General features: G+C 38.5%; 2 protein-coding genes across 2 annotated transcripts; one reads left to right on the top strand and one right to left on the bottom strand.

The window, feature by feature from the left end:
• Positions 1-10,311: 10,311 nt before the first annotated feature.
• On the top strand, positions 10,312-134,780 carry LOC140234970 (alpha-1,3-mannosyl-glycoprotein 4-beta-N-acetylglucosaminyltransferase B-like). The gene is made up of 14 exons (XM_072315008.1): positions 10,312-10,539; positions 13,570-13,737; positions 42,453-42,611; positions 66,977-67,110; positions 76,915-76,961; positions 86,333-86,446; positions 86,856-86,931; positions 101,925-102,039; positions 115,085-115,215; positions 125,846-125,953; positions 131,135-131,328; positions 131,953-132,122; positions 133,029-133,141; positions 134,613-134,780. The coding sequence occupies exons 1-14, from the start codon at positions 10,455-10,457 to the stop codon at positions 134,640-134,642; spliced, it is 1,644 nt and encodes a 547-aa protein (XP_072171109.1). The 5' UTR covers positions 10,312-10,454; the 3' UTR covers positions 134,643-134,780.
• Positions 134,781-145,439: 10,659 nt separating this feature from the next.
• On the bottom strand, positions 145,440-168,206 carry LOC140234642 (lysosomal Pro-X carboxypeptidase-like). The gene is made up of 9 exons (XM_072314675.1): positions 167,825-168,206; positions 161,504-161,644; positions 160,754-160,855; positions 160,080-160,261; positions 156,820-156,977; positions 155,095-155,267; positions 153,735-153,899; positions 150,579-150,766; positions 145,440-147,747 (listed from the first exon to the last, which is right to left on the bottom strand). The coding sequence occupies exons 1-9, from the start codon at positions 167,996-167,998 to the stop codon at positions 147,543-147,545; spliced, it is 1,488 nt and encodes a 495-aa protein (XP_072170776.1). The 5' UTR covers positions 167,999-168,206; the 3' UTR covers positions 145,440-147,542.
• Positions 168,207-204,547: the final 36,341 nt, after the last annotated feature.

The following is a 204,547-nucleotide window of genomic DNA, read 5'->3' as shown; positions in this document are numbered from 1 at the left end:
TTCTGCATCGATTGTCCGATTTTCTTCAAACGTTCAGTAATGCGTTCTACTAATATTGCTGCTTTCACTCAATCCACATTGCTCTTAGGGTTTATCTTCCCTTTAAGCAATGGAATGAAATAACCTCTATTTTAGAGATAGTCTGAAGTTCTGTCAATGCCCACCCTTCAAAAAAGCTTTATTTGCTCAACATACTATGTGCATCTCTTTGCAGTATGCAATGCAAATTCTGTTTTCCCTCTTTCTCTACTCTTTGCGCTACGTTGTATGTGGATCAGGAAACTGCAAAAGACTGTAATTTCACTAAATCCAAAACTTGATGAAAACTAATATAGATAAGGCTTGAATTATGTATGACAGAAGGAAACTTGTCACAAGTTTGATTAGATATTACCTTCCAATAAGTCTGACAAAGTTTGTTTTAAGAGTGATTTGCTGAACAACATGGAGAGATGAATAATAATTTGTATTACATTTACCGCATGTCTTTACTTTGTAGCAAGAGCCCAACTGACTTGTGAAATTTATAAGTGAAAGTGTTCATCTCCTTCAATACATGTTTGATTATTTGCTGATGTGTAGTAAACTGTGCAAATGTTAGTCCAGAGGGGGTTAAGGTAAATCCTCAAAACACAGCCCCCTCCCTGCACTGTAATTTTTGTTCACTTATTTATTCTCTTATAGCAGTTACTATATGCGGATACAAGCACATTGTTGGCCTGTATGTCTGTGGACAAGAGAGGGCGGTGTTCTCACCAAATACTGGTGTATATTAATTGCCTCAGTGCATTTGTGGTACAACATATTACTTTGGTGCTGTCACTTATTTTGTAGCAATTAAGTTGCCCTTTTTGTTGTTGTTGTTGTTCAGAGAGGCTTTAGTTTCCTTATATATACCTTGGTTATGCTAGAACATTCCATTTGACAATTAATTTGCTCACAATTTGAGTCAAGAGTTGTTGCGGGGCAGCCAGCTCCGTGTATCCAGAGAACCCCAATATGATAATGCTTATTGATTTCATTCATTTAAGGCTCTGTGCTACTTTAGCGCAACCCCTCATTACCTTTTCACTTTTAAATCCAATCTGTCTATGCATTCCGAGGCAACAGTCAACATGTGTATAGAAACACACACACTCAACCACACAGGCGAGCTGCAGACACGTTCATTTTTTTTTTTCTTCTTCTTCTTCCTTTTTGTAAGATTAATTTGCAGGTACAGATGTACTTAAATGCGTAAAATAAAGTCTTTAATAAATTAAAAGAATGAAAATAAAATGAAACAAAGTGAAAGTAGGTTAAAAAAAAAAAATTTGTGGACTCTGATTAGACAAGGGGGAGGGGGGTGTCTTCTGTTCTTGTTTTCAGGAAAAATTCAGAGTTTGTCCAAACTTACAGCGATCTTAATCCGTAACATATGGGAATCGTCAGTGTAATATAATATATGTATCGCTATCAAGACTTGTCAACTCTGGGACAAAGCAAAGTTAAGCACATTATGAACACACCTCAAGAGAACATCATACGTATCTCTCCATTAATTTATATGACACTAATAAATTGTAATGTTCGCCTGTCTCGAAAAGATGCTCCCCAATCCTAGTCGGGGAAAGATCACCTCTCACGGATGGCAAAGTTTGCCTCGGCAAGATTTCTGTGAGCATTCTTCCTCCGCATATGTAGTCCTGATAAGTTTGGTGCAATGCGTAAGGAATGGTCAGCGTAGGACCTTTAATATATATATGTGTGTGTATATATCTATGTATAGCTAAAATATACATCTGAATTATGATCAAGAGGCAATGTAGATGAATGACCAATAAAAAAAAAAAGCATGTCCACTGGATCTGTAATAGTAAAGGCCCCCCGACACTCTTCTGCCCAATCTGCAAGAAATTTCTGGTTTTGACGTGGATTTGTAGTCGTTTTTATATTTGTGTTTGAAAATTTAGGTTGATGTGGCTTCCAAAGTGCTTAAAATTAGTTGTGTTCCTCTTTTTTTTTTCAATAACTTATTTTAGGGCTACGAGAGTTTTGTATATTTAAAATTCCATCTGAAGAAATTTGTTGACCTCTGATTCTGTCACCTATTAGTCAAAGCATCTTGACAGAAGCATCATTAAGCACTTGACAGACAGGTGTGATGGTGAATGCAGTTTGATACCATGATTTTTTTTTTTTTTTTTTTTTTGCTTTTGCTTTTGCTTTTTAGTTTTTATCGACTGGATCGTTGATGAGACCACAAATGTTAATGGGGCCAAAGGAAGAGATGTCAGAACCAGCGGATAGGAGGAGAATACCATGAAGGGAGCATCAGCTCTTGTTCGGTAGATCTAACAGGGTTTTAACTGAAATGTACCCCTCTTTGTAAATTGTCTGAACTACGTTTGCATCCTTGTCATAGTTTTACTTATGTCATTTTTTTTTTTTTTTTTTGTATTTATGTACAAATGATTTACATTTACCTTCTGGTATATTTCCAGACATGTGTACATTATGTTTATCTTTTGCAAAATGACGATACATAGATTATAATATAAGATGGTGTATTTTCAGATGACATTTTCCTAGATACCGAGCCACATGTAATATAAGGAAGGTAATAGTGGATACCTCCTAGTATTTATGAATATGTACAATAAACTTGAAATAACTTTGTATAGACTTAAAAGCGTTAAAGAAAGTAGTCACACCGATGCCCGACTTGTCCCTTCAGTCTTTGCTCTGCTCTATGTCCTGTCCCCACTCTGTACTTCTGCATTCTTTACAGTGTGCTTTTATTTTCATTGGGTGCTTTTGTTGTAATCTTGTTGATTAGCCCGACATGCACCCTTTTCACTTTCGCTTGAATTAAATGTAGACTTTCATCGATCGAGGGAGGTAATGTTTAGTGTTGATATCAAAATTTGTTGGATGTATTGTTCTGACTGTACATACATGTACCTTTAAAAAGAATGTCTCCCACTTGTCTTGATCACTGGGTAAATTCTCTTCTGTTTTCATTTAAAGAGTGAAATTTGTTGCATCACTGCAGCTTCCGTCATTCATTGATTGTGACCGAGTCATATGATTAGGACTTTGATCAGTGTGTGATAGGTAGATTCGTCAGAATCAAGACTCGGTTGTCCAATTTTTTGTCTTTTTTATTTTAAAACAAGATTATTAGTCAAATTTGTAATGTTCTTAAATAATATTTCAAGCCTTTATTTTTAGGCACCATATTGACATTTTTTGACCAGTAGTTTTCGCAGAGAGTTACATCATCTAGTATAGCTTTCCTTGATGTGATTCAACACCTCGTTTGGCCTCCAAAGTCCATAGGACTGATGTAGTAATTATTTTGATGTCTTCATCATTAACTAGTTAGCAATTCTAGATTTATTCATTTTTTTTCCCTCCGACATGAAGTCTTTCATTCCCTTCTCCTGCGGAATATCTGCAAATTGTTACGTCAGTATTAACAGTTTGCACAAATAGTGTGACCCGTGACCGATGTTACCGTGACGATGCTGTTGTAGTCGGCACCTGGAGAATGGTGTAGAGAATTACTGCAGGACTCATTGTCTTGTAGTCCAGTCGTAGGAGAGGTAGGAGTTCCCCCTTGTTGAGGCAGTTGCTGCAGGCTGTACTGGTACTGCTCATTGTGACCACTCGTTGTGTGGAAACAACTCAACTTTCTCCTTACCCCCAGGGGGTAATGTTTACACCAAAAGAATATATTCTGAGAGCCAAGATGACTAGAAGTTGTGATAATGGGTTCAAGGAATATCACAGATACTTTGAGGATTACTTTTTTTTTTTTTTTTTTTTTCTTGCTGAAACTAGAGTTCGATTGAGGTTTGTTCTGTTCTGTTTTGGTTTTGGTTGTTTGATGGAGAAAAACAATATTAAAGCTTGCAATCTGCTGCAGAGCGTCATCTCCTGGTAAACTTTTGATGCAAATGGAGAAGATATTTATATTAAATTCTCGTAATGTGAGTCAGAATTTGTTCTGTCCATCAGCGAGGATCAAATCTCAGTCTCGCTTCTTCCTCCAGCAGAGTGGATCATTTGATGTTGCAGGTAGTTGGGGAACGCTTATGCAGTGTGTGTACATGGTATGCAGAGAAAAATTACAGTGTGTGTAGCTTGGCCATCAAGAGCCAAGCTTTCTAGGAAATCAGTGTCAAGTTTATCGGTATCCGATACAGGACTATAGCGAGCATTATTAGGGAAGGTGTGAAATATGTAAACAAGACAACAGAAAAGAAAAAAAAATCCACAAAAAAGAATGGATAGTAGTTTTGCCCTGAATATATGCCTATGTAAATAGAGATGTAATTAAAGTGTAGAGGTAGTTCATGCGTGTAGGAGATGATTCACCATCCGTTCAACTCTTTTATTTTGTAGGTAAGTAGCAATGTCACTATGTGATTGTGTAGAATCTTTTGATATGTTTATGTGATGATATAGTTCTCAATATATCTCAATGAATGCAAGAGGAATAGAGCAATCCAGATAATTTACCATCCCTAAAATGGGATATATCCAGTGCCAGGGTATGTGTTGATTCTTTGCAGGCTTTTGGAATGCTGGTTATCAGACAGGGAGGTGTACTAATCATACGAAACTAATGGGATACTTGTGTCATCTTTTGTCGTTGGTTTTGTTACGAAATTGGATCTGTTTCAGTATTTCTCATTTGTGCTCACTATTATTAAAAACAAAAGTGGCTTACAACCGAAATGTCCCCGAGTGCGTCCTGTGTTCTCTGTAGTGTCGACTACTAAGGTGTGCGTGTCCACAGTGCAACTGTTATTACATTTTATGAACTCTTCCAAGTCCCAACTGGCACTGTTCTGCAATTTGGAGCCAATATATTTTTGTTACATTGTTTTAAAGTTCATGTCCACTTTTCAACCCTGAAAATTAGATTCCTTTCATAAGCTGCTACACTGTAGAGGTAGGTACAAATGTAACATTCTGACCTTACCTCAAGAGTTAGAAAACTGGAAACTTCTCTTTGATGGAGGAAACAATACTACATTACATTGAACTATATATGAAGAGTTTGTTTGCAAAAGCCGATAAGTCCATATCTGCCTAATTGAGATATTTGCCATTAAAGGTCAAGAAAAATAAAGAGAATAATAAGAAAATTTTTGCTTCTTTTGACCATAACTTCAAAAATGTACCTTTATATGTGGTGACCAATATATCATTTTAAAGGTATGATTTTGTACTTTATGACAGACCGTACTTTAAAATCTTGAAAAATGGACTTATCGGTTTTTGCAAACAAACTCTTCATATATATATATATGTGTGTGTGTGTGTATAAAATGTATAAATCTGAAACTCAATGTACAATGTTTATGGGAATACATACATCCTTTCTATAATCCACATACTTCTATTTATGGATGTTTCCTTTCCAATTGCCTAGTAACAACGCATTTTATTCACCTGCTCCCTTCCAATTAGTTCCATAGGCAGGAATTCACTTAGTTGTTGCTAGGTAGGGCAAGCCTCTGGCAAGCTTTGTGGTTGTTGTCAGGGGCAGCTTTTGTGATCAAAACACGTATGAAATCCGAGTGCATTACGGAACCCGGTCTATTGAGGGAATGCAGCAATAATTGAAGAGCTTATTTGCAAAAGGGGCTAGATCCATTTTTGATTAAAATTGAGTTATTAGCATCACTGCACAGAATTCCATTTGAGTTAGTTACAGTTAAACTTTCAACTCCAGACAACCGTTTGAATAGAAATAATCGCAAAATTAGATTTAGATTTTGCGTACACTTGTGCACAAATTCTCACAAACAAACCAATTATTCTCCAAAGTACTAAACGTGGATCTAGCCCCTTTTGCGAATAAACTCTTCAATTTTTGAAGAACACATCTGTGAAACCTGAAGAAAATCTGACAAACCATCGCTGAATGAGAAGACTCAAACCATCACTGAATGAGATGACTACAACATTTTGTGACGTCATGTATGGACAAGGACAAAAGGAGAATAATAATGAAGAAAATTTAGCATATTTTCACATTTCTAGCATAGTTAAAGAGCTCTTTACTTACTTACTTCAGAAATCAGAGGAATAATATTACCCTGCATCTGTACTTGTATTATGTAAGTACATGTACATGTAGAATGCAGCAAGTTGAGGGAATGCATACTTTCCATACAAAATCAAATTTTGTGGAATTTTCATATCTGTCTATCGATGTACTAAAGTGATGTCACGAGTTGTGTAAGTCGATTCATCCAGCGATGACTGCTCCAAATTTAAAAAGGGAAAAAATATAACTTTTCAACGGATTTTCCTCCAACTTCGGTAGTGTGTTCCACTAATGTAATAGTACTGCTGCATTCATCCATATGTATGCTTGTATGATTATTGAGGGTGCTTTCCCCTTTGAGTGCAAGGAATATAGGTGGAGATTTAGAGCTTTTTGACCCAAAGTGATCCAGAGGATCTCCATATGTAGGGATGTAAGTCGGTTGTGTGTGTTGGAAGGAGATGAAGAGAGCGAAGTGAGCGTATTGAGTGTGTTCAGTTTACAGTGTAGTGGATTATATTTGAGTTGGTGTGTTAGCTTAGGTGTATGTGTTAAAGGGGAATGAAACCCAAAAACATGTATACGTGAATGCAGCAATATAGGTTTAGAACAATCGGACGATCTGTAAAGCTTGTAATTCAACGAAAGGTGAAATGCGTTCTTCGTCTCCGAACTTCGTCTTGCAACTAGAGCGGTGCCGAGCATGACTTCAAAGCGTAATGGAATGCTAGACATCCCATTGTAACGCCTTGAACCCAAACATGTGTTTGCATGAATTACGAAGAGTTGCCACTCCATCTCTGTAACACCTCCCTGAATAATGTATTCACACGTCTTCGGCCTTTCACTATCAGAATGATTATACATTGTACATGTATGACAGATGTCCATGTATAATAGACTCGTATTATATTATTTAAAAAACAAACAAACAAACAAACTTAAACGAATTCATCCAATTCACTCAAAATTTGATTAACGTCTGAAATAAAAGCAAAAACTTCACAGAAAGACAGGAGGGTAGAGAAAGAGAAAATGAGGTGAGAGAGAAAGAGATTAATTAACATGAGCGGACATAATTGTTTGCTATAACAAAATAGATAGTAATAGTAAGGTCATAGCACGTAATGCCAGTTGTGGAATGAAAGACGTCCAACCTCAACGAACTTGACGATCAGGATGCTAGAATTATGAACAGCGCCACCATTTGCTTTCTCTCCACAGTACTGTCCCCTGCATGTGATTTTTTACAAAGATTACCTCAAGAAAGAGATCGGAGTGTGTTGGATCTGGCACGGTGACTTCGTGTTAACCAGTACTGGTGTTAACCCACTAAGATCAAGAAGCAATTCTTCCCCCGTCTTTTAGAAGGAAGGGAGGGGTTGATTTAGGATATTATCATGTACTTATATTTACTGTCTGTGCACTGTTCATATTTAGGAAGATGAAGTGAAATAAGTTCATACTACAATTTTATTGTTAAGAATCAGGTACACAATTTCCAAAGCCTTCCTCATCGCTATGGTTGTAACGGATGATTCGTAGACTGGTTCGACTTTTGAGAAGATTTGATTCCCCCCCCCCCCTCTCTTTAACCAGCATTTTAGATTTATTCCTGATATTGAGCAGATAAAGCAATCTAACAAGTTTTCTGAAATATTTTTAAAAAGGTAAAATAATACTATAATGACAGTATAAAGTGCCAATGATGATTCCTGCAAAACAATTTCCAGAACTTGACGGGCGAAGTCAATAATATCGGTCCGTTGTGACTCACTCCCCCCTCCATGAGATATATCAGATATAACCACAATCCCCATGGGGCGAGTGACAAAAAATAGCGCCTACATTAAATACTGTGAGTTATGTTTACCTTTGTTATCACTCTCGTTTCTTTAGAAATTACATCAGTTTGAGTTCTATATTCGGTCCACAGCCTAGCAATGAATCACACTTATTGGAAAACATTTATTGCTTGTATTCTCAGAATATAGAGCCATTTCCCATTTCCTACTGCTGCAACCTGATCGCACATCTTCTGTTACTGCACTCCTAAACAAATTTCCATAATCGAATTGATGTTTGGAAATTCAATTTTCGCTGAGATTAAACTAAGCTAGAACAAATACGATCAATTTTTGATATCCCATTATAAAAAAAAAAATGAAATGGAGCTCGGACGGAGAGAGAGGGAGAGAGAATTACTACTATTACAAAATTAATAACAATAGTAACTGTATAATGATTGCAGCAATGAATAATTTATCACCGGTGATTTTTGTTTAATCATAACATTTAAAACCATTTAGCTGTAATTATTTGCATTACATCGTCGCAATCGCACTTATTTAACGTTCATATCCCATTTAAAAATTGGTTTCTATAGATAAGGAAGATCCAGAAGAAAAACAAACCGGTAATGTCTCATTGAATTCGACCAAAATTGCACATTATGATCATTCTTTTTCTCTTTTTTTTTCCTTTTTGGAAAAGTATACACATTCACTCGACTTCTCATAATCGACATAATAAGGTTGGTATGATTAACCCAGCATGCCTGCTAAAGGATTTATAGATAGACTATGATCAATGAGTGTGGAATTCCCTATAATCTATTAACATTGTTCCGTGATTATACTCTTACATGAAGACTTGATAAAGCCTCCATTTCACTGACCATCGGAGCCGCTCATCTGATCCTCAAAATGCGAGGAAAAATCGGCGTTTGGATGAGTTTCGATGAAATCTGATCTAACATGCTCCAGAGACTATAGCACTAATTACACACAATGAGGGTGATACCAATGCCAAAAGAGCCCCAGAACCAAGGTTCAAGGCCGCAACCTCTCCAATGACTGATTAATATCGTCGGAAACTTAACAGACTGTCACAGACAGGACGCATGCTGAACTAATCCCGATTACAGCACGAAATGAAACTGACGCACATCGGATAACGGGATTACCGACACTTTTCTGACAGACATGACACTTTCTCAACTTTGTTTGACGCGACTTGTGACTGGAAACGGCGTCCGATGGCGAAGAATACTCGAGTCAGCTCTGAGCGTATAATAGTTCCCTTATCGGACGATCTTGCCTCATCGGATCATGCCTGACATGCCTGACACTGATCATGACCTGATAGTCGGCCAACACAGGTCGTATTCATCAGACTGTGATCCGATACACTTCGGTGGGTGGCCGGAAGCAACAAACCTAAGCTTGCTTTCCACGAGTGATCGATGAGAAAAAAATCTGTGTGGAATGGGAGTACAATGTATTAGAGATAGTATTATGGAAAGTGATGCTCTCCCTTTTTTCCTAGGCATCGAAAGAACTCGATGTTTACAAAAAAAAAAAAAAATGTTTTGATCGATCATGTCCGGTGCATATCACATGTGTGGCAAAATATATAAAAGATGTAATTCCCTCTTTCATGCACTTCGCCCTCTTTACCAAGTTGTATAAATGGAAACCTGATAGGGCGACAGGGTTCTTTGCAGACATTAGGGCCTACTCTCTGGAAAGTTATGCCTCTTCCGCGAAGCGTCGCCGGAAGCATTAGCTTTCGGATTGTCGGTCCGTCTGTCCGTTATCGATTTGCGGACGGGGTAACTTTACAACCATTTGAGGTATCCAAATGAAACTTGGAGTATTAATTATATATATGAAGGGATGAAGCTGTGCCCGTATCAACTTTTGGATAAACATCACGCTCAAAGGTCAACAGAAGGGGATTCAGGACGGTCCCCGGTTCGGGACATACAGCATTTCATTTCAATTAGAATTTAACTCTTATTGAAAAAACAAACAAACAAAAACAACACTGCAGATCTCTAAGAAGAAAGAGCTTCACAATTTCTCCCGGTAAATTTTTCATCATAACCATGAATCGAGTTGATTAATATCATTTTTAGATAAGCCACAGCGAACTTTCTATCGACCTGAGCGCCTGCACTATTTTGTTATGACTGTTACGCCCGCATCCTCACATGTGCGTGTCATTTGATACCCGGACAGCAGTAAAGCATTAGTTGTGTTGTCTCTTCCGCTGCCTGCCCGTTCGTCGTACTCACTGAAGTAGCGTGTGTGCAATCCAACCTGTGAAAACGACGCTAACGTGTAGAATTTCCGTAGACACGAACACGTCTACGAGAATTACAGCTAGGAGGCTACGATCGCCCGCATACGCCGCAATATACAATGTACTTTGGTTAGTGGGCATAAGGATGTACTGCATGTTGCACCTATACGGCCACGGTACGATTCCACTGGTACATTGTCAAAATAAAACTGGACATTTACTGGATGCTCATCGCCTGTGTCGAGTGATGTCGTCAACGGAACTCGAGTAATCGCCAACAGGAGAATTATGCGACGCAGAAGTCCTATACGTCTGATATAAAATGGGCCTACGATCGAGGGGAAAATATTTGATACTGATAACTATTTTTGGTTCGTTTTCCTTGTTGGTGCTGCAGTCGAGAACGGGTGAGTGAGACCGGTACACCGGTGACGAGACTAAGTGTGGGCATGGTGGGGAGGTACGGAGGATGGTGGGTTCACATTGCAAGGATAGCCAATACAAATTGTAACGTTAGATAGGCACAGGCCACAGCGGCTGGTGCAAGCGTGTATAGTGGTGCATGGCAACAACACAGAGCAGAGCAGTGACTCATAAACGTCAGTGATAATACTGATGTAAATTCACCCTACAATGTAAATCTGACGATGTGTTGGTTGATGTCGTCACTTTTTCATGTCACACATTGATGTGATAGAGTTTCCATTGATTCATAATAAATTTTAATTAAACTTAGTAAATTACCTACCATATTACCATAGCACCCTAACGTTAGCATGTTAACTAAATTATTAATTTAAATTTATGTTAATGATGTGATATGTTTACGTTAGATCAAAAGTCACAAGTGACCTCTGTAACCAGTCAAAATCCTACTTGTTTGAGGCATACATTGTCACTGTGGAAACATTCAGCAACTTATATTGTTCAAGCCTAACGTTAGATATTCTAATGGCATTTAGTAATGCTATATTTGGTCTATTAACGATAGTTCTAACGTTAATATGAAAACTATACACAGCCCTGTCACTGGGGTTCTTCGCACTGTGTCTGGTCTGGCTAACGAATGGATGTTACTATTCAAATTTATGCTTCTTCGTCTGGTACAACATACATTATACAAGTGTCACTTTACACTTTGCACTTTACCATCCCAGGATAGTTCCAAGGAGCTGCTGAAAGGGATTACTACTGTAAAAGTGGATATTCTTGTGCGATTTATTTTCGCGCTTGGCCGGATGAGAAGAGTTTCGCATGTTTTTAATTCCGCGGAATCAAGACACCAAGTACAGGAACATACGGCAGCAAAAGTATTCGCATGCTTTTATCTTCGCGCTAGTTTCTGGTCGCGCTAAATGCGCAAAAATTTCAACACTGCGAAAATTTCAACTTTTACAGTACTTCAAGGTTCAAGTGTCGGAAAATCTTGATTGCTTGAAATACTGCTCTGTGCATAAACGATCACAGTACAGATACATTCCGCGCATGCAGTTAAGGTCGATCATTCGATCTGAATGTAGCGATCACAGCGGCTTTTTCTATGGTAGTATGGTATCTTTGAAAAAGTAAAATTTGTTTTTCCCTTTTCCTCAGCTAATTCTTGCGGTAACGGTTGTAGTTCTGAGAGAACTAAATTTTACACATTTCTAGTGTGATCGACATATTTCGACAAGTCAAGTGTTAACAGTGTTAAAAAAAAAAAAATCCATTTTCTTGTGGACTTAGGTCTCACTCAGATGCAAATATTCCTGGCTGTTGAATATTAGAGTGAGTTCTCATGCATGTTTGGAGATCAGTTGATGAGGAGGTGCGAAAGTGCACTAGTGCCTACAGTATACGCTTGTACACTGTATTTGGTTACATGCAGTGTTGCGTGTAATCATGTAGAGCAGAGATCTAGTAAAACGGTAACATGTCTATCCGATGATTTACATTGGTTTGAAATACAGTAGGCTTGACAAGGGCCAAGGGAAGCATTATCATAACATCAGATATGGGACATTTGCCATTAAATAAGTACTGTTGTACGGCATCCACACCATGGTTCAACCTGTGCCAAGGGTCGACTGTATGCAGAAGCATACATTGTTAATAGATTTCTACATAGTCTATAGCAGCCAGTCAAATTTTAGATGGCGTTGATGCCGTTGACTTATGGACCGCTTGTGTTACCCCAGGCCTAGCACTTGGTGCATAATATGACCACATTGGTCTTTGCATGAAATGTTGTTTAGGTTTTGCACAGTATGTGTAGTGTGGTTTATACAATGTATGCCAACAATTGCCAACTGCACTCTGCCATTTCCTCCATCAGATGTTACGGGATTTTCAGACATTTGAGATTGTTTACCAGTATGTACAGCCTGTGCATACAATTGTACAATGTATGTATTGTAGTACTTTAAGGGTAAACTTTCGGACAACATACATGTACAATTTAACAAAATTGTAGACCATCCGGGCTTTTAGATTGCACTTTATCATTCATTGTGATGAAGATTTCATAAATTTTCAAGTAAGAACTTTTTTGGGGGAAAGACTTCTTATGCCCTCCCACTAATTTTGCCATACCACTCTACAGTTTGTACATCACTCTTATTTAATAGCTTATGCATGGATGCAGTCACACACATTTGGCAAGTGATGGGGTACACATGTACAGTGTACTGTATGAGGGGGGGGGGAGGGGGAACATACAATTGTACATGTATTAGGAAGTTTTGCTGTCTTTTTTGTAGGAAATAGCTGAACATTTTTCTTTGATGCTGTACTCTCTAGGATTATATGAATTCAGCATGAGCCTGAAGTTGCAAAAAATATAATATATGAGGAGAGGAATGGGACAAAAATAAGAAGAAATTGCAAGAGATGGATCATGGATACAAAACAAACAGCAAACCAACATCATGTAATCCTGTGCGTTTATGGGATGTTTAGAAACCCAAGTGGCTACTGCTAGAAGAGTACATTGTACCATTGTGTCGTGAATGAAGTAATTACTGTAGCATGGAATACATGTATTTTTTCTTTTAGTGTGGGAATTTTTTATGTATTTCATGCTCTATAAGACTATTACCCATAAAAGGAAATGCAAACATGCAATTGGTATTGGTAATCTGTCACACACTGAAGAAAATATAAAGTCACGTGTTGTTATTCTTGAACTTACAATCGTATGACAATGTTTGAGCTTTTCAATGAGAGAAGAAAAGGGTCTTAGGATGTTGTTACACAATTGTAAGAAAGGGGGTGGGAATGGAAAGGAATTCAATTTGTATGATTGAAGTAGAAAGCAGAAGAAAGATTGCCTAACTGTTTTCCCTTCTCAAGTTTTCATCATTACATTTGGCTCATGTCTGCATCAAATGTTGCAGAAATTATCGTTTTGATGACGTATTTAAATCCTCTTTTTGATTTTTCTCTTGCCGATGCATCAGGGGAGATTGACGGCAACTTCCAGACGTACGAGAGCCGCCTGGAGGAGCTGCGTAATCGCCTTCAGAGCACCGAGCGCCAGAACCAGGCCCGGGCCGTGGAACTCCATCATCTCCAGCAGCAGCTGAAACGGGTGGCAGAGGCTGCTGCCAACAGCTCGGCTACTCGAGGTAAAGACACAATGTAACTCTAGAGGAGTTTAGAGTCAGTCCTATTCTTTTTTTTTTGGGGGGGGGGGGGGTTGGTGGATGGGGGTGGGGGGTGGGCATCGATACCCCTGGCTAAGTGCTAGAGCACAAAAGTCAAAGTACAGTGCAGTTTGAAAGATATCATCAAAATGGGGCTCCAAGCGTGCATTGATTTTGCATAGCGGATATAGGTTAACTGACTATCTGGACATCGATTGCCCCCAACAACAGCAACAACAAAATTATGGTATAGTTTCAAAGCGTGTGTTCTTTTTTCAAATGTTCAATGAGTGATAACTTTCCAGTTACCAAGTTTTAACAAGAATTTGCTGAAGTCATGTACTGGAATGTTGCTGACATTATTTGCAGGTGCAGTGATGTGGGCTGACTTTCTTTGGAGTTTTGCTTCGTTTTGTTGATGGTATGTGGTGTAATCCACTCGCTTGATTACCACATGAACAGATTCATCCAGATTGTTTCCTGAAAATTGCGCTCAGGCATCATCCAATCATGCGTACAACTGTAAGGTTTTTTATATAACCTACTCTGCCTCAGTGATTTAACCCTCTGTAGAGAGACACCCTGTTCACAAAGGCCACCATTCCATCTCACTTTTAACAGTCTTCACAGACAAACAGGACTCTGCAGCATCTCGCGTGCTGTGTGTCGGTACATCAAATCATAAAGTTTTCCATGCATTTATGAACTTCATGAGGTACAAATCGGTATGTGAATAACATTTAAACTTTAATGCAGAACTGATCATTGAGTTCACTGAAAACAGAGTACATGGCTGAACCACAATTTATCAACAGTGTACATGGCTGAACCATGGCTTGTCACCAGACCCATGTTAGTTTAATTTAATTTGTTAGACTGTTGATAATTTGTATTCAATCGTATTTGTGAGGTACAAGTGTAGGTATCACCTCGCGACCAATTGACAGTTTTGATACTTTAATTTATATCTAAAGCCTTTTATACCTAAATTGACTTTACAAAAGCCATTACAAAATATTCTAAGACTGAGGAATATTTTTTTTTTTTCATTTCACTTAAAAATCATTAAGATCATCATGTAAAACCCCTATGGAAAAAAAAAAATTATGTTTGTTTGGTGGGGTTTTTTTTCCAAAGAATTCCAAAGCTCTTCCGGTCTATGAAAGAAGAAAAGAATTACAGTTTCAACAGCAAGTCAAGAGAATCTGCAAAGACAGTACACACTTGATAAAGTGTGTCTCTGTACAATGTATGTGATGTATGGAATGGGATAGGAGATGGAGAGGGAGAAGAGATTAATTTGTAAAAGGATTAGTTTCGTCATGAATAATTCATTGATCCTGTTGTAATTAGGGTTGTCAGTAGTCATTACTTTACATGGTTGTATCACAAGTGGCCTGTCTAAATTAGCCAGCAGGCTCACAGTAAGTAGAAAGACAGTACCTGCTGGGGTTAGAGCATGGAACTTGTACTACAACACAATGTAGCTCCATGGTTAGAATCATCATGGAAAACTTTGCAGTGTGGCTGTCTTAAATTTTCACAAGGCCGTTAATCAGAGTGATTCCACTGCAATCATCAAAGCCTTCCATAGAATGAGAAATGAGTTTGCACTTTAAGAGCATTAGGAGAAAAAAAAGAGACAAAATGGAGGGAAAAAAAGGAGAAAAGAATGGGGATTATCTGTTAATTATTGTGCATGGTAGAGCGGCGTTATGAAAGATAGAATGCTGCGATGTTCCAATTTGATTTTAACTCCGCTATAATATCAGTCGTGTCGCATTAACCTTGGGAATGGCGATGCTGCGCATCATCAGCCTCACATAATTGAAGAAGATAAAAGAATGTCTTCATAACGACCAATTAATGTCTCATCAACTCGTCATGTTTTGACAAGACCCCGCGAGAGATCCTGAAACTTGCGTTGAGTCTCCCGGCGGTACGGTCCAGATGAGGCGTCAGACAACAATGTTTATAGAATTGAAGAAGCCTTTCCACTGTACTCTTTTCACACCAGACACCGGGGTAGGGATTGAAATGGTCCAATAAGAAACTTGATACAGCCTCTATACGGGTGCTGCCAGGCACTTTATTGGTGTTTAATTGCAAAGAAACAAAGAAAAGAAGATAGAGTTCTACTGCATCTTGTGACTGAGAAGTGTGTAAGGTGAGAGTGCTTGAGAAGTAAATTTCAGACACGATGAACCAAGTATTGTAAGACTTGAATACATGTACAGGGTAAATTTGTCTACGTACAATGTTCCGTGCATGCAGTTCTTTACCATGCCTGTGCCTGTTGATTGTGAATAATATTAAATACCATGCATACTCTTACCGTATGTACCATTTAGCGAGTCTATTTTTTTTTCGCGAATTCAGGCTTCCTGACAATTTTGTGAGTGGTTTAAGTAAATTTGTGATCATGCAGTACAGTAATCTATGGAGAAATGTAAAACACGTACCGGTATGTGTACACATGGCATTCATAATTTATACCATGTGACTCCCAAAATTTGTGAATACCAACTGACTTGCAAAATTCATGAAAATAAAAAACCTCGCAAAATACATACTGTGGCATACTGTATATCAGAGCTGTGAAGTCTTCCTGATTGTGCATACTTGCCCACTCTACCGCATTTGGCGGTAGACTACCACTTTTGAAAGATTTTATTAGCATTCAAGCTAGTGCTGCTCGCATAGGCATCCTGGATTCTACCGCTTTCTCAAATGAAAATGTTGGCAAGTACATGTTGTGTAGTGGGTCTCTCTGAAAAAATAAAGAAAAGAAAATGTATCTCTTCATTATAGTATCTGGAAAAGTACAATTCAAAGGTCTCATTGATTTGGATATTGTTTCTGCCATTGAAGTTCATGTTAACAAGGACATTACCTCCCCGATTGCTCTATTGAACCTCCCCGCTATAACCCAGTTCACATTAACAATGGTGAGCGATGACCTTGAAATACACTCTCCAAAGAATGGATTGAAGATCAGTTGAAAACAGCCAAGCAGAAAGCATGAAGAGCAGTTGAAAACAACCTGCAATGTAGAAGAAAGTGAAAAATTGTGTACGTACAAAGTGTAAATGCTGCAAAAATGGCTTTTGTTACCGTTAAGCAAGATATTGTATTTTCATGGCATGAAATAGAGTGGATGTGAACTACATGTACAATGTATATCCTGTTTAGAATTGCTCGCAGTTCTGTGGTTCGACACTGACATTCCAATGTTCCATTATTGTGTGAGCCATTACTCTAATTAGCACACTAGCAGTCATGCCTCACTGTAAGGCAGGGCTCAGGACTATTCTCTGGAACACTGAAGTATTCTATTTTCCGTAACAGTTACAAACTGTACAAAGTAACGACTCGAGTTGTGAAGTGGAAGTATTGTTGACATACACCCTAGGCCCCTGTTACACGTGAAAGCCAGCCTGAGGCTGGTTGGTGAACCATTTACACTTGAACTTCGGGCCAGCACAAGCAGAAGTGCTCTTCATACATGTAGACCCTTTTTACACCTGGGCCAGCCTTGCAATGCACTGCCTTTCCTTGCCTTGCTGTAAGAGCAACATTTGGATAAAACAAACAGAATATTAAATTGTGCGATATCTGGTTTCGATGCTCGTACCCTCCCTTTCCGATCCACACTGTTGCGCATTTGCACGCACTTGTATTTTGGCCATCATTACTATAGGTAATCTGCTATTTGTTCACTTATTTTCTCATCTGTTTATTAGTTTGTCAAACAGCTGCAAGTATGGGACTGAAAGAAGAAAGTACATTGTACATTACAGTAGCAGAAATACAACAGATCAGCACTTGTCTGCGATTTCATTTTGTGCTCGTCTATATCCTGAAGAGAAGTACACTATAAAGCAAGATATATGAAAATGAGCCGATAAAATGGACATAGAATGTTCAATCTCTGTAGTGTTGAACAAATGATGATATTTGTAAAAGAACAAATTCCTTGATTTGACCACTGAATAATGCCAGGTAAATGATATGAATCTTCGTAATGAATTGTGTACGTACAGCTTTACATCACAGAATCTCTGTGTACGTTCACACACAGCTGAAGAGTCTCAACTAGAGTTGACCGTTTCCGATGAGGGTATGCTTCGATGTACATATTCGCTGACGGGCGTTATTTGTGTTTTTGTTCTGTGTTTTTTGAATGTACAACGTACCCCAGTGGCAAGCGAGTGAAGATCAATTCTGTTGGACCACCCGTGCTTCCCCATCCTACTGGATCTTGAAACTTACTTGATTGCAAACTTCCTGCTTCAGTGTCTGTGGGGTTATGACAGAATGACTGTTCACAGAAGTGTCAATCACTTCATCCTTTCCTATTGTAGATGCTATCATTTTTTCCCCTTTCTCTATTGTCAAATTGCATCATGATCTACAATATCTACAGCTGTACATTTATGTTCATGGGCTAGATGCACACATCATCATGCATCAGTGGGACTGTAATTACTCTATGGCATATTGCTAACTTGCACCTCGTTCTTTCATCTTGCAGAGGCGACTTGATAGTACAAGATATGTTTGGACAGCTGAATAAACTTTTTGAAAGTTGCATGCAGGCAGAATGCTGAAAATATGGCGGGGAGAGCGAGACCGTCCCTAGGACACGAACTAATGTTGATGCATCCAGGAAGTCGCAGGGTCGCAAAGGAAGTGGCACATTTGTGTTGAGGTCCGAGTACTGAATCCACAGTGTGCATTGCAAAGCGGCTCCATACATGTAATATTGTCTGTGGACATCGATTGTTTTCTTTATATTTATACTCGGCAAGCCACAGAAATCACATTTCTGTAGTTTGATGCTCTATCTTTATTATCTAATAATTTCATAGGAAGTACATTGTATTTCAAAAGGAAACACAAAAACTTATCTTTCATATTTCACGTCTGTGTACATTAGGTGCTATTTTGGTCAATATACGCTACCATTGCTTTATGATATTTCAGGTGCAGAGTTACAATGTAATTGCCTCTAAAATCGCTAAATTCTGTGTTCCTTAAACTTGATACACATTTTGGATTATTGAAGTTATTCTCTCTGTCTCAGATTGGGTAACTTAGAAAAAAAAAAAATTGTGCGGATTATCATCTAATCTATCTATCTATCTCCATAGATGTCATGTATTTGCAGGGTTTTATTTTCATGAATTTTTCAAGTCTGTGCTATTTGGGAATTTTAAAACACAAAATATTAATTCTGATCCTGACATGAATGATATGTGCGTATATACAGTGTACAGGACAATTGTAAGTTTGTAAGCCACAAAATAAGGTATAAATACATAATTGAATAGTGTAAATTGTTTGGATCCATTAAACCAGAAACAAGAAAATGAAGTTATTCATTTATTATTATGCAAAGACCTTTATTTGAATAGAGACAGATGATTTAGTCCATCTCTGTAATATGTTGACACATCATACGAAGTACAATTTCTACTAGATTTCTGTGGCATGTACGAAAGATGTATTGTTCTCAATATTAAAGGACAAGTTCACCTTCATAAATATAAGGATTGAGACAATGCAGCAATATTAGTAGAATACATCAGTGAAAGTTTGAGGAAAATTAGACAATCAATGCAAAAGTTATCAATTTGTAAAATTTTTGTGTTGGAACTGCTGGATGAGGAGACTACTACAGCTTGTGATGTCATACTGTATGCGTACAACAGTGTAAAGAAAATGTAAAGAAAATTCAACATATTTTCACTTTTTTCGCATAATAAAAGAGCACTTGACTTGCCTCTTTCTAAAGGCAGGGGGAATAATATTACCCATATCATATGTCAGTAACGAGTCAAGGGAATGTCTACTTTTTTCAAAAGATGAAATTTTGTGAAATTCTCTTTATAAATATTTTCCATATATTGTTGTACTGATGTGACATCATACGCTGCAGTAGTCTTCTCATCCAGCGGTGACTGCACAAAAACTTCAAAAATTAATAATTTTTGAACAGATTGTTTGATTTTCCTCAAACTTTCAATGATGTGTTCTACTAATATTGCTACATTCTCTCAATCCTTATGTTTATGAAGGTGAACTTGTCCTTTAAAGGCATCATACATGTACACTGAAGATGGGAAAATTCACGGTATTTTCTTTTCAACAGAAGAGAAATGACTATTCACCAACGTGATGGCCAATGCAGAATAACACTGCCACTTTTATAGCGTACATCACATCTGTAAAGTCGCTTGATTTGCGAAGCAAAGCGTGCTTGATAGGTACCCATGCATCTTTGATGTAGCAATTCCCCCAAGATGGTCAAACTTCTTTTGACACATCGTTTTTATTTCTCTTCACTTCATATCACCCCATTGCGTATATCACTTCAGAGCAAACCATCACTTTGCATTCTTGTTATTTGCTCAAGATGAGCCTGGCAAATTGCATCTAAATATTTTAGATATTTATATATTTCAGTGAGTAACAGTGATGATGGCAACTTTATATTGATACTGTAGCTGAAGATGGGGTGAAAACACTCTCAGCTAAACTTGTGCATGTACACTGTACACTCTTGGATATCCATAGGGCATTACGAAGTGAAACATTGCGTGTTAACAGCAAAAGTACATTATGTACATTTACTTGCTGAAGCATGGCTGTCCTATAGTAATGTCATGAAACATCTGTCATGAAGGTACATAATATGAGACGGCTCCTACAATATACATGTACAAGTATCAAAGTCCTTTTATCCTAGTCTATAATGGCAATGTACGAGAGGTTAATTAAAGGCCAGCCTTGCTGTCGCAGCTAATTTTGGTTCACAGCGACCTGATGGATAGGGTAATTGATTCTTCACCATGTGTTGGCCCCCAGTTAACCTTCTTTTACAGAAGAAACAGAAAGATACTTAGATTTGTGTGTATGTGCTTTAATTTGCACTTGCCAAGATTATTTTGCACTGTCAGCAAAAATTCCATTTCTGTTTAGCTTTTATGTACTGTAGAGTATGCTCCATGTGAAGATAGATGAAAGATCATACAAAGTATGGTGATGTCCAACTGTTTCTTCTTGTAAGGAGCATTCATATCTTCTTTTTTTTTATTTAGAAACAAACCTCTTTTTTTTTCTACCATGTTTTCTTATTTCTGAACATCTACTAATGGCAAAGTTTTGGAGATATTTTTGATATCTTACTAATGTTCATTTGGCTTCAGGGTTGGCAGTTTGTATGATGCTGAACAGTATTTTCTTTATATACTCAAACTTTCACTTATAACCCTGATACAATGACCACATGTGGGGTATCATTTCTTCCTTTACATGTATATCTATTTATTTATCCTTTATTTATTTATCTGGCATTCTACCATGTCCAGTCTGGATATCAGTATGACAGGGAAAGAGATAGAAAGATAGAGAAAAGAAGAAGTACAATATGTTGTAAAGGAAGAAAGTGAAAGGGAGAAAGACAGACAGACAGACTGACTGACAGGCAGAGAAGGAGCTGAGAAGCAGACTTGCATAGGGTGCAATTATTTGAAAATCTTTGGAGGCATGATCACGATCTCATACGCGTTTGAGGCATTTTCGGGCGATAGGTGATAAAGCTCTGTAAACGCAAACAGTTCTGTGTTTTCAATTGCGTTTAGAAATGCCAATTTGAAACACCCCCCCCCCAAAAAAAAAAAAGGCAATTACAATGTAGAAGCGCATTTGAGACCGTGATCACCTTTTTGTGAGTAGATAAATGCAATGCCATTTTTAAACGTGTTTATATCTCCTGTACTGCCTAGGTCAACTTCCAGCTTGTTCCTGTTTCGGAGAAAAGCATGCACCATTTGATCTTTACTTCTCATGTGAAATGCCACAAAGCAGCTGTGCAGTAACAACTCTCAAATTGCGATTATGTTATGGTTAGGTAAATGCGGCACCCTGAGAATTACGTTTCAAACCACGTTCATATATAGACGCCATTCGAAACACCTTTCTAAACATGATTTTGTCTCTCGAGTTTTATACAGATGTAGATAAACGCAGCCTAAAATGATGAGCTCATAAAGTCATAGAAGTGTACCATTAGCAAAGAAGAGAAAGAAGGGTGCATAAACAGACAGTGAGGTAGTCTGGGCTCCGTCCCCTTTTCCTTGGTGCGACCAAGAGAGGGCGCAAATTTTCTGATTGCGATAATCGAGAGACTGCGCGCCCAACGAAAAAGGGTCCGGGAAGAAAGTTTCAGTTCCGATCGGATTTTGACCGAACGCGATAAATCATTCGCTCTGACAGGTCCCGCCCACCGAGTATGGTAGTAGTCTGTTCAGCCAGTCTCAGTAAATGGAAATCGCATCTATCTGATTTCGTATGTGATCTATATTAATGACATGTAGATCCATATAGGTCACAAATTGGTTTCAGAGTATTCAATTTTTCTGAAGAAAAGATACAATACCTTTTTCTTCATAGTAGGCCTAATACGAACACATAATGCTGAATTTACTGCTGAAATTGGATTAGACTAGTCATCGACTGTTCTCAGTTCAGTACCTTTCTCCCAACACCCTGCAGATCTGTCCTTGGTCTCACCATGGGCGGATGGAGTACTGCATGCATGCATTGCATAATTATGTACCTTACCCAGTATAAGTGTTTAGTTTGGCCATGGAGCTAAAAACGAATGGCGATCTACTATCGTTTATCTCTAGTGATTTCTCTCTAATGTTTTTTTTTCAACTTTGTACAAAAAATAGGGCCCAACAGTAGCCATTTCTGCTCGTATCATAATTAGAAATGTTCTTGATTTTGCGATCTTGTTTGTGCAACAGGATTTTGTAAGAGAGAGGTATTTCAGTCGGCTGCACTGTGCCCGAGTGAATCCATAAACACTTTGAAAATCGAGGCACTGATTCTAAATATCAAATTGATATTATATGCTAATTGACTGGGTATACTACGACTGCAGTCGACTGTATGTTGTACTTGAGGGCCAATCCTATAAGATGAAGCCTTGAACTTCTGGAATCCCTTTTTTTTTATAAATGTAAAGTAGGTTTACAATTGGATTTCTATATTATGTCTGGAGAACAATAATTCACAACACAACCACAATACTTTCAGCATAGCGCCTAAATACCACGCAATTTCAAATAAAAACATCCACAAATCTTTCTGAGTGTGGCTCTGACGATGAAGTGATTTCATCGATGAATAGCCATCAAAGCTTTATGTGTTATGAAATATAACAGGTTAGAATACAAAAACACGCTTTGATTACGCGAGCATACAAAGGTTTACCGCGTTGAGCTTCACAAGGAATAGTGTTTTATCAGTTTTGATTTAAAAAAAAAAATAAGCTGGTATTTTCTTCAGACCTAATTTACCAAAGGAAGATAAAGATATCACATGTTTGATGGAGAATTTACGTGGCAAACCTTATACACGCTATGTATCCAAAAATTGAATAGGCATAGTTTTCCCGAATGTTCGTTGATCTGAAAATAAGAGAAACTTTATTATTTTGAAGGTTTGATAGCTCCCCCCCCCCCCAAAAAAAAAAACAAAAAACAAAAAACAAACATCAAACAAACAAACAAACAAATGAAACAAGGTTCGTAAATCCACAAATGGAAAAATTGCATATTTTTAAACTAACATTCGGAATTACTAACCAATATCGTTTTAAATTAACGAACCTTCGGTATTGCAAACTTTTTTTTTCTTTATTCTTCTTTTAGGGGCTATACAAACGAACATTCGGAAGACCAATCCTTTAGTATTTTAAACGAACCTTATTTCGTTTTGGATCACCGAACCATCGTAATAATAAACCCTGAAAATGAACCTTCAGAAAAACAAACTGTAACCAGAAATAAGAAATTTCTGACTCCAGAATTATTCAGCATTTACCAATCCCAGAGGGCAGCGGATATCATACAATTCTGATATTCACCTTGCATTATAATGATGATGCCATGTAACAATCAGGAGGTAAACTATAATCATCGAGAAGGCGAGAGAGCCTCCTTGATATAACAGGCAAACTCCACAACACCATGCTGAAGGGCATATAAATCAGACACTTGCTTATGAATAATATCGTAGTGCAAAATAAATTCATTAATTATTCATTTAAACTTTATGATACCACAGTCTCCGGGGTTCACTCCTCAGAACAATACATATTACATGATAACAACATGGTATGGACTCCTATAAAGTTTATCTAAATGCATGCCCTAGATTTTTAATCCTTCATTGTTGGACGATAATTAAAGATGTTCATTAACAGCATGATTAAAGGAGAAATATCTGGTATTTCCAATGAAACATAATAGTACGTTACCGTTAAGACAAATTGCAATATGTCATGCCCCACACTGCGCATCGTCAATTTTTATACAGATGTTCAATGCATATAAATGCAATTTTACTAATAGCTGGGTTCGAAAGTTATATCATCTGTGATGTGTAAATATTTGCTAAACTATTTACTTCCGGGTATTGCTTTTCAATAGGTGATCTTTAACCATACAGACAAGAGAAAGTCCACTCCCATTAAAAAGAGAAGTAAAATGCATGTCTTTTCAACAGTATGGTTTTGCGGGAGGTAATTTGCTAGTCGTATCTTATTCAATTTTGACCCCTCCTTTTTTTGTGTGTGTATCAATTAGAATGACCTGTATTCCGTCCTGCATTCACATTGGTGAGCACCCATTAGAAAGAAGTGTTCATTTTCAAAGTCATAAGACAATTTGAGTCACTGTGTACCTGCGTCTGTGAAGCATTCTCCTACTCATCATTACAATGTCATGTTGTATTATCATCCTTCGATCAACACGGCTTAATGTATACCATTACAAGTTTGTTTCCTTTTGCTTTGTTTTGCTTTACTGCTATAGGTTAGCACTAACACCTTTTCAGGGAAAATAGATGTGTGTTATAACCCTCCTGTTACTTCAAAATCCATTCAGTTAATAAAATTAAAAGAATTGACATATTGTTATCGCCACGTATCAGCACATGCCGTGTGAACATAACAGCGGGTATTGTTGTGATGGTTAAGTGTGCTATTTACAAGTACATAACTACAAACCCTTCTTTTAAGTTTCGGCTAATGAACATTATTTCATTATCAGAAAAAAAATCGTGAGCAATAGTTTATTTTCGAATAAACGAGCCTTCGGAATAACAGACATAGCTTTTAACCAGCACCATATTCCTCACGAACATAGCACTATCAGCATAATCTGTTTTAAAGGCAAGCCACAAGTGTTTTGGTAAAAGGACGCAAGGAATAATGTTGCTTTTACGTTTAGATTGAAGTAGTTTGACTATGAAAGTTGTTACTATGAATAAATTCCCTCAGAGCGTTTGTATATGTTTATAATTGGATGAATCCTGCGAGTTATGTTGGCCAGGGAGTGAGTTTTCGTAACGTATACGTTTCCCACCTGCGCTTTTCCGTGGAAATGAGATAATAAAGTTACTTTAATGTGTTCTATAGTGAGATATGGGAGTAGTTCCTTGCAGGTGAGCTATATAAGGCTGTCATAATCCTTGAGGAGAAATCTCATAGCAGGGTATCACGTATGTTTCGTTGAATCTTAAAATACCTTATGGAATTCGTCAGTGAAATCCGTCTGTATTTGACTCGATCTATATAAAAAAAAAAATAACAAAAACACGAACCTCTTCGTTATCCTACCCGCAGGCGCAATCCAATGACTTTCACTTGCCTTTGTTGACCATGACAATTTTTTTTATTCCTATCTACAATCAGGCTTTCAAAGACAGAAATCTATTTTGGCACGATCGACTACTTGAATCTGGTTCCTACATTCGATATTTTGTAATGATAATAATAGTATTTTTTTTTTTTTTGGGGGGGGGGTCTGGTCTTTAATATCTTTGCTAGAGTTGCTTTACCAAAATATGACTTTTGTGACACGGGATCCCTTAAATCTATTGGAATATTGATCAAAAGTCATGTATATGAAGATCACATATTTTAGCGGGTATAGTGGGATTGACCCTTTTACGGATGTCATTCTGTTATGCTGGGAGGAATCAATCTAAAATAAAGTCTGTAATCTACAATAAGCCTATAATGTCCAATGAAACATTTTTTCATCGTACTATAAAATCGTGGTATCTCCCCTATTTGGATGGAGGCTACGTTTCATGAAAAGACTTCTCTCTCATAAGACACACAGACTTTACTTCTCTTGTATACATAATATAGCTACATAATTATGAGAATCTTTGGAATTTCCTTGATTTTATGTAAAGACTTTTATATGATGACTTCATGAAATCATGGACCCTAGTGGTAGGGTCCATGATGAAATCATGGAATGGGCAGCTTGTCTCTCATCATGCATATGACAAGAAAGCACGTAGGCCTACATTAATGCAGTTTTGTATGATGAGCTGGCGGTCGAAGTACAAGTTTAGTCTAGCAGCCAGAAAGGGTCCCCGTGCACCCCCCTAAAACAAAATTCTACGATATGTACGAAGATCGTCAGAACCTGTATTTTCCGAATCCAGTTGTCGCCAGCGGAAAAAAAGGTTGCGCGCGCGTCTTATTTGCATATTTCTAAGATGGCCGCCGCCCGTTGCTAGGAGACGGATTATTTTTGAATAACTTTAGTTAGGAATAACAAATTACCATAAAAATGGTATCATTTTGAAGAGAATTAAATTTCCTACAAGCTGATACCCCATTTGATGGGATAAATAGTTGTTGTCATGGAATATTAAGGAAGGAATTATGTTTTTTAGCATTTTTCTAAAAAGATACGGAATTTGGTTATAATGTTCTTTTCCATACATCTAATATGCATTTACAAATAACATTTGAAATTTCCTAAAATTATCCCCCAAACATAGCTATTATCATGTGAAAACGGCTTTCCAATACACCAATTCCTTTAGAAGTTACACGACATTAAAGGGGATAAGGTTCAATAGGTTTTACAGCAATATTTAAGGGTTATAATGTCTCCGCGCGCAATTGCGTAGGTTCTGTATGTGGGGTTTGTTGTAGATCACTATCTATTGATCAAATCTCATCGAAATCGGCGAAGAAAGAAAGAAAAATTACACTTTCTATTCCTTATGTGAAATAAAAATGTTTTTTTTTTTTTCTATTCTGTGTTACCAAACTCAATCCATTCAGCTTCCCATATGAACAGTTTGTTGTCTTTTTGGATTCCCTCCAAAATCACAACTTATCTGATATTAAAAAGTTAAAGAAAAAAATTTGACGTGACAGTTTCCTCTTATTGGAAGATTAAAGTGAAAAAAAGAAGAATCTTATGCTAAAAGCCCTAAGAAATAAAGAACTTGTTAAATGGCCTTTCAGAGTTTAAAATGAAACATGGCTATCTTATTTTTTCATAACAAAATGAAGGGAAGTATCTGTGTAGTTCATGTCGGCCCATATTGGGTTACTATTCTTCAGAAATGGTCCCCGTGCACCCCCCCCCCCCAAAAAAAAAAATCTACGATGTGTTCGAAGATCGTCAGAACCTGTATTTTGCGAATCTGCTTGTCGCCAGCGGAAAAAAGGGTTGCGCGTGCGTCTAATTTGCATACTTCTAAGATGGCCGCCGCCCGTTGCTAGGATACGGATTATTTTTGAATAACTTTAGTTAAGAATATCAAATTACCATAAAAATGGTATCATATTAAAGAGAATTAGATTTCCTACAAGTTAAAACCATGTTTTATGTAATAAATAGTTGTTGTTATGAAATACTAAGGAAGGAAGGATTATTTTTTTTTTACATTTTTCCCAAGAAATACAGATTTCAGTAATGTTTTTTCCATACATTTAATTTCTGTTTACAAATAACATCGGAATTTTCCTTAAGTTAAACCCCATAAATAAGTATTATTCTATGAAAGCGGCTATTCAATACACCAATTTCTTTAAAAGTTACACGACATTAAAGGGAAAAGGTTCAATACGGTTATACAGAAATTTAAGGGTAATGTCGACGGCCGCACTTGCGTAACGCGTGTAATACTATAATAATCATTGCAAGTATGAGATCCTATCACTTCTTACATCCAAATTATTGATTAAATATCATTAAATCTTGTGGAATATGAAAACAAATTAAATTTTTTTATTCGCTGTCACCTTTGATCTACTCAGCTTCACTTTTAGTTTACGTCTTTTTTCATCAAATAGAATGAAGGCCTTACGAGAGGTGTAATTTCATGACGGCCGAAACGGGCTTACCTGGATAGGGGTTTCCAACATATCGATATTAATCAAACTTCTCTTCATCAACTCTTATTCTTCTGATCATCTTCACACACATACCTCCAGTATCGCACACAGGCATTCATGCAGGGGAAATGAGCTCAGTCATGAATTTCGTGAATTTATTCAATACGCCATTAATGCATTCATGGAACATCAAACTCGAATGCTTTATTTAGATGTCGAAATAAGAGTTACATGTATACCGCACAAACGAAATAGTTCTCACCATGCTCTAGCATGAAATCAATTTATTTTTTTAAGATAAGATCGCACATACGTGTTCTCATTCTTTGGTGGTTCGCCTGATGGTTTTTAAACATATTGCTCATACGTTTATTATTGCCAAGAAACTAATAGATAGATTACAAATACCAAGGAATGGCATTGATAAAAACGAATAGTTGCAAGTCAAATCCAGTCGCTTTCAAATTCTGTGGGTTTTTTTTTCTTTATAGAAAATGATTTCATGCACTTAACTTTATTACATGGGTTGATTTAAATGCAATACAACGTAAACTTGGTTGTTAAATCCGTTAGGAGTGATTAATAATCAATATTATACAAAAGAGAGAGAGAGAGAGAAAAAAAATGTTATGGTTAAGTAGACCTTAATGCATGGATCTATAAAACATGAGGGAAATGTCTGAGGGAACATTAACTATGCATGCGTGTATGTATGTATGTGTGCATGTATATACTATAACTATGTATATATAATATATCTATATATAAATATATACATATATATATATATATATATATATATCACGTTTATATTTATGCAGGTTTGTATACTTTTGTGCTGTGTGTGTTTGTGTTCAAGGATGTATGTGTATGACTAATGTGTTAAACATTAGACATATTCAGAGTGTAAATGTTTAACCACAACGAATACAATATTTTCATGTTTTCCACAGAAATTAGTTGCTATTACTGATAAAATGATTTGAAGTGTACCTGCTATAGGCGCATCTGACGTGCAATCCACTTTTAGAGCGCATGTAAGTTCCGCTGGAATAACATTTTAACTCATGCATGAATTAAATACACCATCCAATGTTTTCAGATATCCATGCCCTACTCGTCCGCCGGTCCTTTTTAGATAGAGTAACTATAAATGTGCATTATCGATACCCAAAAGATTATTGACATTGCACGTTAAACACTTTCACTAGGTTGCCATTGTCGCGAGTCTCGACATGCTAATACATGTATACATACTATCTATATCACAAATCGATTCTTAGTCTACGAGTGACCGTGGTGATCTTATCGTGGCTTATCACATCTTGAGGTCTATGGTGGTAATCGTGTTGATCGTAGAAGAATTATTGGACTGTTCGAAAAATTACTACGATCAACACAATGTCTTTGACTGACATCAAGATTTGATCATCTGATGATCAGCACGATTAGTCCCCGAGTAAGACCACGATTTCGGGCGAATCGAGAAAGTGGACCCAGCTTAGTGAATTCCACGAGAGTGGTAACGTACCATAAGGATAATCAACACGACAGTTTCAATACCGTACATATCAATATTTACATATCTTCAAAGATTACTTCACCTATGTAATCTAGATTCTTTTGTATGCCTCCGCCAAGAAGTGGTGCCGGAGGCATTATGTTTTCGGGTTGTCCGTCCTTCCGTCCGTCCTTCTCTCCGTCCGTAATGAATTTTGCGGACAGCGTAACAAAAAAAAAAAAAAAAAAACAAAAACAAAAACAAAAAACCTGAAATTTGGCATGTATAGGGCTTTTTACACTTGTGTTTCTTAACCCCGGACTTTCTCTGACCCAGGATTATCGTTAGTCCCGTACCAATTTTTTCAGCTTTTTACACTCGCCAATTAATCCCGTACTATCTCTTGTCCGGGGCTAAGGAGAAAACTGACCTTTTTACACTCGTATTTCTTAGCCCCGGACTTTCCAAACCACATGAATATTCATAATTACGCTGTGTACTGTACACGTACACGCACGCACCGGCAGCACTTGATTACCTCGTTTCTGATTGGTCAGTGAGGGTCGGACTTCGTCTCTGTGGCTTAGCCCAGGATTATTTTTTCGTTCTGTTTACACTCACTTGCTTGGCACCGCAATTGCGGTGCTAGCACCACAATTGCGGTGCTAACCCCTGCTATTTTGCAGGGCCAGATAGTACCGTACTATCGGTGGGGCTAGCCCACTTTGGCAAAAACGAGTGTAAACAGAAAGTGGGCTAAGGATAGTCCCGTACCAACGGTGGGGCTAAGGCCCCCCCCCCTTAAGGGCTTTTTACACTTGTAAATTTTTGCTTAGCCCCGGACCAACGGTGGGGCTAAGGGGGGGGGGGGGGCCTTAGCCCCACCGTTGGTACGGGACTATCCTTAGCCCACTTTCTGTTTACACTCGTTTTTGCCAAAGTGGGCTAGCCCCACCGATAGTACGGTACTATCTGGCCCTGCAAAATAGCAGGGGTTAGCACCGCAATTGCGGTGCCAAGCAAGTGAGTGTAAACAGAACGAAAAAATAATCCTGGGCTAAGTGACGGAGACGAAGTCCGACCCTCACTGACCAATCAGAAACGAGGTAATCAAGTGCTGCCGGTGCGTGCGTGTACGTGTACTGTACACAGCGTAATTATGAATATTCATGTGGTTTGGAAAGTCCGGGGCTAAGAAATACGAGTGTAAAAAGGTCAGTTTTCTCCTTAGCCCCGGACAAGAGATAGTACGGGACTAATTGGCGAGTGTAAAAAGCTGAAAAAAAAATTGGTACGGGACTAACGATAGTCCTGGGTCAGAGAAAGTCCGGGGTTAAGAAACACAAGTGTAAACAGCCCTTTAGCCCCACCGTTGGTCCGGGGCTAAAAGCAAAAATTTACAAGTGTAAAAAGCCCTTATGTGTATTGGGGGTGAAATTCTGCCTATCAACTTTTGGGTGCACATGCTCAGGGTCAAAAGTCAAAAGGTCGAGGTCAAATGCTTAGAATGTCACTATTTCCCTCATATCTCTGCAATGCCTAAAGATGTTTTCTTGAAACTTAGTGTATACAGGTATTACCCAGTTAAAATTCACTGGTAAAAGTTTGGGGTGATAAGGTTAAAGGGAAGATAAACCCCAAGAGCAATGTGGATTGAGTGAAAGCAGCAACATTAGTAGAACACATCAGTGAAAGTTTGAAGAAAATCGGACAATTGATGCAAAAGTTATGAATTCTTAAAGTTTTGGTGTTGGAACCGCTGGATGAGGAGACTACTAGAGGTTATGACGTATGAGTGGACAACAATACCAAGAAAATATAAAGAAAATTCTACAAAAATCCATTTTTCATGAAAATTACAAATTCCATCAACTTGATATTGACATATGTTAAGGGTAGCAATTATTCCCCCTGCTTTCTGAAAGAGGTTGGTCCATTGCTCTTTCATGATTCTAGAAAAGTGAATTTTTGTTGAATTTCCTTTATATTTTCTTTGTATTGTTGTCCACTCATACGTCATATCCTCTAGTAGTCTCCTCATCCAGCGGTTCCAACACCAAAATTTTAAAAATTCATAACTTTTGCATCGATTGTCCGATTTTCCTCAAACTTTCACTGATGTGTTCTACTAATGTTGCTACTTTCACTCAATCCACATTGCTCTTGGGGTTTATCTTCCCTTTAAGGTCAAATGTGAAAAGGTCAAGTGAAAATGTTAAAATTTTACTTTTTTTCTCTGTATCTTGGATATTGTTCAAGGTATCTTCATGGAACATAGTATATATTATGCATGTACTGACTGGAAGTGATTATCTAGGGAATTTGGGGTTCATGGGGTCAAAGGTCAAGAGCAACACTTCAAAATTTTACTATTTCCCTCATATTTATGTAATGCCAGCAGGACTTTTTTTAAAACTTGGTGTATGCATGTATAACCCAAAATAGAGATTCTCTGGCAATTTCTTTTTTTTTTTTGCCAAAAAGGTCAAAGATCAAAGATCGAGAGAAAGTGCTGAACTTGCTTCTTCCTCCATGTCTCGGAAGTGGCTCATGGCATCTTGAAACTTAGTACATAGGCCCTATTTATGCATGTTCTGCCTGACAGTGATTCTCTTATGAATTTCAGGGTCAAAGGCCAGATGAAAATGGTAACAATTTATTACTCAATACAAAAATTGCACTTTTTCTCCATACCTTGAAAATTACTTAATGCATAAACTTATGAAAGGGCCAAAGTCAAGTTAAAGTCCTAAAATCCCCAAATACATGCTATCCTATTCATCCAATTAGACCTAGGTCAAGGAAGGTGACCATTTTGAATTTTGAATGGAAACAATGTCATTATCGTTTTCAAATTCCCAGTAACAGGGCATTTAATCTTGTTGCTTTCGCGTGGCCTTTCTTTCTATAATAAACAAGAAGTAAATTTGTTATTGCTTTCAGCTATAACAAATTTGGGCCCGTTTATCTATATCATGACGAACATCCGGAATAACGAACCTTTGGGGAAAAAAATGAACCTTCGGAATAATACACTGTGACCAATATTGTTATATTGTACAAGCTTTAACGCCGACATCTATTAAACTACTATATTACTACTTTCACTCTTTGAAAGGAAACAACCAACGACACAACAGGAATGGAAACAATGTCATTATCGTTTTCAAATTCCCAGTAACAGGACATTTAATCTTGTTACTTTCGCGTGGCCTTTCTTTCTATAAGACCAAGTAAAAAAAGAAAGTAGTTTCTCGTCCGGGTTTTTTGAGCAAGGCGATGAGGGAGGTCCTTACTATTTGATATCTTACTATTTTTTCAAGGATCGTCAAAATGAAAGTAATATGTTTCTCGTCCGGTAATTCTGAGAAAGGTAACGAGAGAGGGCTTTACAATTTTCTATATTCAATTTATGAAATGAAATATCACTCTGGTAGCTGTGTTACGAGACCAGGTCCCAAGTGTACGTCTTGCCTGCACTCTGTGCATTTTCAAACAAATAGATATATGTGCCATACTTGAAATGAAACTTCAGCATGCAGAAATACATTTGCTTTTTCTTTCCACTATAGTCAAGGGAAAATGACCATCTTAATACTGGTATTTAATGGCTGTTCTGGTACCAGTGTACTTGCAATTCTGATGTATTGTGCTATTAATTGAAACAGGTATAAAACATGTCTTTCAACACTGAAATGTACGACTGAAATAAATTCCATGATATTCAAAACACTGCTTTATTTATTGGTGTTTGTGACTTTTTGTGTCCACACAGCTGGTATGTATATCTGCAGTTCTTCACAGTACAATTGTAGCACATTCAACTGGAAACTGGCTTGTACAATAACAGATGGATGTCAAAATGATACTGATTTGGCATTCTATCATTAAACGTTTAAAGATGTTTCTTCATGTTCTAAAAAGACATTTGATAATCACTCATTATTTGGATGATGAATGGTTGTATAACAGTACACACTACAGATGATACCACTCACGGCTGTGTCCATGAATTTACATCGTGAAGAAAAGTAACCCGCAGAAATACGAGACAAACCAGAATCCGTGGAAAAGTTATTTATTTTATAGATACACCCATTTAATAATTCTACATTTGCTGGAAAAGCGCATTCATTTTCTCTGCAAAATAGAATGTATCGCCGCGACAGACCAGGGGATGGGGACCCTGGGCCCCGTCTTATAAAGCCTTCAAATCAATCACAAGTCCCCAAATCAATCGCAACTTGCATTGCAGGTCACAAGAAACTTGTGATTGATTTCTATCACAAGTCTTTATAAGACAGGCCCCTGGACAGCTACAAAACACGCACACTTTGCCGATATACGGTGCGGCACGGCCACTGCACTGGCACCAGGGAGGTGTGGACCTCCCTGCTGGCACCGTACCTTCCGACACTGCACACACATGCACATAGTCACAATGACATGAAAATGTATACAAACTCGATACCGTACAATCCTCACAAGCATTTGTACAGTACAATTCTTCCGCTTAAAATTTCAGAAACGGGGAAAAATACGAACAACGCGCGAAATATGCGTGGAATATCAGCGATTGTTCGCAGAAATGTTGCCGCTATCGCGTTCACGACGTACGCGCTGTACATCACAGTCCAGTAGGCCGGCCCGCCGCGCCGCCCATCCAACTACAGTGCAGTTCGACTGCTTTGTGGGTCATTCCTTCTTGCCGATCGGCCGAGCTCGCAGTGTGAAATGCATGCGATATTACATACGCACTACACACAGAAGCTACAGCTGTACTCCAGTCTACAGCTAAGTAGAGGACGCAAGGCGTAAAAATTAGAAATGAGACGTCACGATTGGTAGGTGAATTGTCGATCTTTTTTTTTTCGGCGGCCGAAAAAATAGTAAATATCAAAAAAGTCGATGCGGCAACTGAAAATCGACGCGGGCGGGGAGCGGGCTGGGACGAGAATTATAAATTTCTTGGTATTTTCAGCGCCATTTTGAAAATAGTAAATAGTAAAAAAATCGATGCGGCGGCCAAAATCGATGCGCGCGAGGACGAGAAACTGGTTTCTTTTTTTACTTGGCCTAATATACAAGAAGTAAATTTGTTATTGCTTTCAGCAATAACTAATTTGGGCCCGTTTATCTATATCATGACGAACCTCCGGAATAACGAACCTTTGGGGAAAAAAAATGATCTTCGGAATAATAAACTGTGACCAATACTGTTACATTGTACAAGCTTTAACGCCGACATCTATTAACCTACTACTACTTTCACTCTTTGAAAGGAAACACGCCAACAACAAACGACACAACAGGAATGGAAACAATGTCATTATTGTTTTCAAATTCCCAGTAACAGAGCATTAATCTTGTTACTTTCGCGTGGCCATTCTTTCTATAATATACAAGAAGTAAATTTGTTATTGCTTTCAGCCGGCAGCATAGCTTTCGATGGTTTGTGATATCATTAGAATTAAAACATTGAGCTCTCCATAGCTGACAATTGTAAAGTAGTAGCCCGCCAAAGTTGGATTACCTTTTTTTTTGATACGCACTGTATAACCTGAAAAAAAAAAAAACACACAGATTTATTGGGTTTTTATCAATTGTACATTGTAGCCACTCATATAATGATGTATTGTTTGAGTTAGTCTTCGTACACCACTTAATTACCAACTGCTAATAATAGTCGTAATCTTCGTTGTAATATTAAACTAGAAATGTCGCTATGACGACTGGTATGCCTCCGCCATAATGCATGATTCTCCTAATAGGTCTATAGTACATGTGGACAATGTGTGATTACATTTTCACAAAATTGGCAAAATATTATAATGGCATGTTTGTCACAAATGTGTTGAATGGTCACCGTCCTTGACCTAGGTTTAATTGGATGAATAGGAGAGCATGTATTTCACTTGATCTTTGACCTTTGACCTATCGTATTTTTTTTTTGGAGGGGGGGGGGGGGGTGCACAGGGACCATTTCTGAAGAATTTATGATGTAACCCAGTATGGGCCGACATAAACTACACAGATAATTCCCTTCATTTTGTTATGAAAAAATAAGATAGCCATGTTTCATTTTAAACTCTGAAAGGCCATTTAACAAGTTCTTTATTTCTTAGCGCTTTTAGCATAAGATTCTTTTTTTTTCACTTTAATCTTCCAATAAGAGGAAACTGTCACGTAAATGTTTTTTTCTTTAACTTTTTAATATCAGATAAGTTGTGATTAATTTCACGTTCTTGGAGGGAATCCAAAAAGACAAGAAACTGTTCATATGGGAAGCTGAATGGATTGAGTTTGGTAACACAGAATAGAAAAAAAAAACATTTTTATTACATATAAGGAATAGAAAGTGTAATTTTTTCTTACTTTCTTCGCCGATTTCGATGAGATTTGATCAATAGATAGCAGTGATCTACAACAAACCCCACATACAGAACCTACGCAATTGCGCGCGGAGACATTATAACCCTTAGATATTGCTGTAAAACCTATTGAACCATATCCCCTTTAATGTCGTGTAACTTTTAAAGGAATTGATGTACATGTATTGGAAAGCCGTTTTCACATGATAATAGCTATGTTTGGGGGATAATTACAGGAAAATTCAAATGTTATTTGTAAATGCATATTAAATGTATGGAAAAGAACATTATAACCAAATTCCGGATCTTTTTAGAAAAATCCTAAAAAACATAATTCCTTCCTTAATATTTCATGACAACATCTATTTATCCCATCAAATGGGGTATCAGCTTGTAGGAAATTTAATTCTCTTCAAAATGATACCATTTTTATGGTAATTTGTTATTCCTAACTAAAGTTATTCAAAAATAATCCGTCTCCTAGCAACGGGCGGCGCCCATCTTAGAAATATGCAAAATAGACGCGCGCGCAACCTTTTTTCCACTGGCGACAACCGGATTCGGAACATACAGGTTCTGACGATCTTCGAACATATCGTAGAATTTTGTTTTAGGGGGGTGCACGGGGACCCTTTCTGGCTGCTAGACTAGTTAGTGGGCTCAACTTCAGAACAAAACCCCTATTTTGGTGGACAATGCTGTAGTGTAGTGGAAGTGGGCAGCACTACCACACACTACCAGCGGGAGTGCGATCAGCTGGTATTCGCATTAACTAGTAAAACTGTCTGATTGACTGCGAGTCATGAATATTCATGACCACTCAAGCGTGAACTCTTGACCCTGCTCGATCCGGCGAAAGTATTTTACTGGACTCTTTTTTCTCGGGTATCGCAGTTCTCCGCGTATCGCAATCCTCGGGTGTCACGCCCTCATACGGCTTGTCGCGTACACTGAATCACCCCTACGAGTAAAAAGAGTCCAGAAGCTAGACTAACAGTGAGGGAGAAGAGAGACCAACTAAGGCCAAAAAAAAAAAATTGTTGCATTGGCGTAACCCGCCCGACCCTAAAAATTCCGCCGACCCCATGTTTTTTTATTATTTTTTTTGCTATTGATATCAAATATCTTGTTGATTGCGATCGCGATCGCACAAACCCGGAAGTGGAAACGGCTCTGGGGATATCGGATGTACGAGGGAGAGATCTAGCGCCTCGCATAAGCCTTCCTTGATCAGTACGTCATCTGTTTCCAACACGGACACGTACTCTAACAAGATTTATTCAGTGTATACGTAGCATTCAGACTGCGATGTATTGTGCACAGTTTTGCCATAGGTTTCTTGTGTGGAGAACTTACACGAATCTGTATATGTGGGACTGTAATAGAGATCGCTGTGTGCGATGAAAAGATCATACATATGGGTCAATTTGCATCTATCTTATCTAAGTCAAAATAGTAAAATATGAAGTGAAAACATTCATGATAGGGATTTCAACATCTTTAAATTCTGTGAAGGGGTATAATTCCAGTAATATCCGCCTCATAAATGATTTGTAGAATAGATGAACACAGCACATTCGGTGCAGCAGTTGTAACTGTTTACTGAGCTGAGCACGAGTTTTACACGTAAAATGCAGGTAGCAAAAAAAAAAAAAAAAAATCCGCCCGACCGACCCTATTTGAAAATCTCATGTTACGCCAATGCAACAATTTTTTTTTTTTGGCCTAAGGTGATGGATGCAGTAACTGTCAAGTCATAAATGAGAAAGAGACACAGTCAGATGCACAGACACACAAACACACAGACAGACACACGGACACACAGACGGAGAGACGAGACCAAAGATTGACTATTAGAGGTGATGGGTGCACTTATTGTCACACCATTGAGGAGAAAGAGACAGAGACAGAGACAGACAGACAGACAGACAGACAGACAGGGAGATGCAGAGACAGCTTGACTGAGTGATGGATGTACACTTACTGTCACATCATTGACGAGAAAGACACCAGAGAAACAGATAGAAAAAGAGAAAGACGGACAGACGGACAGACAGACAGGGACAAAAGAAACAGATTGACCAAAGTGATGGATGATTTGTATTATCACATCACGAAAATATGAGAAAGAAAGAGAGAGAGAGACAGACAGACAGACAGAAAGACTGCCATAGCTGTTTGCTGTGCCAGCTGTCACCTTATATCATAGGTGAGCTTCAGAATGCTCACTGAGTTCAAGGATAATGTATGTCTAGCCCCCTATTCCCTCTGATGAGCTTCTCATTTCTGCGATTCCTCTCACTTTACTTTCTGATGCGCGTTTTGGTCTCCCTAACCCACGTTGCAAATCTGAGGCAAGCTATTATCGGATTATCAGAGGTAACTATTGGGGAGAAAGTGCACTATCAGTACTCTCTCTAAAAAAATCAAGTGAAAATATTTACTGTTAAAGGAGTGAATACAAAAAAGAGTGAATTTAGAGTGAAAATGTTCATTTTCATTCATTTTGGAGTGACCTTAGGGATCACTTGAAGATTTAAGAGTGATCCCTGAGGTCACTCTAAAGCGAGTGAAAATGAACATTTTCACTCAATATTCACTCCAATTTCACTCTAAATTCATTCTTTTTTGTATTCACTCCTTTAAGAGTGAGTATTTTCACTAGATTTTTTTTAGAGAGTATGTTACACATTTCATGAGCACATTTCACAAATCGGGACTCAAAAGACAGTTCTGCAAATGGTTGAATTCCCAATAAAGGACCTGAGCAAAGAATTGATCAATAAATTTTATCTCTTTTCAAGTGAAAAGGATTGTCCAAATTGGAAATGTTTGATATCTTATTTCCGTCTCTGGGAGTGATATTTGCACAAGCTGTTGATTTGTCAATATCGATAAACATGCAAAATTAATGAAAATACACAATGCACTGCAGAAATATGTATGCTATATATATAGAACTTATATCTGAGATTTATCTCATAAATGAAACTTGGCTTGTTTACCATAATGCATGTAGGTTATGCAAACATTGTATGATTGATGTTGGAATATAGTCAGAAATATCTCAACTTCAGGATGATGGACATATCACGTCGAGGGTTAGAAGTAATTTCTTTTCTTCCTCCCTTTGTGAAGGAGAATTGTCCTGTGACGTACGTGTGTACCACAAGGCAAGGAGTGAGGATATAATCATAGATTGTGTAGATGTGGTTTGGTAGAGAAGCAGCTGGACTTGGGGGAGATTGTTGGTTCAAATCAAAGCTAGTGGGTATTGTCGATGTGATCATAGTTTAATACAATTAATTGTACCCACGATGCTCAGGATAGTGAGGCTTCTTAAGTGGCTAATTCATTAATGCTTCTTTAATTTGGCCCCACAATTAGCAGGTAAAACTTCCTGTTTATTTCATCTTGGCACATTTTTGCCTTTTTTGATTTAATGTCCTATATTCAACCATTTCCTACAATCTTTCTGTGATATAGTATGTAGATATGCAGTGGAAGTCAGTGTTGCCAATTTAATGATGCCAGGGTGATCATTTCTGCAGCAGAATTCCTCCAGAACTTAATGGATGAAGATAACATTAAAAAAAAAAAAAACCGAAACAAAGATCTAGACTAGAAGCTATGACAATTTGCATGGGGAATCACACAAACGAGCAAAAAAAAAAAAAAAAAAAAAAAAAAAAAAAATTAGATTTCACATGGACATGTACTGCAGAGACTTTGAATAGAATGTGGCAAACGCTAGCATGTGGGATCCACCTTTCCTGATTGATATTATTCCCATACTGTCATGTGTTGCAAGACTGATCATCAAACCTATCCACACTGCATCACGCTGGCATTTTTTGTCTGCTGTTGTTGCTTCCTCGTGGAAGCAGGTGCTGACCTTTGACCTGCGGTCAGAGACTGGTTGGATAACAATCCACCTTTCCCTATTGATATTATTCCCATACCATCATGTGTTGCAAGACAGGTCTTCAAACATATCCACACTGCATCATGCTGGCATTTTGTGTTTGGCATAGTCATTACTTTGTCATGGAAGCAGGTGCTGACCTTTGACCTGCGGTCAGAGACTGGCTGGATAATCGTAGAAATTTCCGCTTTGAACCCCACTTCTTTTTTCCCCCCACTTATAATATATTGAGTTAATTCATATATTGTGTTATTACTTTACCAGCAAAAATTTTCATCTGGTACATTATTTTATAATTTTCCCACAAATAATCAAATTTTAAGAAAATATTTGCTTTACCTCAAACACTGCTGTTGGTCAGATTAGCCTACTGCCTAATGTGCAAACTATTCTATTATCAAAGATATCTTTCTTCAAGTCTATCTTGGTGGCAATTAAAACAAAGGAAAAGATGGCAAGTTCTGGCTAATATGCACCTATAGTGAAGGGACAGCATGTTACTGTGAATCTCTGAGAGTTATGAGTCATATGCAGTAATAAGCTATGCACCTTCACACACATGTACAGAGGACTGAGATTACCAGTACTACATGCTGAAAGAACATGGGTAACATGGAGTAGATGTAAATCCGCTTGTGGAGGCAAGATCGGTGTGGATGGATGAACACTTCCTGCTTTTTAGCAGGAAACGTCAACTTGTGCTACATGTATATATTCTGTCTGGAGAAAACAGAATTAAGAAATGAAGGCCGACCCTGAAATGTGAACCATTTGATGTCATTCTGCACACGAGTATGCCAAGAGAAGTTCAAGTTTCAGGCTGAACTTCAATAATCTTGGCAAATTATCATATTGAATATTCATTTTGAAATTAATATACATTTTGTAAATGATGGGGGGGGGGAGGGGGAGGGGACACAGTAAACAGGGTATAGGTCCTATGTCTCAGGGAAAATCCCGCACCATGGGACTATCCCCTCAAGAAACTGTGATTAACTCAAGGGGACTTCCCGGTTTTTCCCTCGAATCTTGTCGGGTTTGAGGACAGAAATTTGGAAGTGATAGTGACCTTGGGCTCTCAATGGTAATTAAAAGTTCCCTTCTGTATTCTTTATGTGCACATGCGCAAACTCTGATGTCAAATGGCAGGGCGCGCCTCTTCGGCACCATACACAGTCCAAAATGGAGTTGTCCCCACATCTCAGGGACACTCGATGATGTCATGGGCGGTTGGTAGTAAAAAAGATGAGATCTCCTCCCCCCCAGCCCCCCCCCCCCCCCCAACTGTCCTAAGACATGGGATCCAGTCTGAACACAGAAATTCCACCCTTTTCTTTGGAGCTGCGCCCCTCAGAAAATGGTGCTCTTCTTGCCACTTCAGAATCCATTTTAACTGCAGTGTTTTGGTGCATGGTATAATTGTTCTTAAACCCATTGTTAACCTCCCTTGATCTAGTTGGGTCTGTCTGAAGTCCATTAAGGTTTCAGTCACAGTTTATTGCTCTGTGAAATGGAGATGGCCTTTGTGACTACTGATCTCTGTAAAGTGGAGAATCCCAAAGTGAGCAGAGGAGGGGCTGCAGAAGTCCGTTTTAGTGGCTTCCATTGTTAAGTTTGTTTTCTTAGATTATACAATGAGCAAGCAAGTGTGAGCCAAACTTTGACCAGAGCTGCATATCTTTCTGTGAAGGGATGAGGGGTACACCTCAAAGGAAAGGGAAAAGCAAAGTTGAATATCTGTGTACTGCTGTTTGCAGACTTCATTGGAGAAGTGTGTGGCTGGAAGCAAATAACCTGATATTCCTGAGGGTTAATGGTTAGGTCAGTGTCATTATGTGTGTGTGTGTGTGTGTGTGTGTGTTGTGTGTGAGTGGAGGATGTTTTTCATGATGTGTATGTTTGTGTGTGTTTTGTGAGTATAGTGTATTTGTCATTTGTCATTCAGTCCCATGTATAGGAAATGACTGCTGTGAGGCAAGACAGATATTTTGCAAACTTCCAAGATGATTGGGTGCGTGGGTGTTGACATCTCACGTGATGAATATAATATCACCTGCACACCACCAACCCCCTCACTCGCCATGAACTAGAACCCTACCCAGAGCATCAGATAAATTTTCAAGTCAATCACACGCTGTGGTACAAAGTTGAGTGCTGTAATTACAGGTTAGCTTGCATTTATATCGGGGACTTGTTTGGTGTTCCCATGCAAACAGTGACTTGTAGAAAGTGGTAGTGGACATGGAATTGCAAAAGATTTCTGTCCCACTTGATCAGATAGGCTTCATTATACTATCCCAGTTTGCCTAATCACCAGCAAGTACTGTTGTATGACCTGATATGGAAATGAAATGAAATGAAATGAAATGAAACGGAATGAAATGAAATGAAATGAAATGAAATGAAATTAAATTAAATGAAATGAAACGGAATGAAATGAAATGAAATGAAATGAAATGAAACGGAATGAAATGAAATGAAATGAAATGAAATGAAACGGAATGAAACGGAATGAAATGAAATGAAATGAAATGAAATGAAATGAAATGAAATGAAACGGAATGAAATGGAATGAAATGAAATGAAATGAAATGAAATGAAATGAAATGAAATGATTGCTGACTGTTATTCATTAATCCTGTCGCCACTTTTGTCTACTCCTGGCCACAGATGCGTCGGTCGATCCCATCATATCTCAGCTGAATGCAGCGGGCACCAATACCACCAACTTTCTCCATCTTCCGTCCGTCCTGCACTACATGCCTCACCTCCAAAAGAAACCCCACGGGCTCCGCCCCGCCCTCCAGCTCTCGCAGGGCAACACAGGAGGTAAGATGCCACCACAGGCTCTACCCAAGTAGAACTTTTGGAGAGCACTAAATACAATTTTAAAGGCACATGGTGTTTTAGTCAAATGCGTACGCGGGCGCACGGGACAAGTTTCCTATAGAGACCTACGCTATCGACTCCTCTTAAGCACTTATGCTGTGACCCACTTCCCCAAGTCCGAAGAAGTCCGATCCATTGTAGTCAGTGGTCCGATCACATTTCGGCTCATGATTCGGCTAAGGGGGATGACAGCTTTTGCAAACTTCTTTTGTGATGTCATAATAAGAAGCACATGCACGCACCCTGGCATTACTACAGACTGCGCGATGCGCAGAGAAGACAACGAAGGCAACGTTACTTAGCAACACCTACGTACTTTACTCTTGATGACAGCTCATCTTCGGTAATCTTCGTATCAATGCTAACGGTGATCGGCAGTATCATCAACAGAGCCCTCTACACTACCGGGACTTTGCGCCTTTAAAGAATAGAACCTTCACTTCTGAAATTGCTTGAACACTTGTAGGGAAAAAGTAAAACAGAACAGCAGTATCATGTAGAGGAACTGACAAATAAGTCACATAATCTCCCAGACCAGGGTTTCATGGTCAAGTTACCAACCCAGTTATGCTATTGCAGTGAGAAAAAAAAAAAAAAACAACGTACTAGTTATATCACAATCAATGAAATTACCTTTACTTGATAAGACTTTCGCCTGCTGGCTCTGCAGGCTTCTTCAGATCGAGCGTTGTGAGAAGGACTTCCCACGAGCCGACGTAGCTGGCGCACGCCGATCTCGTGCACGTCGGTGCACGTCGGTGCACGTCGGTGCACGTCGGCTCGTGGGAAGTCCTTCTCACAACGCTCGATCTGAAGAAGCCTGCAGAGCCAGCAGGCGAAAGTCTTATCAAGTAAAGGTAATTTCATTGATTGTGATAAAACGAACGCTCATCCAGTTGAATTTCCAATCAGATGAACCTTTTCAGCGAACGTACTAGTTAATCGAAACTTAATGTTTTGTTCCAGAGTTGGAACTGAAGCTTTGTTTACTGCAAAACATGACTACAATGTATCTGCCCAGAGTGATCTATATTATTGGCTGTTAACATTTAAGAAAGGGTGTTAAAACTCCAGTCACATTGTCTGGCTGAGTCAGGTAGATGCTAGCGGTGTCAAGTGATATCACAGATTGGAATATACCATCCCGTACCCTGCTTCAGGGTCCAGAGATTATATGAAGACCATACACTATCATTTAATCTTGGGAAATTTTGATTTCTCTTATCTCATTTGTCAATAAATCATATTTGTAGTGATCAGATCTAACATGTTAATTAATGTTGTAAGGCTTCTCATTTGAATTTTAGAGAATTTTAGTTTTAGTTTTTGTTGTACCGTACAAGAAGTTTTCCTTTCGGGTCTTGCAGCATTGCCTCAGTAAATGTGCATGATGTCACTGCTTGATTCTTTGATTTGATTTGATACACTATTAAAAACAAGCATCAAATGGACCTCACAGCCATTCTGAATTTGAAGCAATTATTTCTAATTTTAGCCCATATCAGTCCATGAACACATTATAAAAGCCAGATTCCCCATTACATTTTTATATATTTATAAAGGAAAATGCAATGTACATCAATGCACAGCATGAAATTTTTGTGAATTTTTCCATAAAATGTCTATCAGAAGATTGGATGCTGTCATACAGGGCACAGATTACCAGTAGCCTAGAGATACACATGATCCTGTGTTGAAGGCATGATGTGTAGCCAGCACATTCACAAAGCTGTATGAAATACAGTGTACAGAAACAGACTGTCCATGACCCGTCTTTATGGCATGATGGCCAGCAGAGTCCTTTCTTATCTCATTAATAGTCCCCCTGTTCAGACGCAAGCCAGTTTATACCAAAACTTGATATTTAGAAATGATACCAACAGGTATTAAGAATCGTTGTATAGCAGACAGACCGTTCAGACGCTAATCTAGACCATTCTGGAAAATGTCATATAGCTGTGCAGTTTCCCACTGCACGTGCTGTTATGGTCCTGAATGACACCTATGGGGTCACCTTTCACACGTACTCCCGCCCAGTTATACCGTTCTATGGTCGTCATACATTCAGACGCATAATGGACATGATGGAATGCTGATTTGTTATTGAGTTCTAGTTCGAAATGATGCTCTGACCATCGTTTCGCTATACGTCATTTCATTATATGTTGTTTCGTTAGTCATCATTCAGACGTATAAATTCATCGTATAGTATAAATTTATTGTATACTGTAAAACACGATATATTCGCAGCATGAATTTTTCGCGAATTGGAGCCGACGGCCTTTTTTGCGGCATGAAATTTTCGCGAACTGCCACTGGCACTCAATGCATATAGTGTAGAAAGGAACTTTCGCGTGCATGTTCATTTCGCGAATCTCCGCGCTCGCGAAATTCGCGAAATTAAAATGCACGCAAACATTCCTCGTTTTACAGTAGTCTATACTGTTTTGGTATTGCTATACTGTTCTAGTATAAATTTCTTGCGTCTGAACACCCTGATAGAACGAATCTTTCTTTCCTTCTTTCAAGCACTGCCCAACAAAGGTCACAAGCCATCAGACAGAAGATACTGGTCACTTCTGACAGTGTAATTGAGATTACAGGAAGAGCTTGTCTTCCAAAGTATCCACCTGATATGAAAGTCACGAAATAAATGACATCAGCGCTGGCCTTCACCTTTGTGTCGTAGTCCATGGGATGGTTTATGCTGTAGGCATCATTCTGTATTTGAAGAAAGACCGCTTTATGTTAAAGCTGACTTCCATTGAAAAGACGAAAGTCAAGCGAAGGGAATAATGGAATTTTGTTCTCAAAATGAGACGAGAACTAGGAGAAGTTAAGCAAGCTTTATGTTTGCATACATGTATCTTTGTGGCTGTTATTTCTATCTCTTGAAAACATGAAATTCCCCTAGAGCCAGAATTCACAGTATTTATGTAGTTTCAATAAAATCTGTGGTTTCAATTTTGCACATGGAGTGAAACAAGCATAAAAAAGCGAGCATCACACATTCATGCATTCATTTACATTGTACATGTAATTAGATTTCTCTTAGCATTTAATAGTGTCATGTCACATGTGCATGAATTTACGAGAGTGAAATTCGAGTAATCCATGGACTTGCTTCAAAGTACCTTTCATGTTTGTCAAGGATGAAGGATTTTATGTGAAGAAGCAAACAAAGAAATTATTTCAAGAAAGAAGACAAAACTAGACAAGACAAAATTAGTCTGTGACGTGACCCCATTTTAATAGGAGACATTACACTTTGGAGACATCTCCGAAACCAACTGGAGACTGGAAAGAGTCTCAAAATAAATCAAACGTGTTCAATTTCTTGCAACTCTGCAGAGACCAAGCTAGTCTCAGAGACGTTGCAAAGATGCCGCGGCAATGTCACAAAGACATCGCGAAGATGTCTCTGCAACTGGTGAGACTTTAGCCGCCACCGTATTGTCACCTTGTCTCCAAGCCAATGAGATTCCCACTTAAGCACCATTTCTCTAATACCTGCATATTGTTATCGCTACTGCAGTTTCATACCAGGATCTTGTGGAGTGCTCGGGGTAGGGTTACCGAAACAGAGGAAATTTGTCCACGTTCGGCACTGTGCAATTTAATCACTGAATCATATTGGAACAAAATATGAGTGTCCTTTATACATCAAGGGCATATTGCTTTTACTGTTTGTAATGAACACAAATCATGAAGCAAGATATTAGACTACTTCAACTAGTAAAGTGGTTTGCAGCTGCCTACAAGTATTCAATAACCTTGCCCATTGCACACTGCCTTCAAACCACCAGCTCATGGTCTTCTGGTTTCTCAGTAGAATAGCTGGCTGAAACTCCCTTCATAACGCTGTACAACTGCGTGTGGGAAGAGATATCCCTTTTATACCGAGTCCATGAGATTGACATGTACTGATTCAACTGCCATTGAACTAGTGGAAGGAAATTTTCTGTTCATCATCAGCAATTACCACTAATAAATTTCCTCGCTTGCAATTAAAGACTGAATGACATGAAACTAATGAAATCTCAAAAAGAGAAAGTCATTTTCGGGAGGCTACCCCAGACTTACCCCAGACTCATCTTGGAAGGTCTATAAATAACGTTTTGTCAAACTTTGCTTTAAGTTGCATTTGAGACTGCTCAGGATATATTTCATACATCATTCATCTTGACGAACGGAAAAGTAGAAAAGAATGTTCTAGCCATGTACAAGTACGGAAGCTACCTTCTGATTGAAGGCCTACTGCTAAGATCTTTGAATAAACAACGACAAACAAACAAACGAAAAATGAAACACAAGAAACAAGGAGTATTCAATAGATACAAAACTACAATGTAAAATACAATTTATGTTACAGGGTTTGCACTCAAATATCTTCTTTTTTTTTTTTTTTGGTAATCTCATTTGGTATCATCAATAATGATGTATAGCAGCCCAAATCAGTTTTCCTGAGAACTTAATGTCACTGTGACAAGATTAATTTCATGTGATCAGTCAGCAGGATAAAGAAGAGAACAGCTGTACTGCTGAAGTTTCATGAGCTTTTATGATGATGTATCATAGATAAATTGTATGGTGCATTGTAATTATGTCAGACAAGGTACAGGGTAATTTAAAGATAATATAAAGTTTTGGTATTACCTCAAAAGTTTCCCTGAATTTCCTTGTCTTAGTTTGTGTTTCAGGTTAAAGTACCTTTCATATAACTAACACTGTGAGACTTACTCGCCCCAAAGTGCCTCATGTCTTAGTAATCATGCAATAATGGTTTCGTATCAGAGCCGCCGTACGGCGGCGAGGTAGTACACGTATTGTACGAAACCATTATTGCATGATAACTGCGACCAGCAGCGTGTGGCCCCATATGCATACTAAGTAGCTAACTGCGACCAGCAGCCCCATACGCATAGCTAAATGGGGCTTCGCATTGTAGCTTACAGGATCATGACAGATTTAGTATCGCGGGTAAATATCAACTTAAAATCCAAAAAATTCTTCAATTTGAAGACTTACCAGTTAAGTTGAAGTATTGAAAACAGGCTTCGGGCAACGTTTGGTTTTGCCAATAGTCCCTTTCTGTTCGAATTGATGACTGAATGTGACTCGGTCGAGAGGACCTTGGGAGAGCTACACTGAATTGACGGCCAGCGCATGCGCACACAAACATCTTATCCGTTCATGGATTTGAAATTTGTTCGCACGTGATGTGTGCGTATTCGCTGGCCGTAGTAATCAGTGTATGTAGCTCTCCCAAGGTCCTCTCGACAGAGTCACATTCAGTCATCAATTCGAACAGAAAGGGACTATTGGCAGAACCAAACATTGCCCGAAGCCTGTTTTCAAGACTTCAACTTAATTGGTAAGTCTTCAAATTGAAGAATTTTTTAGATTTTAAGTTGATATTTACCCGCGATACTAAATCTGTCATGATCCTGAATGCTACAATGCGAAGCCCTATTACGCTATGCGTATGGGGCTGCTGGTCGCAGTTAATTGCATGATTACTAAGAAATGAGAGCACTTTGGAGCGAGTAAGTCTCACAGTGTTGGTTATATGAAAGGTACTTTAACCTGAAACACGGAAATTCAGGGAAACTTTTGAGGTACCAAAACTTTTTATTATCTTTAATGTTGCAGTCACATTTGGAAATTTCAGCTTGTTTGATGATTTGTTGAGTCCGTCGATTACACGTACAGACAAGTAGACAGATACCCTCACGCTCCAAGGTGCAGTGACACGCACTCACATGCTGCTTTTGCAATGCAGTTAAACAGTCCCACATGTTCAGCCTTATGTTGGATCTTTTAAGAATGTGGAGAACTGCCGGGTTCCTGCAATTTGAGGCTTCCTCTGTTTCACCAGTGATAAACTTGACCCCGCAGAGCAGAGCAGAGCTTCCTTTGTGTGGCGTTGACCTCAGGTCATTGTGAGCAAAGTCTAAAAGAGACTGGCATGCAGCGCCTGTTCCTCCCAGTGCTTAAACCTGTCAGAATAATGTAGTAATGTAATCATCCCTTACGTGGGCTGAATTTTACAGTTGGTGTTGCTCATATGTCTTCTATCATTTGCAACAAGGATCCTTCCTGTTGCAGCGCAGCTGATATTGACTAGCTATGTAACGTCCGGTACTGTAGCGAAATGGGACTCTCCTTGCAGTGAATATGGAAATAAGAACTTACATTGATTGCTTTGGTGTGACATTTGTTCATGTATACTGAATTGATTGTACAGTACATGTAACAGTTTGAGTTTTATCGATTGTATCGTGTGAATGTGACATGTGTATGATTTGCTGTTTCTACTGCCAATGATATATTACCTATTTGATTGGATTTTGGTAACTTTTTTTAATAATGAGAATGTACAAGGCTCCCCTCCCCCCCCCAAAAAAAAAACAACAACAACAACAAGAACAACACACACACACACACCACCAAAAAACAAAAACAAAACAAAACAAAACAAAAACAAAAACATCTGCTGGCTTTTACAATGTAAATGACCATGGAAGATGGAAGAAGAAAACTGTCTGTTTTGGCTCTCTTCCTTGTGAAAAAAAAAAGATGGAAGATTGAGTTGTTGTTTTTTCCTGACAAATGTGCAAGTAAGGACATTCCTTCATCTGATTCTCAAGTGTAAATGTGCTTGGCGTGCTCTAATGTCATTGAGTGAGCTGTAATGCTGTTAGTGCTGCAGCAAATCTGAGTCATATGCAAATTTATTCCATCCGTTCCTGGTACGCCCTGAAGTGCCAGCAGCAATGTTTTCATCCGGCCTGAGTGAATATGTGCATATTAATGAGCTTCCTTTCATGTAGTGTGGTCATTCCTGTTGTAACGACTCTGGCACCACTTGTGTGTGGATCAGTTCCGTCTTCATCCGTGTAGTCATTAATAGCGGAGGAAGAATTGATGAATTCACGCGGTAGAAGCGAGGAGATGTATGGTAACGAAACATGCAGAGGCTACAATTGTAGGCAATGTGAATCTGGACTGCTCATTGTTTTTAATAGCATGCGTCTCATCTACAACACAATTCACCATTGAAAGATAGCCCATTGTAATACTATGCAGTAATGTGATTGTAGAATTTGAAGTCTTGAATAAGTAGTTTAACTATTGTATGCACATTGTATTGATTGAGTTAAAATTCAGATATCATTCCTGCAAATCGAATAAACCCTCTCTTCTTATTTTTGGGTTTGGTTTTTTTTTTTTTTGTAGTTTATAATAAATGACATACAGTGTATTTAACCAGGGTTCAAAATTGGCGATGGTCCGCTGGCCATTGGCCACCCAAAATCACGTCGGACTAGCTAAAAATCATAAAATTCTGTAGTAACTAGTCCGTTTGGCTAGCCAAAATATTGCTTCAGTGTCAAAATTGATTCTAAGTAGTCCGCCTGGCTAGTTAAAAAAAAAGTTAAGTGCGACCCCTGTAACCCTTTTTAGTTAGCACAGTTTGGGCCATAACTCTAACCCAGTTATCTTTAATATAATGTGTGTTTATATGGCTCACAGAGGGTTTATGTTAATCATAAATCTATCATTTGAACTGACAAAACCATTGTCAATGTCATGTACAGTAGCCTATTCAAAGTTTTGCGCGTAAATGCAAAATTTGGACATGGAATTTTAGTGGACGCAAAAACCTTCTACTGATATGTTCAAAGAGCTGGTCTTGTATCGTCTTCGTTTGTTGAGAATGTTACTTGAAGACTGTTTGATTGATGATAATCTTGTGTGAATTATCCTTCCCATACACTGATAGTTCCTTCCTGGAAGTTTTTGCTGATGGTAATGACATAAAAATCCATGTCATCTAATTTCCTCACTCTATTTCACAGACAGTGAATCTATTGGAAAATGATTGCAAAGCCAGAAAGTGTGTCAAAACCTGATTCTGAATGTATGTATATCACAGTACATGCATTGATGAAAAATGCAAGGGGCTACATTTGTGTATGTGTGTGTGTGTGTGTATGTGCATGTGTGTGTGTTGGGGGGGGGGTTCAATTCAGCTGTATTAACCTCATTAGTCTTTTGAGTATGTTTTCAGGAAGAGTGATGTTGGTGAGCGGGCCTATTGTGTATGATCTGGAATGATTGATTTGTCAGATGTTGCGTCGTCAGTGTACTGACTTGCTACAGCTGTAGGACGCTTTACAAATGTATGTGACTCACTTGTCCAATTTGTACATTGAAAGATATAGGCAACACTTGATTGTCTTGTGTTTGTCCCTACAGGCTGAGAAAAATGTGAATTAATAAAAAAGGCCTATTTGATATCATTGTAGAACCATCTAAATTTCACAACTTGCATCTTGTTGGCCAACACAGGGTTATAACTTGAGTGCTGCTTTGATATTTAAGAAAAATGTAAATGCTCAAAATTTTGTAAAAAGCATGCACAGATTGATGCTTTAATATACAACATGTACGATGGAGGTACAAACATCACAACACACACAGGAAGAATTTGTATGAAACTTGTGTATAACCCAGCTGAATTTGTACCCACAAATCTCTTTGGGGATTGCCACTGGCTGTGACTATAAAAGTGATGATGTCACAGTCTTGTGTTGTAGCTTTTAGCTTGGATTGAAACCAGGTGCAAACATTGTACAATGTAGTTAGCGACATGCAAGGTGAGGTTGTTCAGAACCAGTTCCCATGGCGATGATTGGCTGTGACATCACACTTTGGTGCTCTATAATGATTTAGTTAAGACAGCATCATCTGACTCTCAATCTCTGCGCTTAGGATATGCCCTTCTCAAACAAAAAAGTAAGGAACTTTATGAATGGTCCTATTGTGAAAGTCCTATTGTGTGGTCCTATTGGACCAGGAATTATAATCAATAAGTAAATAGATTTCGTTTGGAAAAACAAAGGAAAACATGTTAACTGAAAGTATTGATATTGTTGTTTTTGTTTGTTTGTTTGTTTGTTGTTGTTGTTTTTTTTTTTTTTGGGGGGGGGGGTTATGCACAGCTAGCAGTGCCAGCAAATATGTGGAATTTGATGTCACAGTGTACAGTAGAAGAAATATTAAAACATCAATTTGACCTTCAGAGCATGAGATGATTATAAACAGGGATTTCTCAATTGCTCTCATACAATTAATGTTTTCCTCCCAAACTATACTGCTCAATTGAGAAGGGCCCTGCTCCCCCCCCCCCCACCCCTATTCCTTTGTTGGCAGGTCAAATAGAAAATGAAAAAAAAACAAACACACACACACTTACAAGAAACAAAATAAATCGCAAACCCATTATTCTCCAAGGGTGACGTCCTTAGATTATTCCCATGAAAAAAAAAGGGGGGGGGGGGTAACGTCCCATGAAAAAAAAGGGGGGTAACGTACCAGTGACCCTAACCCCCTCCCCCCCCCCCTGAAAAAGTGTGTGTGTGGGGGGGGGGGCTCTTGAGTACCATCTTTCATCTTTGATGTTTGTGGTGAAGTTTGCCCAGTCATTGTACATTGTTATACAGAGAGAAACCATAAGAAGCAAGGTCTGTTATGAAAGGGATGTGTGTGTTTTTCTTTATTGAGTCAAAAGACAATGTACAACTCTGGTGCACATCATTGGGGACATGTCCAGTACACAAGAGGGAATATCATTAGAAACTCTGCATTGTAAATGATCTACAAAAGACTTTGCCATCAAGCCTTGAGAATTTAACTGAACTATTGTTACTCAGATCTTTCAAGCACACTCCGTAACTCCTGCGATGGATGCGTGACTACTATCAATTCTATCCTACATTAAATGAAGATATCAGCTAGGAGAGTGGATGCATACATGTAGTTTGCATGTGCACCACCATAGTAGAATATGCTGTAACTTCCTTACCCAAATTAGCACCAACTTCACAAGACACCCGTCAAATCAAATTGAAAGGGTGCAGGTCTTCTTAATCAGACATTGACATTTTCCAGTTAACTTCCGCCCTCAGATTTAATTTGATTGTAATACACTGAGGAGAGGGCATGTGCCCGTGAATCTTCAAGGAAGATGAGGTGAAAGGGGCGAGGTAGTCCATCATGCGTTTGTTAATACTGGAAGATGTTGACGCGAATCGCTGTTACAACATCACCAGGGCTGTTCACACTGGCAGGTGGTAGAGCACAACAATAGAAAAATCATGACATTTTGAATGAAAGTTGCCAGGCAACTGTACCTAACACTCCCAGAAACACCACCACCACCACAATTTTAATATATAAAAAGAAAAAAAAATAATGAAAAAGATAAATAGATATGCAGATGGGAGTGCTTTTTCTCTGGATTCACATAAACTATATTTTGCTGTGACACTTTGCAATAACATTTAGAATGCCAACTGCAGAAAAATTTTGGATGTTTGTTGCATGATGTCAGTCAATAGGCCTACAGTCAAACTCGGATACCTCGAATTCGTCGGGACTGAAGAAAATGGTTTGACGTACGCGAATTTCGAGGTACGCGTACGTCGAATTTTCTTCGACTTATCCGATGTTTATCGATGTTCAACGTTTATCGATGTTCAACATGGTGTCTGTTATATTGCCTATTGATTGTTTGCATGCTTGTCAATTTGAATTGAATCAACTTTCATATGAATGAATGGAGTGAAAATCGGAAATGAAATAAAAATTTCAGAAATAAAGATTTTGGTGGCCCGATCGCGCCACCAAAAAAAAAAAAAGTCGGATGTTTGCCTTTACTTTTCAAAATGAACAGCGGTAAAAATCGGCTACGTAAGATGCTAAAATAAATGTCAGAGTTTTGCGTTTAATTGTGGAAATGAATGACGGTAATATTCGACTCGGTATGATACTAAAATAAATGTCGGATGTTTGCTCATACTTTTGGAAATGAATAGCGATAAGACTCAGCTCCGTATGGTGCTAAAACTAATGTTAGATATTTGATTTTGCGTTCGGAAATGAATAAGGATAACATTCGGCTCCGGAAGACGCTGAAATAAATGTCGAATTTTTGCTATGATGTTCGGAAATGAAAAACAATAACATTCAACTCCGTACGATGGTTAAATAAATGTCGGATGTTTCCTTATACTTTTGAAAGTAAATAGCAATAGCATTCGGCTCCGGAAGATGCTAAAATAAATGTCAGATGATCGTTTTTATGTTCGGAAGAAAATAGCAGTAATATTCTGCTCCATCATGTCCATATGATGCTAAAATAACTGTCTGATGTTTGCTTTTAAATTTCAAAATGAATAACAGTAACATTCAGCTGCGTTTAATGGTAAAATCAATGTTTGATGTTTGCTTTGACGTTCGGAAAAGAGTAACAATAATATTCAACTCCTGACAATGATGAAATAAATGCTGGATGTTTGCTTTTTATGTTCGAAAGTAAATTGCAATAACATTTAGCTCCGGAAGATGCTAAAATAAATGTTGAATGTTTGCTTTGATGTTCTGAAGTGAATAACAATAATATTCAACTCCGTACGCTGATGAAATAAATGCCGGATGTGTGCTTTTACGTTCGAAAGTAAATGTCAATAGCATTCAGCTCCAGAAGATGCTAAAATACATGTCGAATGATTGCTTTTACGTTTGGCATGTTTGGAAGTGAACAGCAGTAACGTTCTGCCCCATATGATGATAAAAAAAAATATTGGATATTTGCTACGGTACATTTCAAAATAAATATCAGTAACATTCAGCTATATGTTTCATAGTCCAAAATGTCTGATATCTGCCTTGACGTTCAAAAATGAAAAACTGTAACATTCGGCTCCGTGCGATGATAAAATAATTGTCAGATGAGTCATTTCACTTTCGGAAGTGGACAGCAGTAACATTCGGCTCCGTTCGATAATGAAATAAATGTCGGATGTTTGAAATGAATAACGGTAATATTCTGCTCCGTACGATGCAAAAATAAATAACAGATTGTTGCTTTAACATTTGGAAATGATTAATGATTAATGGTATTAATCCGCTCAGTTAGATGCTAAAACAAATAGCGGATGTTTGCTTTCACGTTTGGAAATGGATTAGGATAGTATTCAGCTCCGTAAGATTCTAAAATGAATGTCGGTTGTTTGCTTTTACATTTAAAAATGAATAACGGTATCTTTCGGCTTTTTACAATGCTAAAACAAATGTCGGATGCTAACAAATGTCAGCAAATGCTCCCATTTTCTCATTTCAAACATAAGTTTTGACCTCAATATATGGGCATCAACTTTTATAATAATATCTACGCCTATTTGTCAAATCTTTAAACACAGAGTAAGATGATTGAATTTTCTATTCATTTGTTTTAGACATGGACATCTGTATCACTTCAATAATGCTTAATATTAATTTGTCTATGTTTAGTAGGACCGATTTAGTTTTTCTAATGTTTTTCCTGATTTTTTTTTTTGTCACCAGATTTTACTTTCGACCACCAGAAAATAAAAATCAATGATATTGGTGGCCCGATAAAACTTAGTGTGGAGCCCTGTGTATTCTATTCTTCATTGTGATCGGCCTATACGTCCAGATTTTCATGATCGCATTGCTGGGAAAAAAAAAAAGTTTCAGTGCTTGCGTTCTCGGGGAAGTAACTTCGTGACAGGCAAAAAAAAAATAGTTTAAAAAAGGCACTACGCGGTAGATTGATGTTTTGACAGTGGAGCGTGATTAATGGCAAAGATATAACTGTCAACGTAAGCAGGTGCGCCCCGACGGTTGAGAAATCTACGCGCACGGTATGACCATGGAGCTACGATAGCTCCATGGTATGACTGTCTCGATCAAAAATCAAAACACAGTGGTTAAAGAAAAGCAAATGATGGGGCAGCGCGTAGCGCTATCGTAAAGCACTCCATTGGCACGGGTGCTATGTGCATACCATGTACGTGTGTTGGTAGGTGTTTGTGATTTTCCTTGTCAGCTGTGTATCGGGTATTTCTTCTTGGGCACGCGATTGTTCTGGTCTCGAAATATTTACAATCGAGTGTGAAAACATGTGACATGTCTTCGCTGTCCACGCGCGCTTAATCGGAGATGCTGAGTGATGTTTACAATTTCGATTCGAGCAACATGCTGGGAAAAACAATAAGTTGATTAAGATCGGGACATTAAATTTCCCTTCGAGGTAACCGAACTTCGAGTTATCTTTTTCAAGCTACGCGAATTTTAATACACGGAAACTCCATAGGAACAATCGGGACTTTCATTTTGCCCCCGAGGTAAGTGATATTCGGCTTATCCGACGTCGAGGTATCCGAGTTTGACTGTATTTGGATTCCTCCTTTCAGCCATATGCAAGATGTGCTGCAATCTGCTCAGGCTTTTATTACTATGTCATATCTGTTGCATTCAGTAGACTCCTGTGCAATGTGCACACGCTCATTTTACAGTGCCACATACACTTCAATTTTCTGCATTATTATTAATTATCATTTGTTGGAGTATGACTGAATGGTAAGCTCAAGCTATGGGAGGCAGCAGTATTCAGTGTCTGTGCAATGACCCTGCAAGAATCACATGCCAGGACAGGAAATAGAAATTTGAACGCTGTAAAAGGGCACTTCAGGAGACTTTCACTTTCTCATAGTCCGGGAAAGGGAGCAAAAAGAATTCAACGCCCAAGAAAAATATTTGATCCCTGCTCTTGAGAACCCTTTGTATTATCCTAAAGGTATCATCAGTGCGAAAATATGCGACAATGAAACTTGTCTCATATAATACACGTCACACTTTTCTGTCACATGTGAGTCATGCACACACACTGTCGGGTGCACCAGAGAAGCTCGTTCAAAGTCGCTTCAAATCTAGAACTTGGCATTCATGGGACCTCATCATTCCTAATCCTCTGACTTCCTGACCTAATGCTGCCTGGCTGGTATTTCTATTGAGCCTCTGGTATGCAGGGCTGGTTGCATGTGAAACAAAAAGGAAACTGTTGGTTGCTACATAACTTTTTCTTTTTACTGCTTGCCCCGGTCGGGCAAGCAGATTTTCAAATCGTTGCAGGGACAGTTGCCCAAAAAGAAAGTCAAAAAAATAAGAAGATGATTAAAAAAGTCACTTCTAGTCAAGGGCTTAATGAGACACAATCATTTGAATTAACAGCACACATTGATTCACGCGCTTCGTGAGTGTCATGATGTCATGGCGATAATGAACTATTTAGTATGTGTGTGTGTCCACACAGTGTCTACACGCATGAATTATCAGTTGTGATATCGCATTGCAAAAATGGATTTCCGAGTGTGTGTGAGTGCAGCTACTGTGACTGCAGAGCCAGAAGGAAAACCTTTGTTTTTGTTTTTGTTTTTGTTTTTTTTAAAGCCTTACTGTTGAAGTAAAGACAATAGGATGCTGTACCATAAAACACCTGGTGCTCTCCTTCTAGGGGAATACTGTGTTGTCATGACAAATGATCTCAACAGCATGCACGTAGAATATGCATAGATACGTTTGTACAAGTGTACATGCATGTGTTTGTGCAGGGAAGGCTGTATGTGTGCGAGGGATGAAATTCCAATAAAGAATATGAAAACCAAAATACATAGATGTGTGGTTGTATGTTTGCGTGTGTCTTGATATTAAACTTCAGTGTCTTGAAATGCATCTTTATTCACATGCGTGCATGCATTTGCAGTAAATATTCGTTCTCAAGTAAATATGTGCATAGTGTAATAGAGAGATAGAGCAGAGATGAAAATGTACTATTCATGATATATTATCATTTTCTTTTTACAAGTAGTAGCTCTGCGATTCATGAGTATCGTGATAAATTCAGAAATACAGGTGTATACATTATTGTTGTTTTGACAACTAAGCCATCAATCTCTGCACAATTTGTCATCATACTGTATACGCTGAATATTTCGCAAGGTTTTTATTTTTGTGAATTTTCGTGAATGCAGCCATGACGTCGAAATTAAAGACACGCGAAAATATTAACTCTGATCCCGATGTGGATGTGACGTACGCGTGTACATTTCTCCATTCAGTACAGGACTCCACAATCGGGAATTTAAGCACTCGCGAAATCGTTGGGAATTCCTGATCCGTGAAAATTTAGACTTGCGAAATATATGGCGTATATGAAAATGAAAGTGCCGTCTTTTGAAATAACTTCGGAATGCCTTGTGTATGCATCAGTTGTTGCTATGTTAGGTAAATTAGGCCTATGTCAACATTATCATGGATAACCTGTTGTGGAAATGCGCATTAGAATAAAGTGCGTAATGAATTGGGGGGGGGGGATACCACAGTGACAGCTCTGATCGCCAGAGGAGTTTGCTCTCCCATAGGGACTTTTCGATTTCATGTCCTGGACATGGAAGGCGAGGTCATGACATCGTTTTGAGGAACTGCGCATGCTCCAGATTCTCCAGCATGTCGAGAACCTGTCTTCTAAGGATTTCACGTCCTCCTAGATTCAGAATGGAAATGACGTCACCGCCGTACGCACCAATTGCCGGCCCGCAGGAGGGAATGCAGCCATGACGTCGTAACAGTACGTTGTGAATGACGAGCACTGAAAATCAAAATGGATGATAACACCGCGGACGTAACGAGTAGACTACAGCAATTTGGAACTGCTCTAGTATGAGGACGACATCCTCATCCACACAATCGAAAAGTCCCTAATGTGAGAAAAATGCACGCTTGTAAATATTACACGGAGGGGCACAGGTTAGGGTGACTAAGGAGAAGGCATCCGTAATCACCTGATCACCTCTGCAATGGATCTAGGGCTGCCTGTGTTTCTATCACTATAATGACCATCGGTATTAAGGATTGACCCCCCAGCCCCTCGTCTGTTGAACAGAGATGATTTCGTGACTCACTGCAATAATCCACCCCCTCTCTTCACCGGCTTAAAGTTCATACGGATATTGAGAGGATATTGCCTGATGTAATGCGGGCTGGCCAAGTTTTAGCAGCGAGCCATACTTACCCAGCTCATCAAGGGGAAGTCGTGAGGGAAAGAGAATTGAATTCCCCAGGTTTTAATCTGAGTTTTACCTCCTTGAGAACTACCCAGTTGATTGCTTGTGTGAGTTCGGGGGCCGGGAAGGGGGGGGGGGGGAGTAATATCTAGTTGCATTGAAAATAAAAACCTTTTAATTGGCCCAGTCACACCGGAAATAAACACTTTTTGAAAATCTCCATTTGGAATGCAATGCGAAAACTTCTTTGATATTCTTGTCTGTAGACGCACACAGGAACAATGGTTAACTCATGATGCACATCGCAATGCGAAAATCAGTCCTGTTTGATTCTTTTTTTTTTTTTTTACAAACAGTTCCATACACCTGTTTTTATGAAGTACATTTTAATTACTTTAAATACTGAGTATCCACATTACAGGGATTAATTGTTGCTGTGTTAGCAAGCCTTAGGAATGCTTCGTGGTGGTTAACAAGTGCACATATGGTGAAGGATGATTAAATTATCTTTTATTTGCATCAACACGTCCTTTCCTCGTATGAAAAGGCTTGTTACTTGTAGACTAGAATGTCAGATTGGTATCATATGCCAGTAAATGATCAATAAATTTGAAGTTAGATTTCAGTCTTATCTTCAGATCTGTACCCTTCTATGCCTTTCAGCTGGGGACTCACTGTATGTTCAAAATACAGAACCTTTTTATAATTTATCATATCTCTTATATTCAGACTGGCCTGTGAGAATTTATTTCTACAGTTCCTTTACTTTCAAATTCTCTTTGGTTTGATATTTGCAAGCAGACTGGTGACGAGTCCAACCCAGTAGATGCAAGAATAGATAAATTGTGGAAGACTGTGGTACTGATTCTTCTGGACTATATTCAAGTATTTGGCAGTGTTTTACAGGCGTGAACTGAACATTCATTGTTTCGAACATTACATGCTGAACATCTGGATATGAGACTATTTTCATGGGGTGGCTCCAAACAATCTAGAAAATGTAGTGCAGCCAGATGTTAGCAGAAGAACCGAACAATTGAAAGTCGGCTGAAAAATCAATACAAGCATGCCGTGACCTCATTCACATAAAGCTATATTCACACGGGTTGCCCTGTCATTGATCATAGCTATCATCAGTGATAGGCCAATTAACATGTACATCCATGTAACTACGAGTAATATATTCATAGTCAATTAGTGCTTGAATTACCAATGAAAGCACTCATACAGTTGTAGTTTAAAAGCAACAGTAACAATGAGCTTGTACACTTGGTGCTTAAAGGCAATGAGCTTGTACACTTGGTGCTTAAAGGCATTGTTTACCATTTGCAGATGAAACAAAAACCCAGTTCTAGTGCTTCAAAATAGTTCCAAAATGTGAGTTAGGGATAGAAACAATCAGTATAAAATCATTTTTAATCATCAATGATAAGTATTGTTATGTAAATGCAAAATGTTAACAATAGTTATAATAAAATTGTTTCTAGACTAAACCGTCCATAGTTATGATTTGGTTAGAAAAACAGTGATGTCTCCTTATATATTAGGCTTTATTGCAAAATTTTTATATGGTAGGATGCTTTGTGATACAACTGACCTACACATATGCATCAAATGTGATAACTTCGACATTTTTTGAATCACTGCTCCCAATAGCGAACAATACCTGTAAATCTACAGGTGCCATGCACTGCATGCAGTTACCCTCGTTTTCATGCATACCAAGTCTTTCACGCTAAACATTTCTTGTCCTCTCGTGCGAACAAGTGGAGATGGTCACATTTACTGGAAGAACTTTAGCGTTAGTAGGGTTCAAGCCTGACCATGATCTCATTGATGATCACATGGGCTCGCTAACGGTAATACTCCGCTGATGTTATCATGAAGCTATGCATTTATATGCACAACCTGATCACAGAATTTCTTGTGGTTGGGATTGCTAATGAGTGTTCACACATTCCTTTATGTAGAATTTCTGTAGGAACCTTTAGAAGGCTTCACTCTCATTGAAGTCAGTGAACTTCAAGTTCAGGCAGTCCTGTGTGAACCTTGGTACTGTTTTGTGTACTGGAATTTTTGTTATTAAAGTTGAGGCTGTGCAGTTAGACTTTGACCCCATTCATGCAGCTGAAATGGGGATATTTAAAGTGGGTCATAAATGGTTGTATTTGGATAATTTAATTCCAAATTGCAATGTACATGTATGAATACTTTAAGCGGTGTGTGGAGAACAAAATAATGCCTAAAAGTAGATTTGTTCTCGATCCCGTTCCCGATCCCGGTCAATACGTAGTACACATCTTCAAGATGATCGATGTGTCCTTGTATTGAGCACTGATGAACATTGTGAAAATGGATGTGCATATCAATTAAAACTGATGCTTGATTTAGACTACATGTATGATAACCTTTGTAAGAGTGTTCCTGACTCATGGCTAATCATACTAGACGTGAGTTTAGCTTTACTCTCCTTAAAGGATCACTGTAGAAATGCAAATTTTGTGGCTTTCATTTTGTATTATGGGATGGCGTATTCCAATATGGTCTAGCGTATTCCTGTAAGGGGTAGCATATTCCCATATTGGATAGGGCCCCCCAAAAAAAATTGTTGCATTGGCGTAACATGAGATTTTCAAATAGGGTCGGTCGGGCGGATTTTTTTTTTTTTTTTTTTTGTTGCTACCTGCATTTTACGTGTAAAACTCGTGCTCAGCTCAGTAAACAGTTACAACTGCTGCACCGAATGTGCTGTGTTCATCTATTCTACAAATCATTTATGAGGCCGATATTACTGGAATTATAGCCCTTCACAGAATTTAAAGATGTTGAAATCCCTATCCTGAATGTTTTCACTTCATATTTTACTATTTTGACTTAGATAAGATAGATGCAAATTGATCCATATGTACGATCTTTTCATCGCACACGGCGATCTCTATTACAGTCCCACATATACAGATTCGTGTAAGTTCTCCACACAAGAAACCTATGGCAAAACTGTGCACAATACATCGCAGTCTGAATGCTACGTGATTATACACTGAATAAATCTTGTTAGAGTACGTGTCCGTGTTGGAAACAGATGACGTACTGATCAAGGAAGGCTTATGCGAGGCGCTAGATCTCTCCCTCGTACATCCGATATCCCCAGAGCCGTTTCCACTTCCGGGTTTGTGCGATCGCGATCGCAATCAACAAGATATTTGATATCGATAGCAAAAAAAAATAAAAAATAAAAAAACATGGGGTCGGCGGAATTTTTAGGGTCGGGCGGGTTACGCCAATGCAACAATTTTTTTTTTTGGCCTTGCGTATTCCCATATTGGATATATAGCATTCCCTTGTTGGATATGCTGTTGCATATTCTCATATGGGATAGCAAATTCCTGTATGGGATAATATGTTTACCGATACGCACAATCTAATTTTTCAATTTGTAGTGCAGGTGTGGTAAATACACGAAGGTATGACTGACCTGTGCTGCAACTAATATTATGCATATTTGATGAGCAACATCAAAACAAAAAAGTGATGCTGAATGTATGTCTTTATAGCACAGTGATTTGAATGATCTGTACTCTCTTAGTAACCCTAGCATTGCCAAGATTACACCTCATTCTAATGCCGCTGGGGTTATTTGTCTCCTTGCTCATGAATGATTTAGCAGTTCAAGGTTACTTGCAGGGTCAACCACTACTCACTTGAAGAAAGTGGTAAAATCAAGTCTATCCAGGGAGGCGGTCACCTCCCTGGTCTATCATTTAAGAGTATGGTTTACAAGTGGATGACAGGAGACAAAGGAGAACACATTTTAGGCCCGTTCACACTCAACGAAAATCGAAATTAATCGCGATCCAAATTTCGATTTTTTTTTTTTTCGACCGTTCATACACAGGGAAAAATCGCACTTCGCAGTAAGGAAAGAACGATCAGTGGCCAAATTGCGCATGCGAGAAACTTGCATGACCGAAGACTGACCCCGCGGTCCCAATAGAGTTTCGCACGCGCTACGAACGACGGGATTAAAAATACCGATTTCCGAATCTCGATCGAGCTCACACACACGACGCTTGGCAAAATAATCGCGATTTTTCTGGAAAATCACACTAATAGTGCGAGTTGGATTGCGATTAGGATCGCGAAAATTAGTGAGATTTTTCTGTCAACACAGGAAAAAATTTCGAAATTTTGATTGCGATAAGAAAATCGATTTTTAAATCTCACTTTTTCCCTTGTGTGTGAACGGGCCTATTTTCACCCTCCCACATACACCACACTTTGCAGAAAACTTGGACAGTTCAGTGATTCTAGTATATGATTCTAGTATAAAGGAATGGTACAGTTTTGGTTTAGATGGGGTTGCAGGTTTCCAACTTTGTGTGTGTGTGTGTGTGTGTGTGTATGTGTGTGTTTGTGAGATAATGAGATACTGCTTATAAAATATGGAAGAATAATGATAATAATAATTGCATTTATATGGCGCTTCATACTGGCGTTTCTAAGCGCACTGGTGCTATTCATACAAAAAGACTAGAAAACACAATAACATTAAAAAAACCAGCATATTAACAGAACATGAACAAGAACATGAAATTTGTAGAGGAATTCACAGTTTATTTGATAAAACTTGGTCTTGAAATGGCGGAGCTATCAAAAAAAAAAAATGATCCTAATAAAGGTAAGATCCACTTTTTATTAGGATCTATTTGTTTTACATTGTTTTTTGATATCCCAGTCATTTCAAAACCCATTTTCACCAAATAAACTTTCAGTTCCTCTTAGCATTGTTTGTTCTTTAATATTTTGTAGAGCGGTTTGCAAAAATTACTTGCAAAATGTTAAAAGCTGAATTCCCACTTCAACCAATACTCCCTCCAAGCACAATTTCAAACTCTAGGTTACGTGGTGCAGACATACCCACAGAAAGAAAAACTTGTAGAAGTAACATTCATAACATAGCTACGTTCAGCTGCAGAGTCAGAAGGATTTGCTGGCCACAACACATGATGCAGCTTGATCCACAAATATTTTGGGACACCACAGTGATTTGCTCAGGCTTTACTCTGAAATACAAATGTACCGGTATGTATGTGTACATTTGCAGAAAGTTTTGAATTTCATGACTGTTGGAAAGGTACCCCACCAATTTTATTGATACATCTCCAAGAAAAGAAAAGCATTAGGACTAAAAGCAAGGTAAATAAATTGATTTTGGCTTCCTGTAAGTTCATGTAATATTCATTATATTTTTTAGTTCCACTCATAGGCACCAAGAAAAGGAAATATATGCAATATGTAATAGGTCCTATATGATTCATGTAGATTTTCTCAGAAGAAAATAGTGGTTAAAAATGACTGAGGTTTTTGTGGTTTTGAGGCTGAACGCCTTTTTGATATTGAACATCTCACTGACACTATGACATTCCCAAACACCTGTCGCTGAACTTTGCAAATATGATTCACTCCATAAACACAAAAGGACAAAAAATATAAATAAATAAATAAATCACAGAGATACTGTACCACGGCGATTCATTCAATGTCAGATCATCCGTAGTTTGCCATGAAAAATAAACGTTCTCTCAGTTTATGCAGCAATACAGTTTAAAATGTCAGTTGTTAAAGGACAAGTTTACCTCCATAGACATGTGGAGTAAGTGAATGCAGCAATACAGTTTAAAATGTCAGTTGTTAAAGGACAAGTTTACCTCCATAGACATGTGGAGTAAGTGAATGCAGCAATATTAGTAGAACACACTGGTGAAAGTCTGGGGAAAATCGGACAATCCGTTCAAAAGTTAGGAATTTTTAAATTATCATTGCAGTCACTGCTGGATGAGAAGACTACGACATTGTATGACGTCACATGCATACAACGATATAAGGAAAATATAAAGAGAATTTCCCAAAATTTAGTTGTTTTGAAAACAATGCACATTTCCTCTACCTGTCACTATTCAGTCTGCCTTCTGAAAGAGGCAAGTCAAGCATTCTTTTAATATGTGAGAAAAGTGAAGATATGTTGAATTTTCTTTATGACTTTTTCATACCATTGTACACATGTGACATCACAAGCTGTAGTAGTCTTCTCATCCAGCAGTGACTGAGCAGAAACTTCAAAAATTCATAACTTTTGAATGGGTTGTCCAATTTTCCTCAAACTCTCACTGATGTGTTCTACTAATATTGCTGCATTTATTCAATCAACATGTCTATGAAGGTGGACTTGTCCTTTAACACGTGAAAGTGTTTATGGGTAATAACTGCAATCAAAACAACAACAACAACACACACACACACAAAAAAAACCCAACAACAACAAGTGGGAAAGATCCTGTTCCGTTTTGCTACCATGGCAAAATTCTGTCTTCTTTAGTGGTGGAGATTTTGTAACCCTCCCCCTTTTATTATATTTTGATGGTTTCACCCTGATTTCATTTTCATGCACCAGCAAATTTGTGAAGACAAAAGTCACTATAAATATCCAGTGGCACATTGTAACCTCTTTCAGATATAGACAGAGTGTTCATTGGCGTAAGTATTAGGAGAATATTCCATGCTGCCAATATTCCACACATGATCAGCAAGATTCCAAAAAGCTAAGTATCAGGGAGATGCCTGACTGTGTATTACATACATCTCAGTAGGCTTTAATGATTCCCAAATCATGGAGGCCATTATATTCTGTCATGACATGAAGGAATAGTGCATTTTTTTTTTCTTCACGGCGCCTCCTACAGCTAGAACCAGGGAAACGTGGCAGATCTGTATACCATATGAACATGAGGTACACTTGTCTTCATTAGGGCACCCCACCTGAGACCACCACATCAAAACGCTATTGACTTAAAGGGAGTCGGTCGTCATTTGGTCGTCAGTCGGTCATTACTCATGAGATATTATGTTTTTTTATTTAAATAATCTCGCTCTGCTGCCCACTGCTGTACTTTCGAAAACCATGACTAGTGCAGGCCTGCTAGAATGGAATTGCCCATCAGCACATATGTGCACCAAAAGTGTATACGCACGTTAGTAATGGTCAACTCCGGTCGAGTGAGAACCTTTTGCTTTGTGTATGTGCAGCATATGAAGCTGTACACAATTTGTTATGGGGATTATTAGCCCAGCATAATTATACACGATCTAGTAGATGTACAACGCTCGGGCTCCAGCCAAGGAAACTTAGCACCAGGCTCGGGCAGTTACAAACTGTCTGTTAATTATTCATTGTTCCCTGCAAGCTTAGCAGAGATACAAACTCCTGTGTCATACTAAGGGCACGCAAGAAAACAAATATGATTTGACCCGTAGCATTCATAAATTAGCATACTTGTTTCACCTTTTCACCATCAAATCCCTGATCATGCATTTCCCATTTTTGTCCAGAGCTACATACGCTACATTTTATATACAATGTAATGAGTGAGTGTAGTGACATTTCAATTGGTAGACCTATGTATTAGACTCTTGCGCTGTTGCTCTTCATACAACCAAGGAGGTATCACACACCTCCTTGATATACCCAGCCCAGAAAATTTCCATTGTGAATGAAATAAATTCTCAGCAGTGCTCCCGGGAGCAATGTGATGTGTGGTCAGGGCAACCATTCACATTTTTTAATCCTTTTTATGGGTGTCCTCCCTTTCAAGCCCTCTCTCTGTCTCCTCTCTCTCTCTCCTCTCCCCCTCTCACTCTTCCTTTTTCCATCTTTCTCTCCCTCTTTATAACTGTTCATCCATGTTTCCCTGAGGCTGTTTTCACGTGTACCGAGAGTATGTCATACGAATCACATTTCTGACGATGCATCACTAGAATCATGATTCAAATGACGCATTTCTGCCATGTGTATGCAAACTGGAATCGTAGAGGGTGATTTGAATCGTAATTCCAGTGAAATGGAATGAAAAATGACTGTCCAGAGATGTTTTTTTTTTTTACTATAGAATGGTTGTTCAGCAGGTAACAATACCAAACCACCACAGAGAGCTTGTGCTACAAACATTATATCCAAATGTAGCACAAAAATCAATCCAGTGAGAAAATATTCTGCTTCTCTGTTTTTTTTTTCCTTTTATAAACTTGCCCCACCCATCCCCTTTCCCATCCCCCTCCCCCTTCCCCAACTCTCACAACTCACTTTCGAAGAATCAAGTCACAAAAGGGACATGTGTGAAGTTTCTTGTCTTTCTTGGATGTCACTGAGAGGTGCCCCTGCTGCTTTTAAAGTAACGAGCATCAGTTAACGAAAGCAGTCGAGAGTGAGGAAAAAATATAAAATAAGATGCATCTTCAGAAGAGGCTGTTGGTACTCGAGGGATCTTTAAACACAAGTCTCCTCCTCTTTCTCCCTCTTCTCGTCTCCCCCTCCAGTCTCCATCGTGATCGGCGTGCCGACCATCAAGCGAGAAGTGGAGACCTATCTGATGGAGACGCTGCACTCGCTCGTCAACGGTCTGTCGCAGGAGGAGAAGCTGGAGTGCCTGATCGTTGTCTTCATCGCCGAGGTAACGTATGTCAGGGGAATGCCAAAACAGAAGATGGCAGGGTTGGTACGACAGTAAAAAGTGGGTGGGGGGGGGGGTGGTAGAAGGGAGAGGCATCTATCCCATTGTGTTTACTCCCCAGCATCACTGCCGGAGTTCACCCTGGCAGATATACTGATGAGGAGATGCTACTTCTGTTCTCTGATCAGTCAGACTATATACAAATATATTGACTCAAGAGGTTTGATAGGTAGATGTAAGGTGATTGCATGGATTGATTGATGGAAGGTCTTGTGATGGACAGAAAGGCAAATTGACAAATTGATCCCAAGATGAACAAGATGAAGGGATGGATGGACCTACAGGTAGGGTAGATGGATAGTTTGGTTTATTGATTGAGAAGTAGATGTTGAGGATAGTTGGATAGACTTCAATAGATGTTGAGGATAGATGGATAGAGTTGGATAGATGTTGAGGATAGTTGGATGGACAGCAGAGGAGGAGGAGAAGAAGGAGGAGGAGGAAGAGGAGGAGGATATGGAGTAAGAGAGAAAGGGGGATGGAGGTGCGGGAAGGCACTAAGACCTCGGGTACTTTGACCTCTCAGTTGAATGTCAATTATCAGTAGCTGTTGGCTTATGTCTGTCAGTAGAAGTCTAGACAGTGACAAACGTGTCAGATGTGCAATACCGTGTGAATGCGAAGTAAAGCAGTGCTGGTGACCTGGATGCGTCTGATGATAGATAGCTCTCTTTACTGGCATCTGAAATCATTTACTTTTCATACGTAGCAAAATCATTATTTCAGAGATTAGAATTAAAGTCAATCTGACTGTCATATAAAATGCTTTGAAGAAATATGACTTTGGGTTGGCAGATCTTTTGTGAAGAATTTTTAATCTTTCAAAAGCGATTAAAAAAAAAATCAGTTGCATACTATAAGTTGTTGCTTTGTATTCATTTATTCCTTAAATCCTTCAGTTGTTGATTTTTACAATGAGGTGAAGTAGAAAAAAAGTACTAGTATGTACCAGAATTGTTAGTTTTCTGTAAAAAAAAACAAACAAACAAAACAAAACAAAACAAAACAAAAAGAAAGCCTCAGTAGATATTACCGTAGAACAACAGTAGAAGGTTTTTATTTTTATTTTTCCAGTCAATGCAGATCATATGTAGGAAAGAAACTACCTTTACCCGAGCAATACTCGGCCAATAAAATTGAATTCAGTGCGGTCCTCCAGACAGTGTTCTTTCATACACGTGGTGATATAATAGCAGCGTCTGAACATGCAGAATGCATGGCTAATGAACTCTTGCGTCTTCTCGAGCTCTGATGCTACGATGTACATGTGGATCATATCACTCTTGGGTGATGTTGTTTCTGGGTTACTAATGTTTGGAGGATGCATCAAAACTGTTTTCACTTGTAACTGATTGTTGATACACCTGATGCCTTTGCTGGGTAAAGTTTTCCTGCTCATGTACTGTACACCGGAAGGGCATACAACACAGGGCTTACAGCCACATATGCTGACTGATGTGGTACCCCCTGGGTGTTAAACTAGGTTGCAAATCATCCCCTGTATTCTCATGTAGATAGTCAAGACAGATTAGAAATGATAGTCTATTGGAGATGGTCTGTGATAGTAAACCCTGTGTGATAAACCAAAATGTCTCTTATCCCAGTTATACACAGAGACTCCAACTCTCCCGTTTTCGACGGGAGATCTCCCGCCGAAAACCCATTTTTGCGAAATCTCCCGTTCTCCCGTTTGAGATTTAATTTCTCCCGCCCTGGCTCTTTGTCTCCCGTTGGAAATGATTTCTTGCATATTTCTATCGTATGTTGAAAAAAATAAGCCTTAGATAGCACCAGAGAGCATCTAGAACCCTAGGAATTTCGCGCTTCGCACTCATCAACTTTGAGTCTCCCGTTTGCTCGGGATTTCAGTCGGGAGAATCTCCAGATCAGAAGGTACTTTGGGTTGGAGTCTCTGTATACAAGGCATTAAGAACACTCTAGGAGTACTCCTAAATCCCTCTGAATTCATTACAGAACTGGTCTAACAAAGGATTTGATAGATAAAGCAATCCTTTTGATAGAATGTTATATAATGCTTTATTGGTGCCATAAATTTTGCTCTAGCGCTGGGAAAACTTGTATTTTGTTATGACTAATGCTGGTCATACATTGTTTTATAATCTAAACTTTATTGTTATCATTAACTTTATTATTATTTGCACTTTCTAGCAGTCCATCTTCATATTCATGTTCCCTCACAATGCAAGATGAACTCAAGTCTATTTTTTTTTTGAGCTATTCACTATTTCTGTATACATGTCATTACAATGTCTCCTCATGTTATCGAACTTAATGTCAATATTTTTTTTTGTAAAATGTGAACATGCAAAAATGAAAAGAAAAACAAAACATGAAAAATATGCAAAACCTAAAAAAACCCTGATCTGTCAAAATGTAATTAAAGCAATCTTATAAGCAGTTATCGCTAGCTGGGCATATTTTGCCTGTGGTAGGCGTCAGGGCATATCTATCCCATTCACCCACCCCCAACCCAAAATGAAGATGTTACGTGAATTGTGACTTTATAACCATGATGCCCTGTACGCATACCAATACCATCCAACTCGTCGTCGCCATGACAACGGTTGGTCACACGTCAACCCACTTGAGGATTTCTGCTCAGGCATCACGCGATTTGCATTTTGATTAAGATACCAGTTTCCATCATCAGGCCACTCATTTTTTTTTTTTCTTTGCCAGAAAATTAAGTATTGGTCTATTCCATTCACATGGGTGAAAACTTGTGGTTATGCATAATTTCGTCTTCACTCTGTTTGTAGTGTGGAATGCCAAAACTGTTTCATAATACGTGCATTGGTCATTGCAGTGTGTTAGAAAGCGTAAAGAATGTATTGTTGTAAAGTATGACTTTAAGTTTAATGACCCGATGGAATTTTAGGAAACGCGAGGGAATTTTGATTGAGAGTACTTTTAGTTTGTATGTATTGCTGTAAAGTATGACTTCAAGTTTAATGGACCAGTGGGATTTTAGGAAATGCAAGTGAGTTTTGAGTGAGAGTACTTTCAGTTCAAAAATTAGTGATCATAAGTATACATATGACTAAGTACTGTACGAGCTGAAATTTTCGCGTACAGATATTTTCGCGAATTGCTACTTGGAGGACATTTTCACATCTTGTTAATTTCGCGGTTGCGAGGGTCTAATTGAACTTAGTTATTCACGCATTGTTATTTTCACGTGTTGTTATTTTTGCGGTTCAAAGGCGATTTGCGAAATTCGCGAAAATAAAACCACCACGAAAATTTCAGCTCGTACAGTATAGGACGGAATGACACAGCTGTTAGTGTATTCAGAATCAATTAAACCCACCAAAGACCATTAACTCTCGAAACATCTTTAACATTGGTAGTAATACATGTATAATTTGTCTGCGAAGCAAAGTCTTGTGAGTGGGAACGCATTCATCAAAGAAAGTACGGTTTTACCTATTGAATTATGGGAAGTTTCGTCACATAATTGAGCTTTGTTGATGTACATGTATGCTTCCATAATATGGATGTTATGTACTATGATGAGATCAAGAAGAAAAATAAAGGGAAGTTGTATATCATTGATGTGTCAGGCTGCATAAATAGGTGTTAAGTATCTCGTCGGACATATCTAGTTTGTAGATTGTACAGTCTCTTCTGAAGAACCTATGTTTGCGTTTTAACTATATACTTGCGTGTTTCTATCAAAACTTCAGCTACTACACATTTTGGCCTTATGGAAGCATTTGATAACAAAAGTTACGAAAGATGGTTAATTCTGCTACTGCCTGACCAAGTAATGTGCATTATTTGTTTTATGAAATGATGACGTTGCTCTCTGGTTAGGGAGTGAGAAAGAATGTTTGTCTGCGCTCTATAGAAAATATTTCCTTGGAGATTGTAAAGCACATTCAAAATTACTCCATCTGGGGACATGTTTCTTTCTTACAAAAATGTCACATTTTGACCCCAACATCGAAGTCACAATAGATTTCAAATGTTCTTGATGATAAGGTATCACAAGTTTGATTTGTACTTTAAGTTGAATTAGTTCACTGGGATTAAAATAGTAAATTCTAACAAACTGCATACGTTGTAGAAAAAGATATCTTTGGTATCAAGCACAAAAGGATGAAACGTTGAACTTTAGGAGTCATTATGAATATTTTTCTTTTTCTTTTATTGGGCAAGGTGATGATGTCATTGCCTCACAAGTTGCCCGTAGACCTGCGTGCAAATCTTCACCGAATTTCACTAAAAGTAATTTAAGATGACAAAGTCATATCTTTCACATCAAATTATCTTGAAATTGTAATGATGTAGCATATATTAAAGCCAATATGACAACTTCTGAAAGGGAGGGGTTACTGTTTTTAAATCAATTACAACAAACAAACAAACAAAACCCAGTATTTAGTTTTTATTTACAAACTGATAAGATAGTCACGAAGTGATGACATTGTTGTATCATTTTATTCTAATAATACTGTGATCGTGACTGTCAGAGGTGTTGGAGCAAAATAACATGTTTGACAAAACAGGTGAGACTTCAAAAATATCAAAACTTTTTTCGGATCCGATTGCACAGAATCTATCTGTAACACGTTTGATTGAATTTATTTGCCTTTAATAACGACACTCAACGTGCAACGTTGAGTCGAACTTTAATTTCTCTCGTGATGACTCACAGTAGGTACCGTCCCACCTAGACGTGACTGTGACTGCCCCCCTAAAGTAGCAAAATGTACCATTGCTTGTCCAAGAGCGGCAAGTGATACATTTGGTCTCCCCCCGCCCCCACCCCACCCACAATTTAAGCAGGAGCCAGCATTCTGTTGGCACCAGACGATGATACATTCAGGATTTTTATGGAAACATGCTCTCCGCCGTGGAACACTGCATTTTCTAGAAGTCAAGTGGCCTGACCTCATCTTAGAGGGGTGATTCCTTTGGTGAAGACAACATGAACAACAACAGTGGGATGCATTTAAACAAGTGACGAGGAATTCAAGTACAGACAAATTTGTAAACTAGACGGGTTAAGTGCAAGTGTCTGCTCCATTCTGCAAGATGAGGTCAAAACATGGGCAAGTTCTTAAAGGGATGTTATAGTTTTGGTTGAGATGGGGCTTCAGATTTACAACTTTTTTCATGAGATAATGAGATACCCCTTCTGCAATATAAAAGAGAATATTAGATGGCTTAGACAGTTTCTGGTATGTGATTGGTCAAGAGCGCGTCACATGATACTGTTTGCGAGGATCGCAAATGTTATATTTTCCCAGCTCGTTATATTTCACCAACTGGTCAAATGAATATATTTTTTCCATGGGTGTCGCCCTCTTACGGTTGAAATAAGAACAATTACACCAATATAAGGGTGTGGGACCACATCGGTAACTGGGACGAGCAAACGATTACTATCGATAACTGCAGTCTGGATCGATATAATCTGTTCCCACCCCCCCCCCCCCACACACGCACACACACGATGTACGTGAGAGAGTAGACGGCATGCACGGCGCGACGCGGAGTAGCGTCATGCGCTAGGCTTGCCTGGTTGGGGTAGGTACCGTACCGATGTACCGTTTACTACATGCACGTATCACTCGGCCCGCGAAGTTTGGATTCACACTTCCAAATGGAACCCCGTTTTGTCTATAAACGACGACGAGCTCGATAAGAATTTGGAGGATAAGGATTCTAACTCCACTAAACATCTCCTAAAACAAGCGAGTTAATAGTCTGTGAGACATTTTGTTCAGTTCAGTTCTTAGAACGAGGACAATTCATTCATCTTTATTGACGTAACTTATTTAGACTAGTCTAGATCTTACTGTTGGCCTAACGTTACAACGAACAAGTGGAGGACTACGACACCGAATAGACTGGTTTGCAAATCACTGTGTTTCTACAATGTTCATCTCTGCAACAGAGGAAAAAGGAGACTGATTTTGAAATTGCTGCAGATTCCTGATGACAGAAGGTAGGCCTAATGTTGTAATGTCTATACCGGTCCTGGCACAAGACAAATTTACTAAAAATCACGGGGTAGAAAAAGATGATGCACTGGGCATGGAGAGCCAATTTGATTCTAACGTTAGATCTAAATTAGGCCCAACATTTAACAAACATTAGAATCTAACTGTTAGGCTACCTGTACTATGAAACAAATGTCAAATGATAAAAATTGCCCAGTAAGCCATAACAGTACCGAATTGTTTTGTGAGTAGACCCTAGAACATCTGCTGATATCTTTTGGACCTGAGCCTAACTTAACTATAAAGCGTCGTTACTGGACTTGAGCCTAACGTTAGTAGGGCCTACTGTCGTTAGAGGACATGAGCCTAGTCGCCGCTGTACAAAATCGCGACAGCGCGCACACAGCGTCTGGTCGGGCTAACATGAGCGTATAAACGGTTAGGCTATGCGTCGTCAGTGTAGGCTCTTCTGTAAAGCATAATCAAGGGCAAGGCCATCTAATATAACAGATATCGACTGGTAGGGGGTGGAATGTAACAATCTTTGGAACGCCAGGGAGTTATATTTTCCCTCGTGATCATATTTTCCCTTGGGAAAATATAACTCCCTGGCGGTCCAAAGAATGTTATATTCCACCCCGTACCAGTCAATATCTGTATAATATAATTCTAAGACAAATTTCAAAGTTTATTTGATGAAGATCAGTTTTGAAATGGCTGAGATATCCAGAAACAAAGAGATCTTAATAGTCCCACCTTTTATTAGGACAGATTTGTTTTACTTCGTTGTTTGGATATCCCAGCCATTTCAAAACTGATTTTCATCAAGTAAACTTCGAATACCTCTGAGAATTGTGTGCTCTTTCATATTGCGTAGGGGTTTTCTCATTATCTCACAAAAAAAGTTACCATCTGAATCCCCCATCTCGACCAAAACTCTGCCATCCCTTTAAAATATGTACTCCAGTGCCAGACTGGCTCATGTGATGAAACTCTGCAGTTCTTCAGACTTCTCCCTCGTTAGGGCAGGGCGGTATCATAAGTGGTTTGAAAACTAACTCACAACCAAATTCGAAAGGAACTAGTTTTGTGTACATGTAGTTGGTATGATAAGTGTATATATGATTGTTTCATTTTCTCTTTGTGATGGTAGGTTTGTTTGTTTTTGCATTGTTCTTTTTTTTTTTTCTTGCTTTTTTCAGGGTTGGTATGATATCACATGGCAAAGAAGATTTGTGTTTCGAATGAAGTGTTTTGGTTTTGTTATGATTCCTACTCTAGTGGCTTGTTTGGTTTTACATTGGAATGCATAAGTTTACCTCTTCGTTTGTGCCTAATCCAAGAAGAATCAGTTGTTCTTAGACTTATAATATAACCCAGGAAATTTGTATTCTTTTATTGAAACACATCCCTGTCATGTATTGTGAATATTATGAATAGCAGACAGTTTGTGAAATATAATGTGCAAGCACAAAGAGGGAGGGGGAATAGTCATGGTACATGCATACCAGTACAATGTTTACAATGGATGATCTGTATGGATGTCTACGTTAGTGTGAATTCTTGTGAAGGTATCCAAGATTGTTAGATACTACAGGAGATTATGAATTATTGATCCATATTTTTAAAGTGACCATATGGATGCCATATCAGATGAGTAACTAACACCAATATTCACCAGAGCCTTCTTGTTTGATTTTGATAATATTGTTTTCTGATTATATATTGTTTTTGTTAATTGTGTCAATCAAAATAACTTTCTTATGATGACAACAATCTGTTTGAATGTGAGAATGAGATTTTGACAGATGACTGGTCTTATTTATCATGGTGCCTTGTCTGATTGATTTTACTTTTGGGTTCAATAGCCTTGTCTTTTAGCCCCAGGGCATTGTTTTTTTGTTTGTGTGTGTACGTGTCTGTGTTTGTGTGTGTATATGTTTATTGTCCTGTTTACTGATGTTGCCAGCTGTATAATGAGCAAGTTTTTTGTTCGCCCAAGTGACCTCAGAGCCGTTTACACAGTGAAAGTGTCAGGAGTTACTGTGGCCCTCTGAATAATTTGTTGACCGAGCCCGACTTTTCGGCGATAGCTGAGGGACAGTGCCACGGTTATGAATCACCAGGCGTAGGGCAGGCACGGTTGAACTCTCCCCGTCCTCATGGCACTCCATCAAAACCTGTCAGCCATAATTGCGTGTACTTGCAAGAGTTTTGAATAATCAATTACCTTATTGATTCTCTTTGCGCCCTGAAAAGTGCCCATGTGTGATGAGATTGCCAGCAAATGAAAACAAGGTATTTTTTTTCCCCCTGTGAGACAGGAGTTTGGAGCTTTATAGAGCTGTGTAATTTCGACCACATAATTTTTTTTTAAAATTCTCTAGCATTTTCTGCCCATTTCTCTTTGCTCATATTCTGCACAATTAGAGAGGATGGCTAGTAACCAATCAATGGGAATCAGTGGGAATGCTGAGGGATGATTGTTCCAATCCTTGTGGGATTCATTTAAGAGTACATTATATATCTACTGTTGTGTGAAAATTATTTGCTTCAGAACGGTCTCATATTCAAGTAATGTGCAGATTAATGCCCCGTCACTGACCAGGCACGCTAACCTGGAAACATTAAACTGCACATAATTATCAATGGAGGAAATCTTAAATAGTTTGTACAAATCATAGTGGTCCCCCTGTGGAAGAGGAGGAGAATAAAGCTAAAAATTAAAAGAGTTGTGTGTTTGTTTGTTTTTTAATTTAAAACCAAGGCAAGGCATTGTAGTGTATGTATGTGTATATTACCCTCCTACATAGTAACTAAGAGCTATCATATCAGAATACATATTTTGCCATGTAAGAACAATATGAAAAAATCAATAGATTTTTTTTTTTTCTGTCAGAGACATCCTGAGATTATGTCCCAGGTTCCATTAAGAGAAAAAAGCTTGAAATTAAAAGAGTTATTCTTGTTTATTTACAATTGGACTAAGGCAAGCCTGTCTAGTATCAATGTACTGGTATTGTCTTACTACATTGTACCAATGTGTCATAGCAGAACAATGTGGAAAAAAAAAAATCAATATTTTTTTTTATCATAAACATCCTGAGATTATGTCCCAGGTTCTATTAAGAGAACAAAGCTAGAAATTAAAAGAGTTATTCTTGTTTATTTACATTTGTACCAAGGCAAACCTGTAAAGTATCAATATATTGTTCCCCTACATGGTACCAAAGAGCTGTCATAGCGGAATACATATTTTACCATGTGAGCACAATGTAAAGAAATCATTAGATTTTTTTGTTCTTTTATAAATATCCTGAAATTATGTCTGAGGTTCATGTCATAATGACACTCCAACTGATTGTTCTGCAGCCGTGGAAATGCAATTATATCCCGCTTCTGTTGTAGTGTTCGGATTCAGGGGGACAAACAAACCACACACCACAGCGGATAAAAGAAAGGAAAGCTGTGGAAATGCAATTAGGTCCCACTCCTGATGTAGTGGACAGATTTTAGAAAGCAAACCAACAATGCACTGTCATGGATAAAAATACATCGAATAAAAAAGATTCCCTCTATGATGAATATCAGAATGTGGACCTGCAGTTACCATGGCAATGGCTTCAGCTGTGTGTTCTTTTGTTGCCATGGTGATATTGATAATTCAAAGTCACATTAGCATTGATTTATTTATACCTCACTTAGGATAGTCTCTATGACATATGTCAACATTTTGATGAGGTCTTCGACATTTTGTTTCTTCTGTCTGCAGGTGGATAAAGATTACGTGATGAGGGAATCAGCCAAAATAGAGAAAGAGTGAGTATCATCGAGGGTTGAACCCCAATCATCATCTTTTTCTTCTTTTTTTTTCATCAGTTTTTAATTTTTTGCTTTTTGCTTTTTATTTTTTTTTCCTGAATGTCTAGTTTTGTTGCGGGCCAATATAAACCAGTTGATTATTGGCCTCTATGAAAACAATGACCCAACATACTTAGGTACATAAGCACTCTAAACTTGTATGTAAATTTAAGAAATTGATATGTTACTGTAATTGTTTTACATGCAATACAATTTATACAGCTGTTTTACTTTAACATATCATATTCACTCAGCTGGGTTTTTTTTTTTGTGTGTGTATGTAATTTTATGATTGCGTATATGTTTGTTTTGATTCTATTCATTAACTGCTTAATAGATTGAAAAAAAAAAGTACAGAGGTTTAAGACTTGGGTCTAAAAATACATAGAAATGAGAGGTTTGAGAAAAACAGATTTTAGAAACAGCCATGGAGTGATGAAAAGAAGGATGAAAATGAGAGATGAAGGGATGATGGATAGAGAGATAGAAAAGATAGGATGGGAGGAAGAATACTAAGTGAAGAGAATAGGATCACACCAGTTGAGTGGAGAGAGAAGAGAAAAAGGAAAGAAAAAACAAAGAGAGAAGGATGGGGAGAGAAAGAGAAAGAGAAGGAAGTTACGTTTGTATGTTCCTCAACTTAAAGATAAGCTCAAAGTTTCAATCTTTGATGATGAGCTTGTAGCTTAGCACTCAGAAGTGAGCAGTCTTAATTAAAGATTAGTTAATGATCAGTACCAGAAGACATCTTATGGTTAACGCTATATCCACAAGCCGCTAGGGGCCCCAGCTTAATGTTTTCGCATCTTGCTTACACAAAAAATGACTTCGAAAGTTAGCATGAACCATATTCCCCCTCAGCTTCCGGGTCATCCTCCGGGGCGTGTTGTACGCTACTGTATGGTTGCACATTATCAGGTTTCTTGTGAGTGCTGCATGTGCGTATTTTTTTTTTTTTTCCGGTTCTGTGGTTTAATCATCGAGTGGGACTCTCATTTGAAAATTCAGTCTTGAAGAGTAGGTGTCGTGTGGAAGCATGTCGTAGTTTAAAACTGCAAGATAATCAACGAAGTTTAACATAGTGTGAACGTACCTGAAGAAACCGGTCCGAAGAGTGAGGCCACTAACGACCAGACCTTTTAGGAGCGGTTTCCCAGACATACACACATGCTCAGCTGTTGAAATGGAATGGACGCACCTGGGATATTAACCCCTTTATCTATCAGCCTTTCCCTATGCAGGTGGAGAAATATGTGTTTATTCAGAAGAAGTGCTACAAGGACTCTTACAACTTTTTAAGTAGGGCACGTACATGTAGATCTTTGTTTGAAAGTTGTCACCAAGGTTAGTCAAAAAGCTGGCTTAGATTCTTACGAAACGAATTTGAAAACCGTCTGAAGCAGAGCATTTTCTTTTGTTCCTTTGCTTCATTTTGTATGTCAGCATAGACATCTAACAAGTTGTTACTTTAAAGCAAGATATTTTCGCGACATGAAATTTTCGCAAATTGGAGCCGACGGCCTCTTTCATTACATGAAATTTTTGCAAATTGTCACTGGCATTCAGTGCACACAGTGTAGAAAAGAACTTTCACATGCATTTTAATTTTACGAATCTTGGCTCTCGGGATACTCGCAACATTAAAATTGACGCAAACATTCCTGGTTTTACAGTTTGCAAGAGGAGGGACGAAAATAACTCACTTTGGCCCGAATTCATGAAGGTGGTACAAATGAAACCATGGTTTAAACCATGGACAAAAACCATGGAGCACCGAGTGTCACGTTGAATATTTCGTTACGAAATCAGTCATTTCATCGATGAAATGATTATTTTGTAACGAAATGACAACATTTTGTAACTAAATGAACATTTCGTCTACGAAATGATAATTTCGTTTTCGAAGCGGTCATTTTTGTCGACGAAATGACTGATTTCGTAACGAAATATTCCGTGCGACACTTGGCACTCCATGGTTTTTGTCCATGGTTTAAACCATGGTTTCATTTGTACCACCTTTGCGAATTCGGGCCATTGAGAGGAAAAGGTGCACATTATCTAGTAGACATGGGCTGTGCCTGGGATACAAGAAAGGGAATTCATGAGCCACAGTACGCAGTATACCCAATCTTTCTACCAATCGCGTTGATTGTGACTTGAGATGTCATAGATACTAGTATCCGTCAAATTTTGCTAGTTTAGCCCAAATTTTTGACAGCTTACAATGCCTCCCTCAGCTCAAAGAATATGCCTCGAGGAGGCCAGTCCATCCGCTCCTGCTGACTTTAGTTACGTTCAGGGACTGAATATTTCCTGGGCAGGAAAATATGTATATTGAACTTGAAAGAAGTTTTTTAAAAAATTTATGTTGATTTGCCTGATATGACAGGAAGTCTGATTTTGCCTGTAAGGGTTGAACTTGGTTGGTAAGCGTTTTTGTAGACACAAGTATCGTAGCCCGCCTCATAGATGGCCTGTTCTTAAAGCTACTAGCACTGATACAATGTATACATGTATTCAGAAGTGCCTGTTTTAGTAAAATTACTTTCAATCCCTGAAAAGTGAAATTATATGTATTCATCCGATGAATTGTTTGGTGCACATTGATTGCGAAACTCTGCCTTTCTGTATGAGGTCACATGAATTCTTCTGTGAGGCTTCCGTTGAAATGGAAACTCACCAATAGGCCCGTTCACACACAAGGGAAAAAGTGCGATTAAAAAAATCGATTTTCTTATCGCGATCAAAATTTCGAAATTTTTTCCAGTGTGGACAGAAAAATTTCACTAATTACCGCGATCCTTATCGCGATCCAACTCGCACTATTAGTGCGATTTTTCAGAATAATCGCGATTATTTTGCCAAGCGTCGTGTGTGTGAGCGCGATCGAGATTCGGAAATCGGTATTTTTAATCCCATCGTTCGTAGCGCGTGCGAAACTCTATTGGGACTGCGGCGGGGTCAGTCTTCGGTCATGCAAGATTCGCGCATGCGCAGTTTGGCCACTGATCGTTCTTTCCTTGCTGCGAAGTGCGATTTTTCCCTGTGTATGAACGGTCGAAAAAAAAAATCGAAATTTGGATCGCGATTGAAATTTCGATTTTCGTTGTTTGTGAACGGGCCTAATATCATTCGTGATACTTCCTCAAACTTGGTGGGTGTAAGATTTCATGAAAGTGGAGAAAAGCGGCCACCCACTATGGTAGAGACTTTCTCAGGTAGAGAATTTCTCACTTACTACTTGTGTTACCAAATTATTTGTCCTCAGCTTCAGGAGCCTGTGGCGTGGAATGTGCCTATGGCGTCTTGCTGACATGGTTAGTGCAGGGGGAGAGAGATAGGGGAAAAAAAAAATGAAAGGCCCATTCACACACGAAAGATATCATTTTTTTTTTAAACTGTGATGCAAAATTTGATTATATTCACTACTGTTCACACATGACCACCCCATCCCCCCCCCCCCCCCCCCCGCCTAAAAAAGACTCATTTGACTGCGAGCAAAGTAGCTAAATCTCCAAAATGCGCATGCCTAAACATTAGCGAGCTTTCATTACATTATGGGAAGACCTAAGGGGCGTGGAATCAATCAGCTGTGTTGCTACTAGCAGCCAGACAGCAGTCCCCTTTTCAAAGTAGTTTCGCTTTCCCCCGTCAGTGCTTGTACGTTTACATTCCACGCTTCTTGCTGATTGTTGCATCCTCGATCCAGACCAGACGCTATTTTGGCCAAGAATTGTTCTCGATTTCAGGAGGACGGGGAGCTATTTAGTCTTGAGCATGCGCAGAAGCAAATTTGAACGCGATATGATCAAACCAGTGTCCGTGTCGTGCTTGCAAAAGCTTGCTAATGACTGTACTTGACCCTGGTCACCCTAAACTCGGACCCACAGATCTCTACATGGTCAATGCTAGGGCCTAGTTTGGCGAGTTGCATCATGGGAATTAAAAATGGAATCTTTTTTTCGTGTGCTATTCACACATACTACGGGAGGCAAATCAGTGTGAGTGTTTTCAAAGAAGATCGAGACAAACCATTTTCTACATCACGGTGCGGATGGCGATAGTATTGTGTGCATGTGTGTGTGTATCCACACATGAGAATTAAAGGTGTTCGCATCACGTTGCAAAAATTGATTTTAAGAAAATCATTGTTTTTAGATGTGTGTGAATGAGCCTAAAGTCTGACTTGGTCCTATCACATCATTACAGACTACTTGTGACAGGATCCAGGAGTTTAAGTCAAGGTCATTGACCTCTTGGATGCCTGAAGGGCATTCCGTTGTCTTTTCTACTCAATGTTTCCTGTCAATGACATATCTGTAATATTTCAGATATTTCCTTTTCCCCTTGGGGAAGTGGGGGGGGGGGGGGACAAGGAAACCCATATATTCTTTGACCTTTAACCTGTGAGCTTGTTTGCTGGAGGATAGGCCAGCAAAGTTTTAACTCTCGGGCATGTGGTCAAAAGGTTAGCAATGGGTTCAATAGTAATCGTGGGATGTGTTTCTTTAGCTCATTATTCTTTAGTGCAATTGGTCAGATGTGGCGAAGCAGCTGGGATCAATCATTTTTGTCACATATGTTACAAAGTTTTGCGATACCAAGGGTCAATGATGCAAAAGATTATAAAAACATTTCTTCTTATAGAAGGAAGATTGAGGATCACCTGAATGACATGAATACAGAATAGAGAAGGAAAGCGCAATCCACAAATGCAATGAGACGAGCAGAATATTTTGACTGAAAATTGACCAAAATAAGACTCATCTTGAGAGAAAAATCATATCCAATCAAATGTGTAATGTCATACTTATATCCTCACCTTATAATCATCCGATGGTGACAAAGATATTCTTTCACGGAAACCATACACTGTGGTTGAAATTACCCGAGTGCTGCACTATACTGTATGTCCCAAAAAAAATTACAACGGAACCCTCCGCAATGATAAATTTAAAAGCAGTGAATCAATCCAAATACAATTTCAGGGTATGAAGCTATAACTTATTACCCACGTCTTGCAGAAAACCCCATCCGATTTGCTTCAGTGGTCAAAGAGAAATCAGGAGTTTTGTATAGCATGTCAGGAATCCCTTCCCTCCAGTTCTGTCCATCGTGTTCACACATTATGCAGTTCCACAAGCATCCAAGTGCTAAACTTGGAAGAATCAGACTCATGACATGCTTTACAACAATCTTCATTTCTCTGTCACTACTTGGTCAAATTGAATGGGATTTTCTGCACAGTATAGCCAAGATGTTATATCTTAAGACCCTGAAGTAGCATATGGACAGATTAATCGTATTGGAAGGTATCAATGTGAAAATCCGGTTGCAATTTTTGTGGGGACATACTGTACAGGAAACATATCTCCAGTATAATTAGACTTTCACATTGAATTGAATTGCGAACACTGTAGTATTTCTGTGTTGTGTTTTAAAAGATATGTTGGTGTTCAAGTAGCACCTGGCATTTTCACATATATTTTGACTTGTAATCCTTCTTCCACATCTACCTAAGAAATGGGTGCAACTTTAGTAGATACTGCAAGGTTCCATGACATAACTCTGATATTGAGTTCCAGTCTCGCATTTGAATGTGTGAATATTTTCCCCTGAGAACCAATTTGCTGGCTATTTAATTCACCTACTCGCACCATGTACATTGAAATGTGGGTATAAATATCAAGCTTGCGTGCATGAGTTGTTGCTGTGTCAGGCAGTCCTACAGTACAACATGTGTGCTTGTTGTCATGACAGCATTTCTTGCAGAAGTTTGCATACATCTTTAATACCCACGTTATTTGCTATTTAACAAATCTACCTTTTCTAGCGGAGTACTGTTCATAGCAATACTGATAATTCAGTTTGCATGCATTATTTGCTGCCATGTTAGGCAAGTCTCACACAAATTCTTTATCACCAGGAACAGCCTTTTTTTTTTCTTTTGAAAGTATGCCTAGCATTTGAATATGGTAGCAAACAGGTCCCTGTAGAGAAAAACTCGTTGTTTTCCATCCCCATCAAACACAATCCTTCAAGATTTGTGCAAATGCATTTCCAGTGTCGGCTGCCTCCTGTACTGGCACTTCCAGTAGCTAACATACAGTATATACTGTGTATGCCACATATTTTATGAGGTTTTTATTTTTGTGAATTTTGGGAGTTGGATGCTATCTGTGAATTTAACAACATGCGAAAATATCAAATTTGATCCTGACATGAACATGACGTGCACGCGTACATTTCTTCCTTCATTACTGTACTCCACGATTGCAAATTTAGGCACTTGCAGTGAAATTGTCGGGAAGTCCCAGTTCGGCTTGCTGAATATATGGTGTATCTTATAATACTGTGTCCCAATTTGCTAGTCAGCACTGATTAGTACTTTTGGGGATCCAGCCCATGTAAACACTGCGCCTGAGGTGCCCTGTTTGATTTGCATTTGGGAAAAGTAAATTTGGTCTGATTAGGTGTTTACAGTTTCAATGGGCCCCTGAAATACATGAATACTGAGTAAATTTCTACATCCCTCCGTTCAATCTGAGCCTGGCCTGCCACAGGCCTTACAGAATCTCGTTTACAATTCGGAATACATTCCTGTACGTGCAGTTTTTAAAGGCCATTATGCCATGCTTTGTTATGCTGTGATGAGTGGGTTTTTTTTTTTAATGTGTCCATTTATTTGAACAAAAAGAAATATCCATTAAAGCAGTGATTAATGCTACCTGGTTTGCATTGGTTGGAAAGCTCATTAAGATGGTAAACAGTCATTTGAAGCATGAGTGGAGTGGGATGATGTGGAGGAAATAGATACAAGGTGATGTGTTTTTTAGTATTTAGAGAGTTTAATGATGCAGGAGAGAGGGAAGGGGGAGAAACAGTGCGAGGAAGGGGGGGGGGAGAAAAGGAAGAGACATGATAAAGTTTGAAAAAGAGGACAAAAGTAGACTAAATGAAGAGAAGGACTATTTACAAAATGTCACTGAAAATAAGGTAATAGTAATAGAAATCTAAATATTACAGAGGAAGTTCATTGGCAGCTTTACAAAATGCCCTACCGAACATCAGCCCCACCCCCCACCCCCCCCCCAAAAAAAAAGAATGAAATATAAATGCACACTGGGCTAAAAGTTTTTTTTTTTTTATAATTTCACTAGAAGTTCATATGAGAGTTTCAAGTGAGAACTTTTATGGCAGGAAATGTGATTGTTTGCCATAGTGTGACTCCCATTTGCAATTAGGACTCCTCCTTTTGGCCTCTCAGTTAATGCAAAGTTGCAGGTAACTGACCGCTCTACTGTTCACATGACATCGATGACTTCGTGCAGGCTGCCGAGCCAATCATACGAGCGCTTTAGGGCGGCAAAATACTCACAGAATTTCTCGAGTGCAGTAATGTTGCCAGTGTGTATTGCCTTGTGAATGAAAGCTCTAAGCATCCCAGGTTACACTGTTGCAATAATTCCTAATTAGAAATGGTCTAACGAGTAGGAATTTAAAGTAGGGCAAGTCCCTTGAGTAGAGGGGCATTGAGTTGCTATGTGATGTGGGATAAAAAATTAGGAATATGCCGTATAGCAGTGAAAGCGACGAGAGTACCTTTTGTGAAGACGTCTCTAGTACTGCTTCTAAGCAGGAATCTATCTACTCGATAGTAACTTTTCCTTCTCTCTTTCTTACAAAGATATTACTATGGAATTAGATCTTCCCAAATCATTAAAATGAAAAAAAAAGAAGTGATGGGTGACTGATTTTCTTTTCTTTTTTTTTTTAAATCTTCAAGCAAGTGTATTTGAGGTAGTTTTACATCTTTAAATATCAAATCGTAGCCTTTGGGTTGTGAGAATGCATCTCTTTCGATTGATGGGCATCACATTGTCTTGTGGGCACCGTCATCAGAGAGAGAGGAGGCTTGGGTGTGGTTGCAACGTAATGATGAGTTCCAGTTGATTCCCCCCAGATGTATGCATGTGATGGGTAGGTGATGAAATTTGGAGGCGGATGTGATGGAAATGTTTATGATTCTGCGTCATGTTCTGATCAAAACGCCATCTGAGTGAATAAGATAGATGTATGAGCAAATGCCATTAGCACTAATGCAACTGGTAAACTGTTCATGAATGAATTATCATGAAGAGTGCAAAGTAGATAATAGCCTTGCTACAGAGTGAGTGCATTATTGGTACATTCAAAATTGATGATTAGGTGTCTGTTTCCATTTTTGTATGATTTGTATGTGTAATGCCCTGAAAGTTGTTACTGCAGATGCGCGCGTGCAAAGAACAAAAACCGGAAATGGCAAACACAAGCGTGCTGTGTTTGCGATGCATGCCTTTTCAAAAAGCTTTTCATGTTCAGCCTTGACTTTTAACAATTGGCTTTAGAAATTGTCAAACTTGGGTGACTGAGCTGTATAATAATGCAAACATGAATGAGCAAAACACAATGACAACTCTCTAGCTGACAAAACTTTTATGAATTACACTGTCACTGTGTTAGGATCGATTGTAGCCAATGGTACCATGTTGATAAACCATTTATAGAAGTCTTTTATTCCAACCCTCCTATCTACCAAAAATGGTTAAACTCATTGCCCTCAGATTTTCACTTTGTTAAAAGCATTAAATATCTATTTTGAACTCTCATGTGGTAAATCTTCATATCTACACAGTGTAAGTAACTTTGGTAGCATGTCGGACCATGCAGCTAAGATTTTGCAAACAAGGAAACAAATTAAAAGTTCTTTAGCCTTATTTTGATATAATGAAAGCACAGTGCCCCATGAGTGCACTGATGATGAAAATGTTAGTGAGTTTTGTCTGTACTCACACAGTGCTTGTCTTTCTTTGTTATGATCATTCTTTATATATTTGAGTGTTTTGTATTTCTTTTGGGGGATTTGCTGGTCTACGTGAGAATAACTGGTCTCTGAAATATAAATGAACATGGGAATGACATACTCATCTCTGTTTTCTTCATTTTTGTTGATATTTATGTGTGTGTGCATGTGTGTGTGAGAGAGTTTTTTGTGGATAATTGCATGTAAAAAATCTCATTTATAATGCATTAAATGAATTTCAATGTGTTTGCAGTTTTATTTTGTTGTTTACTTTCAAATGAGTTTGATTATTTCTCAAGGAATTGTTAAAGTTGGAACCTGTGTAAAAATCTCTGTCATCTTACCAATGCATGCAATCATGTTTTGATCTTAACTGCTTTTTTTTTCTTTCTTTTTTTTTTTTTTTTGCTTTCTTTCTTTTTGAATAGTCATGAGGGGAATATGAAACTTTCTTTTTCTTTCTCTGTTGTGCTTGTCAAAATTTCAGATTTAGAGAAGAGGTTGGATCCGGCCTAATAGAAGTCATCTCACCCCCACCAGAATACTACCCAGACCTTAATAACCTCAAGGAGACGTTTGGGGACACAGCAGAAAGAGTCAAGTGAGTCAGCATGAGACAGGTGTCACTTTTTTGTCCCCCTCAAAGATGTTGGAATTGATGATGGTGATGATGATTATAATGATGATGATTATGATGATGGTTATGATGATGATGACAGCGATTTCATGAAAATACTGCCAATTAATTTTTAACCACATGTAATCAGTGGTACCCTGTATCACACCTGAGCACTCCAATTCTTTTGTAAGGAAGTAACAGTATCCTAAAGGAATAAGTGCACTAGCCAGATGTGTTTCATTGAATATTCTCTGAGATTGCATATGAGAATCAAGTGGACAAAAATACATATTTTAAATGTGCCACTAGAATACATTATATAGATAATAATTTGTTTTCAATGACCAATGGATCAATGATTGTTTGTGATGTTCTTTGTATATTTCAACAGGTGGAGAACAAAACAAAACCTGGACTTCTCCTTTCTCATGCTGTACTGTAGATTGAGAGGGACCTATTATGTGCAGGTAAGCATACACCACTACCCTCCTCTTCTTGTTAGTAGCTATTGAAGTTGGATGCAATAAGTTTTGATTACAGTGGGAATGGAGCGTAAAGAATTGAAAGTGAATACCATCAGCCTGCCAAACAAGAAGATGGAGAAGGATCCTCTTCACATAAAGTCTTGTGCCCCATTTATACTCAAATTTGGGCCCAGGAGCGCTCCGAAAGTGCTTCGACTTTATGCCCCTCTCGTCTGTTCATGGAGAGAATCACCGCTCGCCAAGACCACACGTGAAATGGCTGAAAGGGGTGTAACTATCATGGTGACCTTCGAGTGCGCTGGAACTTCTAACATACATACACATATGTACAAGCAGTGTGCACAGTGCGCACCACGTTCCACTTTTGGAGCGCTCCAAACATTGGTGACTGTTAATACAGAGTTTTGAGCATCTCAGAAACACTCCTGAGCAGAGCCTTGAGAGGGGTGTAACTTTGAGAGCACTCTTGGACCGATTGTCTGTTCATACAGTTAACAGTGGTTCAAGAGCACTCCGAGAGCGCTCTACATCTACATGTCCTGTATGAATGGGGTACGAGCGAGGTTAGCAAGGGTGCATCCCGCCACTTCTCAATCAGTGCTGCAGACGTCAGTGTCGCAACTCGCGACTACGTTTCTGTAGGGGCAGCGCAATAAAGAAATAAAAAAAAGAGTGGAACTTCCCCTGTTCTCTTGGGTAATCTACGTGGAACTTCTTTTTTGCAAATATTACAAATGTTTGCACGGATTGCTGCACAAAAGGTGCAGCTGTCACAGATGTCTGAAGGAAGTTTCATGCTTTGTCATGTGGAAAAAAATAAGACATTGGGTCAAAGGTCATGGAATCAGATGAACTACTGTAATTTGCTCCCAAACTTTGTGGGGTAATGTATTAGGTGTAAGATCATCAAGCAGCAAAAAGAAAAAAAAAAAACAACCCCCAAAAAACAAACAAACAAACAGTGTGCCTTCAAAGCTCTTCCATTATGCTTTTTGTAGAAAAGATACTGTGGCTACATTGTAAATTATGGTCAATCTGTCCATATCTATCTACCTATTTTAACTTCCTGTCTAAATTTGTACATAACTATCTATCTGTCTATCTAGATGTATCTCTATCTGTCTATCCAGCTGTACATCAATCTGTCTACCTACACATAGTATCTATAGCTACCAGCTATTAGCCCTCATGTCTGTCTGAGATATCTATCTATACCATCTTTCAATGAAAAAGAGGAGATAGTATTGAAACCTACATTGTACAGTCTCAGTGAACATCCCATATCAGTTGGTCATGCCTGTGATATCTGGGTATGTTGCGTAGATATATATCTTTAAAGCTATATTTTTTCCCGTCTTTGTAGTAAAAAGAAATAACCTGGTTTGAATGAAAGGGTTGTGTTCTTTTCTGTGATTTGCATGGTGGCTGTGGCTGGTAAATCTAGGGAACATCCCTCCCGGATTACAAAGACACTCTGATTTCTTGGAATGAAACAAAGTATGGTGTGAGAAAATGTTGCTTGTCGGAGGGCTCACATGAATTTGTGATTGAGGCCTGAACATTGTTTGCAATAAATCCCAATCGTGAGGAGTGGGCATGCAAAATAATCCAGTGGTCTGAGGAAGAGCATAGTTTGCAATACCCAACCTTTTGAAGAAGATACTAAGAAAAGAGTATAGCATGGCAAATAAGACATTTGTGAAGGATGGAACTGCTTATCTGTGAAGAGGGCAAAACTTTGATGAAGGAACTTGATGACAGTTCTGCTTAGTTTCCTTGGTTGCCACGTGATCATCTGTCCAGATCATTTGCTGAGGTAGACTGCACTTTACTCCTCAAGGAAAGTGCAGTTAACACAGTTTTCAAAGCTCTCTGCTTTTGAGGCGGTAATGTGTGCGCCATTCATACCAAGTGGTACTGGATTGTGCTGTCAAAGAAGTTTTTTTTTTTCTCCTCTTGTCGCAGTCAGATAGCTTGGATTCATGAGGAGAACTCGTGGCCGAGTATGAGTCAGGCCAATTCCAGCCGATTAGGATGTTGACTGAGACCTTGTCATGTGAATGTGTGTTTGCTCAAGCTTTTTACACAGCATTCGAGACTCCTCGCCTTCCCCTTTCCGGTCTCTAACGAGAGAGCAAAATCTCTGCCGACTGTCGAGAGGCGGAAAACGCCGCGGTTCCCCCGGCCCGTGTTTGCCGATGGTAATTAGGCCGATTCGTCTTAACGTGGCCGTTCTGGCGGACAAGGGGCAGGCAGTTGTGCCGGTTTTCCATCGTCTGTCATGACCGACTTCTCTTGCGAGAGACACACATTTGTCCGGCTGCTTGGTTGTCGATCGGAAGGCATACATGCTCTATCAATGTCATTTGAGCAGGTGATTTGAGGACGTCAGCAACATTTTTTTTTTTTTTATTTACTGTAATCGGTCTTTCAGTGCACTACAATGCCTGCATTTTGTGGAAATGCAAATTTCAAAACCTTCTTTTTTTTTTTCAAACAGATTCTGTTCACTCTATAGACACTACAGATGATGTGCACGTGCAATCTTCACCCCTAAGTTCGCTTACGATTTATATTCCCTCATAAGTGTATATTTTGAAAGATACATAGATGATTCACATTAAAGCTTATTGATAAACAAGTACATGTACTAAACTTTTTCAACTATCTTGACATGAATGGTATACAAGCATAGGTAGAGAAAAAATAGTATCAGATTTTTTTTTTCCATCTTGTTCCTTTTTTTTAAATCTGGTTGCACATTGGTGAGGTTCAGTGCTATACATGTAATTCTGTTATCACTCTACTCATACACCAAAAACAAATATTTCAACCATGTAAATGCATGAAATAGGTCAGATGTAAATGTGGCTTCCTAATGAACATTAAGTGCTTTCAATACTCGGCAGAAAGGGCAATGACCTTTTACAAATCATTCTTGACGGTTCTTTTCATTTTTTCATAGGTATTTATTCTGCATACTTCGGATAAAACATTGAGTCACCCTAAAGACTTCCATCCTGTCCAGCATCATCTCTTTTCTGCCGTCATTCTGGAAAAGTCTAAAGAGTCTTAAACAATGTTTACACCCTTGTCTTTGAGGCACTCCCTGTGAGAATGATGTGTAACATAGGAACTATGGTATGAAATGGAACCAAATCAGATCTGACCTTATCATGGAAATTCAACAGTTTGCAAAATTTGTGTTTTTGTTTTGAAGTGGGATTTTTTTTTTTTTTTGAGGGGGGGGGGGGGTTCTTTTTTGTGTGTTCGTATATGTGTCTATGCTGTGTAGATAACAGTGACACCTGAGAAAATGGCCTTGTGTGTGGTTATGGCCACGTGGTATTTTGTGGAGACATTGTATGTGCTGTGTGCCAGGCCACTGATAGCCTGTTGAAATCCTCGGCCGGAGCTACACCACCGATGGAATGGGAGCTGCCTCCCCCGGCAGATTTGACGAGATCGAATCCAAATTATTACCCGGTGTCGACAGAGAGAAAGATAGTTGTGCATCTTGTAGCCCTGTTCGTACAGGGTGAAAGGGCTTTCTGTGCCATTTGTTTGTTGATTGTTTTGTTTTCTTCTTTTAATAGGGGAGGGTAGGGGGTTAGGGAGTGAGGAATACTTTTTTGATGATCTCTCAATGATGAAGGAAGATTTTGTCCTTGAACTTCAGGAGGAACGGCGCTCCATTTTTCATAGGGGGGAAAGGACAGAGGGAATTCGATAGGACTTTCTTTTCGTTTGATTGCATCTTGATGATAGGAAGAGGCTCTCTCTGATGACCTAGTAACTATTGTTCTTCTTTCTTTGGGGTGATGAGATGATGGGGGATGAAATATGTTATTAATGTATGTCTCGGGATGATAGAGGTGTACCCCTTTTGTGACGTCTATAGAGTGTTTGGCTTGTAATATTTTTGGCATGGATCAAACTCATTTGATGAGATACTTTGATCAGTATTTGTGTGTAGTGAACTAATTTTGGATAAATCATTAAATTGAACTTTCGTGATTTGTAACAAGAATATGATTTATGCTTCCTCAAATCTCTTCAAATGCTCAGTTTTTTAATTTGGAGTTATTCCATTCACAGTCTTTTAATAACGGAATTGTTCATTTTGTTTTTTTCATGCAATCAAAGAAAATTTGACCTCACATTCAAGTGTTTGAAAATTCAAATAAACAATGCTTTTATAAAATATCATAGAAGACTCAGTAATATTAGCATAACAGACTATACAACTGACTTACAAATGTGTCTCTCCCCCCCCCCCCCCCCCCCCGTAAGGGCTTTTCAGAAACACTAATCTATGGAGAACTTTGCCACGTGACTGTATCAATGGTGTAGATTTTTTTTTTTTCAAGTGATTCACAGTTTTCTTTAAGTAACCGCAAGCTTAATGGAATATTTGGTAGATTGAGATTTTCCCAGTCCATCTTTGAGAAGTGTATACTGTTCAAAGTAGGTCTTGGAAGGATTCACATCGCTGCATAGACTTGCCCTTTAAGTGCATCGATCCATCATTTACAAATACCAGGCACTGAATGAGAGTGGAGTGGAATTAAGCTCATTTTGATTGAAAGCGATGACTCATGTATAAAGAAATATCACACAACATTCTCGAATTCACCAGCCAGAATGTGGGTTTTTACCCTGATTGATTCGATGCCAGACAAAAAAAAATCCGCAGGTAATGGGTAGATGGCTGAAGCCTTTAAAGTCTCATCTCTTCCCGCTAATCTTGGATGTGGGGATGATAAGAGCACTAAAAGTCATCATAGACTGATTACATGAACCAGAGCGGCCCAAGCCTCCCTGATGTTGCAGGCGCCTCCCTGAAAACTGGAAAGAATAAATATCCCTTCATGTCATGCCAAAGAGAATCTAAAATTGCTTCCCGAAGTTGGGAAGTATTTTCGCTTATCGAGATGCATTTAACACACAAGCATCTCCCTGAGTTGCTATTTTGAATCTCCCCGACTTTGATACATTAGTGTTGGCAGCCCTGCATGAGTATGACTAGAACGAACATTGTCCACATTTTTTCCCCCTGTGACTGCTATATTTCTGTTTATAGCAGGACAAGAATAACACATACTTTCTGTAAGAAAACATGAAAGCAACTCACGACCTCAGCGGGTTAATCTGGTCAAAAAGGTCACAAGACTATGTGCAAGGCATAATGTGCACCATATGTTTCCTAGATCCCCACCCCCACTCCCACCTCCGCACACAATGCCATCAGCTCAGATTACAAGTGTGCAACAGGAACTTGAACTTGAGCTTGAACTTGGGAATTTCACCAGCAACATGACTGCTTTTATGGTATGGGCCTCTCAAGGAAGCTAAATAAAGCCACTGTTTACCATTGGGAGTAGTGATTTAGGAAAAAAATGAAATCACATTTGATGCAGATATGTTTAGTTCAGTTGTATCACAGAACATCCTACTGTATGAACATTTGGCAATAAAGCCACAAATGTAAGGAGATATCACTTTTTTTTTTCAATAAACCATAACTATACACAGTTTATTCTAGAAATGATTTTAGTCAAAGTATTGTTCACATTTTTTTATATTTAAAAACATTTAATATTGATTATACTGATTAACATTTTTACAGTGGTTGTTTCTATCCCTAACTCTCATTTTAGAAATATTTTGAAGCACTATAGCTGTTTCCTTTTTTTTTTTAAATCTGCAAATGATAAATAGTGGCTTTAAATGTGGATTTCTCAAGGTCACATGAATGCAATCATGGGGGTTTTATTCTCCTCATATGGATATGGATGATTTATCCACAAATACCTGAAAGGGTATCCATCGTCACCACTGGCACCTGGACTGAATATTACAGAGATGTCAGTGACTTCTGTTTTAAAGCGTTGTTACCCAGAGAGGTTCACAGGAACTCGAGGGAAACGGCGATCAATTTTCATTGTAGTTAACATTGCCCTGCCGTGTTTAGAATGCCTGAATAAAATCAAAGAGAAATTGGAGCATACTTTGTAGTTCTCGAGCTTCCCTGCCTGGAGGTGCTGCTTGGCGTCAAGTCCAGTCCAAATATTTCATTTTTTTTCCTTCTTTCGTCTCCACATTTGTATGAGACAATTAACACAGATGGTTATTTACAACAACAACAACAAAAACAAAAATGAGAAAAATTGACATTTTCTCATACAATGCTGTAATGCCATTTTAGGTTTTTGTTGAAAACATAAATGTGAGGATTTGCTTGATTAAGCTGGCATCTTGCCCTATGGGATATTTCCTTGGCTGCTCTTTGAAAAACTTTGGGATGATGAATGGATGCAGGTTGTCATGGCAATGATGCCTTCTATTAAGGAAAGGAGAAGAGGTGATGAATTCCATGTGGGAAAAGAGATCTATGGACCCTACAGCTGTGTGTACATCATAATCTCGAACTCTTGGGGAGACTGCTTTCAAGAAATTGTGACCCGGCCATGCTAAACTGTCCTATATATTCCAGCTGCAATTCTTGTCACTCATGCCCATTGATGATGCCTTTGAGAGTGTTGTCCGATAAATGGCATTTCAGTCTGTAGTGTAGTCTGTTCGCAACGATGTGTACTGTGAAAGGAAATCATCTTCAATCTCATAATGTGTAATAAATTCTCCTCTTAAACATTCTTCCAGTTTCCCAAGACGGGAGCAGTGATAATGAAAACATAAGATAAATGTTTCAAGCTTTTTTTATGGGTGTAACAACTGTGCGCACAGTAAACCATCTCATCTCGGTGTTAAGAAATGAAATAATCTCCCAGACACGACGTGCAAGGGTGTACCCGCCCCAGATTTCAAACGATATGCACAGCTTGAGCATGGATGCAAAGCACACATAGGGATGATAAGAGATGGATCAAAAGGGCATGTTAAGAATGACAGGGGGCATCATAAAGCACTCATTCATGTCGTGCTGCCAAGTCGGTAAGCGACTGATTGTTAATCTGCCAAGTTCGATTTCTACAGGGGTAATCCTCTGTCCATTGGTTCAATTTTGCCGAAATTGTGAGGGGATTGCTGAGATAAAAGAGGAGTGCTGTGCGTTAATGAGTTTCTTGGCGGACAAGTGTCTGGTAAAGCGGAGCGGCATGGCTTGGAAATGACAATGCTCGGCGAGTTTTTTTGGCAGCATCACCCGGGCGATCGCGGATCTGGGTCGACAGCACCTTTCAGCTCCAATGGATGCCACGGATATCGCAGGATTATATGATTAATCGCACATTACCCGACTCTCTCCCGGGTGACTGCACCCCACCCGCCAAGGCCGGCTCAGAAGACGGGAGACAGAGGAAGGATGAGAGATGAAACGAGCATCTTCTTTCTCTGCGAAGGAATTTGTCGCGGGAGTCGCCTGTTTTGTTCGATGCACTTTTAATGGAACACCGGGACAGAGATGGATTTCTCCAAGGAAGAATGTTCATCCTCGGTCAATTTTTATCGGCAGCCATGTAAACATTCCACACTGTGCCCATTCTACCTTGAGAAGAAAATGCTATGTAAGGTCTCTGACAGAATGGCATTCGCTGTTAAAGACTCTGATTATTTCCGCTTGTTCTGATTATCGACTTCTCCACATATTTGCGTGAATGATTTGTCTGCATAGCCTTGACTGGGTTGTGGAAGAGCTGAGCATAATACCCTATCCTAAAGATTTCTGCAGTATTTCATTCTTCCACTCGTATGATTAAGTAGTTTATTAAAACAACAACAGCTGTAGACAGCCCAATACTCTACTGATTTTAAATTCACTTATGTGTTTGTTTTGTTTGTGTATTTACTGTTATGCAGACAACCTTTAAGTATTATATCCAGAATCAGTTTGAGATAAAGGGCAAGAAAGAAGAAGAAAGTGAAATGGAAGAGTAAACATCACAGTTAAATAGATATTGTAAATGCAGAAATCTTTGCAGTTCATTAGTTTTTGCGTATTTTGCGTATTATGACTAGCGCAAAATTTAAAATCTGTGCAAAGAACTTCACAATTTTCACTGCACATTTCCAATGGGTGCACAATTGCGTAGCAGGAATTCAAGAACCCACAAATACGTTTTGGTGCCGCTCAGCGTGTAAAATTAATTTTTTGAAAATATGGATGTTTGCAGTAGATAAATAGTGAGGAAGAGAAAGAGGGAGAGAGAGAGAGAGAGATAATTATCATGTTTTCTGCCACATTCTTGTAGTTCAAAGAATGTACAGGTTGAAAAAACCACTGCTTTAAAACCAGAAATTTCCGCACGGGTGAAATTTTTGCTATTTCGTGAGGAGCCAAGATTTGTGAAGTTAAAATGCATATATGAAAGTTCTTGCCTACACTATGCATTAAATGCCTGTGACAAATTCGCAGAAATTTCATGCTGCGAAAAAGGCCGTCAGATCCAATTCACTGAAATTTTTTATGGCACAAATATTTCTGGTTTTACAGTATCATTCCTGATAGTTCCTGCCCAAGAGGAAAAGAAGTCTTGCTAATTCACCAAAACAAAATGAAGAATGCTAGTATCCACATTTGCCTAACTGACTGACGGGTTTAATTGTTCAATTTGAAAAAAAAAACATTTAAAGACACGAATAAAACATGGAAAACAAAAATGTTGATTCAGATGAACTTTTGTATCAGAAATTCATCATGTCGGTTCTTCCCTGGTACAAAATCATGCTCTCAAAACAATTTTAGGATTGAGAGGTATCCAGCATTTTGATCTTTGAGCATGGACTACATAAAAATGAATCCAACCTCTGTCCATTTGTGGTGACCCCACCCCCCTATATAAATTGAATATTAGCCTATTGGAAAACAAATATTCAGATTGTCAGCAGCAATCAGTCCACCTTTTTGATTTCACTGCTGTTTGATTCTTGTTCCCATTTGTTGTTTGCTGTTTTAAGATGCAATTCAATTTTGTTTGCGATACATTTCTTTCAACTTTTTTTTTTGGGGGGGGGTGTCAATCTCTAACAGAGAGATAGGTTTTGTTTGTAGGTATTGGCAATATTTCATCTGGTGCATTGGATCTTCTTTCCTTTTATATTTCTGCACATATTAGTTTTCCAGGAATAGGCTTTCAAGCTCTTGAGAAAGGGGAAACAAAATTACGCATACACACACATACAAGAAAGAAAAAGCCTTGACATCATGCTTGTTCTGCATTTCCATACGGTATATCGTGAAAATCCGAAGACCCTGTCTGATGCTTCAGTCTTCTATGTCCATGTTATGGAGGCACTGTGGTATAGTGGATGAAACTCTTGACTTTGCAGGTCCCCGGGTCAAACTTGCAAAGTGCTCATGTCCCTGCATGAGATGTTTTTACCCACATTGTCCCTCTCAATCCTGGGCCCTGTTTCATAAAGCTGTTCGTAAAGTTACAAACAATTTACGAGCGACTGGTGATCAGTTCTGATGTGCTATACTTATCAGAATTTCAATAATTCAGCACAAGAACTGATCACCAGTCGCTCGTAAGTCGTTCGTAACTTTACGAACAGCTTTATGAAACACCCCCCAGGTGTATAAATGGGTACCTGGCAATGCTAGGGTAATAATAATGGCAGGGCCCTCTGGTAGAGCAGTGCTGTTAAACACTGAAGAGGCTACCCTGGATATAATACATACAACCATATCAGTATGATATGATTACATTATGAGTTTGTTGTGTGCACTGATATAATGTATATTTCTGAAGAAAAAAAAATATTATACACTGTAGATTTGGAAACATGATGCCAAAATTGTTGTTGTAACAGCTGCTTCTAGATTGATTCAAGCAGCCACAATGTATTGACTGTATATGCTAACATTTGTTAGATATTCAAGACCATGATTTGTTATTATTCATACATTTTTTTTCCATCTCAGCCAGACACATATTTGCTCATAAAACATATAGTGACTATGGCACCATCTGCTATTCCACCACAAATTAATTTGATTGAAATATTGCTCATGAAAAACTAAGTTCTAGATCATGTTGCATACATATAGAAACAAGCAGGATTTTGTTTCAGGGGTTTAGAAATGGAAAAGTAGAGAGAGGCAGAAATGGGTGACATGAAAAAAAAATATCTGTGTAATAGGGAGAATATATTAGCAGGAGAGAGAGAGAGAGAGACAAATATATAAAGAGAAAATAGCACAAGAAGTCTATACAGAAAGATGTAAAAGGAAGCGAAAAGTTAATAGAAAAAATATAGAAAGTACAAAAGCAGCAAAAGAAAGAGAGAGCAGGTATTTTGTAGTACATTTGGACATAAAAGAAAGATCAGCTACTTGCACATATTTATAAAGGAATCAATGCCAAATCTTCTCCTCGCATGACTATTTCCAAGAAGTTTCACTTCTCACTGAAATAGATGTACTTTAAACGCCGAAATTTTCGCTGTACATTTTTGCATATTTCAGGCTACTTCTGGCCAGTGAGAATTTTAAAATCTGCGAAAATATCTTCACAATTTTCTCTGCACATTTTGAATGAGTGCACAATTGCACACCGCGAATTCAAGAAGCCTTGAGTATGTTTTTGAGCTGCTCAGTGCCAGAAATTAATCACTCCAAAAGTACAGTAAATGTTCAGTAAATATGGGAGCAAAACATTCAAGGGGATCGAGCTGTGCTAGTGAATGAGAAAGTAACCTAACAATCATCGCCTGCCTGGTAGAAGGGCCCTAAGGTTTGCACACTGCAGGGCTCGCTAGGGGCCTTCTGTCAGGCAGGCGACGCCTTACTAATGATTCGATCACACTGGAAAATATGTTGTGCCTTAAAGGAATATTATAGCCAAATATGTGGAGTTAGTAAGTGCAGCAATATTAGTAGAACACAAGTGAATTTTGAGGAAAATGGGACGATCCGTTCCAAAGTTTCAAAGTTTCAGTGTCGCCATCACCACTAGCCTTTTGTCAAGGCCCTCTCGCTGTAATGGGCGAGCGAAGCGAGCCCAGCCGAGCGCGCCAGCACGAGGGCCTTTTGAGATCTGCTTCACACATTATTATTCATGACACGTGAACCCTTCTGAATACTCATTTTAATGGCTTCCGGTCAACCAATGGAATGGCGCGCTCCCCGCATCCTCAGCCTTGGTGGTCATGCCTGTTCGCATGCATCACTGACCACCCGAGGAGGTCTGCCACGGAACTCTACACACTCTGTGTGTAGAGTTCTGTGAGGTCTGCGGCAGCGGCGTGCATTCGCTCTATTCAAATCGGGTTCGAGCAGACAGACACGCTGATTGGACCCCGACTTTTGCTCCCGAAATCGGGGAGCAAAAGTCGGTAATTCAAAGGGCTAACAAAAGGATGCGAAGCAGATCTCAAAAGGCCCTCGCGCAACCCCACTCAGCTGGGCTCTCTTCACCATACAGCGAGAGGGCCTTGACAAAAGGCTACATCACCACATGAGAAGACTACAACAATATGTGACACCTTCAAATTCCATTACATTTGGGGGGGGGGGGGAGGAGGGCGTGATAACCAGCTTTTATGATACTTTTGCTGTTCGATTTGTTTGACTTCATTCTCTTTCTTGAGAGTCGACTTGGATATTGGGTGGACTCCCTCCTTTAAAGGGATGGTACAGTATTGGTGGAGATGAGAATTGGGCTTTTAACTTTATGCGAGATACCAAGAAAACACTTGTGATATAGTACAGAGCATACCATTTTAAGAGGAATTCAGAGTTTATTTGATGAAAATCGGGTTTGGAATGACTGAAACATCCAAAAACAAAGTAAAACAAAGCGATTGTAATAAAGTGTGGGTCCCACACTTTATTAGAATCGCTCTTTTTTTGATATCTCAGCCATTTCAAAACCAATTTTCATTAAATAAACGTTGAATTCCTCATAGAATTACATGCTCTTTCATATTTCATAAGAGGTTTTTCATTATCTCACCTAAAAGTGTTAGAAACCTGAAAATAGGTCTCAACCAAAACTGTATGATCCCTTTAAGAGATCTCAGTTCTGTGCGTTCTGGGATCAGTGACGCTCGACTAGACAACACAGCTGCACAGATGTGGAATATCAGTGATTATGGTTTTAATGGAGCAGCAAAACATGGAATTCCTTGATGTGCCATTGTATTTTTAGGGGATGTTTTTAATTTTTTTCCAGTTTTTGATATCACTAATACATGAGAGTAAACATGATAAATGTTCTGCACTTCATAGGAGACTATCCTTCAAATGCTACGACAAGTTCATTGACAGTACTGAAATACAATTGATTAGGCCACTGTCAGGCAGATTCAGCCATAATTCTTGGAACATGGACATTAATAAAAAACAACAAACAAACAAACCACCCATTCATGTGTCATGTTATGACGATAGTCCGTTAAAATCGGGTAAAAAATGTTCATATGTACACGCATGTATTACTTCCGTCAAATAATTTCATGTCAATGACTCCTGGCAAATTATGTATACATATCATATATGTATTTCCTCCACAATCGCAAGGAATTGATAGCTAAGATGACATTTATATTTCATGTATACTGTCAAGAAGGAAAAAACAAAAAGGTTCTAACTGACCACCAGTAACCTTTCCTAGAGACTTTCCTGATGTTGGGCAGTCCCTCATGCAAGCAACGTGGATTCCAAGTATTGGAATGTGTCTGTTCAATAGAAGGTGATTTGAACCCAGTCCTATTGGCTGCTAGAGTTATAATTTCTGTCACACACTGGACCTCCAATTTATGCCTAAAGCTAGTATCTCACCAACAGAGACGTCTCCAACTTATCAGTCGCAGCAGTCGCGGAGATGTCTCCAACTTAAAAATGGTTTGCGGTCTCACCAAGAAGACGTCTCTGAGACGAGTTATGGCAGGTGTCAAAAAATTTCAAATTTGAAGGAGCCGCTGCAGGATCACCTGACTTGATCTAGGCAGGATGTCAGCATGCAGATAGGTCACGTGGTTTCTAAAGTAGGTCAAACAGCGTCAAATAGAGTCGCGGAGACGTCTCCGCGACCTCTCACAAGTTTTTCTGGTCTCCAGCAGGTCTCGGCGAGGTCTCTGACACGTCTCTGCGAGACATCGCGGAGACGTCTCAGCAGTCCCAGATATACTAGTCTCTGCGACGTCTCCGCAACTGATGGAGACGTCTTGGAGACGTCGCGGAGACTTTGCGAAAAATCGATCTTGTTCAAATTTCTTGCGACTCCTCGGAGACTCTGTAATTTTCAGGAGACGTCTCGGAGACGTCGCGGAGACATCTCTGCAACTAGCAAAATCTAGAGTCACGAACTAGTCACAAACTAGTTTCAAGCCCGGTGAGATACCCCCTATATATCTGTGATGTCACACTGTGCCCAACAAAACTGAATGGAAGGACAACAGAATGATGTGTAGCACTGCTCAAGTTTGTCTAGTACTTGGGCCTCGAAGCGGAGACTGTACGATGCTCGCAGGGCAGACACCTTATCGACTTGACGCGCATCGCCGCCCAAGCGTTGCTGGCAGCAACCTGTGAGAGGCCAAAATCATAGGCAGTCTGTTGTGAGATCAAGTCGTCATAGCAAACTTTGAAGATGTTTGAGTATGGCAGAGTTTGATCGTACCTTTTGCATGGAGTATTGTAAGCACGGAACGCACACTGTACCCTGAGGGTTTGGTGTTGTTGTTTTTTTCTTGGGTGGGTGGGGGTGTCTTTTTCCCCCTCTTTTTTTAAGGAAGTGCCAGTGTCATTATGCATTCCACTCACAAAGCAAGCAAAATATTGTTTATGCTTTCCTCCATAATGTGATGGTGATGTCAAATAGATGCTATATCACACTGCAGACTGCATGCTGTTGTGTTTTTTTTTTCTTCAATAGCGACTAAAGCAATCAAACATTGTAGTCGATTGAAGGGTTTGAATTGTGTATTTTCTATCCAGACACGTATACATGTGCATATGTGTCTTTGTTCGTCAAAGTTTGCTAACATATGCCAGCTTTTTTGGTGATTGTTTGAAACATGGAGGTCGAAAAGTCTCTCTTTGTACCTCCATGGTTAACAGCAGGCATCTTTAATAATTGAATCTTCAATCAATAGTCTGTTGCACAGTGGTCATAATACATATTTATAGACACTAGGTTTGCATTACTGAGCAGTAAACTAGGGTTGATGTGCACATCAACCATGTAAATGAGATGGCATGCCACCAAGTTACCGGTGTCTGAAGACTGAAATTTCCACTGAATTTGTATGTTCCAACTATTTCTATTTCATTGGATTATTTCATGGTTTATTTGTTGATGCTTTTTCAGGAAAGAAGATTATTTGTCAGTATTGTGTTCCTATCTTTTATGGCAACATATTTAAAGTCAGTTATGGGAGAATGATAGAAAATACTTCTTTTTTTTTTTAATGGCAGCTGTTTTACTCTATTTGTTCCTATTTCTTCATCTGCAGGGTTGGCAGGATTAACTGCATTGAATGTAAAGTAATTGTTGCATTCCATTATGAAACACTGGCTGGCAATCATGAATGTAAATTGCATGTAAACAAAAAAATCCAAAACAAAACGCCACTGTAAAAAGATCAGTGGATACTGCTGTGGCCTGATTTATCGATTATCAATAATTGAATAGAAATAAAAAGTGCGTAGCAACCATGTTGGGTGTGTTCGAGATTGTAGTACTTCCAGTAAACCTTCCTTAAGTTAATATTTCCCCATTTTTGCTGTTACCCAACTGAAATTGTCTTATCACCGCATTATTTCATACATCTTTATCGGTACATGGGTACATTTTAGAGCCAAACTTGACAGTTCTGCAGGCATATGAGAGCTACATTTCCCCTTTAAGTGAAGCACTTTATTCCAGTGTCCTAGTCCTTCTTGGGGCACTCAAAAGCTGATTGTCCATGATGGCTTGCGCACACAGGCATCTAATCACTTCTGTAGTGGCCAGGGGAAATGAATCTTAACTCAAACCTATTTTTATGCCTCCTTTAATTTGTCTCAGCTGGAGGATGACATTGTCGCCGTTCCCGGATACCTGACGACGATGAAGAACTTTGCCATGCAGCAGAGCACCAAGGACTGGCTTCTCCTCGAGTTCTCGTCTCTTGGATTTATCGGTAAGACTTCGGGGAGACAGAATTGGAATAAAGTAGTGATCCAAAGAGGATACTGATGGCATTAAGATGTCTATCAGGTATGAGAACCTCGATTTCAGCAAAGTCGGACGGTTGACAAGAAAGTTGTGGCAGTTGAAATGTCTATATCAAGTTGACAGGAATTGACATCCCTATAGCACTGTTAAAGGGATTGTATAGTTTTGGTTGAGGTGGGGATTCAACGTTGAACTTTTTACAAGATAATCAGAAGCCACTTTCTTTAATATAAAAAAAAAATATGAAAGAGCATACAATTTGAAGAGGAATTCAAAGTGTATTTGATGAAAAAACAGTTTTGAAATGACTGAGATATCAAAAAAACAAAGTAAAATAAAGTGGTCCTCATAAAAGGTGGGTCTCACCTTTTATTAGGACCTCTTTGTTTTTGGATATCTCAGCCATTTCAAAACCGATCTTTGTCAAATAAACCTTTAATTCCTCTGGGAATACTTTGCTCTTTTATATTTCAGATAAGAAGTTTCTATAATTTTTCTGTAAAAAGTTAAAACCTGAATTCCCATCTCAACCAAAACTATACAATCCCTTTAAGACCTTAGATATTAGGATGGTAAAAAAAAAGGGGGAAGAAAAAGTAGAATGATATTAAGATGATGAGGTAGAAGGTAGAAGAACACTCAAAAGAAGTAGAAGATGAACAAGCACATGAGGAAGAAAAATACAAGAAGTAAAAGAAAAAGGAAAGAGGAAAGAAAAAAGAAAGAGAAAAGGAAAGAGGAGAGATGGAGGAGGAGGAAGAGGGGGAATAATATTTTCATTCCTCATCGCTGAACAGGAGGCTAGCTTGAGCTGAGGTGTTGCTCACATCTCTTTGACACCAAGAGTATGTTGTACCCTTCTGTTGGAGTGAAGAAGAAACTCTTCAGATTCACAAAAGAGACCTCATGCAGGTTGTCAGGATGACTCATGGTCATTAACTTTGGTTACTGGATAAGCCATATATTTTGGGAGCCTAATTGTTCACAATTCGGGCCTTCTTGACAATTTCACATGTGGTGATGTATGTATATTGTATATACAATGACACCCCCCCCCCCCCAAATTAAAACAAAAACAAAAACAAAAACAAACTAGAGATTGTAATTTGTCATCACTGACAAATTAAGGTGATCCGATTTTTTTTAATCAATGATTCGAGTCCTGATACTGCAAAGTCTCAGCTACAACATATTAAAATCTGAGAGAAATTCACCGAAGCATAAGTAAGATAGTGCTCGATAAAGAGAGTCATGTCAATTTTCACATCTAAAAAATTCCCTCCCATAGAGATAACACGTCATAGCGAAGATAGAAAAAGAAGTACATATGACCTTTGACCCCACTTTGCACAGACAAGATGGCATCTGAGCAAAAAGTGGTTATTTTGTGAAATGATCCCTGTAACATGGTCTTTACGTGTGCAAAATATGGGAAAGATAGGACATGCATTCACCAAGATACAGGATGAAACATGTATGACCTTTGACCCTAATTTACATACCCAAGATGGCGTCTGATCAAGTAGTTGTTATTTTATGAAATAATGTTCGTGACATGAACTAAACATGTGCAAAATATGGTGGTGATAGGGTGTGTTTTTCTTGAGTTATTGCACATAAAGTTGCAAAAAGAAAGAGATATTTCAGTACATCGAAGATAAGCTTTAATTTCAACCAAGTTTTTTCACATGATCCCGACAACGTATGAAAAAGCGAAGGGCACACTTACGATAGCGCTACATCTCAGCTACAACATATTAAAATCTTAGAGAAATTCACCGAAGCATAAGTGAGCTAGTGCTCAATAAAGATAGTCATGTCAATTTTCATTTCCATAAAAATTGCACTCCCATAGAGATTACACGTAAACTGGTCAAATTTGACAAGGTTACCTTCAATCCATTTTTTAGAGGTGATGTCGTCACCTAATCAAAATTGTGTTATTACATTTTTGAAAGAACATTTCATAAGCTACATCATATTGAAATTTGGGTGAAAATTGGCAAAGGATAAGTGAGATACGCTCGAGTAAACATGAAATTTGATGACGTCATTTTGAAAATTTACTTTTTTTACTTTATTAAGAAATTTGATATCTTTTAATCATTTTGTCAGCATAGCCAGCCTATGAAATGACATGTACTACTCATCAGCTTTCAAAATATGTAAAGAAAATGGGGGGTCACCGTCCATCCTGACGAGTAAAATCCGATTTAAAATTGGCGGTTTTTTGGCATAGTTGCACTGTGTATCCCCATTGACGCACGTGCGGAATTTTGAATTTGACGGGCCCGTATGACGTCATATCGAATCGGATCGACTTGAAACTTGGTAGAAATATTCCTTGACATTTCCGACATCCGATCCGCATGAAAAAATTGAAAACTTCTATTTCATATTAGCTGTGCGTGCGAATATGTGCGCGCGCGTACGCGTCCGTCTAATTTTTTCAATTTTTAAAAAAATGCTCGAAATGGTCTGAAACGTGTGCAAAAACAATTTGAGCTCGATTGGAGCATACAAATATTTCAACGCGCGTTTTGAAATGAAAAAGAATTTTGAGAATATGAGTAGAATCCGCTTGACTTGAAATATATGTGACGTAAATTTCATAGAAATATTCTATTCCATTAATGAGATATGCATGGAAATGTGTTTTCATATAATGACGTCATAGTGACGTCACGGTCGACTGATCACTATGATTTTACTTGCACTGTCGTCTCTGCGACATGATACATATATGGTATAAGTTTGATATTGATAGGCAATGCACTTTCTGAGCTAACCTCTGCACAACTTTTGTCCAGAAATAAAGAAAGAAAGAAAGAATCCGTACAGATACAATAGGTGATCCGAGAGGATTCTCGGATCACCTAAAGAAAATCATGAATGTCACTCTTTCTTTGCCATTTGCAATTTTTCTACAGTAGCTCATCATCCCAACAAGATCCCTTTCAATTGAAAATTTTGTGTTGATTTTTTCCTGTGAATGTTTCAATGTCTGAACGTGAGCAAAACTGGCAGAAAGAAGGGCAGATAATTTTCGTCAACTGTCATCCTGAGCGATTAATTTAGCTATGGTCATACTGCTTGCAAGGAATCAAGGCTAAAAGTATCCTCGCGCTGAATCGCTGCTTGGTTGTCAGAGGTTGTTTTGTTCTCGTTATGCTAAGCTGTTAACCTGAATGGCCGATATAATTACCAATCTGCTAATTGAACGTCAACTCTGCGTGGAACGTTGAAATTGATTTTGTGGCACTTTCTTAATTGCCCCCTCGTATTAAGTGTCATATAAACAGTGCGGGAGGAAATGAGTGCTCGCTGTTCCACATGTGTTTTGCTTTTTGTGACAGTGCCTACATGTCACACTTTAAAGGCAAGAATCAGTAGCCTTAACAAAATATCGTGTTTGATCCACGGTCCCATGGAAATCTGTTCAGTTGCTCTGCAGTAAAGTTAGGTTTTAGTTATACCATCTCGACAGCACAGTCAAAGTTTTTTTTGCTCATTTTGAGTTCTTGTGTAATGTTCTTTTCTGCCGTTATTGCGAATTTGGGTCGTCGATGTTTTTTTTATCCCCCCTTGTCAGCCTCATGTAAGAGAGGATCGATAATTCTGTCAAATTTGACTGGAGACGGCGGCCCGCACCCGTCCCCCACGTCGCCAGAGATGGGTATTGATGATGAATTCCAATATTGTGAGATAATCGAGGGGAGGTGAATCCAATGATCACCCCTGATTAGATTAGCGTTGCCCTACCAGCTGCTGCTGAGCCCACTCCACTCTCATGGCGGTCTTGTCTGCCCCGCCCCCATGGCAACAGAAATAGTTGTCGTGTCGCTAGGGTGTGATCATCGGAGCCGCGAGCAGATGATATGTAGCAGATCTAGGCCGCGCATGGTTTCGCCATCATCTGCCTTGAGTGGGCGCCTGTGCTATGTGTTCTGTCTGCGAAGTTCGTTGGTGGAAGCTTTCGTTTTTCCAATGAAGGAGTTCTTGGGGGTTGAAATAATCTTTTTAAGAGCCTTTCAAGTTTGGTTACCATGTTTCAGGCTTTTCGTGCAACAGGACTTTGGTTAACCCTCTTGCAACCATGATCCTAATATCCTACTACCATTCTTTGTGATTGTGTTCCGGATGGGGCTGAAAGAGTTGAACATGTGCCTGTTTGCATTCATCAGTGTATGAGTCGGTGTGTCTGACTTTCAAGTGTGTGTCTGTCCTGTTGCATGTGTGCATGTACGTAGGCCTACAATATATGTGTATGCGACACAGTGGGTGCTCATGTTTGTGCATGTTTCATTTTTGTTTGTTTGTTTGTTTTTTCTCTGTGTCACAAATGTCTTCTTGTGTGTTTATTGTACCTCTGCCAGGTGGTGAAACCTGTGGCTGGTGGAGGTTATGTTTTCAGTCCCTTTGTTTGTCTGCTTGTCTGTCTGTGTACAAGATACAGAACAGGAACAACAGAAATTTGCTGTCCTTTTATTCACACTGTTGTATATAACACGAGAGCTCCACACATTGAGTTTGCAAGTCATTATCCAACATAATTCGTGTGTCCTCGTCGCTCATCCTTGGGGAGCCGAGGTGGAAATATGAGAATAGATTAGCTGTGATCGCATTGCATGTTTGCTCACCCTGAACAACACAGCCTGGGGAAAAATCCACAAGTTAGTCCCACTAAAGAACAGGTGTGTTGATATTTGTGAAGGGGGTAAAATCATTGTGTATCCATCACAGGAGAAAAGAAATATGGAAATAACAATATGAGAGGGAATATGGGAATATTTTTCGGCATGTGTCTTCTTTGTAATAGTATATGTCAATGGATCTCCTGTGAGTAAGCTCTGCTTTGATATGCCATTGGTTATCTCAAAACTCAAAACTCAAAACTCACATTTTTCACCGGACATTCAATTGTTAACTGTCTTGGAGGAGTGTGCACCTTGGAATGTTTCTACAACAGATATATGGCGCTCTACAAATGCTGTGGATCATCATCATCATCATCATCATCATCATCTCGGTAGGGGCACAGCTCCGATTCATAGGAAATTGAAGGCAGTGCCACACAGCACATTACCAATGAGAGCACTGATTATGATTGGGATCTTGCCATCCTATTGTGCATTCACTGTTTATCATTTGAGTCGGTGCCAAACTGGCGTGCTAATTTGGAAACGCATCATTTTCGCTCCAGGTGTTCATGCATGGCAAATCAAGATTGCGGCCACGTACAATGTGTATGAATGAAATTTGCACAGGACTTCCCACTGAGGAAGCACCTGCTATCTATGCTCCCAAAATCAAAACAATATTCAGACTAAATTTTGTTGAGATGTCAAATTCTTGCTCCTTTGAATAATTTTGTGTATGATTGCAACCATGTTTGTATTTCACACGAATTTGGGCTCTGCACGTGTATGTGGCAAATTAAGGCAATAAAAACTAACTTGATCAAATGTTACCTTGATTCTAGCAGTGTAGCACGCTGCCTTGAATTTACCCAGTTAGGCACATGTAAACTCTCGGCAGAATGTTATCATGATGCAATTACAATGACTGCTATGTCTAGTGATGTGTCTGTGTGTGGTATCGTGCTCAAAATACCAAGACAAATTGAGTCACAATCAGTAAGATACTGGACATTGTAGCCGACGTTAAGTGGTTGATCGTCCAGTTTCTCTTAGAAGTCCTCCAGAACAGAACAGGCAGAGAGGAACGAGAGATTTGATGTCCAGTTTCTCAGGGCAGATGGAAATTAAAGTCGGTATCACTTTCTTCCACATGAGTTCGGATTCTGGGCATGATTTTTTTTTCGGGCGTTGGTATCTACGAGTTGTCAAGAGATTTATCAGCAATCCAATCCCAGACACGGGACGGTTGATCTGCCGAGCATGTGGTTGCGGCAGACACGGCGCGTTGGACGGGAGATGGTATGTCATTTTGTCCGACAGCTGATGTCCGCTTTTCATCGAGAGAAGTATGAACACTGCAATATCTGTGTTGTCGGGCCGGCGTGAGGCGTAATGAAATCGCCAGATTGGAGCGGCGGGCTCGTTATTCGTTAATTCAGTGGGTGGCTAAGCATGCGAAGGGGCTCACGCAAACTCCCCGTGGGGAGTCCATAACGAGGGTTCTCGGCGCCACTTCAGCGGAGCCTGGGAGGCTAATAATCACAGTACTGACGTCCAAACTAGTGCGCCGACCGTAACATCTTACGCAAACTGATATACATTTCAATCATCACAACCGATCGAGTACAGCTCCCTCTCACATCAGTTTGGGAAGTCCTTACACATTTGATATCAATGCTTGATGACAATTAAGCCTCAAATTAATCAAGTCTCATTTCAAACATTCTGGCTTGTGTCATTGTCCGATAAGTTTGTCTTCTCAATTTACATACTGTATGAAAAAGCTGAAGGACTTGAGAAGGAAATTAACGTCTTAAAGTTTACCATGCATTATGATATTTGGAGATACCTCTAGCGAGGGAACAGTATTGATTTGATGAGAAACATTTTTGTATAGCCCAGTTGAGTCTTAGGCAGGACCAGATTGACTTTCGTAATGACAAGAGAACACAGTACTGATATCTCAGAACTACATGTATAAAAGTTTGTGTATCCCTTTTGCAACCCAAGGTGGTGTATTGTAGAGGTAGGCATATTTCAGACCTTTCCTAAAGATGATAAAACTAAAACTTCTTCATGTTAGAGTAGGAAGTGATGCTATAGATTTATATGTGTGATTTTTATTTGAACAGCGAAAAAAATTCCAACTGTTATTCTCGGTGCAAAAGGGAAGCATATTCTTGGGTAACATATTCTGGGGTTTTCCTTTTTTTTTTTTCTTTTTTTTTTTTAGCTATGAGGTGCATTGCTGTAAGAGTTCATGTATAATGTTGGGAGACATTCTTCTTCAGCCATGCAGAATGTTGTGATGTTTGCCAAAGGGTTATATGACCTTTAATGGCAGGCACACTAAAGAAAACCCCAAATCATACATGCAGACAATTTCACACAAAAGCCCTCACTATCATCGTTGTGCCTATGCTTTTGATTGTTCGTTAGTGGCACAAAATATAAGTTACTTTGCTTGTTGATTATAGTATCTTCCGGTCACTTGTGGAAGACTGAACCAGATCAGAATTCAGTCCTTGCATTGTCATTTTTTTTATATGTTTTTAAGAAGCCAACTAACTATTGCTTCATGACAATATATGATCCCCAAACATATCTGCATCTAGGGCATTAACCAGGCGAGATATACCTTGTTTCGATCTCTTTGGATATATTCTAATCAAAATGATTAAACTCTGTAATTTCATATGAGCCCATCGGCCACCAAAATGTATTAAAGAGGAGATTAAAAAGAAAACAGTTAGTGGAGATATGAGATGGTTGCTGTAGAACATTCATTGGCCCAAAATAATCTGGATTGACAGACCCTATGGCCTGTGTTCCACCTCAGAAACACTTAATTTCTTGTCATGGCATGATATCACCTGACCAGTATTCACCAATCTCTCCTTGCATATTCAAAAGACATCACAAGTATCTGTGACAGGAGAGAGAAATATTCAGGACATGCATTTCATTTTTTTTTTTTTTTTTTTTTTTTTTAGCCATTGACCATGTCAATCAAATGAGATTTTGTCCTGAAACACATATCTTCATGCAGGATTCAAAAGGAAGCCACCTCTTAGGTACTTCGTAAGTCACATGTGGTAGAGTAGTGGGTGTTTCAGAGACTGACTATAAAGGACTATGATCAAGCCAGCTTGTAGACTTACCCCCTGTTCAGACGCAAGCCAGTTTATACCAAAACTGGATAAAGAAATGACGTATAAAGAATCATGGTATAGCCGACAGACCGTTCAGACGCTAATCTCGACCATTCTGGAAAACATCGTATACGCGTAGATGTGCAGTTTCCCAGTGTGCATGCTGTTATGGTCAGGTGTGACAGCTGTGGGGTCACCTTTTGTGCACACTCCCATTAAGCCCCGCCCAGTTATACCGTTCTATGGTCGCCATATGTTCAGACGCACAATGGACACGATGGAATGCTGATTCGTTATTGAGTTCTAGTTCGAAACGATGCTCCTCGTCGTATAACTTCATCATATAGCTATACTGTTGTAAATTTTAATGCGTCTGAACACCCTGAACCACTTGACACATTTTTAGACTGGTGTTGCCAGAGAGAGAGAGAGAGAGAGAGTTCATGTCACCTTTATATTCTTCTGCCCAAGGGGTGAAAAACCTCTCTCTGTCACTTCCAAAAACTGTTCAGCCATGTTGCTTGAACACTTTATTCCCAGTATATTTCAGGGGTGCCAGTTTTCAGGTAAAAGCCTCAATACAGGCCCTGGTATAGTAGTATCAAAGTTCAGGCCCTTTTATGAACGAAGTAGCTTCATGTAGATGTGTATATCAGGAGGATGTTTCATAAGGAATTCAAGTCAATCTTAAAGTCAAGATCAACTTAAGATCATGGCATGCAGTGTGTGTCTTCAGTGGTATTCTTTTAAACTTCTTAATTAAAATGAAAAAATTTGGAGACTTTGTCATGAAGCCATTGAAATACAAGATAGAATTGGTGATAAAGGAATTTTTTCTGTAAAAATGGATAAAACCTTGAAGTGGATTTTGAAAGGCTGCAGTATATGATCAAATTTAACAGGAAAATCAGTGGCATACCATAATTTTAAGTCGATTTTAAGTCGACTTAGCTTCTTTGTGAAACACCCCAGGCCCTCTCTGGCATCCTAATGAAAGTGGAGTGTAGCACTTGCAAAAGAAAGAATTCCTTTTATCTCAGATCATCTCTGGTGAATAATTCATGATAGTATTTCAATTTGTTAAAGGGGAAGGCTAGTAACTGATCAGTGGGAATCAGTGGAAATGCTGGGAGATGATATCGGCAATCCTTATGGGATTCATTCAAGAGTTCATTGTATATCTATTGTTGTGTGAAAATGATTTGCTTCAGAACAGTCTCATATTCAAGTAATGTGCAGATTAATGCTCCGTCACTGACCAGGGACGCTAACCTGGAAGCATTAAACTGCACATTACTTGAATATGAGACCATTCTGAAGCAAATCATTTTCACACAACAATAGATATACAATGAACTCTTGAATGAATCCCATAAGGATTGCCACAATCATCTCCCAGCATTTCCACTGATTCCCACTGATCAGTTACTAGCCTTCCCCTTTAAGTTTTTTCCATCCTTTTTTCCATCCTTTTTCCCTTAGCGAAGCTAATGCTGATTCGTATCTGTATCGTAAAACACAAGAGACTACCAAGTTCATACAAATTCATCAGTCATATCTGCATTCTACTGAACCAGCCTGTCATCTTATAATCTCCAGTAAGAGATTTTATGAATGATGATTATGTATTTTGCCAAGCATTAGGACTTTGTTTCATCCCAGTCTCGGACACCCTCACAAACAATTGCTTTGATATAGATTGTCTTCTTAAAGCTTGAAGGTACATGTATAATAGGGGGAGCAGCAGCTGTTGGGGAAAATCCCTTTCTTAGCATAATCCCTTTATCAGGATAATCCCTTTACCACTTCTTATATTGCTCTAAAAAAAAAAAACATAAGACACAGAAGACAGGCATAATCTCAAAAGAGAGATTATTGTAAATGACTAATTCTTCAGAATCTTCAATAGAATTGGCCCACAGGCAGTAGTTCTGTCCTTTTAGCTATAATAACAAGGATAATATACTTAGGATGTATTTTTTGAAAGTGACAGGTACATGCAGATTCCATGACAAGTACAAGCTAGAAGAGAAAAGAAAAGGAAAGAAAAAAAGTTCGGAATTACCATGCCACTAGCTACACGTGTATTTTCACACCTAGTATATATGTCATTATTCTCAGCTCATCTCATAATTATTCGCTCCGTCTATCTTCACACTAAGCAAAATGTGGAAGTAGTACTGCTCCTTGCATTTTCTGCCATTAAGCCTGTTTGCAGTTCCACTTTGCGCATGAGCAGAAAAAGGTCATACGTGCGACTACCAACAGCATGTTGGTTTTTAAAAATATATTGGGATAGGCATCAGTGATATAATGATTATTCATGTAATCCTTATGTTACTTGCCAGCACATCCACCTGACAGCAAGAGTGGTATGTGCTCATAACCTAACTCCGAACTGGCTAATGAAATTTTCTGTGGCATGCCAGCACAATGATCTAGTTAATCAGATTTTTATTTTTTTATTTTTTTTTTTTTACAAAGTCTTTATATACTTTTATCATTCATCTACTGTTGTGTTCAACAACTGAGGAATTCTATGTAAACAATGTCTTGGCCAGTACGGCGAGTTAGAGGTTCCTGTGGGACCCTGCAAAGGATGACTTACGGACATTCAAACCGCTGCGACTGCTTAGTTACTTTCTCGTATGTCGATGAAATTTTTATGAATGCATTGCTTTAATTTTACACATTTCATTCATGGCTGCATCTTCTGTGGAGCCACTTCAGGGAATAATTTTCCAACTCAAATTTGTTTAGCAATTTCAGCTGATGAAAAATATTTTACATGGTATGCTGTATATTTCTACGGAAGAAAACTGCTACACAAAAGTTAGTTTGTGTAGCAGTGGTTTAAAAATGCATAGCAAATTGCGATGCGATACCAGGAAAATTATTCCGTGCACTTTCTGTTTAGCTCGCTTAGTGCCAACAGTGACTTGTTTGAATGCAATCCCAGTGGCATCTTGACATTATAGTGTTTTCTGGGTTAAAGATGCTGTTAAAACTGCCATTTACAGAGATGTCAACTGTAGCTATTTGCTGTATCTATTTGGTACATTCCCCCCCCCCCCCATGATACTGCAGGTTCCATGGAAAATACTGTTTTTCCGCAATTGTAATACTACATATGTCTGTCGCTGGAAAGGTGTAAAAGGTTGTTTTTCCAGTAAGATATGCCTTTTCAATAAGTCCTCAGAATAGTGCAGTGCTGTTTACAAAGTTGGCATCCCTGCATTAACTTTAACCCGTTCAGGACGGTTTGATTTTGCTACAACACGCATTTCCCATAGATGCCTGCCCGAGTATTCTCGGGACTCGTCCTCGATGGGTTAAAGTCATAGTCCAGATTTAATTAGTAAAAGCATATTAAAACAATTTTGTTGCCCACTTCAGTGGTGCAAAAACTGGTGAATTTCTTGGTTGTCTTTCATTATGTGCTTGTTATCTTATCTTTGTCTTTTCTTGGTATTGTTTATATAACTTGTCAAGCTCTGCTTGCAAATTCTCCGTAGGAATTATGAAGTGTGGAAACTTGGGTCCACTTTTAGAGCTGGTACAAAAAAACCCACAAAAAAACAAGTAAAAAAAATTAAGGCACACATTGTTCAAGGCATATGAAGTAATATGTTGTGGTGGCAAGTACTCTAGAAAATCAATAATTTTGTGTGCTTTCTCTCGAGTAAGATGCAAACTCAATGGTTTGGTTTACTTTCTACACATGTGGCACAGCATCAAACAAAGCCAGATGAATACACAAAATACCATTATAGATTCATGCAGCATTAATGATTTGTATAGCCCTCTCGTATGTCATTATCGATTAGGGCCAGCCATTTCTTCAAGCCATGCTTAATATGGCGACCATCTGCTCTTTTGAGCTGTTATACAATGTAGAGATTCTATATTTTTCCATGATGCAAGATCAGCTCAAGTCTGTTCATGTATATTTTTGTTTAGTTATGGTTTGTCATTTCTGAACTTCAATACATTTATTGCTCATGCTGTAAATGAGCTTTATGTCAATATTTTGTTGTAAAATATAGATTAATGTTTACAGAAAGAGCAGAAATTTTAGTACTTCCTGAAGTAAGGAATCAAAACAAACCAATTTTTTTTTTTTTTAAAGGACCCCCAAAAAGACAAAGGCAAACAGATAAGTTCTTGAACATGTATTGTTATGTTCAAGCATAATCCAGATGTCTGCAGTGGAATATTTTTTATCGATGTGAACTCTCCCTTTATTCCAGCTGAATGATCTTGGTTTTTATTGCATATGAAAAGTGTTCACATGCCCGTGAGAATTAATGCAAAATGATGAAATATAAAATATGAATTACAGTCTGCATCATCTTTATGGAGTTAAGAGTGTATTTTAAATCATATTTTATGTGATACCTTTCAAAACTGATAGTTTGTGCAGTCAGACATCCGAAGGAATTTAACCTATCCAGTCCTGGGGATTTTGCTGCAAAAATAATAGTTTTTTTATAATCTACTTCACTGCATGTCTTTGATTACCTGAAATTGCCATTCATGAAATCAAAAGAATTTGTAATGATGTCAATGATGAGAGAGGTACTGGGACATTATCATTCTAAATTATGTTACAAAGCTAGGAATTAGTTTCTAATTGAGCAATTTAAAAGTATTGGCACTTCTGCAACCCAAACAAACAATTATATATTGTTTGTTTGTATGTTTTATTTCCATGTGAGAAGATGGCGGGATAGCCCATATTCAACTGCAATAGCTGGTCTTCCATGGGATCCAGTTGAAGGTTAGGCGGGTCCACTTCTCTGGGTCAAACATCATGCTCTTTGTGAGCATGGACCTACATCTAGGTCCATGTTGCGAGGAATGAATGAAGTGGGATCTTTTATGTGCATGAGTTGTGACTCTTATCACAAACGGGACCTCCATTCTATGTCCTATGTGAGGGACAGAGTGTTTTGCCTCTTACTTAAAAGGGGACAGTATGATTACACACGACATTGCTCAGTGGGACTTGGGAATCGAACCCAGGTCCTTTGAATCATGAGGCAGACGAGGTACCAACTGAGCTAACTCACTGCCCTATACATGTATCTCATCCCATATCATCTACAAAGGGCTCACACACTAAAGATGTTACTGTAACCTTTGAAGCATATCATTGTCGTCATTAATCATAACAATATCACAATTTTGTTCTGATTGTCTCCCCTGTCTTCCGCAGGTAAACTCTTCAAGTCATCCGACCTCAACCTGGTGGTGGAATTTTTCCTCATGTTCCACATGGAGAAACCCATCGACTGGCTCCTCGATCACATCCTCTACGTCAAGGTCTGCAACCCGGAGAAAGACCCAGTGAGTACTGTCTCAGCCCACACAGATGGCTTGAAATCATAGTGATGATGATGATGATGATGGTGATGACGATGGTGATGGTGATGATGACGACGATGATGGTTATGACGACGACGATGATGATGATGATGTTGATGATGATGATGATGTTGATGGTGATGTTGATGACGACGATGATGATGATGATGATGTTGATGATGATGATGATGGTTGTGGTAGTGATGATGATGCTAGTGGTGATGTAAATAGTATCCTGATGGTAGTGATTTAACAATGATTATCCTGGTGATGTAAACAATAGCAATGGTGAAAATGGATGAGAGTATGAGGAATGGGAGGATGATCGTATAGAAGAGGAAGTAAAGAAGAAGGAAGAAGGAGAGAAAGAAGAATAGGAGGAAGATGATAATAGAGGAAAGGATGACATTATGATGAAGACAGTCATGGTGATGATGATGATGACAGCAGTGGTGATAATTGTTAAGGATATGGTGACTTTGTAGTGCTTATCAATGCACAACATGTTTGATCACATGACACTGTGTGGGCCTATCACTGAACGTGACTTGAATAATGAAGGATGTGATGAGCATTAATGTGCACAAATTTCATCCCTCGGAGGGTGTCCTGTCCTAGGTATGCTTTAACACCTCCAGTGCCTGGGGTAACATGTTCATATACAATGTCAGTGGGATTTTAGGAAGCTGGGATTTTAGGAAGCTGGTCTGAAGAGGGTTAGGTTTAATTCTTCCGTGGGATACATGTACTTCCATACCCTACACAATACACACTTACAGTAGACTTTACACTCATTGGAAGATATGCAATTCAGCCACTTGTCTCCCCTCCGAAGGAAGGAATGTCCGATAAAATGCTAAGTGCCAGCCTCAGTCCGGAGCTGCTACATTTTGCAGCCATGCTGCTCAAATCACACATGGTTCCCATTTGTATGGCACTGCAGGGGTTAAAGGGATGGTACAGTATTGGTGGAGATGAGAATTGGGCTTTAAACTTTTTGCGAGATAGCAAGAAAACACTTATGATATAGTACAGAGCATACCATTTTACGAGGAATTCAAAGTTTATTTGATGAAAATCGGGTTTGGAGTGACTGAAACATCCAAAAACAAAGTAAAACAAAATTATCAAAATAATATGTGGGTCCTACACTTTATTAGAATCGCTCTGTTTTAGATATCTCAGCCATTTCAAAACCAATTTTCATCAACTAAACGTTGAATTCCTCATGGAATTACATGCTCTTTCATATTTCATAAACGATTTCTCATTATCTCACCAAAAAATGTTAGAAACCTAAAATTAGGTCTCAACCAAAACTATACGATCCCTTTAAAGGAAAGAAAAATGAGAGATATACATTTCATTGTGACACTTTTGCCGTGTATATATGAGAACTAATGCCATGGGTCATTTTCATGGCCATTTTGCAAAGTGTTTGCAGTCATCGATTGACCAACCATGCCAAGCCAAGGGGGCGGAGGCAAGTCAATATTGACACAAGAAATACTTACTCAAATGGTGTGTGATGTTATATAGGGCAATATTTGCCAACATCTTGGTAGGTCTATTCTAATTCTTTGCAGAATCAGGAATTTGGCCTGCTACCAGAAATACAGCAGCAGGGAATAAAGGTGGAAACCATTTGCATGCTGTTTGCAAAGATCCGTTGGAAAATGAAGAAAGATGTGCACGATATGAGTTGCTGCTTTGTCATTTATTTTTGGTCTCCAGTGGAAAAAAAGAAGATAGGATCCTTTCATTGTGAAAGGGATTAGTCAGAAAATGATTGAGAAAAACAAAGCTGAATGACCCACACATCCCTGCTCTGAAATTTGGTAATTGATTACGAAGCATTCTTGTCATTAAAAAAAAAGGAAGAAACAGGAAAGGTTTGTAGCTAATAATGCCACATATTTAGGCAAATCAGTCAATTTACTATTCAGAGGTATCCAACTAAACTGAAGGAAACACGCTGGCCTCAGTCTGTGCAAGTATAGGTCTTCACAGTGAAATTTGGTGAGCATGTAAATTTTATCGGTCAGACTGTCTCGCTGGATAGCAATGACCTGACCACAAACGAGTGACCACTGCAAGATAGTTTTCTTGGTCAAATGAGGCAAGGTTTGGCAATGTGGAAAAAAGAATTGTAATTGGCAGGAATGATACAAAAATGACTGAATTTGAATCGTGTTTAGTTTTACATGGCCCGCAAAGTTTTAAAAGCACTGAATGCCCATGAGAACCAAGCACAGGAACAGTAGCTCTACGTTCCCACCACAGGACAAGGCATTGGGGATTAAGTACCTTACATAGGGGTACAACCACAAGACTTGAACCTGGAACTGAACCTGCAACCTTATGTTTGAGAGTCTGTGGTCTTGTTTTACTCTACCGTAACAGCTAAATGCCCAGTTTTCAGATTTGATGCAAGCGCAGGTATTTTCCGCTTACATGTGCTGGCAAACAAATCGAAAGTTTATGTGACATTTCTCTGAATTTTTGCCCACTAGGATAGCAGCCCTGATTTCCGAAAGATCATCTGTCTTGGACATATGCCTTTTGCTTTAAACATTGAATTTTTGATATCATTGTCAATTAGATTGCAGTCATTTTACTTGTAAAGAAAGTAACTGTTAATATATTGAGACAAGTAAACAAGATTTGAAGCTTTCAGAGGATTATGACTATAAACACAAACTGTAGAAACTTTAAACACTTTTGCTGTTGCCAATTTGCAGACAGTCTGAACTGAGACAGTGTGAAGCCTCTTCTGCTCAAAGAAATTTATCAGGTTCTACTTTCAGTCTCTATTTTAAAGCCATTTTTATCACTCTCGAGTGCTCAGAGACACTTGAAACCTGTAGTTTCTGCGAGGTTTAATATGCCACATGAAACATTGATTAATCTGTCTGGAAATCCTGCACATTTTGCTTATCTGGCTTTGCCATTTATTATCTCTGTATTATATCCCCTTTTCACTGTCTTTCATCATTTATTCTCACATTCTTTTATTTTTTTCTTCTTTTTGCAGGCTTTCATTATTCATTATATCCAAATCTGATATTCCTGCATAGTGGTAGGGGCTATACGTGTCGCTGTAATACTCTATCAGTGTCATACGCCGATATTAAGATGCACACCCATGTCCTTCGCCCAAGAAATTAGCCTGTTGTCGCCAATGTCATCATATTAGCAGCCTTCCTCCGCAATCACCCGTATACTCCCAGCGGGGTTGTAAAGGGGGAAAGAAAGGAAAGAAGAAAAAAAAAAATCCAATCACAAAATGGCATGATTAAAGAAGGTGACGGAGACAGGGTTAATTAGGCGAAATGGATCTAGCACAAAACCTCAAGGCTGCTAGACGCTGAAAGTACAATGTACATTGAATGTTTGGGCTTAAGGCTTTGAGATACATACACATAATGTATTGCGATACCAGAATTTTTTGTGTGCATCTTAATTTTGCAAAGTTCTCGAGAGCCACGATTCGCAAAATCAAAATGCATTAGAGAGTTCTTGTCTACACCATTTGCATTGAATGCCGGTGGCAATCCGCTAAATTTCAATCATGCCACAAAGAATGCCATCGCCTCCATTTCGCAAAAAATTTCACGCCGCAAAGGTTTCTTACTTTACAGTATACGTTTTACATAACATATATATGATTCGAGTAGATAAAAGATAGAAAGAAGGATAATTGTAGTTCACCAAGACAAAATGGTTTCTATCTTCTTGATGTACATGTATTAAATAGACAGATAGATTAATTCATAAATGGATAGACTATTAGATAGATATGAAAATGTTTACATGTTGATATAGATATGCTTCATATCAGCATTTTCATATGGCAATATTATTTGTAAATGTGGCTCATACAAGTGAGCACTGTGGTGAGTGATGTGACATTTTGATCTGATGAAATGTAATCTGTTTCAATCAGTTAAGTGGCATTGTAGCGAGCGTGACAAATCTGTGATTTTGTTTGTCACTTTTGGCTGAGCTACCTGCGTGCTGCGTAGAACCTTGACTTTTACATTTTGGATCAGGTGTAGGCAGAACAGTGAAGGGGGAATTAAGCGGGGATTACGTATCAATGTTTCCAGAAGATGAGGACGGCCCACTACACATCATTGCACATACCATCGTTATCTGTTTTCAAGTATTGGCAACCAAGTTCAAAATATTCCTATATTTGAAGTTTAGTTTTAAAGAAATAAAAAAAAAAAATAACCCACCAAAACCCAAACTGCCCTGCCCATTCTATTTAGGATGTTTTAATATGAACCTCATATGCTTCTGATTATTCATTCATGGAAAGATTATGTTTTGCCATTGTGCAAGGTGTGTGATAGCTTTACAAGAAGACATACACATAAATACACAAATATGCACACATGCTTACACATACAGATGCCCATGGGGGTTGGGGAACTTGGTTGCCATAATTTTGACCTTCATTGTACATCATAGGAATCAGTCAAGTAGCTTAATATCAAAGGGTGCTTCCTCATCTAGACCTGATGTGGACATATAATCAGAGCCCCTATATGTGGGTATGGTTAACATATCATGAAGCTTTATGTCTACACAACCACACAGGCCTTGTGTCCCACACAGACCAGCAAAAACTACCCTAAATTGTATAACTTACCCAATAGCACAAGTTAAATCATAACTTATAGGTAAGAACAAGTTATGGGAACAACTCAGTCCCCCCCCCCCAAAAAAAAAAAAAAAAAAAGAATACACATTGTAGGAAACAAAACAGGAGTAGGTAGGACTAAGTAGTAGGGTGTGATTTCCTTGTTTGTTTGTTGGTGTTTGTTTGTTTTTGGGTTTTGTTTTTTTTTTTGTAGTGGTGAAGCATTTGAGTAAAAAAGTAATTTGATGGCAAGTTTATCCTGGAAAATTGTTCCCTAAAGGGATGGTACAGTATTGGTGGAGATGAGAATTTGGCTTTTAACTTTTTGTGAGATACCAAGAAAACACTTATGATATTGTACAGAGCATACCATTTTAAGAGGAATTCAAAGTTTATTTGATGAAAATTGGGTTTGGAATGACCGAAACATCCAAAAACAAAGTAAAACAAAGCGATTGTACTAAATTGTGGGTCCCACACTTGTTAGAATCGCTCTTTTTCGGATATCTTAGCCATTTCAAAACCAATTTTCATCAAATAAATGTTGAATTCCTCATAGAATCACATGCTCTTTCATATGTCATAAGAGGTTTCTCATTATCTCACAAAAGATTTGAGAAACCTGAAACAAGGTCTCAACCAAAACTGTACAATCCCTTTAAATACATGTGTGCATGATCATAACAAATCTAAAGTTGTAGGCTATGATTTCTCTGAGATTGTACTGAGACTGAATCACAAGTTTGTGCATATGATTTTCATCTAAGGATGAAGCTGTAGCAGGTCTGTTTTTTTTTTTTCTTTCCAGTTAGCCAGTTTTTGCAGAACCCTGCACTGCATCTTAAGCATTGCACGTGTTGATCAGAGCACTAATTAACGCCTTGGGAACAGGTGGCTCTACCTCTTGTTGCCAGGGACAACATTCTTATTTTCTCCACCTTGTATAAACCGTCACTATCAGGCATCCGGTGGTAGCGTCTTGAATTTGAGACGTTCTGTGCACAGAAACAGAAGCAGCGAGCGAGCGAGCCATCGATATGCTTGTTTGGCGCGAGGTCGTGGCCTGTCTCTGAACTCGGCACATGAGTCTGATGAGCAAAAGTTATCGCGCTCTTCTCGAATAGTTTTTCCTGCACGTGAATGATCGAAATGTGCAGAGAGTGTGGAGAAGAAAAAGGGGGGAAAAAAAGAGTGATTTCTGTGCAGGCATGGTGTTTCAGGGACCTTGAATTGATTCAATTTTTGATCCTCAAAAATGTCAAAACTCATGCTCCGTTAAATGCCAGAGGTAAATTTCGGCAACGGGATTTGGGGGATGAAGCAGTGTAACTTTCATAAATGATTTCTCAGACCGTAGAGACACAAAGATTGAGTCATTCTCACTCATGTTGACTCTTCATGTAGTTAAGCTGAAATTGAAGCATTTTGGTTCTCCCTTTGAAAAACAAGACAAAACATTGCAGCTTCATTTAGCAGCGTTACGAAACTGTTTTTTGACAGACAACATACTTATGTGAGAGAAATAGCCTACACTCATTAACTGATGTTGAGAGAAATTTTCTTGGCTTGGGAGGGGACTCTCACTCAGAAGTAAGAGGAAGTTTGGAATTAGTGAAAGTTTTCAATTGTTGTTATTTTTTTTTAAATATATATCATGGCCTAAGTTCCTGTCTTCCAATCATCTTATTTCCCAGCATTCAAGCTCTTCGTAAACATTTGCTTGAGGTTTCTTGTTCTTGAGGTCACTCTTTTCGCACCTTGACATGTCAGTCATCGGTGATACATATTAGTCCAGGTCATGTGATACACTTTCTCCGCCAGGTCTGTCTGTCTGTGGCCGGTGGAGCAAAGGACAGACACAAACGGTCTGTGCAGGGATGAAGGCTGTTAAAAGGGAATGGAGAAAGGAAAAATAATCAGTGTTTGGTCATCTCAGAGCATGATATGAGAGCAAAAGACAATTATGTTAGATCAAAGTAATGAAAATGTTTGTTGGTGTTCAGGAATTTATGGGGGTAAGCAGGACAGAAGCATATAGCTTATCAACTGGATAAGAGCAAATTTGAATGAAAGAGGCATATTGATATATTTCATTCAGGGGTGTAATTTCAGGGGCATAAAAGAAGGAGGAGGAGAAGGAGAATGATGATGATGAGGAGGAGGAGGAGGTGGGCAGGGAGATGAGGAAGAGGACGAGAAGGAAGAGGAGGAGGTAGAAGAAGAAGAGGAGGGGGGTAGAAAAGGAGGAGGGGGAGGAGAAAGAGGAGGAGAAGCTTGAAGAGGATGAAGAGGAGGAAGGAAAGACAAGGAGGAGGAGGAAGAAGAAGGAGAAGTTCTTATGAAACATGACAGTGTGTGAGATCTGATGCTGCCATTTATACATTAGTGTATAGTTAGACATTGTGTCTGAATGGTTTCATATCAATACAGTAATCCATAAGTTGTACCAACATAGGTAACTTGTGCCTGAGAGTGTCTCAAGATGATTGTCCCTTCAAACACACTCAAAATAGTTTGGGTTTTGTTTTGTTTTTTAAAGAATGCACCACAACACAAACTCAGTCAGATAAAGTGATATACCCAGTATCACAGAAAGAATATTTTTCCCCTAGATGCTGAGAACTGCAGATAGGTGTTACAGGCTGAACACGGATGGGACTTGCTTTCGCAACCGTAGGACAGTAGATAACTGCAAGGCTGTTTGCATTTAGAAGACAAAATGATGAACATCCCCGAAAGATGCACTCCTGCGAAATGAGAAAAAAAAAAGGAGAAAAGAAGTGAGAAGACACATAGAATTGTCTGTTTTGTTGTCTGTGGGTAGTGGAATCCCACTGAGGACCTCCTGAGGTGTCAACTTTGTTCATGGCAAGTGATAATGGGACAAGAGACAAAAAGTTTAAGAGATGGATGGAGAGAGAGAGAGAGGGAAGAGAGGAGAAAAGACTCTTCACCAGGAGTGAAAGTTGCCGAGAGAGCCTGATAGCGACCATCGATCACCGGACACAAGATTTCTGTCCCGCGGCGACATCCTCGGAAGAAGAGCGCCAACCGTACCCCTCTGGAGGAGTCCGTGGGGTGCGTCAGTCAGTCGATGGCCCTTCTCACTGCTCCCCGGGGAGGCGTCGGAGTGTGAATGGGTAGCGTTCGTTTTCTTTTCCTGTTTTTCCCCGTCGAGGCGAGAGCGGAAAGGAGTTTGGTTAGTTCTTTGCAGAGTTTTGTTCACACCTTTGACTTGTCTAATTTGGCAAATGCCCATCCCAGCGCCAATTTCTGATTTTTGATGGGTGAAAAATTGTGATTAACCTTTGAAGGTAGATACACATTTTGACAGCTCTCCTACCCCCCCCCCCCCCCTCCTCGTCTCCCAACACTGACACTCTCACACTCTTGTCTCATTGTTTGTTTGTCTGTCTGCCTGTCTTTCTGTTTTCTCCTCTCTATCTTACAATGTATCTTATCTCTCACCTTTCTACTGTATAAATTGGGAAATTTTTTGCAGTGTGGAAATTTTTGTGCAACATGAAAGAATTTTGCTTGTAATGTTTAATATCATTTGCTGTCTTTGATTCTGTGGAATTAGAAAAAATAATGATTTTACTTAACTGAGCACACACAAAAAAAAAATACACAGAAATGTCTACTTTTTCGTAATGCACGTATTCATAATCTTTCTATCTCACATTCCTCATGTTTTCTGCTTAACAAACATTGTGCATCTCCCTATATCATCTAATAATATATTTCTTCCTCCGCTCTTTAATATCCTTTACGTAAATATTTCTCCCTTATTCCCTATGTATCTCTTTGTCCCTTCAGCAACTCTATTGCTCTCTGCGAAGGGTTTCAGACTTGTGCAAGAACTCGTCCGTATGTTTCAATTGGCAGGTGTTGGGAATATGCCTCACAGCTGTTATGTGGATTGCTGTTTGAAGTTAACGAAGGGAGAGGAGAGACATTTCTGTGTGTGAACAGCTCATTGCACTCTTGGCATGATCGGAAAAAATGTCTTTGAGACAGGATTTCAAACAGGATCATTTTTTAGTCTGAAATCCCTCTTTCTCTCTCATGGGCACCTATGCGATAGGAATGACTCAATTTCATCTGTTTGATAAGTGCCCTTTATCTTGTCAAAATTAGATAGTGTTTGTCTTCTCCCTGTGTCTTTATCATCCTTTGATATCCTTCTTAATCATTTTTCTTGCAGAAGTGTTTTCTTTTTTTACCCTCATCCTCTCTTCTGAAAATAGCCTCATGTTAGCAATCAAATTTTATAGTTTAAGTAATAATGCTCTGCACCTTGCCTATACAGTAAAGTAGAAATTATCATAATGCATTCATAGGCGATCACGAAAAAAAAACAAACGTATGCGAATAGTAACTGGTTCAAGAGACATGGGTTGAAGAATGAAGAACAAGAAGCAGAAGCTACAGGTTATCTGTTTCAGGTACACCATGGTGATTGATTTCTCATTTAAAGCTGATTTTAACTTTGAACTTTATATGTTGTGAGTTTACTTCTTTGTTTATTTGGTTTGTTTTTTGACTCTGCCAATACTTCCTTATAAAAATCACAATACCAGACAAATCTGGAGGCAAATATGGGCCTTGATTTCTAAGCATGCATCCATTTTTTCCCCCCTGCAAGATCACATTTGGAAAAACAGCAGACGCTGTAGCATTTCCATTCCCGAGACAAAATCTCCGCCAGTGAGGGAATGTTCAGCTGCAAACGACGACGCACGCATGACGTCATGCCCTCAGGCACAATGGCCCAACTTTAAAGGCGCTTGCTGTGTTTGCGTGATTGTGGTCTTTTACTCAGTATCTCCCGTGAATGTTTTGGAAGAGGGTGCGAGGTGTGCGTTGGGCTGCGCGTTAACATTATCCCTTCGGCTGTGTGATGTAAATAGAAAGTTGAATGACAGTGAGCACAGAAACAAAGTTTCCAAATATATTCAGTTTTATTGATGTTTCTCTCAACTTGATATAATGCCAAATCTTTCAGTATTTCTGTATCTGCTATAAACAGTTCTGCACAATCCTTAAAAGGTAAAGTGTAGATTGATTTTGTGATATTTGACTGTGTTGTACAAACATCATAAATGAAATAAATGTCTTTGAAAAAAATTAAAAGTTTGCAATCCTATGTGATATTAGCATACAGTGTACATATTTTGAATGCATTTTATGCAGACTGTTAAACTTGTGAATGGTTGGTGCTGTCTTTTGTGTTCCCGATAATAGTCCGTTGCCAGTGGCAACAATGGCTCTGCAGTCATCTTTATGAGTGGTTTGAAATCAAGCTCTTAGTGAATAGAAATGGCGTCCATTTGTTGAAATATTGCGCAGCATTGTACCATGCAAAGCGTAATCGCGATCTTCTCCTTCAGCTTGTCATAGATTGATTATCAATATTAATATCTTCCCCAGACTCTTTTTTTCTTGATAATTCTAATAGAAACATGACCAGGACTGAAGAATTGCTTGGGGGTTGTTAGCTCTCATGTATTCTGAATTCATTTTCACATGTATGTTCCTAGCCTCTGTCTATGGACTGTGGGATGTTATGTGTGCGTGGAACATCGCAGAGGGCTTATGCTTAAAGCTCACTGTGTAGTCTTAAAATATCTCCTGTACCATGTGCATGAATGACTGTGTGCAGGGTTTGACACTAACTTTTTCTCTAGTGGCCCACTCAGGGCACGAAGATCGAAAATCTAAAATTTTGGTGGCCCAAAATAGAAATGTTTTGGCCTGAAAATAAAGAAAACATATCAGTCCATTTTGAATGTTTAGTTGTCCAATTGGCCACCAAAAGATAACCATTGTGGAATTTTGGTAGCCTGACATCAATTTTTAGTAGCCCTGGCCACACCCAATGTTGAGCCCTGCTTTATATTTTGATATGTTTGCATGTTGATTTATTTTTTTTATGTGTTTGCTCTCCTTGCTTTCAAACAGAAACATTGTCAGAGGCAGAAGGCAGGATTCAGGATACGCTACAAACCTTCGCTGTTCCAACACATTGGCCTCCACTCATCGCTCAAGGGCAAACTTCAGAAATTAAAAGTGAGTCAGCAAACTTTCCTGTCTGGACTTTTAAACATTCTTTCGCCGAGTCTAGAGTCGCAGTTTTCTTCAAGATGTCAAGGAATGATTGACAGTCTACACTGTCATAATGGCCACCTGTGGAGAATGGCCACTACTAGATGCACGACATCCTCTAGATTTGCAAGCTGCAAAATCCATTCAAGGCCCCATTGTGTTTGAGAAATATTACATTAGAATGTGCATTTATAATTCAACCTTTCAAATCACACAAAATTTGTGCTTTAGTGGCACTAGCCTAGTTAAGTAGTTTCTCCCACTCTAAAGGACATTTGTTTCTCGCTCAGCAGTCCACTGCATATAGTTGATCTAACAGAAGGCCAGACCAGCCAGCTATGGGGAGTAATCTAAACATCTAGCAGAAGACATGTGACAATTCTCTCTGTCTACGCATATTTAACTTTAAAAACTCAAACAGCGGTGGCGCTATTTGATTTTTATAGCCTTGTGTTGACAAAGCTGTGCTGGTGGACAAAGCAAGATCTATTTGATTGGACTTTAAGAAAAAATGATGTTGAGCACTATCTCTTTCTTCAAACGAACATAGTTTTTCAGACTTTCCCAGCAATTAGTAGTATTGGGAAAAGAGGTATCAAGTTACATGTATAAGCTCTGTAAATGCATTTCTGTTGTGAAGTGACAATGTTTTAGTCATGATAATATGGGACGAAATTAGATGCTCTCACTGCATATACGCTCTGCCCGGCCAAGTGCACAGTAACTCTGCATTACCGAAAGTGCACAAATGAATGCTGAAAGTGTGACCCCGCTTGACCTCCATGTGTTGCGCATGGATGCGTAAGATCATGTAATTCATTTGCACGTAGCGTACGGCAAGTGTACGGACCCGACCACTAGCGACAAAATGCTCATATTTATAGGGGCCCATGCATTTGGGAGAATCGTCGCACATTTTTGGTATTGAGGCATGACATTAACATTTCTGTGGTGGATAGCAAACTTCCTACCAATTTAAAAAAAAAAAAGAGAGAGAAAAAGAATCACATTCCAGTGTGCAATTTTCTTTGCAATGTTTGGATGGCTTTGGCGCAGTTGCCGTGAAGCCTTCACTGTATTGTCATAATTTTTCTTTTGTAACGTAGCGATTCTTCTGCAGCATTGGGAATGCCCCAGATAGCTGTCATGCACAGATTGAAGCTGCGTATTATGATGCAGCTCCCGTGTCTTAACACAGCAAACCGTCTGGACTGAAATCCCTAGTTCAGTATCTGACTGCACAAAAACAGTCATTGATTTGATGACTGTCCGTATGATGGTAATGATTTACCAGCCTGTACACAATGAGGTACTTCCTTCCCGTGAAAATCTGTCCACAAAAGTCAGAAAAATGGGTCAGAATCTCGCCTAGACGAAGCTCTTTTGCTCCCCGTGGCAGTTGCCTGAACGTAATTGTTGTTGGCAATTGGGACAAGGTGTACTTGAAGTGGTCTCCAAGGGAATAAATCACAACATCTATATTTATGCAATGCAATGTTTCTACTTTACTTCCATGTACAGTGTACTTTATGGCATCTGCACAGTATTATTGTGAAATGTTCGGTGGTTGTGATCTGTACAGAAAGGTTAGATTTCTGTGAAGGTCATTATTGCAGTCTCCCTTGCTAAGGTCTTTCTGTACAAATTTGAATGAGCCTGAAAAAGGGTGAAACATTTCATCAAGAACACTGACACAAAAGAAATAGATAAATGAGATTGTGTGCATTTGCAGGGATGCCAAGTTCAAAAAATTTTTATGAGTGAGATTTTCATGACTCGGCGTCTCGGCGCGCGAATGTGTGTGCGAGCGAGGGTGTTGGAGGGTTTTTTTTCCCCCTGTGGCCTCCCACGGTAGGGAGCTTTTTCAATTTTTTGCTCTTAATGGTGCGATCAGGTGCATACTTTAGTGACCATTTTTTACTTATTTTGAGAGACAAAAGGGAAGTATACCTTCAATTGCAACTATCACTTTAATCTTTTGAGCTATGCTCATTATTATGGGCCCAAGTTGCAGACTTCGCCCGATGCGTGAGAAAAATGGATGCCATGCGTGAGATCGTGAGACGGCCCCTTTCAATGCTTGAGTCTCACGCAGAATGCGTGAGACTTGGTAGCTCTGCATTTGTACATGTGTAATCAAGTGGCAAAAAAGATGGAGGAAGATAAAATTTTAGAAGTCAGAACAATGGTCATTATAACGTGTATCAGAATTTTCAAATTTTGCCGTACGTTGAAATGCGTTACGTCTCATACAGCTGTAAGTATGTATGTAAATGACCATTATAACTTTTCTCTCCTTCCAGAACTCCACACACAATGCTACCAAGCAATACATGTATATAAAAAGCAGGCTACATTTAAGGGCTTTGCAGGATCAGGCCATCCACATAAAACTCAGTCAAAGGACCGACTCTAGTTTTTTGTTCACAAAGAATGCTTTCATACCTGAGGAGTTGTGTGGAATCTTGTGATCAAAATTCCTTTGCATTATCATTGGATTTCATGTTTATTCTTTCATGACATTTTCACTGTACAGCATTTGACTCAGGGCTGCCAACTCTCACTCATTGAGAGTGAGACTCACTCATTTTGGTCCTTTCTCACTCGAAAACTTTATTTCATTTGCATGCATTTCTATTGATCTCACTCATTTTGACTCCTAAATTATAGCATTGGCCTATGGGAGTCTCACTCTCAACTAGTTTCCAATGTTGGCAGCGCTGTTGACTGTGTGTGTGTGTGTGAGAGAGAGAGAGAGAGGAAATCAAAAAGCACACACACACATCTACAGTAATATCCCTGTTCTGTGGTAGAAGAGATATCACTCTGCAATCAGATACAAAATGTACTGCTAATCAGCAACAGAACACTTAAAATACTTCCATCTGGGTCTAGTTCACCAGACTAGGTTTGTGGTGGAAGGAGATTTCTCCCTGTAATGTAATATTCTAAACAGCCAGTGTGTTTTACGCAGTGTAGTGACCAGCTCAAAGGGCAGGGGAAAACCCCATAACACCTAAAATATTCATAGGATGTTGAAAGGCACATTACTCTCAGCTTTATGGACTGTACTAGTGATACAGCCTGTAGTTCACAGAGGTAGCTGTGTTCACACTCACACAAAGGAACTACATGGCAAAACCTCTCGCTGTTAAAAAAGCTCCTGTATGTTAGAGGTGCTTTATAGTGTACAAAACTATCTTCAAGAATAAAATGTATGATTTATAGAAATTATGATGCTGATGATAGGGATGACAGTGATAGAAATAGTAGTGTAATGATAATGATATCAAATAGTAATAATCATGATATTGATAAAGATAATGATGATGCTAATACTGTTGATAATAATATTGATATTACACCTACTAATAGTACTACTATGATGATACTAAAGTTGATATTTTGATAATCTGGATGGAGGGCTCTGACACTCCATGGAATATACTGTGTGACTACAATGATATGTAAAGAAACAGAAAAACTGGGGGGGGGGGAACACTTGCAAATTTTATCATAATACACGCTCATTCCCCTACCCTTCAAAACAACAACGACAACAAATGGCTTTGAATGAACATGGGCAAAAATATTCATGTTGGAGAAACCATAAATCTTGGGAGTATTAACCCGTTCCTCCCGCAATTCTCCGAGCGCCTTCAATGCCCCCAAACAAGATTAGGTTGACAGAGAACAAACAGGTTGGTATCCACCTGTAAAAGCAGTCAAGTGGTACATGTATCCTCTTTCCACGGCCAACTACATGTGCCATCGAACAATGAAAATGTTGATCCGGTGCAAGGAATGAATTCAGCATGCGCTAATGGGCTCACAAATTCTTCAAAATACACTTGTAAAAAATGCACCTGAATGGGGTCAGCGAAATCAAATATTTAGCGAGCTCAGCCTTGATCGTTATGTACATCTTCATGCGAATTTTACAGCAAAGCAAGCGCACACTACATTGGAGAGAAGGGGAATACTACTGCAATACATGCAGTTTTCATGCAGAAAGAAAACAAATATTGAAAGAAGAAACTAATTTTTCTATCAAAGCCATTTTTCTGAGCAGCATACCACAAGTTCACGTAAATTTTAGGACACTGATGCAGGCACTCCTGTCTGTCTTTTGGGAACCTGGTATACCAGGTTCTCGTATATCAGTGGAGGTCACAGGAACCTGGTATACCAGGTTCCCGTGTGGAATGGGTTAAAAGAAAGGCGATGATGACCTGAAATCCTGGCCACGCTTCGTGGAAAGTTTCACGTCCAGCACAGGATGTCCGTTTGTCCTCACTGATCGGCAGACACAATGCTGTCTCGTGTTTGCCAAAGGACACAAAACTAAGATTGGCAGGGATCAATGGCCGGTCTGCCAAATGTACTTGACAGGCCCCTCATGTCGTGTTTTTTACTCGAGTGACATTGATTGTGGTTTCTCTGTCCATCTGTTGTGAGAGAGAAAAGACGGAATTGAAAAAAACAAAAAACTGGAGGAGCACTCTGAGAGCGCAGACCTCCGCCAAGCATGCAGCTCATTTTCACCACTGATCTTGTTCTTCCATGGAGATCAGTGATATCCACCCATATGTATGCATGTTGAGAGTCGCCCGATTTCCCAATATAGAAGCCTTTTGTTACGCCATAAACTTCCAGCTGCGCGGCGCGCCTCGCCTTAGCAGAAACTGGAGCACGCATTTTAGTGCGCTCATGCAAACCTCACATACGCGCAGCCTGAACTCCCAAGTTTAATGACCCTACAGTGTACCTGCCAAAATATCAAAAATCCTTTATAAATCCCCTAAAAATTCTTGGATCACTACCAAAATTTCATCATCTGTTACTTGTGTCATTCTCAAGCTTTCTTGTAAGTTTCATCCAAATCCTTTTTGAGTTATTTTTCACACAGACAAACAAACAAACGGTAATGAGAACGTAACCTCCTCCCTTGGCGGAGGTAAAAATGAAATGAAATTTGTGAAGAATTCCATGAGAGTATGCAGAAGTGAGCCAAATTAAAGGGTCCTACACACGACTGCAGCATGCAACATCTGGTGTTTGTATACATTTACGTTTTAACTTCTACTTCATTTTGTCTTCTATCTCTCCCCCCCCCCCCCAAAAAAAAAAAAAAAAAAAATATAGGACCGAGACTTTAAGAAAGGCATGAAGCTGCCTTCGCATACAAACCCATCGGCGGAGGTATCCTCTTCGATACGCCACTACCTCCGCTACACCCTGGACAAGGCCTACGTTGGCCAGGACATCTTCTGGGGCACCACGCCCACCACCGGGGACCAGGTCAAGTTCCACTTCACCACCCCAGTAGTCATTGAACAGTGAGTGTTTGGTCTCCCTTGGTTACGCAGAGCAGCCCCTATCTTTGCCCAATATTTTGTCAGGTTTCAAACAGAATAAATGTATGTCAAGCCATCTGAGCATAATACATATATCTTTTTAGAAAACACAGCTCATGGTTGAAATGTAACATCAACAGAAAAATTCAAACATTTTGCATATTTGTACCAAGAGTTCTCATGCAGTCAATGAATTAGGGAATTAGTGGTTGTTGTCACTTTTGCTTTCCAACTCCAATCCAACTTTGATGCTATAACTGGCCACATATTACTCTGTTAGAAATGCCATTAAAGAAAGCAAGGAGAACAAGCATAGAAATTATTATTATTGTCATTATTTTTAATAGGAAAGTTGTTTAAAAAAAGTAATTGCTATCTTTAACATTTAGAGCTCATTGTCTTGGTTTCGATGATCTTGTTGTGTCATCACAATTACTTTACATTCTACTTTACTAAAGATAAACAATGACATTACTGTAGACAAGATGAGACAAAGAACAATCCAAAGGTGATGGTAAACCAAGGAAACTTTTTTTTTTTTAAACAAGCAACTGTTTAATGAGCTATTTATCAAAAGAAAGGTGAACCTCGCTCCTCTTTTGCAAGGTACCGATTCATCAGCGGCAACACAGAGAACCCCGGGGACAAGTTCTTCAACACGACGGTGGAGGTGTTGCCTAGTTACCACAAGGAGAAGAAGGAGGGCATCCTGGAGAAGGGAGGAGACGGGGCAGACCCGAGCCTGAGCAGGACGGAGGATGGTTTCATCCAAGTCGGTAAGAGCCTGGGATTGGGAGGACGGGCACCGGCTTTACTATTAAAAGGATTCTTTCACATAAGGAGAGCGTAGAGACTCTGTGGAAGTTGCTGCAGATTCTATTCACATTGTCACATGATGTTGATGATGATAGTGATAGTGATTATAGTGATAATGATAGTGTTGGTGATGGTAATGATGATGTTGGTTCTATGCTTCTGGTAGTGGTATTTGGTGATGGTGATGATGGTGGTGGTGGTGGTGATGATGGTGATGATGGTGATGATGATGATGCTGATGATGTTGATGATGAGGAGGATGATGATGATGGTGATGATAATGATGATGATGGTGGTGATAATTATGATGATGGTGATGATGATGATGATGATGATGATGATGATGATGATGATGATGATGATGATGATGATGAAGAGGAGAAAAAGGAAGAGGAAGAGGAGGAGGAGGATAATGATTGGTAGTACTAGGAGATGAAATGAGGAAGACAGCAATGATTGAAGATGATATTACAATCTCTGTCACTATACATATGTTGAGATACATGTACTATTTGATAAGGCTTTTGTCAAGCATCTTTTTTACTGTGATTTCTGCTTAGTAATTTACAAAGAATCATGAATATTTTGGTTATGTAGTAGTAGTAGTAGTGTCAACTGAAATCCATGGAAACATTTCCTGTAGTCATGCCATGTGTATGAGGGGGAAGAAAAATTAATAAAGAGAAAAGAAAAAAAACATGTTAGCTTGTGTATATTTACAGCATGAGAAAACTCTTATAATGAACCTCACGAGTTCAGCAGAGTTCTAGATTTCTGCCCTTTATTCCATGGTGCCCGCAGATTGTGTCTATAAACTGAATGATGTGTTGAATATTATGTGTTACTTTAATTTTTCTTTGTTTCAGGTAAATTTGAGGACGGCAGAGCGATGGGAAACATTGATGAGAAGATAGGGGCAATACAAGAAATGAGGCTCAGAGTTCTCTCAGAGTCTAAGAACTGGGTTATCCTCTCAGAAGTAAGTATACCATGTACATGGAGAAGCTACGTGCTCCTTTTACTTTGTTTGCTGTTGTTTTTTTTGCGGGGTGTTATAAGAATTAATTGTGTTTAATCTTTTTTCTTTTTTTTTTACTTTAAAGGGTGTGTACAGTTCTGGTCGAGGTGAAGATTTAGCTTTCAACGTTTTGTGAGATATTCAGAAACCACTCTATGAGATGTCAAAGAGCATGCAGTTCTAAGGGGTATCAAAAGTTTATTCGATGAAAATCGGTTTTGAAATGGCTGAGATATCCACACAAAAAAAAAAAAAAGTGAAACAAAGAGATACTAATAAAGTTGGGGCATGTCGCCTTTTATTATTAGCACTTTTTTGGATATCTCAGACATTTGAAAACCAATTTTCATCAAATAAATGTTGAATCCTTCTTAAAATTACATGCTCTTTCATATTTCATAAGAAGCTTTTCATTATCTCACTTAGGAATGTTCAAAACATGAATCCCTACCTCAACGAGTATTTTACAGTCCCTTTAAAGTGATCTGGATAGTGCAGAAGATGCGATGGGTGATTTTGTGTGTACACTAAATTTTGATATTTTTGTAAGAAATAATGTTGTTTTAAGTTTGTTGTAATTAATTATTCATTATTCACTCCAATATATACTCCATAAACTTCCATTTATTGAATGATCAGTCTTTTGTCATTTTCTAGTACTCAGAAGAAGAAAGTGTTCTGTGTATAGATCAGATCTGCTGCCCCAGCGAAGAAAAAAAAAAGATGATAAGAGTACAAAGTTTTGCATTTTTTTCAAAATCATATTTGATACAGCAGCATGCAAACTGTGAAGGCATAAATGTGGGGCGAAAGTGCCCATAGATCAACATTCAACAATCAGATTGATAACAACAGCAACAAAAAAATATGGGTGTGTCATTTTCCAACCTTCGTTCCCAGAAGTTTGCACCTACATGTTTGAAGGTTTAAATGAAACTTTCCGACAGCATGTTTGTGTTGTTAGACATGTTTTCCTTGAAAAAAAAAATACTTGAAATGTCTGAAAATCTTTAGACTTGACCATTCCATGTGGAACAAGTTCAATAGCAACTTTCTCCTTCAATGAAAAGATACTTATATGAAAACAATATGAGGGGTTACTTAGTGGCTTCTTAGTGCCATAAAGCTCCAGAACAGTGAGACAATAGTTGAAACATAAATGTGCTTTTTGTTTTATAGATTTAGACTCTCATGATGAAGGTTTTACCATAGCATAGCTATTGCCATGTATAAACGAAGGCAAAATGCAGCGTTGCCCAGAGCTTATGGTAAAAATCGAAATGTGCTGGCTTTGAGCAGATTTCTTAACTTGTCATTCTAATTTTTGTCTTCTTTTATCCCCCTTCTCTTTTTCTCTTCTATCTGTCACATATTCTTTCCCTCTTTTTCTTTCTTTCTTTCTCGTGCCTTCTATTTTCATATTATTTCACAGATTCATATAGTGGCCAAGAAGAGTAGGTGACGAAAGCTGACAACTCGCAGTGGATTTGTAGCCAATAATGTGTGTATTTTTCTACGGGAGTGTATCCAAGTCCTAGTATCACGTGTTCAAGTCTTAATATCGCGTGTCCATTTGTGTGTACGTGGTGGAGTGCAGACGGGCGGAACCGACGGAGTCGCCGAAATTCCACGATCGACTGTCCCCCTTCTTCCTACTTCCTTCAAGGATTCTCTTGTTGTAGCTGTGGTTTTAATCATGAGCCCGATTTGAGTGCAGAAGGGAAATTGTGAATGTTGGCTCTAGTTAAAATTCTCTTTCAACTCCCACCCTTAATGAACAAGCTAGCTGTGTCCCATGATTAGATATTGGTTTGAAAGGAAAGAAAACTAGTTTATACCAGGAGACAGACAGACTTGTAATTGCGTCGGAGGATCGTAGGTTTCATGCAGCCCTCGCAGCTTGCCTGAATAGCAGCAAATGAAAGGGTAAAATCTTTTGGACATTACATTGTTATCACAGACTCATTGCAAACTACAACACCCAACGACCTGTAATTGAGTGAGTGTACCAGATAGTATACATGTAAGTGTGTTGAACAATGCATGGTGAACCGTCAAATTGTCATTGCCTTTTATGTCAGCACGACTCGCTAAATTGTAAATTGCATCTGTCTTTAGGAAGGGGGTGCCACAAACACAACCCACCTTTGTTTTGTTTGTTTTGTTTATCATTTGTGTGTTTGTTTATTTGTTCATGTGCTTGCCTTACATCCTCTAGTCTGGATCATATTTGTACATACTATCCCTTGGCATTTTCTTTCATGTGATAATTCAATGACATTTTTCCTGAGGGTTTACCCAAAAGTATGACTGATCCACGAATGTACCTCACTATGGGCTGGTTCTCTACATACTGTGTTTTTGTCCACCCTTTTGTAAAATCCCCCTTTTGTTTGTCTTTCCTTGGTATATACTTCAGCCATTTGTGCTTTTCTTTGCTGGTACCTTATCATTATTACTGTACGCGTAGTCATCCTGTACACACCGTGTTAGTGGCCTCGATTGTAATCAATGCAGCTCGCGAACAGAGCGGCATGAAGTGTAAGGAATTACGCATCCTTGCTCTGAGAAATAAACCTAAGATTGGAAAGGGAATGCATAAAAGATAGCATTTAAACTGTCCTTACACTTTACATAAAATCATGTAAATTTGTATTGCATCAGTTGAAACAGCTGACCTGGGATTTTAGGTGTTCCGCACACACCCGCTCCGTGATCCGCCATAAAGTGAGTGCATTTTATGCATTCTCTGAATGTGAAAATATTGCTGTTGCGGAGTGTGTGAGGCAGAATGTTACACATACAGTACCACTCCATGTTGCATGAATGCTGGACATATAATTGCTCAGGTCAGGATGTGGCTTTTGCTGTTCTTTAAATTCATGTATGAATGCTTCGCAACTTCAATTAGACGGGTCGGCAACTGTATGGAGTATCAATGTGTGGCATTATGGCCATTCGTCGACATCAAAACTGGTTCTAGCAGAGCCTGGATTTCTGTGAACACAATGGTTGCGTAAAACAATGCTCGTACTCTGTTCCAACCCACAGCTCGAAGGCATGGGCAAGGAAGTCTGGTTTAGAACCAGCACTAAGTCGTAGACTGGGACATCATCACTTTGGTATTCTTTACATTCTTACTGGAGGTGGAAATGGACATTGTTTGTAATATTGTTTCCAAAGAACCAAAGTTTCAATATCTTTGTAGTCTGTAGAGTGTAAAAGATGGTCAAGTTTTGTTGTAAAGCATACTCCATGGAGTATCAGCATCTAATGAATTTTTCCAATGAAATGTTGCTAAAATCCATTGATTTCTGAAGTAAAGAAGAACTAAGATGGCATTAATTTGCACAAGCAGTGGGGGGGGGGGGGGGATCTCCAAGACAGCCTTTAAAGGATCATACTAAATTTTGTGCTGAGAACAAATTTCGGTAGCATGTTCGCACCTGGATGTCACAAATAAATCCCTTCATTGCATACTGTACCTGTGGAAGATGTCATAATGCAGAAAAGTATTACATGTGTATGAGGACATTTCAAGGTTTATTTTAAACAAGCTTTTTCACAAGCACAAAGCAAAGTGATCTGAAACACAGCATGAAAAAGATTCAGACACCATTTGTAAACTCTCTTTGTTTGAAGCAGAAAGCAATTTCATCTGGTATGTGTGTGTTTTGCTGTTTCAATGACAATTATCATTGTATGTCACGTAATTTCGTTTTAGTATTTAGTGGTCAAAAAAAAATAAGTGGTTGATTTTTTTTCCTATTTTTCTCATTTGATGCACAGAGCATATCCTGTTTGTTTACAATTACAACAATTGAGATTTTATGTATTATGGACATTTTCATGGAATTTACGTATGGTGCCTGACTTTGTCATTTGATGTTTATATTTGTAGATGTTGCGATGCAGTTGATGTAGAAGGAGTCGCCGGTCTCTGTTTTCTCCATTGTTTTGATACAATTATATGAATTGCTTGACACCATTGAAATAATATGTCACGTCACCTGTGCATGAGTGCAACACCTACATTCTGTAATAGCAGTACTCAGCATAATTCATATCCATCATGGGCATTTTGTACACATCGAGAGTTGATGCGTTGGGCGGAAAACTTTGTGGAGGGAGTCCGTGTAAGTCTAGATGTAGGTCGCTAGATTCTAAGTAGAGTTCCTAATTATATGTATCTTCGAATGGGTTGTAGTTTGAACTAATTTTGTGTTAAGTGTATGTGAAATGTTTGAGCAAGTTGTGCTATACAGGACATTCCTTGTGTTTTAGAAACCCTCCTTCCTTCTCCCCCCTCCATCCCCCTTCCATCCCCCCCCCCCTTCCATCCCCCCCCCCCCCTTTCCATCCATCCATCCCTCTTCCATGAATAACTGGTAAAAGATTTTCACTGGAAGTGGATCTTATCCCATCAGTTGACTTTCAGTTACTGTAGAAGTGGATATTTTCACGTGACTAATTTTTCGCACTCGGCTGGTTAAGAAGAGTTTCGCGTGTTTTTAATTCCGCGGAATCCAGACATCAACTGCTGGAACATATGGCAAGCAAAAATATTCGCATGCTTTTATTTTCACGCTGATTTCAGATTGCGCGAAATGCGCGAAAATTTCAACACCGCGAAAATTTCCACTTTTACAGTTTATGAAACTTTCGTCATTTGATAGGTTTCTTCAATTCAGAAATAGTTAGAGACCTGGAAGCTTGGAGAAAGATGGGAGACACGATAGAGTTAATCTTCGTTCGCTGCTTCCAGGGGTCCATCCGAAACCACGAATCATGCCCATCAGCAAATATGTGCATCAAAGCGTACACTCATCGGTAATGGTCAGCTCCAGCCGAGACTCTTCATCCGTGTATGTACTTACAGTGTACGTTGAGATCAGTGAGGATGGTGTGCACAATCCATTTGCGGGGATTCTCAAATACACGTGTATGTGTATATCCACGATGGGCCAGCCATCCCGCTCTGTAGTATCCCCATGTTACCGGGTCTTCAATATTAGGTGTTTTGTTTTACCATAGAGTTTAAACATATGTAAGGATTAGGCATGAACACACAGATACTGTATTAGTTATTATTACTTCAGTGAAAATGTACCTTGCTCAAATTTCATATATCTTCCCTCTATGTACATGTACTTGTATTGTAAGCAGTAGTCATAAAGGGATGGTATAGTTTTTGTTGAGATAGGGTTTCAAGTTCCAACTTTTTTGTGAGATATTGGAGAAACCTCTGCTGAAATGAGAAAGAGCATGCAATTCTAAAAAGGAATTCAAAGTTTATTTGACGAAAATTGGTTTTGAAATGACTGAGATATCCAAAACAAAGCAATCCTAATGAAGAGTGGGACCCATCTTTTATGAGGATGGCTTTGATTTATTATGTTTTTGCATATCTCAGCCATTTCAAAAGCGATTTTCATCATATAAACTTTAAATTCCTCTTAGAATTGTATGCTCTTTAATATTCTGTAAGTGGTTTCATAATTGCTGTGCATTGACCAGCATCTTCCCTCCTTCCTTCCGTTCACTTCGACCGGAATCTCGACAATGCTCGTTACGAAAAGTGCCTTCACTGCATATTAACACGAATCTAGAAAGGTTTCTGACTCATGGTTTTAAACCCTCAGCAGCATTGTGTGCAGGTTTTGTTTGTTTGTTTGTTTGTTTGTTTGTTTGTTTGTTTGTTTTTTAAATATTGGCTGTATAAAACATTTTCTGTATGGTGCACAACAAACTTCACAGTTGCACCATGCTTAAGTGGAATATTATGATTATAATCTGTTTATGGTGAGATCAATGTTTGTACAGTGTCCTTTTTTACTCTCTATGATCAATCACATGCTGTAGTGGTTTTGGATACTAATGAAACAGCCATGCTTTTTGAAAGGACAGATTTGCTAGTGAAAATGTGTAACAGCCACAATGCTTTGCGGGTTTGATCAGCTCCACTTTATGCTGCATGGCATTGTGAACATCTATCAGTGCTGGGTGTTATTTGTTTTGACAGACTTTCTGAAGAAAAAAAAAAGTAAAATGAAAGAAAAGAAGCGATGTGGTGAGGCACCACATTTATGCAAAGATGGAATTGCCCATTTGTTTATTTGTTGTTTTTTTGAGAATATGATTGTTTTTGTGAATGTGGCTTGACCACAAGACACCCATATACTGCATGTCTGCAAAGAATGGTGTATTGTTTGAATATTTGTTCTTTTGGTATAAAACGGAAACTCATCCCATCAACAGATGATTGTACAACTGGCAAGAAAAGTGTCCCTGTCTGGCTTGTTTGTTTGTTTTTTGTTTGTTTGTTTGTTTGTTTGTTTGTTTGTTTTTTGGGGGTGGAAGAATTTATATTCTTCAGTCATCATGATTGACAGTCCCATTGACTTGTATTATGTGTTAAATATCATCAGAAGAGATTTTACATTGACGCCCAAAAACAATTGCAAAAGTTAATTCATGTTTTTTTACACAAGGGCTCTGTAAAGATCAACGTTCATGTTTACATCCTTCTGCCATTCTTATGATGTAAGATTCAGATATGAATGTTTGCATGTACAGTGAATGTCTGACATTTTTCTATGGTAAATGAAATACCAGTACGTGGAATGGTGCAGCAATCACCTCGAAAGGGTGGGATGGCAATGCAAAGAATTTTCACTTTCTCTTCGGTGTTTTGTTTTTCTAACCCAAAGTGTAAGAGGAAACGTGACCTAGTTTGTGGCTCGTGATGTGTTCATGCCTTTTTTAATCTATACAGCTGAAGGTTCGTGAGATACATTGTACTAAAGGGCTTGGGGGAATAGGGGAAACTTCCACCTTAATCTGACGGTAGATTAGGAAGGGGTGTGGCTAGTCATGGGATACAGTGGTGTGATAAGGGAGCTTCATTCCGTTTACCGGTACTCAGAGTACTCAGAAATAATCTCATGTCTGAGATTAGCCTGTAGAATTTTAGCACAATGTCGACACAGGGTAAAAGAGTACAGTGTAACGACACAATGATTCAAGAATGAAGGTCGTGCTGTAAGCAGTAGAGGGCGCCCCACACAAGACCGACATTTGAGTTTTACCTCACAGCTGCATGTGTATTAGAGTCTTGGACCTGTTGCCAATGGCAACCTATCACACGTTCCCCAGTCTGTGGGTATTACAAAATCCGACAGGGAATGGGTTTGAAAACCACCTTATGATGTGCCATAATACAGCGCACTGATTGGGTGAGATATTGTAACTGAGCTCGGTCCACCACCCTCAGAGCAATTAATATGGGAAGAAGGCTAACCATGATTTTAGTAAAAAGGATTAAACAATTCCAGAAGGGGAATAAAAGTAGAGAAGTATGCAGACTATTGTAAGCTCTTTTAAGGAGATATTGTAGGTGTGAAAATTGAAATCGGTATTTATGTGGCATTCAAACATGAAACTTAGATTGTGGAAGAGCCATGACAGTGTTTTTAGTATGTGGGGATTGATGTATGAGTGTGAACTGTCATTATTTGATTTCATGCGAGACGCATAAGGACCTATACACGAGTGTACGTACGCTATCTTGGTAGGTACCACTCGGAATACGTTTCCCTCCATTCTGTAAGCACAGTACTGTATCTTGTAAGCTCTCTTCTGACGTGCAGAGGAGAAATAGAGCTACATGTAGGGTGAAAAGAAAAATTATTCTGATAATAATGAATTAATGTGCAATTGATAATGATGTCTGTCCTTCAAGTCGGTTTAAACTTTCACGTCTGTTGATCAGACAAGTTTGATAAATGCATTGAATTGATGGGTGTTGCAAGGGCCATTTACACTTGCAATTTACAGTTGTACCATATGATTTAAAATTTGTGAGAATTTGCTCCTCTGCGGGCAGTCGATCAAAATACTGGAGAAGCTACGTTCACCTCAAAATTGTGAATCTTTGGCACGTACTCCACTTGCGTAAACTAAGTCTGTCCATTAAAGCTTAAAGGGCAAGTTCACCTTCATAAACATAAGGATTGAGAGAATGTAGCAATATTAGTAGAACACATCATTGAGAGTTTGAGGAAAATCAGACAATCCGTTCAAAAGTTATAAATTTTTGAAGTTTTTGTGCAGTAACCGCTGGATGAGAAGACTACTGCCGTGTGTGATGTCACATGCGTACAACAATATAAGGAAAATATAAAGAGAATTTCACAAAATTTCATCTTTTGAAAAAAGTACACATTCCCTTGACTCGTTACCGACGTATGTTGTGGGTAATGTTATTCCCCCTGCCTTTAGAAAGAGGCAAGTCAAGTGCTCTGTTATTATGCAAAAAAAGTTAAAATATGTTGAATTTTCTTTACATTTTCTTTATAATATTGTATACATATGGCATCACAAGCTGTAGTAGTCTCCTCATCCAGCATTTCCAATACAAAAATTTTAAAAATTCATAACTTTTGCATCGATTGTCCAATTTTCCTCAAACTTTCTCTAATGTGTTCTACTATTATTGCTGCATTCTCTCAATCCTTATGTTAATGAAGGTGAACCTGTCCTTTAATTTACATTTGTACAGGTGGCAGAACTCACTAGGATAGGACAAGTTGAATTTTATGTGTAAAACTTGTTTCATGAAGAATACGTGCCGGTTCGTACACTACTCAATGTACCGGTACACCAACAAAGGAATAATGAATGGAAACACCCACATTTGTCTCTACATTTGAAAAATTGGAGCAAAACTTCTCTGGCAATTCGAGAATTTGTGGTACATGTCTGTGTAAGAGTCAATGACCCTACTGTGCACTGTCCCATGCTGTTAGAGGCCTGTACAGTTTGTAAGACTGGTGCAAACAGTTTGTAAATAATACTCTTTTTTAAAAATAATTGTAGTCTTTAATATCTGTCGTTATCATCTTTTGGACACATTGGAGCTGGATTGATGTGGTAGGATGGAAGTCAGGTTGTCATGATTGTCAGCATTTTAGTTTGTAATTTCCTTGTGTCTTGTGGCTAAAAATAGACAAACTGGTTTCTTTGGCTAATAACAGACAATTTATTGGTTTCTCTGAGATGAAATCACTATGGTATGAGCATTCTCTATATGACTGTAGGTATTTCAAGTACCAGTATTTGTTTGCCTATATTTGACATTCGTTATGGTCAGCAAAAAAAAAAAAAAAAAAAAGGCTGATGAAGATTTGTTTCGGTTAAACATTTTATATAACTTCTCCTTTTTTTCCCCAAGAAGTTCGTGGAAGTAGACAGATGTTATACTTTGCATTCATTGTTTGTTGTCAGGAGTTAGGACAGACTTTTCTCACAATCATCCAGCTCAGTGGAGCTTATGACAAGAGCCTGCATGGCCAATTTTGCAAGTCAAGGCTTTGGGTCTAAAAAGGGGACAAAACATCTTAAGAAGTTCAAATGCCAAAGTTGATAAATTAGTGTCTACGGGTACATCGTGTAAGGACTTTATTTGTTATTATTATTTTATTTTTTAATCATAAGAGTGCTTGTTCATTTTTTTTTTTTAGGATGAGGTAGATCTTGTCAAATTTGTCCTCTGTGGTCTTCAGTGGCATAATATTTTGACTTCACACTTTTATGTACACAAGCAAGGTGCAGAAATATGAATTTATTGGATATTTTTTGATACACATGTAGTGTGAATAGCAAGCATGTTTTCTTATACATGTCAAACTAGATTAATTCTTTAAGAAGTGAAACAAAAATTGTGAGCTGACTTATAAATTATTGTATGTTATGGAATAAAATTTGTGTCAAGGGGTCTATCTTGATGTTAAGCTGAAGATTCCCATTTTAAGACTTTTATTGTTTCAATATTGTGTTGCTTCAATTTTAAACAGACTTGATATGGTTGTAAATAGTTATCCTGATAGACATTGTATTTTTATTTTTCACAACTTTGTTATAAGACCTGCCTTTGGTTCTTTGTTTTGTCATTTTTTCCCTTCTTTTTTCTCTTTAAATTTGTGCGATCCTGAATTTTTTTTTTTTTGTAATTAGACATCCAGTTGACTTTGTCATCCCAATGAGAATTATTCTGTGTGAGTCAAAATGGCAATCTGAAGTAGTTGTAGTAAGCTTGTTAAGCCATTCTGTGCCAGGGACCATAGACAGCATGTACAATCCTGTGGGGTTAGGCTAAGAGTCGGGCTTATTACTGTGGCAGGGGCATCTTCCCTAGCCCTGCACGCAATGTCTTTGACTTTTACTGGTTCATTCGTTTAAATTTCCAATGAAAACTGTTTTGTACGATCGTGTGTGTCATGTCTTTGTGGCTTAAGAAAATGTCTTGACAACCAAATAGGGGAAGAAAGTATAGTAAGATGAAAGCTTTATTTGTCATTATGTAATGAAGAGAGAATAAATGTGTGGATGACGACGACAATGACTGTCATATTGCTTGATTCGTATCAATTGCACTTGACAAGGATTGCATATCGTCGCTGGGGTGACAAGACCTTGTATCTGCAATTTTGGTGAAAATGACTTTTTTTAGATTAATGGTCAAATAATGGGTTAAGTGATGTCCTGTCCAAATCCCAACTGTCTTACTCCAAAAATGAAGCCACCACAGCATGTCAAAGGAAGGGCAATCCCATTCGCCACAGTGCTTTGGCCACCATGTTTTTTGGCTCTCCTGAACATTTGACATTTTGTAGATATGAGGTCTTGTCGCCCCAGCAACGATATGTATATCGTCCCTGGGATGATAAGAACTCGTATTTCAATTGGCATGTAATCAAACACCTCAATTCAAGATTTTAATATCAAAAGTGTTTGCTTGACTTTTAAACCAGTACAATTGTAAATGTAATCCAAAACAATATTTATACAATATTTGACGTCAACATTAAAGATATTTTGAAAAATTTTTGCTGATATGAAAAGGTTTTTCACTCTTTTGAAAATTCATGATTTTTTAGTAAATGTATTCTTGTCACTACAGGGACGATAGGCAAATGAGTGTGTTTGAAATAGAGTTAGGCAGGAATACAACATGGTACTGTACATGTGGCTTGTATTTTGCAGTAGTTTTTACTTTTGCCAATTTTGTGAATCAAATTATAATCGCACAATTTAAAACAAGCAAAAGTAAAACTCAAATTCATGAAATTCTTCTGAGTTGTGTTTTAATTGCAGCTGGTTAACAAATTGCCCTACATTGACGTATTGTTTATTTACGTTGATGTATAAAGGCAATTTGTTAATCAGTTGCAATAAGTAAAACTTCTGATAAATTAATGGAATCTGTTAAAGGCAGTTTTTCCAACCAAATACTATACAATCAGCAGTCCTTAACACTAGTGCATTCAGGTATGTTGCTGTAATTATTAAAGGAACTGTGCAATACAAATGCACATTGACTTGTACTGATTCATAATACCCAGATAATCACTTAGGCATAATTATGTGAAAAAACAAAAAATCTACAAACGTGCCATATATTTTATTTTTCTGTTTTCTTCAGATTACTTGGATACCCCACAAAAAAACACAAACAAACAAACTTCCAATCCAAGATTCTGCCAGTGACATTATCTGTCAATCATTGCTAAGTACTAATATGATTAACAAAAGACAATGGAATGCAGCTTCACATAGACTGAGCGTAACTAGCATGTTTTCATGCAGTGCATTTTATTAATCATATCCGTAACATGGAAAGACATACAAACTTGTAAGTTATGCTCAGTCTTTGGGAAAGTTGCATTCCAATTTTTTAAAATAAAAATTTATTAATTCATTATTTTAATTTATCATTTTATTCATATGCTTAAAGCATATTAGTACTTTACAGGGATTGACAGAAGATGACACTGGCAGAATTGTGGGTTTGGAAGTTTGTTTGTTTGTTTGTTTTTCTTCAGGCATATCCAAGTAATCTGAAGAAAAATTGTAGAAAAAGCTTGATGAAATATATGGCACGTATTTCATAGATAGTCATTTGGCGACATATGTGATGTTGAGGGTATCATCAATCAACACAAGTCCACATGCAATTGTATCGCATAGTTCCTTTAAGGGCACATCTAATGACTATTATATTGTCCTACAAGTTGTGATTCACGAGGAAATGGTGCCAGCATGATACATGATATGTGCAGTATACCTCAAGACCTAGCTAAACTGTACCACACATTCTCACTGAGGTTCACACTGCCTCATCCAAATCCACACATACATTCTACTGTTCTATTCTGCAAACCATTACAATATTACATACACCAATGCAAGAGCAGCATCATCTGATGGGATAGCTTCTTTATTTAAAATTTCTCTTATCAAAAAATATATATTTGACTTGATGCATACATACATGACCAAAGATCAACAATGTTAGGAAAGGTAATAATGCTAAAACTATATTTCTCCTTTACATGACAATACAGTACTTTGCTTCTCACATCACTGCAACAGCATTGATATACTAAGTTTACCTCTCTAGTCCATTTCAGTTCGATACTAAGGGTGGTAATCTTGAGTTTTATCTAATAGTCTGCCCATAAAGTCAAACCTGCCTTAGCGGTCACTTGTCTTTAGTGGCCACCTGCTGTGTATATATATAAGTATATATATGGCCACAAAAAAAGTCCCAACCAGCAACATCAGCTAGTTTGATTTCTTCTCCAGTTAGCAAAGACATACTAACATCATCAATAAACACGGCTATTGAATGTAATGCCCCTAATCCCATTGTAACTCCTTGGCCTCAAGGAAGGACCAGGAGTAGGTCATCAAACTTTGCACGAAGGCTGATTTACACAATGACGGTGCGACTTGCAGTACTCTTATGCTCATGGAAAACAAAATCACTGCATGGATCCTGTATAGTACCAGTAGGATCCACATCTGCACCTTCAATCAAGAAATCCACAAATTATATGAAATAAAATCAGTTTTGAAGCTGTGATCGGCTACACTCCAGCGGCTTAAAAATTACCACCCCAAAGCTCCCCATTGTAACAAAAAGTTCAAATTCCCATCATGATAGACAACCAGATATTTGCACCCTAGTGGTTGCAACAGAGTTGTCAGAAACTTGAAACACACTTTGCTCTCACAACGTGAGGGTGCTATTTCAGTAAATGCTGTTGCCATGTGTTTACTAGTGTGTGCATACAGTGCACTCCCGTCATAATGAACACAGTTATGACAATATTCTGGTTACAACGAAACAAAAATTCAGGCCACAATAATATCCGCTCTATGTTTTTTTTATTTATTTGTTCGGTTGTACCAAAATTTCGATATAACGAAAGAAAACTGCCGGTCTCAAGGACATCGTTTCATAACGGGAGTCCACTGTACCAGCATGACTTGCTTGCTCGTGTAGGCTGTGTAGATTTATTTCTAGCACATGATAAGGAAGTTGACACAAATACTTTTTTTTGGATCAATACTAGACAGTATCTCAGCCATAATTCACTAGAATGAGACACTTCCATAAAATAGGAAATATGAAGGGTAAGGTAGATACCTTGCCATACCCACTAAAAATAGTCTGCTTAAAATTCAAATAAAAAATTCCATTTGGAATTGTTAACGGACACCAGACATTTTGTCAAATGTGGTCATGAAATTGCCGTTGTGTGCTGTGGTGAAAACTGAAAATATTCCTTAAGTCCTATGATAGCTCAAATTGGCAACACTTACACAACATCTGCTAATTGCATAGAAATTATTTAAAAAAATGAAGAAAAAGAAAATTACTAAAATGCAGGTATGACTGCAAAGTCTGTGGGCAAGTAAAACATCTTCCTAGCAACCTACCAATCAGCTGCACTTGCAAAATGTTTTACAAATGATACCTACTCTCTTGTACAACAGAGAAGGAAGTCTATTTTCTGGGAAATACAAATGTATTTGCAGCCAAGTTGCCACAACAGCATTCTGCTTCAGAGAAATCATAAACTAAGTAAAGATCAAGTGCTGCACAAAATTGACAATTGTTTTAATCACTTTATTTTGATTGTGCAACTGCTTTCTTTGTCACCGGTATTTCATTCTTATGTTGTAGACTGTATGTTACATTGTGAGTGAGATGTTGTGTTGTGTTGTGTGGTGTGGTGTGGTGTGGGTGTAGGTGTTGGTGTTTTTGTTGATGATGGTGTTGGTGTTGGTGTTGGTGTTGTTTTAGTGTGGTGTTGGAGTGGGTGTTGGTAATAGTGTTGGTAATGATGTTGGTGTTGGTATTGGTGCTGGTATAGGTATTGGTGTTGATGTTGGTGTTGATGTTGGTATTGGTGTGGCATGGTGTTGGTGTGGTGTCATGTTGGTGTTGTGTCGTGTTGGTGTTGTGTTTTGTAGCATCTTTTTGCAGGTTCCTTGTCTGTCCCTTTCGAGGCCATCAATGCCCCTTCCACCACTCTGCAATCCATCTACTGATGTTGTCCCTCTCCTCCTGCCGAATCTTGAGCACCGTGGGCGGGTCCGCCTTGTTTGCACCCCTCAGGTCCAGGTGATGTGCACCGTCTGGGATGATACCAGCCACCAGAGTGTCTGAGAGATCTGTGAGCACCCCGCCCCCATGCCATGGGTCAAGCAGGCCATTGCTGAAAGAAATAATTTCCTTGTGTTTAAATTCAATTCAATTCAATCTTTCTTTCCAATTCAATATATAGATATAGAAATACATGTGAATATGAGCAAATTATATACAAAAGTGTTAATATAAAACAATGAAATATTGACAAAACAAGGTGAGATTATGAAAAAGAAAAAAAAAACAACAGCATGGGAAAACAGATAAAGTACATATTAAAGAACTCAAGCTCAATATCATTACACTGTGTGTGAAGTTAAGTAATAGAAAAATGGTATGTGCTAGAAAGCACAAATAGGCTTGTTATGTTGCATATACCCTGAGTTGTATTAATTTTCATTACATGTACATATATCGTTATTTCAGTTAACAATGTCTGTCCTCATTGACGACATACAATTGTACTTACTGGATTATGAATGTATTCACATAATGCTTATCTCAGGATCAGGCTACGAAAGACAAGCAGTCTATGTTGATCTTCCCACATACTGAACCAACTGTTTTCATATAGTGCATGTCTTTCGTCAAAATATTGTCGTACTTTTCATCCTGTACTGTTGTATGTTTTATGTACTGTTATGACATTCTTTCTATATTTTTTATTAGATGTCGAAAGGAAACAAATTAAAAGAAAGAAAAAGAAAAAATGTTATATGATCCCTGTGTATAAGATCATTTCCTTGTGATACAGACCACCAATAGCAGTGATAACACAGTTTGTGGCTAAAAAAAAAGGTTGATTAAATGCTAACTTCACAGCGCATTGATAAAAAGCTGGAAGAAGGAAAGAGGATACTCAAAATAAGAGAGGAAAAAGGAGAAGGTAACAAAGGGAAATTATAAATCAAACATGACCTGTGAAAGTTGTGTCACAATCCCAAACTGCACATTGTTTCAAAAGATTCAAAAGCCACTGTGGCTAAATAGACAAGACCACTAACTCTAAAATTTCTGATCAAGCATTCTTCTCCACAGAAAATGACGATGCTCCTTTAATTCCATTTTGGTTCCTCTCTGTACTTTGTGTTTATCCTCTAGCCTCTTGAAGATTATAACTACTACTTGTCGATGCCTTGTCAACGATCCATTCCGACCATAAATTAATTGTGGTATCGCTATCATAAGTGGAGGCATTATGCTATGATAAACCAAAATGTTTCTATTCAAGAACCTAAAATACTCTGCATGTGAGGTCTATTACAATGTACATATGTGGTTTTAATGTGCTCTCAATTACAGTATACTTTTATAGTTGTAAACTATGAAATGGGAATCACTGTTGTATACTTACACTATAGAGTACACTCATCAACACAAGTGGGGTATAACGTACACTAATACAATGGCAAGATCCAAGTTTTGATAGTCAGTCACACAAACCGAATACTTTTATGGAACCAAAATATAATTCCAGTCATTATTTGGTAGTCCCACATACCCACATTCACATTGGCAATCCTAGCTTGCATGGTCTTTAAAACAAATACTGAAAGTTTGCTCCAGTTCTTACAGTCTGTAGAAGTCTCAAAACATATCGGTGGTTTGCACAAACCGAGGCGTAGGAAGAGGAAGGAGAGCTACGGCATCTACATCTACAAAGTTCCTTTCAAAATACTTATATTGACTGGCCTTGAGGGAGATACCAGAAAATATTCTTTCAGTGCGGATCTGGTATCTCCCTCAAGGCCAGTCAATATCATAATTATTACCTATCCCCTAGGTAAATTAAGAAAATATGTGAATACAGCTATATACTATGATATAGATCAAGCCACATTTGACTACCTATTGATCGTCAACATGTCGAATAATTGAAAAATTGTTCATCAATGTATATCATTCAACTCCAACTTCAAAGATACATATGTAGTTGTAACAGGCGAACCTCAAACATCTGAACGCTTTTACACTTTATTTTTACTTCTGTTTAAATTTGGAGGGTTGTAAAACTGATGGTCACTGTGTAATTATTGAGCACAAATGGACTAGTCATTGTTTGACGGGTAGTGCTGCTGTAAGTGGTCGACCTTGTATGAGTTGATTTATCAGCGTTCTTCAGCGGTGCGTGTAACCGACACCCAGCGACGTCCTGGAATGTTTTCTTTTCGTGGTCGATCGGAATGTTTACATTTAAAGGGATGATACCGTATTCGTGGAGATGAGAATTGGGCTTTTAACTTTTTGCAAGATACCAAGAAAACACTTATGATATAGTACAGAGCATACCATTTTAAGAGGAAAGTAAAACAAAGCGATTGTAATAAAGTGTGGGTCCCACACTTTATTAGAATCGTTCTTTTTTGGATATCTCAGCCATTTGGAAACCAATTTTCATCAAATAAACATTGAATTCCTCATAGAATTACATGCTCTTTCATATTTCATAAGATGTTTCTCATCATCTCACCAAAAAATGTTAGAAACCTGAAATTAGGTCTCAACCAAAACTGTACGATCCCTTTAAAGCAGCAAGGAGGTGGGGAGAGAGATTCCACTCTTTCTCTTCCCACCTCCCTGTGTAAAGTGAATGGCGAAATCCGGAAGATTGCACTGTTTGCACACATTGTTTTGTGTACGGTACGGTGTGTGTAACCGACACGCAGCGACGTGGCGAAACGAATATTGACTGCTGACCTTTGACCCTGTAAAATAACAACTGCTGACCTTTAACCCTGCAAAATAACAACTGCAATTGCCTCGCAAAACTACCTCACTTATAGGTAATAATTGTTATCATTACAACTCTACCTAGGCTCCAAACAAGTGGAATCATTACATTGATGAAAATAATGAGATGAAAGTGATGGTCTCATAAAAATTTCCAGTATGATTGCCTACCTGAAATAGATGTTACTGGATGCGGTAATGTTCTTCCCTCCAAACTGCGTCTTCATCCAATTCGGCCGGGGCGTCACACCCCACGTTTCCTGGCAACCCCTCACAAAGGCGTCGTAGTCCCAAGGCATGTCGTAAAACATGTCGTTCTTTCCGTCCGCGCACGACGGCATCACCATTTCTGTACATGACTTTAAGATAAATAACACAACAATGAAGCAGAATATTATTACAGATCTCTGCAACTTCTGTTGAAGTTGCTAACACCGGAATGCCTATTCAGAGATCTAAACACATTGGCCCGAATTCACGAAGGTGGTACAAATGAAACCATGGTTTAAACCATGGACAAAAACCATGGAGGGCCAAGTGTCGCACGGAATATTTCATTACGAAATTGGTCATTTTGTCGACAAAATTACCGTTTCGTCCACGAAATTGTCATTTCATGACGAAATGTTCATTTGGTTACAAAATAATCATTTCATCGACGAAATGACTGATTTCATAATGAAATATTCCATGCCACACTTGGCGCTCCATGGTTTTTGTCCATGGTTTAAACCATGGTTTCATTTGTATCACCTTTGTGAATTTGGGCCATTTTGTTTTGTTTTTGATAGAAACTTCAATCTAGTTATAACTGTATCCCTCTTAACCTGTCGAGGACAGGCTGATTTTGCTACAACACAGATATCCCACAGACACTTGCCCGAGTATACTCGGGACTCGTCATCAACGGGTTAAGACACTACAACTTCCGTCAATGTTATTGTGACTGTCTAACTCTTAAGACACTACAACTTCCAATATAGACCGATTCAATTTCGATGGCCTATTCACTTACCGCCACTAGCGGCGCTATAACGGTCGCCATAACTGGGGGCCAACGGGGGCTCCCAGCGAGCTAGCTACCCAGCGAGTTGCACTTGCAGCTCAGCAGCCTAGCGTACCCATCGCGCATAGTTAGCCGGGCGCGGCCGCTGCGCCGCGGCCGGCGACCGCCGGCGCCGCGCTAATATTGTGATTGTTTACTCACTGTGGAAAAGTCATTCAGCGGCTTTTAATGCCTTTCTTTTGGACAAATTGAGTGATTCAGACATATTGATCTACTTTGAAAGCTTCAAAGGAAGGATCAGCAAAACACATTGTGCAGTTGTTGGGTGCACAAATAACAGAAAAAAAAAAATGGAAATGGAAGCTGCAGTGTGTGAAATTCAGACACCGCTGACGCATGATAAATTAAGGCAAAATTAAAGACAATTAAGTGAAATACACAGTATAAAAATTTAGAGATTTCGAAACAAACTATGTCTACTAGATTCTCCGTTTAATTAGGTTATCACTGCATAATGTATTATTCGTAAAATATGTTGTTCATCTTAGAAGACAAGTTTAGATCAAAGAATTTGAAAATTCACTTTTTTTTTTATCCTTGGTGTCCTACTTGCCAAAGTTAGAATACACTTCCTGGCTAGACTTTATTATTATGACAAACATTTTACAGCCTACACTACAGCTAAATAAAATGTTTCAAGATGCATTAAATTCTTATATTGTTTTCACTTCTTCAATGTTCAGCACTGAATTGACCATAGGCATATTCAATTTTGGCCTGGAACTCTGAATTTGACTTTTGAGAAAGTGATACTTATAAATATTAAACCATGGATGGTGACAAACATCCGTTTCATAATCATACTAAGAAAGTATGATTTAGAAATCACTTTTGTAGATTATAATACAATGTATTAGGCGTTAGCGTGATGTTATGCAAGGTAACTTAGACCTAAAACAGTTGAAGTTTTGGTTGTAGTCGTAACTTAAGTTTAGGCATATACGGCCTAGCAACGCCTAGATTTATATTCCGTTTGGTTTACTTAGTTAGGCTTGCCTGAAGTTATCGACGACCGAAAATGATATAGGATGTAGGGTTCTAGAAGTCAATAGGTCTACATCTAGTCTGGACTCTTGCCTAGATTTCTAGACAAGATCTAACGTTAGACAGATTCTACCCTGCTGGCCCGACACTCCCGAGTACAAAGGCAAAGGCGTGCCCTAAAAAGGTTAAGTTAGTTGATAGCTTGCAATTTATTGCACCATATCTAGCTCAAGATTCATTATTTGTATTTAATTATATCAGTTAACTTGTCAACAGCCTAGGCTTATTAGCAAGACGTCTGCCTGCGCCTAGCAATAATTCTCGCCAGCGGTTGTTATTCTCTTTTAATACACAAATGTGAATATACGGGGCTTACACGCGAGTACCCAAGTCATCGCCAAAGAAATCCAGTCTACAAACATTCACGGATCGTACCGATATTTACCTTGAAATTCAAGTTTTGGCTGCAGCCGTATGTCATCTACCTATTCGCTCATAGTCGGTGTATTTAAGTTGTTTATTTTTTTTTTATTAGCTTGTGCAAAAAAAACAAAAAAAAAAATGTAGACTCTAGTTGTCACAAATCCAGATGCGTCGATCGCTGCCAGTGCCAGAGATAGCTAGCTGGCCGGCTGGCGCCGGGTGGTAAAAGCACTGGCTGCCGCTGGCACCCTTGCCACGCACGCAGGGCGCTTGCCGACCCGGCCTGTTTGGCCCCCAGTTATGGCGTCGCCTTAAGAGGGCGCACTTCCATGAACAGTCGCTTGAATCGGTCTATACCACATACATTTAAAACAATTGCTTGACAACTTAATAATTGAGGATGTACAATGTATGACACATCAATGTAGGGTGATGTCATAATCACGATTACTAATTTGGGTATGCCATTTAATCATGACACAAACACAAACACACACACACGTTAACACAAACACTCACACATAGTTAAAGTCTGTATATGAAAAATCCCACGGAGGATTGATAACAATATAACATTGTTCATGATTTCAAACACTGATAGGTAATCACTGCAGATTTCATTGAATCTAATATCAAAAGGAATAGCATAAATGAACATAAATTCACATCTTATTTGTTGTCATGTTAAGACTTCCATCCGGGAGGCCTTACCAGTGTAACAAGCTATAAACAGTGAAAAACTCCTTGAAGGAGACGGGGCTATACACAGGGTTCAATCAAGAATACTGCCATTCCATCATCACCATTTACTTGTTGCCAGTGAGCGAGGGCTCACTTTGTGGAAAGACACAAACCTGGAAGCCCCATCCGAGGTCTTCGAGACTACCGGTGGCGTCCTGGCTGAGGTTAAGGCAAGGTGTGTTCCCCGTGTAGTTGTAGTAGACATTGAGACCCTGATGTAGCTCCTCCAGGAGCTGGGCATCGCTGGGAGACGGTATCGTGAAGTGAGAGCAGACGACCTGTAAAGACAATTTTAGGGAGTTTTAGGAAGATGATTTTAAGGGTGCATAGTCCCGGTAGTGTAGAGGGCGCTGTTGATGATACTGCCGATCACTGTTAGCATTGATACGAAGATTACCGAAGTTGAGCTGTCATCAAGAGTAAAGTGCGTAGGTGTTGCTAAATAACGTTGCCTTAGTTGTCTTCTTTGCGCATCGCGCAGTCTGTAGTAATGCCAGGGTGCGTGCATAGGTGCTTGTTATTATGACATCACAAAAGAAGTTTGCTAAAGCTGTCATTCCCCTCAGCCGAATCATGAGCCGAACTGTGATCGGACCACTGACTACAGTGAATCGGACTTCTTCGGACTCGGGAAAGTGGGCCACAGCGTAAGCGCTAAAGAGGAGTCGATAGCCTAGGTCTCTATAGGAAACTTGCGCCGTGCGCCCACGTACGCATTTGACTAAAACACCGGGACCATGCACCTTTAAATTACTGGCAATTCCAACATGATGTTTAGTATCTCCAGTATAATTTTTATATGGTCATTTACATCATGTACATGTACTGTGGTGCTTTTACACTAGGTTGCAGTGCTCAAGACATTCATGACTCGGTCTACAACATTTCTTCCTCTTCATTCTTTTCAGAAAATCATGTACTGTTTCTCCTTGAAGTTTCTTAACCCGTTGAGGACAGGCAGATTTTGCTATAACATGCATTTCCTATAGACACTTGTCCAAGTATACTCGGGTCTCATCCTCAAGGGGTCAAAGCTGAAATATTAGAAAGACGTTACTTATTTGAAACAAAAGACTTTGAACACAAAAGGCTTCAGTACTTAAAATCTATGTTCAGTGCCAAAAGAAACTTTCAGTTTTGATGAAGAATTTTAGTGACATTTCCTTATAGCTACTTTGAAGGCCATAGCGCTTTGTCACATTTTTTGTAATAAATGAAGTTCCTGCTGTGAAGGAAACATTCATCATACAATGTATTTCACTGATTGAACCAAGACGATATTCTGTTACCAGAATTTTCTTCTCATTGTTCTGCCATAGCTACAAAAACATTAAAGCAGGACTGTTTCACCTGTTCAAATGACCTTGTTATGACAAGAGTATGTCATACTTAATTTCATCGCTCTTGAACACAAAAACATGTCAAATATGCTAAAAATGAGGATGACACAGGCCACAGGAAAGACAGCTGTACCTTGATAGGAAATGCCGGAAGCGGTTCCAGGAAGCTAGCGGGGTACGGATAGTCCACCATGGCCAGATTAAACAAGGTGTCAGCAAGCCAAGCGATCAACCCATTCACATCAGCCTCAGTCTTAAGGGAATCACATAGCTGCAGGCTCTGTGTCAGGGTAGCGCGCCCAGAAGCTTTGGGATCCAGAAACAGTTAGATACCATAGAACAATCAAATGGCACACACTAAAAACTTTATTTCTGTAGGTTCTTTGCTATCATGATCATTGTACTACATAATATGTAGCTACAAAATGCCATACGCTATTTTCCATCATTCTTGCAAAGCACTCGATAGTAATACAAAGAAGATTTAAATTCAGCAGCATACATTTTGGGGAAGGGCTATGACGATATGTTTTTACTTTGCCATAGACAAATGTTGACTAGTTCTAGTGCACTTTGATATCATTTTCATATGATTATCATTATATGAAATCTGATTGACACTCGCAGTCAAAATTTGAAAATTGAATCACAAGCCCCTCAAATATCACTGCCATCACAATGTGCTTTACTATTATGATTATTCCAATATCCAGAGGTGTACCATTCTTCATTTGAATGATACCACTAATTCTATCATCAGCGTAAGCAACAATATCATAATCATAAATCATTATCATGATCATATCAATCTTGTCATCACAACCATCCTACCATTTATCTTTTCATCATGTGACCATCATTAACATAATGACCATGACATTTGATATCCATCCCACTCCCCCCCCCCCAAGTATCATATGCACTGCCATCAATTAACTACTCCCACTAGCCTTTTACATATCACTGTGATCACCATTACCATCATCACCATCATTATCATCATCATCATCATCATCATTATCAAAAACAACATGTCTGATATATCCAAAAACTTATCATAATTAGACATCCACAAAAGCATTCTCCAGCACTATCATCAACATGATTACTATTGTCAGTCAACATCAACCATCATTATCATTTTCATCATTCTGACACCAACATCTTCATCATCATCATCATAAAACATCAAGTTTGATATGATTTAAAAAAATCCATCATTGAACATCAACATCATTGTCTAAGATCATCACCATCATAATAAGTCATGTCATTATCACACATCATCATTAAACATCATCCTCATCATCACCATCATCATCACACACAATGTTTAGCATAATCATTAAAGGCATAATTTACATTTTGCAGATGAAACAAAAAACCAGCATTAGTGCCTCAAAATATTTCTAAAATGTGAGTTTGGGATAGAAACAACCGCTGTGAAAATTTGAATCCGTACAATCAATGTTAAGTATTGTTAAATACACAAAATGTGTACAATAGTTATAATAAGAATGCTTCCAGACTAAACCGTCTACAGTTATGGTTTAGTGAGAAAAATGCTGATATCTCCTTATATTTTAGGCTTCATTGTGAAAATTTTATGTGATACGATGTTTTGTGATACAACAGACCTACAGCATATGCATCAAATGTGATATCTTGAACATTTTTTAAATCACTGCTCCCAAAGGTAAACTGGACCTTTAAAAAAGAATCAACATCAAAACTGTCTATCATCATCCCATTATGATCATCGTTGCCACTAATCATAAGCATCTACACATACCATCATCATCATCATCATCATCATCAAATCTAATCCTCCTCATCATCGGCCTGCTCTTAACCATACCTGTCTGTCCAATTCTGGTGATGGTACCCCAGCTCTGGTGAATGGTGTCATGGCACACCTGGCTGGCATTCAGAAAGTCCTCACTGATTACCCTAAACTGTGTGTAGCACGGCGTCAGCCCGGTGAACTGCCATACAGGAGCAGACGCTGCCAGTGACCTGACCAAAAATCATAAATAAATATATGCTACATATAGTAAGCAAATACATTGTAATCAACGTTGGTGAAGGTGATGGGACAAACTATCACTTCCGAGGCGATCTGGATGTAGCTATCTTTCCGAAGCGCAGCTGAGGAAAGATAGCGTACACATTCAGATCGCCAAGGAAGTGATAGTTTGTCTCATTGCCTGAAACTAAAAGTTGATTATTTGCTTTATATTCCACATCTAGGGTCCTAGAAATTCCCATTTTATTCCACATCTGAAACCGTTTTAGCTGTCTTTAGGTATCCTTAGGGCTTAAGCTATATGTGCGCGTAGATGACAAAACAATGAATTTGCTGCGCGCACCGCGCAGCACCGGAGTGAAAGTGCGTTGCACTGTGTACTATCAAGTGACCTAGGTCACATGATAGTCCACAGTGCAACGCACTTTTATTTCACGCGTACTCATCTTGCGTTAGGACTGTGTGGATTGTGTGGAGATCAGCAAAACAAAAGGGACTATCAACAGAGAGTGTAACGAACTTTTCTTCTCAGGTGATATGATGGGCAAAACTACGCTTCATCATGTGATCAGCTCTGGACCAATCCTATTGCAACATTCTTAGTATGTGGAATATAATAACAATTTTATCACTACAATATACTAAGTACTACTACTACTGCTACTACTGTTACTACTACTACTACTACCTCTACAACTACTACTACTACTACAACAACTACTACTATTACTACTAGTGTCCTACTACTACGGTACTACTACTACTACTACTACTACTACTACTACTACTACTACTACTACTACTACTACAACGACTACAACTACTACTGCTGCTGCTGCTGCTGCTGCTACTACTACTACAACTAAAACTACATCTTATAATAATGATAATGATAACAACATTTTATAAGTTATGATGAGGTAAAGATGATAACATAATAATAGTAGTAAAAGTGATAATGATGATGATGATAATGACAAAGGCAACAATGATAAGAGTCATCATCATTTACAATCATATACAGGTGTACTGTAAAAGTGGAAATTTTTGAAGTGTTGAAATTTTTGTGCATTTAATGCAAATACACTGTAAAAACTAGTGCAAAAATAAAAGCATGCTAATATCATTGCTTGCCAGATGTTCAGAAGTTGATGTCTTGACTTAAATCATATCAATGGTCTTATTTCAAAGGCATAATTTACCATTTGCAGATGAAACAAAAACCCAACATTAGTGCTTCAAAATAGTTCTAAACAAAATAGTTCTAAACTGTGAGTTTAGGATAGAAACAACCAATGTAAAAATTTGAACCAGTATAAATGATGTTGAGTACTGTTAGATATACAAAATGTGAACAATAATTATAATAAAAATGTTTCCAAACTAAACCGTAAACAGTTATGGTTTAAATGAGAAAAATAGAGATATCTCCTTATATTTTAGGCTTTACTGCAAACATTTTATATGGTAGGATGTTTTGTGATACAACTGACCTACACATATGCATCAAAAGTGATATTTTGAACATTCTTTAAATCACTGCTCTCAAAGGTAAACAGGACCTTTAAGTCTTTGCGTGTTTCGTGTAACCACTCTTGAAAATAGCAACCAACTAGAAAAGCACTTGGGAGGGCAGACTTTCGCCAAGCAAGCAGCTCATTCCATGCATACATGCATACAATTTCCCAATATAGAAGCCTTTTGTCTATGTCATCAGCTTCCAATGTGAGGTGCCTCGCCCAAGCATAGCACACGCTTTAGTGTGCGTATGAAAACCTCCAGTATTTGCAGCTTGAACTCCCAAGTTCATTGACCATATATGCCACATATGTCTCTTGCTTCACTTTAAAGGTCCTGTTTACCTTTGGGAGCAGTGATTTAAAAAATGTTCAAGATATCACATTTGATGTATATATATATATGTGTAGGTCTGTTGTATCACAAAACATCCTACCATATAAATTTTTTGCAACAAAGCCTAAAATATAAGGAGATGTCAGCATTTTTCTCATTAAACCGTAACTGTAGACGGTTTAGTCTGGAAACATTTTTATCATAACTATTGTTTACATTTTGTGTATTTAACAATACTTAACATCGATTACACAGATTCAAATTTTTACAGTGGTTGTTTCTATCTCTAACTCACATTTTAGAACTATTTTAAAGCATCATTGCTGGGTTTTTGTTTCTTCTGCAAATGGTAAATTATGCCTTTAATAGAGAGTAGAGAGACAGAGTGAGGGAAGAGGAGAGAGAGAGAAATTTAGATTAGAGACATTGATAGTTCTATACTTTCTTAGATACACTCTCATAAGTGTTGCCACTTCTAAGTGTTCCAACATCAAGGAAGAGATGACAGTATCAGTTTCTGTACATGATCAGACAATGGAAAACTGTTACATGCTTGACAATGGCGAGATAGGCCCGTTGCTTCAGCTAACGACATTGTTGTATTGCCACAGTGGCTGTTCCTGTGACTATATGTCAGTAACTTAATCTACTATGTTATCATATTATTTCTTCATATGATAAACCATACTTTAGTTCTTCATAGATTAAAGCATGTCAACATGTGATCCGACGTTACTACCTGCCCATAAGGAGGTAAGTACAAGGAAATACCAGTCAATACACTATTACAACACAAGTGACAAGGATACAAGATTAGAATACACAAATACTTACAAAGATAATACATTTGATGAGACCATTTCAAAACAAAGATAAAATGATGCAATTCTGACATTCCATTGATATACATTTTAACATACTTGGTTATTGAATTAGTAACAAATAATAATATTAATTCCTGACACTCATCCAGTTATATGATGCTATCAAAATACAAAACAGATAAAATAAACTTATTCATTAGTTTATATATTCTGAGCAAATCTTTGACCATTGATATTACTTAATTTAATATTACATTGGTTGCATTTTTTACAATCTACCATCATTACTATGTCAATATGACAGTAATAATTCTCATTCAGAATGTTCCTCCTTCTCCTCCTCCTCCTCCTCCTCAGTAACCCCCATTGATCTAAAACATCCACTCATTATAAAGGGAAATTTTTCATTCTCACCCGCTGATGATGCTGGGGTACTTGATGCGCATCCAAGCTGCCAACATGCCCCCGTACGATCCCCCGAATGCCACGACAGGGACGTTCTCCGCACCTGCAGTCATGGCTTTCAGGTTGGTTACGAAGACGGCATAATCAGCCAAGGCCTGCTCGGCTGTAAGAAAGGCAAGATGAGCAAGATCCTGTAACACAACAGGGGAGAAAAAGCATACAAAAATTCAGAAACAATTACACCAAATAACATACATGGGGCTATGACATGCTATGAACTAATCGACTGGAAATAAATTTATGTGAGCTTACAAATCAGTTACAACAAATAACACTGCCAACATTTTTGTGGTATGGTCACATAGAGATGTTGAATAGGAGTTGTAAAAGAAACATCAAAATACTTCAGCATGAACGTCCATTAATTCTTGAATCATTTGAGCTCTATTTCTTTATTTCAATATGTAACATCATCTTTATATATGATTTACATTTTATGGATCATCATAATATGATTAACGGGATAATTTTGACTTGACAGCACATTGTAAAACTTTTGCATCTTAAATTTTCCCTGAATTTTGCTACTTTGACAAAGAACAACCGTGAATATTTATTTGTCCCTGTGACAAAAAAAGAAAGAAAGAAAGAAAGAAAAGAATTCTCAAGGAGTTGGATCAAACCTTGTACGAGTCATTGCCATATGGCAATGATTTGCCGTAGTAACGATGTTCCGCAAAAACAACCAGTGCCTGGAAGTCTGGGGCTGTGTCCCACACAAAACCCTGTGAGTGATTTAGAAAGCAAATCACGCAATGCATGAAGGCATATTTAACCCGTTGAGGACGAGTCCCGAGAATACTCGGACAAGCATCTATGGGAAATGCGTGTTGTAGTAAAATCAAACCGTCCTGAACGGGTTAACAGGACATAACCATAGTGTTAAAATTGTTTAGACTTACGCAACAACAGAAAACTCCAATACTGTTTCTCATACCAATTTCTTATGCTGTGAATATCAATGAATCAATGAATATTTATGTATCTCATGTGCATTTATTTCAGTAACAGTGTAATTGAGACATACCTGCAATTCTACACATTAAAAAACTTGCAAATTACCACCACCAACATTTCTTTTCATGAGGCTATCAAAGCTAACATATCTTTTTACTTTGATAGAAAAATAAACATACTTTGGCATTAGCACTTTGAAATTCTTCTGAATTGATACTTTCAAAACAAACATGTTTATTATATAAGTATATATACATATTATATATAGAGAGAGATATAGATAGATTGATAGATAGATAGATAGACATTCCTTATTTATTTGTTCATTTATTTGTTTATTTCATATACACAATATAATTTTCATATTGCACAGTTACTATGAGTAAATAAGATGGTAAAAGATTAGACTGACTCACCGTGTTATCACAAAACCAGGTTATGTCTCCCTCATTTCCAGTGTAGAAGAAGATCGGTCCTTGACCAGGTTTCCAGAACTTGTCCGAGATGAGGTAACGCATCTGAAACGTGTCGCTGTTGTGAAAGCTGAAGTGGTCAACCTATTTGTGGGGAAGGCATGGAAAAGAAGCTTAGAACTACATGTAGATGATACAAGACAAGACACAACAAGGCAAGAGAAGACGAAACAAACAAACACACACACAAAACAAAAACAAAAAACTAGGCAATGCATTCAATAATTACATCACTACAACTTTGTACAACTACAAGAATGAGTTGTTTTGAGTGACAACATAAAAGTCAAGATCGATATCAATATTCTGGATAACTGATTTGGTTCAAATTCATGTGAGGTGATTGGAAATATTAAAGCCCTAGCCGCTAGGCCAAGTAACCTGTCCAAAATTCAACTGGCATGGCAACCTTTGGCTACTCATTTAGTATCCTTTTTGTGTGCAGTCGAATTTGGGCATGGGTGGCCAAATTTTAGCCAAATTATGACACGGGAAAAGATCATTATTTTCTGTGATTTTGCCGGTGCAATGAGGAATTCTTATTGTGGGGCACTGTAACCAGTAGTAACGCTGCACGTTCAGGTCCATGCGATTAGCACAGTTCATACAGAGCCCAGAGGAATTCAAGATATGTGTGGCGCTCCGACAAAATGAGTCATAAGTCGCACAAGGACTTTTCCCGTAATGAGCCGAAAATGAAGGGGAAGCACTACTCGGGTCGAAATTTTTTTATGACGGATTTTGATTCCTTGACGTTTTATCTATTTGTACAGAAAATTTCAGCATGTAAAAATGAAGACAAGTGTCCCAAATCACAGTTTTTCTGAGACAATTTTTTTCGGTTACATTTTTTTCGAACGCTCGCCTTCGCGTTGCGTTTCGCACCTATTGTTCTTGCCTGATTGAGACTCCGCCTCCGTTGCTAGGGCGTATGCTAATGAAGCATTGCTCTTGACCCCATTGAAGACAAAACAAAGCATGGTGCGTGCGGCGACGTCGGCGGCGGCGAGGGCTTAATTACGCAATAACAGTGAGCTGACCAAGGCTATCGATTGCATGACCAGCGAGTTGCGTTTGATACATGCACCACATTTCATGAAGTGGTGATTGATGTGACGCACAAATGGCGCTGAAAAAAATAATTCTAACGAATGATCACGCAAAATTTATGATACTTTATCAATGAGCTAATACATGATCACATATATCGAACTTGAAACCTTTCTATGTGTGTGTGTGTACATGTACTTTTACAACTTTTATTGGCCTCATTAATGAATTCATTCAAATAATTATGTATAACTGTCGTTCCCTGGTATGTGACTTGCTGTTTAAAGTTCGTCTTTGGAGATATAGCATGGCCTAAGTTGTCTTTATCAAGTCGACAATTCGCATGATAATTTAAGCCAAATGTGTGTAATCGGTATTTTTATTTCCCCGGTTAATACAACTTATTGCCCTATTTCCTTATGATGGTTTGGGCCCCAACGGCATGGAGAGAAATCGGACGACAAACATTATCAATGCCCAAATAGCTCATGTTCCCTTTGGAGGATATTCTGACTCTTGTCATTTGTGTATTTTTTAGAAGTAGGACCTATTTGAGAAAGTGACAGAAAGCTGTGTCGCTACTCAAAAGTGTGTTTCTTCATTTTCTTTTTTAATCAGAATGTGTGTAATGATAGCTGTTTGTCGTGTCTTACGTGTAGCTGACATGTGAGAGGTCAAGTCTGCAAAGAATTTGGCTAACAGCTTTGCGAAGTAGCAGCGCTAATTGCCTATTGAATTGTGTATTCTGAGGAATTCCGAATGAAAGAACTCGGACGACACTGTTCACGCCTTGTATCCGAGTAAACCCGGCATCAACGAAGCCTTGAACGATGAAAGGTAACTTCCTGCTATCAAGGGGTGGATAATCACGCAACCAGTACAATTCTTTTTTTCGCTATTGATAGCAGAATTAGTGACGTAATGGAGCGACAGTGTTGGAGGATCGGCATTATGTCTGCTAATTTGTAAAAGATTTGTTCAGTCCCCTTTTGTGTTCAGAACCACAGCCAGGGACGCTAACTTACTTTATCTCCTAAAAGCCATCGTTACTACAATGTATCATAAAACGTGAATTTTATGAAAGGTTGAAAGTGATCGCGGAATCAGTTCTTCTGCGTGACACAAGGCTTTTATAATAGCATACCAAGCTTAAATCGTTTACCTGTATAGAAAGGGCGGGAATACACACTTATCGCAATCATCCGGATTTGAGAGTGATACACTCTACTATTTTTCTTCATCTTTCCCCCGACAAAGACCATGGTAATTCAAAACAAACAAGCAAACAAGCAAACAAACAAACAAACAAACAAACAGTTGCATTATATCAGAACGTACAGAATTATTGTGGTTCATGCATAGGTCATATTTTGATGTATAGTAGTCATTTGTTGTCGTTTTTATAGCGTGTCCTAATAAATGCCTTTAGCAAAAACCCAACACAACTTTTATCAAGGAGGGAAGGGAACTTAGATTTAAATATAACATAGTTTATAGAAATCAGACAGGTAAATAAGGCAATCATATACATCCGCATGGCCGATTGTAATCTCTTACTTTGACTATTAAACATGATCGCCTGCATTTGCGTGCTTTTTCTAATTTCTTGAACTTTGCCTCATTTTCTCTTCTTTTTTTTTTTTAAGAATTGCTCGCAACGTTGAAAAATCGTAACGCAGTCCGCTTTCCCGCAATTAAATGTTCCATTTGATTCGTCACTTATTGTTGGTCGGGTGACGCCAAATGTTGGAAACTCGAGCGATGATACATAGCATTTTGTTTGTTTGTTTTCGTCTCATTGCTCAAACAAATTTTGACTACGATTACAGAGGTATCATCTACGAGACTTATCTGATGGTTTTTAATACAGAAATGATCATCAAACAGCAAGGATTAATCAACAAGTCATGCATTCACTTTACCCATCATGTCTAATCGAACTACGACATTGTTGAGGTAACCGCGCCTTTTTATTCTCATAGTTCAAACTAATTCTTGGCATAATCCAAACAAATAATTCTTCATATAATTTCTCAAAATACTCAAAAGATGGCCATAGTCAAAACTTTCTACAAGGATTGCATACGGCAATCTTTAGTGGCCTAAACAAGTTTTCTAGAGCTATCAGTTCCCCCTATGACGATGATTTCGTTTGCGTTTCGAACTTGTACCGAACTGCTTTCAAAACAGCTATTACCTTTATAGTTTGATTAATGAACCAGTCTTTTGAATTCATAACCAACATTCGTAATCGTAACCATACAGTTTACCATAATACTGTCAATAACAGTTGGAAATGTAAATGCTATAATAATAGCATGAAATAAATGAGTACCGATAACGATTATCTTCATACATTCTAATTCCTAAGTGATGCCGCTGCGATAATGACACATGGTTTGACTACTGCTTCAAGCAAATAACAGGAAAAAGGAATGGGATATACTTCTAATGATGATACCACCCCGTACAATGCATTCCACTGTATTTGGTAACATTTGGTTACGTTTCTGTGCGCTTTACGTACGGAAAATAAAAGGCAGATTGATTCCATTAACATGCTAATACACAACGCATTCAAAATGTTTTTTTGGTTTTTTTTTGAAATACACCGTGTATAATGTAATGTTTTAGTATACGTTTTGAAACTTTGAATTTGCGAGTCCTTTGTAAAGTTATAAGGGTTGTTACATTATCAAGCAAAAGGGATTCGGATTTGCTCAGAAGACTAAAAATGCTTTATATAGCGATCGCTCGCAACAGAGACAATCCGCTTCAGTAGATATACAATGTAATTCTGTTTTCATAAAATGAAAGAGAAACGTAAAGAAGTCAACTTTTTAACTTCATTTAGCTTTCTCACCAATATAACTTGATTTGATCTGCCATGCATGATATCGCTGTATGTTCTATTAATTCTATCAAATTATTTGATTGGCGTGCTTGTTTTTTATGCGGACTATTACAGGTAAGTATAGTCACTAATTCATTGAAGATCATAATATTTGTACGATTATGGCGTGTTAGTTGTTTTGTATTTTCATTTTTATGATAATATCACGTGTGTATCTGATTCTGACCACGAAAATATGGCGACTATTTAAATGCGGAGTATGTACTGGAAAACTAATGTCTCCTGCCAGTATAGACAAACTAATTTCTAGTCTATCCCCGCTTGAAATGGAAAAAAAAAAAAAAAAAAGTTCGACTTTCAGCAGATTTCAACCGTTTTGTATAGTGCCTGATACAATAATGATTGTATCTCATGGAAGAAAACTAGTCTCCTTGCCTGAATTTTAGCTGCTTCCTTTTCAAGCTTGCGGGAAAGAAATAGCTGAACATCAATCGCAATCATACGGAAAGGCACATCCTTAAAAATAAACACAGGAGTACTGAGACATACTACTAAATAAAAACGGGCCTTTTATCACTATTGACAACGTATGACATTGAAATGTTCGTTTGTTTGTTTGTTTGTTTTTTTTTTGGGGGGGGGGGTAATACAATTGATTATTCTGAAGGTTCGTTAATCATACAATGAAATATTGTTCGCTATTATCTTAGGTTCGTTAAAAAACAACAAACAAACACACACACATTAAATGCGGTTCCTTTACCCGAAAGTAATCAAGCAATCATTTATTTTAGTAAGGTTTGTGAATACAAAACGAAATGAGGAAGGCCTAAGTATTAATTTAGAATATATGTCAGTATGATTATCTATACTCAACTTCACAAATGCAGAAAGATTGTAACTGTGAATGTGATGTTAAAAAAAAAGATAAGCTTAAGCTACAAGTCAACGAGTCTTTAGATGCTATGGTATTACAAAAGTGACCGAGAATAGGAAGTATATTCATGATACAGTCATAATTATAAACCCAACGTGAAGCTGTCAGGCCTACATCAACCTTTGCTTCTGATACGTATAGTACGTGCAACATTGGCAAGCTTGATAAGCGATAATTCTGTGGACGCAACGCCTATAAAGGATATGTGCCTAATATGGCGGGAATTCAGTATGTTACGGCTGTATACAGCTGCGGCAGAACAGACGCGAAAGCAGTCTTTGATGTTCTGCAACATTACGACCATGTGCGTAATTTGAGGGTGTTTAGTACACGCAAAGAATACGATCTCAAAAGACCACTATCGTTAATTAACTTCATTTTAAACCCCCGCCTACAATGGGTTCTCAGGTTCTATCTAGGTATTGGTATACTTGCTAAACGCATCCTCTTTAGTTTCCATTGACAACAACTACATTTACATGGGAGGAGAATGGAAGCAATCAACGCCCTCGCTAAAAGACGCTTCTCGTAAGACGCATTGCGTGCCCGCCTACAATAGGTTCTCAGGTTCTATTTAGGTATTGGTACTTGCTAAACGCATCCTCTATAGTTTCCATTGACAACAACATGGGAGGAGAATGGAAGCGATCAACGCTCTCGCTATGGACGCTCTTCGTAATACGCATTGCGTGCCTTTTTTTCTCTCTACTGTTTCCTATTGTTTGTGAGTTAAAAACTTGCGGCAAACTACACCGCAGCCGACACACAACGCGTACGCGTACCGACTGATTCATGCGGCGGCAGCGGCACGGACACAAACGCACCGAAGTGTTCATCGGACGACCGTATTGGTCAGAATCGTTAATGATAGACCTGTCCTGCGATTGGTTAATTATCTTACACACCCAAGCTATCGCCTTATACGGTAGTGCGTGCGATGGAGCGTAAACGCCGTCGCTAAGCAGGACTGTTGTATTGAAAGAAACAGGTTGTGAGCTTGAACCTAACCTGAACTTTGAGAGCGATTTTCTCCGTTATTTAGAAAAAGGACTGACATCGTAAGCGTAGTTAATATTCGTTTTTATGATCTACAGGGATGTCGAAATGAGTTGTATTACATATCAGTGTAAAGCTTAAAGTCTGTAGAATTCACATATAGGCATAACTACGATTTCATTTTTTGCGACTTTTGACTCATTCCGACGGAGCGCCACACATATGAATACAAAAGTCCATCAGTGCTGGATTAGCGCATCTCGCTTGCATTTGAGGGCATTTGAGAGCCGAATTGCATTTGAGAGCCGAATTGAAGCACAACCGTTTTCTTCTATTTCTTACTAAAATTAGTTTTGTTTTGTAGCCTATAATATGGCATGGGCCTATGCTCTAGGGATCTGATTATGTGTGTCCTGACCATCCATACCTGTTGTTCAAAGAAGAGTTCCTTGTGAGGGTAGCTGCAGCCCTGATCGCTGATCTTTGCCTCAAGACGGCTGTTGATATGTCGCCCAAACAACACGCCAGCAGCTGGAGAAACACAGCAGATTACACCACCGCACAGCAGCAGCATTGCTGGCCAGAAGTTCCCGCGGTCCATTCTGCCGGACGACACGTCCCTGCTGCGGCGCAGCAGATACACTGGTCGAAGAAGCGTAGAGCCAGAAATGGTTTCTCTTCTTAGATTGCTACAGCTTTAAATCATTGCCCATGGAACCCTTGTAAACAAATTTCAGCGTTTAAGAGGAAATGAATACAGCTGGGGGAAAAAAAATATGAATGAGCTCAATGCAGCGCCAACAGTCGAACTCGCTTTACACACATAAACTGTAGGCAGGAAAGTCGCGGCTTTGATCAGGTGACCAGTCACAAGACCAAACAAGCACGTGTGGCATCGTCAGCGGATTTAACGTTTCTTCTTGTTGTTGGTAGTCTGCTTCCTTCAACCTAAAAGATTTTTGCAGATCTCGGTGACAGTAGGGTGCACGTTTGTTCGGCAAGGAGAAACCTAAGGATCCTTGAATAGCTCTGATGATTCATCTGTCCGACTACAGTGGAAAGATTTCAAGAATTGTTTTCAAAGGGGGGGGGGGAGCACTTCCGGGTTTCATGAGCTAACAAGCAAAAAATAAATAAATAAAATAAATATATAAAAGGGTCTTCAGTTCATCTCTCCCCTTCCACTTTCGGGTTTCTTCAGCTGACAAACAAATAAAAAAAAAGGGTCTTCAGCGCAAAAACATAACCTGAATATCACGCTCACACTTTAATAAGATCTCTGTCTATTTCTTTTTAGTGGCACTTACGTACTTCCGGGTTGAAAAGTGGGAGGGGGGGGGGGGACCCAAAATGATGACACCTTATGTATTCCTGTGTATGGTGCACGGTTTTGGCCAGCCATGCATAGAATGTACGGGGTTTGGAGCATTTCTAGCAACATGCTTTTACTCAACACTTGTCGCCTGCCCGGCGCGGCAGAAGGCTCAAAACCTCAGGAATATGGCCACAATCATGTCATGAAGTTACATGATCACAATAAACTCTGTCAAATTGTGTCATTTAAAAAAAAACAAAAAACAAACAGATTATAGGGTGAAATTTAATGCTGGAGTCCTTCTACTGGGCAAGAGACGCACTAAGAAAATGTAGTGTCTCTGTAGTGACAAAAAGAAAGAAAAAAGGAGAACAATGTATAAATAGGCCTATATACTTATAAAATAAAACTGAACCACTGAAACCAAGTTTATGCTGTAATCACCAACAGTTTATTTCGACACACAAATTGTCGAGTGATTCGTTCTTTTTCAAGTGTGACATCAAGAACACTTGATTACAAGTACCTAAGCGTCGTGGATGCGTTTTTTGATGATCAGAGAAAGTAAATCAAAGTCCCTATACTGCCGGTTATATGACACCATTCTTCTCCAATATTACTCCTTGGTCTTGAGGTGCTTAGATTATTATTCAGATTGATATGTTTTCTTTAAGAGTAAAACATTCCGTCAGATGAGATGGGGCATTTTGCTTAGAGCTTTATAGACTTATTGAAGCAAATGTTGGGTACGACTAGACACATTATATACCATTCAAGAATGCAATATATTTTGTGGTTATATAAACAGGAAAACATGGATTAATCTTCAAGATTAATTTCCTTACTCTGTATGTTTTGGAGCTTTTGAATCCTGTGTGTTTATTCATTTCATTTATTTATTTATTTATTTTTTTTTTTACCTGAGTCCCATAGTATATCTGCATAGTCTAACTGCGGTAATATGAAAGACTTGTATGTCAGTTTCATGTTTTGTTCATGGATTACACTCTCTTTGTTAAAGGAAAAAACAACAACAAGGTAATCAATTTACTTATTTTCTTGCAAATATTATTATCAACGTGTATTATAGTCCAATTGAACTTTGCATCAACTGTGTTAACTAAATATTTCATTTGATTACTTCATCACATTTTCTTGCGTTTACATGCAAATCTTAAATATTGTATCTATTCAATAACTTTCTATTTGCAATCAACATGCAAACTATTTTATCACGATTAATACAAAACTACGTAAAATCCTATATATCTTTTTGTAACACTATACTTGAACTGTGTATAGATTGGGAAGGAAAATACAATACTGTGTCGTCAGCGTACAGGTGAAGATAACAAACGTCTACTTGATGGTGAAAGATTTGCGGTGACACAGTGTGCATGTAGTCCTTAACAGGATCGTTGTTTTGCAGAAGAAGAGCCCAGAAAGAGGAGAATTGAAGAGGGAAGCGACTCTTCCTCTTCCCTTCCATTTCATCTTTCTTCTCCTAACGATGTCCGAACATCTAACTTGATTCTCACTCTATTCTTCCTTACCACTCTCTCTGTTCCTTTCTCTACCGTCTCCACTAGTGCAACTTCAACTTCCAGCCCATTACTGTCCCCCACTCTTCACTTTTTGCCCTCCTTCCATGCCCCAGAAGTCGCTTCCCTCTTCAATTCTCCTCTTTCTAGGCTCTTCTTCTGCCAAATGGTGTCACCCCAAATCTTTCTCCCTCATTTACTTCACCATGCAAACCTTCAAGCAACACATGTTGCATAAATTGCATAAACGTCAATTTTTTCCTATATATTGTTCATGTAGATTACAAAAAGTATTTGTTCCAGAGTGCAACCCAGGGGAATAGACCATTATGAAGTATATACTCTTCTCGTGAATATGTATTAGAAATTTGTGTCACAATTCTTTGATTTTTTTTTTTTCTGCTGGAGAGCTGATGTAGGCCTATAGAAAAGCCTGATCTGGACTCTAGCCGAAGAGATTATGGTTTGGAGATTAACCACACATCATCGCATCTGGCGTGACCTATGTCTATCCAAATTATTCATGAATTAATTGACGTGGAAATCCCCTTGTACCATGCTCGGGGGCTTAATTCAAGCAAGCACAATGGTTGATAGTGATTTTAGATCGGAAGTAAAATAAATTCACTGAATCTATTCATAATCATGTCTGCATGATTGTGTATGTGTGCACACGACGCAATCTCCAGTCTAGTCCTCTTTTTTTTTTCTGCAGGTATACTTTTATGGCAAACTTAATATTCCGAGGTTTGAAAACATCTCCTTCTATTTTTACAGATGTTCTTTGACGCCATATCGTGATAGTTCCTTGGGTTATCGGTTACATGATCTGTTATGGAAAGATATTGCCTCATCAAATATATCTGAATGTGGTGGTATAATAGATTATTTTCATTTTCTTCTTCTCTACTGGTTTTTATTTCCATGCGGTGGTAATTAATCAATACTTCCAGTCATGTTGAGTGACAATCATTACACACTATTCTCTATATCTCTGTATTAACTGCAATATTGTTAATAAACTGCAATATCGATATTTATTCTATTCGAGATACATTAGGAAAATTATTTTCCTCGATTGTACACTTTTGTGTAATGATATTTACGATATTTCCTGCTTTTCCACTGTGCACATTATTTTAACGCTGTTGTGAGTGTAACTGGGTTTGTTTTGAAACTTTTACTGCGACGTCGTTACGTGGTATAATTCCGGAAATAGTTATACTGTACATTGTATTGCGGTCAAAGGATCAGTTTTCTTCACCAAAGCTGATCTCAAACACTTCATATTTATCTTTTTCTATGAGCTTGATAGACGTTGTTCTGTCATCTCTCGATAAAATGACGATGGATATGCTCAAAGTGAACATAAAAGACATATAATTGTACTCAATCTGAGTTAGGTACACGTGCATTTTTTTTCGGCTGTGATGGGAAAAATAGTGTCTAGCGCCATCTTTCATTGAGAATTAGTTCCCCATCCATGTTTCTGAAGTCACGAAAATGCGCAAACTTTGAGATGAATATTCATGAGCCGTGTTCACTTTGAAGAAGGGGGTAAATAGTGTTTTCTCCTCGAGGGACAAACTCACTACACTAATTACCCCATCTGGTATCCATCTCCTTGTCGTCTGCCGGAACTGTGCTGAATTTGATGTTGACAAACTTCGGTAAGTTTCTCATTTACTGCTGTCGTGCATGATATCCATTTTGAAGTTAGGGATATGTGTTGTCATAGTCGCAAACTAGGAAAGAAGGCCATATTCCGCGCCTTGTTTGTGAGACATAACACAATACAAAGCCGCAGCGCTGTATGACCAAGTATCTACCACAAAGTGAAGACATCATTGTGGAACCTCAGGCCTGCGGATACGGCAGTGGATGTTTGGCGGGTCTGTAGGCAGGCTGGCGACTGACTTCTTCAGCTTGTGGGTGTGTAATGAGAAAAACACGCAGAAAGTGCTAGTTTTGCTCCAAAACGTTGCATGGTCAGATATTGATATTGGCATTATTTTGTGATGCAGAGGGTGGCTAAGTGGGCCAACATCATCATGCTGATTTGGTTGATAATGTTATTGCAATTTTGCGGTGATGAATGTTTGCGTGCTGTACTTTTTTTTAACACATTACTGAAAGAGACCATTATTTCAATATATATATATTGGTATAATGATCTATGTTTGATTTGAAAACAGGTCACTGTGGATTTATGTCACAAATCTCCATCTAGTGAACCTTACTGACAAAACTACTATCAGAGCTAAAAATCTTGGGTTAATTTGGATTTGGGTGATATAAGGCACCAAAATTAAAGTCATCACAAAATACCACAGAGTGCACTGGTGAATTGATGACTGCATGATGATGATGATGATCATGATGATGATGATGATGATGATGATGATCCACAGCATTTGTATAGCGCCATTTATCTGTTGTAGAAACATTCACAAGTGCAGACTCCTCCAAGAGAGTCAGCAATTGAATTCCTGGTGGAAAATGTGAGTCTTGAGTGAGGTGATCACAACAAAAAATGAAAATGAATGTGAGAAAGATATAACAGGTACCGGCAATGGTATAAAAGGAAAAAAAAGCAAGATAAGAATCATGATGACTGTATGGTGATGATGGAAATTTAGCCATGTGTTTGCAACTTTTGAGGAATCAAGAGAATGAAATCATTTGTTTTGAGGATAAACTGAATGGAGCTTACAAAATAATACCACAGACACTCCAGTATGAATAAGGCAATGAAAATGAATAATATGTATGTTGTTTTTGTCCTTCTTGCCAGCTGCTTTCTCAGTTTGCTAGGAAAAAAAATCTACTGTGCCTGAACATAATTTTCTCTTTTGGTTGTGGTAGTGTCAAGTTCAAGCGCACTTTTATGATTTGCATCGCCTCGAATGAATGGTTTGAAAATTCGCCAGAAGATTTAGCAGTGTGGAGGGTGATGAATGCAATGCTGTGGCAGGAACTTGTGCCATTGCAGAAGAGCACCACCATAGCTGGTACCACCATAGAAAGCTGCGTGGTGTGTACATTTTATATGGGGAAGATAGCCAGCCGCAGAGATTAGCTCACGTGTGAAATGCGGAAAGCAGCCCCCTCTTTAATTGCCAACTCAATGGGAAATTATGCACGGTAATTTGACGGAATGTCTGGTGCGATTTGTTGTTTTGCAGTCCGCATGGCTGGGCAGACACAGTCCAAGTTGCCATTCAAACTGGGGTCTTTCTTCTGTTTCTTTTTTCCTTCTCCTCTCTCTGTTTCCCCTCAATCCCTGTCACTCTGTTCTGGTGATGTCTATTGTGTGTGCTTGTCTAGCCAGAGAATTATAATAATGTTCAGTCATAAACTTGCAGGGAGAAAATATAAGTCTTTCTATATAGCATGACACCAAAAACAAAGCAAAGTAGATCCTTCTCCCCCTCAATACAGAAGTTATGGTGTAGTTAATATTTTGGAGTATCAGAAGACCGGGACAGGACAGGAATGAAAGAAAAAGAGCTCCAGAGAGAGGGAGAGAGAGGGAGAGATGACAAATAAAAGTGTTTACTACATTCGTGAAAGAAACATGAAAAGGGAAAATGCAAGAAGGTTGCGATACTGATAATAAGCTATGAGGTGATTACATCAAATCATGTTTGATGATAAATCAGCCTCCAGAAATCCTATAAAGGTAAGTTGTAATTTGTCAACTCATCCCTTTTTCAAAGACACATGATTGGAATCTATAGGCCATGTGACCATGCAAAGATGTTAATAATGATCACTGTCCAGGGATGGAGAAAATAGCCATTTTGAATAATTTTGTGTAGTAGAGCTTCACCCTTTTGGTCCATGGATTGTGATATGTCTACTGGCGTCAAATTTATTACAGCTACATTGATCTAATGAAAAACAGAAAGGTTATCAATTTGCATCGTCTTCGTAATGATAGCCCAGCAGCATTTTGCTGAAGGCAAAATTGCCTTAATTTCTTGGCGGGACGGGATTTGGTTTGTAACAGGGTTGTTGACACAAATACCCATGTTTTCAGCCACTCCCCCTCCCCCAGACCCATACAAGAGGAGAACCTTGATGCTTGGTTGAGCTCTTTGTGGGATATTCTCGTGAAGGACATGTTAGGCATTCATGAACATTAGCGTCATGCAGTGAAAATGGCCTGTAGAAAGCAGCCCGCCAGACATTGTAAGCCCTGTGCAATATTGTAACCAAAACCACACAAGCCTACAGCTTTGCTGCATGCATGTACACCCTACTTCTCCTCCTCTTCTTCCTTGTGTTTTCCTCCCTTCTCCTCTCTTCTCTCTCTCCTTCTTCTCCATCTCCCTCCTTCCTTCTCTCTCTCCTTTTCCTGTTTTCTTCTTTCTTTTTTCTGTCATCCTCTTCCATCTCATCCTTTTCTTCCTTCCCTTCTTTGTCTTCTTCCACAGTGGCGGATCGGGGGGGGGGGGGGGGGGTGGGGCACGCCTCCCTCTTTATATTTGGTTAAAAGTAAAGAAAAAGAAAAATGGGGGGAGGGGGGTGTGCACCCCCTTTAATTTTGCAAAGGTGCCTCCTCTTTATAGAATACCTGGATCTGCCCCCATTCCATCTCATCCTTTTCTTCATTCTACCTCTCCCTTCTGTTTTTTTTCTCTGTGTTTGCCCTCCTTCTTGATCCCTTCCCCTGTCCGTACCTCTTCCTTCACTATCTCTTAAGCTTCTCCTGCTTCCTCTTACCCTCTCTCATCTACTTCTTCCTCTTCCCTATATTTCACGATCTGCTTCTCCTTCCTATATTTCTCATGACCCATGTTTTCCTGTTTGTCATCTTTTTGCTTTGATCCCTCAACCTTAAATGTTTTCCTCATCCCCTTCTATCTCTCAATCCATAACCCTCCTTTTCCCTCTCATACCCCTTCTCTTCCATCTCCTAATTCTAATTCCTAAACATTTTCATATCCTCCTTCCGAATCTCATCCCTCCACTTCCCTTCCCTCTATCTCTTATAATCTATTCTCACATTCAATTTTGCCCCACCCACCTTCTTCATTTCTCACTCTTCCAGCCCCAGCCCCCCCCCCCCCCCCACAGCTCCCTCTTTGTTCCTTGTGAGGGGAGACTGATGAAAGTGGAAGAAGATTATTGATCACATTATTATGTGATTGACACACACACATTGTACCACAAACTATCAAAGCCATCACCAGGCATGAAGTAGCTCGGATGCATTACAGAATCTCTGATGTGATGTGGGAACATGATTAAGTAGGCCCTACAGTAATTCTGAGCCATTAGCTCAAAATTACCAACTGCAAATGACATGTTTCTCATACTACTTATTATCAATCAGTGGTTGTCCTTCCAAAAGAGGGACATTAGGCCCGTTCACACACAAGGGAAAAAGTGCGATTTAAAAATCGATTTTCTTATCGCGATCAAAATTTCGAAATTTTTTCCAGTGTGGACAGAAAAATCTCACTAATTACCGCGATCCTTATCGCGATCCAACTCGCACTATTAGTGCGATTTTTCAGAATAATCGCGATTATTTTGCCAAGCGTCGTGTGTGTGAGCGCGATCGAGATTCGGAAATCGGTATTTTTTGTCCCATCGTTCGTAGCGCGTGCGAAACTCTATTGGGACTGCGGGGTCAGTCTTCGGTCATGCAAGATTCGCGCATGCGCAGTTTGGCCACTGATCGTTCTTTCCTTGCTGCGAAGTGCGATTTTTCCCTGTGTATAAACGGTCGAAAAAAAAATCGAAATTTGGATCGCGATTGAAATTTCGATTTTCGTTGTTTGTGAACGGGCCTATTGTCTGGTCAGACTACCATGATAGATTCGCTTAGGTGTAATGACAGCACCATTTCCATCTCTTTTCGTTTACAAGATGTTGTACTCTTATTCACGTTAAGCTTAGATTCACTTGTCTGTTTTGGCGGTTTCTGTTGTGCAAGCTGACCTTTCTAGGGCTTAAAAATGTATGCCATTGCTTGCTTGTTGCTGTCCTTGAAAATCCTTGGTCAGGTAAACAGGAATAAAAACATGCTACTTAATACACATAATGACCTAAGTGTTGATATGGAACAACACTGAGGAAATGTAAAATTACATGAATATATTGATGGAAATGGTAGAATTAAAATAAATACAATAATGATAATGAAAATACAATTTCTATCTGTGCCTCATGTTTATTTTATTCTCTGAACTAAAATTTTGTCTCTTGGAAGATATGAATATTAATAATTAAATCTTAATGATATAAATATTTAAGCTATATTTTAGCTTTCAAAAATGGAGTATTGGTAGATATAACCCATCTTTCCACTTAGTAGGTCGGTAGGCCTATGTTTATTCTTCCACTCTTGGAAATTTTGTGTTAAAATTGGTGTGTGTATCATTGAATTTTGTCCTCTGTAAAATTTGTGGTAATCAGATTATATAGGCACCAAATGGAATACAATGGATTATTTTGTGTGTGTGTGATATACCTTCAATGCAAATCTTGTATGTTACTGTGTACATTATCATGAAGCTCCTAATGATGAAATACACTTATGGTATGGGAATGATCTGGTAAAGACTTTTTCTTGTGCCAGCAGTGTGTTGTAATAAGTGCTTTCTTATTCTTTTTTTTTCTTTTTATCCTTTGGCTTTTAATCAAGTAATAATCTTTCATTTCCTAGCTAATGAAGAATAAAAAGATAGTATGCATGCAAAACTGCATGTGTTCATAATCAAATAACTAAACAAATTTAAGGCAAGAGCACTGGAAACCAGGAAGTGAATAATTTCCTTATGAAAAGAAAGCACAAGTATTTCTCACCTAAATAATCTACAGAATACTCACACAGTTGCATAATAGAGAAATCTTACAGACGTGTATCAACCACAGAGTTTTGAACAATTCATTCAGACCTGCAATATGCACAGCAAATGGACAGTGTCATAACCTACTGGCATTTGTAGGAAAAGTTTCAGAATACATATGATTTTTCTCTTCTTTTTCTATCACTTTGTTGTTGTCTTTTTTTTTTTACTCGGCAATTTGATTCAGTCGAGTGGAATAATTCTGAAAATTATTTAGGCACATTGTGAGAGTCTTTGTTTACATTCTTCACACTGCTCAGATAGTGTGGTTTTTAGTGCAATTTGGTACCATTCTGTTTTTGAAATCGAGTGGAAAAGAACAGGAGGTAAATTTTGCTGAAATCTCCTTTTTTTTTCTTTGTGTGTGTGTTTAAGTTTTGACGTCGATAAATGTGTGAAATGGAAAAATGATGGCGACATTTAGGCGCATAAGTGGGTTTAGTGTGATCATCAGCTATAATCATTTATGATGTGAATAAATGGCTCTTTGAAGTGTTCTTGTCAACTAGAATATCTAAATTTCCTATTTTGTTAATGTCTAAAGACTACCTAGGTAAGTTGTATAAAGTTCCCTGTTACTTTTAGGGCTCAATAAACATTGCAAGTTCTTCAGTCAGCAGCCAAAGAGAGAAGATGCAATTTAGTGATTATTGGTATAAATTGCATTACAAGTTTCACAGATTGCAGTGCCCCACTTATAGTTAATTGTGTATGTCCAAAAGTGGGGCGAGTGGGAAAAGTGAAGAAACTGGAATTAAATGTACTTCAGACATTAAGCACAGCCACTTTTAATGCAAGCCCTACTATGTACATTGGAAGCTTTTAATCACCATTGACCAAACATCACCCAAAGAAACTTTTATAAGATAGAACGTATCTAGGGGGGGGGGGGGGGGGGGCAATGGGGGCACATGCCCCGGGCGCCACTCCTTGGGGGCGCAAAAAAAAAACGAAGAAGAAGAAAAAAAACGAAAAAAAAACGAAGAAGAAGAAGAAAAAAAGAAAAGAAGAAGAAGAAAAAAAAAAGAAAAGAAGAAGAAGAAGGAAAAAAAAAAGAACTCACCCGGAGAGGGGAGGGAGAATGAGAAAAAAAACCCGAATCAAACAAGATAATAACAAGACGTAATGATGACGGGGAAATATACAAATTTCGGCTCACTCGCTCGTACTAATTTAGAGTATTTTTTTCAAGTCCTCGGTTTGTTGGTATAAATCGTTATCTATAAGGCCGTCACTATATCTTGATTAGAATTATAAGACTTAATAAGCAAAAAATGACAAGAGTTTCATGATTTTGTAAGCAGAAATTCAGAAATTTTCGGCTCGCTGCGCTCGCTCGCCACAATTTGTATAAAAAAAGACAAGAAGATAAGAACAAAACGTGAAATGATAATGTCTATTGTGTTCACTCATGTCATTTTATATTTAGCAGGAAAAATGTTACACGGAGCAGCGACTGCAATTTCATTCTTTCTGAAGCGATCGCCGATTTCATCAAAAGAGGACGCCAACGGTTTCGAACATACAGGGGAGGGGGCGCAAAAAAAATCAAAAAAGATAAGAAAAAAAACGTAATAATGACGCAGAAATATACAAATTTCGGCTCACTCGCTCGTACTAATTTAGAGTATTTTTTCAAGTCCTCACTTTGTTGGTATAAATTGTTATCAATAAGGTCGTCACTATAATTGTGAGATTTGATAAGCAAAAAATGACAAGAATTCCATGTTTTGTAAGTTGAAATACAAAAATTTCGGCTCGCTCGCTGCGCTCGCTCGCCAAAATTTATATAAAAAAGATAAGAACAATACGTGATGATGACGAGGACATATACAAATTTCAGCTCACTCGCGCGTACTAATTTAGAGTATTTTTTAAAGTCCTCACTTTTTTGGTATAAATCGTTATCTATAAGGCCGTCACTATATCTTGATTAAAATTGTAAGATTTGGTAAGCAAAAAATGACAAGAATTCCATGTTTTGTAAGCTGAAATACAAAAATTTTCGACTCGCTCGCCAAAATCTATCAAAATTCATTACATTTAAATAACCCTCAAAAGATCCCTTTTAAGTGCTTGAAAAAAAACATCATGTGGACTATGTTTAAAGTCCCTACCGGGATGGGGTTGGGGTTGAACACTTTTTCAGAAATTAGGGGCGCAATTTTCGTGCTTGCCCCGGCGCCGTTTTCCCTAGATACGCCACTGTTTGACAAGCATAGAGTGAGGATGATGTGTGGTGCTGAAGTTGAATGCTAATACAGTGTTACCAGTATGAGACATTTCAGGATTGAGAACTCAAAATTATGCATGATTTTTCTGGATTAGGATGTATTTGCAATTAGTTAGCTGGCTGCACCAAGTCCCACTAGCTTAGCAACGCAACCACTACACACTACCTGTTTGGGACTTACTCTTATTTATTTGTAGAAAGCAAGAAGATGTAGAGTGAGGATTAAGGTCAACTTCAAATCCCAGCATCTTAAAGCTGCCTCCTTTTTGCAGCAGTTTTGAATAATTTGCCAGCACAGACTTTGTGGTCTGGTGTGCCTGTTGTGACTGAAGTAAACAGTTTTAAGAGTGTGTGGCATTAAAGTGAACTAGCTGGGAATTATCAATGGGGATTTGTGCTCAGGTAGTGCTTTTAAGCATCTCATTTGATGTAACAGGTAGTTCAGGATTTTAGGAAGCCCCCACATGTTTGCTTTGCAACCTTTCAATCCCCACCTAGACCTTGAATGCAGTGTACAACTGACTACAAATACACTTTTAGTGACAGGGGACAGTTTCGAGTTCCCTCTGACTATTTTAATTTGTAACCTAACTTATGATTTGTCAATTTATGCTAGAGGCTTAATTCAACAGAAATGACTCAGACCCCGTTTACAGTGCGAGGCTCGGCCGTGGCTCGGCCGCGGCCGAGCCCAGCCCCGCTTCAGTGTAAACGCACAAAAGGCCAAATGCGAGGCCAAAATTGGCCTCGCATTTGGCCTCGCTCTGGAGGTGGTCTCGGCCGCGGCCTGCAAAGAGCCTGGCCTCTTCTTGGTGTAAACGCAAACTGGGCCAAATGCGCGGCCAATTTTAGTCTGGCTTCCAGGCCCTCTGCCCATACTATTTCGCTATTCACGATATTACCCCCCTCAACGTGGAAAACTAGTATAGTTTAAGGTGGTTTTGTCCTGCAAAGGATTTTTCCTTCGGCAAAGGCCTTTGCCCGAACAGCAACTTCGTCGCCACGGAATCCAGTTGGCAAAGGGTCTGAAAACCAGGCTATACCAAATTGCGTTTATTTACAAGCAGAGCGCCACTACGACAAAATATTGAAAGGTTTGAATTAAAAGCGCGGCCGAGCCCAGCAGTGTAAACGGACAAAATTGTGAGGCTCGGCCGCGCAATTGAGGCCGGGCTCGGCCGTGGCCGAGCCGCGGTCGAGCCCGGCCCCGCACTGTAAACGGGGTCTGAATGAACTTATCGAAGGAATGAATGAATCAATCAATAAATAAAGTCATTCAGGCTTATCTATCTATTGCATATCTCAAGTTGTTCTAAATTGTGAGTGATGTTTGAGAGCAGAAGGATGTTAAAGGGATGGTACAGTATTCAATGGTGGAGCTGAGAATTTGACTTTTAACTTTTTGCGAGATACCAAGAAACCATTTATGAAATGGTACAGAGCATACCATTCTATAAGAGGAATTCAAAGTTTATTTGATGAAAATCGGTTTTGGAATGGCTGAGACATCCAAAAACAAAGTAAAACAAAGTGATCTTAATAAAATGTGGGTTATTAGTATTGCTCTCTTTTGGGTATCTCAGCCATTTCATAACCAATTCTCAACAAATAAACATTGAATTTTCTCATGGAATTTCATGCTCTTTCATATTCCATCAGAAGTTTCTCATTATCTCACCAAAACTGTTAAAAACCTAAAGTTTGGTCTCAACCAAAAATAAATGAGCCCTTTGAAGCCACTTTCTGAAATTGTTTTCATGATTTTACTTCTAAACTAGAATTATAAGTAAACTCCCTTCAACTGTGTTGATGAGGTATGTGAATAAATGTGCAATATTGCATCTTTATCCTGGTTAGGAATTTGTCCTGTTATCTCCTGCTTCATCTGTCTTAATACGTTTGAAATGGAGTCCATTACTGGCTCATAGGAGAAAACAAGTGCAGTGATTTGCCACCAGTATGATATAATTGGCTACATCATACCTCACCATATTTAACACTTTACGAGGAAAAAAAATTCCTCAAATGATATATTCTGCAGTTATTGCATTTTGACTAGTAGGCTCTTTGTTTTGAACAGCAACAAAAAATGCAATAATTGGGTGGCAGAGTAGAATTACAAAAAGGGAACATAAATTAAAAAAAAAAATTACAAAAAGGGTTTACTCGGTGCGAACATACTGCTAGGCATTGCTGACCACAACGTGAGGCAGTTGACTGTTTTTAATTAGTAGGCACACACTAAGTGACTGCCAGTAATAGGGCCAGCTTGTCACCACTGATAATACACAGAACAATAATGATGACTAGAGTTGTATCTTTGAGACAAATATCTAGTGGTTGTTTAGCAAAAGCTGTGATGCTCTTACCAATATTGATTCTCTGTGGTGAGCACAATTCCTCATAATTGAGGCAAGAGGTAATTTATGACTCATGAAGTCAATATGTATGTTTCAGTTTCAGTAAGTTCTATTTCTCCACTTGTATTATATAAAAAATAAGTATGACAATATCAAACATATTATTCACAAGTCATGAAAATGTAAACAAGAGTTAACACTACAAATATATAATCATGACTATGTGAAATAATATATTTCATAGCAAATCTTTAAATCTTTACATTACTGGTGGAGGAGACTGTTATCAATACTAAGTAAGTGAATCGCCTGACTTGGACAACGACCTCAAAACATTACGGCTTGTAACGATTTTCTTCTTCTTTTTTAAACTGAAGGAATGGAACACACGCATGTAGAACAAATGATGTAAATCTTTAAAGTATTTTGAATGTCATTTGACTAAAAAGGACAACACAAAGTGGAATGTTAACATTTTGCTTATTGTCAAAATGCATTATGATCATCTTTTTTAATCAAGTGTATGTTGTCTCTCTTGAAGAGGGAACAAAAAAAAAAAAAAAAAGGGAATGTATTCAAAATCTTATTTTGATATATATATATTCCATACCGACATAGCATTCCTGCTGAAAGTGATATTCTATGGATTCTCTGTCAACATTGCAAAAGTTGAGTTCATAGTCCACATGTACAAATGCGTATTTAGGGTTTGAAATTGGTTTGCAGGAAAAAGTGTTTAGCCTGCCCTTTCCAAAAGTTGAAAAACTGCAATATGGAAAAATGAAATACTGTACATTGTACTTGTGAAAGAAGTTTACTGCTTTTCAAGTGGAAGGGGTTTATTCTTACACAAGTGATGAGATTTGGTAAAGTGTGGTGGTCAAAATGTAATATGTTCGTATGGTTAATAAGCAAATATTAGCCCTGGGCATATGAATTCTGGATGGACGAAAAAACAACAACAACAACAACAAATATACACAAAAAATAGAAATGCAAATATTGGCCGAGGCATATATGTCTTTTACTTATAAACAATGGAGTTGGTTGTGCTGATGATTTATTCATATGAAAACCCTGAACTCCACTCTATAATACAACCATGCTGAGAGGGGTGAAGGACATGCAGAAAATGACGTCTTGATTTTGGGTTTTATTCGAGTGTGAATATTAGATGTATACAGCAATTTTATTTTCGTAGTGAGATTTATCCATGAGCATTAATACTGCAATTAGATCAAATATACAAGAATAAGTAGACTGTTTCAAAGTCCTTTGTAAACTTATTGAGAGTGAATATTAAGTAAAAATTCTAAAATTATTTGATGTGTGCTATTTGTTATATAAAAAGAGGTAAATGCTGTTGTTTTCATTCAGTAATATACCATGGTATATTGTGTCCAATAGCATCCTCCATGACTTCTGCATGTATGTCACTAAATATGACTGCTTTGGACAGACACATTGTTTTTAGCAATTGAATATGTAAATAGATATAGGATACAATCATCATTAGTTTAAATCAATGCCCGGCTGTGTGAGCATTCTCACCAGCAACAGGAGACACCAAGAAAGATATTTATTGCCATAATTTTATGAAAGCAGTGAGGAGGCTTACTTTTTCTGATACTCTGTATGAATGACATAAGAAAACATTGTGTGGATATGTATGTGTGTGTGTGTGTGTGTGTGTGTGTGTCTTTCTGTCTAAGAGTTGACATTTGAGTGACGCCCCTTGTCAATCGCATCATCCTTCGGACCACTGGACAAATGAAACTGTTGACCCGTTCATAGCATCTCAGCCCGACATTGAAAGATATATCTACAATGAAAGATGGACAGTAATATATATGTCTGTTACTGGCAAGTGAGCAATGACCTTGGCCTAGGGTGTTGTTGTTGTTGTTAATATTCAGGTAGTACTTGCATTTGTTCTGTTGTTTTTTCCCCATATATTTTAGTTTTTCCTTTCCCTACATGTTCCAAACACCTCTTTTATACAGACTGTGTCATCTTCCTTGGCAAGTGATTAATTGCTTTTACCTTGATAGTCTCTGGTCACTGCAGTAATATGTCTATTTCTTCTATTGAGCTCCTGTCATGGTCTTTCATCCATCTTGAAAGACAAAGTGTGCTATTTTCAAACCTTATGGCAAGAGAGATGATTTTAGAAATTGTCATAGTTCACTTATGGACAGGTTTTCAATTTTTGTTGTCCTTTTAAATTCAATTACATAAGGAATAAAATTGAGAGAGTGGAAAGCAAATGAGTATAAAAAGATGAAAAGATAAGAGATTAAAACTGAAAGAACAAATCAATGTTAGACAGAAATGCTTATGATTATCTAAAGATTGTATGAATTGTAGTTATCAAACAACTGCAGATGTTTATTTAAGAAAATAATCACCCATAGAATGCTGATTGTGGGGCTAATGTCCTCATTATTTTATTTGTGTCTTGTGCTACCAGACACCTGAGAGGAGACTTTATATTAATTGATCACAATACCAACTATTTGTGGGACTATTGCCTAGTAATGAACTGCGCACTACATAAGGAAAAAAAAAATCATATTGTGGGGAATAGGAATTTGAAAGGGAGAATTTTGTATTTGTGACCAAGGGAACCAAGGAAAAGGTCACCATGTGTATGACAAGAAAAGTGAATGATCATACACTGCAGTTGGGTGGTGGAGTATCATGAGCAATAACACGACCATTTGAACATCAGCAGTCGGCAAAAATCAGCTCTTTATTCAGAGCTGTTGAGATGTGAGCAAGTAATGGGTATCATTTAGTACCAACTGGGGAGTTTCTTTTGTACTCCTGCTCCTGATTTTCCATAAATTGTTGGGAGGCCGCTGAGTGTGATAAGAGTTTAATGAGTTAACCGAGTGTCTTGTGTTTGCCTGAACTATGATATGATATACAGGCATATGCTTACAGGATTTACGTCAGCACCGAGTGGTGGGTACACGTGTCCGCTGTGAACAATACAGAATGAACCATGCTTGGAAAGAGATTCTGGGAGCCGTATAAAAGAAGAAATAGTCAAGTCTTTGATTTTAAGTGTGAATTAAAAAAGGGTTGTTACCACCCTGTGATGGTACGGGTGTGTCGCTAGATTAATGTCTGCTTTTTTTTTTCTTTTCTTTTTTTTAGCTTGCTGAATAATGATAGTAGATGTTTTTTTCTCTAGCACTTTTCCATTCTTTTTTTAGCAGCTCAGAACGCATTGCATTATATTTTTAACCCAGTCATAGGAATCAAACCTGTGCCAACACATCACAGTACAATCACACAGATGTAGAATTTGGGCTTCATGCATTTTCACGTACTAGTATTTGACGATATGTTCCCACTAAATTGACCTTTGACTTCAGGAAATGTATGTGATCTTACTCATTCAATTCCCTTATCAGTATTCTCATGAAATTGCTGCATGTGAAATCCAAGGACAGTGATGCTGAGCTACTGACCAGGAATCCATTTATTTATGCGCCCGAGTAGAGAGGAACTAGATCTAAGACTGTCGGCCTTAATTTCATGGTGGGGTTTGAATCTTGACCCTTCCTGTTTGAAAGTACAGTGAGTGATCCACTGGACCATGACACCTCCATAGTAATGATAATTATGATGATGATGATGATGATGATGATAATAATATAATAATAATGATAATATAATAATTATAGTAGAAATAAAGACAATGATAGTCATAATAATTATAGTAGTTCTGATTGTTATTATTTCATTATATTATCATATTATCATATTGTTTTCATCATCATGACAGTCCTCACCATATCTGTCCTTATGATTGTTAGTCTTGGTGTTTTCATGAACAGAAAGTAAGTGGAAGCAGTGGTAGCATTGTAAACGCCAACAACTCTAGATGTCGTTAGCACTAATGTCCATGTTTCTATACTTTTTTTTTGTACAAAGTATTTCCTCCACTACATCTACTACTATTACTGTTGATATGATATGAAATCATGGCTGAAAACCTATGTAGATAAATGAAAAAATTGACATACAGACGTATGGCATTTTCCATGATGATTTCTGTGTGTACAACTACAACTCTACAAGTATTATGTTTGTTGTCAGAGTATGAACAAGACAGAGCTGTGCTAGTGCTGCCTGCCACAAAAATCAACAAGACCGTTTCTCTGAGATGTTGAAAAATGAAAATACTTCTCTGTAGCGTTCTCTGATGTGTGTCTGAGAGATGCTGACCACAAGAGAAATTGTGGCTAGATTTTGAGCAAGGAGGGTATACTAATTGGAAACACTAGTACTTGAATTAAGAATGGAAATTTATGTCACGCATTTTGACGACGCACATGGAGAAGGAATGGGGAGAGAAAAGTGCACTTGAGTGCAGTGGAGCCCAGATCGGCCATTTCCAGGGGTGTACCGGAGAAGGAGTGTCTGTTTGAGTTTTGTATGGTGAACAAGACAGGCATGAAAGCCTTCTAAACCGATAACTTTCTGCCATTTTGACGTTTGCATCTTTGCATAACAGCGGAGACAAGTGTAAGTGTCTTGTGTATGCTTGTGTTGGATGGATGGGGGGGGGGGGGCTTATTTTTCTTGTTTGAGTGTTTCTATGGAAATGGATTCTTACGGCAGAGATGCGGTCTTTAATGGACATAACATATGAAGTGTGGGAGATGGGGGCACAGCACTTACAGCTGACAACTGTGAATGCCGTACCAGGATGTTGCATTGGAGAAAAATAGAGGAATCAGTTTCAATTTAAAAACAAACTAAGGAGGCAAGGGAGGGGAGGAATATAGTGGAATATGTTGGAAAGATGAATGGAAGGAAAGGCATATTGAAAGATATGAATGTGAAGATAGAGGAATTATCCCTGGATTGCAAGAATGTGATGAAGGGAAGTGTATGATGAAGGGGGTATTGGGAAGAAAGAGAATACAGATTGTGTAAGTTTGAGAGATAACAAACTGAGAGTGGGCTAAGATTCCGGAAGAAGGGCATGGAAATCTCTGTTTTGAATACTTTTTGTATTTTGTGTTTCCATTTGAAAGGAGACTTATAATCTGCTATCACATACAGTTCATAGTAGAGACTTGCCAACTTCAAGTATATTCACTGTCACTCTTTGCATGGTCAATGGTCTCTTTCTAACAGATGAAAGAATGAATAAATGAGTGAGTGAATGAAAGAACGGAAGTATAAGTGAAGTTATAAGAATTAAGCACCTGAGTATAGATAGTTGAATAGAGAAAATGCATTAATAAATCTTGAAAAATTCATGTATAATACAGTGAAGAAATAAGTGAAGAAATGAACATATGGTAAATAGATTACTTATAGGATGGATCGACTGATTGATTAATGGTTGGAATGAAGGAGTATACCAGGGAATGAATTTATGAATTGCTGAATGAAAGGGAGAGCAAACAAATGAATGAATGAATGAATGAATGAATGAATGAATGAATGAATGAATGAATGAAGAAAGAAATAAAGAAATGAATAAGGCCAAGAAGATAAACAAATGGCTTGACACCAGAAAGAATACATCCTAGTAATCTGAAGGGTATCTAAGTAAGTAGATTGTGGCTAGTTTTGAATAGGGATTATGTGTTTTGTGGGCATTCCCATCTTGTCTGATGTCATCCCTTTCAGATCACACTGACCTCTCTTGCCCTCTCAGTGTGACCTCCAATGACCCCTACTGTCTGTCTGGGCTGGAGTTACACCATCCAATAAACCAGGTCATTGACCCCTGCAGGATCTCCTTTTGATGTATTGGGGGGGGGGGGAGGGGAAGGGGTTGTGTTGATGTGGAACAGACTCTCTAAGGAGAAGCTTGTTGATCAGGAATGTAAGGAGGGAGAGAATTTATTGATTTATTGTTGATTCCATGGGGGATTATGTTGGGGACCGGTGATAGAAAACATTCATGATTGAATGTTGAGCTTGACTGAATACAGATTATAGTTTGAGTCACTTTCACTTTAATCTCCACATCATTTAAAGAATATGTTGTTGTTGTTGTTGTTGTTAAGGTAAGCATTTTTTTTTGATTGATGTCAAGTGATGAATATGAGTTTTAGAATTTTGATGTGGTAAAAGTTATTTCTGCTTCTCGTTTCTGCAGTATTTATCAATTCCTGAAGTGTTTTCAGGTGTGGAAGGAAAAGTTTCTGTTCTGCTGTTTTTATTTTATTTCTTGAAATGATTGTCAGAAATTTTGAAAACTGGAATTGGAATACATTTGTTTATGTTGATAGATTTAAGCAAGTGACTTTAACATTGTATATTTCCACTATTCATAATTGATTCCTTAAGGTAAACATTGTGAAATTGAAGGGCTGCAGTTTTTGTCTACCTTCGGGAATTCTTTTTTGTTTCTGATTTGTTTTGACACATTCAGGAAATGGCCCTAATGTTGTTAGCCTTCATATACCATAGATCTACAACTTGTAAATGCATAAATTTAAGCCAGATGTCATATACCAGGATGCAAACACATCAAGCCTATCTCAAGCTTTAGCACTCTGGTTTTGCTGTGTGTTTGCCACATGTCAGAACTGCCTACCTTCCGATCACGTGATGATATTGTACTTTGATTGATTTACGATAATGAATATATTAATCAATAATCGAATCAAAAATGTTCACATGAATATTATATGTGTACATATAAGTGTATATCTGTAATTTATCTACTTGTAAGGCTTACGTGCACTGTTGTACACTGTATTCATACACTGTTCTAATCTGTTCTAGCCACCACAACTGTGGTTCTACCGGACAACTTACAACTGTGCATAATGACTGCGTGGCGGCGTGCTGCAGTAGAGGTTTTTATTTTTATTTTTTTTTTTTAGCTTTAATACTTCAGTTTCATTGCCCAGTGCATCCAACAATGTAGGCCTACACATGATTAGGTAATACTATAGTAGTATGATACATATCAAAATATAATGTGGTGTATATGTGAGCATGTGTGTTTGTTTGTGTGTGTTATATTATGTTAGGGCCTATATGTATCACACAATAAGTATAGACTGTGCACTGTATGTATTGCACAGTGTGCTCAGACATTTTGCACACTGCTAGTGTCTAGGCCTATGTTTGTGTGGGAACATTGAGAAGATAACAATCTTCCTGCCTACTTTCTCACATTCAAGTACATGTTAAACAGTGAAAGCGGTACATCAAATATGCACCAGTGAACAAGACCACAAAGAAAATGCCAGAGTTAGTGCATTCACACATCATGAGCAATTCTTTCTCAAGAGACAACACACTTTGAAGGATTCTGTCATGACATTGAAGTGTTTTAGTAGTTACTTTTACTTATTTTTTTTTAGTGTTGTGTTTTGCAGTTGAGAATTAATCTTCTTTGCTTTTTGAAGGCATCAAAGGGAGAATTTCATATGCTCAAATGAATTGATAAATTCAACTTTAGCTAACAGTTTCTGAACTAAAATGTAGGCCTACAAGGTATCTGCTAAGAACTTACAGGGTGAAGCATATATACAAGAATGACTGGTTTTGTCAAGAACATGGCAAAATACAAGTATTATAAATTATGTATGCCTTTCAATAAAGTTGAACTTGATTGAAGCAATGGTTTATGCAAGAAAAGAAAAAGAACTAAATGAAGGTGTGTGTTTGGACTGGAATGTACATAGTGTAACAGGTGCTATCATTTTACTAGCAATTGGAACATGGATGTGCCTAAAACAAAAAGAATTGAAGGTTTGCCATAGTCTCCACATAACTGGTACCAGTTAGAAGGGATCTGGTGCTATGTAAATTGAGTAATATCTGAGTGAGCACTTCCTAGAATTTTTCACTGTTGCATTTGATACTATGGTTAATTGAGCAATATCTCTTATCACCAGCCCTTTGCAAATAGTGGAAAGTGCTGCACTCCAGTATGTATAGCTCTGAGGATGGGAAATGTTGTGAGATGGGGAGTGCCTTGTATTCTCTCCAGTCGAGGTGTTGTCCATGGGTGAAATTTATGAAGAATTGTCCTAAGGATGTGCAATGGAGAGTTCGCATCTTTTTGGAGGCAAGAGTCATCCGGTTCCCCCGGCGACCGCACTGGGACAAACTCCATCTGGCGGACCACCCCACGAGGGAGACAGACACTTCCTCTTCCAGTTTATCAGGATGTGTCTGTGAGTGGAAGATTGAAGAGGTGATGGAAAATTTGGGAGGATCCAGAAAGAGAGAGAGAGAGGATGCCACAAAGGCATTCTTTGACTCTTTATAGAAAACTATTAGGCCTAATGTTTGTTTTTGGTTTGATGTAATTCACCACTTGCTCAGAATATACTTTGTAGCTGTGTCCTCACTATGCATATTGTGTGTGAATAATTATGTTTGCACAAGTCGTATTCAATTATAACAGAAGGTCTAGCTTGACTCTTTGTAGAAAAGTATTACTGTTTGGTAATTTTTTTTTTGTTGTTTGATGTATTTCACCATTTTCTCAGAATATATGCTCTGTAGCTGTTGTCTTCACTGTGTATATTCACTTGTGAATGATATGTTTACACATATCTTATTCAGTTGAACCAAACTTCTGCATCACAGGTTGTCTTATTGTAATCTTGATGAAACCATATTTGTTCTATCCTTCGTTGTATGATTACTAATCTATCATGAGCTGAACTGAACTCTAGCTTCCCACACTTTCTTGGGAATTGTGGATAGGAGGTGATTTTCCCCCATAAAATCAGTCTCCCAAATCATTATTGATAGCACCGACACTTGATATCAGAATGCCTGTAACCAGTTAGATGACCTGGGGAAAATTGATTTCTTAACTGATTGCAAAGAATTTTGTGGTTAGGTTGAAAATATTTGGCAGTCAGTCCTTAGGTTTGTGAGAAGCTGTATGTAATTAGCACACTATATCAGAGCAACCTCAGTGAGTTACTTGTGTCCAGTATGGAATTTCTCCTGCAATCAAAGACAAGCTGAAAATGATCGTGGTTCTATTCCCATTCTATTTTCCGGTTCATTTCTCGAGATTGAGGTCACCGTCGTGGGCAGACTGGCGGAGTTTCCCCTTTTCCCCCTCTCTTTACCCGTTATTTTCGATGGTGTTTACTAGAGTGGTGAAAATTTATAATCAATGTGTCAGGATTATGATGGGAGTTAATATGTCATTGGGTAAGGTAGGTTCTTGGATGAAGTCAGGTCAATGGAATGGTGTGTGATGGTGGTTTTGACTGTGATGTCTTTGATCAAACATTCTCCCTTTTTCATTCCCCAGAATTGGTTGGGGGGGGGGGTGGATGGGGGCATCAGGAGTGAGGTTGACCCAGCTGCTGCCACTCAAATCTGCGAGTTGTGCTCGAAAATGAAATTAGGGGCAAATTTTTACTGTTCAAGTTCTTCATCATACAGTGCAATGCAATTGCAAAGTGCAAAAAAAACCCTTGCCCATGACTTAAACTCATTGACCACACAAATCTGCAGGCTGTGCACCAAAAACTAAGGGGCTAATTTTTACTGTTTTAGTAAACGCAGTGCAGTGTCAAGTGTTTATAAAAGCCTACTTGGCCACAGCTTAAATGCATCGATGGGCAAGTAAATGAATGGACACTTACCCATAAATGGACAATTACCCATAAATGTGTAAAGCCAGTGCCCGTAGAATGGCTATTTTTGTGTGTTTTGTTTCGCAAGTAGGAAAATATTTCCCAAATGCCTTGAATGGTACTGTGTTACAAATTATGACATGTGAATGTAAAAGTGTCTGATGTAGTAGCTTAATCTGCACAATGGTAATGACGAATAGATGTAAAACATGAACCATTCATATGAGGAGTTTTGGAAATGCTTAAACTTGTAAATGGCAATACATTATTTGTAAGCATTCGGCTCCTAATTGCTGTCTTCTCTTTTAGACTTAAGGGGTCTTGTATGGATATTGGACATTTATATGTCTGAATGCATGCTCATATCAACATGATGGTTTCAGTATTTCGTTTGATTTATATTCATATGATATGTCTGGAAATCTGAATACTCTCCTATCCCTACATCATATGAGTGGCAGAGCTAATTTGTGAACCACCTGCTGAATCCAACTCAAAAGTATGTAACAGAATGAGCAAAGCCGGCAAACATTTCTAGCTGTGCCTGGGGGAGAGACTAATGCATATTCATGAGCTTCCCATGAAACTTGACATTGTGTAATGTCATGAATCCGGCCATATGATCATATCATATAACAGGACATCGTGTCTGAGTGTTCTCATATCGCTTCTTGCAAAGCCATTATGTCGGATGAATATGTGATAACTTGACGTGTCTGAAATTTCCCTGCCTCTGTGAAAAATATGAAGGATGCAAATTATGAATTTTTAAACCTACAGCCTTGTTGGTCCATAAAAGCTTTCTTGAATTTTAGTTTTTACTTTGAATTGTTTCCGTGAAGAAACATAGGCCTACTTTATACCATCTAGAGAGGCAGTGAAATTGAATGTGAAATGTCACAAAATGTTTATTACAAGTTCTGTTCCCATGGCAATGGGTGTAAATCAATAATGAAGGTATCTAACTCATGACATTAATGTTCTTTGATAGTGTCAGGCATATAAGTAATTTGGATCAGTTGAGTCTTGAGTCTCATTATGTCTGTTACCAAGATGAACAATAATATATTCTTTGCCAGACAACCACCCCTCCCCATCTGTGAAAAATCCTAAGTGTTTAAAGTAGGGCAAGTGTGATGGTTTTGCTGATTTTGTCAAGTTACAACTTATCAGATGAAACAGGGGGACGAATAAAAAAAAATAGATTGATAGAGAGATAGATATAGGGAAAGAGAGGATGATACTTTTCTTAAATTTCCGTGCATGTACAGATCCCAAGAGGTATTTAAGTGTCATCTGCAAGCTAGAAATCTAGGCTAAAGACTCCTGTGCCTTGGAAGTGATTGGTATTAGCTGAGTGATGGAGGGAAGGAGGAGGGGGGGGGGGGATACAGCCCCCTCCCCCTTCCTTCATTCTCTTGGCCACTGGCTTTAGTCAGGGGAAAGTAGTCTGTCCTTTGATGACCTCAGATCACCTTTGACCTGGCAGCTCAGCTCAAGGTCAGTAGAGCCACTTGGGACAGTACCATTGGGAGAAGTTTATGGGGTCTTGGGACAGTGCGAGCTTTGTGCAGTAGCTGTGAGCACTGGGGGATTACAGGTAGGCCATGCTAGTCTAGCCTCCAGGCTGTTTCTTTCCTTCTAATAGGCATTTCTCTGCATGCCTCTGTTTGGGAAGATGCTAGTTACCATGATAACACTAGAATTTTGGTATTGTAATGTTGTGGAAAGTTTTGGTACAGGATTGATGCAGAAAGGGGGCCTACCATAATTGTTTTCATGAGCATAGCAGAAACATAGACGAAGGCATAGAAGACAGACCATTCTTCCATTGAGGTCAGACTGTCATTGTTTTCATGGTATCTTGTCATTGGACAAGCAGGAAATGAGGGATTTTAGAAGAGTGCATTAAAGGGCCATCTAAAACATGTTCAGGTTATAAGTGGCCCACCCCAATCCATACATGTTCCTATATGCTGTGCTTGTCTAACATGACCCTCACACACTTCCTTCTCTGATGTTTTCAGAAGGTAATGATTTTGCTCATTATTGTCATCCATCCACATTTTTGGAAGTTGTGCAATAGAAAATGTTAGTCAGTCATATAATGTAGCGGTGATTCTAGAACTGTGTTAAATGAGTATCAGAGTAGTCTGTGCATTGTGATATGTGTATGTTCTATATTTTGTATTGACAAAGAAGAAATAGAAGTGGGTAGCTGCCAATATCAGGAACAGAATGAAGGAGAAATGAGAAGAGTTGAAGAAGAAGATGTAGGAGGAGGAAGAGGATGAGGAGGAGAAGAATTTGAAAGATATTTACCACAGTCCTCTGTGTTACCACAGCCTTTTTCTTTTTTTTTTTTGCTTTGATATCATCTAATAGTAACCATTTGTTTCCATAATATTTTCTTGCATGCTAAAGGCGAATGTCCAAAATCATTGGTATGTCAAGGCAAAATCAGCATTAATTGAGGAATGTTCCTGAATCACAACTTGCAAATGTTGTGAAACTCCTTTAATGTGTCACTTTGTTGTCAGAACCCCAACTCCAAACCTTACTCCAGCTTCTCCCTTGCCTCTCCCCAATACCCCTCCCCTCCCCTCCCCCACCACCCTTCACCAGCAACCCCTGCTGGTCTTCCTCACTCCACCGAGTTTTTACAGCTTCCTTGGTCTCGCACTAATGATGTTCCTTCTTTAGTTTCACTGGAGGAGTAAATGCCGTCACCCCTTTTGGAAAAGAAGAAGAGTAGGAGAGAAAATCTGGCATGCATATGTCAGTCTGTGTGTGTATATACCACCACCATCACTCTCTTTCTCAGTCACTGAGATGCAGTCTTCCTTGTAGTTTGGTATGGTGAGGTAAAAGTGCTTTCAGTGGTACGAATGATATACACCCTTGGTCATCTTTGTGGACTGTATGCAGCAGAGCAGTGTACTGGAGATATGGTTGGTTTGGACACACTTATGGAGTCTTTACTGTGATTCTGAGAAGTTGCAGAGCACATCAAAATGTTTGTGCTTGGACATCATTCCTGAATCCTCAACTCAAGGATTATATGCTTTGAAATAGTATCTACTTCTTCTCTCTTCCGCGATGTCAGGATTTATGACAGAAATACATATGGCTACTCGGGATAGAAATATCAAACTCACTGAACAGTTGTGATTTTATGCTGCAGAAACAGGTAAGTGCAAGCATGTAGGTCTACAATGTTATATATCTGATGAAATTGTGTAGAATAAAAAAGAGTTGAAAAGTCAAGACTAAAAGAAAAGAGGGGAAAGGAGATAGTTATAAAAAAAAAAAGAGAGACAATGGTATCTTTGCCATGGTTTGAATATATTCATATCTCTCTCCCACATGAGTTTATATATTGATACACATGAAACAGAGAGAGAAAGAGAAAGGGAAAGGGATGCGAGATAATGTGCCAGTAGTAAGTCCCAAATAATGTTTGAAGAGCTGTGATAGAGATTCATAAATTGATATATGTGTGTGAGTGTGTGTGTAGGACCTGTAGATGTAAAAAGAGATAGAAAGAGAGAGAATTTCAGAAGAAACAAAAGAGTATTTTGTGATGAAGGTTTATATCGTTAATGACAGACTGATGTGATTGATAAAAATTTTGAGGGAAGATAAAAAAAGACAGACATAAGGGAAGAAATAAGAGAAAATTTCTTTCAAGGAAAACAAAGAGCATGCATTTGGACATTATTTCCTTGACAGCTATGCCATTGCATCGAAAAGACTTCTGAAATCATTTGGTCATCTTTATTGCTGGTGTGAAGTTCCCATCTTGTAAATTTGCTCCTGGTGTATTTGCCTCCACCAGACTTTGTAAGTACTCGCTGGAAAATTGTATTATGCAAGAGGATTTAATCCCCGGGCACGCCAGGTGAGGTCACACCTCTTGTCTGTCTGTACGTCTGTCTGCCGGGGAGTCCACGCTGTTTACATGTTCCACCAGAGCTTCCCCTCAATAATGGCTGGAATTAGGTTCCAGGTATGTTTTCATGGTTCGGTCGCCCCACTCTAAATAATTCACTAATGGTTCATATCTGATGACATTCAGTGGCGAGGTCACTCTAAAATGGTCAGCCTCAATGACTGGACACTAATTAGTTCCGCCTCTGAATTTCTCTCCTCTTATTAGAAAACAATGTGTCGGTCATCCACAACTGAGTTAATGAATGTTCGCTTCATAGGGATCTTTGAATATTCATTTAAAGGTACTTTTCAGGAAAGAAATATCCACTATTTCTATTCAAGTATTAGAGACAAATAAAGTAGGTATCAAACTAGTGATTTGGGCAGTTTGAGCAAGTGGTTTAAAATTAAAGTTAGTGATTGCTACAATTGTCAATGTGAAACACAGGTCATTGATCTGTTTTTCATTTGTCAAAATAGAGCTCAACCAGGGAAGTAATCAATATAGGCCTATCTGTTGAGTTAAATTCATGGAAATTGACTGTGATTAACAAGTTGTTAGCACAAATCATGAAGCACTGTTTGCTACACTTGTATATACATCATTATATGAAGAGTTTGTTTGCAAAAACCGATAAGTCCATATTTGCCAAATGGAGATATGTGCGATTAAAGGTCAAGAAAAATAAAGAGAATAATAAGAAAATTTTTGCTTCTTTTGACCATAACTTCAAAAATATACCTTTATATGTAGTGACTAATATATCATTTAAAAGGTATTATTTTGTACTTTATGGCAAAGATCGTACTTCAAAATCTTCAAAAATGGACTTATCGGTTTTTGCAAACAAACTCTTCATATGTATTTACATCATAATATCTCTCTAGAGATTGCTTTCAATAAGCTTATTTTTTGTGCTTCTCATTATTCTGCCACTATTATATTTGATACCATGTATTTTAGTTTGTTTGTTTGCCTTTAATGTGAACTTTGTACACCCAGTGATGATTTAAAAGTGGAAATAAATGAAGTGAAATCAAATGAAAACAAACGAAGTGAAATCAAATGACAACAATTCCAGGAATTTCTGTGCAATAGGCCAGTGTGCTAGTGTACTAAATGTAATAGATATTTTTCCTTTAACCCTTCCTATGTCAGGGATTTTGGTCAGTGTGTACAATGCTGTGGGGTTTTCTGTGCCAACCAGTACTCAAAGCACACAGAGGGATGGAGACCTATAGATTTTCAAGCTATACTATCCAACTGTAGGCCTACATTGTTAATGCATGTCAAATCTTTGAATGCACTTTGCATGCATTAGTTGTTGCTATGCCAAGCTAGCCTGAGGTAAACGAGGGACAAGCTTTCTTGTCGAGGAAATAGATATGATAGTAAATAGTCCATTGACTTTACACCTCCATCATCCCCCCCCCCCCCGAAATTTTGTGTGTTTTTATTTTGCCACTTGCTACAGAATTGCTAGAACTTATATCAAGCAAATTTGTTACATATGTTGGTTTTTTTTTTCTCAGGTGTGCCAGCCTGCAAAATGCACAACATTTCCTCATGACGATATGCTCCACATATACAGTATTGTGGGAATAATGTGCAAATAGTAGCAGAGGATCAAATATTATTAGATATTTCCCCCTACCACCCCCCCCCCAAAAGAGAAAATACCCGAATAAAGTATCCCATGTATCTGAAGTTGAATGCAAAATCAGCACATTTGCACAAAATGGTAATCTCCCATGTATCAGCAAAGAGCTGCAGACATACCTATCCTGCCATGTTTGATATCTCTAATAGATATCACAGCTTTCAAAAATTTATATATGTGCATAATGGGCGGGCTTGTCACAGCACTTATCGGCATTATCCTCATCGCCATGGTAACAATTTTCTGAGAGCCCTTAGTGTCTGGAAAAGAGCCATCAGTACTGAATAAATCTTTATCACCCTTTGGTTGGCAAACCATTCTTGTGTCCAAGTCATTCTTTGCTTCATTCCATCAGGGAAATGGTGGTGGTGGGGGGGGGGGGGGAGGGAAAAAAGAGTTTAATATGGCAATGTGGTCATATTATAGACCTGTTTGGTCCATTATTGAGTCATTACTTAATTATTTCATTCATATTTATTGTGCTGCTCTCTGACCAGTGCTGGAAAAGGTATGCTTTTTCCTGTATTGAATATAGGCGCCTTTAGCAAATCATGTGTATGGATTGTGACCCTAAATTTGATGCAAATTAACCCCAAATCAAGAAAAGCACAGGCAGTTTTTATTGAGTGATAACCCACATATTCACAAATTATTCTATACCTTACATTTTCTATTATTTTTGAAGAAACCAATTTATGCACTCTGTTCTAGCATATTTACTGACATATTATCAAAGAGCTGTAAACATATTATGCCACATGTGCCATTGACTATTTTCATGATGCTGTAATTTTACCACTTTCTGTACAGAATTTTGTAATCTGATTTTCTAGCGAAAATGTTTTATTGTGCTATTAACCTCTCCACCTTGCGTGACAAATTACTCATTTGTTTGAAATTATTGGCATTTGTGGTGCAGAATTGGACTGTCAAACACAAAGGAAAGAGTTACAAGGGAGCAGATCTGATATTTCGTAATACGTCGCCTTTTGACCTCTTGGATGTCATGCTTTTGAATTTTTGGCGTAAGCTAGTTTTGGTCGTCTTGCAGATGGATAAGGATGTTAATACTGCGAGAATCCCAGGTCGTGTTTTGATGCGTAATTTTCATCCTGGGGCACTAGTTTGGATTGAGGAGCTTGCAAGCAGGCATTCCCAATCATATCATATTCCAACTTGAGACTCTTTGTCCAAATTCTTCTGGACTGATGTCGACCTGATGATGTCTCCCAGAAGGAGATGTTGATTCCTAAAAAACTGGTATCAACAACTTTCTGTATACACTGCAAAAAGTCTGGTGTTGAATATGAAACACTGAGCTGGTGTTAAATTTCCAGTGCTCATTTGTGGTGTTAGATTAACACCACCGGGTGTCACTTCAAAATATAAAATTGTTTTTGGAATAGTTACTTAGTTACTGTTCTTTTTCTTGATTTTGAACTTCAACAAGACAATCAAGAACTTTCCAATAAAGTACTTGATTTGAAAAAAAAACAGGGATTGTGAACACATTTAAACCACAGTAACACCAGCTTGTGTGGTCTCCTGTTGACACTGGGCAGGTGTTATACCATTGACATTAACACCAGCAACATCAAATTAACATCATGTGGTGTCATTGTTAAATTAACACCACTAAGTGCCAGGTGAACACTGGCACACCATCACAACATACTTTCTACACCTGTGGGTGTGGTCCTCTATTGATACTTGATTGGTGTTAGATTTAACACCCATGGTGTTAAATCTAACACCAATGTTTTTATAGTGTATGGGCATATTGCTATGTAAGCTTGATGTTTAAAAGTTAAGAAAAGATTAATTAGTGAAAAGTGGTTGTTGATAAAGAAACAGCAAATCTGTAAGCCCTTGTTTTATCCATGGTGCCACAGCACAAATGACAAGTTTTATGATCCAATGAACTTTTTGTGTGTAGTATTTGTCATAAGGAAAGGATCAAATATGGGGGGGGGGGTATTATGACCTGGATGTTGTTTCCATAGAGATATGTGATTTTTTTGGGTGCTTTGAACAGATAGTTTTGGGGAATATTTGACTGATGTTTGTTTCCGTTATACAAGTCTGTCACAGCAAAAATATGTTCATATTTGCTCAGAAAATAGAATAATGTGCCACATTAGTACATATCAGCAGTATGATTTGGCTCCCAAACATATTTTACATCCTCTATGTCCATCTGTCTGTTGACAATTATGTCTGTCTATGATTTTGTCTGTCTGTTTATTTTAGCTGCCCATCGCTAATTTGTAAGTAAATTCTTGTTACCACAATAACTCAGGAACAGTATGATGTGTAGTATTGTTGTAACTGTAACTTTTTGATAATATATAGGCCTATAAGGTCTAGGTATGTGATGAAATTTAGTCAAGTGGGGTGTAATGATAAGGAAGGATAATGCCAACCAGTTTGACTATATGGTGGATCTGACAAAGGTCAGAAGTCAATGTTCAGTATATTTTGTTGGCTGTAGTATTGATTGTGAGCAAATCAAATGTGGTCAAATTAAAAACTGTAATATACAATCTTCTACTATATTCTTAGATATATCTGATGAATGTAAATGGTGGTAAGGAAATCATGCTGAACCCATGGAAGACTAGTCCTGAGTATATTCTGGCAGGTGTCTATGGGAAATGTGTGTTATAGCAGAATCAGCTCTTCCTCAATGGGTTAATGTCTCTAATAGAACTTGATTAGGGCCTTCTGACTATGTTCTGAAGGAGCTATATTAAAGTTTGTTGATTGTCATAACACTGCCAAAATTGAAAGTAAACAAAACCTGAAGACAAAGGTTTATTTTTATTCTTTTTGATTATTTACTTGTATTTTGCAAGTTTGTAGCAATAGTTATTCTGCAGTTGGAATCATACTCGAGGTATGATATGGATACTTCTGTTATTTGATGCATACTGATCATGTCTGCCGTGCACTTAACTTTTTTGCCAATATGTTTTGAAATTGTGTCCATCTTGATTGGTACGCCTGACTAATCATAGGAAACAAACAGCATGGCTGCATCCAAACATATTGATGAACTCATCGCTCATAATCCTTGGGGGAGGGGATTGCAATGTCACCTCAAATTAGCTCTGTCCATCCCTCTTCGCGGAATGCCAGGTGCTGGTGGCTGTGCCTCAGTCCCACATGTTAGTATTGGTGTGGTTAGGTTACACGGAATGCTTACACCAAAACCAGAAGGCGTGGGTTATGTAATGGACATTCTGATGCAAATAATGAGTCATCGCTCCTATCCATGAGAGGGTTTAGTTCCATATCTTTCTGCACTGTCCAAGACGTCCATCCCTCCAATGAAGTGGACATGTGCTAGGTTGGAAAACAATCAAAATCTTATACTTGATTGTGACAAGATTGAATACTATTGCAGACAAGACATTCAGTCCATTACCTGTGCCAGGTTTTCTGAACAATTCTTTGGAAAAAGACTTGTCTTGTATAAGACTTTTTTTTTTTTTTTTGGTCAAGTCTGTCAGTTTTGTTTAAAAGATGTCGTGTGATGTCAGGTTAGTTTGTGCCAACATTTTAGCTCAGGTTTTGATGGCATGAGCAATGAGAGTGGAAAGCATTTCTGATGTTTTCTCTCCTCTGATGAATGTTAAGACTTTGGAAAGTTGCTATTAGTGATGAGCAGTAAAAAGGGGAAATGTTGAGATTCTACACATGCTTGAGGCAAATTTGTCTCGGGAAGCTCCAGTCGCCATCAAATTGAAAGTACTTTTGCTCGACAGCAAGTGATGCATCGCGAAGACCATTTGCTGTTGTATATTGTTTATTTTTTGTGTGTCGTTATTTTTACCCACAAGGAACTCATTCTTGGTAAACCTAAAGACCGATTCGCTTTTGTTTTCTGAGAGAGGAGGGAATCCAATATTTACACAAAGAATCTGCTGAATTTTCCAGCTTTTGATCTGGTCCTGCCTGACCTAGTGACAAAGGCAAGGAGTTTCAGTTAAGTAAATTACAACAAGAAAAGCAGATTAAAGAGAGTCTGATGCCCCACTGTATTGTATCATTTTAGTCATTAGTTGTGCTTTAACCCTTTCTGTGCCATGGACTTGGATATTGTGTACAATGCTATGGGGTTTTCTGTGCCAATCAACACTCAAAACCACAACATAGGTTTCATGATGTGCTCCAATATGTGAATCATATGAATGTGGATCCGTGTTGGTGATGTAGAAGGGTGTTAAGCCAAACAAGCACAAAACTTGTGGTGGAAGAGTGTTTGTTATACCAGCCCAGCTACAAACTCTTTGTCTGGTGTATATCTGTCTGCAAAACACAATCAGAGTCAGTCAAACTGTCCAGTGATGTTGTGTAGCGCCAACCCACATCTCCGGGGGTACGAGTGGTAGAAGTTTTTTCTTCTCCGAGCAGCCGTCCTCATGTACGGATGGACGAAAGAGAGAAATGAAGAAGAGGTGAAGATGAATATGAAAACATGGCGTGTTTGGAGGATCTTTCCTCAGCCCTGGTGTTTACCAAACATAGTGTCTGCTGGCTGGCCCCTCCTAAATGGTAGATAACTTCTACGATGACAACATCCTATGATACGAGAGGAAACAAAGAATGTAGAGAAGGGGGCTGCAGATGAAAGAGAAGCAGGAAGATGGAGTTAGCAGAGGAGGGAGAGAAAGAAATGAAAGGTCTGTGTGAGACAGAAAGAGAACATCCATAGTACATGTGTGCATATATGTTGTGTGAAAATGTGTGAATGCTACAATATTGTAGTGAGCCCGGAAAAACGACGCTGTTCAAGGAACTGTGCCTGGAAGAACGACACGAATGCACATGAGGCCTGTATTAAGTATAACACAGTGCCTCGTCTGCATTCACTCTGTTCTTTTAGGTACACCTTCCTTGAATCAGGTGCATTTACATTCTTCTGGGCACACAACAATATCTATAAACTTTTTTTTCATCTATTTTTCTACTTATTCATGTATTTCAAGATACAGTGTGCTTCCATTATAAGGTACAGTGCACTCCCGTTACAACGAAATGCTCGGGACCGGTAGTTTTCTTTCGTTGTAACGAAATTTCGTTATAACCGAACAAATACAATATATAACGAAAACAAGGAAGCCACGCATATATGATATTCTGTTTGTTGAATACTCGTCATATACTGGAAAGCTATGTGAACAATAAAACAAATAGTTATTCATTTTCAAACATTACAATAATGCAAGTTCCCTCGGAAACTGTGTGTGACACGCCAAGCGAACACGTGATGTGATGCGTTCGCCCATGCAGAGATGATATAAATGCTTGTTCCGCTACGTATTTTCGAAAGCAATCCTCAGTTTGTTATAACGGAGCACATTTCTTTTGTTTTTCTTTGTCAGTGGCGCTCGGAAAAGACTCGTTATAACGAAAATTTCGCTATAACCGTGTTCGTTATAAGCGAATTTTGTACCATAGACTTTAATGGCGATAATTTTGGGACCAGAAGTTTTGCTTCGTTATAACGAAATTTTGTTATAACCGTGTTCGTTGTAATGGGAATGCACTGTATATGGTTATAGCGAAACTCTTGATACAGTAAAGTAAAAATTCAGGTCTCAGAATTACCCTTTATATATCTTTGTATACTTCACTGTTTTGCTATAATTAAAGGGTGTGTACAGTTCTGGTCGAGGTGAGGATTTAACTTTTAACATTTTGCGAGATATTCAGAAACCACTCTATGAGATGTCAAAGAGCATGCAGTTCTAAGGGGTATCAAAAGATTATTCGATGAAAATCGGTTTTGAAATGGCTGAGATATCCAAAAACAAGGTGAAACAAAGAGATCCTAATAAAGTTGTGGCATGTCGCCTTTTATTATTAGCACTTTTTTGGATATCTCAGCCATTTTGAAACCAATTTTCATCAAATAAACGTTGAATCCTTCTTAAAATTACATGCTCTTTCATATTTCATAAGAGGCGTTTCATTCTCTCACTTAGGAATGTTCAAAACATGAATCCCCACCTCAACCAGTACTGTACAGACCCTTTGAATTTCAGTATAACGAAAGAAAACTGCTAATCCCGAGGACTTTGCTATTTAACGGGAGTTGGCTGTATGCAAGAGAAGAGTGGGTCTGTGAGGAGGCAGAAGTAGAGAAAGAAGAAATACAAGACAAGATTAGAAGAAGGATCGAAGAAATTAAGGTGTAGCTGAAAAGTTCCAGCAGAAATTATTTTCAGATAATGAGCAAGTCAGATGGTGATTATTAGCATGGTTACCATGGTTACCTAATTGGCTTTAGTATAGAAACTGTCTGAAGTCATGAGATTTGAACAGCTTGTGGGCAAATGGGTTAAAGGCATATGGACCCTAGATTCAAGAGGGTAAGAAATATAGGATAAAGATATGGGCACTTTAAGCACAAAAGTCATATTTTATTAGTCTATTATTGATGACATGGAATGATGAGTTTGCCTTTGTTTGGCCTCAGTAGTAAGACTGTAGATAGGTGAATAACTATGTTTGTATGTTTGAGTGTGTCTATAAAGCTATATGTGTCTGTCTGTGTGATTATTCTATCAGTATGATGATGCTGAGTATGTTTCTGTTTTAAAGTCATGTTTTCTGTGTATTCGCTGCCTTGTTTGTATGATTTTTTTTTCTATTTTCACTCTCTATGAATGTAATTTGACATGCTATGAATACATGCCAGTGGGCAGACCTGACTACTATGTAAAGTAGCAGCATTTTTTTTTTTTTTTTTGCTCACACTACGTAGAGTTGCAGCTTTGATTGAGGTGTAGTCCGTCAAAGCTATAAATTTGTTAGTCACAGAAAAGATGACTACTTTTAATGATCAGGCTGTTGAATTAATGACAGCTGTTGTGTCTGCAGAATGCATCATAAAGTAACCACAACTCCTTTGTTGCTATGCAGGAAGACTGTAAAAACCTTGGTATAGGACAGTTTTTGTGGCTTGAGGGTATTATAAAACACCCGTTGTTGCACAGCCAGTTCAAGTCTTATATACCCCCAAGTGGCCATCCACTGATGTTTGACCTCTCAGAAAGGTCAAAGGTCATGTCAGTGTATTTGGCCATGGAGTATAAATCTAGTAGAAGATTAATATACCACTAACTCAAAGCTGTTTGATTGGAGATAGTAAAACTACAGAAACTGATTGCTTAAATTCTGACCAATCTAGACAAATGAAAAGAAAGAAGTGGCCAGTCATTCCCATGATAGTGATAGCATTTTTGTTACGTACGATATTAAAAGCAGAAACTCTTGCAGCACTAATTTCTCTTGGTAGGCCAATTTCAGTGAACACAGTTTATAAACTAATTAAATTAATTCATAATTTTGTGAATAAGAGTTATCATTTCTAGAAATAGTCATGTATTATTATATTTTTGATATTTAGGTGGAATTCAAACTTTGAAGTTCGACACAGTAAAATATTTGATGTATATGCAGAGCTGCCATTGTACTTTTTGGCCAAATATGCTATTGTAGGAAAGGTAAAAATACTTTTTTTTCCACCAAAGATCTGCCTTTCCAGCCCTCAGAATACTGCAGTGCTGCTTACAAGGTTGGCATCCCTGTTTATGGTTACATGGAAAAAATATATGTGTGATTATGATACTAA

The sequence above is a fragment of the Diadema setosum genome, chromosome 11 (assembly GCF_964275005.1).
Source record: "Diadema setosum chromosome 11, eeDiaSeto1, whole genome shotgun sequence".
Classification (NCBI taxonomy): domain Eukaryota; kingdom Metazoa; phylum Echinodermata; class Echinoidea; order Diadematoida; family Diadematidae; genus Diadema; species Diadema setosum.
This window is presented reverse-complemented; position numbering and strand designations above follow the sequence as displayed.

Bases quoted from the DNA above. Each gene is read 5' to 3' on its own strand.
- LOC140234970 (XM_072315008.1), top strand. From the start codon at position 10,455: ATGGGCCTACGATCGAGGGGAAAATATTTGATACTGATAACTATTTTT. The intron at 132,123-133,028 runs GTAAGAGCCTGG...TCTTTGTTTCAG, and splicing joins GGATGGTTTCATCCAAGTCG to GTAAATTTGAGGACGGCAGA. The intron at 133,142-134,612 runs GTAAGTATACCA...ATTATTTCACAG, and splicing joins ACTGGGTTATCCTCTCAGAA to ATTCATATAGTGGCCAAGAA.
- LOC140234642 (XM_072314675.1), bottom strand. From the start codon at position 167,998: ATGGACCGCGGGAACTTCTGGCCAGCAATGCTGCTGCTGTGCGGTGGT. The intron at 156,978-160,079 runs GTGAGAATGAAA...ATTTTTGGTCAG, and splicing joins TACCCCAGCATCATCAGCGG to GTCACTGGCAGCGTCTGCTC. The intron at 153,900-155,094 runs GTACAGCTGTCT...TTGTCTTTACAG, and splicing joins TTCCGGCATTTCCTATCAAG to GTCGTCTGCTCTCACTTCAC.